This window comes from Vitis vinifera, chromosome 4 (genome assembly GCF_030704535.1).
Source record: "Vitis vinifera cultivar Pinot Noir 40024 chromosome 4, ASM3070453v1".
NCBI lineage: Eukaryota > Viridiplantae > Streptophyta > Magnoliopsida > Vitales > Vitaceae > Vitis > Vitis vinifera.
This window is the reverse complement of record NC_081808.1, coordinates 6,963,311-7,235,835: the sequence shown is the minus strand read 5'-3', so window position 1 is coordinate 7,235,835 and position 272,525 is coordinate 6,963,311. Positions and strand designations below refer to the sequence as shown.

Below are 272,525 nucleotides of genomic sequence, written 5' to 3'. Positions count from 1 at the left end.
TTGCGTATGTAGTTGGTATGATTGGCAGATATTTAAGTAACCTAGGAATGATCCATTGGAAGGCAGTAAAACGAGTCATGTGGTATTTGCAGAGAACAAAAGATTTCAAGCTCACATATTGGAGATCTGATCATTTAGAGATCATAGGGTATTCCGACTCCGACTTTGATGGCTGCATTGATAGCAGAAGATCCACTTCTGAATATGTTTTTATGTTGGCTAAAGGAGTTGTCTCATAGAATAGTGTTAAGAAATCACTCATAGCTACTTCCACCATGGAAGCAGAATTTAAAACTTGTTATGAGGCATCGAATAAAGCAATATGACTGCTGAATTTCATCATTGGATTACATATTGTTGATGGCCTTGAGAGACCATTAAGGATAAACTATGATAAAAACAAATTATAGAATTATATTCTAAGAATAATAGAATCTTGTCAAAATCAAATAATATTGACTTGAAGTTTCTAGTTGTTAAGGACAAAGTTTAGAGTTTTCAGGTGTCTATTTAACATACTAGTACAAACTTCATGATTGCGGATCTACTTACCAAAGGTGTACCACCTAAAGTTTTCATGAGCATGTGGCCCGTATGGGTGTGGTTCATCTTAGTGATGTGCTTGTGTAGTGGGAGTTTGTTAATTGATGTTCATTAGCTAATAACATGTTTTTTTTTATTTATCAAACTTAAGTATTATTCTTACTCTGCTTATTGAAAACTTTGAAATAAAGTTATATTCTTTTAATTGCAGTTTTGCATTAAGTTTGAAAGTGTACGTGTTGAACTCTTTTGAGTTATAAAGTTGGACTAGTTAGAAATAGGCATGATATGGGATCATATTACATGAAATTTCTATGCTACACATCCATACTTGATCTACGTTGTTGATTGTATTAATGTGGTGATCATTGATGGGTCTAGTTATGAAATATGTAACGAAGATCGTTTTGATTCTATATTGGTATAATTGATGGACCAGATTGTTTTGAGATGCTTAAAGTTAAAATAGCAAATATTGAGCTCATTTTTGTAATGTTCAATTGTTTAATGACATATGTGGCTCAAGTGGGAGATTATTGGATATTTTGATAATTATGGGCTTACATATTAATACATTGTACATTAAACTATCTTATTTTTGGGTCTAATTAAATATAATCAATTAAGTTAATGATGGGCCTTTAAAGCATCTATATATATATATATATGGGCTTTGCAATGTGTATAGACCAATTTTATTTTATTTATTAATGATCGGCCAATAAATAAAATAAAATAATAAGGGGTATAACAAGGGTTATGGTCCCCAATTTTAAACGAGAGGAGATAGAAAAATTGTTTATTATTCATATCCCATTAGTGAGTGATTTAAGGCTGCAATACTCATTTCAGACATGGAAGACAAGACCTAAGTACATAATCTCAATGGATTCAGGTATGTCTTTCGATATTATTATCCTATAAATTTAGCATGAGATTTTGACGTATTGATTGTCTAGATGATTAATTTCTATAATCATTCTGTATGATTTGTGATTCTTCAACAAAAATGAGACTTTTAATCCTACATAGCAGCCACACATTGAATCTTAGAAGGGCTGCCATGCATATCTTGGAGGGATTTCTCAATGTACAGTCGTGATTATTATTTACTCATTTGTATTTTTTTTCTTATTTTCTTTCTTGTGAAATTCTTTCTCTTCTAAATAAACTAGAATTGTATTGAATTGTAAAAATTGTAAAAATGATTTCCTTCTTAATAAAGTCAAAGTGCAATATTTTCTTGATTGAATTGTATTGAATCATTCATTTTCTAATAAAAGTAAACAAAAATTATTTTCTTATAAATAAAAAAATTTTAAACATTTTCTGTAAATGAAATTAAAGCAAATTTGTTAAATAAATTGAAACTTTCTCTTGTAAATAAAATAAATTAAAATCATTGAATTGCAGATCAACTTTTTTTTTTTTTTACTCAAACAAATTCTCGTGAAATATTTCAATAATGTGTTGTATTGTGGAAGTCAAATTATTTTCTAGTCAGTTTAATAATTTAATGTCAGTTTAATTTATTTTTCTAGTTTAGATTTTTTTTATTTTTTTAGTTTGTTACTTTGATTAATCCATGTGATAAAATTCATGTTTTTAGGTTGGTTTAGATTTAACTTGATTAGCTTTATTTAGTTTAAGTGTTTTATTTTATTTTTTTAGTTCATTAGTATGATTGATCTCATGTGTTAAAGTTTACATATCTAGATTCACTTTGATTCAGTCTTGATCCATCTTATTTACTTCATAGGTTTTTTAGCATCTTAGCTGCTTAGTTTAGTTAATCTCATGCTATCATTCTCAAGTTCCAAGTTTGTTAATTTAAATTTATAATTCATTATATTCAATTTATTAGTTTCTTAGAATCTTAGTGAATAAGTTTGAGTGATCTCACATTATGTTATTCATGCTTGAAATTTGTTGATTATTGGTCCTTAATGGATTATATTCTAGTTTCTTATTTTTAGTTAATTAGCTTAATTGATTATATAAGATTTTGATTGTTCATCCCAGTTATGTGTTTGATTGTTTTATATTAATTCTAGATTAATGTCTTGTTGATCTTGCTTGATCTAAAATCCTTCGCTTATTGCATCAGTGATCCTTTGTTTGATTTGATTTGATTTGTTTCATACCTTCGAAAAATGATGAAGTTTGGCCTCTATTCTCACCATATCATTTTAATTAGTTGTCAAAAATGTTTTCTCTTGTTTTTATTATTTTTTTTATTCCAATTTTTTTTGTTGCTTTTAAACAGTTTTTATTTCCTCTTTAAAAAAATATTTTTTTTATCAAAATACTTTTTATTTAAATTCATTTAAAAAAACAAAAAAAAAAACCTTACTTCAATTGACCCCACATTATGAATACCCTAAGATTAATTAAAATTGATGTCTCCTATACTCAAAGTTCAATTATGAAAACTTAATCTTAAATCATTTGAATTAGAAATCAATAATTCTTTTCCAATTTAATTAGGTTTATTTTAACAAATTCAAATTTATTCAAATCAATTTTAAACATTCTCAATTCAAGAAATCATGTAAAAAGAAATCATTTAGATCTAGTTTGACAACTTTTATAAGTCAATTAATCATTAAAGACGATATCTGAAATACTATAAAAGTTACAGTAACTCTTTCTCTAGTTTTTCTTAGTCAGAATTTGACAACTCTTCCTTTTGTTGGACAAAAGAGAATCGTTGTAAATGCTAATATCCACTAATACAACTCCACACTCAAAAATCCCTTTGAATGTATTATCATATAGGTCAAATATATACTACCTATTTAGTCGATACCATCAATGATGTGGAAGTAATTCAACTAATAGAAGAATATACTATCATGTTCATGTGATAAAACCCATGAAAAAAAATATATATTCAATCTTTATATTCACTAGGGTCACATGTTATTTGTTACACACAATAAAGAATCTAGGTTCCAACTGATTCAATCTTTATATTTACTAGGGTCACATGTTTTTTGTTACACACAATCAAGAATCAAGGGTTCTAAATCCCAACAAAAATATTTTTCTTTTTTTTTTTTCTTTCTGAAACTAGGACTTTATTTGTGGCTTTAGTAGGGTACACAACTAAATCTAGGGCTTCGGTTCAACAATATGATTAGGAAAATAAAAAAATAAAAAATAAAAAAAACCCCACTTCTAATTAAATCTATGGTTTTTGATGAATTGAGAGTTTGTTTTGATTTTTACCTTTTCAACAACATTTTGCACATTTTTTCAAAGAGAAGACAGACAGTTTTAACATTATAAGCCACCACTAACCAACGTTAAAGGACAATCATAAGTGAGATCACTATAATTTCATCAAATAGAAGGGAGGTTTGTGTATTTTTCATAAATCTTATAGGGAAGTGTAATTTTCCTTATATTTTTACTTGAGATAACATATGACCCTATCATAACTCAAATTCCAAGTCATTAATATTCTAGTAATGGTGTCACCCTCGTACTTTGATACAATAATAATTTTTAAATAATTAAAGAGTGATCTATATTTTGTACTTCAAAAAAATAGTTAATTATTAATTTCTTTGAAATTTCAAAAATTTTCCCCACAAAAATTAATAAACTATTGAAGTTTTCTAACGTTATTTTTTTTCTACTTCATCCTTCGACTGTTTCTAAAATTTTTTAAATTTAAATCATTTTTTTTTTAACCAATGCCTTGTGGTATTTTGATTATTTAATTAGAGCAAACCTTTGCCCTCTTATATTGAAAGCTCCTGGTCCTGGATTGAAAGTAGAGAGAATTGTGTTTTGAGCCCAAAAATTAAGATTTGACCCATAAAAATTGCATAATTTATGGGAAAAATATAAAATATGAAGAGACCAGTATACCCTTCAAAACTATTTTGAATATTTTCTACCACAATAATTGACAAACTTTTTTATCTTAATTTTTTTAATAAATATTTTGAAAATTTATTATTTTTAGAAAATTATTTAAAAATATATATATCATTTAAAAAAAATTATTTTGACATTTTTTCAGTTATTTTTTATATACACAATTTTAAATATATATATTTTTCAAGATGTTTGATTTTTAAATAATAATAATAATAATTTATTTTTATTTTTTTGGAAAATGGTGTATTTTTTTTTCAAATCACTAAATTAAATTAAATTTTAATTGAGATATATAAAAGAAATAAAATTTAAATTAATGTTTTTCTACTCTCTTTTTCTTCATAGTCAATAAAGGTCATTTTTGAAAAGATAAAAAATTCATACCATTCTTTTCAATTTTCACACTTCTTCTAGGTCTTGGGCTTAAATGGTGAACTTGGACCAAAACTTAATTTTTGTTAGGTCCAAAACACAATTGTTCCTTGAAAAGTACGTCTACGTTTCTAATTATTTGTTTTTTCACTCACTATTTAGTCTAACACCCGCACCACAGCCCCAATTTTTTTTTTTGGGGGGTGGGTGGGGGGGACCACAAATGGAAACCCAGCCATGTCTACATTCATAACAACCTTTCTTTGTTTCACTGCTACACAATCCAATACACTTGCAATTCTTTCCTAAGGCCTACTTTATTGGCCGTTAATAATTGATTTTTCAATGGACTACGATATATATCCTTCAATATCTTCAATCCCATATATATTAATGCAACCTTATTTAATTATATGGCTACCAAGAGCTAGCTATCTGAAGATTTTGTTTCTTCATCAGCTTGATGATTTTACTCGCAGCCTCCCGGGGCGAATCCAATCCTCCCTCCAGCGACGTCGTACACCACATCAAATGTCTTTTGCTGCACATTTCCTAGGATGGCAATATCAGTGGCATCACTGTTTCCCGCAAAGGCTAGGCAAACTTGTGATATGTTCAAAATATAAAAGATCCCTGAGGGATCTAAGTCCATCTCGGCACCATCACTGAAGTATAGATTGATCTTGGGCACGTCCACCGTGTCATATTGGCTAAAGTCATAGCATGTGTCGAGTATGGAAGCTGGAGCTGCCTTTGGATATTTAGACATCTGTTGCTGGAAAGATGCCCGCAAGTCAGAATATGCTGTTGGGGGCAACCGACTAATGACTGTCCCCGAGTCTATGATGGTGCCTGCGGTGGAAAACACCGATGCTGATGTCGATAATTTGCGTCCCCCTACGCTTATCGCTATCAAATTCAGGAAGTAAAATGATGGGCCCTGTGAGTTCACCAAGGATGGCGTAAATTTCACTGCTTTAGAGGTTCCACCTCCACTTCCAAACGTAAGATATCCAGTTGAGCTACTGGTGGATGGGAGACAGTAGGAGAAAAGTTTGCCATACTTTTGAGCTGTCTGAGACACAAGGGATAGAGCGTTTCGCCCCAGCCCTATCAGCCCAGCTACGCCAACAAATAGGCCACGGTTGTTTTGGCCGCACCCGAATAGGAAATTATTGAACACATCTGTGGATGTCAAGGCAAGCTTATCTTGAGCGAAGAATCCAACAGAATAGGACTGGTCACCATACTGTATGCCGTAAACACAAGTGGAGGCTGAGCAGGAAGGAGAGTTGCCGGTGCCGGACTTGAGTTCATCGCATGTGGGTGAGCTACAGGAGATGTTGGTATAAGATGTGGACTTGGAGGGGTTGAAGATGGGTTCTTGTTGATGGTAGCAATACCTTGCGCAAGGCTCACATTGAGTCCAAGTGAGGTCACTCCCAGTGTCAAATATGAAAGTGAGGTCTCTCTTTGGTGTGCCGAGGCCTACTGTCACAACGTAGTTGCCTGTGCCAATGGTGCTTCCAGACTTGCTTGGTAGAGTGACCTTAGAGCCCTTCAATTTGCCTCCATCTGCAGGGTTCTTGGCTAGCCTTGATCGAATTGAATTGACCCGAGACTCGTCTTGGTCGAGCATCTGTGTGCGAGACGGAGAACGACCCTTGTCTTGGCTGAGTTTTGAGCATGGTCCATGTTTATGAATCACTTCCAGAGATGCCCTTTTGTCGTCACCTAAAAAAAATCCAAAAACATCATCACGTATGCAAGGACAATCAATCAGAAAATATATTCACAAAGTTTCTAATAATCAAGTGTTGGGTTCTGATGTCCAAATCAGTCTTATTACACTACTAAAAAGATGTTGAGGGTCGAAATCACCATTGAGCACACGGGTCAAACTCCTCACAGGTTTAAGAGGCAACAACCCCAAAATAAATTTTTTATTTATTAAATTACGAATTTATTTCATCATATTTTAACACCTTTGTAATTTTGGATTCCGTTAGAGAGAGAAGTACATGTGCAGCTGTAATTGAAAGGAGAAGAGAGCTTTTATCATTCTAACTTTTCATCCTTATTTTAATTAATAGGTTTCTAAGTATTGGTGTACTTCATGAACGTAAGGATCAAATTAATTGTCGAGGAACTGCTATCGAATTCGTTGTGCTACTATCTGTGTCACTTATTATGTTAAAAAAATTAAGGAATTAATTCCCATCCATTTCAATGGTCTCCTTCAGCTTCACAGGCTGTAAAATGGAAGTCATCTATTCCACCAACACACTATGATAAAGAAAACAAAGGGCATGGAAACTTCATTGGTTTTGTTAATCCATTGGAGGCCATTAGTTCTGCATGTGAATATGCCAGTTGTAGTAGCTGTCTTGCATATGTAAATTTGTGTGCAAGCAAGTCAGACTCTTGCAAAGTGAGGACAAGGTGAGACCACCTGTGATCTTATCCTAAAAGGTAGGTGGTTTTCTGCCAAAATCATGGGTGGTTAGAGAGGTTTGTTCCACAGTACTATTCGAGTCCTTTTCCTAGATCAGCCTGTTTCTTTCTTCAATGAATGAGTGATGGAAGCTTTCCCCTACTTTTTTTTAATACAAATCAATATAATAGCATCTTCAAATATATTTAGTAAAAGAAATCATCATCCATTCAATTATTAGATGAATAATTCCAAAGTCCTATCATTTTTCAATAAATAGTAAGTTCTGATACATTTGATCATCCCTTTTATTAATTTTTCCGATGAAATTAAAGTAGTTTTTAAGGTTATAAGTAAAATTCAAGAACTCTCAATCACATCAAAAAAAGGGTTAGTTGTGAAGTAATTGAGTGCAACATAGACGCCAAACTAGAGAAATTAGAAAAATAACCCATAATCTAAAGCTATAATTGAAAAAGAAAAATCAATGGAAAATCATTACTTCAAATGGCCTCTTATGGATGAATATGAATGAGAGACAGAGAGAGAGAAGAAGAGATAAAACCTTTGGGAGAGGGGCTGCAAACGCTTGAAGGCATCAGCGAAGTGATATGGACATTGTGAAGAGTACTGGGTGTTGAGAGTGCAGTCTTTCTTCCTTGAAAAGCAAGGCCTCTCTTGGAGGAAAGAAGAGCAGAATACAGGAGAAACTTCAGGAGGAAGATGGTGGAAATGGGAGTGGCCATGGATTCACCTCTCAGCTCTCAGCTCTCCCTCAATTATGCTCTCACAAGCACCCTATTTGTCTTAGCCTTATACCAAAAAGCTATACCCAATATATAGATTTTAAATACTCACACGTCATAACAAATTGAAGCCAGGACAAATGAATACTGGACAGGTGGCACCACCTACATCAAAAGCTGTGGATCAGAAACCTTTTCAAACACTATTCTTAAAAATTAATTTTTACCATAATTTTTTAGAATAATTTTCACTTATTTTCAAGGATAAAATTTATTTTATTAATTAAACATAAAAAAAAAACTTATTATTCATAAAGGTAGTATAAATTAAGTTATCAAAATATTCTTCTTATTTTTAATTATTATTCAAATATTATAAAATAAAATAAAAGTTAAAAAATTCCTCACATCTATTTTTAAAAACAACTTGTTTTTAAAATAAAACCCTAAAAAACTTCTGTTAACAGAAATTTATTCAATGTATTTTTAAATTTAAAAAATTTATTATGTTTTTAAAAATAAAAAATTATTTTTTAAAAACACTTTTCAAAAACTACACCAATATTTTCCTTTGCAAAAGCAAATAAAATAGAGAACTTTATATAACCCAATTAAAGAAAAAAAAAATGTACAGTACCAAAGTACAGATCCATTTGCGTGATTGATGCTAGAGTAGGTTCCACCAATGAATTAATAAGAGTATGTGTAATTTCATCTTATTTTTTATAAGTTGGTTATTCAAGCTTAGTCAAGCTCATATTTATCATTTACGCCTAACCAATCTATAATGTAGAAGGTGTGTGGCCTAAATATTTTCATTACTTTATTTGAAAAAAAGAGCATTCGCCTCACCTGCTTTCCAATCGGAAATATCCATGAATTATATTGGTGTGACCAATTACCATACGTTCTTGACCAACCCATGATTATATATAGAGTCTAAGCAAGACCCACCTCCACTTGCGAGGCCACCAAAACTATAATAAATGAAAATGACATTAGACCAACCATCATATTATAAACATTTTTTTTAAGAAAAAATTAAGCAAAAATAAAGTATTTTTTGTTTAATATAAAAATAAAATATCTTAATTTCATTCATGTACTTTGTTCTCTCTCATCCCATTGTACTTTCAATCCATGACTTAGTATTGAACCGGGACAAATTTTTATTAGAAAACAACCATATATTAGCATTTTCCAAATTGATTTTAATTGGAATCACAACATGAGCACGGGATAGGCAATTTGGGTTCGATGAAAATATGTGGGAAGCGGTGAGGGTTGCATCATCGGGGGATGGGGAAGGGGTGGGGAAAGGGTGGAGGAAGTGGTGGGTCCGAGCCTTGAGGGGGGTGAGGACCTGTCGTCGGAACAAGGTGGTCAGTGATGATGATGGGAATCTTGGTAGGGGTGTGGACCTCGGTCCATTTACTTTGTATTGAGCGATTCAATCATGTTTGGAATATTCATCTTGCGTTTGGGTGTTGGTGTGGGGCGTGGCGTGTGGGGTGTGGGGTGTGGCCCCAAGTTACCGTGTCCGGGAGGCAGTTGACGAAAGCTGGAGTCTGTCAGAGACTCCCATAAAGGCCAATACTCAATAGTGATTAGATTCATGCCTTCCCTAATCCTAAGTTCCTATTCAACTGCCTCCATTTTTCATTTCTGTTTCTTTTCCTTTTCCCCAATAAGTGTGTCACACGTAACCCTCATAGATCATATGGATACTGATGTTTACAGTCGGCTTACAACAAGACATGACTGATGAGAAAAAACTTTGGACTTCTCCTTAATTATTTAATTCTTCAGTCTAATTTTAACCATTTTTTTTTTTAATTTCAAAGCATGAAAGAATTAGAATGTTTCCATTTTTGCTATAAAAAAAATTAGGTTTATTTGAGAATATTTTGGAAAATAGTTTTTAAAAAATTTTTGAAAATTAATTTAATTTTCAATGTAGTTTTTTTTCCTTTTAAATGTTTTTTAAAAGTAATTTTTATATGTAATGTTTTTTTTCAATGATTCTTAATGTTTGTAGAATTATTTTTTAAAATATTTTAAAAAAAACAACCGAAAACAATTTTAAAAAATTAAATTATATTTTCAAAAAAAACTATATTTTCATAAAAAAATTTTGAAAAAAAAAATATTTTTTGTAAACTTTTTTTCAAGTCTAAAAAATAATTCTTAAAAATAAATTTACCTAATAATTTTGAGTAATATTTTCTAACTTGAGAACACTTCAAGCTAACCCATATTTATAAATTTGGGGAACAAACACCAAATAAGGAAACAAACATACTGAAATATCAATTTTTTTTCCAAAAGCTTAGACTTGTAAAATTTAGACTCCATATGCATATAATGCTTCTTAACACCTCCCAATACCAAATAATTACAAAGAAAAAGATTAAACAAATGAAGAAAATGTACTAATTTATATATGTTTTTTTTCTCACAAGAGAAAACAAAACACTCATGTACTAATTTAATTAGGTTGATTAAGGTCTCTTTGGAATAACCGGTGCTTCTTAGTCTTAAAATTGAAGTCAAAAGTTATAATTTTTAAAAATTAATATTAATATCGTAAAATTTTATTAAATGTTATAGAATTTTTTTAGCATAAATCAAAATAAACTTCTATAAAAAAAAAAAAGTAATATTTTTTTAGCTTCCACATTAAATTCCCTTTTTAATTTATAAGATCTTTTAACAAGCTGATTAAACATCATATATTAAAACTTTTATTGATTTTTTTTTCAAACAAAATTAGGACTTAGATAGATGTCTTTAAAAACAGCTTTTTGTTCTTAAGAAAAAATAACAAAAAAACAAAAAAAAATAGGTTTGATAATAAAAAATTGTTTTTTAAAACAGTTTTCAAATAATATCTCTTAATTATTTTATTATTTTTACTTATTTTTTTTTACTATTGTTTTAAAAAATAATTATATAATGATTAAAAATAAAATATTAGATATAAAAATTATTTAAAAATATTAAATATAGATTAAAAATATTTTAGATTTTTAAACATATTTTTGTTTTATAAACATCATAAAACAATTTTTAAAAACTATTTTCAAAAACCGTTTTTCAAAACTATTTTGGAAAACAGTTACCAAATATATGATTAACATCTCAAATTCTATCCAGAATCAGCTCTTAAATTGTTTTCTTGAATTATAATAAGAATGTTAAATTTAAAAATAAATAAAATAAAATAAAAAAACTTTTATTATTCAACCATTGAAGTAACATTGACTGTGACATCCGGGAAGGCGAAAACATGTGAAGCCGTTGAATAAATGAATGCACAGGCTGAAGTGTGTACTGGGTTTGAAACAAGTCAACATTTGGCAGAGCACCTAAATTTTTTTGTGAGTGGGTAGGCCAACTGGACAAATATATCTTTGTCATAGCAACTGGCAATCATTTTTATTTTTCTTAAAGCTTTTAAGAGTTCTGGTGGCCACAAATTTTCGAACCCTTTCTTTTGTTCACACTCTTTAACACCATTTTTAATTCCCATTTGCATCATAATTTAGGGATTTGGTGGAGATAGAAATATTGTGACGCAATCATGCCGTAGTTGGACTATTTTATTTATTTATGTTTATTATCATATTAAGAGTTTTTTTTTTCTTTTCATTTAAATGCTTTCATAAACATATATAGAATAAAAAAACGTTTTTGAAAAAAAAATCAAATATTTCATAAAATTTTAAAATATTTTTAAAATTTTGAAAAATCTAGTTGTTTTCAAGAACAGATTTCTATTTTTTAGAAAAAAAAGACAAGAAAACACATTTGATAACTTTAAAAATACTCTGTTTTTTATTCTTAAAAACATAAAATAATGCATTTTTATAAACATCTTTCAGTTGTTTTTTGAGGATTATTTTAAAAAATAATTATACAAACATTTAGAATTATAAAAAATAAAAAATTGGATATAAAATTATTTTTAAAGCATATTAAAAAATATTAAAAATAAATTAAAAACATTTCAAATTTTCAAACAGACTTTTATTCTACAAAAGATCAAATAACAATTTTCAAAAGTTGTTCACAAAAACAGTTTTAAAAAATAGTTATCAAAGAGGTCCTAATAATTAATTCTCTAAAAACACTTTTACTAAAAACATTTTAAAATAAAAACACATTCTAAATCATCTTATTTTAACTTTAGATTTTTATTTTTTATTTTTTGCTCGTTCTTTTAATTGTAATTTGCTAGTAGTTTTCAACCGCGAGAAAGAGAGAGAGGGCGCAAATCTCTTCTAATAATTATTTAGAGTGTGTTTAGTAAGTTTTTACTTGAAGTATTTTTAATGAAATTATTTTCTCTAAAAGTATTTTTAGGAGAATTGCCTATAAATATTTTCTTAAAAAAACATTACAAGTGGTTTTTTTATATTATAAGTAATTTTTTAGATTTTTAAAAATGTTTCCTAAATTTTGTTAAACACATAAACTTTGTTTGGTAACTCATGTTTTTGAAAACCATTTTCTAATATTTTATAAAACAAATGTCTGTTTGGAAACGAGAAATGTTTTTAACCTGTTTTTTTTTTAATATTTTAAAATATGTTTTAAAAATAAGTTTTATGTCTATAGATTTATTTTTAATCATTATATATATTTGTAGAATTATTTTTTAAAACAACTCTAAAAAAAAGTAAAAACAACTAAAAGATGTTCTCTTAAAACACCCAATTTTTTGTTTTTGATAACAAAATCTCAAAAATAATTATCAATTAGGCCCATAATTTTTAAAAAAAAATACTTTTTATGTTACAAACGCTTTCTAAAATCACTATCAAATATATTCTTAATTTATAATTGTTTTCTTGCTTTTATTTTCTTTTGATTCTTAGAACTCGTTTGATGATGATTTTAAAAAATATTTTTAATATTTCTAACACTTAAATTTTTATATTATTCAAATATTAAAAATGTTAAAAACGTTTTCTAAAATCACTCTTAAACACACTCTTAATCAAGCATACATCTTTCAAAATAACATGCAAACTCAATTTGAAACTAATATTTGATTTCAGCCCAATCATGTTCCTTTATTGTGAACCACCCAACCCTTTAATCAAGATAGACTATGTGTTCAGATTGTGGATTATATTTTTTTAAGTACTTAACATTTTTAAGACGTTTACATATATTTTATAATATTTAATAAATGATTTTAAAAAAATAAATTAAATTACAATGTATAAAAAATTTAGAAATATCTCATAACATATTCAAGAAATAGTTGATCCATCAACTTCATCCAACTTGATCCAGCGCATTAATTCAATCAGTCCCAATGATCAGATCATGTGATGTTGACAACAAATGATTAAGATGTAATTATCAGATCTTTATATGGTAACTTTTTTAAGTACTTCCCTTGAATGGAATCATAGAGAAGGTTGAATGATTGAGAAATAGAATGGACCAGAGGTCTGAGAGGTGGATTGTCAGTGGGAAAATGAGGCCTTTTAGTGTCATTTACGGGATGGTCCAATTGTAAAGGACAAGTCTATGTTAGTCGGTTTGGCCTCTTTATATGATGGTGTCTTTACAATGAATCATTTAGACGTAATTCAATGCATACATTATGCAGACCAAACAGATTAATTACTATTCTTTTTTTTTTTGGCATTTGGAAGTTTGGGTAAAAGAGAAACTATTTTTGGTGCCATATTTGCATGGTTCCAGGAAAATGCTAAAATAATAATAATAAATAAATAAACAAAAATGATTTTTTCATGTTTGGTTGTCTTATAAAAAATATAAAAAAATAATAATAATTGAAATGAATTAAAAACTTATGTATTTTTAAATTATTTAGTTTTTATATCCATGAGTTAAAATAAGTATAAAGTAAAAAATTAGAAATAATTTATTGACTTTTAATATATATTTTACATTTTCTTTTCTTCTGTTTTTCTTTTATATTTTCTTTTCCTTACATTTTCTCTTAAATTTTATGGAACCAAACATAGTTATCTTAGAAAGAATATTTAAGATATGTTTGGTTCCAATAAAAATTGAGGAAAAATACAAGAGAAAGAAAATGAAAAGGAAAAATAGAAGGAAAGAAAAATGGAAGAAAAATAAAAAATGTATTTAAAGACAATAAAATATTTTTATATGTTTTTTTAAACTCATTTTACTTATTATAAATCTTCAATATAAAGATAAATAAATTTAAAATGAATAAATTTTAATTAATTTTAATTATATTTGATTTTCTTTGATTTTTTTCGTAATACAACTAAATATGATAAAATCATTTTTCTTAATAAATTTTTTTCTTAGAACTTTACCGGATCAAACATAATCTTAAAAAAAATAAAAATAAAAAAGAAAGTTGTATTAAATAACTTGCTTTCTAATTGAAAACTTCAAAAACTAGCTATAGTTTGAGTACACCTACTACTTTTTTTTTTTTAATTAGAGTTTCTATATAAAAGTAAAATATCTTAAACAAAAATCATATAAATTTATCTCGTATCTTTAAAATGAATTTTTATAAATTTTAAAATTGTTTTATATAAAAAATAATGAAAATAATGAAGTTGCATTTGTTGAGTATTCTTTTTTGTTTTCTTCTTTTCGATAGTTATTTTAATAGTAAAAATAATGAAATAGCTAAATTATATTTGTTCCTTTTTTTATTAATTATTTTAATAATGTAATAAAAAAAATTAGTACATCTCTAATTTATAATAGTACAGGAAAAAAAAACCTTTGGCACTTAATTAAAATTATTTCTCCAAAATAAGATTTTGAAAGTAAATTTAAATATAAACTTTGCACATATATTTATATAAAATATGACATGTTTGGTAATTGTTTTAAAAAATAATTTTGTTGAGAATGCTTTATGAAATCTCTAATATTTTATAAAATGAATATTTGTTTGAAAATTTGAAATATTTTTAATGTTTTTAAATTACTTTTTATATTCAGGGTTTTTACTTTTAATCATTACCCATGTTTATATAATTATTTTTTAAAATAATTTTTTAAAAATAACTAAAAAAAATTAAAAGATGTTGTTTGAAAGCACATCATTTTTAAAAATTAGGGTTACAACTTAGGCAAATTGGGTTGTTATTTTTATTTTTTAAAAAGGTAGTAGAAAATTGTTTTAGAAAACAATTAAAAAAGGGACAACTTAATTCTGAAAAAGTGTGTGTGGACTTGTCCTATGTTGACACCTAGCGCGACAGGCGCGATTACACTCATAGTTGGCTGCCAATCAACTCACCACTCATCACGTCGGAAAGAGTTGAATCAGTCAAGGAAACAAACTTGCATCAAAATAATACGTTCATGAAGTGGCCCAGAAAATTACGAAAATGCATGTAAAAATGTCGTAAGATTTAGACAGGAAAGTAGAAAAAGCAATGCATCTTCTAATTTCTAAATATAAGGATTAATTAATTGTCATTTCATATGAAAATACTATCAACTTAACCCGGTTGAATAATTTTGAAGATCATGGTGCCACCTTTTGTCTTTAAGCTTGACCAACCCCAATTTCATCTCCTGTCCTATTATGACATAGGCCCCTATGTTTATTTTGATTGAATTGAATGTGAAATTTGACTTCAAGCATGGTTTCACACAACTTTTTTCTTTTTTTTGCCCTTTATTTATTTATTTATTTTAAATATATTTCTTTTTATACAATCTATAATAGCCCTCACCTAAAGATAGTCTACTTTTGTAGTTTGGAAATGCAGGAAATAATTGCTATCTAGCTTAAATAATCAGTGTGAACCTTCTGAAATGTTACTTTTGGTCTCGACCTTTATTTAAACCTGATTTAGCTTTTAAGTACCCTTTTGGTTCCTTTTATTTTTGGCTTATTCATCTAGTTGTTTCTAACCCGAAACTCTCGGAAAGCTTTTGTTAGTGGAAAACATTTGGAGCCTTGTTTAACTAACAGCCTCCTTGGTCCACTCTTCTCAACCTCATCCTATTTTGATTCTCAATACTTGATTTTACATGGAATCTCTACATTAAAAACAAGTTAATCAGCTAATTTGATACGATTCTACAAAGATAAAGATGAAAATATAGAAAATATGTAATAAAATATCAACGTCAATGAACTCATAAAAAGTAAAAATGTATTATGACATTGTAAAACAAATAGGAGAAAAAGGTGAATAGATGGGTCAATCTTTCTCACGTTAAATTTAAAATGTATTCCAATTTTTATTTAATTTTTTAAGAGTTTATATTAAGTTAATCAAAAGAAAATTAAATAATCAAGAATAAAAAAAAATTCCATCCTAAGAGATATAAGATATACATAGAAAACCCGCTCATAAAGTTGCAATCAAAATTCTATAGATATAAAATCATAGATCAAATAACCATAAACAAAATCTACTAAACATATATATTCAAAACTTAGGTCTTAAAAGATTTAAGACTTCATAGATTTGGGCTTAACATTGGCTATTTCATCAATTATTTGCATATATTTTAAGTCCCAAAATTAAATATTTATAAAGAAACATAAAAGAATTTTGTGGTATTTAATAAAACTGAAAATTAAGTATTGAAAAATCTTGGTACTAAATTATAAATGTTGAATTAATAGAAACAAAAAAAAATTGTACTATTTTAGGTTTAAGTGATGAATGTAATTTAATATTTTAATAGTACAAATAATTACAATATGAAAATGATTCTTTTTCACAAATTTAATCTTATACTTTCATATGACATGTACGGTTAGCGAAAAAACTAAGAAAAAAAAAATAAAAAAAGAAGAGAAATCACCCTAGTAGAGGAAACAAAATAAAAATAAAAAAAGAAAAGAAAATATTATGAAAAAATATAAAATATTTTCCTAAAACAATTAAGGAAATTTTGAGAAAATGCATTTATTGATAATTTAATAATTGTAAAAGTTATTTACATAATTTTTTTTTTCTTTTGGGAGAATGTTAAGAAATTCGAAAATCGATTTCATTGTCTAGTACTGAACATTTTTTATTGGCACCACAATGCCTTTGTTTGGGCATTGGAGCCATGCTTCCTATTAATAAATCTCTAACCTTTGGCTTTTTAAATTGACTCAATTATAAAATAAAATATCATGACTTGTGTATCTTGGAATAGTCATTTGAAATAAATACCTTCAACGGTTTGAAATTTCATTGGTAAGCATTTTCATAAATTTATTCTATTTAGAATATTTTTTTTTTGGAGGATTTTAGGTAATATATATATATATATATATATAGTAGATAGGAATGTTTAAAAATTCTCTAAATCCTAAATTTTATTCTCTAAAAAATAAAATTTATATATGAAATATATCTATAGAGATACTAATTAATGAAATTTAAAACTAATGGTGGCTTAGTGCATTAATACTAAACCTTAAGAGTTTCAATGAAATTAACTCATATATATTACACAAGATCTTTTGAGGCAATTCTAATTGGTTGATAAAAATATATTTCAATTTTTTTTTCTTTTTTGTTAGTTTAACCCATCTATCATGAAAAGTAAAAAGACATGATAAGACTAAACTTCCACCTTGAATGTTATTTGGCTTGTTTATACCTTATCCATGATTCCTCTTGATTAACTTGTAATCCAACATACAAATTAGTTGGATCCCTCAACCAAGATATATGAGGTGTATTATCCAATGTTTTTAAAATAGGACCGATTATTAAATTAGAAATTTTTTTTCAAACCAATGGTTGAACCAGTCAATGATATCATAAATATATAATTTATATATTATATAAATTTAAAAATATATAATTAAATTTTTGTAATAATATTTTATTTTTATGGCTAATATATCAAATTATAACATAAAGACAAACATAAATTTATTAAATTTTATTAAATAGAACATGTATAATATTTAAGTTTGAAGATATATTTAAGATGAAAAGAAAATTATAGCATTTAATTTTATTTATATGATTATGTACTTTATCATTTTAAAATTAAAAAAAAACTATTATATTAATAATTTATTTTATTTTCATATTTATAACAATAACATCTTCAAAGGGATGCATAGCTAAGTGGTTGGGCTTTTTTAACTTCTACAACAACTTAAAAAAATAATTATTAAAAAATGGTAGTTTAAAAAATATTGATAGATCTATTGCACTTTTTGCCAAATGAAAGGTGTCTTTTAAAAGACACCTTCTATAATTCCAGAAAATTGGATTTATACTAAATGTGTCTTTTAAAAAGACACATTTCCATAATTAATCCACAAAATCCTATATGTATTAAAGGTGTCTCTTGAAGAAACACCTTCCACAAATTGACAAATTTGAATTTATATTATAAGTGTCTCATGAATTTGATTTTATATTGAAGGTGTCTCTTCAAGAGACACCTTTACAATTCCAAAAAATTTGAATTTATACTAAAGGTGTCTCTTGAAGAGACACATTCCATAATTCCACAAATTTCAATGTATACTAAAGGTGTCTTTTTAAGAGACACCTCCCACAATTTCATAAATTTTAATTTATACTACATGTTTCTTAAGTTTGATTTTATATTGAAGGTGTCTTTTCAAAAGACACCTTCTATAATTCCTAAAAAATTGGATTTATACTGAAGGTGTGTCTTCAAAGACACCTTCCATAGTTCCACAAAATCCAATATATACTAAAGAAGTCTCTTAAAGAGACACATTCTACAATTCTAAAAAAAATTGGATTTATATTGAAGGTGTCTCTTCCATAATTTCATAAATCTTAATTTATACTACTATATATCTCTTAAATTTCATTTTATATTGAAAGTGTCTCTTGAAAGACACCTTTTACAATTCCCAAAAAAATTGGATTTATATTAAATCTATAATTAAAAAAAAATGGGTTTATACTGAAAGTGTCACTTCAAGAGACACTTTCCACAATTTCCATACATAGTGGAAAATTTCAAATTTATGCTGAAGGTGTCTCTTAAAGAGACACCTTCCACAATTTAAAAAAAAAAAAAATGAATTTGTCTTCAAATTGATGAATGGTAGTTTTTCATTCATACTTTCTTTCGTTCATGTACAGAGTATATATAGAGGGTAATCACCATTCTAAGAATGGGAAAGGATGATACAAGGAAAGAATAATATAAGGAAATAACAACTAATATCCTAATATCTCAACTTTCCTAATATATCAATATTCCTAATATCTCAATATTCATAATATCTTAACTTTCTTAATATCTAAACATTCCTAATATCTCAACACTAAATGATATAAGGAAATAATGATATAAGGAAAGCATTCCTAATATCTCAACACCCTCCCTCAAGTTGGTGCATAGATGTCACACATGCCCAACTTGTCTAAAATTTTTGAGAATACTTGACTTGAGACAGCTTTGGTGAGGATATCAGCTAACCAATCTTGCTTTCCACCTTGGATCAACTAAGGCTTCCTGCACACTGTTAGAAATAACTACAGTAGATAATTGATTTACAAATGACTTATTTGATTCAGACAAACGATGGTTAGACACATAGTTGCTCATGTGATATTTGACTTTGGTAGACAAATCAGGTTCATATGTAGGTTTAGGAATACCTCTATTATGACGATGTGGTAACCGTTTCATGAATGGATCGGGTTCCAAATTAAGAACACCCTCAACAGACGACGATTGGTTTGGTATTTCAGTGAAGACATCTTCGGACCTAAATTGTTGACCACTCATATCCAACTCACCCACTTCCTGGTTCACTAGTTCAGATTGTCCAGATTCATCTTCCTTAGAGATATGATAATCATGATCAAGAGTCTGAATTTCCTTATGGTACTCCCCCTGAAGTTCAGACTCAGATGAAAAATACATCGAATCTTCATGAAACACCACATCCATTGTAATATACATTTGTCGAGTTGGAGGATGGTAACATCGATACCCCTTTTTGTGCAATGCATATCCAACAAACACACATTGCAATGCATGGGAAGTTAACTTAGTGCGTTGGTGCTTGTGTAGATGCACAAATGCCACGCAACCAAAAACATAAGGAGGTAGATTTGGGACGGTTGGGGCAACTACGACATTAGTAAGAGCTTGGAGAGGTGTTTGAAAGTTAATTGAGCTAGAAGGTACCTGATTGATCAAGTATACGGCAGATGTGATTGCTTCTCCCCAATAAGATATCAGTGTTTTTGCTGCTATCAAGGAAGCACAAACAACCTCTAACAAGTGCCGATTTTTTTGTTCAGCGACTCCATTTTGTTGGGGTGTATTGGAACAAGTAGTTTGATGAATGATGCCATATCCTTCCAAATACTTTTGAAGATCAGAACTTTGATATTCTCCACCATTATCACTATGCAGAACCCGAACCTTTGCATTGTACTGAGTTTCAATCATTTTATGAAAATTTTGAAACAACAAGTTCACTTCATCTTTGGTCTTTATCAAGCATAACCATGTCATTCTGGTACAATCATCAATAAAAGTAACAAACCAACGCGAACCACTCAAAGTTGGGACTTTGGATGGGCCCCAAACATCAGAATGTATAACCATAAAAGGAGACGGACTTTTATTCAAAATTAATGGAAAGGAAGCACGATGACTTTTAGCCAATTCACAAATATCACAACGGAAACTAGAAATATCACTCTTTGCAAACAAACTAGGAAATAATTTTTTTAAATAACCAAAGGAAGCATGTCCCAAACGTCGATGCCACAACCAAATTTCAGACTTTTTCTTCTCCCTCTCAGATCCATCTACCATCAAGGCTTGTCGCAACTTATTTGAATCCTTTGACTGCAAGTCCAAATAATAGAGTTTTCCCCGCTTAATACCAAAACCAATCATCTGTCTTGTTTGGATGTCCTTAAAAACACAAAATTCAAGCCAAAAAATGACAATACAAGATAAGGCTGCAGTGATTTGAGAAACTGACAAAAGATTGTAATTTAAGGATGGAGCAACTAAAATAGAATCCAAATTCAAAGTATCAGTAAGAGTTAAGGATCCTTCCCCAATGACTGGGGTTGTGTTACCATTGGCTGTGGAAAAATAAATTTTTGTGAGGAAGGTCTAAGGGGTGAGACCTATCTAGAATCAAAAGTCATACGATCTGTAGCACAAGAATCAATTATCCATGCATTATTAATAACAAGTGTAGAAGTATTTAAAAACTTATCACCATGATCTGTAGTGGCTACCAATGCAGAGGCTTTCTCATCAACATTAGTCTCTGCTTTTATTTCGGCAATAGCTGCAATCGAGGTTTTCTTGGAATCCTTCTTCCGTTGATCACGATTGTGATCTCACCAGTCTGGATATCCCACAATTTCAAAGCAACGACTCTTGGTATGACCAGTCTTATTACAGTGAGTGCATTTGAAGGTTGACTTATCAATATTAGGGTCTGTCTTAGGATGGTTGGTCTTGGATTGGTCCTGCCAATTTCGGGTTGATTGTTGTCGGACTACCATAGCTGAGGTGTCAGGGTTGTCAAATTCTGCTTTCATACTAGCGTGACGTACTGCCTCTCGTCGAATCAATGCATAACATTCTTCCAAATCGGGAAGAGGATATTTGCGTAGAATCTCTCCTCGAACTTGCTCAAAGTCACCACCCAATCCAGCAAGAAAGATGTGCACCCGTTGTCGTTCAATGGATTTCCGGTATGCTGCAATGTCTTCAGGGTCTTTCATGACTACCTTATCCCGATGATCCAATTCGCAAAAAAGTTCAGTTAACTCTCCATAATATTCAGAAAGAGACCTGCCGTTTTGTTTGGCAGTGAAGGCTTTTTGATTTAAAGTGAAAACTTGTAATTCATCACTTCCATCATAGAAGGCCTTTGATAATGCACTCCAAATTTCTTGAGCGGTGGGTAAGCGTAAGTAACGCTTTATAATTTCTGGACTCATGGACATTAACAACCATCTCTTCACCTTTTGATTCTCAGCATACCATTTTTCATATCCATCTTCTGACTCCTTTGGTAGATTTGTCTTACCTCGGATGTAGGAAAGTTTTTCCCATTCGGCAATATGCATCTCCACGAGTTGTGACCAAACGTCATAGTTTGATTCAGTCAAAATAATTCCTGGATTGAAAGTACCTTCAGATTGAAAAACAATAGTACTTTTTTCACTCATTTTTTTTTTCTCTTGCAAAGGAGGGGCGATTGTTGGCCTTACAACAAAATATCCAGGATTTTAGTTCCCTGGCTCTGATACCATCTTCAAATTGATGAATGGTAGTTTTTCATTCATACTTTCTTTCGTTCATGCACAGAGTATATATAGAGGGTAATCACCATTCTAAGAATGGGAAAGGATGATACAAGGAAAGAATAATATAAGGAAATAACAACTAATATCCTAATATCTCAACTTTCCTAATATCTCAATATTCCTAATATCTCAATATTCCTAATATCTCAATATTCATAATATCTTAACTTTCCTAATATCTAAACATTCCTAATATCTCAACACTAAATGATATAAGGAAATAATGATATAAGGAAAGCATTCCTAATATCTCAACAATTTGTACTAAAGATGTCACTTCAAGAGACACCTTCTACAAGTAAAAAAAAAAAAAAGTTTATACTGAAAGTGTGTTTTGAATAGACACTTTCCACAATTTCCATACACAGTGGAAAATTTCGAATTTATGTTGAGGGTGTCTCTTCAAGAGACACCTTCCATAAAAGAAAAAAAAAAATCTATCTCTTAATTAGTATTACCTTGTATACATTATAATCAATATTTTGATAGTCAATCCAAAACCAATCAAAACAAGTAAACCAAATACCAATTAAATCAAAAGCTTTCCAAAATAGTAACAATACAATTTTGTATAAAATAAGTCCAAAATAGGTAGAATACTATAGAATTTCTAATCATTTTAACTTCTCCATGCATCTCTCATACTTCTATGGTTGATGTTGAGAACCAACTCTATACGCCAACTCTTTTAAAACCTTATTCTTAAAACTGTCATTAAAATTGCTCACTACATGTTTAAGACAATATCGATGTTGAGCATGAGGGGGGCTCCATTCAATTGATGGCTTTCTAATAGTAGCATTTATTCCTACATGGCGATCTGAAATTAGGCATATCCCTTCACTTTTAGTGATATGACGCCTTAATGCAATAAGAAACCAGGACCAGCTATTCTGTGATTCTTCCTCCACAATTGCAAATGCAAAAGGTAATATATGACCATTTGCATCAATTGAAGTAGCAATTAAAAGCTTCCCCATATATTTTCCATATAATAACGTACCATCAATTTTTACAATTGGTTTGCAATGCTTGAACCCTTCAACACTTGACCCAAATGTCCAAAAAATACGCATAAAACACACGCTCCTAGAAATCCCTCCTAAAGGTATTGTCTTCCAAACAATCTTTGTTCCAGGATTAGTTAGTTGAACAATGTTCATCCACTTTAGCAATGCTTGATTAGATTCATCCCAATCACCAAATACTCTAAGCATTGTCTTTCTCTTAGCTTTCCAAATTCTCTTATAATGGACATCATATCCAAATTTATCCTTCACTTTCTAATGCAATGAGCAATAGAAGTGGTGTGATCCCTTTGAACCACATTTTGGATCTCTCTTGCAATTAATGTAAAGTCCAATTGAGAATGATCTTGTGATAATTTAGGATAAACACAAGTGTGAGGACCTGCGTACTTGGTTATCTCAAACATTTCATGGCTTTTACGACGACATGCACAAAACCTCCAATTACATCCTCCTTGCCACTTCTTACATCTTACTGCCCACAATTGTGGTTCTAATCCACAAACAACCAAATGTTGATTCCAACATATTGAATAACGTTTTACAACATATTGCAAGTTTTCTTTACTCTTAAATCTCAATCCTTTAAACAACTCACTAGACTCATTCCACAATTTGGTACGTGATGTGAGAGACTCAATAGTCATGCTATTTATTGCATCACAATTCAATTGTTTAAACATTAGGGAAGACATAATATGTTGAACATCAACTAAAGAAGCCCTAATTTGTTGGAGGTTCATCATCATAATTTTTCTCATTAATCTCATCCTCATCATAAAATTCCACATCATCATCTTCATTTGTAAATGAGATGTCAACATAGTTGTTTGTTGCTATCATAATCGACTGAGTTACGACTACCAAATTCCCCTTCCCCCATTTCTTCATTTTCTGCTAAATTCTCATTCATATCATCAGTGTGCATTGCCAAATTCCCTTTTGTTGGTACTTTCACATCATGACCCATAATTTCATGATCAAATGATGGACTTAGCCCAAATGAATGATTCCTTGGATGTGTCTACAAGTACATTTCTATAGTATTCGATGGTGGGATTTGTGCTATAGAATGAAACATTAACCTTACATCATCATCATCTTTAATTGGTAATTGTATATAGTTCATGTTCCTATTTCCAATCGGCATAAGAATTGGATATTGAAATATCATGAATAACATCGTCTGAGTGTGATCAATCAACATAACATGACACAACTTATACTCCAACTCATCATATTTTATTAAATTATTCACTAAAACACCTTTTTGAGGAGGACAATTGTAACACACCCCATTCGGGCCATCAATTATTTCACCATCCTTGTAACACACAATTGTAATCAAACTATCCATTCAAGTACCTAAAAATAATTAAATAAAAGATATATAAGATTGAATTGATAATAACTAAGAAAAAAAATACAAATAGTAACGATGATGATAATAGTAATAATAGTAGTAATAATAATAACAGTAATAATAATAGTAATAATAATAATAAATTATCCACAAATGCCAAGAAGTATAAATATCTAAAAATGAAGTTTGGAAAATTATTATTATTATTATTATTATTATTCATATTATTACTAATAAAAACATATTTAAAAGAAAATTAACTTTTAAAAGGAATAGAATAGTCATTTTCATATGACCATTTTAAAAAATCAACTAATGGTCAACCTTAACCTTGTATTTGATTATATTATTTTGGAAAAAATTATCCACAATTGCCAAGTAATAGAAATACCTAAACATGTCTTAAAAAGGAAGTTTGAAAATTATTATTATTATTATTAGTAATAAAAACAAATTTAAGCAAATTTTAGTTAAATAATTTTTTCATTATTATCAACATTATTAGAACTAAACTTATTTTTATTAATATTATAACTATTATTATAATTATTTTATTAATAATAATAATAGTAATAATAATAACAAAGCAAGACCTATCGTAAACTTTATTTATATTTTTATGATAATAATAATAAATTTTAGCTAAATTTATTTGATGGTCTAATATCATAAACTTGTTTTAAAGTGCAAAGTAATAACCCAAAAGGCAAGACCTAAAAATTGAAACCAAGAATAATTAAAACATCTTCTTCAATGGTAAAAATATTTCTCTAAATGCATAAATCCGAATAGTAAAATGAATAGCAAGCTATATTATGGAAAATTTGCATAACCAATACAAATAAGGATGACATGTCCAACATACACATTGGAAACTTTCATTCCAAAAATCAAAACGGAAGCAACTTTTCATTATTTTAAAAGTCCAGAACTTACAAATAAGCATTTTTTTTATATGATTTTTTTTAATAAATTTGAATTGGAAACAATTCATTCAAACTTCTAGCTAAATACGCAATTTCTACATAAGCATTCCTAATCCTAATATAAACTTTACAATTTTACAAATAAAAAATAAACAACAGAAATTGTGCATTACTACTTATTCTCATTTTTCTCCCCTTCTCCTCTTTTTTCCCTTAAAATAAAAACTACAACTTTCTTAGCAACCGAACAAAGCCACAATACCAAATAAAAAAAAAAAAGCAAAGAAATAAATAAATAAAAAACACACAAAAAAACTCACTCTTGAAGGCCTTTCATACGTCTCTGAATCTCTAATAACATTCCCTTCTACATTTTGTTTTTTCTATTTGAATCGTTATTTTGCCTAGGGGATAGTCGAACGATGGATGGTTCTACAGTTATCGATAAATCGTTGTTCAAACTTTCATGTTTTTCTAGGGAAGAAGAAAATAAAATGAAGGAAATGGGTAAGGGGGAAAAAAAGGGGAAGAAAATAACGGAGTTTATGTCCAAAATAATCCATTTGTTGAAAAAAAATGGTAAGAATAGTACCTATCTCAAAATATTTGTCAAACTAATCTTTTGTATCCCCGTAAGCATTCACATAGATTTTTTTTTTTAGTATAAAAAACCATCGTTGGTACTATGGTTTTAAAAGTTTCAGAAATATCCTTAAAACCACAGTCACAAACAGTGACTTTAGAATTTTGTTTAAAACCATAGTTAGTAACTGTGGTTTCAAAATTATTTTTAATCCACACCCGTTTTAATAGTATTATGATTTTAATATTATTTTTAAAATATTCTTTATCATAATAACCATTAAAAAATATTTTTTGTCAAATAACCATAAAACCACAGTTAGTAACTGTGGTTTTAAAAATATCATAAAAACCACAGTTGTAGACAATGGTCTTACAATTTTCTTTAAAACCACAATCACAGACTATGATTTTATAATTTTCTTTACCACTACAGTTAGAGGAGGACTCATGTAACTATAACTACAAAAAAATATGAGATTTTAGAACTTTACTTTTTTATTTTTAATTTTAGTATAAATTATGGATGTACCAAAATTTCTTAACAATGTACCAAATTTTCTTAAAGTTCATTTTGGAGTGGGGAAAATTTCTTACTATTTTCCATTGTTATTTTAAAATTATTTTTTTGTACAAATTATCCTTAATAATTTTTTTCATTACAACTGTTTTAAATATATATATCTTTATTTTTTCATATTTTCCTTGAAATTTTGAGAAAATAATTTGACTTACATGCATTCCCATAAAAATTTATATATTTATGGTAAATAAAATATTTATTTGTTTTATGAATTTTTTCACATATGAATTAAAGAAAATTATTTATTCATATTGTTTTTAAATTTTAAAATATCTAAACAAATTGTTTATATTATTTTAAATTTTATATTTTCATATGAAAATTAATGCCAATGATTATGATTTTAGGTTATTCCTTATTAAGTATGATTTGAACTTATGTCTTGGTTAAAATATATAATTTTTTAATTATAGGAAAGAAAAATAGGTTATGGTTGTAACAATTTGTTTAGTTAGAATTTCTTTCATTTAGACTTTAGGATGCATTTGAGTTTTATTTGTTTAAATTATCAAAGAAATAGGTGAATAACATAACACTACTAATTTGAATTAACATTTTATATAACCTTAAATGTATGAACCAAAGTATTATAGTTCTACAAACATGAAAAAAGCTCTCAATGTGTCCCACATGATGGAATCTTTCTCTTTCGTTGTGAACATCTACGGTAGATGGTCATATTTCTTGTATCCATCTGTGCTATCTGAAAAGTCTCCATCTCTATAGACTGTGACACGTCATTTAAATGAGTTGTCTAGTTAGATGGAACTGATGGAGGTAGAACTCGACGTACACGTGGAGCTCGATGTCCTCTAGGTACCCGTACATATAATCGTGCATCATAAGTTGTCCCCTCAAGAAAAGGTAGAGGTGCAATGGACTCTATAACAAGTGGAGGTGCAATAGACTTTGTAACAGGTAAGGGTGCAATAGACTTTGTAACAGGTAAGGGTGCAATAGACTCTGTAATAGGTGGGGGTGCATCCAATGATATAGATGGCTGGGATAGAGGTGGAGATGGAGGTGAAAAAGTCTGTATAGATGTAACATGAGGGAAAAAAGGTAAGTTTAATGATATAGATGACTCAACAGGGGTAAGGGTAGATGGTATGGTAGTCTTGGGTCGAGATGAATGGGCTGGTATGGATACATCAGGCAGAGAGAGTGGCGACTCTAATGATGCAGATGGCTGAAATAGAGGAAAGGTAGATGTGATTGGTGGATGTGAGGGTTGTACCAAAGTAGATGCCAGAGGTACATGTCGGTGACTAGCTCGACGACCACCTCTCCCCCAATCTCTAATGGGTGGTACCCTAACAGGCGTAATCAATGATGGTGGTCTCATGGATGGCCTTGAAGATGTGGATGGGTCCTGTGTCGAGTGTACGCGATGGTCCTCTCTTATAGCACGTAAAACATCAATAGCAATTCGGTGAGTTTCCTCCAAATCATTTGAAATAGCCATCTGCGATACAACAATGATCTGTATAAGAAAATGAAACATGAGGCATTTGCACATAATTTAAGTTTAACATTCATTAAAAAATGGTTTTGTATCTCAAATGGTCTCACCAATAACTCAGTAGCAGAAGTTGTACTATGGAACCTCATATGATCTCTATGCAAAACAGGTGCGATCAGGCGTCGCGTGATACGTCGATATTACTGCATATATGCTCAAAAGAAAATTGATTTTGAACTTTACTAGTACCATCATTTTCACCAAGTAACAAAGGTATGCAATTACCAATTGGTGAATTCATTTGTAAGTCAATAGGTACTTGTTCAACAAATAACTCAACTTCATCCATCCCAAATATGTTATGTATTTCTAACATTCGAGCTACACCACTATCATTCTTTACTGGGCAAGGTTGGAATTTATTCCCTCTTTTCATTGGATACTTACAACTAAAAATTAATTGAAAATGTTCTCTATTGATGTCAGTGACCGAGTATATCATTTCCAGCAGTTGTTCATATGTTGTCCCAAGAGGCACATCAATAGGTTTAGCCACAACTCTATCCCCAACATAATCAACATTGGTTTGTGTTCTCACCATTTTCCCATTACAAAAACAAACTATTGTCACCGATAAATTAGACATAGTTTACCTATAGAAGAAGCCAAAAAATCAATTTCATTTTTAACCACAAAATTACACAATAGAAAACATTAGTAATAACATCAATTTTTAATGAAATAACAAATAACAATAATAGGGTATGCTATTAACAATAATCAAATAACAAATAACACCTTAATATCCAAATAATTCAATGTTTTTTATTTATAATATTTTGGAACCCTTTCTTTTGTTCACACTCTTTAACACCTTTTTTAATTCCCATTTGCATCATGATTTAGGGATTTGGTGGAGATAGAAATATTGTGACGCAACCATGCCGTAGTTAGACTATTTTATTTATTTATATTTATTATCATATTAAGAGTTTTTTTTTCTTTTCATTTAAATGCTTTCATAAACATATCTAGAATAAAAAAACGTTTTTGAAAAAAAAAAAATCAAATATTTCATAAAATTTTAAAATTTTTGAAAAATCTAATACATGTTTGACAACTGTTTTCAAGAACAGTTTTCTATTTTTTAGAAAAAAGACAAGAAAACACATTTGATAACTTTGAAAACACCCTTTTTTTTATGCTTAAAAACATAAAATAAAGCATTTTTATAAACATCTTTTAGTTGTTTTTTGAGGGTTGTTTTAAAAAATAATTATACAAACATGTAGAATTATTAAAAATAAAAATTGGATATAAAATTATTTTTAAAGCATATTAAAAATAAATTTAAAACATTTTAAATTTTCAAACAAACTTTTGTTGTACAAAATATCAAATAACAATTTTCAAAAGTTGTTCACAAAAACGGTTTTAAAAAATAGTTATCAAAGAGGGTCCTAATAATTAATTCTCTAAAAACACTTTTACTAAAGACATTTTAAAATAAAAATAAATTCTAAATCATCTTATTTTAACCTTACTTTCTCTTAACTCTATAGTTTTTTTTTTTTGCTCATTCTTTTAATTTTAATTTGCTAGTAGTTTTCAACTGCTCGAGAGAGAGGGTGCAAATCTCTTCTAATAATTATTTAGAGTGTGTTTAGTAAGTTTTTACTTGAAGTATTTTTAGTAAAATTATTTTCTCTAAAAGTATTTTTAGGAGAATCACATGTAAATGTTTCCCTAAAAAACATTACAAGTGGTTTTTTTTTTTTTTATATATATATTATAAGTAATTTTTTAGATTTTTAAAAGTGTTTCCTAAATTTTGTTAAACACCTAAACTTTGTTTGGTAACTCATGTTTTTTAAAATTGTTTTATGATATTTTATAAAACAAATGTCTGTTTAGAAACGTGAAATGTTTTTAACTTGTTTTTTTTTTAATATTTTCAAATATGTTTTAAAAATTGGTTTTATGTCTACAGATTTATTTTTAATCATTATATATATTTGTAGAATTATTTTTTAAAACAACTCTAAAAAAAAAGTAAAAACAACTAAAAGATGTTCTCTTAAAACACCTTATTTTTGTTCTTGAGAACAAAATCTCAAAAATAATTGTCAATTAGGCCTTAATTTTTTTTTTTAAAAATAATTTTTATGCTACAAACGCTTACTAAAATCACTATTAAATATACTCTTAATTGATAATTGTTTTCTTGCTTTTATTTTCTTTTAATTCTTAAAACCCGTTTGACAATGATTTTAAAAAATGCTTTTAATCTTTTTAACACTTAAAATTTTTTATTATTTAAATAATAGAAATATTTTGTAGAATCACTCCTAAATACAATCTTAATCAAGGATACATCTTTCAAAATAACATGCAAACTCAATTTGAAACTAACATTTGATTTCAGCCAATCATGTTCCTTTATTGTGAACCACCCAACCCTTTAATCAGATAGACTATGTGTTCAGATTGTGGATTATATTTTTTAAGTACTTAACAATTTTAAGACGTTTACATTTATTTTATAATATTTAATAAATGATTTTTAAAAAATAAATTAAATTACAATGTATAAAAAATTTAGAAATATCTCATAACATATTCAAGAAATAGTTAATCCATCAACTTCATCCAGCTTGATCCAGCGCATTAATTCAATCAGTCCCAATGATCAGATCATGTGATGTTGACAACAAAGGGTTAAGATGTAATTATCAGATCTTTATATGGTAACTTTTTTAAGTACTTCCCTCTAATGGAATCATAGAGAAGGTTGAATGATTGAGAAATAGAATGGACCAGAGGTCTGAGAGAAGGATTGTCAATGGGAAAATGAGGCCTTTTAGTGTCTTTTATGGGATGGTCCAATTGTATAGGACAAGTCTATGTTAGTCTGTTTGGCCTCTTTATATGATGGTGCCTTTACAATGAATCATTTAGACGTAATTCAATGCATACATCATGGAGACCAAAGAGATTAATTACTATTTTTTTTTCTATTGGCATTTGGAAGTTTGGGTAAAAGAGAAACTATTTTTGGTGTCATATTTGTACGATTCCAATAAAATACTAAGAAAAGAAAAAAAAACAAAAATAATTTTTTCATGTTCGATTGTCTTATGAAAAATATCAAAGAAAATTAAATATAATTAAAGTTAGCTAAAAACTTATATATTTTTAAATTATTTAATTTTTATATCCATAAGTTAAAATAAGTTTAAAGTAGCAAATTAAAATAATTTATCGACTTTTAATATATTCTTCACTTTTTCTTCCCTTTTAGTTTTCCTTTATATATATTTTTTCCTTGCACTTTCCCTTAAATTTTATGGAAACCAAATATAACTTATCTTAGAAAGAATATTTAGGATATGTTTAGTTCTCAGAAAAATGGAGAAAAAATACAAGAGAAAAAAAATGAAGAGGAAAAATAGAAGAGAAGAAAACTTGAAGAAAAATAAAAAAAATATTTAAAGATAATAAATTATTTTTATATGTTTCTTTAAACTCATTTTACTTATTTTAAATCTTCAATATAAAGATTAAATAATTTAAAAATGTATAAGTTTTAATTAATTCTAATTATATTTGATTTTTTTTTTTCATAATACAACTAAATATGAAAAAATAATTTTTTTTAATAATTTTTTTTATTCAGGACCAAACATAATCTTAAAAAATAAAATAAAATAAAATAAAAACAAGTTGTATTAAATAACTTGTTTTCTAATTGAAAATTTCAAAAACTATCTATAGTTTGAATACACCTACTATTTTTTTTTTAAAAAAATAGAGTTTCTATATAAAAGTAAAACATCTTATACAAAAATCATATAAATTTATCTCCTATATTTAATATAAATTTTTAGAGATTTTAAAATTATTTTATATAAAAAATAATGAAAATAATGAAGTTGCATTTGTTGAGTATTCTTTTTTGTTTTCTTCTTTTTGATAGTTATTTTAATAGTAAAAATAATGAAATAGCTAAATTATATTTGTTCCTTTCTTCTTCTTTTTTTATTAATTATTTTAATAATGTAATAAAAAGATTAGTACATCTCTAATTTATAATGGTACAGGAAAAAAAAAACTTTGGCACTTAATTAAAATTATTTCTCCAAAATAAGATTTCAAAAGTAAATTTAAATATAAATTTTACACATATATTTATATAAAATACGACATGTTTGGTAATTGTAATTTTATTGAGAATGGTTTTTGGAATCTCCAATATTTTATAAAATGGATATTTGTTTGGAAATTTAAAATATTTTTAAGGTTTTTAAATTACTTTTTATTTTGAGGGTTTTACTTTTAATCATTACTAATGTTTATATAATTATTTTTTAAAACAATTTTTAAAAAATAACTAAAAAGAATTAAAAGATGTTTGAAAACACCGCATTCTTAAAAACTAGGGTTACAACTTAGGCAGGTTGGTTGATTGGTTTGATAATTAACCTAAGTCCAACCCGAATTAAGAAGTAATAAACTCGAATTCAATTTAATCCAAACTCTTACCTAAGGTACTCAACCCAATCGCAATATAACCTCATTTTTTAAAGTTTGAATGGAGTTCAAGATGTTCAATTTAAACTCAAACTGATTAGGTTAAATTCAGGTTGATTGGGTTAGACTTAAGTTGATTTGGTTATATAATGCAAAATTCATCCATAATATTTTTAAAAAGCTTTTTTTTTAATGTATTTATATGTAAATTTAAATAATAAATAACAAAAAAATTTTAAGATAACAATAAAAAAAATAAACATAAATTTATATATTTTTTTAAAAAATGAAAAATATATAATATAATATAATTTGATATTAAAAAAAAAGTAGAAAAAGAATATGAATATTATTACATAAGATGATAAATATATTATAAATATTATATGAATATTAAATCTGGTTTGGGTTAGATTTAGTAGTGTAAACTTTAATCTAAACCCAACTCAAATTGAGGTAGAATTAAAAAAAAAAAAAAACCCCTAATTTAAACTTGTCCAGACTCGTGTAAATGTTGGATTGGGTTCTGATTGCGTCGGATAAACCTATTAAAATTACACCATATTCAAAACAGAAAATAAAAAATAATTCTCTACTTATTGTTGTTATTTTTATTTTTTAAAAGGGAGTAGAAAATTGTTTTAGAAAAAAATTAAAAAACGGACAACTTAATTCTGAAAAAGTGTTGTGTGGACTTGTCCTATATTCACACCTAGCGCGACAGGCGCGATTACACTCATATTTGGCTGCCAATCAACTCACCACTCATCACGTCGGAAAGAGTTGAATCAGTCAAGCAAACAAACTTGAAGCAAATGTCACATCAAAATTACGAAAATGCATGCAAAAATGTTGTAAGATTTAGACATGAAAGTAGAAAAAGCAATGCATCTTCTAATTTCTAAATATAAGGAATTAATTGTCATTTCATATGAAAATACTATCAACTTAACCCGGTTGAATAATTTTGAAGATTATGGTGCCACCTTTTGTCTTTAAGCTTGACCAACCCCAATTTCATCTCCTGTCCTATTATGACATAGGCCCCTATGTTTATTTTGATTGAATTGAATGTGAAATTTGACTTCAAGCATTGTTTCACACAACTTTTTTCCTTTTTTTCCCCTTTATTTATTTATTTATTTTAAATATATTTCTTTTTATACAATCTATAATAGCCCTCACCTAAAGATAGTCTACTTTTATAGTTTGGAAATTCAGGAAATAATTGCTATCTAGCTTAAACAATCAGTGTGAACCTTCTGAAATGTTACTTTTGGTCTCGACCTTTAGTCAAACCTTATTTAGCTTTTAAGTACCCTTTTGGTTCCTTTTATTTTTGGCTTATTCATCTAGTTGTTTCTAACCCGAAACTCTAGGAAAGCTTTTGTTAGTGGAAAACATTTGGATTCTTTTGACTCAAATTTGGAGCCTTGTTTAACTAAGAGCCTCCTTGGTCCACTCTTCTCAACCTCATCATATTTTGATTCTCAATACTTGATTTTACATGGAATCTCTACATTAAAAACAAGTTAATTAGCTAATTTGATACGATTCTACAAAGATAAAGATGAAAATATAGAAAATATGTAATAAAATATCAACGTCAATGAACTCATAAAAATTAAAAACGTATTATGACGTCGTAAAACAACTCGGAGAAAAAGGCGAATAGATGGGTCAATCTTTCTCACGTTTAATTTAAAATTTATTCCAATTTTTATTTGTTTTTTTAAGAGTTTATATTAAGTTAATCAAAAGAAAATTAAATAATCAAGAATTAAAAAAAAAAAAATCCATCCTAAGAAATATAAGATATACATAGAAACCCGTTCATAGAGTTGCAATCAAAATTCTATATATATAAAATCACAGAACAAATACCCATAAACAAAATCTACTAAACATATATATTCAAAACTTAGGTCTTAAAAGGTTTAAGACTTCGTAGATTAGGGCTTAACAATGGCTATTTCATCAATTATTTACATATATTTTAAGTCCTAAAATTAAATATTTATAGAGAAACATAAAAGAATTTCGTGGTATTTGATAAAACTGAAAATTAAGCATTGAAAAATTTTGGTACTAAATTATAAATGTTGAATTAATAGAAACAAAAAAAAATTGTACTAGTTTAGGTTTAAGTGATGAATGTAATTTAATATTTTAATAATACAAATAATTAAAATCTGAAAATGATTCTTTTTCACAAATTTAATCTTATACTTTCATATGACATGTAGGGTTAGCGAAAAAACTAAGAAAAAGAGGAAAAAAAAAAGAGGAAAGAAAATATAAAATATTTTCCTAAAACAATTAAGGACATTTTGAGAAAATGCATTTATTGATAATTTAATAATTGTAAAAGTCATTTACATATTTTTTTTTTCTTTTGGGAGAATGTTAGGAAATTCGAAAATCGATTTCATTGTCTAGTAGTGAACATTTTTTATTGGTACCACAATGCCTTTTGTTTGGGCATTGGAGCCATGCTTCCTATTAATAAATCTCTAACCTTTGGCTTTTTAAATTGACTCAATTATAAAATAAAATATCATGACTTGTGTATCTAGGAATAATCATTTGAAAGTGAATTCTACTGAGGAATAGTCTATTGGGTTAATTTCAACGAGAGACTTGAAGTTAAGTGTAAATACATTCAATTATCGTTGGTTTCAAATTTTATTGGTAAACATCTTTATAAATTTATTTTGTTTATAAGATTTATTTTTTTTAGAGGATTTTAGGTAAATATATATATATATATATATATATATATATATATATATATATATTTTATATAGGAATGTTTAAAAATTCTCTAAATCCTAAATTTTATTCTTTAAAAATTAAATTTTATATATAAAATATATCTATAGAGATACTAATTAATGAAATTTAAAACTAATGGTGGCTTAGTGCATTAATACTAAACCTTAAGAGTTTCAATGAAATTAACTCATATATATTATATAAGATCTTTTAAGGCAATTAGAGGCAATTCTAATTGGTTGATAAAAATATCTTTCAATTTCTTTTTCTTTTTTGTTAGTTTAACCCATCTATCATGAAAAGTAAAAAGACATGATAAGATAAAACTTCCGCCTTGAATGTTATTTGGCTTGTTTATACCATATCCATGATTCCTCTTAATTAACTTGTAATCCAACATACAAATTAGTTGGACCCCTCAACCAAGATATATGAGGTGTATTATATATCCAATGTTTTTAAAATATGATCGATTATTGAATTAGAAAAGTTTTTTTGTACCAATGGTTAAACCATTTAGCCATGTCATAAATATATAATATATATAAATTTTAAAATATATAATTAAACATTTTAATAATATTTTCTTTTTATGGCTAATATATCAAACTATAACATAAAGACAAATATAAATTTATTAAATTTTATTAAATAGAACATGTATAATATTTAAGTTTGAAGAAATATTTAAGTTGAAAAGAAAATTATAACATTTAATTTTATTTATATGATTATGTATTTTATCATTTTAAAATTTTTAGAAAATTATTATATTAATAATTTATTTTATTTTCATATTTATAACAATAACATCTTCAAAGGGATGCATAGCTAAGTGGTTGGGCCTTTTTAACTTCTACAACAACTTTAAAAAATAATTATTAAAAAATGATAGTTTGAAAAATATTGATAGATCTATTACATTTTTTTGCCACATGGAAGGTGTCTTTTCAAAAGACACCTTCTACAATTCCAAAAAATTGGATTTGTACTAAATGTGTCTTTTAAAAGGACACATTTCCATAATTAATCCACAAAATCCTATGTGTTAAAGGTGTCTCTTGAAGAAACACCTTCCACAAATTGATAAATTTGAATTTATACTATAAGTGTCTCATGAATTTGATTTTATATTGAAGGTGTCTCTTCAAGAAACACCTTTTACAATTCCAAAAAATTTGAATTTATACTAAAGGTGTCTCTTGAAGAGACACTTTCCACAATTCCACAAATTCCAATATATACTAAAGGTGTCTTTTCAAGAGACACTTTTCACAATTTCACAAATTTTAAGTTATACTATGTGTCTCTTAAATTTGATTTTATAAGGTGCCTTTTCAAAAGACATCTTCTACAATTTCCAAAAAATTGGATTTATACTGAAGGCGTCTCTTCCATAATTTTAAAAATTTTAATTTATACTACTATGTATCTCTTAAATTTGATTTTATATTGAGGGTGTCTCTTCAAGAGACACCTTCTACAATTTTACAAATTTTAATTTATATCGATTTTATATTGAAGGTGCCTCTTGAAAGACACATTTTAAAATTCCAAAAAAAAAAAATTGAATTTATACTAAATCCATAATTAAAAAAAAAAAAGAGTTTATATTGAAAGTGTCTCTTTAAAAGACAATTTCCATACACAATGGAAAATTTCAAATTTATGCTGAAAGTGTCTCTTGAAGAGACATCTTCCACAATTCCTAAAAAAAAATGAATTTATACTAAAAATGTCTCTTCAAGAGACACCTTCCACAAGTAAAATAAATAAAAAAAATAAAAAAATTGGGTTTATACTGAAAGTGTGTCTTGAAGAGACACTTTCCATAATTTTCATACATAGTGAAAATTTTTGAATTTATGCTGAGAATGTCTCTTCAAGAGATACTTTCTACAAAAGAAAAAGAAAAAAAATATCTCTTAATTAGTATTACCCTACATACAACTATATGTTTAAAGTTTATCACATGTATACATTATAATCAATATTTTGACATTCAATCCAAAACCAATCAAAACAAGTAAACCAAATACCAATTAAATCAACACCTTTCCAAAATAGTAGCAATACAATTTTGTATCAAATAAGTCCAAAATAGGTAGACAACTATAGAACTTAAGTTCATAAAAAGTTAGTCAATCCAAAATATAACAAGTATAAATATACATCTTGAGTATTTGTCTAAAATAATGATATGCAAAATACTAATAGTATCTAAAATACAAGTCATATGTAGAAACGTCCTCAATGTGTACTGCACAAAGGAGTCTTTCTCTTTCGTTGTGGACATCCATGATATGCATGTTCCACTATTGGCTCTATGGGGTTGACATGTACCCCCTCATGAGTTATACAACCATGTCTCCTACCACGTCCTCGACCACGATCATTCTTTTGTCCTTGTTGATCATCATTTGCTATATGAATTAACTCTTCATCAATCAATGTAGTCTCTATCAATTGTGGTGATGATGCAATAAGTGGTACTACATGTGGGGTGGATGACACCTCTACAGGTGTAATCAGAGTCTTCTCAACAAGTGGCGGGTTAATGTTAGTCGATGGTGCATCTCTAAGAACAGATGTATGCCTAGTTCTTCTCATATGAGCCCTTCTCCCTCTAGTTCGTACACTTCCTGATCGAGTAATGGATGATATCAGCTAATGATGAGGTAGTGGACTAATAATGTCAATTGATGGTCGCGCTTGGGCAACAACTGGTGTATGCCTAATCTTTCTCATACAAGGCCCTCATCCTATAGGTTGTACATGTCTTAAAATAGGCTAGAGCTATGTAGCATTAACACTAAATGGAGCATCTAAGTGATCCATCTCATGTATGGCCTCTAATACAGTAGTACACAGTCTACAAATGCGCAAATAATCTGGAGGTGCAATATCATATATTTGATGTATGCTGGAAGTTTGTAAGTCAAATAGGAGATAAATTAAATTCTTATAAAAATAAAATAAATTTAATAAAATAAAATAAAACATGAAAATTACCAATAGCTCATGGAATGACTCAATCCAAGTAGGAAATTGAATAGTAATGGAGCGATACCACACTATGTATGGATCAAGATACCCCAATGAACCTATAGCCATCTTGCTTCTAGCAATATGCTCACACCTAGAGGCCCAACGTCGAATGTAGTCCCCATGTCGAGTAATCCAATCAACATCATGTCTACCTCTCAAATCACATTTGTGTAAGATTGACTCATTATCACATGGCTGAGGAATCCCTTGACGAAATCCAAACTACCGCAATACTCAATCAAGTCTATGTCATTTAACTATGTGGAAACATATCAAAGGTGAAATAGTGTATATATATATTTCCCAACAGTACAATAATCAGGAAGACCAACATTCATGTTATCAACATAAGGTTTCCATATAATCTGTACTTAAGAAAGGTTATATATAATCAGTGGTCTGGAATTTGTTTAAAGAAACAAGTGTAAGAAATGAATCACACTTCTATCACTCGATCTATTGTAAGTTGATCAAGATGGTGTCTATACTGAGCTAAGATGTGCATGCTAATCGAAGTAGTATGAAACTCATCTCTCCAACTATAAAAACAAAATAACAAAGCATAAATAAATGATAAAATTTAAGTTTATGCGTGTATCATCATAATAGTAAAATTTGTGGTAATATTATAATATATACCAAATGGTCAATAAAGGTGAAGGCAATGCTCATCATGTGGAGCTATATGTAAATGATGAGGTGCAATAAATGGGAACCTCTCCCATACCCATAATTGGAGCAAAATCAGTGGGCCAGATATATCATGTGTATCAATCTAAGAGGCTTGACACAACTGTCAATAAAGCTAGGCTAAACAAGCACTACCCCAACTATACCTACCAACAACCTCAAAATCCTCTAAAAAGGGTAAAAACATAATATGCACCTTATCGCTAGACTATCCTAAAAATAGAAAACCTCCAATGAATTGTAAGATATAAGCCCTAGTATAACGCCGAATAGACTCCTCATCAACATATAGTGACAAAGTATGGAAGCTTTGACCTAACCATGTAAGATGAAGGTGTTGTCCATCTATGTCTGTATCTCTAGGAGTAAGTCCTAATAAAGAATAACATACACATCTGCAATCTAAACATTTGCTACCAATAACTACAACTTCATCTACTTGTAGTCCAAGAAGAATCGCAATGTCTTGCAGTGTAATTGTGTACTCCTCCTAAGGTAAGTGGAAGGTATGAGTCTCAAGTCGCCACCTCTCGAAAAATTCAGTAATAAGATGCCAATCTAAGGAAATGAATCCTAAGTGTGCAACACCATAGAAGCCTACCTATTGTACCAATGGAATAATAGGCCCATCGAGTGCACTGATGCAATGGAAAATCGCCTCACGACGTTGACAATGAAGCTCCTTAGAGTCAACACTTGTCCATACTAGAGATGACCTATGTGTGCCCTGTCTAGGTATAACTGTAGGATCCAATGGTCCCGACTTCATCGTGTAGTGATACCTACATATAGTAAATAACCATTAATTCTTGTTAACATTAGCATGATTACAAATTTAAAGACATTACAGAAAATATCATATTATCAAAATGGATAATATTTCATACTTTGATTGTCATGAGGAAAGGGGTTGGAGGATTGCCCTCCATCTTTTGTGGGACAATTGCAACGATTATGCCCCTCTATTTTACATAAGCCACATCAAACACTAACGCTCGGTTCCTTCAAATCCATTTCATTCCTTATCCTTAATGATCTAGGACACCCCTTATTCCTCATCAAAGTTGGGTCAAGTTGGAAAATAGGAAAATCAGGATACGACCAACAAGATTCATGTGGAATGAGATTAAATTCAGAAGCATAACTACTGGCATAGGCATTGTTCTTATAGTATTTTTCAACAAATTGCCAACTATCAATCCTCATATGAGCACAAACAGCTAGCACATGTGAGCATGGAATGCTAAATGATTATCACTTATTACAACTACATGTGCCTTCATTCAACTTAACAACTTGTTTGTTACGTTCTTTATCCATATGAAACCCATGGAGAGCAATAATTACTTCAAATGTTTGATGAATTTGATGGAAGATAGTTACTATATATGTCCACTAGCTTTGGCTTAAGCTCTTTTAAATTTATCAATTGCATACGCAGTCTAGCTGTCATTCTAGCATGTATCTCTGCTCTGTGAGTCTTAAAGTATGACACACATTAATAAAAATTTAATTGAACAAGTGTAGTGATAGGTAACATTCGTGATCCCTTAAGCACCCCATTTATGCATTCAACAATATTTGTGGTCATCCATGTGGACCCGCATTTTTCATGTGCGTCCCCACTCGATCGGCGAGACTCGCTTTTTATTTGTGAAAATTTAATTTTTGGAAAAAGTTGGAGTCGCCACCTATTTTATTTTTATTTTAAAGGGAAAATAAAACAAGAAAGAAAAACCCTAAAAAATGATTCCATAGTTTTGGAAAAAGCATGTCTTTGGGAAACCTAGGTCTCGGTCCGGGGATCAGGTTACCTATTGGGAAGGTACCTCTAAGAGGTAGCACCCCTCTAAGCCCTAAAAAGGTCTCTACTAATTAAGTTAAGGGAAATGTGGCAATTAATTGGTTAATTATAAGTACCTAAGTAGGCTAGGTGATTCCAAATAAAATAGCATGCCAAACAAGATCAAATCACAATAAAGGAAGGTTAGGATGCGTACCTGGACTGCCTCTCAAGCGCTATCACAAAACATCAGAGTTAGTATAGAGGTATAGCACTCAACATGCATTTTATCCAAGCAAGTCAAGCATGCATCTAACATGGACATAGTACACGAGGACATAGATATTCCTGAATTTTGAAAATAGGGTGATGGAGAGCATACCTGGATAGTAACTTGAGCACTTTATTGGGAAGCAAGGTTAGCCCAATAATAGATTCAAAATAATCTCATATATACCACAAAGAGAAAACACAATTAATTAAATATCAAACAAAAAGTATTGAAGAAAATATCATGGATGTCGGGCCCCCACCAAAGCCCTAATTGATTTTGCATGAATTGATTCTATGAATCCCATTGTTTGGAATTATGAAGTTTATTCATGCTTGTTTTAAAACAAGAAAATCAGAAAATCAAAAAATTAAGAAAATCATTTGAAAACAGTGAAAATGCATATTGAATGGAAAATTGGCAGCAAAGAGTTTGTTAGAACCTGGGTCTCACTACTTAAAGAAGGTCTGAGGATGATTCTTTAAAGTAAGGATTGTTTGGAGGAAAACGATTTTGAAAGCACAATTTAAAGCATATAAAATCACAAGGTGAACAAGAAATGTACAAAAAGAGGAGGATAGTGTGCACTATATTCCCTATAATGTGCCGCAAAAGTATTCGCTCTTATTCAATCCTCTCTTCCTGCATATTATCTAAATTAATCTGAAGAGTCTTGAACGCTTGATAGATCCCTTTTCTTAGCTTTTCAATTTTATCTAACAGGAATTCTGCTTCCACCCGTTGTTCAGGATTTTCAGTCTCCAACTCTAAATCAGTTTCTCTGACAATCTGGATGCCTCAGTGTGTTTCTGACACTCAATCAATAGAGAGTAGTTCTTTTCTTCCATGTCTTTACCGTAACGTAAACTGGATTGTCTCTTAGCTTTGGCTAGAAAAAAACCAGAATTCTAAACCTTCACGATCTGAATAGCAAGTCCGCTCACGAGATGCAAGTCTTCAATTTTGCTTTAGCACAAAATTTTAATTCTGAACATAAGAGAGATATTGTTTCAGTGTTCAGTGCATGGGTACTTGCCAGGAACTCCATTCTTTTATTGAAGACTAAGTTTTCACCAAAGAATCCACATGGCATGCAAAGCAACTCCATGGCTCTTCAAATGAGGAAAACTATAATCTATAGGAGTCCCTTCCTCAACGGTTTTAGGATTTGAATACAGTGCTGTTATAGATGAGGCGGCCTGCTCGCTCTCGGAAGTTGCATCCCCACCATACAGTTTATCAATTGATTCTACAACCTGTTGTGAGACATCAGATCGTGTGTGACTCATCAGAAACTGAGAACCAAAGGGATCATCAGACTTTGACAAACGGTTCAATTTTGCCTGCCCCCTAGGAATACGTTCAGAATAAATAATAAAAAAAGTGGAGGAATCCGTGTTTTTTTTTTTTTCAGCGTAGCTAATCTTCAGTTGGATAAACTTCAGAGTTACCATATCCGGGAGAAGATGTTCCACCAGAACCTAAAGTCACATCATCGCTATTTCCCAAGAATTTAACATCCCAAACACAGCCAAAACATTATATGCTTTGAACATGAATTCTTTCCTTCCAGATTCTTGTAAAAAGCAATCTTTACTGTCACTGACTTGATCAGCCAGCACCTGAAGACTGTACTCTTAGACTGCATCTTTGGTCTAAACATGGTATCGATGAGGCCGCTGATGAATACATGTCCTGCGTTCTAGATGGTAGAGAGTGCAGCTGAGAACCTTCATAATGGTCTTCGGAAGAATTCTGCTGGATTTGATTCTACGACTTAGAAAGTTGAAACTAATCAGAAACTTGTGAATTCAGAGTTTCGTTATAGCGTTCCCTTCCAAGCTCAGCCTTTACTTGACTGCATAGATCAGATGTCAGCTGAAACTGACCAAAGCAACAATCTTCATCAAAATCTGGTGCTGCTGACTTGATGGCTCCTGTTCCGATTGACTGATCGAATGCTGCTTCATATGTGCAGCTTGTTGTGCATTGTGCAAATTCGACTGATTGGGTATCAAAGTGGAGTTGGTTTTGGATATCGACTGCAAGCTAACTGAATTCAAATTATCAGTATTCATCATCGATCCGGCTGGTGTTTTTAAGAATAACTTCTCTAAGTAAATTCCCAGCAAGTTTATTTTCTCTGAGAGAAACCATAGCCTCAGTAGATTTTTCGCCAATCAAGAGGGAATATGTAGCCAAAGAAATGCTCATTTGATTTTTCAAGAAACATTCGGAGTGCCTTGGCATGAGGATGTCAGCAGTGCGGTGATCCTATCTTCATAAGAAAATTGGTCGCATCAAAATGAGAGGAACGCTTTGGCAAAACACAGGAAAGGAATTCCTGATATAGAACTGATATAAGGCTTCAAGATTTTCCAAGATCCTTATGCCTACAGAAAGTAATTCTGAACATCAATAACTCCTGGCAGCAGAGACGAATTGACTAGCATCAATGAAGACCAATTTTCCGTTTCTATGCAAAAAATCTATAATCGGTTTTCCTTTCCCAATCTGTCTCAGGGTAGAGCATAAGGTAAAGAGGAGTTCGCTTATTGGACTGCTTCAACATCCTGCATAGTTGCCCCACTGTGTTTAAACTGCTTTTCAACAGATCGAGAATGCATACTTGATGCATCTGCTCCTTGCAGAGATTCGGTGGCTACAAGTCTTGTTCCATATCATCAGTAACAGCCTCAAACCCACCATAGGTTTGAGTGGTATTAAGAGACTCAACATGATCAGCTGTAGGTGATCGAGCAGCCAATTCATCACTGAGCAAATCAATAAAAGCTTGGATATCATTGCCGGGTGGCCTAAAAGCATTGGATAAATCATTAAAGTCATTAAGTATATTACTGATCTCCATGAAAACCCTTATCCTTGTTTCTATAGAGCGAACACAAGCTGCCACTAAAATTGGTTAGCCCGGATTGCTAATTTATGCCTCCAATCACCATCGATTTTTCTTTTCCTTTTTAGAACTTCTGGAATATGGATGAAACATGTGAAGGATACGGTGGAATTGCAAGTTTTGGGTTCAAAATCCAGCAGAACTTTGTTACTTTTCCTGCAGCTGCTATGCGTACTTCAGCCTCATTGTCATGAAGCAACCGAACATATGCAGGAACCAAGTCTGACCTGGTAGGCTCAGGACCAACAGCTTCACATAGCTCATATAATTGATTTGCAACCATATAGCGAACACGCCAAGACTTATCCTGAGAGAAATTCATAATTTATGGGAGGAATATGTGATGCGACTCATGGTAGCTTAGCTTTAAAGGCGTATCAACAAAATTTATACCTTAAATACTATTACTAAAGTAGCCAAGCTACTATAGCATAGTGGTTCTAGGATCGTTCACTGGGAAGGGTTTTCGCAAACACAAGTGATATTCAAATTAGGAAAATAGGTGATTTTCTTATGGATGTTAGCTTTAAAAGAAGATGTAAATGTTTTAGAAAGATTTAAACTAATCTAAGCTAACATTAAAGACTAAAATGAAAGGGTGTAAAAACAAGTTTCTCAAAGATAGGATAGCTATGCTCTGGCTCTTATGCAAATTGGAAATCTCAGGATAGGCTCCTCGCGTTGGGGTTGCAACTATGGTGATGCTTGCTTCCCGAACCAGTATGGATTTAGCAAATCAAGTTTTAATCCTTTAAAATGGCAAAACAGATGGTAGTGAATTTCATCAATGGTTATTCACCTTAGACTTCCTTTGAATGGCTCGTAAGAGATAACTAATGGTCTAAAGCCAAAAGCTTACCAAATATTGGCAACTCAAAGTCATTCCAGGTGATAAACTCACCTTTCAATGGCCATTGAAATTGGTTCTTAACGGATTAATGCAAAACTTGGAATTGAAAACCTCACCTTCCAATAGCTCGTAGGAGATAACTAATGGATAGAAATCCAAAAGCTTATCAAGTATTGGTCGTTGGAAGTTATCCAAAGGAAATAAAAACCGAACTTTGCATTAATGAACCATTAATGAAAAACGACTACCTTACCTTCCAGGTGCGAGAAATTTCCATGGGATTGCATCCAAGCCACCACATAACATCCATACTTTGAGAAACTAAAAGTTTTAGCCAATCATCCTCTCAGGAAAAGCCCTCAGAGGCTGTTTGGCTACTAAGAAAATAGAAACGGGGAAGAACAGGAGAAGAGAGAAAAACAAAGCTTTATATATTTCTAAGTTAATGTACAGAGGATCGATCACTCTATATCCCATCTGTTGGAGGTGTTGTGCACCTCTATATATAGCAAAATTACAAGATAAAGCTTTATGTCGGCTGAATACAAGGTTACAAAAGGAATTTACATGAGAAAATATCAAGCTAAAAATATTTGGGAAGTCGGTGGTGCGTGCGTGGAGAAACAGAGGATTCAAAGGAATTTCGCAATGTAAAAGGCACATTGCGAAATTTTCGCAAGGTGAATTACTCATGATGCGAAGTGCCATATTTTCGCATCATGAGTTAATTCACCTTGCGAAATTTTCGCAATGTGAAATTCACCTTGCGAAATTGGTCATTTGGCATGATGCAGTTGCCTTCCGAAGGCCATATCTTCCTCATTTCAGCTCCAAATCATACACGGTTTGAAGCGTTGGATTCTTGACTTCCTAAGCTTTCAAATTTTATATAGCATGTACAAAATGGACTTCGGGAAGTGCTCCAAAAGTGCGAAAGAAGACTGCAGCTGTTTTCTTCACTCTGTTTTCCTCTTCTCCATTGCTTGTGCTCGTGTTTCCACTTGAAATTCAAGCCTGTAATCATCCAAAATCCTTGCTTAACTCGCCCAAATAGCTCCTCCATCAATTGGCATGCTTGAATTGGTTCATAAGCTGATAAAAACATGTAAACTTGCCACAAAATGGTTAAAACCAATTACTAAGGACCTTAATGAATTATTTGGGTTAAATGAATATGATTACTATTCAAAGGTGCTTAAAACCATTATTATTAGGTCTACAAAATAGCACTTTTTGGTAGTAATCAATATGTGCTACACAATCTTGAGGTTCCAACAGTTTTCCGAGAGCTGCACAACCCTTAACAGCCAATAACCTAATAGAATCTTGATCATCCTGTGTCAGATCCTCAAATATTGACATGATGTCAGCCTTTGAATGAGCAGCTTCAACAGTAGCAGCAGTAGAGATGTTAGACTGATGGCTTGCAGAGAAACTTTCGTTTGTTGGACTTGCAGTGACTTTTATCTATTGAGATATTGCATTGGCAGACTGCTTGATCTGTTTGGAATTTAAACCCTGCATGCTCAGCTCAGCATCTCGGAATTCAAGAATCCATTAGGAAATCAGTGGTGTAAAGCACAAGAACACAACTGTTTTGCGTGATTTAGGCATGCATATATATCCAGAGAACAGTGACAATCTGCTGCTGATGGGTGCAAATCAAATAGGCATATAGTGCATTCCCTCTCGTTGATGGCACCAAAATTAGTTGCGTTAAATCACTTGCACACTGCCAAGTTGTTTCATTTCTTCAGATAATTCAGTCTTTGACTTCTGTGATTTCATTTTTCTCTCCAAATTGATTTCTGCCACAATCTCTTGCAGTATCCTGCTATCCCTACAATTTTTTTAGTGTAAGAAACACAGCAGGCAGGGCACTGACCCTCTGTTTCATCCTTCTTAGCCATGTTCATTATATGATGCTAGCATTAAACACGTCTCATAACCACATTTGCATGGCTTCAATTGTTGGAAATTAACCAATCCTCAAGACAATCTTCAAAAGTAGGGGCCTCAGAGACAAGCAGAATCTGAAAGTAGTGACAGAACCGACCTGTCTTAAAGCATGTGATTTCCAATCATTGAGACTCCCTACACCTTTTCATGATCAAGGGATGAGCTGGTGGGCACTCTGCGAAAGGAGACAAAACAGAGAGTAAAGTCCTCAGATAGCCTATGAGCTCTCCATAACCAGGTAAAGGATTGAAAACTCAGGAAATATCGATTTCTTTCGGGTTCATTCGTTTTCTGGGATGAATTATCTCTCTTCAATTTATCTTCCTTTGCTGACACCTTCAAATCTTTCACATGAACATGGACACCATTGTGCATCTGATCTTCGGCCAGACCTCCCAAGACAGTTGTGATCAGGGAATCGACATGGTGCAATCCTCATTCCAATTTGTATAGATGGTCTCTCAGAGTCCCGTTTTCCATGAATTCATAAACCAGTATCATTCCATGCCTCTCATCACAATATCCAGTAGAGTCACCATACATAAACAACACCAGAAACAGGGGAAGGTATCCAAAAACAGGGCATGGAGAAAATAAACGAAAGAAACCGAGAAAAGTCATGTTTCATGTTTCGAATCAACAGGTTTAAATTGGTGGGTGAAATCAAACACATTTCAAATAAAAAGAATCAAACACATTTCAAATAAAAAGAATCAAACATATTTCAAATTGGAATCAAACATATTTCAAATAGAAATCAAAACATGACTGAAGACAACTCACAAAGAGACTAAAGCAGTACCAAACTGATCTTGACGAAAAAAAATCAATAAAAGTGAAACGTGAAAACACTATAACCTTTAGGCGGCTGCAGAGTAATGAATCACCTCTCTCCTTCCTCTTCTTCAGCGTACTCCTCAAAAGAAAAAATCCTTTTTTGGCTATCTTTATTCCTCTCTCTACCAAGACTCCAATACGTGTTTTTCCCCCAGATGATCCCCTTGCTATTCGTGCCTCTCATTCTCAGAATTTCTCCCAATCATCCAATGCGTGCTGCCCCAATGCGTGTCCTCTCTCCTTCCTCTTTTTTTCTTTTTCTCACCTATATATCTCACCCCTCAAGACCTAAATTTGTTTCCAAAAAGGAAAAATCTCCTCTTTCCTTTCTTCTTCTCTTCTTTTTTTTTTTTAAATCTTCCAATCAAAAGCAATCTTCCCAATTTCAAATTCCCCTCCAAAACCTTCCAAAGAGAGTCCCACCTTCCTTAAACTCCAATGGTAAGTTTCCTTGCAAAAACATGAAATTTTTAAAGTTAATTAATTGCATGAATAGATAAATAAGTAAATATATTAGAAAATGGTAAAAATAATAAATAAATAAATAAGTTAAGGAAAATAATATAAAGAGGAAGATAACCAATAAAAAGTGAATGATAATCATAAAATTAAAACTAAAAACAAATAAATAAATAAATAAATAAAATAAAATAAAATAAAAGTCTTCGTAGGCCTAGTGTGCCTAAACGGGCCTAAGGTGAGACTAAGTGGGCCTAGGGTGGTGCCTAATGGGTCAAGTGTATCTAAAAGCTATCCTAAAAAAAACAAGAAAAGTCTAAGTCTAAATCAAGACTACCAAGGGTCATAATAAGGGATCAAATAATCCCTCAACCAAAGTCTCCGAGGTGACTCAGAAAAGGGTAAGTCGTACTAGTAGTAATGGGCCACCAAGGAACTACGGTGGAGCACTGGAAGTGAATTTAAAAACATGTGCTAAAGAGACAAAATTGAGGGTCTACAATCCACCTATACCAATATCCTAGATCATATGTTTGAGTCCATTTTTAAGTGTCTAAATTTGAAAACCAGCCCACACTTTTTTTATCTAATCGTTTTAACTTCTCCATGCATCTCTCATACTTTTGTGGTTGATGTTGAGAACTAGCTCTATACGCCAACTCTTTTAAGACCTTATTCTTAAAATTGTCATTAAAATTGCTCACTACATGTTTAAGACAATATCGATGTTGAGCATGAGGAGGGCTCCATCCAACTAATGGCTTTCTAATAGTAGCATTTATTCCTTCATGGTGATCTTAAATTAGGCATATCCCTTCTCTTTGAGTGACGTGACACCTTAATGCAATAAGAAACCAAGACCAACTATCCTATGATTCCTCCTTCACAATTGCAAATGCAAAAGGGAATATATGACCATTTGCATCAATTAAATAGCAATTAAAAGCTTCTCCATGTATTTTCTATATAAGAACGTACCACCAATTTGTATAATTGGTCTACAATGCTTGAACCTTTCAACACCTGGCCCAAATGTCCAAAAAACCCGCATAAAACGCACGCTCCTAGAAATCCCTCCTAAAGGTATTGTCTTCCAAACAAACTTTGTTTCAGGATTAGTTAGTTAAACTGTTGGGAATTGTCCCAAATTCCTAATTAGTAAATATTCCTTTTTGTAAAGAATATTGTATAGAATATTTCTAGGTTGATATATTATTGTAATATTAGACTTCCTTATAGAATAAGGAAGGTTGTTAGAAATATCTCTATAAATATTCTAAGTCATGAGGGGAAAAAGTTATGAGATGGAGATGGGCCTATAGAGACTATACGAGGTGGATAGAGATGTGAGGAAGAACGGGAGGTACCTGGTGGAGCGAGAGGGCTCGTAGTAAGGTATGGATACAAGGAGTGGGGAAACATGGGATGTTTCGGGAACCCAAAAGTTGTATCTGGTTTTATCCTCTGTAATATTCTCTATTGTATAGTGGAATTATTCTCTCTCATCCGTGGACGTAGGCATGGTTGGCCGAACCACGTTAAAATCTCGTGTACCGTATGTGTGATTGTTTTATCTTTGTGTTCTTGAACTAACATTGTTGGCATCAAAGCTTTCGCTGGCACTACAATTGGTATCAGAGCCTAGGGTTAGGTTTGAGTGGGAGCAATGGCAGAGGAAGCAGGAAAGGCGTCTGGAATAGAAAAGTTCGCTGGCACTACAATTGGTATCAGAGCTTGGGTTGAAGATTTCTGGAAGAGTAAAAGATCACAAAGCACACAAGATGAAAACAAAAGGAATTTTCACTGAAGGTGGAGTTGATTGCTATTTCGTGGTGATATGATACAAAAAGGTTTGTGTCATGGAGAGATTGAAGATTAACTTCATGTAATTTGGTCCAAGGTGGAGATTGTTGGGAATTGTCCCAAATTCCTAATTAGTAAATATTCCTTTTTGTAAAGAATATTGTATAGAATATTTCTAGGTTGATATATTATTGTAATATTAGACTTCCTTATAGAATAAGGAAGGTTGTTAGAAATATCTCTATAAATATTCTAAGTCATGAGGGGAAAAAGTTATGAGATGGAGATGGGCCTATAGAGACTATACGAGGTGGATAGAGATGTGAGGAAGAACGGGAGGTACCTGGTGGAGCGAGAGGGCTCGTAGTAAGGTATGGATACAAGGAGTGGGGAAACATGGGATGTTTCGGGAACCCAAAAGTTGTATCTGGTTTTATCCTCTGTAATATTCTCTATTGTATAGTGGAATTATTCTCTCTCATCCGTGGACGTAGGCATGGTTGGCCGAACCACGTTAAAATCTCGTGTACCGTATGTGTGATTGTTTTATCTTTGTGTTCTTGAACTAACATTGTTGGCATCAAAGCTTTCGCTGGCACTACAATTGGTATCAGAGCCTAGGGTTAAGTTTGAGTGGGAGCAATGGCAGAGGAAGCAGGAAAGGCGTCTGGAATAGAAAAGTTCGCTGGCACTACATAAACAATGTTCATCCACTTTGGCAATACTTGATAAGATTCATCCCAATCACCAAATACTCTAAGCGTTGTCTTTTTCTTAGTTTCCCAAATTCTCCAATAATGGACATCATATCCAAATTTATCCTTCACTATCTGATGCAATGAGCAATATAGGTGGTGTGATCCCTTTGAACCACATTTTGGATCTCTCTTGCAATCAATGTAAAGTCCAGTTGAGAATGATCTTGTGATAATTTAGGATAAACACAAGTGTGAGGACATGCGTACTTGGTCATCTTAAACATTCCATGGCTTTTACGACGACATGCATGAAGCCTCCAATTACATCCTTCTTGCCACTTCTTACATTTTACTGCTCATAATTGTGGTTCTGATTCACAAACAACCAAATGTTGATTCCAACATATTGAATAACATTTTACAACATATTACAAGTCTTTTTTACTCTCAAATCTCAATCCTTTAAACAACTCACTAGACTCATTCCACAATCCGGTACGTGATGTGAGAGACTCAACAGTCATGCTATTTATTGCATCCCAATTCAATTATTTAAACATTGGGGAAGGCATAATATGTTGAACATCAACTAAAGAAGCCTTATTTGTTGGAGGTTCATCATCATAATTTTTGTCATTAATCTCATCCTCATCATAAAATTCCACATCATCATCTTCATTTGTAAATGAGATATCAACATACTTATTTGTTGCTATCATAACCGATTGAGTCACTATTGCCAAATTCCCCTCCCTCCCTCCCTCCCTCCCTCCCCCCCCCCCCCCCCCCCCCCCCCCCATTTTGTCATTTTTTGCTAAATTCTTGTCCATATCATCAGTGTGCATTGCCAAATTCCTTTTTGTTGGTACTTTCACATCACGATCCATAATTTCATGATCAAATGATGGACTTAGCCCAGATGAATGATTCCTTGGACGTGTCTGCAAGTACATTTCTATAGTATTCGATGGTGGGATTTGTAATACAGAATGAAACATTAACCTTACATCATCATCATCTTTAATTGGTAATTGTATATAGTTAATGTTCCCATTTCCAATCGACATAAGAATTGGATATCGAAATATCATGGATAACATCGTACGAGTGTGATCAATCAACATAACATGACACAACTTATACTCCAACTCATCATATTTTATTAAATTGTTCACTAAAACACCTTTTTGAGGAAGACAATTGTAACACACCCCATTTGGGCCATCAATTATTTCACCATCCTTGTAACACACAATTGTAATCAAACTATCCATTCAAGTACCTAAAAATAATTAAATAAAAGATATATAAGAATGAATTGATAATAATTAAGAAAAAAAATAAAAATAGTAACGATGATGATAATAATAATAATAATAATAATAAGAATACCAGTAATAATAATACCAATAATAATAGTAATAATAATAATAAATTATCCACCATTGTCAAGTAATAGAAATATCTAAACATGTCCTAAAGTAGTAGTGTATTATTATTATTAGTAATAATATTATTATTAGTGTATTATTATTTTTAGTAGTGTATTAGTAATAAAAACAAATTTAAGCAAATTTTAGTTAAATAATTTTTTCATTATTATCAGCATTACTAGAACTAAATTTATTTTTATTAATATTATAACTATTATTATAATTATTTTTATTAATAATAATAATAATAATAATAAAGCAAGACCTATCATAAACTCTATTTATATTTTTCTGATAATAATAAAAAATTTCAGTTAAATTTATTTGATGGTCTAATATCATAAACTTGTTTTAAAGTGCAAAGTAATAACCCAAAAGACAAAACCTAAAAACTGAAACCAAGAATAATTAAAACATCTTCTTCAATGGTAAAAATATTTCCCTAAATGCATAAATCTGAACAATAAAATGAACAACAAGCTATATTATGGAAAATTTGCATAACCAATACAAATAAGGATGACATGTCCAACATACACATTGGAAACTTTCATTCCAAAAATCAAAATGGAAGCAACTTTTCATTATTTTAAAAGTCCAAAACTTACAAATAAGCATTTTTTTTATATGATTTTTTTTTAATACATTCGAACTGGAAACAATTCATTCAAACTTCTAGCTAAATACGCAATTTCTACATAAGCATTCCTGATCCTAATATAAATTTTACAATTTTACAAATAAAAAATAAACAATAGAAATTGCACATTACCACTTATTCTCATTTTTCTCATTTTCTCCTTTTCTCCTCTTCTTTCCCTTAAAATAAAAACTATAACTTTCTCAGCAACCGAACAAAGCCACAATACCAAATAAATAAAAAATAAAAAAAGAACAAATAAATAAAAACACACAAAAAAAACTCACTCTTGAAGGCCTTTCCTACGTCTTCGAATCTCTAATCACACTCCCTTCTACATTTTGTTTTTTCTATTTGAATCATTATTTTACCTAGGGGACAACCAAATGATGGATGGTTCTACAGTTGTCGGTAAATCATTGTTCGAACTTTCATGTTTTTCTAGGGAAGAAGAAAATAAAATGAAGGAAATGGGTAATGGAGAAAGAAATGGGGAAGAAATGAGAAAAGAAATGGAAGGAAATTTAGGGCCTGTTTGGTTGCTGTTTTTAAAAACTGTTCTGGAAAACAGTTTTTGAGAACAGTTTTTAAGAACAGTTTTTGGTGTTTTTAGAAAAAAAAAATTGTGTTTGGGAACTGAATTTTGAAAAACAGTTTTTGTTCTCAAAAACAAAAAAAAACATGTTTGGCTTAGTTAATAAAACAGTTTTTTAGAACAGTTTTTAAGAACAGTTTTTGGTGTTTTTAGAAAAAAAAATTGTGTTTGGGAACTGAATTTTGAAAAACAGTTTTTGTTCTCAAAAACAAAAAAAAACATGTTTGGCTTAGTTAATAAAAAAACATGTTTGAAAGATGTTTTTTTTTCTTTTTCAATTAATAAAATATTTTCTTCAAGTAACTTTATATTATAAATTTATAAATATTTTTAAATACACATTTCATTTAAATTTAAAAAATTATTTAATTTTAAATTTTTTATATAAGTTGATAAATTATTAAAAATAAAATAAAATATGATGTATGTATTTCACATGGGTCTTTTGTCCATCCTACTTTTACAATTATAAATTAAATTTATAAGCAATATTTAATCATTAGAAATTAAAACAAACATCACATAACACTAATGAGAACTAGTTAAGTTAACAAATATATATAAATTCTAACAAAACACTAAAGTGTTGACAAATATTTAAAATTAAAAATAAGACAAGTCATGGATTGACATAAATATAATTTGCCCACATCACTTCAGCAATTTGATCTCTACAAGCTGCCATAGCTGCTGCACTCTCATCTGATAAATCAATTGAATGGTTTCTACTACTTGTGCTCTCTTCTTCACCTTCGATTGAAAGGTCTTCTACCTCATATTCTCTAAACAATTGATCATTTCGAGTTGATAGACGAATCCAATTATGAAGGGTACAACATGCAACAACAATTGATGGTTGCCTACTTGGCTTATAACAAGGCATCATCCTTAATATTGGAAATCGGGTCTTTAAAACACCAAAACATCTTTCAATAATATTCCGAAGAGATGAATGTCTATAATTAAAAAGTTCTTTATACCTGATAGGTTGATTACGTCTACCCCGATATTCTTGTAAATGATATCGCTCACCTCGATATGGTGGCAAAAATCCAGATATACAAGGATAACCAGAATCAACTACATAATATTTTCCTTCACTTGGCCAAGGAAAATTGACTTCTGGTCTAGTCAATGCATCTAAAAAGTTCCTTCCCAACCAGCATAAACAAATGTAAACATCATGTCAAAATTACATGCACACATAAGATTTTGTGTTATAACTGTTTTTCTACCTCTAAAACTGGTTTGTCTATCAGCTGGGACCCATGCACTAATATGAGTGCCATCAATTGCACCAATACAGTCCTACAACAACAAACATTTATTATTATTAAGGAAATAAATAAATAATCGTCATGAAATTCACATTTATAAATATTTTTTTATAAACTCTTACCTTAAACCATGGAAAATATTTAGGATTACTAGCAACATATGAAGACACCTCATTGGTCATATTGTTAGGACATATGAGAATTTTGCCAAGTCGACATAATGCACGTCTAACTTCTTTAAAGTGTCGAGCGACAGTCTCTGTGGAGTGTTGAAAACGGTCTGCTACAACCCTCATTCTCACATTATGTCCTACGATTAGTAAGAACATAGTCACTGCCTCTTCAACTGTGACAAATCGTGTATCCTGTAAGTTTTCATGTGTCTTAAGATGATCACAAAGGTTCATAAATGTTTCTTTATCCATCCGAAATAGTTCATAGCATGTCTGAGGATGACCTTCTATCATATCTATTACAAATTGTGCACCACTTAACATTGATGTCCTTTGAGGTGTCTTGCATAAAAATATTTCCTCATACTCATTCATAATGTGAGCAATAAAAATTTCATCTAAATCATCACCCTCTTCAGAAGATGAAGTTGACTCATATAGTTCACCACTGCTTGTGTTATTATCATCCATTGGTTACTACATAAAACAAATGAACTCACAATATAAAATAGCACGAAATGAATATTAAAGTAGTTATAATATAAGTTTCATAACCATAAATAACATCCATACAATGACAAACTAAAGAACATGGTAAAAGATTCTAACCAAAAGATAAATAGTACATATTACAATGTCATCATAATAGTTATGCATCCAAACATTCACATTTAAAGTCTATCAAGCCATGCCATTTTCCTCTCATCAGGCATATTCATAAATATCTCTCTCCACTTCGGCACTGTGAATTTCTCAACAGCTTTTAAATATTTGTCATTATCTAACAGTTTAATGGTTTGTAAGGCTGCCATGCACCTTGTTATGCTAAAATCAGTGGTACCTCCACTAGTAGCTTCACTACTAGTTCCACTCTTATATCTGTCCACTCTAGCCAATGATGCCTCAGTTCTAGCTCGAGATGTTTCTGTTCTAGCCTTTGATGCCTCAACCCAAGCTTTCAAAGCATCTCCCATTTGACTTAATCTGGATTCTTTCTTACCTTTACGCTCTAATAGAGAATCAGTTACACGCTTTCCAGAACGGGTGGTCACTCCTCCTGCCATTTCTGGTTGTGGAGGATCATCAGGGATCTCAGTATCTACATCCACATGCACTCCACCATGTTCCAAATTGTCATCCATCTCATCTTCATCATCAGTGTTTGGTGGATCTTGGGTGGAAGAGTAGTGGAGGGCACCGGTTGTTGTTGATGGATTAAAGATCAATCCCAACAAGTTGTAGTTTGGGCATCCCTTTGAGCGGAATCTTTTTGCATTTGGGTGTGCCTAATAGAAGGAAAAAAAAAATTCACTCTTAGTGTTTACCAAATATTTAAATTAAAAAGTAATTAGTTTAAAAGTTATTTTTACCCGAATGTAATTTTGCCAGGTTTCCTCTAGAGCATGCACTGTGTTAGTTTCAGCATCCCAACCAAATCCAATATGCTTTAAAAGATCAGAGAACTCACGGTGCATTGCACGTAGTCTATTAAACTTTTGTTTAAGCTGCTTCAAGTTGAAATTTCTTTTCCCTTGACTATTGACCTCAAGTAAGATCCTTCTCCATGTGTTGGTACTAAATGTACCACTATCCATGTTACCTTTATTAACTTCATTTACCATGATGTCAATAAAGATTTTCTCTATATTACCTCTCCATGTTCCTGCATCCTCAACATCTGTTATCTCAGTTGTCATCTGTACAATCCCATCACAAATAAGAACTCTATGAGGAGACAGCTTTTAAAACCACCAATAGAACTTAAGGCTATGTTTAAATGAGAATTAAGATTGTTGACGTATAGTGTAGTGTATAAAAATATGAAAGAAAAATAAATAAAAATAAAAATAGATTTGATATTAATTAGATTTTAAAGACTTTTTTTTTTTAGTTTTTATAAAATTTGAAACAAAAATTGGGGGAAAAAAATGAAAGAAAAGTAAGTTTGATTAATTTTAAAATTAAAAAAAAATTTTATATTTTTTTAAAATAAATCAAACATGATAAAATCATTTTTATTATTTTTTATTGATTTAATATTTAATTTTATTAAAAATTATAGTATATTCTATTAAGATGAGATAAAAAAATTTAAAAAGAATTAATTTAATATTTATAACTAATCTAAATAAAATAAATAAGACATCAAAATAATTTAATATTTTAAAAAGTTTGATTTCAATAATTTTGATTTCAATAATGTTAAAAAATTAATTTTTGAATGTTTGATTTACTACAAAAATATACAATTAAAATTAATTAAAATTTATATATTTTAAATTATATAATCATATGAAAAAATAAAAATAAGTTTGAAGTAGTATATAGAAAATAATTTAATAATTTTGATTTTATTTTTTACTTTATTATAATTTTTTAATTATTTTTGCTTTCATGAAATCGGAAAGTGGGAAGAAGGGAAGAAGTAGCTTTGCTTGGGCGCCATAGCATTTCTAAATCAGACAAGTATACAAACAAGCAACAAAAAAATAGGAAAAATGGATTATGAAGGATGTTTGGTGAGGTGTGGGAATTTGGAATTTATAAAGGGCAGGTTCAAAGTTCAAACACATGGAGGGTACTATTGCTTCACGCTGCATTCAACCCCCAACTCTTAAGGTCTGTTTGTTTAGTGCAGCATCCAAACAGGCCCAAAGAGTAGAGGTTAACCGGGCTTTGGAGTTTGGATGAGAGAAAGGAAGAGCAGATCTATAGAGAGAAAAGGTTCTTGGTGATTCAACACCTCATCCTCTTCTGATTCTCTTTATTTTTTCCATTTTCCTTGAGGTATTTCACCCGTCAAGACTCAAGCTTGGATTTTCCCGTTTGATTTCCATGTCTTTAAGTAAGGTTTTTGTTTTTTTTTAACAGAACAACTCAACAAAAATCAAAACGGGAAAAAATCAGGAATTTTTGGGCTTATTTTCATTCTCGTTCCCCACTTTTCTCAGCATCCAAACAGGAAAATATAAACGAAAAAAAAAAAAAACTAACAGGTGATCAAAAAAAGCTCAGATCTCATTCTATTTTCATTCTCGTTTCCTACTTTTCTCAGCATCCAAACAGGAAAATATAAACGGGAAAAAAAGAAACTAACAGCAGGTGATAAAAAAAAATTCGAATAACATAACTGATATCTCTTTATCAGATCTAACATTTCCCTCAACAAATATTGCCAAAAAAAACCTATTTTATTAGATCTATAAAAAATAACTTCAACATCTGTGGAAATTACCTTTGTTTCTTGCTGGAGATGTCGCGACTGTGCTGGAGAAGAGGCGATGCGACTATGCTGGAGAGAGATGCGAACGGGAAGAAAAAAAAAACACGGAGAACAGATGTGTTTTTTGTTCTTTAATTTTGTTCTATAAACAGTACAAAAACGGGGAAAACAACATTTTGTTGTTCTCTAAATAGTGCCATTTTGAGAACACGGGGAACAACAAAAACAAAAATGACTCTCTCAACCAAACAAGTTTTTGGTGTTTTTTGTTTTCAAGAACAGAAAACAATTCTTGAAAACACTAAACAAACAGGCCCTTAGTTTTTCAAAGTGTGTCAGTCCACATAGCAAAGCTTTCTTCATTTGGAAGAAATGAGAAAAAAAATTGAAGAAAAATTGGTTTTTCAAAGTGTGTCGGTCCACTTCAACAGCAATGACGATAGATTTGGAAATACTTTCCAATTTACCATATTTTACAAATTTTATTTTTAAAAAGTTGTACTTTTATAAAAAATCGGCTAAGTGGTTAGCCTTTGTTTTACCGCTTAGAGGTCCATGGACACAAAGTCTCTTTTCTTATCTTTAATTTATAATCAATCCCATATCCCACATTGGAAGATTTGACAAGTTGGTTGATGGAATGGGTTGTAGGCCTTAGAAGGCTAGTTGGACCAATCACGCCTAGTAGTTAGTGGAGATTGTATAGCATTTTGGTTTGTCTTTAGTTTATAATCAATCCCACATCCCACATCCCACATCGGAAGATTTGGCAAGTTGGTTGATGAAATGGGTTGTAGGCCTTGGAAGGCTAGTTGGGCCTGGTAGTTTGGTGGAGATCAATGTTTTCAGAACCAGACTGATTATTGAACCGGAAAAGTTATATGTTCACAGTTCACCGGTCAGACCGACGGTCGAAACAGTGACGTCATAAATATATATTTTATTATTTTATATATTATTATAGCCAGAGAAGGAGGGGTTTGCAAAGCTTCCAGGCTATCGGTGGGAGCTATCTCAACGTGGGTGTCGCGACACATTGGGGGGCGGCAGCTTTTGCGATTCGAATTGCAAGAGAGAGGGTTTCGAAGGTGTTTTTATATCCTCCAAAACGGCGTCGTTTTGATACTGTAAAAACAAAAATAAAAAAATAATTGAACCATCCGGTTCACCAATCGGACCGCCTGTTCAATTGGTCCGATTCCGATTCAACCTATTTCCAGGTCAATTGACTAAACCGGACCAGAACCGTGACCGATTGGTCCGATCCGATTCAGTTTTTAAAACTATGGAGGAGATTATAAAGCATTTTGGTCCTCTAGTTCTTAGGGAATTGGTTGGACCGTTGGTTAGGACAATTCCACACTGGTCCAAAGAGAAAGTGACACAATTTAGTGAACTAAATCGGAAAGGTCGATCAATGATTTTTACAAGACTCTTATACACTAGGAATTCACAATATCACTCATTTTTAATTTTTAAAAATAATTTAAAAATCAAATAATACACTTATTAATATCATAAATTTATGGATAAAAATTAATTTAGAATGATTCTATTATTTCTTTTTTGCACATAGTTACACTTTTATAAATTTTCCCATTGTAAAAATAAACTTTAAATCAAGTGACATTTTTTATTGAACTTATTAATGAGTTTAAGAATTTTTTTTTAAAATAATGTAGAACTCAAAAGTAAATCTAATCATTGAAAAAAAAAAAAATAAGAGAGGAAAACCAATCCAATTAATTATAGATTAAATCAAAAAATTCTAAAATATTATGTTCAAAATTGAATATTAAATATGTGCATATGTTATAAAAAAACATGGTTCATTTATAAGTTAAAAAAAGTAAAATTTTATTCATTATTCATTTTAAATAAAATACTCTTGACAATTAGTATCATTCATTTTTAACCCAAATATATATATATATATATATATATATATATATATATATATATATATATATATAAAAAGATGTTAATATCTTTATGTTTTTGACATATAATAAAATAGTATATTTTCTACTAAAAATATAATTTATGATTTTTATTATAACATTATTATTTATGTTTTACTAAAACCTATTTATTTTTTAATTTATTTGTAATTAAAAAAGTATTTTCATTTTCAATAAGACTTCAATTAAATTTAATTAATTAATATTATATAAATTGAATTTAAAATATTTTTACAAAATAAAAGCAATTTAAAAAAAAATATCCAAACAAGTCTTTTTGTTTTTTATTTTTAAAATCCTTTTATAAAACTTTCTAAATATCTTTATTTTAATAAAATATTTAAAACTTATTTTTGGTTCTTTAACTTAAAAACCATTTCTCAAAACAAGCATAATAAATTGTGGTCAAACATGAAATTAAAAAAAATTAATTAAAATACTTATTTGACTTATATTAAAAATAAAGATTAAATTATTTTTATCTTTTAGTAATTTTTGTTTCAGTAGAATAAAAAAATTGTTTATAATTAAATAAATTATTTATCTTTAACTCATCCATAGTTATAGATTTAATTCTTATTTTTTAATAAGATTTAACTTGAATTTGATTTCATATTATTATAAATTAAATTTATAAAATAAAAAGTAAGACATTATTTTTAAAAATAATATAAATTCTTTCGTTTAAAAACAATTTTTTTAAACATTTTATCAAATACTCTTGTTTTTTAAAAAAAATTTAAAAAAATAGTTTTTAAAAAATTTTAAAAAAAAATAGTTTTTTATTCTTTATTTTGAAAACAATTTTAAAAAACACTTCCAAACGTCCTAAGTTTCGGTCTGTGGGTTGTGTATTATGTCTACTAACGAACTGTGAATGATATATTACATATATTCGTTTTTGCCATAGTGGATAAGTTCAAAACACATTTCGTTTATTACATTAGAAGTTACATTATTTGGCCTTTTTATATTCCACCCATATATTAAGTCTGGTGACTTAAGAAAACTTGGCGCATCCTAAATGGAAGCCCATATGCTTTACTTTGTATAACTGCTGCTTTTTCAAAGGATTGTCACACCTTTTGCCCATTTATTAATCCACCCTTGTATATGTATAAGGATTTTAGTTGCAGCCACTTGGGGCGAACCCAACCCTCCCTTCAGCGTCATCGTACACCACATGAATTGTTTTTTGCTGCACATTTCCTATTATGGCCACTTCATCGTCATCACTGTTTCCGGCAAAAGCCAGGCAGACTTGTGATACCTTCAAAACATAAATGATCCCTTCTGGAGCTAAGTCCATCTCCGCACCACCACTGAAGTAAAGAATGATCTTGGGTACTTTCACAGTCTTATATTTGCTAAGGTCATAGCAAGTGTCAAGTATAGAAACTCCCTTTACCCTTGGATAATCGGACATCAGTTCCCGGAAAACTTTCTGAACACTAGAGTATACTGTTGGGGGCAATCGACTTATGACTGTCCCCGAGTCTATGATGGTGCCTGCTGTGGAAAACACCGATTTAGGTATCGGTAATTTGCGTTCACCAACGCTTATCCCCACCATGTCCAGGAAGTAAAATGAGGGGTAGTCTGAGTTCACCTCAGACGGGGTAAACTTCACTGCTTTAGAATCTCCATCACCACTTCCAAAGGAAAGATATCCGGTTGAGCTGCTGGAAGATGGGAGGCAGTAGGAGAAAACTTTGCCATACTTTTGAGCTGTCTGAGACACAAGGGATAGAGGATTACGCGCTAATCCCAGCAACCCTGCTGTGCCACCAAATAGACCACGGTTATTTTGGCCACACCCGAATTGGAAATTATTGAACACATCTGTGGATGTCAAGGAAAGCTTTTCTCTAGCAAAGAATCCAATAGAGTAGGACCCGTCACCATATCGTATGCCGTAAAGACAAGTGGAGGATGAGCAGCCGGGAGAGTTGCCGGTGGCAGACTCGAGTTTTTCGCATGATGGTGAGTCACAAGAGACGTTAGAGTAAGAGAGGGATGTGGAGGGATCGAAGATGTGTTCTCGTTGTTGGTAACAATACCCTACACAGGGCTCACATTGAGTCCAAGTGAGGTCACTCCCAGTGTCAAATATGAAAGTGAGGTCTCTTTTTGGTGAGCCAAGGCCTACTGTCACTACATAGTTGCCTGATCCGAGTGTGCTTGCGGACTTGCTTGGGAGGGTGGCCTTAGAGGCCTTTAAATTGCTTCCACCTGCAAGGTTCTTGGCTAGCCTTGATTGAATTGAGGCGACGCGAGACTCGTCTTGGGCGAGTATCTGGGTGTGAGAGGGAGAATTGGCCTTGTGTGGTCTGAGTTTCGAACATGGTCCGTGTTTGTGAACCACTTCTAGAGATGCCCTTTGGTCATGGCCTAAAACAAATTGCCATCCATCACAAAATATTGACACATGTAGATATGACAAGACAATCAAAGGTCAGTGGCTTCCCTATTCAATCTAGTTACCAGCTTTTCCTTTTGTAATTGCACTCTCCTGCTTATAATTTTGTTTGTTTTGAATGCATGCAAGTAAAAGCCAAAATCATTGGGTGGACAAGTTTGTTCCCATATGAGAGGAAAAGTTCTATGGATTCCCAATTTTCTTTTTCTGTTTCCGGTTGCATTCTTTTGTTGAAATATATCATAGATTGCATTTTGTTCACTTTAAAAAGGTAGAAATAAATAAATGGGATAATTTCTTAATTACTAATAAAGCTAAAATGATGTTTGTTTTCTTAACTTTTTACCTAAAGCAACTTGCTTTCGGGTTTTAGATAATTTATTATTATTTTTTTATTAATTTATTACACACTTTCTAATTGAATAAAAAATAAAGTTAAAATATTTAACTTTTTAAATGCTAAACGTAATTTATTGGTTTTTCGTTACCTTTTAATACTTAATAGAAATAAAATATTAAAAATCAAACAATTTAATACTTAACATTATTAAAACATATTTAGTTTTAAATCCTATTTAAAATTAAGTAAAAAAACAAAAATCGATATTTAATTTTAAATTAAATAAAAAAAATAACAAGCAAACACCACCTAACTCTAACGATATATATATTTCAGAAATTAACTTCTAATGCAATTCTGTTGGCACTTGTTTATATAAAATTCATAGAGAATCAGTGCTTCAAATAGTGGAATAGTGAATCAGCTGGCACCATATAATTATTGATAGCATCATAACCTCTTATCAATGAATATGAATGAGAGAGATGGACATCAATATTGTGTGTGTGTGTGTGTGAGAGAGAGAGAGAGAGAGATGAATATGAATGAGAGAAAACCTTTGGGAGAGGGGCTGCAAGCACTTGATGGCATGAGAGAAGTGATATGAACATTGTGATGAATGGGTTGGACATGGTGGCTCTCTGCACTCTCTCTTCCTTCAATAGCAAAGCCACTCTTCAAGGAAAGAAGGGAAGCATACAGCAGAAACCTCAAGAGGCAGATGGTGGAAATGGGAGTGGCCATCAAATTAGCTCTCAGCTCCATCAATTATGTTCTCACAAGCACTTCACTGTCTGAGCCTTTTAACAAGAACCATCCCCTATATATAGATTTTTAAGTCTTTCCTGCCATCTATTGTGACATCTAAGTGGTTCTCATTCACAATCCAACTCCATTAATTTATGATATGAATAAAAATTTGAAAACAAAAAGGACAAATCAATACTCAACAGGTGGCACTAGGTGCCATGCATGCCCTTATGTAGTCCACTTTTGCTGCATTGATGTTATTTACAATTTCTTCTTCCCATTTCACATTTATATTATCTTGAGTAAATTTCACCTTTAACTTTTCATATATTTTATGGATAATGATGAAGAAAAAACATTTGAGTTTAACTTCAAATTTTATTTTTCTTCTTTGTTTGCTACATTTTCTAAGAACCGAAAACTAAGTGCATTTCAATACTATATGTTTGATTCTCAAAAAATTTAGAAGAAAAAGATAGGGAAAGAAAATAAAAAGGAAAAGTTCTTTAAAAAATAAATAAATAAATTTAAAGTTAATAAATTATTATTATACACTTACTTCAAACTCTTTTCACTTATTCAATAATTTTATATAATAATTAAATAATTTAAAAATACATAAATTTTTTATTAATTTTAATTATATTTGACTTTATTTTGTATTTTTTATAATACAATCAAATATAAAATAAAAAATAAAAAATAAATTTTTTTTAACATTTTTTTTTCTTAGTACTTTTAGGACACCAAACATAATTTAAATATCCACCATTTCGTAAAAGGAATTTCTATTTAATTTTCTGATTTTGTTGTCCTTAATTTTTCTAACTTCCAAGCTTGATATTCATATATCAAATTATTTACCAAAAATAAAAGGAAAGATAAATAACTTCAAAACTTGGTATTTATGGATAAAATTTAGTAAAAATGAAAAGGAAAAAAAAAAACCATTAGTTGTATATAGGGAGAAAAAAGCATCACTCCTGGAAGCATTCTAACAATCTTTTCCTCTGCAATAGTCTTTCTTATTCTAACTTTTACACCTCAAAGTTCATAGAACCCCACAACTAATGGATGGACCAATATGTGAGGTAGGATCTATATATTCATTATTTCATTGAAAATGAACAATATTGATGTGCTTTTCTAGATCCACGTTCACTATATGGCCACAGCTTCATGGAAAGTCCACGAGGCCACTAACATGTCCACTTCAAATTTCCATGCATTAACTGGGGTGACCCATCACCATTGGTGAGATTAGGTGCTTAGCCCACCTAATTCATGGCAAGACCCACTTCCACTTTCCACCCCTCAGTGCTATTGAACCAACCGTCCTGTATGATATTCGTACAGCCAGTTTCATTGGCTCCCCGTAAACTTCAATTCAACCAATGATAGGTGTTCATAGGAAATCAAAATGCAAGAAGCATGTTATTCTTAGGGTAATTAGTAAGATTTTTTTAAGCTATAAAAGCAGGTGTTGGTATTTTAAAATGTTTTAATTGTAATACAAAATGATTGAAGGAGGTAAGCAAGCGGGTTGGATGGAAACATTTGTCAGGCCACTGAGGAGGTGGTGATGAGTGACGATAGATGGAAATGAATGGCCTGAGAGGTGCGGCGACTTGACTTCATTCATATTGTGGGAGGCCGGGAATCAATCATGCTTGGAATAATATACATCTCGGTGGGCGCGGCACAAAGGCACATTCCATTGGACGGTAGTGGATGAAAGATACACTCTTTCCTAGACAAAAGACTGGTTGTATTTTCTTTGGCAGTATATGATCCTCATCTGTTGATCGTAATATCAGATCCGGATCTAACTTTGGTTGATTCCCTCATGTATCCAAGAACTCACGAAATTATTTGGGTTTCTTTAATTTATGCAGAATAATAACTTCAATTTCCGTAAAACAATTGTATAAAAATTTAAAACTCCACCTTAAGAGGTGTGTTGGGAGTCCAACATTATACAACATACTTTTTCCTGCTGTCCAACTAACTATCTTGTGTAGAACATGCTATAAATTTTGAGGGATCATCCAAACTGCTGCCCCAGAATGTGAAGACTAGCAAAATTCTTCAGATTATAACATAACTCTTCAAAGTCAATAGAGTATGACTAATCCCAGAATGATACAATAACAATAATAATAACATCAAACATTGAACCACAAAAATTTTAAGATCAAAGGGCCACCTACTTTTAAAAAAAGAGATTCATAAAATAAATTTACCGTAATTAGCGTCTACAGAACACTCACTCCTGATCCAAATCAAAAGAAAGCACCTCCTCTGAGACGTCCAACAGCTCCTCAACTTCAACTTCCTTAGCCTCGTACTCCTCTTCCTCGTCACTGGCTTCACCATCCCTGAGCCTCTGCCTCTCGGCTTTCTCTTCCTCATGCCACCGCTTCCAGTCATTGACCCACCTTTCCCATTCATCCTTCAACATCTTCCGCTTCTCACGATCCTGCTCACTTAATAACATAGAGACATCCTGGTCCTCTGCCTCGTACTTCTTACTGTACTTTTTCAAGTTCTTTGCTATCTCTTCCTCTTTCTCGGGACTCAAGAAGGATGGTGGTCGTGGACGCCACAAGAACTGTAAACATCAACAAAAAACAGGCTTCCTCAGATCATTAGATTATGTACCACCATGTGATCTATTGAATTCAGAATTTTTTTCTACACCATAATTGTATGTAGAAATGTCAGTTCCATGTAAAGAACATAAAACAAATGATGTTACAGATCATCATCGAGACAATTATGGTGTTGCTTCTTTCATTTCAATGACAGGTAAAAAATAATACCATAATAAAAATAAGTAAATTAATGTTTAAATTCTGTGATGATTTTATAAAATTGGTAAAAAGGTGTTGTAATGGTAAACTCCTCCCATCCTAAAGAGGGGAACAATAACATTAAATATGTTCATTTTCCAACATTATCCACTTGTACAATGTAATGGTAACTTGTTGTCAATAACCATTATGACAGCATCAAGAGAAAGACCATTTAAACCCAGGAGTTAATATTATAATTCATCTTACCTGGAAGAAGTGATCCTTTAGTATCCGATACAGGAGCTTGCCGTTGAAGGACCATATGTTAAAGCCATTTTCCATCTCATGAACTGAAGTAACTGAAGTTGCAACATACCTAAAGATGCAAAGAGTTAAATATCACAGCCAAGATACAAGCAATAGAACAAATGACTAAATTCCTTCTGATTACAGGAAATCGAATTTTTAAGGACAAGATAAATATTGTAAGATAACTGATATTTCATTTAGAAAACAAAACAATATAATAGTTCTTCCAAAACTACCTTCCAGTAGGATCCCATTCAATATCTGTAGCCATGAAATGTTCAGCAGTTGCCATGGTTTCAAGCTCATCAACATTGTAAAATTCCAACTGTCCATTGAATCCCTTCAGCCCTGCAAGTATGATATAGCGACCAGCTGGTGACCAGAAAAGGGCATTTGCCTGCTTCCCCTTGAGAGTAGTGAGTTTAGAGACCCGGCCTGTATTACTGCCACTACGCATCGTGTAAAAACTTACATCAGGCCTTGGGCTATCCCCATGAATAACCGCAAACCTATGACCTTTTGGTTCCCAAGCAAATGCAATAATCTTGTCATTCTTATTCTCAAGCTCCAAAACCTCAATTGGTATATCCCTTTCTTTAATTCGGAAAAGCTCAAAGCCAGTGTATGTGCTTTTCTTAGTTTTTGTGTATCGATCAACCTTAACAGCCAGGTAGTCCCCATTGCTTTGCCAGTACATTTTGCAGTCACTAACACTAAAGAGATTCTTCTGCCTCAACTCCTCTTTACTGGGGATTTGAACCAGACTCACCTGCATATTTTATGAAGTAAAGACCATTAATCAAATTTTAACTTGTCTATGGAAGAGAAGCAAAATATTAAAGGAAGAGAAGCAAAATATAAAAAGAAGAGAAAACTGGTTTTGCATGGAACAGCTGCACTCACCCTAGCAGGTTGATTCCCACCACCAAGTTCAGGAACAAAGAGGGCAAGAATGGGATCAGCTGGTGACCAACTTAAGTCCATAACATTTTCAACCTTCAAGGATTTCTTGTCAATAAGAGAAAACGTTTCTGTTTCATAGACAGAGATCACATTTTTCCCAATCCTGGCAAAGTACTTATCTTCTTTGCCGCCTCCCCACCTGGAGCAAGTCAAATAAGTAATACCAAAAATTGTCACTCAGGACAGAGAATAATGTGTTGTCCAGGTAAATTAATAGCAGAGACTGATCACCTGAAAACAGGCCAAGAGACCCCAGAAACACCCCCAGCTCCTCCAACTGAAAATTCGTCCATACTTCCCTTGAAATCTCTCATCACTTTTCCAGTTCTCACATCAAACACATTCAGAACAACCCTCTACATCAAGAGCTCACATTAGACATGGCTCTAAGCCAAAATTAACCAACAACGAATTAAAGGCATAGTAGAAAAAACTCACATGAGTATCGCGAGGATTGCTTGGTTCATGGCTGCTGTAGGTAACCAAATACTTCTCACCAGGGGAGAAATCAATCAGTTTAACCTGGAATTAAGATCACCAAATTTTAGGATCAATAGATCAAAAATAAAACATTAACTTAAAGAGTGAAATTAAATACCAAAATTAACCTGGGGATGAGCATAACGCATTAGGCGGTTGAAGGCAGTAGCACCTCCCCAGACAGCAGCACCCTGCCTGTGAACTGTTGCCAAGTAAGTCCCTAGTGGGGACCACTGCACAAAACTCTCAGTCCAGTACTGCAACAAAATAATACATTAACATTCATCTTAGCCACACAAGAATGATCAATCAAGAATTAAAAGAAGCAACTTATCCCACTTAACAAAGAAAAACGCTGAAAATGAATTGATACTATTATTTTTGGTTTGTGCAATATGGCATACTGCAGAAATTTGTGACAAGAGTCTAATAAAGATACACCACGATAAATCCAATGATGCATGCACAAACAGATACACCATCAATCCATAAGTTTTCAGTTCAAAGAAAAAAAAAAGACAATCTATTATTGATGGTCTCTCTATGGTTGTGAATGCCCATGTTAATGAAGTCTCAGTGATTATAATGAGACATTAATATATGTTTCAACTCACAGCACGTTTGTAAACAGGCTCAGGCTTCAAATGTCTTGCATCATTCCATAAAACCTCCGTGTCTGAGCCAGCACGAATCACAAACTGATCTCTTGCTTTTTCATCAGTAAGCCAGTGTTGTAAATTTTCCTGTAATCATATACAAGTACATTACATGGCAAATATTGGGAAACAAAATCATCATCTCACCAGAAAGAACCTGGAAGAGTCAGAATTTAGCAACAAAGTATCTGTTATAGGGGTGGAAAATGGTGGAAGAAATATATAAAAAAGGGAGCTCCATACAGAGTTCAGAAAGCAGATACTGAAGGGCAAAGAATTTCAACCCATAAGACGGCAGTGATAGAGAAACCTTACTCCACTTATCATTAGTGTATAAAGGTTAGGTAGGACTATGTTTAGTGGTTTCCTTGGAGGGAGTTTCCTTGTGTTTACTGGGGCTTTCAACTAGAAAGCAAGGTCTTTCTGAGATTGAGGATTGGACTACCATGGTTTAGAAAGTGCCACTGGGGAACAGGATTTTGGACTAATACAAATAGGAAATTTGGAATTTTACACTTCCAAATGATTTTCTATTCAAGTTAGTAACAGCTGATTTTGCAAAGGGGTCGGACACGTTTCAATGAGCTAGTATTACCAATCTTTTGTGGAATTTGAAAAGGATAGAGAAAGAGGAATGCACAGGCATTTCCAAGGCTGGCACATAAAGGAGGCATGTGCATCAGCCCAACTTGTGGATCAAATCACAGAAAAAACCAAGTTCATAGAATAGTCAACAAACAGGGGCAATTGGAGTGCAACAAGTATGGGAACCATCTCCCTTTCAAACTTAAACTCTTATATATACTATTACAACAGATGGCTGGTCATGAGATAACAACATAGATCTACCTAGTAAAAAAGTGGACTGGAAACTTCATCTGTAACACAATTGATTAAATAAAATGTTGCTCAAAACATCACAAAATCAAATATCAACATTCACTCATTGAGTAGATGAGACTTCATAAGCTTGTTTGAATGGAAATTAGAACATTTTTTAACAGGAAAAAGAAACATATTAGTAGACAAGGCAAAGTACAAAGGAGGACAACAAGATTCTTCAAGAGGTATGATTACAGAAAAAAAGAAACCCTAAATAATTGCAGATCCCATGAAACAAAGTAGAACCAAATATGTGAAAGCTAAATATATGCACTAATAATCACCACAAAATTCAACAAAGTTTTAAACATTAAGTAACTTATTCTTTAAAAAAAATTACAAAACAAATTAATTAGGTGATGCAAAGCAGCTGAGATGCCAAGGGAGGTTACAGTGAAGGAGTAATATAACTACCAATAAGTCTAGCAAGCACTCAAGTATAAGCATACTCACAAACATAATTTCTCAGAACCAACATATCATCCAGTGCCCAGTGGGCAGTTCAACCACAACAGCAAAAGCATCTCATGATGAAGAACTAACACCCTCTCTTTAGGGAGAAAAAAAAACAAAGACAAGGAAAATTTTAATTTTTCTCCTGGTTTCCCTTACATAGGATATAGGTAAGTCAATGAGAAGAGAGGATTATGAAGAAAGATATTGATAACTTCCCCTTCCAGACCCCAAAAATTTTCACCTCTAAAGAAACCTAGAATTGAAGTAGGAAAACCTTCCATCACTAGGTACAGGTATTTTTTAGGACCTAGGTATTTTTCCTTTCATTATCTCCACTTTTCTACAAACAAAGGGAAATAACTAAATTCTCCTCTTCTGATTACCTCCACTTCTCCAACAAAGGGAAATAATTAAATTTCCTCTTCTCCATTTCACCATCAAATTAACTAGTCTATAACGCACAAGCAGAAAGTAAGAGAGAAGATAACAAGAGAGCGACACAACATAGGGAGAACAAATTGAAATGGTTACCCCAGGGGTATATGGCTTGGTTTCAGGAGGTGCCCACTCATCAGGAACTTTCATGAACCTGTCAAAGTCATCAAACATATTTACAGCAAATATATGCGCCCTGTCCAACTTGTACCCATTGGTCTTCTCCCGAGCAAGCTCGGCTTCCTGCAACAACGACCAATAATTTTCAGATGCAATGACAAAATGCATTATATCAATCAGCACCATGATGAAGAGCACAATTGACTCCAATAGTTGATGATTAGAGATTTTCCATACACTAACAGGATAATATAAGTTTCGAAAATAGAAACTAGCATAAAAGGTGGTATTTTTACAATAATTATCCGATGGAATGGTGTTCCAAAGCTTTTCATCATATGGTGTGTCAGGTGGCCCATAAACAACTGAGAACTGTCCCTGTGCCTGGAATTGCATACACAAATCAGAGTACCAACTAGGCACACTTCCTAAAGTGGTCTAGAGCTTTCATAAACACAGCAATTTTCTAAAGAACTGACGTACAAAGAATGCAATTTTGGATTCACTGTTACTCCTGAGCAATAAAAAACCATTGCCCAAGCATTTTCCAGTTGATTGCCAATATCTTAGCAAGAACACAACAAATCCTGGTTACTTACTTGCTCAAAAAAACCTGAACTTAAGAATGTGGATATTCGATAGCAACCCTTACACCTTTTAAAATATAAGAGATACTCCCTACTTATCAATATAATTATAAATACACATTTGCACGCACACATGTGTGTGCATATGTGTGTGTGTGATAATCCTTATAAAATAAATAAATTCAAAATTAGCCAAAACGAAAATGAGTGAAAATTAATCAGAAACACTGCAGACCTATTCAAAATTAGCGAAAGGAAAAATGAATGAAGATGACTTAGAAACATTGGATGCCCATTGTCATTAGATTATAAAGAAAAATTCATTTTTTCAACGTTTCTCAAAATCTTCAAGAGTGTGGATTAGCAAATTGGTGAGGCTAGGCTAGGCTAGGCTAGACTAGAACCCTTCCAATAGACTAGCTAATGCTAACATTCAAGGAGTTGGACCTAGTAGGAGGCCAAAAAAGTGCAATTCTAATCTCAAACATCCATTTAGCAAGGAGGCTACCAAAACAAAATTGAGGGGGCCAAGATTTCCCCTGACCAATTTAGGCTATCTTAATCTAGATTAGTGATTACTGCAAAACAAAAAAATCAAAGTATAAAACAAGCTTTATAAGTAAAAAGGAAAAGAAAAAAAATAAAGAACAAAAGAAGAAGAAGAAGAAGAACAAAAAGAACATCAACAACAACGAAGAGGATATTGATTTAATATTCAAAATAAAATCACAGTTCATCCAATATAAACATAGGAAAATATCATAACACAGTAGGAGAACATCATACATACATAGTGGAAAGCTTTGTTACATGAACTTAAGTACAAGTGTCAGGAGCAGGTTTGTATCTAAGTTTCAGATTTGTTTAGTTTCCAAATCTTAGAATATGGAGACACAAGGAAAAGGTTGAAGCAATCTAACTTCCCTTTATTCTTGTTCTGTCCCTTGGTATAATTTGAAGTGCATGACTAAGAATCTCTAACATGATTCCAACATTACCTACAACGAATTGAAAATTTCTACTCACTTTCTTTGTGGGACACAACAGTTGGATGCATATTTTAACAGTGGACACATGATACATATCCCACACTCAAATCCTCGTCAAGTTATATCCACTATAGGTATTTTACACACTTTAAAGAGACCATGTAGTATAAGCAGCAACTAAATATTAAATATATAATCAGATAAAGGCATGCTTACACGTGGAGAGCCCAATCCTTCCCCAATCGGAGAGGATTTTGTAAATCCCAGGCAGCTTATTTTTGGGAAGTTACAGGGGAATGGCTCTCAGTCTACATATTTTCACAGAAAGTAGTTTCTATAACCCAAATCCACCTAAAAGTAGTTTATCATTTCATCTTCACCCTATGTTCTGGAAGTCACAATCTGGAGCACAGAAAGATGTGTACAGGATGCAGCCTCCCTGACATGGAAGATTCTGCAACCAGAAGATAGATCACATGTCTACATCCATTCCAGAAACTACTTTCCTTCAAAATAAACCAAGCATAAACACCTTTCTAGATAACTTGTTCCAAGAAAATGTCTTTATCAAAACAATAAGAAAAGTAGGAAACAGTATACCATTCTAAGCGGGAAACAGCCAACAAAACCAATGCTTTGAGATAAATTGAGCTTAAATTTTAAAAAGATAACAAGAAAGTTTTTCAAAAACCACATTCCTTTGAAAGAACAAGCCTTAAGGAAAACATATTCTCTGATAAGACTGTTTCAGGAAACTATTTTTTCCATCAAAAACCAGAGATCTAAGAAACAATACCTCACTCTAGTTTAGTAGTCTTGTTGAAACTATGAAGGCATCTTTATCCTCTTTTGCCAACCAAAACAAAAAATTCTATAGTTTACCTTTCTTGTATTTCCCCCCAAGTTTTCTCAGAAACCAATAGTTGAAAATGTAATCACTCTAATTGTAAATTAAAAATAAAATTATATTCATGCAAAGATTTTTAAAATAAATATTTCAAATTAGATCAATTTTATTTCCTTTTATTTTCCTCAGATTTCTTGGCAAGATTAATTTCATAATCATGAGTAATTTGCATACCTCTTTTGCACAATTGAATAAGCATGCCAATACAACAATTGGAAAAAAATGCACTGTCATATAATTATATAAATATTCTATATTCTTGTAAAAGAATAAATACAAAAGCAGCAGAATCTCAGTGTATATCACACATCATTCAGCCATTAGATAAGTAAGAAAAATAACAAAACCGGAAAAGACCCTCAGATCAAGACCCCAAACCCTCCCAAATCGTCAATAAAATCAAAGAAAAAACTTGATTTAAATTCCTTGGATTTTTTTATGTATGTGGAGAAGGGATAAAAAGGAGAGGATACCTGAGGGGTATTATACTCAATAAAGCAATAACCCAATGTTTTCTGGGTATCAGAATCAACAGGCATCCAAAGTCCATCCTCCTTAATGACACCAATCTGACTGTAAATTTTGCGAACAACCCCTTCAAGCTTCTCAAATTTCTCACGAGGAACAACAGGGAGATTATCCACAACAATGATGTTACCAAAACCAGAATCGTATTCAAGAGGATCCTCTTCATGAAGATCATCATCACTGCCAAAAAACAAAATAAAAGAAAATTACTGACTTGTTTATGGGGATACTCAGAAAGTGGGAATGCTGAGGCTCCACACTTATAAACCTAAAACTTCAAAGCAGTCCCAAAACTCCCAAACCCCGCAATTATCGTCGACAATGACATGGAATCTCCATGTTAACATCTTCTCCACGGTGTTACAACCAATATTTGATATTATTGGTTTCTAATTTGATGGCCCAACAATGGTTTGTCAAAATCTTGTACATAGCAGTCACAGGATTCCGCCACTCTATTCGGTAGGGATTACCCTAACTTATTTTTCTTGCTGGTTCATTACAAAAAACGACTTAAATCATCTAGACTTGGAAAATAAATCCTGTCCAGTTCCGTAAATTGGTTTTCTGACTGTATTAAACTAAACAGTTCAGTTAGAATTCCAAAGGACCCTCTCCATGAAGATCATCGACCTCACCCCCACAAAATAGATTTCAAGAGATAAAAGAAAAGAAAATTTCAGCTCAAAAAACATATGCTCTTCTCAATGTATTGGAGAAAAATATATGAAAAATATGAGATAACACGTTTCAACTCCAACAAAGAAAGCAAGCTTTGAGTAGAGTGAATCCAAACCCTAGGTTTGATTTCTGAGGATTTTCTAAGGAAAATAAAACCAAAATAGTAAGGATTTTACCTTGTGATGCCAAAATCTTCCCCAGGGGGGAGACGTATGGAATCGAAGTCAATATTCGAAACATCGATCCCAAGGGTAGAGGCCGTCGCTCTGATATCTTCCATCGATATCACCTCCGCCATGTTGAGAAGGTGATTGAGAGTGAAAAGACAAAAATTTGGGCAGAAAACAGAGAAACGATGAGACGAATTAGGGTTTTGTGTAGGGGAACTTGGGGAGAAAGGAGCACAAAAGGCTGAGACGAAACAGGGCTTTGGTTAGAAGGACTATAAGGTAGGGTTGGGCCTTGGGCTTCAGCATGGGCTTGGGCTTAGAACTATTTAAGTCAATATTTGTTTTAATATGGTAGTTGAAAACTATTTTCAATATTTTTTAAAGTATTAATTGGAAGTCATATAAAAATATTTTTTTTCAACTACTAGTTTTTAAAAAATATTTTTTAAAATATTCTACTTCTTTCAAAATATATTTTTTATATTACACATTTTTGTGGATATTATATCTTATATTAAGATTTTTTTTTTTAAAAATAAATATATTTATTAAAATATAATATTTTTAAAACTATTTTCAAATTTGTAACGCTTTTTAAGATATCAATTGGAAGTTCTTTTTTAAGAGACAACTTGAATTTAAGCATTGAAGTTGTCTTTTTTAGAAACAATTTTCAATTGAATTCCTTACAAGATTTGGAAATGTTTCTTGAATTTATAATTTTAAAAAAAAAGTTTATTAATATGGTAGTTTCAAAGAAATCAGGGTGGGGCGAGACCAAACAAATTCATCCCCAAATAAAGTCATGCCCAAAATTACCCCAAACTTGTCTCTAGGAATGGCAATGGGCGGGCTCGGGACGGGTCGCCCCCATCCCAACCCTGCCCCGTTTATTAAAAACAATTCTCATCCCTGTCACGTTTAAAAAATTAAATAGTGCGGGGTAGGCGGGTATGGGAATCTCATACCCGCCCCGCCCCATTTAGCTTTTTTATTTTTATTTTTAAAAAAAATCACTTTTAAAATTTTTAATTACATTAAAATAAATATATTTTATAAATAATAAAATTATTATATTTTTTATAACTTACTTTATTAAAAAAATTTATTATTATCTATATATTAAAAATAGTAAAATAAAATTTTAAATTAAATTAATTTTAAAATTTAAATTAAATTAAATTTTAAAATTAATTTTATATATAAACGGGGCGGGGCGGAGTGGGATGGGGCAATACCCGAACCCGTCCCGGGTTTTAAAAAAAAATCTCATACCCGTCCTAAACCCGTTTATTAAATTTAAACTCCGTCCTATTAGGGGCAGGGCGGGGCGGGTACCCCAAAAAACCCACCCCATTGTCATCCTTACGGTTGTCTCATGCTTAAAAGAAATTCCGAATTGAAGAAATGGGATATGCCAATTGAGGTTTTGGAGCTTGAGAATAAGAATGACAGCTTGGAAACCAAAAGGCCAAAGGTTTGCGGTTGTTCATGGGGGGAGCCTAGGGCCTGATGTAAGTTTTTACTCGATGCGTAGTGGCGGCAATGCAGGCCAGGTCTCGAAACCCACTGCTCTCAAAGGGAAGCAGGCAAATGCTCTTTTCTGGTCTCCTGCTGGTCGCTATATCATACTTGCAGGGCTGAAGGGATTCAATGGACGGTTGGAATTTTACAATGTTGATGAGCTTGAAACCATGGCGACAGCTGAGCATTTCATGGCTACGCATATTGAATGGGATCCCACAGGATGACAGTTTCAGGAAAACTATTATGTTGTTTGGTTTCCTAAATGAAATATCACTTACCCCACAGTATTTATCTTGTTCTTAAAATTTGTTTCCTGTAAGTAGAAGGAATTTAGCCATTTGTGTTTCAAGTGATTACTAACATAGAAAATATTTTTTTTAAAAATAAGAGAATGTTTACCAATGATTTAAAAAAATGTTTTTAGTCTTTTTAACATTTAAAAAATTTTATTTTTCAAACATAAAAAAGACTAAAAACACTTCATAAAATCACTACTAAACATACTCTAAAAGTGCGTTTAATAATGATTTAAAAAGTTTTTATAACTTTTTAATACTTAAAAATTAAAAAAAAAATTGAAATATTAAAAAAAAAACTAAAAAAAAATTTCTAAAATCAGAGTACCAAACATACTCTTAAGTATTTGACTTTTAAAATTTTTAAAAATTATTTATAGTATTTTTCAAAAGAAAACACCTTCATTAAAAATATTTCAAATAAAAACATTGTAAAATACAATCTTAAGTAGATATCAACTTACCAGAATTAGATACTACCTACCTTTCAGAGGTCAAACTCGTTTGGCAGATGAACATTAAGTTGTTTTTGTGTTTTCAAACAAAACATCTTAAAAATGTTTTCGTTGTTTTTTACACTATTCAAAGAACAAGAAAAAAATGGGATGTTCTCCATATTTTCACCCTAATCTTTTCTTTTTCATGGCTGGTTTTTGCCTCCGCGAGTTCTTTCATTCTTCAGTTCAAACCATGATTCAAAGTCATGGTATCGGTTACTGACTTGGAGGGTCTTGAGGCATATCGGTCTCGATGTATTGAGCGATATGTAAAATAAGTTAATTAGACAATTCAAAAAATTATAAAAATATTATGTAAATTATTAGAAAAATATATACAATTAAATAAGCTAAAAAAATTAATAAAATAAAATTGTCTCACATTTAACATTATTTAAATAGTTATAAAAGTATTTGCTCAAAGTTATTTATGATAATGCTAATAAAAGAAAATTATTTTATTTCAAATATAATAACATTTTTACTAACAAACATACAATACAATAATCAATTCCATGTTGAATGACGAGGGGGTTCAAAATCATCATCATCAGTTCTACGACGAGTATACAAATTAGGGTGGCAATTCCCATAGTGAGGATATGGTTGAAAGAATTGTTCATAACTTGAATATGTTGGCTGAGATGATTGGCTTGATGATCCATAATCAGGAAAATATGGTTTCGAAGGCTATTCGGGATCAACACCATATTGATAGTATCCAAAACCTCGATAAGCAATGCTACTGCTACTAGAAGATTGATCATATCCATATGAATCACTAGCTCATGTTCTAGTATTTGAATATCCCTCTGGATGCATCATTGGAAATCGATCAAAATCATTTCTACTGAAAGTACGGGAAGAGCTATCACGGTCTCTAAAGTTGTGATATGATTTATCATCTACCCTTCTGAAAGACAGCCTTGATCATATACCCAAATTCTGTAAGTGCTCATCAATACAATGATAATTTGATTTATGATAATCATGCCCACTAGAATAATCATCATCGCTAGGAAATGTAGTTAGTATTTCCAAATGTTTTTGTTGTTCCCATATCCCTGGTCGATATCCATGATTTGTATCTTGTGTAGCATAGTAATTTTCACCTCTTTATGCCCATGACATGCCAGGATCTACTTGACTAACATAACCTCCCCCAGTGCTACCATCTCCTCCAGTACCCTCACCAGTGTCACCAACTCCTCTATTGCCCGCACTAGTGCCACCACCCCGCCTACTGCCCCCATTGTCACCATCATCACTACTAGAACTTGAAGAAATTGTTCTAAGAGCCTTACATTTACGACGGAAATCAACATCTCTTTCTTGTGTAGCATTACTTGTACTCCTACTAACTTTACAATTTGTGGCACCATCATCTTCATGAATTGTTTCTCTACCTTCTTCATTAGTGGGAAGACATTTATCCAACCAATCCAAATTATTAGATGATAAAATAAGCTCATCTCCTTCTCGTATCTAGTCATCTAATATATCATCATCATTAAAGATATGATTCAGATCAATTGGATTGTATAAATCTTCATTGTTTTGCTCTTGCATCAAATTCTTAACTCGAAGTCGCATATTGTAGTGCACATAAACTAACTTATGCAACTTTTTCGTTGTCAAACGGTTGCGCAACTTGGTGTGAATCAATGACCATGTGCTCCAATTTCTTTCACAACTTAATGAAAAACAAGTTTGGCTTAAAATTTTAACAACAATCTTTTGTAGATATGGACTTTCGTCGCCATAGTTGTTCCACCATTCAGCTATAATAAAAAAATGCATACTTATTAATAATTATGATATATTTAACAAAAAATTATGATAATTTTATATTTGTAATAGACGTAAATGTATTGAGTACTTAGAAGAGATTGATTTATTGTTTTCTTTGTAAGTGCACTTCCAAATTCTCCTTGGCTGTCAACAAATAATTTCACCTACATCATTAACAATTTTTTTTGTTAATGCACATTACATATACAAAATGTATTATATAAAGGTCACAAACTATTATTATACCTCGTTAATAGTTTTTGCTTGTCTATCCAAATCTAGCTCTAATATCTTGATAACCTCCTTTAATTCAATTTTAATTTCCGGATGGTTGGAGAAATGCTTTGAATATTGGAACTTTGGATTTAAAAAATATGTTATCATAAGTTAAATAATGATTAGTCTATAATAATTTGTACTTGAAAAAAATAATAAAAAATATATAAAGAATTTTTTTATTATCTGCAGCATGCAAATGTCTGTGCAATTAACCTTCCCACCTTCTATCAATGACTTCCCAATCCTTTTCCCATTGCTTGACTGATGCCTTGATAACCAATTTAGCTCTATTCATTGCTTCATAAATGATTGATAGTGTGGGCTTTTATCTTGATCAACCAATTTCAATACTTTGACGAAAGGTTCTATGATGGTTTGAACTTCCCCTACCTTCTTCCAAAATCGATCAATTAAGATAAGGTTGGATACCTTATCTCTTAGACTTTTTTTGCTCCTATCTTTATTGAATTCACGCCACTCATTTGTTGTGCACATTCTCTTCAAATCAGCCTCATAACGTATAAGACTCTCAAGTGAAATGAATTCAGTGGCAAAACGGGTTATTCCTAACCTTAACAGATCTCTATCATTGGTGAACACTTTCATCAAATTCACTACTTTCAAGCTATTATAAATAAATCCTATGATCATCTTAGTTTGATCTAATGTCTCCTTAATCTACTTCATGCTTGCAATATCTTCAAGCATTAAATCAATACAGTAGTCTGCACAAGGAGACCAAAACAAATGTTTCCGCTTCTCCATCAACAACATACCGATTGCTTTAAAACTTGCCTCATTATTAGTGACTACTTGAACAACATTTTCCTCCCCAACCTCCTCTACAACTTTATCCATAAGGGAAAAGATGTAGTCTACTGCCTTAGGTATGTTGGTAGTGTCAACTGAAGAATGATATATCATACTTCTATCACAATAAATCATGAAATTGATGATAGGCTTTCTAGTCCTAGAACTCCAACCATCACACATGATTGTGCACCCATATATAAGTCATTTAGCCTTCAATGTTGTTATATATACCTCAAGCTCTTGCACCTCCTCTTCCAAATATGTATTTCCAATTTGGTATCCCGTGGGACCCTTGATGGTTGGACTTGCTTCTGCTATGGTAGTAAGGCCCACTATTAGTTGCATTAAAGGGTATTGCATTAAAGAGAAAGAATTTAGAAATAGTTTTACCCACTTTCTTCATGCTTTCAATAGAAAACAAGTTTTTTTTTATTGATTTATGCTTTGATGGGAACATATAAGGATCAATTCCTTTTGGAGGTATGCTAGCTCCTTCTCTTACACTAAAGCTACGTGTCAGTCCGCGCTTAATCCTAGCATTAGAAGGTTGTGAGGAACTACCACCCTTCTAATGCTCTTGTTTACCTTCTTCAACAATTCAACGACTTTTTTTCATTGCTTGTTTCATTTGTCTTCTTTCAAAATCAGTCATAGCAACTTCCTCAATTTCATCATCAAAATCACCATCTTCATGTTTATTTAAGGAACTCAAAAGTCATTCCTTTTTTTTTTCTTTACCTGTGCTTTTTCTTTTGAAGTATTAGACATATGTTGTGTAACACTATCTGACACTTCTATTGATACACGTGGACATCCTTCCACTTGTCCAAATATATGTGCGATGTGCTGTTTTAATCTTGTTATACCGTCATGTATAACTTTCCCACAATATTTACACTTTGTGGTTCTTCTACTACCACCAACAAGTTCTGCATGCTCCCAACCAATATCATGTTTTGAAGCCATTTTGAAATTTTAACCTAACCATGTATAAAAGGAACACAACTTACTTTTCAAATTAAATATATATAAACACATTTATATAAGAATTAGAATATTCAATTTTCCACTCACTTATATGTTTCATATTGTTACCATATAAAAATAAATTCTACTAAAAAAACAATAAACACGATCTCACCTAAGTTCATCATCTTTTGTTTTCCACTTATTTATATATATTTTTAATTAAAATAAATAATAGTTAAATAAATGAATATTTTTATAAAAAAAATTCTTTTAAAAAAGTTTGTTTTGATAATTATCGATTTTATTGTAATTTAATTGTAGAATATTATAAAATAAAAAATCTACATGATATATGAAGTAAAATTGATTCAAATATAAATGTAATTTACCATGTAAATGCATACCCTTCATTCCGTATTATTAAATCATTTATGATTATTTGAAAAAAAAATTTGTTTTAAATAATTATTAATTTTCTAATGTAATTTAATTTTGCAATATTATAAGATAAAACATAAATTAAAAATACAATATCTATACCATATAAAGTTTACCATACAAATGTATTTTATATTTTTATACCATACAAAAATAATTTAGTGAACCAATTTATTGTTTTGATAATTATTCATTTTCTATTGTAATTTAATTGTAGAATATTATAAAATAAAAAATCTACATGATATAATGAAGTAAAATCAATTCAAATATAAATTTAATTTTTCTATACCATGTAAATACATACCCTTCATTCCGTATTATTAAATCATTTATGATTATTTGAAAAAAAATTGTTTTAAATAATTATTAATTTTTTAATGTAATTTAATTTTTTAATATTATAATATAAAAACATAAATTAAAAATACAATATATGTACCATATAAATGTATTTTATATTTCTATACCATACAAAAAGAATTTAGTGAACCAATTTAATATTATAAGATAAAAAAATCACATAATTTAATAAATTAAAAATATAATTTCTATATAAAATAAAAACGTTACATATAAATATATTTAATATCATCATAATATAATATTATCATTATGAATTCTCCAATTTCATATAAACATTATTTTCAAATTCTTCAATTTCATAACATTACATCTATACATTACTTTACACTACATACATGAATTTCCTAATTTTGCCAATTTAAATACATGTAAATCAATTTAATATTATAAAAATAAAATACTACATAATTTAATAAATTAAAAATATAATCTCAACATAATAAGGTAAATCAAATTTTAAATATATTTTTAATTGATTCAAATTATGTAATTTTTTAAATCTAATCTCAAATTATGAATTAAATTAGCCAGCAAAATATAATTTACCAATTTATATAATTAGATTCATTAAATTAAAAATATAATCTGGTGTGACTATGACAGTGTGGGTGTGTTGATTTAAATAAGGTAAATCAAACTTTATCTTAAAAATATAATCTTGACTATGACCATGTAGAGGTGTTTTGATTGAAATAAGGTAAATCAAACTTTACCTTTAATATCTGTTGGCTTCTTCCCCAAAAACTCTTGCCTGCTATCTTCTTCCTCAACACACCACAACGAGCACGATCTGCAGCCTCTCAGACAACTCGGACCTTCCCACTACTACCACACAAACACAAACGGAGGGATGAGGGTTGCCTTGCCAGCGTCCAGTCACCGTTACGACACCGGCAATGCACCAAAGATGAAAATTCTACACTCCGGCAATTGTGGATTTAGGGTTAAGTAAGTGATTCTTCAACCGTGTCTCTTTTTAAATGCTTTTGAAAGGGTCACGGGTTTGTTTCAAATTTTCATAAGTTTGTTTCAAATTTTCACGGGTTTTCTTTTGCAGAGGAATCTCTAATTTCTCTGAAAATTTTGATTCTTATCGTGATGAGTTTCTTTTGTAGGGAATCTGTTGATTGTTTTTTTTTTTCATCGGGTTGACTGAGTTAACTCGAAATATCAGTCGGGTCATCCGAGTCCAATCGATTCAAGGCCAAGTCTAGGTATAAATTGTATCTAGTATCGAACTCGTCGCGGCTAACTTCAAGGCGGATACAACTCAACTGAGTCGTACCAGACTCGACCGATTTTTTGAACCTTGGTTCAAATGGATGTGTTGTTCTGACATGGAGCAATTGTTATCTATTGGAGCTTGCATGAACTTTTTTTTTTTTTTTTTTTCATTTTGCTTTCTCTCATCTCTAGACACCTTTTTTATTTTTCCTTTTATGGGTATGAAAGAAAAGATAATCTATGTTAGGATCCAAGATAACACAACAACTTCTCATCATTTCTTGTTCAACACAACCAATAACAAAAACCTCAAAATTCTCTCTCCCTCAATTTTCTCAACAATCAAACAAGACCATACTTAAAAAAATATTGAAGAAAAAAAGAATAATAACAAAAAAAAAAAAAAAAAAAACTGAGTAAATAAAACAATCATTTCTTTGTGTGAGAATTCAGAAATTCTGGAAACTTCACTTGTTGATTCCATTTATTTTTGTATTTTTCTCTTTGGAGTTGAATTTCTTTAGATTTTAAAGATAAAAAGGTTGTAGTTTTAGGACTGTGGGAATACGTGGACTGTTGGGTAAGAAAGTAAAGAAAGAAGTAATCCCTTTTCATATTTTTTTTTTCTTTTATTAACTCAAACATTTTTTTTTTTGCAAACAAAAATTGTTTCTTAGAATTCAGTTCCCAAACATATTTTTATTTCTAAAAACACAAAAAAAAAGTATTCTAAATACTGTTCTAAAAAGTTCTTTTCCATAAAAGTTTTTTAAAATTCTTCCCAAAGAAGCCCTAAGTATTTTTCCTCTTGATTTTCTTTCCACTTTTCTACACAAAACAAAAGAGAAATGAGCAAATTTGTTCTTTTTCTCCCTTTCGGTAGAAACTAAATGGACCACAAAAGGGAAATTAAGGGCACCTTAGATAACTACTTTTTAAAATAGTTTTCTATTTTTTAAAAATTATTTTAAAAAATAATTATATAAATATAGAGAATGATTAAAAATAAAATACTACATATAAAAATTATTTTTAAAACATATTCAAAATCATAAAAAGTAGGTTAAAAATATTTTGGATTTAAAAGCAAACATTTATTTTACAAAATATTAAAAAAGAACGGCTTTCAGAAACTCTTATCAAAAAATTGTTTTATAGAATTGTTCTATAAAACTGTTTTTGAAAATAGTTATCAAATAAGGTTTAAATTATGGGGAGATAAATAGAAAAGATGGGAAAAGATGACAGAAAGAAAAACAACATAAAAGATAACTAATTGAAATGGACACATAGGAGTGTATATGCCTTGGTTTTACGAGATGATGACTCATCAAAAACTTTCCAACACCAATCAAAGCCATCAACCATTATAGGTAAGAGTTATTTGATTAAAAGGGTCATTGGAAACCATTTTGGAAATCTAACCCTTCATCATTTTTTTACCTCATTTTGATTAAAATGTCCTTATTGTTTTCTCATAAAAATAATTATTTCTTATAAAATATAGTATAAATACTTGAAATAATTAAAAACATTTATGTAAAAATAGATTACTCTTCAAATAAAAACATAGGAGATGATAAATTTATTCATCATTTTAACCAATTATTTCTATAGCTAATATATGTGTTGTATCTAACTTTATTCCTGTTTATTTCCTCCCTGCCAAGTTCATTTTCATAGAAAGGTGAAAATTTTGAGATAAATTATGGAAATATCTAAATTTCGGGTGTTAGGATCATTGAAATATCAACTAGCTTTTGGTGTTGGATCAATTTAAGCTAAAAATAGGGAAAAAAAATCTCGATTAGAAGAAATTTGGAATATATATATATATATATATATATATATATATATATATATATATATATATATATATCATGTTGAAAGGAAACAAATGAATCCTCCCCGTCAACTCCGGTTAACACATTCAACAAGTAGATTTTCCTCCTTACCTATTGTAATTCCTTGTATATTTTTGGAATATATTCTACTACAAAGTCATAACCATAATCAACCGTAATCAGTGCAGAATGCTTGATTATTCACTCTCCTGTAATTTGTATATATTATATACAAGTCATACATGATTACACATAATTTCCAATTTTCATCAAAACCTATTATGGTATCAGAGCATTGGCTCTCTAATGAGACTTAATCCTTCATCTTCAATTCTTCCTTCTAGTCTAGCCATATGGCAAACCCCTTAAACAACCTAGAAAGCACCATCCTTGTTACTTCTGCAGTCTCAAATCAAACCACTCTAATAACCATCAATGTTGTTGCACAATTGCCATTGAAACTTGTTAAAGACAACTATGCTTCATGGCATGTCTAGTTTGATTATGTTCTCTATGGGTATTGTGTGGGGTTTCCCTCCATGTGTCATTTCCCAAATTCAAAACCCCTTGGTCCATCCAAGGTAAGCAGATGATCTATCTGAGATCAATCCATTTGGACCAAAACAAGCTTTGTCTGACATAAGAGGAAAAATATTTCCTTCTTTCTTAATGCCAATCGGAATGGATAGACCAAACCGACTGGGACTTCCAAATAGACAACCAACACAGTCGGAGATTCCAGGCATTAAACAAATGGTTAATCAGACTTAATGGTTGAACGATGACCTAAACAATATTTACACCTAAAAGTCAATGTCTACTAATTGCTACGTGTAATCAACTATATTGACAAATGTAAGTGCATAGTCAACTACATGGTCTGAGACTTTTGCTCAACAACCCGTAAATGGCACCAGTTAACAACTCTTGTTTGGTATGATTGCCCAATCCGCGTAGAGATGATGGCGTTGACTCTCTTACTAAGGCTTGATTTTTGCCCTGATGGCAATCATCATCACAAGAAAGGTATGAATGCAAAGTCAATGTTATGACGATGGTGCCATAAGCATGAAGAAGGTATGTGTACAGAGCCATTCAAAATAATTGGACTCGTCTTTATTGCTTTGTAACATAAGCTTCAGAGATGCATGCCGGGACTACTTGTCCGGACATCCTTTTGTGTAGAGAAGAAGTCCGTCTAACTCCAGGGAAGTTAGACGGACCCAAATCCAGTTGGCACTACACTAACATTGGCGTTGTCTATGGGAAGCGAATGAACTAAGAATGTCAATACTCTCCAGAAGCCAATCATCAACTATGGGTGGTGAAGATTATTTGGTATGGCGTGAAATGATAGAGAGATGTCAATGAGAAAATGATCGATAGATGCAGACTTTGTTCTGCCAAACGAAACGACTCATAGAAGAGAATGAAGAGTTGCAGGCTCAAATGTCAGTAGCGGGTTCCTCTCAAAGTCGACACACTCAAAGCCAACAAACAACATCGAGGCAAACTGTTGAGGCATCTTACCCCGAGGGCACAAAGTTCTCTTATGGCAGTTATTCAAGACAATCCAAGGAAGAATCTTCGTCATATCGCCAAATGCAGCTAGATGAAGGCACCAGCTTAACTCGGGTGTAGACCTTCAATTTTGTCCTCCTAGCACATGTCTTATTAGATACTTGTTCGATACTTTACAGTTAGCTCCTTGGTGGCCCATATCTACTCACACTACTTACCTTTCTTGAACCACCTCAAAGACTCTGGTTAAAGGATTGCCTAATCCCTTATTATGACCTTGGCAGCCCTAATTTAGACTTAGGCACTTTCCTAAACGCCTTAGGCCCATTTAAGCATTTTTAAACCCACTTTTTATATGACTTGCATGATTGCATGGCCTACATGACTTGTGTGGCTTATATGGATTTCTTTATTATTTTTATTTTATTTTATTTTATCTTATTACAAGTTTTCTAAATCATATTTCTTGGCTTTTTGGGCATGAGGAAACGGGCCGCCATCTATTTGGAAGGAGAATCAACATAATTTTGAAAAAGAGGAGATTTTGTTTTTAGAAGGATAACACATATATTATTTCCATGGGAGAATCGGTTATAAAAGGGTAGAAAATAAGAAAGGAAAGTGGATTTCTTTTTTTTAGATCAGAGAAGTTTTATTTTTGGAGGGGGGGATTGTTTTTCTTGAGGAGAGAGATCTAAGACAAGGAGGACTTTTTCTTTGGCAGGGAGATTTTTTTTCTTTTGGAGCAGAAATTCACATACAAAAAGCAATCTTTTTTAGAGAAGATGAACACACGCAATTTTTTTTGGGGGAGCAGTAGAGGACCTGAAAGACTAATTGGGCTGCCATTTTGAAACATAAAGAGAGTATTTTTCCGATACAATACAGGTTAGTTTTCGATTTTTGATACTGTTTTTCCTTTTTTATTTTTATTTTTTTTAGTTGTTTGGTTTAATTAATTGTTTGTGATAAATTCTTTTAAATCTCGATTTCGAACAATCTTTTATTTTTCTTAGATTAAATGTCTCTCTTTTATGATTGCAATTCATTAGTTCTATGCTAGTTTATTTTTAATTTACATGAAAGTTTAAATAAAATTTATATTTTTAATGCCAATTAGTTTAATTTTAGTTTATTTTTAATTTGAATGAGTTATTGATCTTAATTCTTTAGTTTAATTGACCTTGTGAGATAAAATTTATATTTTTAATTCCAATTAGTTTAATTTTAGTTTATTTTTAATTTGAATGAGTTATTGATCTTAAATCTATTAGTTTAATTGGACTTGTAAGGTAAAGTTTATATTTTTAATTCCGATTAGTTAAAATTCTAGTTTATTTTTAATTTGAATGAGTTATTGATCTTAAATCTATTAGTTTAATTGGACTTGTAAGGTAAAGTTTATATTTTTAATTCCGATTAGTTTAAATTCTAGTTTAATTTTTAATTTGAATGAGTTATTGATCTTAAATCTATTAGTTTAATTGGACTTGTAAGGTAAAGTTTATATTTTTAATTCCGATTAGTTTAAATTCTAGTTTATTTTTAATTTGAATGAGTTATTGATCTTAAATCTATTAGTTTAATTGGACTTGTAAGGTAAAGTTTATATTTTTAATTCCGATTAGTTGAAATTCTAGTTTATTTTTAATTTGAATGAGTTATTGATCTTAAATCTATTAGTTTAATTGATCTTGTGAGGTAAAATTTATATTTTTAATTTCAATTAGTTTAATCCTAGTTTATTTTTAATTTGAATACGTTAATGATTTTAATTCTTTAGTTTAATTGGTCTTGTGAGGTAAAATTTATATTTTTAATTCCAATTAGTTTAATTCTAGTTTATTTTTAATTTGAATAGTGTTATCGATCTTAATTCTTTAGTTTAATTGATCTTGTGAGATAAAATTTATATTTTTAATTCTAATTAGTTTAATTTTAGTTTATTTTTAATTCGAATGAGTCATTGATTTTAATCTATTAGTTTAATTGATATTGTAAGGTAAAGTTTATATTTTTAATTCCGATTAATTTAAATTCTAGTTTATTTTTAATTTGAGTGTGTTATCGATCTTAATTCTTTAGTTTAATCGATCTTGTGAGGTAAAATTTACATTTTTAATTCCAATTAGTCTAATTCTAGTTATTCATGTGTTTCTTGAAATTTAAATGTTAGTTTTTGGATGATAATTTTGTTAGTTTGTTTGATTAGGAAGTCATAAATTTGTTGCCTTAGTGATTGTTGGTCAAATTTTTTTTGAGGGCCACTGGAAACCCATGAAAGTTGGCATTTACTCTCACCACTTTAATTGACAAGATTTTCTAAAATCTTTATTTCGTGATCTTTGTTTCCTTTTGTTTTGATTGATATTTTGTTTTTTATTTTTGTTATTTTAAAAATTAATTTCTTTTATTTTAAAACAAAACTTTTTTTCTCAAAAAAATCGTTTTTAATTTTTTTTTTTATTATTCATTTAAAGCCTCTAGAATCAAAATCTATTTTCTTTTTAAAAAATAATATGCAACCATATCTTAATCGGTTTGCATCCTTCTCAATTTTCAACAAAAATTTTGGTTTTAAACAAAACGCGAATCAAAGCTTGTGGTCCCAAATAAATGGGACAATTTTAGGCTAAATTCGTGTATATTAATTTGGGGAATTGGTGAAACCCCTACATAAGAAATTTTTTTCAAAATTTACTTTTGCTACCACCCTACTATTTATCGTAATCATATTTACATTTTTCTTTTTAGGAATTGTATACAAGATATGTATGATAATTAATTATTTCGAATTCTGATAATTTTTGCTAATTAATTAGATAAGCATGCTAGGATTTATTATTTATTATTTATTATCTAACTCCCATGTCCTGAGGAAGCACATTAGGAGTTATATATGCTATCCAGGTACGTTCCCAAAATTTCATGAATATGTATGTCATTGCCCTTGTTTGATGCCATACTTGATTTCCTCGATGCTTGTTTGATCATCCTTGATAAAATGCATGTCGTGTGTCATATTTTTGAATTAACCATTGATGTTTTATGATAGCGCTTAAGAAGTGGTTCAGGTACGCACCCTAACTCTCCTTTATTGTGATTAATCTCCTTATTTAGCATGCTACTTTCTAAAAATCACCTAGCTTACTTAGGTATCTACAATTAATCAATTAATTGCCCCATTTCCCCAATTTAGTCAGTAAAGACCTCTTTAGGGCTTAGAAGGGTGCTACCTCCTAGAGGTACCTTCCCAATAAGTAACCTGATCCCCGGACCTAGACTCAGGTTTTTCAAAGACATGCTTTTTCCAAAAATTATGAAGTCACATTTTAAGGTTTTTCTTTCTTGTTTTATTTTCCCTTTAAAATAAAAATAAAATAAGTGGCGGCTCCAACTTTTCCAAAACTAAATAATTTTTCACAAATAAAAAGAGAGTCTCGCCGATCGAGTGGGAACGCACATGAAAAATGCGGGTCCACATCGGGTGTTAAGGAAAATGAGGTGTGACAGAAGGTCACATTTATCTTAAGCAATGCGAGCCCAACTGGAACCTCAAGCACCAAGCGTGGAGAGGTAATCACGAATGTCAGAGACTCGAGGGTCCATTTAGGTCCCCCAATCGTGGCAACTATGTTAGAACAACCCTCTTAGCTACCAAGACAACAGGTTGAAGTACCACCGATGTGAGTTCCGCCCGACTCTATCAACCGACGGTTGGATGAAATGCTTTCCACATCATTTGGCCCCCATATTATGAACTACGAGTCGCCCAGGGGGTTCGTAGTGCCAAAATTCACGATTGACGACGGAATGAGTGACCCGTTTGATCACATTCTACACTTCAGGCAACTCATGACCCTAAACATAGGGAATGATGCACTGATGTGCAAGGTCTTTCCGGCCAGCCTACATGCCCAAGCTCTCTCTTGGTTCCATCGTCTCCTGCAGAATTCCGTGAACACTTTTTGAGATATCTTGGAAGCCTTTGTGGGTCATTACCTATGTTTCGCTCGCTAAAAGTAGAACATAAGCACCCTATAGAACATCAAGTTGTAGGAGAACGAGTCGCTTAGAGACTTTATGAAGTGGTTTGGGCAAGCAATGCTTTGAGTGGAATCTTGCAGTATAGATGTTATCCTACAGATCTTCAAACGAAGCATCAATTCGGGCACACCATTCTTTGAGTCGCTCGCAAAAAAGCCGCTTGCAACGATGGTTGACCTGTTCAAACAGGCGGACAAATATTCTATGCTCGAAGACGGTGTTCGAGCAGCTTCTCAACAGGTCTTGGTCACTAATCGTTTGACTAAGAACAACGAGGCGGGGAGTTCTAAGCCCTCGAACCAATTGAGGCAAGCTAGTAAGAGGCGAGCTAGCTAGCAACAACAACAAGTAAGACTTACCCCCCTCAGAATCTCCTACGAGAAACTTTTCCCGCTCATTCGTGATATGTTAGACTTTAGATGGTCGGAACCCATCAAGACAGATCCGACTAGGCGAAATCAGAATAGAAGGTGCTTCTATCAAAAGGACCATGACCATACCACCGAACAATGCAAGAGTTTACATTACTTGGTGGAGAAACTTATCAAGGTCGGACACCTAAAATAGTATGCCTCACTACTAGAGAGCAAAGAGAGATGGTGCAAGAGGCAGTCATCCAAACCCTTACATCTCTGGCGGCTCCTAGAACTGTCATCAACTACATACATAGAGGCTTCATAGACGATAGACATAATTCTAAGTGGCAAAGGTGAATGTTGTTCCACACGACCTTTGTAAGAGAATGGATTAACTTTATTCAGCGCATCTTTTCATAAGGAAATGTGCGCTCTATTTATGACACAGTTACCTTCCATCCGATAGATGTTAATCGAGTGTTGCGACTGCATGAAGATGCCTTAGTCCTAACATTAGGGGTAGACGGATTTGACGTGAGAAGAATTCTAGTTGACCTAGGTAGCTCAATTGACCTCTTGCAAATGTCAACCTACAAGAAAATGGGTTACTCACCATTCGTCTTAGAAAATCAAGGACATCTACTATCCGGTTTCAATTGAGCTATAATGACTTTATTAGGCGATGTTGTGCTACCTGTCCAAGTTGACCCAGAACACCCCATCAACACTCGAACAACATTTGGATGAAGAAAAGTTGGAGAGATTTGTGTGAAATGAAGGAATTGTTTGAAAAGAGAAGGAATAGGTAGACGGAGCCCAATAGTGAATTGCTCCTTGGTAAAATACATCATGTTACTCAGAAGGTCAATAAAAGATAGAGCCTCATCGTTTGTTAGTTGAATCAGGATATTGTTTGGAATATGAAAACGAGCCCAAAATTCTGTTCAAATAGGACACCAATTGGATGCTACGGTTTGAGGCACCCGACTCTAATGTTTTTCCGTCCCCTTTGTTGAGGCATTCTGCTGGTAGAAACGACTCATCCTCTTGCCATTATACTAAGTGGATTTGGGCCATGTGGAAACTTGTGCGGGTCAACGCAATTATAAGAACCAATCACCCTGCCCATTTGTCGTTCAGTGTTGCCTCAACAATAAAAAAGTAACCTAGACGAACCAAAACCCGAAACTAGATGGATTTGGCTATTGAAACTTGCAAAGCAAGTCTCTTAGCCAATGATAGGAAAAATCGCTCCCATCATCCCAACATGCTGATAGTGAAAAACATGAATCGACAACAAAAACACAAATGCATTGACAACACATGAACAAAATAGGAGACCGAAAAAACCCTAAAACCGACCATCGACATATCCATCATTTCTCAAACAAATCATCTAGAGCAAGCAAAGAAATTGAAAAACCTTAAATCTGGACATCGAGGTGTCCATTTTCTCTCTAACCAAACAACCACCAACGTAGTCCAAAGAAGAACAATCAAGCATTGCAAAAGGAAGATCAAGTGATGAAAAATTTACCAAAGTTATGAATGAACACTCTCTAGTGGGGAAGAAATCTGTTGAAAGTAAGTCTAAAGCTAATGATGAAGAAGGTGAAGAGTAGTGACCGGTGGCAAGCATAGCGGCGGCGAAAGTGCAACACAGGTAAGAAAACTCCAAAACGGGGAAAAGCCAAAAGGTGACCCAAAAAGTATGGAGCCTCACTATTTATAGGGATCCAAAAACCTAGGTACTCCAAGGGACAAGCCGTTTGGAAAACTTTTCCAAAGCTAAATGAAAAGGTGCGTCGCCTGACAGCCAGCCTCGATTGATGTGACCCATCATTGCATCCCCAAATGACACATGTCCCTAGGCGCCCAAATAAATTAAAGAAATAGATAATTCGTTTTATCTTAACTCGTCGGCTACTCGATTCGATAGAAGCAGACGGATTAAAAGGGCATTGTGGGAGGTTTCATTCCATGTGTCCTCCTCCAAATTCAAAACCCCTTGGTCCATCCAAGGTAAACAGATGATTCGTCTAAGATCAATCCGTTTGGACTTAAACAAGCTCCATCTGGCGTAAGAGGAAAAAAAATTCATTTTTTCTTAATGTCAAACAGAATGGACAGACCAAGCCGACTAGAACTTCCAGACGGACAACCAACATAGTCGAAGATTCCAGACATTGAACAAATGGTTAATCACACTCAGTGCCTGAACAACAGCCTAAATGACATTTACACCTAAAATTTAATGTCTATTAATTGCTACGCGTAATTAGTGACATTGACAAACATAAATACAGAGTCAACTACATGGTCTGAGACTTTTGCTCGACAACCCGCAAAAAACACAAGTCGGCGGCTCTTGTTTGGTATGATTGCCCAATCCACACAAAGATGATGGCATTGACTCTCTTGCTAAGGTTTGATTTCTACTCTGATGGAAATCATCATCACAAGAAATGCATGAATGCATAGTCAATGTTATGATGATGGTGTCATCTGTTCTATAAAACCCTCTTAAGAAGCATGAAAAAGGTACGCGCATACAAAGCCATTCAAAATAATTGGACTTGTCCTTATTACTTTTTGACTTAAGCTTCAGAGGGGTATACCCGGACCACATGTTTGGACATCTTTTAGTGTAGGGAAGAAGTCCGTCTGACTCTAAGGAAGCTAGATGGACCCAAATTTGGTTGGCACTGCACCAACGGGTATGATCTAGTTGGTTACGTGGATAGTTCATTCCCTTGTGCTCCAACCATTATCCAAGCCACACCAACATCACCATTTGAACAAAATTCGACTTATGAGTTGTGGATGAGACAGGATCATCTCCTCTACCTTGCAATCATTAGGTCCAGTTATCCTAACATTGTTCCTCTTATCATGGGAACTAAGTCTTCTACAGAAGCTTGGTCTTGTCTTAAAAGGACCTATGTTAATGCTTCAAGAAGTCGGATTCTTGATATGAAAACCACTCTTGCAAAAACCAACATGGGCACTATGTCGATTAGTGAGTATCTAATAACCATCAAGCATATGGTTGATGAACTTGCCTTGATTGGTGCTTCATTGAGTGAAGATGAAATCCTCCTACATGTGCTTAATGGCCCTAGTCCATATTACAAAGAAGTTGGTGTTGTCATGCGTGTAAGGGATACTCTTATTTCATTTGAGGAATTACACAACAAGTTGATTGAACATGAAATCTATCTCAAGCGAGATATGGAAAGGAAAGAGAGTTTCAATGCCACTGCTCAATACAATTAGAAGACATCGAATAACATATCACGTAATAGAAATTTGCACAACAACAAAGGGAATTCATCAGCTTTTAAGTTTTTGAACTCTAATCAGCTTCAAACAAACAACAAAAACTTTAATCAATGAAGTAACTCCAACATGAACTACAACCCACAAGCAAATCGTTACTCCTCCAATCAATCATGAGTGAAATGCCAATTATGTGATCGTTTAGGTCATAGTGACAAAACCTGTCATTTGAAACCTCCGACTAGTTTCTATGAAGCCCAGACATATTATGTCAATAATAATAGTTAAAACCTTAACAACAATTGGGTTGTGAACTCAAGTGTCTCTCATCACATTACTTCAAATCTGCATAATCTAATTATTCATTCAGAATATGGTGGCAATGAAGACATAACCATAAGTGATGGTAGTGGTATACCCATAGCCCATATGGGTTCTACTACTTTTGCTACACCTACTCACAATTTTACATTGAATGATGTTTTGTGTGCACCATCCATTCATAAAAACGTTTTATCTGTTTCTCAATTTTGTAAACATAATCAAGTTTCTATTGAATTTTTTCCTACTCATTTTCTTGTGAAGGACTTGAGCACGGGGGCATCAATCGTGCGAGGATGGAATAGAGGCAATGTGTATGAATGGCCATCGACATTTAGGTCATCATGCTTTCAAAATTTAAAAAAAATGTTATGTTAAGTCATTCATTACCTTTATCTTAAACAACATTTGATTTTTGTGATTCTTGTTTATGTAATAAAAGCCATTGACTTCCTTTTAGGACTTCTTCTTTTACTAGTTCTCGACCTCTTGAATTAATCTACACTAATGTATGGGGTCCTGCACCAATTACTTTCTTTGATAATTATTGCTACTATGTGATTTTTGTCAACCATTTCACCAAATACATTTAGTATTACAACCTTAAATTTAAATATGTAGTTCCTCAAATCTTTGATAGTTTTCAAAAATTGGTTGAATGTTTTTTTAATACTAAGATTACCATAGTTTATTATGATGGAGAGGGCAAATATCAAGCTCTACTTTCTCTCTTAGTAGATTGTGGTATTCAACATCTCACTTTACCTCCCCATACTCCTCAACTTGTTGGGACCATGGAATGTAGGCATCGACACATTGTTGAGACTGGTCTCACACTTCTGCATCAAGCTTCTATCCCTTTTAGCTATTGGTCTGTTGCCTTCTCCATTGTAGTTTACCTTATCAACCACCTTCCAAATCTAGTCCTTTAACACCAATCCTCATTCTCCAAGTTATTTTTCACTAAACCTAATTATCTCAAGTTAAAATTTTTTGGTTCTTTGTGTTATCCTTGGTTAAAACCCTATACCACCATAAGTTAGATCTCAAGTCACGACCTTGTGTTTTTCATTGGTTATTCAACAACCCATAATGCCTATCGTTGTCTTGATCCTCACACCAAAAAAGATTTCACATCTAGACATGTATTTGTTGAGAGTGAGTTTACTTTTTCAAAAATTCACTCCCATGAGTTAAGGGTAACTGAAAATGGGTACTCTGAATGGGCTGACATTAATTTTTCCACACATTCTTCGCTCCTCTTAAACCAAGGTATTCCCATTCCTAATTCATCATTAGATCACTAGTCACCTTCTTCCATTGCAAACCAAGAAACCATGCAACCATCCAACATACGTCATGCACCAACCTCATCCTTGTGTTTGCAGAATGATGACTCTCAACCTCAAGTAACTCAACTCTCATATCCACCTTCTTTTCCACCAGAGTCCAATAGTCCTACTCGCATTATTACCCATTCTCATAACAATATCTTTAAGCTAAAAAATGTGGATGGCTTTTACACCTACTATGCTACCTCATCACAAACACTTGATACCTTTGAACTAAGATCATTCTCAAAATAAAAAAATATTCCTTAGTGGCGTAAAGCTATGAGTGAAGAATTTGATGCACTCTTAAGAAATTCCACTTAGATCCTAATACCTCCTCAGCCCACACAGAACATCATTGGATGTAAATGAATATTTCGAGTAAAGAGAAATCACAATGGTTTAGTTACTCGATATAAGGCACGATTAGTTGCCAAAGGTTTCCATCAACGCCTAGGTGTCGATTTTCATGACACATTTAGCCCAGTTGTGAAACCCACAACCATTTGTGTGATTCTCACCATTGATGTCTCAAAAGGGTGACACTTATGTCAACTTGACATTAATAATGTCTTTCTTCAAGGTACACTTGAAGATGAGGTCTTCATGCAGCAACCACATGGTTTTATTGACCCTTAGAATCCCTCATATGTATGTAAATTGAGAAAAACAATCTATGGTTTACGCCAAGCTCCTTAGGCATGGTATATGAGTTGCGGTTCTTACTTGATTTTGGGTTCATTAATGCTCGATTAGATACCTCTCTCTTCATATTTCATCGTGATAACTTAACTCTTTTGTTGTTGGTATATGTGGATGATAAAATTCTTACAGGTACTTCTCATGGCTTCATTGATCAATTTGTCACTACCTTAGCTAATCGGTTCTCACTGAAAGATCTTGATGCTTTAAGCTATTTTCTTGAAGTTGAAGCAATTTCTACAATAGAAGACCTATTTCTATCACAACACAAATATATTAGAGATCTCCTTCATAAAACTAATGTGGTGGGTGCTAAAGAGGTGATCACACCTTTATCTTCCAATAAATCCTTCAAGCTTGATGATGGGTCCCCTTCTACTAATCCAACTTTCTATCGACAAAACATTAGTGCCTTACAATATCTATCCTTGACGAGGTCGAATATTTCCTTTGTTGTTAATCACTTATCACAATTCATGCATCGCCTTACTTTATCTCATTGCACAACGATGAAGAGGGTCCTTCGATATCTCAAGCATACACTTTTTCATGGATTATTTGTTCGTTGTCATTCCTCATCCATTGTACATGCATTCTCAGACTTAGATTAAGCTAGAAATCTAGATGATAGAACTTCAACATCTGCTTACATTGTTTTCCTTAGACCCAACCTATCGGTTAGAGTTCAAAGAAACAAAGAAGAATTGCTCGATAATCAACGAAGGCTAAATATAGGTCAGTTGCATCCATTGTTGCGGAATTGAATTGGGTACAAAACCTACTTCGAGAGTTTCATTTTTCATTCACTACGCCTCTAGTCATCTATTGCGACAATATTAGTGCTACCTACCTTTGTGCAAATCCTATTTTTCATTCAAGAATGAAGCATATAGCCATAGACTTTCACTTTGTTAGGGATCAGGTTGCTAAGAAGGAGTTACATGTTGCACATGTGCACACCTCTGATTAACTTGTTGATTCCCTTATGAAATCTTTAACTCGACCATCATTTACCTCTCATCGTTCCAAGCTTGGAGTTCTCGACGAAACCCCAATCTTACGGGGGCATGAAAGGAAAGAAAGAAATCCTCTCAGTCAACACCTTCCCGATTAACACATTTAGCAAGCATATTTGCCTCCTTACCTATTGTAATTCCCTGTATATTTTTGGAATATATTCTGCTGCAAAGTCATTACTGTAATCAGTGCGGAATGTGATTCCACTCTCCTGTAATTTATATATATTACATACAAGTCATACATGAATACACAATTTCCAATTTTCATCAAACATGTCACATTATTTTTAATTATTTTTCGTATTTATCACATTAATTATAATTTAAAAAAATATAAAAAATTAATTTGATAAAATAAATTATAAATATAACTTTTAATAATCTTAATTATTTAAATAAATTAACAGCAAAAATTTATCAATACACATTTTTTTACTAGGAGCCAAACAAAATGCATATTAATATATAAAAATTATTGGACTTGAGATAATTTTTATTAGTAATTTTGATAAAATTCAACTATGGATATTTATGTGAAAACTGATGTCATAAACACATGAACTCTGTTTAGAAAATGTTTTTTAAAACTATTTTATGATATTTTATGGAACAAAAGTTTATTTAAGAAATAAAAAATGTGATGTTTTATTTTTAATCATTTTTCATATTTGTATAAATTCTTTTGTAAAACAACCTTAAAAAATAAGTTAAAAACAACCAAAAGATATTCTTTAAAAACATAATATTTTCTATTGTTAAGAACAAAAATTTGATTTCCTTGTTTTTGGTTACCAAATATATTTTCATTTCTTTTTTTGAAAAACAAAAAAACTATTTTAAAAAATGGTTAGCAAACAGGGCCATGGCTTTCATTTCTACCCTACATTGGGCAAATGTTGCAGCAGTCTATGAACTCTTGCCACTATAAGTTGTTTCATAATAATTTTCTACACGTTGAAATTCTAAAATTTTTAAATTAAAAAATTTCTATTACAAAACATAAAGTTTGGTTCACAAAGTTCTAAAATTTGTAAATTCAAATATTAAAATTCTAAATTTCTAGAATTTCTATATAGCTGCAAATCATTAACTTGGCGTCTAATTCATTACAAAGCATAGAGTTTGGTTTACATGGAATCTTTAGGCCTCATGGCATTAACTTGTATTCAGCAATGCATGGAATCTGAAGTTCAAAATGCCCAAAATATATCAGCTGCTTCCTGAGAAATATCGCCTTTTTCTCGTCTAAGGTTCACAGTCATTCTCTCGGCCAATCTTTGCCTGCAGATGATTTTCATCATTATTTCAGCAATATATTGGTGCTTTTCTCTAAAAGCACAAGCACAATTTTCTAATGGAGATTTTATTTTGACTCACCAGCCATATAGGGGACTCTGGAATGAAGAGAGACCTACAAGCTGTACTATACCTGGAATAGCTCCTGACAGTGTATCAGATAGAAGGTTGTTCTGTAAAAACTACCTCTAGATCACATTAATACAGAGCAAGTGAAAAGAACTTACCTATTACCACCAATATATGCCAATTGAAATGAGCTCCAATGAAATACATTAGTGTTGAACCAATAGTTAGCATGAACTGCAGAATCCGAAATACCAATTGTTAGCAAATCACCCAGAAGATGAATGATGGTTCAAAACTTAAGATGGTTTGTACTACAACAATTTTTGTAAAAAGAAAAAATAAAAACACTACTATTTTGGGATGCCAAGGAAGCTAACAAAAAAGCCACAAAAGAAACTGGCTCAGTTCAATCAAAGGTACAGCTAATTCTTTTTTCTGTAACATCAGGACTCAGGACTCACTCCCATTCTTAAATTCCAACATTCCAATCGTCCCTAATTATATACTCACCACAAGTTGAGGCCATTGACAAAGAAATAGTTGCAGTTAAAGCTATAATCAGTTGCGTCGACGATTTTAAGATTGAATGCAAGCACACAAGAAAGAACCTGGGAAAACAAATAAATTGGTAAAAGCCCTGAAGAGAAGCAGAGTGATGGAGAGTAACTGCAACCAACAATCTGGATTATGAGTTAGGGACTCACTTTTGCAACTTCAACAGCTTTCCCTTGCAGCAAAGCTAAAACAGAAGGGGCCAGATCAGGTACTGAAGTACAAATATCTGTATCCTTATATACCAGTACAGATAGCACAGACACTGCTCCACTTTTTATGTAAGGAGATGAACCAGAAAGGTAGCTCATTATCTGAACATTATGCCACAATTAGCCATTAAAAGGAAGCAGCAGCCACTCATTGCGACCATTGATATAAAGAGGTCAAAATAGTTAATTAATAGTCATAATTACCAAAACTATCTCAAACTCATTAAAAAATCAGTAGATAGATATTGATTTCAAGTATTGCATTATAGGATTTATAGAAGCAAGGAACAAGAGTGGAGTTCGCCAATATATCCAACAAAGTTTGCTTGTAAGGATTTTTTTTCCCATTTCACTCCCGTGATAGTTTTTTTCCTCATAATAGTAAGCTTGTCAACCAAGAAGGGTTCCAAAGGGATGTTTTTCTTAAGTGAAAGAGTTCAATTAATTATGTTCAACTTTATTAATATTATTTTCCTCCAACAAATGGTGCTTCACCATCAAAATAATTGATAATTGATTAATGAAAATTACAGTACAAAACAAGTAGAAGCAACAACATTACATAGAGCATGGGAAAGAAAACCACATAAGTCAATTATTCTCCAAAGTAGGATCTGTAAAGTACTTGCCATACTTATCAGCTTCTGATGGGATACTTCAGAACTGAGAGATGATGAGTTTCCCAAGATGGAGCTTATCACAAGGAGTATATCATAAGCTATCTTCTCACTTCTTCCTTTGACTGCAAGTTACAAACCCTATTGCAACAAAAAAAACCCTAAACTTATCATTTAAGCAGCAATGTGTATATGTCATTGTGCAGTGAAACTATCATAATAAATATCAGAAAAGCATACAATTACCAAACAGGCTTAACATTTTTAAGGCGAGACAAATGTTTCTAACATGTACCAAAGGTTCATGGAGGAAAAGCTGGACTTCAATATAGGATACCTAATGATAATAAGAGTAACAACCAAGACCTAGCAGGAAGACAGCATCCCAAGAACTGAGGAGATAAAGGTGCCTATAATTCTGCAGTATCGATGCTCTCCTTTTAGCAAGGAAATCTGCTCCATTAGCAGCCAAGTGAAGTCAATAGAAACAACAGGTCTCAACAGCAGAAGAACCAAGAATATCACACAAAATTTAAATGTCATAAAGATACTTGAGAACTTCTCTTAACCTACTAATAGCAATGGATTGATAAGCTTTAATTTCAAGCTGTTATGCTGTTCGAGTCCTGTGTTTAGGAAAAATTGTCACTGAGGTGCCTCTATTTATATTTTTCACCTGCTTTGCATCTGTGTTTGTGTCTATGCTAATATGTAGAAACTTGTTTATTCAATAGAACTAGACTTAATTTACAAAACAAATACAACATCCCTATAATTAAACCTGTTTTTGATTCACATACAAAGCTGTAACCTTTAGTTTTGGAAGCTCCCAATTACTTTTGTTGCATGAATAAATAAAACCACAAAAATGAAATAAGAACAGGTGAATTAAAAAATAAATCATCAAAGATTTTATAGATGTTATTTACACTGTAAGATACACATTTTTCAAAGGATAAACCAATATCAGTGAAATGCTAATGTCTACCTGATCTATCATTTGCCATAACATGCTCCCCTTTTTTTTTATGGGAATGTTGAGATTGAACGATCAGGTTTACTTCTAATCATTCTGGCCTCTAAACTATCTGATCTCAGCGTTTATGGGAATGCTTCAGAATCTCCTATTTGGTGCTACCCACCATGAGTTCTTGCTTCAACTACATCCTGCCATGCCATGATATGGAATTTTTCCACCCATGAGTGAAATTTTATAACACATCTTTAACTATATGATGCTAACATCCATCTTTTCAGCATGCCAAAATGCAAGACAACATCCACTATTCAATAGTTGAACACATAGGTCTTATATTTCCTTACAATTCTATATGCAAAACAACTAGTTATGCATGATAACTTGACTCCTCATATTTCTATCAGGTAGAATAAATAAACATTGACTGCAATCTCCTCAACTTGGAAAACAATTTGGAACTTTTGGTATTAAAACACAAAATACTTTCTTCAAAAAGATTATATGAACACAACTTACATCCATTACTAAGCACCATCCAATGATAGGACCAAGGGTAATCATCACTCTTTTCAATCACCATATCCATCATCAAAAATCATGCAAAAAAACCTCTGAATTAGCAACATAATCCAACCTCCTGATTTCCTCCATTAATTCTCCTAATCTCAGGTATATCTCTTCACAATTAGGGTGGGATCGATCCTCAGCATTGAAGGAACGCACCTCATTTTTAACCTCTATCCAACTCCAGCCAGGAACCTTTTTTACCCCTCTCTCCTTCATCAACCTCTTTATGCTAGCCTTTTCGTTCCACCTCCTGAGATGCCCAAACATGCTGGAGAGTAGAACATAAGTGCAATGCTCTTCAGGCTCTAGTTCTAATAGATGGCTTGCCACCTGACTCGCCAATTCTATGTCACCACAAGTCCTACATGCACCAAGTAGTGTTTTCCACACCATTGCATCTGGCTCAAATGGCATTGCCTCAATTAATGCTTTTGCCTCATCTAGACGCCCAGCCCGCCCAAGCAGATCAATCATACAAGCATAATGCTCCATCCGAGGTGGAATCCCATAGTCAGATTCCATAGATTTTAGGAAAGACCAACCCTCTTCTACCAATCCAATGTGGCTGCATGCAGTTAGAACTGCAACAAAAGTTATATGATCCAGCTTCACTCTTCTATCTTTCATTAAGAAGAAGAGATCAAGTGCAATTTTGCCTCGCCCGTGTTGCGCATAACCAAATATGAGTGAGTTCCATGCGATTGAGCTATCTTTTGGTGTTGCATCAAATGATTTTCTAGCATCTTCAATGACACCACACTTCGAATACATAAATATCAATGAACTGGCAACGAATCCATTTGGCTCGAAGCCTGATTTAAGTACTAGGACATGAACTTGTTGACCCAACTGGAGAGTTGCTAAATCCGAGCAAGACCTAAGGACAGCAGAAAAGGCATAGTGATCGATCACTACGTACTGAGATCGCATATTCTCAAAGAACTTCAATGCATCTTCACTTAACCCACTTTGTGAGAATCCTGTCAAAATGGAATTCCAAGAGACATGGTCCTTGTTTTCCAAGGATTCAAATATATTTAATGCTTCATCCATGGATTTGCTATGTGATTTGAGATACATGGCAATCAATGAATTAGAGATCGGTACCAAAAATTCCAATCCCCTTTTGATTACCAATCCATGTAAGGACTTTCCTTGGCCTTGATGTGAACCTTCAAAAGCAGCACTTATGACACTAGTGTATGTATAGATGTCTGGTTCAAACCCAAGCACTTGCATTTCAAGGAAGAGCTGAAATGCCTCCTCTTCCTGATTATTTACTAGGTAAGCAGCCAGCATAGAATTCCATGTCACTAGATCTCGTGTCTCAATAGCACCATCAAACACTCTTTCAGCATCTTCAATGGACCCACACTCTGAGTACGCTGTGATTATGGCATTGCACACAGTAGTATCAGATGCCAACCCATGCTTCACAATTTTAGCATGAACCTGCGTTGTCAATTTGTGCAAATCTGGGTCATCAAGCAATGTCAAAAGTGGAGCAAATGTCCCATCGTCAATCTCCACACCCTCCAGCTCCATACAATCCAATAGCCAAAATGCAGTCCCCCGATCACCCACTTGAGCATACCCACTAATCAAAGCATTCCAGGTAACAGAATTACGAATATTTATAGACTTAAACACCTCAAATGCATCCTCAACTCTCTCACATTTCGCATACATGTCTAAGAGTGCGCTACCTGCAAACACATTCCCCTCGTAACCCATCTTAACCATCATGGAATGCACTTGCTGCCCAACCTCAACATATCCAACACAAGCAACACCCTTAAGTATACTTCCAAAACTATACCCATCAACCGCAAACCCATATCTTTTCATGGATTTTAGAAACTCCAGTGCAGTCTCAAAGTTCCCCAAATTCACAAACCCTGCAATCATTGTATTCCAAGACACAGCATCCCGTTGCGACGTTTCACCGAACATCTTGCTAGCAATACGTATCTCTCCACATTTTGCGTATCCACTTATGATATTGTTGGCAGTGTATATGCTTGCAGTTGTTCCTGATTTGATCGCCAAACAATGGTTGACTGAAGCCCTGTATAAAGCGGTGAAAGAAGATTGACTGAGTGAGTGCAATGGCCTCATTCATGGGTGATTATTTTCTCAGTACAAATCTGGTAATATTTATTTTCTCAGGAAAAATTTTCAGGGAAAACAAAAGGACAATCTTTTTTATGCCAAAAGCTTCACTAGGACTAGGACAAATCTGCGTAAGAAAAGGCGAAACTGATCCTTGCGCCTACAACACCAACTTCTAATATTATAGCGTGTGGGGATTTTTGGCCAAATGCAATATCTTTTTAAAAATATGTTAAGTGTGTAAGACTTAATTTACCTTTTAAAAAATAATAATATAAATTATCATTCTCAAATCTTATGTGCAATAAATTATTTTTACAATAATAACTATTATATAAATATTTTCTAAAATAATTTAAAAATACTAAAGTTATGTTTAGTTCTTAGAAAATACTAAGAAAAGAAAACAAAATGTTAAAAAAAATTTATTTTCTTATGATTGTACTATAAAAATATGTCAAATGAAATCAAATATAATTAAAACTAATTAAAAACTTATATATTTTTAAATTATTTAATCTTTAAACCAATGAATTAAAATAAGTAAAATTAGTTTAAAGTAAAAAATAAAAATAATTTATTAACTTTTAATCTATTTTTTATTTTCCTTTACATTTTTTTATCTTTTGTATTTTTTTTTCTTTGCATTTTCCCTCATATTTTTTGGAAACTAAACATAGCTTAAAACTCCTAATTATGTTTGGTTTCCTTAGGGAAAGAAAAAAATTACTAAAAGGAAAATAATTTTCTTATATTTGATTTTATTATAAAAAATGGAAAAAAAAAGTCAAATAAAATTAAAATTATTAAGAAATTTATATTTTTTTTAATTATTCAATCTCTATATAAAAGAGTTAAATAAATGAAAAAAAAAAATGAAAATGCATATAAAAGTAATTTATTGAATTCAAATCAATTTTTTATTTTTCTTTTTCTTTTTTTCTATTTTTTCTCTTTATTTTCTTTCCATCACATTTTCCTTCAAACTTTTCAAGAACCAAACAATGATGGTGCACTAAAAAAAAAAATTCACAAGAAAAGAATTCATGACACATGTTTTTATAATAATACTCCTAACAATTTTTTATCTTGAAAAACTTTTTCCCAACCCTTTTCAAATACAAATTTGTTAAGATAAATTATATATCTTAAAATAATTTGAAATGATTCCTTGGAAAGTAATTTTTTTTTTAGAAATAATGAAATATTAAATAAGTTTGCTTGAAAAATAATTAAATTGACTACAAAATGTATTTAATAAATAAAATTTTGATTTGAAATAAAAATCTTTTTATTAAAAAACTATTATAATGAATACGAAGTAAAATAAAATATAAAAAACTTCTTTAAAAACAAAATTTTATGATAGAAAGGATTTAATATTAAATATGAAAGCTCTTATTTTAATTCATATTTCTTCCAACATAATAAAAAAAACATCTTAAACTCTTTAATGAAATCCAAATAATGAGTTTATAAATAAATAGAACAAGTATAAACATATGAAATTAAGATATAAAGCAATAAGATCACATGATCATATATAAAATATAAAGCAATGGAATTGAGGTGTGATGTTGGGATCAATACACCACACCCCTTGGCCTATGGTACCATAGGCAAACCTATATGCTTATACCAATATTATTTACTATGTGATAAAGGTTCACAAGATGTAAAAGAGAAATTTAAATATAAATTGGAATAAATGTTAACTCATGACATTATGTGAAAAAGATAAATAAAACTTTGAAATTTTAGCCATGTTTTGATGGGTTCAACATGATATTTAAGGGGGGGATTTCAACCCTACTTTTCATGCTCTCCACAACACATAATTTTCATACGTCATACATATGATGTCGTTTCTTCTCAATTTTAAGAATAAAAATTCTCCGGCATACTCGCATATACAAAGATTACTAAGTTTTTCATGTCATGACTCGGTGTGAAAAGAAGAGCGAATTTGCTCCAATAATTATTGTGTTTTGATTGATTATCAAAAGTAAGAACAAGAATGAAAAAAATTCATTCCCATGGAAACCAAAACCTACTCTAGGCAAATTTTAATTTCTCTTCTAAATATACATGATTGCACCTTGAACAAATTAGAAGGTTAACTACACCAAGTCCGTCTATCAATATATTAAACTTGGGACAAACTCAACTCGAGATCAGATTAGAAATTTTCAATTTATGTCAAGCCTATGATAACTTGAGAACCACCAATTTTAAAACAAAAACTTAGAATGGAATCTTTTAATAACTAAAATACTTATTTTAAAGTTATAAGATATAAAATATATTTTGAAATAAAAAAAATTAAAAGTTAAATATATTTTAAAGTTTTAAATATTTCGTTGGTTACTAATTTAACATAAAAGACAATCTTTAATTGAAGTTTTACCACTTTAAAATACTTTAATAATTAATTAAAATGATGAACTAATTATTAGTCTAATAAAATTTAAAAATGAAAAAAAAGTTTTGAGTTCTTTCCATATGATTTTATTTTCAGAAAATAATGAATAATATAAATAAAAATAATAAGTAAATAATAATGTGTGAGTTGAAGTTTCGACAAGTTGTTCACACCTTTAAATGGTGCTAATGTTAATATCTTCAGAATTATATGTATGTTTTTAACTCCAGTCTAAATCTAACTCATTCAAATCTTGTTCATAAAACCCAAGTCCTAGGACAAACATGAGTTTGAGGCGTTGAACCCGCCTAAGTGGCAACCCTATCCACATGGTATTTTGATTGACTCGACTTTCATTCTTATTTATGTGTAAAAACATCTTTATATTTAATACAATTTAGTTATTTTTTGTTTTTACCTAAATAATGACTTATCATATAAGCTGACGGTAAAAGATCAAAAGACTGACATCTAAGTATTATCCAATACCATAATATTGAAAATGCTTTAAGGAAAATTTTAGGATATTGATTCGATATCTATCGAGCTTGTAATCTAAACCACTAAGAGCGTATGATGAAAGTTATGTCATTAAATGAGGGTATAAACAAATAAGAGGAAAGTAAAAACAAATGAGATAATGAATAAATAATAAGATTAAAAATAATATCAAGGTAGAAAACAATAAAACTCAAATTAGATACAAAATAATGGATCCAAGTCTTATACATGACATGTTATAGTCGGTCTCACTTTTCAATAGGAATCGATTTAATAGCACAGCAGGGCCCTCCTTTGAGGGACACGAAAGATTTGCCAACGAGATCACTAGGAAGCACTCGCACCGTGCACTTTTTTTAAAGGAGATCGCTATGTTTTTCACTCATGAAGACGTCTTTGCTGGAAGTCTTACTAGAGGTAAGGCATTTAATTTTTACAACATTAATGCCTCTAGTTCCTAAGTCTTAAGATGAAGTAGAGATCAACACTAACTCCAGCTTAATGCTAATATTAGAATGCATTCAAAATCATCATCACTTTACCAAAGCTTTTTCATAATGCTCATATTGTAGTTTGCTAATTCAACCACACACACACAAGTAGAAACCAATAAAAAAAAAATTACTAATCAAAAGAAAATGAAAAGTTACAACGATGAGGGTTCTCCTTCTCCTCACAATTGCAGCTTCACACACTTTCATTTTCTTTCTAATGAAATCCTAAATCATAAGAGGGTTAAATACAATTGGGATAAACTCATCATACAATAAATAAATAAAAATTGACTTCAGTTTCACAATGAGACATGGTCAAGCATCCTTCATCACTTATTGGATTCTCATGATTATGACATATTTGTCGGCACATCTCCTAACTTTGAGTAATGTAGAAATTATAGATTTTGAGGAAGGTAATTGTACATCACTTATAAAGAAACAATGGTGGTGTTACCTCTCATGGTGAATATAAGATTGAACTTAGAAAAATGCAAGGATGTAGAATAAGCAAAGATTGAACTTAGAAAAATGCAAGGATGTAGAATAAGCAAGGAAGAAAATATCACCGAAATTAGGCGAAATATCGGTGTGTCGGTACCCACCGAGACAAATACCATGGATATATCGCCTGGTCAAAGCTTGTTCAAGACATGCGGTCAACGGTCAAAGCTTAAAATTAAGCCTTTCATTTCCTGCTGTTGGGGGGATTTGAACCCCAACAAAAGGTTTATAGTGAATTCCCAGTTCCACTAGGGCAATCATGGCCTTTGATAAATAATATGCACTAAGGAAATATATATCAAAACTTCTGATATAAATAAAATATTAAAAAAACACTTTAAATAACAAATTAATTATAACTATTTTATAATTAAATGAAAAATTTTCATTTAATTGATTAGTAAAAATATATCATAATTTTATTCATAGTGTTTTTAATATTATTAATATATTAAAAATTTATACATTTATCATCATTTGTTTTATAATATATCATAATTTTAATATTAAATAGATTTTAAAATTAAACATATTATAATCACAATATTATCATCAAATAATATTTTATATAATTCAATAATCAATATACACTTATGAAATTTATATTTTTTATTAACATGTACAATATTATATATATATCAATTTATTCGAAAAAAATAACTTTAAAATGTCTATTATGTTTTTAATTTCATTTCTAAAAGTTTTATTTTATATTTTTATAAGTTTTGATCAATTTTAGGTTTACGGATATTTTGTGTTAAAATATCCATCGAAATATATTATAATCAAATATTACAATATAATGATCAAATAATATTTAATATAATTTAATAATCAATATACACTTATCAAATTTATATTTTTTATTGACACGTACAATATTATATATATATATATATATATATATATATATATATATATATATATATATATACATTAATTTATTTAACAAAATAACTTTAAAATGTCTATTATACTTTAATTTCATTTCTAAAAGTTTTATTTTATATTTTTATAAGTTTTGGTCAATTTTAGGTCTACCGATATTTTATGTCAAAATATCCACCGATATATCCGTAAAATCGAAATACCGATATATCCGTAATTACCGATATTTTCATCATTGAGAATAAGATACAAAAAGAAGAAGACAATGATACAAAAAGTAGTTTGGGAGTTTCTATTTAAAGTGCTTTTCTCTTAAGATATTGTTGCGAGAATCACCTATTAAGTGTTTCTTCATGAGAGACTATGAATAATTTTTCAACTTCTTAAAAATGTTTTATAAATTTTATCAAATGATTGATCAATCTATTGAAGCATCAATGGGATAGAAACTAACATTTAAAAGATTCTTTTGTGTTTTAAAGATATGAAGAGTGCATTTGTTGGATGAGGACTAATTGGTTTAAATGTTGTTATTTTAAGGGTATCTTTGCTACAAAAGAATAAAAATGAGAATATAAGTGAATTACAATACTAAACCGAATGGAGAAGTTAAAACCTTGAAGTATTCAAATAAACATAGACTATTAAAAATGAATTTTGAATTTGTATTCATATCAAGGGTCTCATAACATAGCTAGACATAGATAAGCGGAAATAACAAAAAGAAATGAACAATTTTAAGGTGGTTCAATGATAAAAATGATCTTTATGTCTATAGAGCACACCAGGACTAAGAATATACTAATCAAATGATGATATAAGGGTAAAAATCTGAAGGGAATTAAGCAGAATTCCCAACCTGTGAGAAACAAAAAAATAGAGAAAACACATGCCAAAGAAAAAGAATTACACACACAAGACAGTATTTACGTGGTTCGGCAATTTGCCTACATCCACGGAGTTGCAGGGATATCACTATTATCAGGGAAAAATATAGAGTACAACTTGCGGCTACAATATTTTCTCTCTATATATAACACAGCAACCACACCACACTAAAAAACCCTAATTACAAAAGGTAGTTTCACAATGGGATAAACGGGCCTATCGGCCCAAGCCTTCGCTCCATGGACTAAGTCTTAGTAAATCTCCCATTAAAAAACCACGCAATATTATTTGGGTTGGGTCGTCAAACCGGATCAAACAAAACTAGGCTCCACAAAGCCCAACAAATCTCCCACTTGGAGACTAGTTCAATCACCAACATCAAACCACTATCCTCCAAGAAACAATCCCTCATCCCTACAACTCATCCTCTTGTCCTCAAGCTAAAAGACCAATTAAAGTTGCGCACAACTTCAACTTCTCAATAGTGACACCCTTAGTCAACATGTCTGCCAAGTTCTTAGATTCGCAAATCTTCTCAAGTATTACCAGTTTATCTTCAACAAGGTAACAGATAAAGTGGTATTTTGTTTGTATATGCTTTGACTTTGAATGAAAAGCCGAATTTTTGGCAAGAAAAATTACACTATGACTATCACTGTGTAGAATGCCTATCTCCTGCTTCTTACCCAATTCATCTAAGAAACTATGTAGCCAAATCATCTCCTTTCCAACTTTAGTTGCTGCAACATACTCAGCTTCTGTAGTAGACAAAGTAACAATCTTCTATAGATTTGAAGCCCATGATATAGCTGTACCACCTAGAGTAAAAACAAACTTAGTAGTACTCTTTCTACTATCAATATCACCAGCAAAATCAGTATCTACATAACCCTGCAGTTTCAAACTTGCACCTGTGAAGCAAAGACATGTATCTAATGAACCCTTCAGATATCTTAGAATCCACTTGACTGCCTCCCAATGCTGCTTTCCAGGCCTACTCATGAATCTACTCACAACTCCCACTGCATGTGCAATGTCTGGCCTTGTACACACCATAGCATACATCAAGCTGCCAATAGCTGAGGTATAGGGTACCTTGCTCATATGGTCCATTTCTTCTTCTGTCTTCGGTGACTGCTCTTTGCTTAGTTTGAAATGACTACCCAAGGGTGTGCTCACTGGTTTAGCTTCATTCATGTTGAACCTGCTGAAAACTTTCTTCACATACTCTGATTATGAAAGCTTCAATGTACCATTAGTCTTGTTTCTAATGATTCTCATACGAAGGATTTGCTTTGCAGCTCCAAAATCTTTCATTGCAAACTGTTTGGACAATTGCTTCTTCAGATTATTAATCTTCTCAATGCTAGACCCTGCAATAAGCATATCATCCACATACAACAGTAATATGATGTAAGAATTGTCAAAAGACTTAACATAGCAACAATGATCAACTTCACATCTCTTGAACCCAATTCTATGCATAAAACTGTCAAACTTCTTGTACCACTGTCTAGGAGCCTGTTTAAGGCCATACAAGTTCTTTCTTAGTTTGCAGACTAGATTCTCTTGTCCCTGAACAATGAACCATTCTGGCTGAATCATGTAAAGGTCTTCTTCCAAGTCATCATGAAGGAATGCTATCTTCACATCTAACTGCTCAAGATGTAAGTTTTCTGCAGCCACCATTCCTAGTACAAGTCTGATTGTTGACATCTTCACAACTGGAGAAAATATCTCTATGTACTCAATGCCCTCCTTCTGCTGGAACCCTTTAACAACTAATCTGGTCTTGTAACGTTTGCTACCATCATACTCATTCTTTATTCTGTATACCCACTTGTTGTGTAAAGCCTTTTTTCCTACTGGCAATTTAGTCAGTTCCCATGTCCGATTCCCTAACAAGGAATCCATCTCATCCTTCATGGCTAACTTCCACTTGCTTGAATTCTCATCTTGCAAGGCTTCATCATAACACTTTGGCTCACCACCATTAGTCAATAGGAGATAATTTAAAACAGGTGAATAACGCTGTGGAGGTCTAATATTCCTGGAAGATTTGCGAACTTCAACTACAGGTGTACTCAGATCTACCTGTGAATTTACATTCTCCTTATCTTCTTCACACTTCTTTTGGACAGTACTTTCAGTCAATTCATCTAAGTTGACAAACTCAAATTTTTTTTTATTTGTCTCTATAACATTTGACATTACAGTTGACTTGTCCTTGTACATAACCTGTTCATTAAATATCACATTTCTACTTCTGATGATTTTCCTGTTTTGTTCATCCCAAAACCTATAGCCAAATTTCTCATCACCATAGCCAATGAAAAAACATATTTTAGACTTTGCATCAAGTTTCCTACGAGCATTAGAATCAATATGAACATAAGAAACACAACCAAAAACTTTTAAATGTGAAAACTTTACCTTTTTACTGCTCCAAACCTCCTCAGGAAATCTGAACTCCATGGGAACTGATGGTCCTCGGTTTATCAGGTAAGCTGTGGTGCTAACAGCATCAGCCTAAAAAGTTTTTGGTAGTCCAGCATGCAACCTCATACTTCTAGCACGCTCATTGAGAGTTCTGTTCATGCGCTCAGCCACACCATTCTGTTTTGGTGTCCTAGGGATGGTCTTCTCCATCCTAATTCCCTGTGCAACACAATACTCACTGAACCCTTCATCTATGTACTCTCCTCCATTATCTGACCTCAAACATTTTACTTTCAAACATGTTTCTGTCTCGACCATGGTCTTCCACTTCTTAAAAGTTTCAAATACATCATATTTATTTTTCAGAAAATAAATCCATACATTTCTGCTTGAGTCATCAATAAAAGTGATGTAGTACCTTGAACCTCCAATGGATGCAACCGGAGAAGGCCCCCACAAATCAGTGTGTACTAGTTCCAATTTTTCAACCTTGGGTGTCCTACCAGTTTTCAAGAAGCTCACATTTTTTTACTTTCCTAAGATGCAACTTTCACACATGTCAAAATCAATGGACTTCAATTCTGGTAGTTTTCCTTTTGACAACAACATCTTCATCCCTTTCTCACTCATGTGACCAAGTCTGCGGTGCCATAGGCTTGTATCAATACTTGCATCAGCAACTGCAATTGTGTCTCTTGGACATGAGGTCATATACAGAGTACCGATCTTCTTTCCACAAGCCAATACCCTAACTCCCTTTGTAACCTTCCAAGTACCACCAACAAATAGTATTGCATGTCCTTCATCATCAAGTTGTCCAACAAAAATCAGATTCCTTCTCAAGTCAGGAATATGTCGAACCTTCTCCAGTAACCAAACAGACCCATTGGGTAACAATATCTGGACGTCTCCCAGACCCACAACATCCGAGGTTGAACCATCAGCCAAATACACCTTACTAAAATCACCTGCAACATAATTCTGTATGATTTCTCGGTGTGGAGTGGTATGAAACGAAGCTCCTGAATCCAGATCCCAATCATCAAGTGGACTGTCTACTGCAAGAAGTAATGCATCCTATACTTCTTCTGTTACAGCATTAGCAGAATCATCTTCATTCTTCTTCTTAGGACTTTTGCATTGCCTTCTAAAGTGACATGTTTTCCCACAGTTCCAGCATTGTACTTGTTGGCTTGATCTAGATTTGCTTTTGTTCCAATTAGAATTCTGGATTTTGATCTACCCCGGTTTGAATTTTTATCATTACCTTTGCCTCTTATCTCAAGGTTTAGGGCAGAACCAGATCCTGAGGTTTCGCTTGCATCTCTTTAGTGAATCTCCTCAGCCATAATTAAATCTCATATATCCTTGTACTTGAGTTTTTCCTTTCCCGTAGAATTGCTTATTACCATCCTCATTGCCTCCCAACTGTTTGACAAAGAAACCAAGACGATCAGAGCATGAATCTCATCATCAAAATCAATTTCTACAAACGACAATTGATTTGTGATTGTATTAAATTGATTCAGATATTGTGCTACTAGTGCATTCTCTGTCATCTTCAAATTGAACAATTTCTTCATCAAATGCACCTTATTGTTTGCGGACGATTTTTCATAAATACCGGACAAAACCTTCATCGGATCTATTGTAGTCTTCTCCTTTACAACATTGTGTGCAACAGACCTAGACAGAGTTAACCTAATAACTCCTAGAACCTGTCTGTCAAGAAGCGCCCATTCCTCAGCCTTCATACTCTCAGGTTTTGTCCCCAAAAGAGGCAGATGCAATTTCCTCCCATAGAGATAATCTTCAATCTACATCCTTTAATATGCAAAGTCTGTGCCATCAAACTTTTCTATTCCAGACGCCTTTCCTGCTTCCTCTGCCATTTCTCCCACTCAAACCTAACCCTAGGCTCTGATACCAGTTGAAAGGAATTAAGCCGAATTCCTAACCTGTGAGAAACAAAAAAATAAAGAAAACATACGCCAAAGAAAAACAATCACACGCACAAGACAATATTTATGTGTTTCAGCAATTTGCCTACGTCCACGGAGTTGCAGGGATATCACTATTATCAGGGAAGAATACAGAGTACAACTTGCGGCTACAATATTTTCTCTCTATATATAACACAACAACCACACCACACTAAAAAAAACCCTAATTACAAAAAACGGTTCCACAATGGGCTAAACGGGCCTATCGGCCTAAGCCTTCGCTCCATGGACTAAGTCTCAGTAAATCTCCCATTAAAAAACCATACAATATTATTCGGGTCAGGTCGTCAAACTAGATCAAACAAAACTAGGCTCCACAAAGCCCAACAAAATCAATGTTTTCAAAATCGCACCAGTCATTGAATCGGAAAAGTTCACAGTTCACTAGTTGGATCGGCGGTCGAACCGCAGTTGAATCGGTGACGTCATAAATATACAATTTATAAATTATTAAAATTTAAAATAATTATAAAAATAAAAATAATAATTTATATATTATTTAAAAATCTGAAAATTAGTTTCAAATTAAAAATTTAAATTGAAATTATAATTTTAATTCAAAATTTAAAATTTAAATATTTATTTTTAAATAAAAAATTTATTTTAAAATAAAAAATTTATTTTAAATTATAATGTTTTTAATTTTACCATTAAATCATATCTCATACCATTCATGTAAATCCATATAAAAGACATTTTTTACTTTATCAATTTGAGCTCCCAATTTGTGCTCACAATACATATAAAATTGTAATGTTGCTGTGAAGACTAATAAAAAAAAATTATAAAAATGGAATATTAAACATAATGTCATAATAATAAAAAAATACATTAAAATTATGAAGGTGCACAATGTACACAATCGGGTTTTCCGGAGGGGCGCTTTGACCATCAAGGGGGATGGTTGCAATGGGTTCAGGGGGGTCGAGGGTTTGTAGCGCTAGAAGGGGGCTTTGCAGTAGAAGGGGATGGTTGCAATGGTGTAACGACCGGGTTCGACCGCCGGTGAGAGTTGGCGTCGGTGTCATGGCGCGTTGGGGACGACAACTTCTTCACTTTCGGTGTAGATGGAGAAGGAGGGTTGAAGGTGTTTTTATATCCTCCAAAACAACGTTATTTTGATGTCAGAAGTATCAAAACAACGTCATTTTGATATTGTAATTTAAAAAAAAATAATAATAATTGAACTGTCCAATTCGTCGGTCAGATCGTAGATTCAACCAGTCTGATTCTGGTTCAACCTATTTCCAACCCGCCCAATTGATCTGATCGGACCGAAACTGTGACTGGCAAGCGGTCGAACCGGCCAATTGGGCTGATTTTTAAAACCATGGTAAAAATGATGAAGGTTCTTCTTTTCCTCTCAATTGTGATTGCATCTTATTTAAGATTTAGGCTTCATAAACCAACAAGTTCATCTTATTTGCGTTGGCTTTGGATATATAGGAACATATAGCTTATGGTTCCTTGAAACTACTATGAATTAATTATTGCATATTTTCCTTGGTGCACGATCTGTAGACGTTCATAATGCACTACAAATGGCCACGCACCCATGGTATTGGCATTTAAAATTGAAGTTGTATTAAATATATCTATCTACCTATATATATAATCACACTTCTATGCTATTAAGGGTGACTAATGATGCTTTTATATGCTAATATATACTGGAATTGATGCACTTTTATGGACTGGTGTACGGAAAAGGCACTTCGATGAATTGCAATGACACTCTTTTATGAGCACATGGCATAGGTTAGAGAAAAGAAGGGTAGGTCCTCCTGTTGGGACATTCCCAAGAATCATTGAAAGAGAGAAACAACAGCCTTATTTGAGAGGAGTATATATCTCTGAAAAGGCTAGCTAGCCATGGAGGATGCATGATTAGTGAGAGAAATAGCTTTAAAAAGAAGGGAAAAAAAAGTAGCATGGATGAGAGAAGTAGATGAACCTTGAGTCATGAAAGGCTCCTTAATTAATTGAGCTTTTCAGTAGGAATTGAAATGGTTGATCAGTTCTTCGTATAATTTCAACCTTAATCAGTAGGATTATAAACCTTGACTGATGGTCTTCAACTGGGAAAGAACCATCTGCAAAACGGTGAATCCACATATAGACTAGTTCTGATTCAAATAACATAATCAATTGAATGCAGTAAACTTCATTCCCTCTCCAATTTTTCAAATAAACAATCACTTCTCCACGCAAATCCATGTTAACTATTGTTGGAGTTGGGTTAGGTGCCCAATAGGACTAATCCGACTCAATCCAATAAAAATATGAGAAATATGTAGAAAGTTCTTTTTCTTAAATTTTATTTTCTCTGTAAAAATGAAAGTCAAGACGTTTGTTCTGTGAGAATAAGGTGATAATTATTTTTTGTGCTTCCATTCACGACTTGGGTAAAAAATTTATCGGTAAAACAATCAATTAAAGATTCTGGGCACCAAAACTTTATTTTCCGTCAACTACCATATTGCACTGAAGGAGTTCAAAGTAACATGGTGCATAGACTAGTTGAAATTCCTCTCTTCTAATTTGTTCATGATTTCATTGATGATTCCAACACAATAACTAAAAGCAGAAAATAGGCAAACACATTTACTACCATCCTCCTATCAATCAAATTCTTCACATGCAGATGCGCTGTCCAAGGAAAAGGGTTCAGTGCTCTTTAGATGTGGACCCTAGCGTGTGTATTGTACCAATACTTCCAAGCGTCGGTCGGTGTTCATTTTCAGAGTCATAATACTATATGTACTTGTCCTGCCTAACAAATTCATACAGGCTCCCTCTCATGAAAGCAACAAAAGAAGTAGCTCTCAAAGACTCAAACAGTCCATATCCTTTCAATAACACTCGGTGGGGTGGAGCCAGAAACAGATTTCAGGAAGGCACCTTCAATGGTATAATATAATGAGATAACATTTCAACACAGATGATAAATGCAAAAATTTAAACATTAAATACGTTATAATTAGGCAAACAAATACTTCCTAAAGGATAAACAATTCAGTACAATTATCATTTCCGTATAGTTAAAGGATTGCACATTGTTTCCCATGAAATTTCTCACTGCAAATAGAGAAAGTCACTATATATATCAAAACATATAGATTCTGTTCATCCCAGATTCAAAAAATAAAAATAAAAAAATAGAAAAGGTCACAATACGATCCTTATAACTGGTTAATTAGATGAACACTACAAGAAAAATACTTCCCAAAGTGCTAACCAAACAACGTCTTGTTTTCTCATCCTTTATCCATTAGCTACTTCACATGATTGCCGGATTTCCCCTTCATCATCACTCTTCACTCCGATGATGGTAAGCTTCAAGAAAGACTGGCCCCATCTCTCAAAGAAACTATTCTGGTTATTTGCAAGATCCTCTACCATTTTCTTAGTTCTTTTATCACTAAAGAGGACGGAATCTGATTGGAAGAGACCTTTGTGGGCCATGAGATTTCGATAGTACTGATTGTCAAACAAGAAGGATGTTTCTGGATCATTGTTAACTGTTACAGATGAGCTTACACTTGATGGGCACTTCTTCCTCAGCTCATTTGCATAAGCTTTGTCTAAGGATGTGTCAATGCGGGTCAGTGTCCCCTTTGAGTCTGCTTGGAACCTATCACTGAATGCACTGCAATGAGCTGATCCTATGGTGTGGGCTCCTGCAAAGTAATTAGAGGCTAATACATCAGCACAATTTAAGCTAGTAATGGAACTCCTACCTGCCAGCCAGAAGGAAAAACAAATTAAATTCATATGCTTGTGTCTTGGATCAATTTGAGATGTACAAAGCCTCATCAAAATCATCAGTTTTTCACTAGATATTGTTTGACATATTTTAATATATAAGAAAAAGAAGCTTTATGTCTAAAAACCTAATTAAGAAAAGCCACATTAACCCCTCAAGGAAGAACTCAAATCTTATATCTAAAAGCTTGTGTCTACATGAATTTTTGGTTTTAGTGGCAAACCTGATAGGATGACAAGGTCATCTAAGGACAACCCTTTAGAAGAGAAGAGCTTCATCATCTCATCCATACTAAAACTTGTGTCTATAATGTTGAATCTAACAACTGAAGCCACAGAAGCCCTTCCGTCCCTCCTTCCCGTTGGAATCTGAAGCATCGGTCCGCCAACCTGCTCCCAATATTTCATCACTAAATAACCAACCAAAAAAGGAACGGAAAAAAATATCCATAAAAGAAACAGTGAAGGAGATGGTACAATTTCGACGGCATCCCTAGCTGCCAAAGCAAGAATGTCAGCACAAGAAACAGTTCCTGGACAGAAGATTTCAAGTACTCTTTTTGCTGAATTTATAACAGAAAATCCTCCAAGAGAGGCATTTGCTGGATCACTTCTCTCAGTATCATTTCCTTGTAACAGCACAGATGCATCACAACCCTGCAACCACAAGTAATAGTTCTAGCAGGTTCAAGAGGAGAAAAATTAGACAAATGATTTACCCTTGCAAAGGCTTTGCCTGTAATTCTTAGAGAATAATATCGAAGTGATTCCTAGCAGGAGCTGCAGGAAAGGACCTGTTTAATAGAAGAACCATTTTTCTTCTCAAATTAAAGCTATTAGATTAATTCTTTTGAAGCGACCTAAAGTATGGTGTCTTTTCTATTATCTTCAAGCAAGAATGACTTCCAAATAGCAAATAAAACTAGTTTTATAAAAAATTAAAGTCAGAACAAAATTTTCTTCAACGCTGGAGACTTTCCCTTCTACAGATAAGGCTGTTTCATGCTTGCCCATCCTGGTGGGGGGCCACACGTTTCTTCATGAAGTCAGCCTCATCATCTATGCCCAATATCATAACTCAACTTCACATGGAAAAGCATGGAAAAGAAAGGGGTGCCCGCTTTCTTGCAGAATCACATCAAAACATAATTAATTGCTTCATACCATTAAAAGAGGGAACACTGATCCATGCACGGACTTGAAAAGTAATTTTTGATGAATAGAGTTTAATTAGAAATTATTCTTCTAGGAAGCTTCATTCCTAACACAACCTCATTCAAAAAGAAATTACTTCCTCAATAGTAAAGGGATCCCAAATAATTAAGTTTATGGATGCGTTATCTCTACTTACAAATTCATTGCATCCACTAATAATCACTTGTTTGTATGTATCCAGAAAAAAAAAAAGGCGGAAATTCAAATACCGATAGCTCTATAGTTTTTTCCAGAAGAAATATGTGCTTTCATTTAAAGAGGGAAAAGAAGTTGCATCAAGACACACCCAGCATGCTAAGGTACTGTGGAGAACTAAACAACTAGTATATGAAAGCAAGACTCACCTCTACCATGCAGTCATGAAAGAGCAGGCGAAGGAGCTTTCCAGGAATGGTTGGGTCAAAGGAGGAAGCTGATCTGACTGTGTTTTTCACTATAAACTCAGCAGATGGACATGAAGCTCCATAGAAGTTGAAGGCAAGTCTGGAAGAAGAAGGAGAAGGAAAAGCAGCAAAAGAGAAGAGAAGGAGAATGAGAAGTTGAGGAGAAAAAACTAGTAGCTTTGTCTCCATAAGAGTAGTCTTAGGAGTGTAAAAGCAAAGAACGTAATGTCTGTCGCTCAGGCGAAGAGAGTAATGTCTGCTGCTTCAGTCTCTCACTTCATCCTGAGAGAGAGAGTGATTGAGAGATAGGCATGCTGACTTTAAAGCAGCATTTATTTGGTTTGGTGATGTCAGAAGTAGATGAGGTTTGCCATAAAATTACAGGGTGTAATTAGATGAGGCTCTCAATGCAAGCATTTAAACACCCTATGCGCTATTTCAATTTTTGTTGCACTGAGAAAAAAAGTTCAAGGGTCTTGCAGTTTGGTTTCTAAATCCAGCTGTGTCAGTGACAACACATTTATTAACTTTGGAGGAAAAAAAAAAAACCTAATGTTATATTTGGTTCCGACAAATACTTACAAAAAAAAATAAAAAATGTCATGCTTGGTTTCATTATAAAAATTACGAAGAAAATAAAATATAATTAAAATTAATTAATTTTTTTATATTTTTAAATTATTTAATCTTTATATAATGAAAAAAAAAATTAAATTTTAAAAAGTATATATATAAAAAATGATTTTATTTTTTTCACTTTTTTTTTCTTAAAATTTTTCGAGAATCAAACATAACATGAGGCATGAAAGAATCTATTTTTTAAGTTTATATTTACATTAGTCTTTTGAAAAGATGAAATACAAATTTATAATTTGTATTCATTCTAAAATCTTATTTAATTAAAAAAAAAAGATTTTTTTGCATGTAAAATAATTTTTAAAAAAGATGACTTTAAAAGCAAGTATTTTTTATAAGTATTTTATAAAATATTTTTTCTTAAATTTAAATAAAAATTCTTAAAAATAAAATAAAATTGAATGAAGGTTACCAAAAATGAAATAAGGGTATTAAAAAATAAAAACAAATTTAACTAAAGTACAAAGGAATAAAACCAAGGTTTAAAGCAATTGGAATAAAACAATAAGATCGGCATTACAGGATTTGATTATTTATAATTTTCAATAAATACCTCTTTGACACTATAGCAAAGACCATTAATTAACTTGATGAGTTCTAAAACATTGCATGAAAACAACTAAATCTCTCCTTTGTTTTAACCAAGAATTTTGAAAATTCCATTTTTTTTTTTATTTCTTTTATGCTAACAACTAAATCTTTTTGTTTTTTTAAGCAAAGATAAAAAATTTTCAAAATGTTCACCAAAATATTGTACTTCGGGTAGTTTGCACTATTTCTCATGATTTTATCACGATTTTCTAAATATTTTCATCTTTTTTATCGAAAACTTCGAGATATATAATGATATTTTGGTGAGAAAATGGCTAATCAGACCCCTTAGATTCGAAGTGCATGTGGGGCTTCAACTTTGTGACCATCAATTTAATTTCTTGTGATTTTATCACGATTTTCTAAATATTTTTATCATTTAATCGACACTCTCTCTCTCTCTCTCCCTAAGAGCATAGTATCTTGGTACAATTTTTTTAATATATCTTATATTGGAATCTAACCTATAAATATACCTAAACTAAATATTAAATATGTTTCCGAATTTTATAAATTATTATTGAGTATCACAAATTATATCATACATATATTAATTTCTATAACAAAATAATTTAAACATGTATAATATAATATTTTATCATTATTTAAACTTAGTTCAATATTTTTATGAGTTTTGATCAATTTTCGTTTCATCAATGATTTTTTATCAAAATTTTCGTAAATATCCCGTTATATTCTAATATGTCCTTAAAATCAAACTACTAATATTTTCATAAAAATCAATATTTTTATCTTTGATTTTAATATTCATATCTAGGCACACCATTCATACTTGATTTTCAAGTTATCACAAGTTCAATGCACATTAGTCTATTATATGTCACCTTTGTCTCTTTCATTTTTTCCTTTTTTTTTTTCTCTTCTTTTTTCCTTTGTTTCTTTCTTTCAAATAAGAAATTATATATATGTGAAAGAACAAAATTGTCCACTTCTTTTCCTATTTTCTTTCTTTTCATTTTTCATTATCTTCTTGTTTATTTATTTTTACGAAGTTGAGACAATAAAGATCAATTTTAGCAACAAAAAAAAAAAAAAACGGTAACAATCCACTTAATTTTTTAGTTTAAACTTTTTTAAAAAAATTACTAGATTCATTAATAAAATTAAGACATTAGGTATGGTTTGATTAAGAGCTTATTTGTCTAATGAGAAAGAAAGTTAAGAGAAATTAATTAAAAATTAGGTGTGAGAAAATTCATGTACTACTCTTTGTTTATGTCTTTGAACATCTGTAGACCCCCTCGGATGGGATGGGAGGGGGGAGTTCTTTTTTTCTTTTTTCTTTTTTCTTCTCTTCTTCATCAACCCGAGAATGAGTTGTATTTGGGCGGCTAAAGAGGACGGGAAACAAGAATAGAAAGGAAGGGCGAGCTGTTTGGGACAGAGGAGACAACTGAGACACAACTATATGAAAAGGAAGGACAGCCGAGTGAAAAGGTGGCAGTTACGGAGAGATGTTGTAGTTTTTTTTTGGGAGTTAAGAGGGAGGACAGTTGATTATCATAGTTAGAGGGACAAGGGACCTGGGGGAGGGGGGTGGGGGGCTTACCAAAAGATCGAAGTGTGTTTTAGGGTGGTTTGGGAGAACCTTCAGAGAAAAAAAAAAAACAGAAAAATATAGAGGACGACAAGAAGAGAAATAGCGCAGCTAGAAACTAACCCACTTTTGGCTTGAAAGGAGCATTCCAGGTATGATTATTCGTGAGCCCCTTATTTCTCATTTCCTTCTTGACTAACTCTCATTTTCAGTATTTCTTCTAAGTATTTGGTTTACTGATAGGTGTGGATATTATAGGCCACTCATTTGTTTTGTGGTACTCTGGGTATGCATGCTCTGTTTTTAGATTTATTTTAGGTGTTTTTTACTTCTCTTGAAAATATCTGATGCTTTGTTCCTTCCTATAACTTGGTGTATCAAAATCAAACTCTCGCTCCCTTTTAATTCCACCTGTATTGGCCTATGGATGTCATTTGAAATGAGGCTCTATACGTTCTTGACTTGCTTAGTTTCCCTAGGCTATTTCTTCAGTCTTTGCCTTGCTTCTATCTTCTTTTGTTCATTCCCTTGTTTCTAGTAAGTCCAGGGTGTGAAGATCTCATTTGGGTTGTCCATGGGACTGCATTGAAGCTTTGGTATTTGGGATCACGTTGTCATTTGGGTTCATCAAGAAGTATAGTGGCAATAAATATGTTTTGGTGTTATTATTTTCGGTGAGGAAGTTGTTTGAATGAATCGTGAAGGTTCAGTTTGTGCTTTGAGAGAGGAACAAATCTTTTCCCATGAGAGTTTGGGTGGTGGCACTTCAGCTTGCTGTGAGTGCTCCTTGCTGCATCCATCCCCACTCATGCACATAGGAATCGTGCTCCCATCACCATACCCATGTCCTTACTACTTGTCTCATCCATCATAAACCCCCATGCATATCACTCTTTCCTTAAAACCCATTGGCCCACTTCTCCTATCACATTTTCCATTCATTTCATTGCAAAACCCATCATTATGCTCTCACATTTAACCTCATACCGAATACACCCATTAAACCCTTCATGCTCGTACCCATCACCCATTCCATTCATTACCCATTTGTTGCCTATTTTCCTCACGTACGCGAAGTCTCATGTCTACATGGTCATCCTTCATTCATCATTCACCCTTCTCATACCCATTTTCTCCATCTATCATCATGCTCCATCAATCACACCTCATTCCCCCTGTACCCATCACCTTCCATGCTCGCCACCCATATCTTCATCTTCTCCAACCACACCATCATACCGATTTCTCTCACCACCTTCTAATCACCCCTCACACCTAACCGACTCTTAGTCCTCACCTTTCCATTCTCCGTGAACCTGAATTCCCATGCAAATACCCCACAACTCATCACCCCATCCTTCGTACTCATCACCCACAATTTATCTCATGTAAGCTCACCACTTTCTTGTACCCATTACCATACTCATCTCTCTTCCTTTCTTACCAACCCAACCCACCTATCTCACTAGGTTTCATCACTCATCCCACCAATCATAGTTCCTATCTTTCATACCCATTTTCCAATACCCATTAAACTCATTCCTCTCACCACCTTCCACCATCCATTCCATGCATTCCCCATTCGCTTATTGCCAATCTTCCCACGTGCATGAAGCCTCATGCATGCATGGCCACCTAAAATTCCTCCAAAGCCTCCATTAAAATCCCAAAACCTTACCTACCCACATGTACAGGAACAATGCATGCATAACCATCCTCCATACATCCCATGCATTTCCATTTTTTCAAATACCCACCGAACCCGTCTCCATGCCTACTGCCAGCAGCTCGCTTCACCACCTTATTCGTATCTCCACATTTTAATACCCATCAAGCTTGTTTCTCACACTAGCTCTCCCACCGTCCATTCCCCACTGATTCATCTACTATCCTACCCAGTGACTTCATCTCCACAGCACAATCTTGAAATGGCTTCAGAGAAGAAACCCCCAAACCCAAAGAGAGGCATTAATGATGGCAAAGAAATGGGATCCGCCATTGGAATCGGAGCTGCCGCGCCTGGGTACTGCAACTCCGATGCAAACAAAGCTGGAAAAGAAGCCGGAACTGTTGGAAATCAAGCCAGCATCCTCTGTTTACTTCCCTAATTAGTGTAATGTACAGCCTTTATTATAATTGATTTAGGAGTAATTCTAGCAAGGTAGTTTATTCACTTTCCATGTAAGAGTAGTTTATATATTTAAGAGTAATTCTAGCAAGGTAGTTTATTCACTTTCCATGTAAGAGTAGTTTATTCACTTCCCATGTAAGAGTTTATTCACTTTCCATGTAAGGGAAATTCCATTCCGGAATTGTCTCATATCCGTAGGCTATTTATTTATGCTTTCATTCATTGTAAAGGAAGGTATCACAGAATGAATTGAGGTGTTCCTCCATATTTTGTCTTCAAATTCTTCATATTTTTCTTCAAATTCTTCATGGTATCAGAGCAGGTTTAATCCTGTCTCTTCGTCTTCATCTTTAGTTAGTTTTTTTTTTACTCAATTCTATTCTTCTAATTTATGCCTAAATACGGTCCAGCCTTTGGAATGGCTACCAATTCATCATCCTCTACTTCTGATATCATCATCTCATCATCTTCATCCTCTCATCAGATGGAAACCTCTCATCTTTCAATCACAACCCATAACCTGAATGGGCAAAATTATTTGCAATGGTCTCAGTCCATATTAATGTTTATACGGGGAAAGGAGAAAGATGACTACATCACCGGAGCTTCGGCGGCACCAGAAACCACAACATCAACCTACAAAAAGTGGATAGCAGAAAATAATATGGTCATGTCCTGGCTAGTCAACTCTATGACCGCTGACATTGGTGAAAATTTTCTGTCATTTGATACTGCCAAAGAAATCTAGGGCACTGCAAAAGAAACTTTCTCAAACAAGGAAAACACATCTGAAATCATCCAGATTGAAGGCATCCTCCACGATTTGCGTCAAGGGAACCTTACGGTAACTGAATATTTCAATACTCTTACTCGTCTATGGCGTCAACTTGATACGTTTGAGGTTCATAACTGGAATTGTGTTACAGATGGTTTTTTGTATAAAAAGATTGTCGAAGGGAAACGTGTGTTTAAATTTTTGTTAGGTTTGAACAAAAATCTTGATGAAATCAGAGGAAGAATCATGGGAGTAAAACCCCTACCTAGCCTCAGAGAGGCATTCTCTGAAGTCCGTCGCGAAGAAAGTCGGAAAAATCTCATGATGGGATCCCATCAACAACTGAATATGGCAGAAAGCTCGGCTCTTAAGACTCAATTCGCTCCTTTTGACAACCGTCAAAAAATTAAAGGAGGTAGACCTTGGTGTGATCATTGCAGAAAGCCGGGACACTCAAGAGAAACTTGCTGGAAGATTCATGGAAAGCCAGTAGATTGGAAGCCACATCAACCACTTGAGAAAAAAGGACGAGGCAATCATGTGGCTACCGATGAACAATCGCCACAACCTGAAGCTAGCCCTTTTAATAAGGAGCAAATGGAGATGCTTCAGAAACTACTATCTCCTCTTTTGTCAGTACAGTCACAAACTGGCTCATCTTCCAACCAGGTCATTGGTTCCGGAACCTTGGCTCACAAAGGTAATTTTTTTAGTGCCTTCACTGCTGGTAAGAAATGTAAAAAACCTTGGATAGTGGACTCAGGAGCATCTGATCATATGACGGGAGATGCGACAATTTTTGATACATATAGCTCATGTCCAAATAATTTAACAGTCCGAATAGCAGATGGTTCACTATCAAAGGTTGCCGAAACAGGTTCAGTTGTGCTATCAAGGGATCTTACTCTCAACTTTGTTCTCCTTGTTCCTAACTTGGACTGTAATCTATTGTCAATTAGTAAACTCACTAAGGAAAAAAGGTGTATTACTAATTTTTCCTCCACTCACTGTGAATTTCAGGATTTGGATTCGGGGAAGACAATTGGCAATGCTGAGGAATGCTCTGGACTCTACATCCTTAAGGAGCGCCACGATCCACAAGAACAACCTCAAATGACAGTTGGTAGTAATTCCTTTTCGGTTTCATGTCAAAATAACGATAGTGCAATTAGGTTGTGGCACTATCGCTTAGGTCATCCAAATGTTATGTATCTCAAGCATTTATTTCCTTCATTATTTAATAAAAATCCAAAATCCTTTGAGTGTGAAATCTGTCAATTATCAAAGCAAGTCCGGTCTCACTTTCCCATTCAACCCTATAAAGAGTCTAGTCCATTCTCAATGATTCATAGCGATATTTGGGGTCCGTCAAGAATAAAAAATGTAACTGGTACTAGGTGGTTTGTCTCATTCATAGATGATCACACTAGATTAACTTGGGTATTCCTCATGAAAGAAAAATCTGAAACGAGTCAAATTTTCAAAAATTTTAAAAATATGATTCAGACCCAATTCCAGTCAAAAATACAAATTCTAAAGTCTGATAATGCTAGGGATTATTTCAACTCCATTCTAGGAGAATTTCTAGCACAAGAAGGGATAGTTCACTTAAGTTCATGTGTTGATACCCCACAACAAAACGGAATCGCTGAAAGGAAAAATAGGCATTTGTTAGAGGTGGCTAGATCACTAATGTTCTCCATGAATGTTCCAAAATTATTCTGGGGGCAAGCTGTCCTTACGGCAGCCTACTTCATCAATAGGATGTCGTCTAGGGTACTAAAATTCCAAACACCTTGTCAAACACTCCTAAAATCCTTTCCGACTACTCGTCTCATCTCCACCGTCCCACCCAAAATTTTCGGGTGCTCTGTCTTTGTTCATATCAATCAACAACATAGAAGTAAACTTGATCCTAGGTCACTCAAGTGCATCTTTCTTGGGTATTCTTCAAATCAAAAAGGGTATAAGTGTTACTCTCCGGTCACAAGAAAATTCTACAATTCAATGGATGTCACCTTTTTTGAAACCCAGCCTTACTATCCCAAAAACGATATTCAGGGGGAGAATTCAACTCAAGAATATCAATTTTGGGATCTTGAGTCATTCAGTGAGTCACCCATCACCACTGAAAATCACATTCCTCCAGAGTCATTTAATCAACCCGAGTCCATTGTTGACTTGTGGGATAAGGAGCACATCCAAGAGGAAACGGAGGAAAGAGCACTTTCTCAACAAACCCATGAGGCAGAACCGGGTCCTAATCCAAGCAAACTTCCAGGTAACAATGCTCCTGATGGTACTGTTGATTCCGAGTTAGAAAATGATATTCTTAATATGCCCATAGCTTGGAGGAAAGGAGTTAGATCATGCACTCAGCATCCCATTGGAAATTTTATTTCTTATGATAAGCTATCACCTACGTTTCGTGCATTCACTTCTAGCATCACAGAGATACAAGTTCCTCAGAATATTCAGGAAGCTTTCAAGTATCCTAAGTGGAAGGCGGCAGTCGATGAGGAAGTTCCGGCGCTGGAAAAGAATGGTACGTGGGAAATTACTGACCTCCCAAGAGGTAAGAAACCAGTTGGGTGTAAGTGGATTTTCACAGTAAAGTACAAGACAGACGGTAATGTGGACAGGTATAAGGCTCGGTTGGTCGCCAAAGGATTCACCCAATCCTATGGCATTGACTATCAAGAAACTTTTGCTCCAGTTGCCAAGCTCAATACTGTTCGTGTACTTTTATCCTTGGCAGCTAATCTCGATTGGTCGCTTCACCAACTTGATGTGAAGAATGCCTTCCTCAATGGTGACTTAGAGGAAGAAGTTTACATGGACATTCCTGCTGGACTTGAGACGACATCAAATTTCAACAAGGTTTGCAAACTCCGAAAATCCTTGTATGGTCTCAAACAATCTCCTAGGGCCTGGTTTGAACGGTTCACTAAGGTAGTGAAAGGGTACGGATTCGTTCAATGTCAATCCGATCACACATTATTTGTGAAACACTCCCAAAAGGGAAACTGGCAATTATCATTGTATATGTGGACGACATAATTTTGACAGGTGATCATGAAGAGAAAATTGACTTACTTAAAAAATTACTGACAAAGGAATTTGAGATCAAGGATCTTGGAAACCTCAAGTACTTTCTTGGAATGGAGATTGCTAGGTCAAAGAAAGGTATAGCAGTCTCACAACGCAAATACATTCTGGACTTATTGAATGAAATAGGAATGCTAGGATGCAAGCCGGCAGAAACACCTATGGATACAACTGTCAAACTGGAAGAAAGTGATGGAAGTGCGCCAGTTGATAAAGGAAGATATCAACGTCTTGTGGGGAAACTCATCTATCTTTCTCATACAAGGCCAGACATCGGCTTCTCCGTTAGTGTGGTAAGTCAACTCATGAATAATCCAACCGAAAAACACATGACTGCTGTGATAAGAATATTGAGATACCTCAAGATGACACCGGGAAAAGGTCTCTTCTTTCAAAGAACAACAAAGAAAGAGATTGAGATTTTTTCAGATGCAGATTGGGCAGGTTTAGTGACTGATCGGAGATCAACTTCAGGCTATTGTTCATTTGTCTAGGGGAACTTGGTTACATGGCGAAGCAAGAAACAGTCAGTGGTAGCCCGTAGCAGTGCTGAGGCAGAATTTCGTGCTATGGCACAAGGTATCTGCGAGGGAATCTGGTTGAACAGGCTGTTAGAAGAATTACGGGTTCCATTGAAGCATCCCATGGTGTTATACTGCGACAATCAAGCTGCCATCAGTATCGCTAAGAATCCGGTTCATCATGATCGAACTAAGCACGTGGAGATAGATTGACACTTTATCAAGGAAAAGATTGAAGAAGGAGTTTTCAAAGTCAGCTACACTCCGACAAACTGTCAAACAGCTGACATTCTCACAAAAGCTCTTGCTCGAGTTAACTTCGAAGATCTGACAGAAAAACTTGGAATGATCAACATCTACAACGCGGCTTGAGGGGGAGTGTTGGAAATCAAGCCAGCATCCTCTGTTTACTTCCCTAATTAGTGTAATGTACAACCTTTATTATAATTGATTTAGGAGTAATTCTAGCAAGGTAGTTTATTCACTTTCCATGTAAGAGTAGTTTATTCACTTCCCATGTAAGAGTTTATTCACTTTCCATGTAAGGGAAATTCCATTCCGGAATTGTCTCATATCCGTAGGCTATTTATTTATGCTTTCATTCATTGTAAAGGAAGGTATCACAGAATGAATTGAGGTGTTCCTCCATATTTTGTCTTCAAATTCTTCATATTTTTCTTCAAATTCTTCAGGAACCACCCCCTCATTGAAGAAAATCCCTATGGACGAAGACGATGAGAGCCTTAAGCTCTAGCTGGGTGAGGGCTTGAGCTCAGTTGAGAAATTAGTGTTTAGGACAAGCGGTAAAAGGGCCGAAGAGAGGGTGGATGGACCTTGGCTGGAACTAGGGTCAAAACTAGCAGTCGAACGCAGTGCTGGTGGGGCAACCGCCGTCGTTCAAAGTCACGGGGAGTGACAGGCGCACGTCAACCTCCTAGAACGTCGCACCAGCGCATTGGCAATTCGGTCAAACCTTCAGCGACAAGAGCTTCAAGGTGTGATAATTGGTCCACAACTTCATTTACTTTTGTCATCCACGAGTCAGCAAATCCACGTCTTGCTTTCTTGCGAGCACCTCTCAAAGACTACATTTTGTTCCTTTTTTTAATTGATTCTCCATCTTTTGATATCAACATTTAATTTTTCAAATTTCAATTTTTTAAATTCAATCTTTAAAACTTCCATTTTTTTTTTTTAATAATTATTCAAAATTTCATTTCCTGATTTAATTTCTAATTTCCAAAATTCTAATTTTCACATTTATTTATTTAATTATTATTATTATTATTATTATTATTATTTCGTTATTACTATTATTATTTTTATTAATTAATTTATTTTTAAAAAATTTCCATTTTTAAGTAATTCTTCAAAATTCCGATTTCCAATCCAAAATTTCAATTTTCTCATTTGTTTATTATTATTATATATTATTATTTTACTTATTTATTTTTATTTTTTAAATTTTCATCTTTAAATAATTTCCAATATTCCAATTTTCATAACTTAATTTTCAAAACTCCAATTCATAATTTAATTTTCGAAACTCCAAACTCTCAAATAATTTTCAAAATGTCAATTTCTTTTCAACATAATTTTTAAAATTCCAATTCTTAAATTCAATTTTCAAAACTCCAATTTCTTTCAAATAATTTTCAAAAATCCAATTTTCAAATTCAATTTTCCAAACTTTAATTTCTAAATGATTTTCCAAAATCCTAATTTTCAAATTTAATTTTTAAGAAATCTCATCCCCAAATTATTTTTCCCAGTTCCAATTTCAAATTATTTTTCTAAAATTCCAATTTTCAGATTTAGTTCTTAAAACTTCAATTTTCAAATAAATTTCAAAACTTGATTTCCAAAAATTTGCCTTTCAAATGGTTTTAAATCCTTTAAATTTATTTATTTAATTTGTTCATTCACCTAATTAAATTATTTTATTTATTCATCTCTCATCTAACTATTTATTTATCTATTTTATTATTTTACTTTATTTTATTCTTTTATTTTTTTATCGTTATTATTATTATTATTATTATTAAATATTTTCTTCTTTCTTTCTCTTTCTTTTCTTCATTCAAATCCCGATTCATCAAAACCTAATCTTTAATAAATTTTTTGCCTTTTTTTTTATTCAGGCACACATCTTGCGACCTTCTTTGGTTTTTAATAATTTTCTCGTTTTTCACTATTTTTAATAAGCGTGAAAACAATTTTCATAATTTCGAAATAATAGAATTTGTGAATTTAATTTATGCAAAATCAATTGGGCTTTGGTAGGGACCCTACATATGAGTTTTCTTTCTTGATTGTCGATTGTTGCTTGATCTTAGTCTTGCTCTTTGATATGCATGTGATAATTTTATACTTGAGCTAACATTGTTTCCATAATAGCGCATTATTATTTGCTGCTAAGGTACGATCTCACTCCTATTTTGCTCCATTTGATGCATGATTCACTTTATTATTTGATTATTTCACGGGTATCCATTAATTTTCTCATCAATTGTCACATCTGTCTCATCCTATTTAGTAGAGACCCATTTTTAAGAGGCTTAGAGGGGTGCTATGGTCTTTCACCGTACCTTCCCAATAAGTAACCTGACCTTCGGACTCAGACTCGGTTTTTTATAGACCTGTTTGACTCGGTTTTTTACAGACCTGTTTTTCCTTCAGGAGTCACACTTAGGGTTTTTCTTTCTTATTTTGTTTTTCCCTTCAAAAATAAAACAAAAATAAGTGGCGACTCCAAGTCTTTTTCTAAAAACCAAATTTTTACCAAATAAAAATAAAATGCGAGTTTCACCATCGAGTAGGGAACACATCCTGTGAAATGTCGGGTCCACAGAACCTTTATTCAGACATGTACTACATGACATTCAGACATACTCCAATGAGCAAAGACTTGTAAATCTCTTTATCAGTTTGCTAATTTTCTTAAATTTTGTCGATAGATAAAATGATTTCAAATTAAATGAGATTTAATATATTATATTCGTTAACAAGTTTAGTAATATTTTAAAATAATTTAAAATTTAAAAATTGAACCAATTAATACCAAAATCTTTAGACCAAAACTATCTAAATTAAATATATCAAATTTTCTCTGACATATGATTATATTTCTTTGGATTTTTTACTAGACAAATAGATTTTAAATTGAGACTTATGTGTTTGATTTTTTAATGATCCTAAGTAGTTTTTCTTTAAAAAAATAATAATAATATAGATGTAAAAACTTATTATGATTCCTATGGACCAAGCTAATTCAAAATCCAAAATAGAGGGATACATGTATATGTATAATGAAAACAATCATATTCATCATATAATTCATTTAAAAAAAAATATTATTAATATTTATTGCCCTTTTTCAATATATTATTATTTAGTTTTAACAAAAAATGCAATTTATTAAAATATTAATATCTATATTTTATAATTTTTAGTAAAATATTATCATCTTTTAATAAAAATACATAATATGTATTTTTCTTATTAATGCTATTACTCACATTGTATTATTTATTTAAATAATTATTATCCATTCATTTTACATTTATTCCTTATAACTAAATATTCACTTTAAAATAGATAAAAATTAGTATGAATTTTAATTAATATATATATATATAATTTATTGTTAAAATTTTTAAATTGTTATTATTTATCTTAAGTGAAAAAATATAATTCCAATATTCATCTAGATAATTGACAATTTGAGAAATTTTTATAAAAGAAACAAAATAGAAAGATAAGCACATTTAGCAAAATGAATTTATAAAGTAAATAAAAATGGTAGTTTTGACATAAAATGTTTGCTACTGTTTAAGGCCACGTAGAAGGAATTGTTTTTTAGGGATAATATGGTGCTCCGAATCCCTAGCAATATGAGCGAAAGGCCCAAAATAAAAAATCATCACCACACAATCCCTAGTAATCAATCAAATACAAGCATAATCCACGACTACAATGTCACTCCAACTCTCGGCACTTGCCAATATCATGCAATATCAATGCTACGGTGTCCATTCCTCCATCGATATATATCATGTGTCCCAAATGACATATATCTCATATAACATGGTGTCATATTGAAACAATGTCACTACATCTCTCAGCACACTTCTCATACAAACTATTCTAGTGCCCCTTCATCTTTCGACACAAAAGGTTACTAGGTTAATCGGTTACAATGTGCCCCTCCGTCTCAACAACAAGACATAGGTTCAGGGTATATTACATCACATCCATAGCTATAATATAAAGTATAATAATAACAGTACCAATTATTTTTAGTGAATAGTAAATACCAGGTAAGCTCCTAGGAAAGACTAGAGGGGTCACAATGGTCTCACTTAAAACCCAACCTCCTTAAACAAAGCTTCCCTAAATCGTACCCATCTCTTCATGATCATCGAACTATCTTAACTATTTATATACATATATATCAAGAATACAAGGAACACGTATTTATAATAAACGTAGCATTTAATCAATAGATTTTCAAAGCATATCTCATGATATTTAAAAAAAATAATGAATACATATAACGATTGATAGATGAGATATATATAATGCTAAAACCATGTAAAATCATACATTGTAAGATTACTCACATTTTAGATTGAAATTTTGCACTACATCCATTATGACAACTCAAATTAAGATCCAATCTTTGGAATAACACCACCATAAGAGCCTTTTCATACTTTTTTACTTTCTTTTCTTGGTAGATGAACACCCTATTTATAGGAACCCAAAGCAAGTAAACATATAGACAAGGTTTGAAATATCAGTAAATACAGATATATCAATACTTGAATTTTACGAATATATCAGAAATATCAATGAATATTTTGACACAAATATCGATGGGGTGAAAATGATTCAAAATTCATGATGCTAGAAAAACTCCAAAAAATGATAAAATAAGCAAAAATACACATGTTAAAGTTAGTTTGTAAGTGTAATTGACATAGATATGGTCAAGAAGAAAAATATCGGTAAGTAGAGATATATCGGTACATTCGATACTTAGATTTTAAGGATAGAAAATATGAATTTTGGAAATGTACACTTAGAAAGTTAGAATTGAGTTAAGGAATATGTTATTGAATGAGAGCAATTTATACATTAATATAATATATATGACATTGCAATAGTCCTTAGTACCAAAATGAAGATCTATATGGTTCCATCACATTATTAGATGAAGGGATCACATCTTGTTGAAAACAATACTCATACCAAGACATGGAGTTTCGATAGTACTCATTGTAAGTACGAACATGCCATGCATAAATTTCTTGACTCCTACCCACAACCTCTCCATGGATGGGAAATCCAGGGTTTTCCCATGTGCTCATTTGAAATCCTTGTTGTTGCATCTAATATGGAAGGTAATATGACATTTGCATAAAAATAAAAATAAAAAATAAAAAAAGTTATACCTTTCATACTCTTCATCAATAAAACTTGAATGATTTAGAGGAGGTTGACCATAACCCATTGCATAAGGGACATAAATGTTGGTTTCATTTTACGAGTCACTAAATTGAGTCTTTATACTCATTGACTCAAAACTGGTCGAAAATGAGTCCTCATTGTATGGCGTCATCCTTCGTTGTCTTTCTCTATATGGCTTTCCAATGGCTCCAACACTTGGACTAACTCTTCTAGAACCGTGGTCTTCATTTTGAGTACAATGTGTGAAATCATCTTCACAAGTAAATGGGGTCAATGGTTGTTTGGTTTGTTGTTGTTGTCTAATATCATCTCCATCATTTCTAGGGTCTCTACCATCATTGGTCCCTTCTCTTCTTGAACCATCATAACCGAAAGCGGAAATACCAACAACACTAGGTCTGCTACTATGTTCAACACTCGTGGAGTCAAAAGAGGACTGAGAAGTGTTTGCCGATTGAGAAGCTCCTTGTAGAAATGAATCTCTTGTGTCTTGGCTAAAACTATCAATATGAACTTCTTCAAATAATACTCATTCACATCAACACCTGCTTCTCAGACATGTACGACAATTTGTGGGTCAAGATTTCCATATTCATCATCTAAATGAAAAGGTCTAACCCATTGAAATAATTGATTATATTCTTCTTCACCAACTTTAGTTGAAATGTCAAGTAAATCAAGAAAATCTTTCTTCGCAACTTTGTCATTCTCTGTCTCCATATCTTGGATCTTTACTTTCATGTTATAATAACAAAAAACTAATTTTGGAGCCTTGGGTCAACAAGCTGATTCCTTTGCTTTGTGTGAATTGGGGTAAACGTGCTCCAATTTCTCTCACAAGCTGAAGATGACACAATTTGAGATAAAACCTTAATGACCAACCTTCTTAATGTAGGAGTGTGGTTTCCATACATGAACCACCATTCAACTACAACCAAATTTATATCAATACTTATATTGGAAATTTACAATAATATGCTAATGAAATGTATTTTTTATTCATAAATAATATTCACCAGGTACCATTTTTGACCTCGAAGCAATCGCTGCTCGATGACCAAATCATCTATTTGCATCTCAAAATGGTATAAGCTACATATTAAATAATTGAAAGTAAAAAATTGTCTAAATGAAATTCAATTTTCAATTTATATTATAACCCTAATAATTTACCTCATTTCCAAATTGACTAAGACCTTCCACTGTAGAATCTAATTTCTCAAAATCATCATGAACAACTTGAAGTAGATTAGGATCACTACCAATTCCACATCTATATTGAAACCTTGTATTGAGAAAGAATGCTACAATAGTGAAGTAGAATTAGAATGTTATGAAAGAAACATATTAAATACCAATAACTTTTAAATATGGATAATACTCAGTTACCTGTTGCATGAAGAGGATGTCTAAGAGTTCTATCCCAACAATCTGCGATCATTTCTAACGTCTATAATCTAGCATTAAGTTGAATGAGGTTCTCTTTCATCACTTGAATCAATTCATACATAAATGGCATTGTAGGAACAATTTCTAAATTGACAATGCAAAGAATTGTTTATAACGCCTCATAAATTGACGCTAGCTTTGCCACTATCTCCCAGTACGCATGATCAAACATAAGTTTTTCAACATCTTGGTCGATTAGTGTGCGACTTAACTTGTGGTGTGCTCATTCATCACTAATAAACACTTTCTTCGAGTCCACTATTTTTTTCAAAAAACTATCGAGGGCAATATAGTTGGTTGCAAATCTTGTTGCTCCAAGGCAAACTAAGTCTCCACCACACACTTTCCACATTTGCGCAAACAACCAATTATGGTTGTGGATCAAGTTGGTTATCTTTCAAGCCTTTGTAATCACATTTGCAACATTGGGCCTTTTATCGATGTCTTCAAACATTAAGTCGATATAATGTGCAGCATAGGAAGTCCAATATAAATTGTATTTCTTCATTAACAGTTTTCACGCCTTCACAAATGCTGACCCATTATCCATAAGTATTTGTACCACATTTTCTTTTCCAACTTCCTTGATCACATCCTTCAACAAACCATATATGCATTTGTTGTCTTTTATATTATTTGATGCATCAACAGATTTAAGAAAGATTGTGTTGCCTTTTAAATATACCATGAAATTAATTATGCTTAATTTCGATGGCCTAGTCCATCTGCTACACATAATTGCACATCCATAAGTCTTTCACTTTTCTCTTTGAATATTGACATAAGCTTCCATGTCTTTGTACTCCATATCCAAGTACTTGCATTTGATTTCATAAGGAGATGGTGGTTTTATACTCATACCTACTATCTATATATAATTAAAGCATATAAGAATATTTTTTGCAATCATATTGTATAAATAATAATGATATTGTTCAAATAAATAAAACTTTTAAAGTTATAGTAATTACCTGCTTGTTGTGCACCAACAATCATGTTCTTGAAGTGGCGAGAGTTTGCTTTATTAGGCATAATACTCTCATATATGAAGAACTTATTGATCAATCATCCAATGATTTTCTCGATGACACCACTTTTGAAAAGATTTTTAACATTTTTCTATCTTGTTGCTGAAGATTTGTACAATGAGGGTGTAATAGGTGATGATGGATTAGAGTGTCAAACACTTTGCAATATTCGCATGTACCTTGTTGGATTAGTTGGATGTGAAGACTCACCTATTGTAATTATTAAAATTAAACATATATGTTAATTTAAGATTATTGATAAAGTTGATAAGAAACAATAATAATTCAAATTGATAAGTAAATTTTCTACTTTGCATATTCCCATTTTTCTTTTGCCTCTTACAAAATGTTCTTCTTGTTGTCGATTCCATTTCTATAAGCATGTTGCTTATCAAGGTGCATGTCAGTTGGATACATATACACATCATCATCATTATCAAGATTCTCCTCATCCTCATCAATTACATGTTTATGTCTTTCTCCCATTGTGTCTAGCAATTCAACTCGAATCTCTTTTATATCTACAACTTTCTTCATTTTTGCCTATTTTTCTTTCCTCTAGAAGTCGTCTTATTTCTTGTTTCACTTCTAGAGGCACATTGGTACACTTTTTTGTATTTGAATTAGGGTATGTATGTGATAGGTAAAATTTAAAATGAGTAATCCCACCACTCTTTATTGTCAACCCACAATAATTGCATATTGTTCCATTTTTGTTCCCTTAAATAGTTGTACAATATTTCCAACAAGGATCTTGGCCCATGGCACCGCTTCCACTTGTACTTCCACTTCAACTAGTCATTTTCTAAACATGTATTTTAAATTTCCATATGAAACTAATATTAAATTTAAAATTATTAAAGATAAACATCTAAGTTAATTTAATATTATTCATGAAGTTGATAAGAATCATTACTAATAAAAATTGAAATTAAAATTGAATTGTGCATATATGTGAAGTGATATCAAATAGACAAACATTATAACTAAATTTCCATATGAATTAAATTTAAAATTATTAAAGATAAATATCTAAGGTAATTTAATATTATTCATGAAGTTGATAAGAATTATTACTAATAAAAAATGAAATTAAAATTGAATTATGCATATATGTGATGTGATATCAAATAGACAAATATTATAACTAATTTTTTATATCAATTAAATTAAAATTTGAAATTACTAAAAATTGAAATTAAATATGCATATATGTCAAATTAATTTCAATATGAAATTTAATATTAATATGACAAATTTTAAAATTAGGTAATATCAATTAAACTATGCATAACAAATAAAATTGAATTGAACTATGCATAATAAAAATAAATTTTATGAAAAGTAAAACATACCTTAATTAGTCTTGATTTAGAGTTAATCCAACACTTCACCACAAAATTCCCAAAATTTAAAATTTTTGATGGAGATAAAAAAAAATGCCAAATTTTTATGCATGAAATGGAATGGATTGTGTGGGTATTTATAGAATTTTTTTTTTTTTTTGTCAAACTAGTTGTTGGATTGTCAAATAGTCGTTGTAAATTAATTTTAACCATTAGATCGAAATTTGGTTCAGATCTGGCAATTAGATCTTTATATGGCCATTGGAAACATATCCTAGTCGTTGGATCAGGTCAAATTTGATTTTCCACAATTAGATCACAAATATGATAATTGGATGCTTTAACAAAAACACGGGTGAAATCTAGGCCGTTAGATTTTTTAAAATTTAAATTTGGTTGTTGGATGTAGAGAGAGAGAGAGACGCAAAAAATCGCCCAAAAAAAATCGTCAATGGCACCGCCCTTGCTTGACGTGCACGTCGCCTCATGCTTGATTTTTTTCTCCGATATATCTCCTTGTAGCCAATACTTTGCTGATTTTCCCAATTTTTCTCCTGACCAATTAATGATGGCCAATTTTGTTTCAACTATTGCTGATAACCAATATTCGTCAATATTCCAACAAAAAAAAAAAAAAAAAAACTTGATTTTTCAAACACTACATATAGGTGACTCATCGCATGGCATAGCTAGGTGTCACTTAAAAGGAAATGGTTAATGTCTCTCTTATTGCATGGAGACGACATGTGGTATGTGTTTGATCTTTGCAACTACTTGTTAGGTAAGATAAGTTCATGAGTCAACATGCTTAAATAAGTATCACGTGATAAAAGTGGTTTAGTGTCCTCTAGGTTGCATGCATTTTAACGCCTCATACTTGGTTACATGTTTTCGACATGTCATACTTGGTTGCATGCTTTCAAAACTTCATACTTGATTGCATACTTTTGAGACCTCATACTTTGGTTGCATACTTTTGACACTTCATACTAGGTTGCATGGTTTTAACACCTCATATTTGGTTACATGCACTTGACACCTCATACTTAGTTATATGTTTTTGACACATCATACTTAGTTGCATGCTTTTCAACACCTCATACTTGGTTGCATGCTTCCACACATTATTCTTGGTTACATGTTCTTCGGCACCTCATACTTAGTTGTATGCTCTTTAACATCTCATACTTGGTTACATGTTCATTAACACTACATATTTAGTAAAGAATAAACAAGAAGGTGATGTTTGTGCCTGCTTAGCAAGAAGGTAATTAAAATGAAACTTCGAAAGTACTATTAAAAAAAATTAGGATCGTTACATATTAACTTGTAAGGAACCCATGACTTAAATCTTTTTTACAACTCTTAATGCACTCAATTACCTACAATATAAATTATTAGGCCTGAATGCTCAAATATACCATAATTATGCAAATATGATAGAAGAAGAAAATAGATATCATATCTAATGAAATTGAATGTTACATCATATCACTACTGCTTTTACGAGCTCTATCACAACATTTTTACCCTTCTATATTTCCTTAGAAAATGTTGTCTCTCTCATTCTTAACTCATTACCCTTCGATTTATGATACTTAATTCTCTCTCTTTCTCTTTATCTATCTATCCCTAAGTTCATATTCTCTTTTTTTCCAATGAATTCCAAACCCTAAAATAGAAATCAATGGATAAAGAAAGTCAAAGTTTTATCAATTTCAAAAGTCATAGAGTGAAGTTCTCTTATCTTTCTTTATTCTCTAGGATTCTTCACATTGTTCATCTTTCTCTTTATTTTAATTTGGTAAGGGCTTTTTACTATTCCTTTAGGATTTTTTGTAGTTGTTTTTTTTAAGGATTTTTTTTCAATTTCTTTTGAAATTCTACAACGTTAAAAATGAGATAAGATCGAAAGTTGTCATTAGCTAAATCTTCGATCTAAGTTTATTCTCATCGAGTTTTGCAATTTGTCATTTAATCCCAATTGGACATTCTAATTAAGAACATAATACTAATCAAGTTTTTTCTCGATAAAACAGAAAATTAACCATCTTAAGTTTTAAAAATGAAACTTAATTATAGTATAGTTAAGGTGACCATAACCCAACCATGTTTATTATATATTTATTATAAACCTAGCATTTAACTAATATATTTTCAAAGTATATCTCATGATATTTAAAAAGATAATGAATACATATAACATTTGAAATATGAGATATATAATTCTAAAACCATATAAAATCATGCATTATAAGATTTCTCATTTTAGATTGGAATTTCACACTACATCTGTTACAACAACTCAAATTAAGATCCAACCTTTGGAATATCACTACCATAGGAGCTTTTTCATACTTTTCTACTTTCCTTTCTTGGTAGGTAAGCACTTATTTATAGGAACCCAAAGCAAGTAAACATATAGGTGACTCATCACATAGCCTAGTTAGGTATCACTCAAAGGGAAATGGTTAATGTTTCTCTTATTGCATGGAGACGACATGTGGTATGTGCTTGATCTTTGCAACTACTTGTTAGATAAGATAAGTTCATGAGTCAGCATGCTTAAATAGGTATCACGTGATAAAAGTGGCTTAGTGTCCTCTAAGTTGCAAGCATTTTGACACCTCATACTTATTTGCATGCATTGCAACACCTCATGTTTGGCTACATGCTTTCGACACGTCATACTTGGTTGTATGCTTTCAACACTTCATACTTGATTGCATACTTTTGATACCTCATACTTTGGTTGCATACTTTCGACACCTCATAATTGATTGCATGCTTTTGACACCTCATACTTGGTTGCATGTGCTTAACACCTTATAATTAGTTACATATTTTGGACACATCATACTTAGTTGCATGCTCTTTGACACTTCATATTTGGTTGCATGCTCTTCGAGACCTCATACTTAGTTGCATACTCTCGACACCTCATACTTGGTTGTATGCTTTTGACACTTCATACTTGATTACATGCTCTCAACATCTCATACTTGGTTGTATGCTTCAACACATCATTTTTTGTTACATGCTTTTCAACACCTCATACTTAGCTGTATACTCTTTAACACCTCATACTTGGTTACTTGTTCATTAACACTACATATTTGGTAAAGGATAAACAAGAAGGTGATGTTTGTGCCTACTTAGCAATAAGGTAATTAAAATGAAACTTCGAAAGTACTATTATTAAAAATTAGGATCGTTGTATATTAACTCGTAAGAAACCCATGAATTAAATATTTTTTACAACTCTTAATGCACTCAATTACTTACAATACAAATTATTAGGACTGAATGCTCAAATATACCATAATTATGCAAATAGGATAGAAAAAGAAAATTGATATCATATTTAATGAAATTAAATGTTACATCATGTCACTATTGCTTTTACGGGCTCTATCCCAACATTTTTACCCTTCTATATTTCCTAAAAAATGTCGTCTATCTCATTCGTAACTCATTACCCTTCCATTTATGATACCTAATTATCTTTCCTTTCTCTCTCTTTATCTATCTATCTCTAAGTTCATGTTCTCTCTTTTTCCAATGAAATCCAAACCCTAAAATAAAGATCAATGGATAAAGAAAGTCAGAGTTTTATCAATTTCAAAAGTCATAAAGTGCAATTCTCTTATCTTTCTTTCTTCTCTAAGATTCTTCACATTGTTCATCTTTCTCTTTGTTTTAATTTGGTTAAGGCTTTTTACAATTTCTTTAGGATTTTTTTGTAGTTGTTTTCTTTAAGGATTTTTTTTTTTTCAATTTCTTTTGAACTTCTATAATGTTAAAAATGAGATAAGATCGAAAGTTGTCATTAGCTAAATCTTCAATCTAAGTTTATTCTCGTTGAGTTTTGCAATTTATCATTTAAGCCCAATTGAACATTCTAATTAAGAACATAATACTAATCAAGTTTTTTCTCGATAAAACATAAAATTAACCGACTTAAGTTTTAAAAATGAAACTTAATTATAGTATAGTTAAGGTGACCATAATCAATTCCTTTATAAATAAAACAAAAACTTAACATCAATTAAGCATTCTTTCTAATTGAAACTTAATTGTAGTGTAGCTTCAATTGCCATTATGATTAAGAACTTAACTTTAATTAAACTTTTTTTAAACCAACTTAATCCTAGTATAGTTTAGGTGAACATGTTTGATAAAAATTTAATCTTAATTAAATTCAGATGAACATCCTGAGTGAGAGTTATAATAAGTTGTTTGAGAGATTAAGAGAATAAGAGAATGAGGAAGGCATTAAGAGATGAGAAAGAGTTTTGTAGAGTGTCATCGACCGGGAAAAAAAAAAAAGCAAGTTCAAGACAATACAAGAAAGTAAAAATATGTTGGAGGTCACACTTATAGATGAAATCATGATAGTGTAAGAGATTGAGTTGAAGAGTTAGAAAAGCAAAAAACAAAAAGAAAAAAAGAAAGTGAACTAAAGAAATAAATGAGTTCAAAGAAATAATGAAATGAATAAAATAAATGGAAAGTTGATGTTTTTGGAGAAAAATATAATGAAGTCATATAAAAGTGTTGAAAGAGAGTATGCCTTTGGATAAAATTAAAGGAAAATGTTATTTTTATAATTCAATCGTTATTTTAAGACATGTATCTAAATAATTTTTTTTTCTTTTTTTAATATGGTTCAATGAAAGGTATTATTCCCTATTGTAAGGAAGGCTTTTGGTGAGTATAATAATACATGATCATACCAAAACTTTAATAGCTATTTTACTTCTACACTTATTGGAGGATGGATTTTAGGATAAGAGCATTTTGATACAATAAATAAAAGTTTTCACAAAGGTTTTCTGCATGGAGAATAATGCAAATGGAGGGTGTTCAAATATGAACTTTGTCATGTCTTTAATTATTGTGACATGGGCATCCCCTAGGGTTGTTAATGAGAAACAAGATTTGATGGCAGCTAAATGCAACAAGCTTAACGAGAGTTGGATGGGTTTGGAATTAATTTTGATATTAATAAGATAATTTAAAATATATATATTTTAAAATATGATAGTTTTAAAATTATTTTTAAATTTGTGACAGTAAAAAAAATTCAATAAAAATGTGTAAATTAAGTAGCACCAAGGGAATTATTTTTCATTTTATACCTTCTCTAGACTTGCGAGGAATATGGACCACTAAAGTCCAAAGCTGCGTATTTGCACCACGTAATTTTCCTCTACTGTTATTAGGAGGAGACACGAACACTCATTCTTTCCCAAGAACGTGTGGTCAGGAGAGATTGAACGTCCTTCCAAGCAAGCAGCACTTTCCTTCTCTCCTCTCTCATGGCGTCACTTCTTAAACAACTTCTACATCTTTACCTTTTACATTCAACAACTCCTCCTTTCTTCTTCAGTTTTCCTCTACACCACACCCCATGGCTCTCCTCCAGCCATTTCTCTCCCACTCTCCCCCTCTCTCTTTCTCTCTCCCAAAGCCCACTCCATTATCACTCGTCTCCCTCTCACAATCATTGAAACCTCCCCATAAACTACTCACACAAACCTGGAGAGATTCCATCAGGTGCTGTGCTATTGCAGAGATAAGGGATGGGGTTTCACTCGGGGGAGAGGATCAGGGGGTTCTGGTGGACCCATCTAGTCAAGAAGAAGTGAGAGGAGAGAGGCACGTGGCGGAGTATGATTGGAAGGAAGAGTGGTACCCACTGTATCTCACTAAGGACATACCAGAGGATGCTCCTATGGGTCTTACTGTTTTTGATAAGCAGCTTGTGTTGTATCGTGATGGCAAGGACCTGCTTCAGTGTTACGAAGATCGATGCCCCCATAGGTAACTCTATCTTCAATTTCTTTTATTTTCTTTGATTTTTTCCTATTTTATTTCGTCTGATGTTCTGAATTTGTCAGAAGACAGAGAGAGTGCCTAGTTTAATGAACTGTTTGGCCACCGAGAACATATTAGGAAATGGTTGAGCCTTTATCAATTTTAAAAATCAGAATCACGTGATGAAGTAGGGGAAATGCAAACGCTATGAAAAGGCCTTATTTTTAAGCTATAAAAAAAGGGGGTCACCAATAAGTAGCGTGAAAGTCTGATACAAATTAAAATTGCTTTATTCAAATTTACTTTCAAATAAAATCATCACAAATTAAGAGTGTTGTGTTTGATGGTGTTTTAAAAAAATATTATTAATTTTTTTAATATTTAAATGATAAAAATTTTCTTATTGAAAGTTACAAGTCTTTTCGATGTTTGTTTTTCTGGTTTTTTTTACTGAAAATAATTTATTTTCAAAATTTAGGTTGTTTATTTTTCTACTTTTTCATAACTTATTATAAATTTTTTACTAAATAAAAAAAACTAAAATATGTAATTTTTTCTAAATAGAAAAAATAACATATTGATTTTTTTTACTTTTTAATACTTAATAGAAATAAAATACTACAAAAAAAAAAAACAACTTAATATTTAATACTATTAATTATTAAGGTTTTATTTAGAATTAAGTAAAAAAACAAACACTACCTATCTGGAAGTCCGTATGTCGAAAAGGAATAAAGTTAAGATGGTATTTGTTTTTTTACTTAATTTTAAATAGAACCTTAATGATTAATAGTGTTAAATATTAGATTAATTGTTTTTTAGTATTTTATTTTTATTAAGTATTAAAAAGTAAAAAAAAAAACTTTATTTTTTCTATTTAGAAAAAGTTACATATTTTGACTTTTTTATTTAATAAAAAATTTATAATAAGTCATGAAAAAGTAAAAAAACAAACGACCTAAATTCTGAAAACAAATTACTTTCAACAAAAAGTAAAAAAAAACAAATACCACCGATTTCTATTTTTCCCTTTTAGTGACATAACCTGTTCCCCTGTATGGTGCCGGCTTCAATGTATAACACACGGGCACACAGTTCCCAATCCTTTCAGTATGGGTTGCCTGTGTACCAATGGTCATCTTTTGATATCCTAGTACGTTAGTACAGCTCTCCCTATACACACCAACCCTATTTCGATATCTAATGTAGAGCATGTTTAATCTTCATCATTGTTGATCTTAGTATGAGGATGCTAGTAAGCATCTCACTAAATTAAACAGAAAATTTTGTCAGAAGTTTAACATAATTTTCAGGACCCAACATAAAGTATCCTTCCCTCCATCTTACTTGGGGATTGGAGGGATAAGTTTTGGTCAGTCTACATGGTACTAAAATTTAGCATTATGAAGCTAACTAACATGCATTTCTCAAATCATCTCCTCTATACACTCCTGGAGATCTTTCGCCCCCTGTATTGGAAATGCAACATTAGCTGAATTCTTTAAGTGAAAAGCTCTATCATGCCATAAAGCTTGTTGCAGTTCTCATGGTTCAAAAACCATATACCAAAAGTTTTCAATACTGTTCACATTATGAAAATGTTGAACTGGGGTTTCTCGATGTAGGTTAGCAAAGCTCTCTGAAGGTCAGTTGGTTGATGGGAGACTGGAATGCTTGTATCATGGTTGGCAATTTGAAGGCGAGGGTAAATGTGTGAAGATACCTCAGGTGTGATTTAGTTTCCTTGACTGCATTCATTGTGCCTTGTAGTTCTTAGAAAGATTTATTTGATGAATGTCTTTTCTGAATTATGTTTATAACAGCTTCCGGCTGATGCAAAAATTCCACGATCAGCTTGTGTTAAAACATATGAGGTGAAGGATTCCCAAGGAGTGGTTTGGGTGTGGATGTCACACAGGACCCCTCCAAATCCTGATAAACTGCCATGGTTTGAGAACTTTGCTAGACCAGGGTTTCGAGATACCTCGACAATTCATGAGCTTCCATATGATCATTCCATTCTTCTCGAGAACCTAATGGATCCAGCCCATGTTCCAATCTCACATGACAGAACAGACTGGAGTGCAAAGAGGGAAGATGCCCAACCACTATGTTTCAAGGTCACTGAACGAACAGACCGTGGTTTTGCTGGCTGGTGGGGCAGGGAAAAAGATGAGTCCTTGCTGAATTTCTTACGATTCGAAGCCCCATGTGTTCTTCAGAATAACCGAGAAATAGTTGATAAGAATGGGGAAAAGCACTACTTTACTGGTCTTTTCCTTTGCAGGCCATCAGGACAAGGAAAATCAATGTTGATTGTGAGGTTTGGTTCAACCAAGAGATCTCCCATAGCAAAATTGTTTCCAGAATGGTACTTCCATCAGAATGCAGGTAAGGTTTTTGAGCAAGATATGGGGTTCCTTTCCTCCCAAAATGAGATTCTAATGAAAGAGAAAGTTCCAACAAAGGAACTCTATCTCAATTTAAGGTCATCAGACACATGGGTTGCTGAATACAGGAGGTGGATGGACAAAGTAGGGCATGGAATGCCCTACCATTTCGGGCACAGCACCATTTCACTACCCCAACAGCCTGCAGTGGTGGAACATGCACCAGCAGGTTTGGTTGCCGGACTCTCGGCTTCTTCCCCAGCCAAGGGAGGGATTGGAACGATGCATGCCCCAAATCCTGCAAACCGATACTTCCGACATGTAGTTCATTGTAAAGGATGCAGAAGTGTTGTCAAAGCTTTCCAAGCATGGAAGAATGTCTTTTTCACCTTGGCTCTTGCATCAACAGCATTGGCAATTCTAGTGACCGGAAGGCAGTGGAAGGCCCTTCTGTTGGTTGGAACGGCACTAAGCTTGGCTGGAATGTATGCATGCTCAACAGTGGTTGCCATGAATACAACAAACTTTGTAAGGATCCACAGGAGATTGTGAGTTATACAAAGGGGTTGCTGGTGGCTGATTTTGTTTGATTAGTAGTGTAGGCGCAGAGCAAGAACATATAGAAGATAAGCTGGTGTTTATGCTCTGCAAATCAATACTTGAATGAGGATTGTGTTGGTTATCTTTCTTATATGCATGAATAGTGTCGATAATACCATGATTTAAGTAATTCATTGAACTAATTGAAGTGATTCATCAGAGCAAATTAGCCGGTCTCCCCATCAGTTTCCTTCATGTATAGAGACATTAAGTTGTGATTTCCTTGCAACTGTGTGAGTTCGATCAATCTTGTGGCTTATGTGAATGGAGACCATTCTTGTGTGTCTTTCCCTTTTTCCCATTTTCTTTTTCTTTTTACTTATTTCATAATTTTGACTGTCATGTACCCATCAAACTTTATATTGGGCTATTCAAAATATACAATAAAATATGATCCATTTAGTAAAAGTGCGAATATATTAGACTATGATACAAATAAATGGAATCATAGTATACAAAAATATGATCAAGATATATAATAAAATGTCATGTGTGACACATGACACAAATAAATGAAACTCACCTATAAAGTATTATGAGCCGGAACATAATTGTATCAATTCATTGATGATATCTTTTAATAACCTTTTAATAAATAAATAAAAAAGGATTATTTAATTAAAAAGGTCATTAAAAAACTTAATTTTAAATCATTTTTTATTTTAGATAAAAATGATTTTATTATTTTCTTGTAAAAATATTTTTTTAAAAAAATATATTATAAATAATTGAAATAATAAAGGGTATTGATGTAAAAAAATGGACTATTTTTTAAATAAAAATGTGAGAGGATAAATTCTACTATTTCATCCATTTTAATTAATTAATTAAAAATATATATATACACGTCATCACGAAGGGACCATGTTAAATAGTGACAGACAATGAGCAAGGAACATCTAATCACCTAAAACGTTTGAAAACCAGGCTAGAAGACATATGTCACGGTCACAAGTCCAGCCAATTGTAGAGGTAGAGGAGTGCAAGTAAACAACTCATTTACCCACTCCCACTATTGTCACAAGTGTCACATATAGGTGTCATATATTGCACATGTTGCACTTCAATTCATAAAGTTAAGGATGGTTCGGAGTTGATTTAATTCTAGACACCTTTGCCTTTCAACTCCTTCACTTTTATTTCTTTCTTTTTGGCAATCTTATCATAGTTCAGCATCCGCAGTTATAGAATTAATCAAAAGCTCTCGCCGCACACTAGTCACTCAATTAGACACGTAAGAGAGAGTTTGAAACAAAACTCCTATGGATAGGACAAAATATCATACCTAGATTTCACACTAAAAAAAAAAAAAAAAAAATTCCATATCCAATATATTAGGAAAGTTGTGTTTTGGGCTTCCCATCCCAACATAATAGTATTTTCAAAACCCAACAATGGGAAATATGAGAATCAGCTTTTAATATGAAAAGTTTTATTATTTTTATGCACTCTGAGCCGGTTCCATCTTCTGTGCTCAAATTGCCCCTCTGTTTCTCCAACTTAGCATCCTCAGCATCATCCTAACCTCTATATCACCCTCTCATTTGGAAGCTTTCTCTCATCTTTCTTCACTTTTGAAAACTCAAAATCTCTCATTTCAGTTCAGAAACTCAAATCCAAAACTCCAAGACGGTGTCAAAATGCATCTTTTGGCTCGTCTAGGAGCCATGGGAGTCCAAGAGAATCCGAGAAAAACGAAATGGAGCTTGGGTGGAGAGAGTGGGTACCCAAAAACCGAAACCCTAACCTCCAAATGTGTACTAGACTCGCAAATCTGTGCCCAAGATAACTTCATTAGCAAGAAATAGCACCAAACATCTCTCCTAGACCATTAAATCGACGAAGCCCTTGAAGAACCAGAGGAAATAGTGCAAAAAATGAAGCATGGGAAACTCTTATAGTATTGGGTCCCGACGAATCGATCGACCGATGACTGTACCTTAGATACTACCTGAATAGCCCTTAGATATGACCTTAATCTACCTTAGGTACTACCTTAGTTAAACTTAGGTATTACCTATGTGAAGTCTCAAAACTTCATTTGTAGTTATTACTTACTTCATTTGTGACCTTTAGAGCATGTCATTTTGTGATTAATTAGTGTGATCAGTTGGTTCAACTTTGGTATTTTGGTGACTGTACCTTAGGTACTACCTTAATCGACATTAGGTATGATCTAAGTAAAACTTGGGTACTACCTATCTGAAGTCTCGAAACTTCATTTGTGGATATTACTTACTTCATTTGTGACCCTTAGAGCACATCATTATGTGATTAATTAGCATGGTCAATTGGTTCACCTTTGGTATTTTGATGACTATACCTTAGGTACTACCTTAATCTACCTTAGGTACCATCTTAACCGACCTTAGGCACTAATTAAGTAAAACTTGGGTACTATCTATTTGAAGCCTCGAAACTTCATTTGTTGGATATTCCTTACTTCATTCTCGACTAGACCTCGACTGGGAAGGGGTAACCGATCGATTGGTTTTATGTCTAAAACTGAAAAGGGCATCAACCCGCTCCTAGACAGCTAAATGAGCTTAACTAAAGTAGTACCTAAGGTCGATTAAGGCAATACATAAGGAGACTAAGGTAATACCTTAGGGCTATTAAGGTAGTACCTAAGGTACAATCACCAAAATACCAAAGGTGAACCAATTGACCACACTAATTAATCACATAATGACGTGCTCTAAGGGTCACAAATGAAGTAAGTAATATCCATAAATGAAGTTTCAAGACTTCAGATAGGTAATACCTAAGTTTTACTTAGGTACCTAAGGTCGGTTAAGGTAATACCTAAGGTCGGTTAAGGTAGTACCTAAGGTTGGTTAAGGTAATACCTAAGGTAGATTAAGGTAGTACCTTAGGGCTATTAAGGTAGTAACTAAGGTACAGTCACCAAAATATCAAAGTTGAACCAACTAATCACACTAATTAATCACAAAATGACATGCTCTAAAGGTGACAAATGAAGTTTTGAGGTTTCACACAATACCTAAGTTTAACTAAGGTAGTACCTAAAGTCAATTAAAGTAGTACCTAAGGTAGATTAAGGTTGTACCTAAGGGCTATTAAGGTAGTACCTAAGGTACAGTCACCGGTCGATCGGTTCGTCGGGACCCAATACTTTAAGAGTCTCTTGTGCTTCATTTTTTGCACCATTTCCTTTGGTTCTTCAAGGGCTTCGCCGATTTAATGGTTTAAGAGAGATGTTTGATGTTATTTCTTACTGATAGAGCTATCTACAAGGATTTGCGAGTCTAGGACACATTTGGAGGTTAGGGTTTCGGTTTTTGGGTACCCACTCTCTCCACCCAAGCTTCATTTTGTTTTTCCCATATTCTCTTGAACTCTCATAACTCCTAGATGAGGTGAAATGCGCATTTTGACATTATCTTGGAGTTTTGGATTTGGGTTTTTGAACTAAAATAAGAGATTTTGGGTTTTTAGGAGTAAAAAAAAAAAATGAGAGAAAGCTTCCAAATGAGATAAGGTGATATGGAGGTTGGGATGATGCTAAGAATGATAAGGATACTAAGTTAGAGAAACGGAGAGACAATTTGGGCACAAAAGATGGAGCCAACTCAGAGTGCACAAAAATGATAAAACTTTTCATATTAAAAGTTGATTCTCATATTTCCCATTGTTGAGTTTTGAAAATGTTATTATGTTGGGATGGGAAGCTCAAAGCACAACTTTCCCCAATATATTTGTGTAATGTAAGAGAGATATTGACATCATAGATGTCATGTAGCCTTTTTTTTTTTGTTTTAAAAAAAAAATATATATATATATATATATATATATATATATATATATATATATATATCATTTCTTTATTTTAAATTAAAAATATCAATTTTTAAACCAAGAATTTTCTATCTATTTAAATAAAACTAAAAATGCTAACTAGCAAGATATGACACATGCCTGTTATTTTTTTCTTTTTCTTTTTTTAATGGGAAAAGTTTGTTTTCATACTCATATGAAAAATAAAAATCATAAAATAGAAACTTCTATTTATAAAATAAAAAATTTAAGTCGTTATGTAAAAATAATTAACATTTTATACACTTATTGGTCAAAGTAATACCTTTGACTATTCAAGTACTACCTTTGACCATCATAAGTACACCTTTAACCAACATTCAAATATCACTTATGCCATCCTAAGTACACTTTTCATCAATTATTTTTAGAGGTTTTCTATTTTGTAATTATTTTTACATGTGTGTAAAAACAAATTTTTTCTATTTTGTTCTCTTAGAATTTTAAAATTGAATTTCATATATATATATGGAACCAAACAAACATATATATTTGCTCTCAATATGTTTGCCTCTAATAAATAAATGAAATAAAAAGCATATACTTGGAATAGGCAAAAGTATTTTTCACTAAAAAGAAGGTAAAAAAAAAAAGAGACAAAATTCACTGTCATAGTAAGAGCAGGAACATAAAAACAGAGTGAAAAGAGGAATCAAGAGTTATCAAATTTTATTTTATAAAAAGTTAGACCATGTTTGGCTCAAAAGTCTTGGACTTCAATATCTATCTGCATGTTCAACTCGTAGCTTATTTATGTATGAAAAGCATTTCTTCATGGAAGAAACTAAACACCTAGAACATATACAGAATTGCAAATACAGCATTTCCATACTCTTCAACAAAAATAAACTTTGTTTTCTTCCTTAAACTTTTCCACTACATGAAATTTCTGTGTAGAAATTGAAACTCTATAAATACCTTGTGGAGTCCACTATATGTATTGCTAGGTAATGTCTGCTTTCAGGAATGGAATAGTGTGGGATCTCAAGGATTTGGGGAGGATGATATGTTGTTATATGTAAGATGACCTGGTGTCTCTGTTGGATGCTCGCTAGACATGGGAATGATGACTCGGGGTTCTTGGCAATCGCATGGTTGTATCAGCACTGAAGCTTGAATTTGAATTTGGGGATGACATTTCAGAATCAACCTCATCAATTGCCTATCACAAAAACAACCAGTTCAGGTTTTTGAATAACAACAAAAAGTGAAAGTCTAGTGGAATAAGATGCCATGAAACATTCACGCAGCAATAATGAGTGTTTTGTAAGGCTTCTCTATGCGATTCTATAGGAAACATTATGCATCAAGAGGGAGAAAATGCTCTGTAAACAGCTGGTCAAGCATTTGTGGCCCTTCCTGTTGGATGATGTCTGTTTCAGATTTTTAAAACTATTTATAGTTGACATATTTTAGGAATAATAGGCAGATTAGTTTTGAGTATTTAGAGTATGTTTGACAGTGATTCTTAAAAGTGTTTTTAGCATTTCTAATACTTGAAATATAAAAATTTTCAAGCGTTAAAAAGACTGCAAATATTTCTAAGAATCACTACCAAACGCACCCTTAGTTCTCTTGAACAGACAAGTGTCATTTAGGTTTGATAGATTATTTTTCCATTCAATAGGAGTAATATTACCCAACTTAATGCAGTTTTATAAATAAGTCATGCATAATTAAATCAGGGAAATCAGAGAAAGAAGTATATGTGAGGAAGGTTTCCCTAGAAGTAACCACTATGTATCAGAAACCTTAAGCAAAGAATTCAAGCCAATGTCCAAGCCTCTTGAGCATAAATTTGTATTACTATTGTTGGATTGACCCGCCTCTGTGAAGTGGTTCCAAATACCTTAACTAGAAGCAATAATTTAAAATGAAAAGAGTCAACAAAGATGAAGAAGATAACTCATTTAACCAGTTAAGATCCTTGGTGAAATAAAAACATAGTAGCAAGTTGTCTACTACTCACCAATTTTTCTTTTTATTTTTTCCTAAAGAACTTATAGAAGAATTTTGGTGAAAGGAAGGTCATAAAGATGGTCATGATGACGTGGTAAGAGGGATATCGATATCAGTTGAAGATTTACTAAATTTTTTGCTAAGACACCAAATTTTAGCCATTGAAGCCTACGACAGTTATTAAAGGGGGAAATTGCTATAGATTATGTTGTTTCTTTTCTTTTTTCCTTTTTTTTTCATAGATTAATTTTTATCCCCATTGGAACTTGAACCTGGAGTCTCCCACAAACCCTCCCCATCCCTTTACCACTTGAGTTAGGCCTTAAGAGCATATATTATGTTGGTTTTAGTTTTTAAATTGATTCAATGACAATTTTGAGATAGTCATTAGTTATGCTGAATTAGCTATCTTCAAGAGAAGATATGTATTATTTAGGATTAGACAGTGTAACTTGCACTATCACTTTTATCACTAATTTTACTACTTGATGACATGGTGGCAAGTGGTAATTGAATATAATAAAAAAAATCCCCCTTTATTATCACCAACATTTTCCTTTACCCTATATGTTTGGCTCTTGGAAAATTTGATAGAAAATGTGAGGAAAAAATAGAGAGGAAAAATATGTAAAAAGAAAGAATGAAAGAAAAAAAATTTAAGTAATAAATTATTTTTTTCATATTTCTTCAAACTTACTTCACTCAATTTTCATCTTCCATATAAAAATTAAATAATTTGAAAATGGATAAGTTTCTAACTAATTTTAATTATAGTTTGATTTTCTTCTATATTTTCTATCATAAATCATATATGAGAAAATCATTTTTCTTAACATTGAGTTTGAAGCAAGAGAAAGTTATTTTTCTTTTGTAATTGTCAAACTAATGTTTCTAGGTCATGTGGATAGAATTTTTTTTTGGTTGTTTTATTGCCATAAAATCACGGTTACCATTGTTGATTTTCATGTAAACCAACATTGCTAACATTGGTCTTAGTATATAGACCAAAAGCATTTATCAACATTGGTTCTAGTTTTTTTTTCAAATAAAACTTAAAACCAGCTTTGGCAATGTTGGTTTTATCACCAATTGATAATTTTAGTTTAAAAGCATTTTTGAAATTGGCTTAAAACCATTTAGCAGCAACTATTTTTAAGCCAATTTCAAAATTTCTCTAAAATGACACTGACAACTGTGGTTTCACTTGATATGTGCTAGAACAAACATTGGCAACTGTGTTTTTAAGCCAATTTTAAAATTTCTCTAAAACAAACACTAAAAACTATTGTTTTACTATATATGTGCTAGAACCAACATTGGTAAGGGTGGTTTTAAGCCAATTTCAAAGTTACTACACAACCAATATTGGCAACTGTGGTTTTACTTGATATGCTAAAACTAACATTGTCAATAGTGGTTTTAAAATTTATTAAAAAATACCCTAGAACCAGCATTGACAACTGTGGTTTATTTAATATACTAAAAATCAATATTGCCAACATTGGTTTGAAGCTTTATTGAACTTTACATTCAAACCAATAACAGTAATTGCAATTTTATGATTGAAAAATAAATAAATAAATAAATAAATAAATAAACAACAGCTCTTGTCCATGTGGCCAAAAAGCATTAATTTGACAAATAGTTTCAAACTCAATCTATTCTCACATTTATTTTTATTTTTTGACTAAAGTACTACTTTTTCTATTAACTCGTGTTAGTATTTGTATTAGTTTCCTATTTGTTAAGAATCATATTATCTTATAATAAGTCTCATATACAAAATTCAGGATAAAAGTTTCCATACATGTAAACCAGCATTCATTCTCAACAAACCACATCCCCCTCCCCTTTTTTCATTTGCTTTTAACTATTTATGTATTTATTTATTACTTAATTTATCAAAATATACCCAAAAAAATGCTCATGCCCACGTTGTGTGTATGAGTCAACAAAGGAAGCAACTTATTTAACAGGTTGCCCAGTGAAATCCGAGTTTTCTTCCTGGAAATAAGTTTGGTAGAAACATAGCCTTTTTCCTGAACATAAAAATTCAGTGATGTTAATGGACTGAAGTTCTTTACTAACCTGAATAGCTTGCTGCAGAACGCAGAACATTTCTTGGCTCCGCTTTCTTTTTAGGATAACATCATCCTGCTCCCGCAACATCTCTTTGAAGAGGTTCTCTCTGCATATACACCAGGGAGCACATGCTTAATTGTACAACTAACAGGTTCATGCAGTGTATAGAGGGTGTTTTATAGCTGTAGTTCATACTAGCTATCTTAGTTTCTTTACTGGATGGGCCACAGAATAAGAACAAATGAAAAGATCCGGTTTCCCACTGGATGGGCTACAGAATCAGAATAAATGAAAAGATAAAGCAAACAGAAAATTTCACCATATCACGTTGTTACAGTCCAATCAGTTGAGTTAATTTGACACTGATTCTAAACAGTAAATTAGTTGAACAATCCAAAAGCCTACTACTCAACAAGGTAGCTAGGAAAAACTAACATGATTCATGAATTCAATAAAAAAAAACCCTGATCATGAAGTTTCATACTACTACACTGATTTCTTAGAGATAGCTTCAAACCACATAAGAAGCTAATTTAAATAGACCATTTGAGAGTGAGAACCCTACCAAAAGACAAGGGTATCATCAGCAAACAAATGTTAGACCTCCATGTCCTCTTCCTCCCTCACCTTGACCCTTCATACCAACAAGAAGACCCCCTCTCTAGCTCTCTACATCAAGCAACTGAGGGCCTCCATTGCTATCACAAACAAATAGGAAGAGAGAAGATCTCCTTGTCTTAATCCTCTAAAATTTTGGAAGAAACTGGATAGGGTACTACTTACAAGGACAAAGAAATTTGCTGTAGAAATGCACCATTACATCCATCTAATCCACTTTTGGCCAAAGCCCATCTTAACCATAATAGCTAGCAAGAACCCCCAATGAACGTGATCGTAAGCCTTCTTAATGTCTAATTTGCATATAACACCACTAGAAGTGCTCCTCTGCACAAAGTCAATAGCCTCTAGCAATAAGAGCCATGTCAAGAATTTGTCTTCCCTCTATAAAGAGATTCTGAAACTTGGGAACTACTCTTCCAGTCACAGTACCTCCTTTCTCAGCCTATTGGCACGAACCTTAGTGAATGCCTTGCACAACCAGCCCACCAGATTAACAGACCTAAAATCTTTCAAGTCCTTGGGACCACCTTTGTTAGGAACCAACACTAGAAATTACTAGAAATGCAGCAGGTTGTTCTTATATATAAGGTAATTTAAGGGATAGATTCATGCATACATACTTGAAAAGAAATTACTAATGTTGATGACTTGAGGAAAGTCATCTCCAAATGAAATAACCTAACTTATTTTCATTCTAACTTGGAATGCAGCATATGTAATGAATAAAAGTGGATCTGATAAATACACACTATGTGCAGATAAATGTTCGGTGTAGTCACAAACTGGTAAAAGATTGGAGAGGGTTGTGAGAAGTTCCAGGTCCAACTCTCATTGGGGATAAAAAATTTACTTACCAAACAAACAAACAAACAAATAAACTAGAGAATAAGGCTAATTAAGAAGTTAGAATTTCATTATGATGGAGATCTCCACACAACTATGAACACAGAAAGCCATCCTATTTAAACCTTAAAATTATAGCAGCCAAATTTATATACTGGCATCATTACATTTCAAGAATAATTTTATGAGAATTAGCATTGAGGACCTCCAAAAGGAAATGAACTTTTATATGTGCTCATGCTGGATAGAATTGATAATCAAAGATTTCTATTTTGTACCATATTCATACCTGTATAGTTTTTGTACAAAGGCATTAAGCAGGTCCCTTTTTGTATGATTGACCTAGATGAAAGGAACAAAAGTGGAAAATAAATAAATAAAACTAAATTTTAGAGCTAAAGAGGGAGTTATCCAAATATAAAGTTTAAGAAATGCAGAACGAAAGAGAGACAGGCTTATTAACATACCAGAAAATGCATTATAGCTTTAGGAACGAAGTCTTGAACGTTCTTTCTAACAATGTCATAATAAGACCTCAGGAGTAATTTGGTTACTATTACTTCCACTGCTTCACGCTCTGTTTGTGTTTCTAGTGGCTTTAAGATGGGTGGAGGCTGATGCCAAAAGGAGACAGATTTGAATCAGGCAATAGAGAAGTAAGATCACAAATTAAAAATGAAGAAATAATATCCATCCTAACACAATTACGTCTCTCAATTGTATCATAGAGGGCAACAGCTCCATATCATGAAATGTTTCACCAAGAGCTGTGTTAGCTGAACGATCATTAGGTGATGCCCACTTCCCAATTATTGATGAAATTCCCCAAGTTCTCGAGTATGCATTACCTGTAAAATTGCAAGCAACAGTTTGTGACTTATATAATTAATAATCTCAGCTTATGTTTCTGTGCAGAAACTGCTTGGCCCAAAGTGTGAGTGGCCACAGCCACCTTTTATCTATATACCATTCAAAAGCACTTAATTTATGAAAATTTTACTACAACCTATCCTATTTGCATGTCATACGCACGGTTTAATATCTAAGAAATTTAGGAGGTTCCCCAGCAATTTCCACAATATTCTATACCAAATTAGATTGGAAGTTGGCAAACTACCTCAATGAAAATTGAAAACTAATAAATAAATAAAAACAAACAAATGCATGCTGTCGAAAAATATAAACATGAACTGGCTCATGATACATATATGTCACACTCCAAGATTCTAGAGCATAGCCTACTCAAGAGTGTTGTCTGACTTAACAAACCAAGCATAATATGCGATGGACAGGATCAAAAGTCCATGATCATCAAGTTATGCTGGCAAACAAATAATAATTGATGACTTGGAAGTGAAGAATTTAGATGAGTTTAGAGAGTAGAAAGTCATGTTAGTGGTAGAAATGCCTAAAAGTTGTGGTGCTAAGCAGCATCCAGTTAAAGTAACAAAGCCAAAGCATCAGTTCAAAAATTTTCCTTGAAAAGGAACATTGAGTTGACATAATTCGGCATGCACATCAAGCAACAAAAGAACATATATTTTAATTCTACTGCTTGTCCTCCAGTATGATTAAATCCTCATTTTATCTCACTTCATGCATTAGGAAATGGCCAAATCATTCAAGTTCTTTAAGATCATTGTTATTTATTTATGTATTTCTTTACTATTAACCATAATCACATTTTATATTTTCCAGAATTCCTTTTGACTGATTTTTAGAAAGGATGGGCCCTGCGCTTCCAAAAATACTTACACCTATAAAATATGTAGACTTGTGAAAGAGTTATTTAAAAACTGATCTGCTACTTAGAAAAAAAAAATTACAAGATATATAGAATACACTAGTTGACCTATAGAGCTCTAAACTAGGAAAAATATCCTAATATCCTATAGTAGCAAAACACATCAATGGGAATAATACAACTCTAAATATACAACTAATTTACAGAAAAAAAATGCTTATTCCAACAAATTATTGTCTATTCTAACACTCCCCCTTAAGTTGATGCAAAGATATTTCGCATTCCATGCTTGTTAATTATCTGTTGAAAGTTTTCATTGGACAATCCTTTTGTGAGCACATTTGCAAGCTGGTTGGAGGGTGAAACATATGGAGTACAAACTTGTCTATAGTCAAGATTTTCTTTTATAAAAATGCCTTTCAATTTCCACATATTTGGTCATGTCATGTTGAACTGGATTATATGTTATATTTATAGTTGTTTTATTGTCGCAATAAAGCATCATTGGACTCTTCACTTTCACTTTCAAATCTGAGGGTATTATCTTCAGCCAAAGCAATTCGCATATCCCTTGCGTCATTGCCATAAACTCTGCCTATGCACTAGAACAAGCCATCACCGATTGTTTCTTGCTTCTCTAAGTGACCAAATTCCCTCCTAAGAAGGTGCAATACCCCACAATCGATCTTTTGTCTGTCATAGAACCAGTCCAATCAACATTTGTATAAGCTTCTAACTTAAACTCGTCACCTTTCTGAAACAAGAGTTGTTTCCCTAGAGTTCCTTTCAAGTATCTAACAATTCTGTAAATAGCTTCAAGATGTGGCCTAAGAGGAGCATGCATAAACTGACTTACCACACTTACAACATAAGTTATATTCGATCTTGTGTGTGATAGGTAAATAAGCTTCCCACCCATTCTCTAATAAATACCTCGATCAGTTGGTTCTTCCTTCTCTTATTTTTCTCCTAACTGGTGATTAGCCTCTATTGGAGTATCAATAGGTTTGCAACTAGCCATACCTGTTTCTTGAAGGAGATCTTGAGTGTACTTTTATTGGGAGATAAAAAATTTTTGTTGAGATCTGACTACTTCAATTTCTAGAAAATATCTTAAACTTCCAAGGTCTTTAATTTCAAATTTTTTTACCAAATAGACCTTCAATCCTAACATCTCCTCATTGTCATCACCAGTCACAATAATATCATCCACATACACAATTAAGATAGTAACTCTCCCAATTGAGGATAGTTTTATGAATAAGGTGTGATCACCTTGACTTTGGGAATAGCCTCTATCAAGCATAGACTTGGTAAATCTCCCAAACCATGCTCTAGGTGATTGTTTTAGTCCATTGAGGGATTTTTTCAATCTACATACCTTGTTTTTTTGTCCTCTCTTCTCGCATCCTAGTGGTATCTCCATATAAACCTCTTCTTCTAAATCTCCATGAAGGAATGCATTCTTCACATCAAATTGATATAGAGATCAATCCTTAATGACAACCAAAGAAATGGTATTCATCTTTGCCACTAGTGCAAATGTCTCGTGGTGATCTATACCATAAGTTTGAGTGTACCATTTGACAATAAGTATTGCCTTGCATCTTTCCTTTAATCCATCAGATTTGTACTTCATGGTGAAGATCCATTTTCAATCCATGGGTGTGTTTCCTTCTACTAAATCAACAATCTCCTAAGTCTGGTTTTTTTTCGATACTATTACCTCCTCATTCATGGCATCTTTCCATGGTTTTGAGTTTAAGGCTTCTTGAACAATTGTGGGTATTTGTTGAGACAACTTGTGAGAGGAGTATAAAGGTAAAAGTTTATCGTTATTTTCATTACTTATTTCAAGGTTGACAATTGGAGTTGGAGAAGTAATGATGGATCTTTTCTTCCTGGGGTACACATTGAAAATTGGAGTCTTAGGTCTCTCCGCCATGGTTTCATCATTTGTCAGAGCATTAGAAGAAGTTTCAGCAGGTATTGTTGGTGAAACACTATTTGATTGATTATAGGAAGGATTTCTGGGATTATCTCTCCAACTTGGATGGACGACCATTCTATTCCCATCATCTTTATCTACAATTTTAGCCACTATATCATTCATTTCAGCAATAATTTCAGCAGCAACTACATCATTCTTTTCAGCAGCAATGATATTTGTTCCTTCTTTCAATTCTTTTTCCACATCCGAATCCCACCTATCTTCCAATCTTGATATATTCTCCCCCTAAAGATAGGTGTTATTAAGGTATTGTTGATTCTTTACAAAAGTCACATCCATAGTGATATAATGCTTCTTCGTAGGAGGGTGATAGCACTTGTAGCCTTTCTTTGTGGGGGAGTACCCTAAGAACACAATCTTCACAACTCTAGGATCCAACTTTCCACGTAATTGGCCATGGATATGAAAATAGGATACGCATCTGAAGACCTTTGGTGGTAAAGCGACTACTCCTTAAAAGTTGGGAAATAGTGTCATGAGTTTCTTCACTAGTGCTTGGTTTTCTAGGACTTTTGTTGGCATTCTATTGATCAGGTATGCAACTATTAGTATAGCATCACCTCAGTAGTGTTTCAACACTTTCATTTGGAATAAGAAAGCACGAGCTGCCTCTAAAAGATGTCTGTTTTTTCTTTTAGTCATTCCATTCTGTTGTGAGGTATCAACACATGTTGATTGATGTAGAATGCCTTCATTGCTCAAGTAATTCATCAATTCCTAATTGAAATATTCTTTGTCTGTTTGAATTTTGGCTCCAAATTGAGTGTTAACAAATTTGTGAAATACAGAAAAAATTAAGAGCACTTTAGACTCTAACTTCATGAGATAAACCCTGGTGGTCCTAGTGCAATTGTCTATAAAAATAATAATGAGCACTAGAAATATTGGTTAACACGGGATAGGCCCCAAACATCTAAACAAATTAAACTGAATGGGGAAACAAATTGAATCTCTTTTATTGAAAATCTCAAGCAATGATGTTTAGCAAGAGTACATGATTCACAATGGAACTTGCTAATATTTATTTTCTCAAATGAGAGAAAACAACCTTTTTAACAAAGGTAAAGGGAGGGGGGTGTCCTAAACGGTTATGCCAAAGAACGATTTGGTCCAAACCAGTTTTGTGGGCTGAAACTAGGCATTGAGACTCTTTACCTCCACTTCTGCAATGGTCTCCAAGTAGTACAGTCCATCTTTTAGCTTACCATGCCCAATCGTCTTCCCCAAATGATCCTAAAAATAACAACCCGATTGAGCCATGGAACACGAACCTGAATATGATGAGGAGTTTGCATTAGAATTCTCCAACTCGTTCAACAATTGTTTCAGCCTCTCAATATCAGATTTATTAAATCCCATCTGTGCTAATTTTTCTTTAACAATGGTTGTGTGATTGCCTTGTCCTAATCTAGTAGGTTGATTTCCTCCTTTGTTGCCAATTTGTTTCTGGTTTTGAGGCTTTCCATGTAGCTTCCAACACATGGCTCTTGTGTGTCTTGATTTGTTGCAATAGTCACACCACATTTTATCTGTGTCCACTAGTTTCTTGTTGTCACTTACAATTTGGTTTTGTTTGATCATTGCTAGAGCAGAATTTTCTGTTGTGAGACTTTCACAATTTTCAGTTTTGTTGCCCATCAATTCTTTGCAGCTTTCCTCCCCACAAATGTGTGAAAAAGCTTCATTAAAATCAGGAAAAAGGTCTTTTCCTAGTATTCTTTCACATGTTTGATCTAATTCAGGATTAAGTCCCAACAAAAATGGAAAGACTCATTCTATTTCCAACATGTCCCTCATCTTCTTTGAATCAACAGTAGATTTCATCTCCATGTTTTGGTAGAGATCTAACTCCATCAATAACCCTTTGAGAGAGTTATAGTATTCCATGACACTTGGAAGTCCCTTACTTGGTAGTCATAATCTGCCACTTGATCTGAAAAACTTAGGAGGTCAAACCAACCTTGGAATAGGACTTATTAACAAATGTCTTTAGCCATGGGAAGAAGTAGATATGTCTTACTAATCTTACGTTGCATGGAGTGTAGTAGCCAAGACATTACCATTAAGTTTTCTGCCTCTCAAATCTCATACTAAGGATCACTTTCAAATGGTGGTCTTTTTGTCCTAATAACATATTTGAATTTCTCTTTGCTTCTCAGAGAAGTTTTTACGGATTAGACCACTCCATAAAGTTGCTGCCATTTAGTTTTGACGTGGCGATTTGAATGGTAGGATTTTCAAGGCGCTGAGAGAAGCTACTACTGAAGTGGTGTTGATGGGCTTAGGTGTTTCAAACATGGTTGAAGGGGAATATGACAGTAGGAAATGAATGAGAAGGAGATTTCACAGTAAGACTAAAGGCTGTGAACTGAGAAATAAATGAAAAGGATAACGACGATGAAGGCTATGAAATAGGACACAAAATGGTGGCTATTAACTCCACCTAAAATAGAACAATAATGAAGGCTGCCTGTAAATCCAAGAGCCTAAATGGCTATGATGCCATGTAGACTTGTGAAAGAGTTATAAAAAACTGATCTATTACTTAGAAAAAAACATCACAAGATATATAGAATACACTAGTTGACCTATAGAGCTCTAAACTAGGAAAAATATCCTAACATCCTATACATTGCAGAAGGCATCAATGGGAATAATACAGCTGTAAATATACAGCTAATTTTAAAAAAAAAATGCCTATTCCAACAAATTATTGCCTATCCTAACAAAATATATTGTACTCCATAGCCTATTTAAGTTTCCACTCCAAAATGCCTCACTGTTGACTTCTGAGAGGATAGTTTTGGTGGATCGGAGTTCCCTTACCTAATTTCCCCATTCCTCTTGGTTTCTCCCCTGATACATAGAAACAAAAGAGAGCATTTTAAAATTTTCTCCTCTTAGCGAACCAAATGACCCATCATGTGCATGAATGTGATAGAAGCTATGGAAAGCGTAGTCTTAATGACCAAGTTGCTTTGGAATTCTCACTCTCTTTACACTCCACTGGGCTATCCCAGGGTTTGGATTCTTGAGTTAGAAGTTGGAAATTGTGCATTCAGGAAGATTCCATAAATATCTTTACTCCTACATGATATGTTTCAGAATAGTTGTAAAGAAAGGAATAGGAAAAATGAAGAGGTCAAGATGACTTTGTTAAAAGTATTCTGACTTTTGCAATATATGTTTCATAATAGTTCAAAAGAAAGGAATAGGAAAAATGAAGAGGCCAAGATGACTTTGTTGAAGTTAAAGCTCCTCTCGGCTAAGAGTGTCTTTTCATGGAGAAATGGAGGTTATGGAATGGATCCTTATTCACAAACTTTCTCAACCTCCTCAAGGTTTTGGCTCTTTTGATTCTTTTTGGTTGCAAGTTGCCATTACAAGGACTTTGATCTATCTTTCTTTCTTTCTTTCTTTCTTTTTTTTTTTTTTTTGTAGGATAACTCTTTACTTATCATAAAAAATAAGGTAGCACAGGTCTTACTAAGGATGGCTTACATGGAGTAAATAAGGTTTCTAAACTGATACTTTCTTTTTTCTCCTGATAAACTCTGAGTTTGTTACCATTCCAATAAGTCCTTCAAAAGTTACTATTAATACATTTATGATATCAGATATCTATTGGTTATAGGAAGTAAATGCCTTCCAATTTTATAGAAGTGCATTTTGAGTCCACCGAGTAGTCTGGTTCAGGCGATTTTTAAATGGCTTTTATTTGCAGGAAGTTCTGTTATGCCTATGAATATGGGCCACTGTACTAAAAAAAACTTAAAGTATTCCAAATTGATTAATTTACAATTCATTTGAGAAAATTTTTAGGTCACACACTATTATGGGGTTTATCCAAGTACTTGGAGAATTAAATGTTAATTATTTGATAATTCTTACTGCTTTCAAACATAGCAAGATCTTAGCCATTATTTTTTTTTATTTTAAGTGCTCATTCAAGAGATAACAACCACATCAGGTCAACAACAATAATAATATCATGATATGTTGACCATGATACTGTTTCGAAGTTATGGACAAAAAATTCAACTAACTAAGAGGACTTTTAAGTTTGTGAGGCATCCACACTTTTCAAGCAAATAAATGATTTCTAAGATGAGAAAATTGTTTGGGACAAAAATGAAAATAAATAATTTTGTAAAGCATCACATGGTGCAAATGCCACCTATTTTAGGTAGGTAATTTTTTAACTACATTCTTACATAAGTATATTACATACATATGCCAATCAAAGGGCATTTACCCATAAAGAAACTGTGGCAGCACATTTTATGTGTTTAAACAGAAAATGAAGCAAGATTAGAATTAAATAGATTGTAAAAGATAGGAAATCCTCTAAAAGTTTGCAAACATCTAATGACTTGATAATATAACTTAGTATATTACAAAAAAGAAATTCAAATAAAAGTGATATTTCTTCCCCGAGTTTGATTTTGTTTTCAGAAAACTCATTCCCAGCATGCTTTCTCCCATTTCTTGTATTCAAAGAACAGTCATATAAAACAAGTAACTTTAATTTATTAACATCCCATTCTCTATCTGTTTCCAAAGAGTCTCAAATTTCTGTCAGTTTAACAGCTAATTGCTAGATAATTCCTTTTGGCACAGTTGAGAAACATATGGTAAAGCAAGGCTGAAGTTAAGTGTGTACATACTAACAGGAAGGAAACATAGATTGTTTCAAGGCTTAGGTATTGTATTTGTTTTCTCTTTTCCCTGTAATATTGCCTTTGTTATAATGATTGATTCTCTATAATCTGTGAATGTAGGCATTACCTAACCACATTAAACTTTGTGTCTCTTTGTATGTGAACTTGCTTTATGTTTTATATTATTGCACAACAGAGTGGTATAAAGCTTCTACTACCACAACAGTCAAAAGAACAAGGAAAGATTCCTGTTCTTTAAAAATTGAATAATCTTCTCTGCCTTATAATAGATTGATTCTTTATAATCCGTGAATGCAGGCATGATTAATCTAACCATAATAAACTCCATGTCTCTTTGTATGTAAATTTACTTTACTATTATTGCACAACAAAGTGGTATAAAGCTTATACTATCACCACAGTCCTACAACAGTTTTCCAGGGAAAGAAATAGTCAAACACTATCAAATAAAACTTCTTATATGTTTTTTAGAACAAAAATCTGTTTGAGAACTTAGATTTCCAAATATTTCTTAAAAATAATCTTTATCTGCAATGCTTTGCTTTCAATCATTCTCCATTTTTGTACAATTATTTTTTTTAAACAGTCCTTAAAAAACTAGTGATAACGACTAAAAAATTATTCTCAAAATTTTCATAACTATTTCCCAAAAATCTGTTTCCTGTCAAAAAAATTACCAGACGTGTTTTTGAGTATAAAAAACAATTCCCATACAGGCTCTTGTGAACTAGTTCCCTTTTTTATGTTCTTTGAAAACTGAACTTTGAGGATGGTACCAGACATGGTCTAAACTTCCTAGAAATAAAAAATTTCCAGTAAAGAGACTTCCTACTACAGCCCTTACAGAGAAGACGAGCGATCCTGCATGATTATGAGCAGTTAACTGGATTATCCATGATGGTTTACTGGACAAATTTGAGTGGATTTAGAAGCAATCAAGAAACAAGAGTTTACCAGCTGACACTGATCTTTCATTCATGGACTGAGGATGACTTCCCTGTCACAAGCCAAGTATAAGATAAATGACAAAATATCTAGAACTTCAAATACATATTTCTACTTTCATGGCAACATCCTGAGCCACTGTCATTACTATCAATCAAGAACATCAGCTTAAAGCTAATAGTTATTGCCACATAGATAGAATTAGGCATACAAAAATAGTTAATAAATTGTTTTCAGCAATTAACATTGGGAAGCATAAGGCTAGAACAGCTATCACTAAAATGATAATCTAATCAAAACACCATTGTTTAAAAAGCTTAATTCAAGAGTTTGCAACTGTAAGAAAGAACCTAATAAGGCATGTGTGTGTGTGTTGCTTCTCTTAGAAATGAAAACAATGGGATGAGAAAGTTACATTCTTCTTATTCTGTTCAGAGTTTCTTCCATCCCCTGAATTTAGAGGATGTTATCCATTGTCATTTGTAAATAAAAATGATAGAATTAATTGGATAAAAGGATGGAATGATCCCTCAATTTGTGAATCTAACCCATCCCATGTTTTTACTTGAAAAATAACCCATTTTTGACATAAATGCCCTTTAACATTTCAAGTCTTTACATGTAGGGTTTAAAAAAGAGGGTTATTTTTACAAGAAAATAATAAGGGCATTTTTGTCCAAGTGAGGCCAAAATAGGATGGAGGGTTAAATTTCAAATTTTGGGTTTTCAATCACCCTTTTAATCAAATAACCCATAGTGATAATAGGTTTACATTTTTATAAGCAGCAACCATATTCAATCTAACCAGTAAAGCAAACATTAAAACATAACTATCTTGAAAAAAGAAGAAATCCTTTTTATTAAGGGTTCAACTTGCACAGGTTGAGCCAGGTTAACAGTCAACCTGTCCTCCACCAGAACGTGAAATTTTTTTGCCTGAAGTCCAACCCAGCCTATTAGCTATCCTTAGTTTCCCAATCGGAGATCAATCCAAGCCCATTTCTCTAAGCTTGGGTTGAAATTTGGTTGGACTTGTGATAGTAAATACAACTTCAATCTTGGTTAGGTTGGTTGGATTGAGCAAGCCAAGCCATGAAAATAGGGTTGAATTAAGCCAATAACAAGTAGTTGAATTGTACATCTCTTTAGCAAAGAATTCGCCATTAAATTGTAGTCACATTAAATCAGCCTACTATCAACTTGCATTTAACATGTATTAACAAGGATATTACCATCAATTTTCTAAATGTGAGAATAGATTATCTAAATACATTCAAAAATTATTTCAAAATAGGAAAATCAACCTGCCAAACTAAATTATCACACATCAATTTACATCTAACATCCATTTCACTAGAATCTTTTACAAGTCAAACTATAATATCCATTTAACGGGAACAGTCTGAAAATCAACATGAAAATCTATGACATTCGTTTTGCTCAATCAACCTAGTAACTATACTAAAAAACAAAATAAAAGTCCATCACATAAGATTATAGGACATTTCATAGAAATTTCCAAGGCAACCATCAGAGAGTGTTTATATGCACATAATTTTATATAATAAATAAATGGGTTCGGGATTGCTGAAACCTGCACCTGAATTTTGTTTAGGTTGACATTTTCAGATAAGCCCAACTCAAATTACAAATTAAGTTACCTAACCCTGCCCAAAATTGGGTTGGATTAGGGGTTGGACAGGTTAAACCTGTTTAAGTTGCAGCCATGGACTTTATGAGTGACAACTAATGTTATTAAGAGACACTGGATATATAGAGACAACAATGTCTAGAGTGACCATGCAAAAATGTAATTATGGCTTCAAGCCATGCTGATGAATTGCAGAGTGCTCTTCATTAGGGGGCTCACTCTTCCATTATTATCAACTTAGAGTTTGCAAGGAGTAAAGGACCATGGAGGTGGAGGCATCTAATGCAAGCTTTAGATGATTTGATGTTTCTTCCTTCATTTGTATTCACAGATTGGCAAATAGAGTTGACTCTTCTAGCAAGAGAGGTACCCGACCTTGGAGCATCTCAAAGGCCATATTTACCCTCTTCTTTTTTTTGTTCTTTTTTGGTGTTGGTTTTTACTCCAGTTGCACTGTTTTCTTTCTTTTGCAAGGAGTTCTCATCTTTTGTTGTCATTCTTTCTCTCTTCACTGTAGGTTCCATAACAAAAAGAGTTATATGTATACCTGGTTAGGCAAAGAACCTTTCACAACTGAATTAGCAAGAACTGCTCGAGATCTCAGGCCCTGCTCTAATGTGGATACACTTTCAACATCTGTACCATCCTGGATAATATGAAAAATATATATATGTATATCAATGGTGCAAACACCATAACCTCAAAAATTTTGGCGCTAAAATGAAATGACATAAATCCCAGAATTTCACTGTAAGAACTACAATTCAGTTCCACATAAATTGTGCTATATACCTGAGAAGATCGTAACTGCTGGACTGCAAGCTCTACTGCTTTGCTTCCACCTATGAAATTTGGATGTGAAGAATTTATATAACCCTTCTGAAATGATGAAAATGAAGACCACATGAGACATAAGAACATATTTCACTGGAGGAATGAAGTTGGTAGTTGGTAGAGAAAATGAGGAGAGACAAACAGACAGACAGAGACAACGGGGGTGGGGGTGGGAACATGAAGTGTCATGGTCTGTGCTAAAATGGCTGTTAAAGATGACACAGGAGGAAAATGCAAAATAATGCTAGAGAGTGACGATGCCACACAACTCAAGTAGGGGTGACATGTAGTATGCAACAGCAACTTACAGAGACTATAGATTACCTACAACATAAAGCATCCAAAAAATCTAAAAGGAACTCCTAAAAGGAGGAAACCAAACCAACAAGCATTTACACATCTATATATCTAATGTAAGTATGGTAGGAAAGATGTTTGCCTCACTTTGATTTAGATAACACTGCAGGAGAGAAATGCAAGGATTTTATAAGACAAGTGGAGAACTACAAAGTCAATATGGGACCTAATTTATTTCTATTCCTCTTTTTGGACCACAATAACTACAGCTTTCAACAACACTCCTCTCAATAAAATTCAGCTCAATTAAAATTTGTGTGTGAATTAGAGAGGTCAAAGCAAGCTTCAGTCTTTTTGTAGATATATTGATCCCTACAGAGAGCAGAGTTGTTTTTCCTTCATAAAGTTCCATGTGGTACTGTATTGAGGTATGGGTCTCTTATGTATTTTGGAGGAAACTTATTCATTTGCTCTATTTGAACAGAGTTATTTGGGAAGAAGTCCTCATCCACCACATGTACTTTGAAATCCTTATCAATGAATACTTTGTTTCTCTTTGTGTTTAAATTTATTATTGTCAAGTTCTTTATATTTTAGTACTTTGTTTGTTTCCAATTTCTCTTTGAATTTTAGAACAATCTACCTTTTCATTGTATATTACCTCATTCTACATGTTAATGGTATCAGAGCCATGGGAAGGGAAATTGGGTTTATTTTAGAGCTTCATCTATCCTAGGAGTAACAGTTTGCTTAGAGGCGATCCAAAGGAGCTCGAGTTAGCCGAAGAGATGGGCGTTTTAGGGCAGGATTTCTGGAGATTACTCAATTAGGTTTGTAATACCATGAATAGGCTCTAGATTAAGTCCTAAAATGAGTTCAATGTTCAGATCTATGTCTAAGAGATCCATAGATCCCTAAGAAGTTGTAGTAAACAGTGAAAAAGTAAATTATCCTAAAATTCCTAATGAATTAGACGATTGGAAATTTTACCTAAGATCTCCCAAGTGTTAGGACTTGAGTCTTGATTATTTGTTGGCAATTTTGTTCCTTTTAATGTTTGGTCATAGAAGTCTTTTTAGATAGCAACTTGTTCTCCATTGAAGATCAAGGGTTTTTGTTCATCTAATTGGGAAGTCACAGGTACGTCTAAAAAGGTTTGACTTGTGGCATGTTAGGCTCCTCTAAGGCATAAAAAGAATCATTTTTTCTTTTGAACTTAAAATGATTTCAAATTAATATTTTATAAAGGGTAGGACCGCTCAAGCAGCTTGAAGCGCCCAAGTGTAGAGGATTGCTCAAGTGCTCCTTACCGCTCAAGCAGTGGGTTAGTTGGCTCGAGCGGTCATGCTATCTCTACCAAGAATTTTTCACGCAAATTCAATTGAGAAATCTTCCAAAACCGAAACTCTTCAGCTTAGTTACCTATATATACCTCACTATAACCCCTTGAGGGCATGAAAAAGAGAAAAACAAGAGATCAAAAACTTTTTGAGAGAGTTTTATTGAGGAGAAAGCATGATGAGCCACACTATTCCTAATCTCTCATTTGAAGGATTCAAGGATTAAATCTAGGGTTGAAGACTTGCATCCCTTCAACAAGCCTAAGGTGTATTCACTAGAGCAATCGGAGATTGCTGCATCGTGGACATGGATCAAGTTGTGAGCACTAGAGAGTAAATCTTTAAAGTAAAGCGGTCAAGTAAATTTGAGTAACTTGATCTTATACAGTGGATTTAGATTAGAGGTCTTAGACCTCGTAGTTTTTTATCTCCATTATTAGTGTGGGGGTTTCCACGTAAAAATCTCTTGTGCCCCATTGCTTATTATTTGATATCTTGTTTGAATTGCCTACAATAGAAAGAATTGATATACTCTGATATCTCGCAAGATAAAATTTAGGTATAACATATAAATCTTTATTTAAATTTTTTAATACACCCATTCCCCCCACCCCACCCCACCCACCCTCTAGGTGTTACCCCATTGAACTTAGGGGCTTTTTCACCAAGAAATTTATAAGAAATGACCCTTTAAGTTTTTTTCATATTATACAATTAAGACAATTGAACAGACCATAAGTCAAGAACAAGATGATCAAGTAATAAGACTTTTAGATAGCAAATCCATACAAAGGCATAGGAAAGATTATAATTTTAGCTACTAAGTCATTGGTCAGGATAGTTTTAAATACCTCAATTGTCATGTGTTTAAGAGATAATAGAAATCTTGATTATAAAGATTATATTATTGAAGTTGTTCAAGCAAGATTAAATGATGGACCAATTTATTTCCAATATTATCCTAATTTCACAGTAAGACTAAAGGATGTTGACATCTTAGATTCAATTGTCCTTCACGTTAAGACTCATGGATTTAGGTTTAAGGAAGGAAACAATCCAATCTCCATAATTACCAAATTTGCTTATAAGAGTATGACCACTAGTGTAGGATTTAGGGCTTTATGCACCAATCCTAAGGGAGAGATCATTCTCTTCCAATCAAACTTGATTAGTAAATCTAACTTCATCATCCCTAAGAAAATCATGTGGAATGAAGTTGATTTTCCAAGATCACGGAATTCCTCCCAGTTCCACCCATAGAATAAAGAGTAGAGAAGATAGAACAAATAGTTCAATATCCTGATGGAGGAGAAGATCAAGTCTTCTTCTTTCAAACATTCTAGGACCCCTAGAATTTCAAAATATGAACCCTCCAGAGCATCATGTTCGTCTATCCCAACTAGAACCACTGAGATAGAAGAAGGATCTACACCTTCAAACCCTAAGAATATTAAATCATTTGGCGTTAGAAGTCACACAAAAACTTTCACACAACCTTACTATTCAAAATATAGGGTGTATACCCAAGAAACACCAGATATGTCACCCACATATTCCGAAATGATTAATATCATAGATCAAGATTTTGAGATTAACAAAGAGATTTCAAGAAAAGAGCACAGGATAACCTCCATCTCAATCATGTTTCCTATCATTCTCTCAGCAGGTTTTATGCCATCACGCAAAAACTTTCCCATGACATCTTCCAGCTTCCTTCTCAATACTGGGAATCTTTGCACCTCAGGAGCCTCACAAGCATGACTCATCTGCAAGAAAGTTTCATTTGCACAATTGTATCTGGATCTTACAAGCATGGGCAAATGGGAAACACCAAAATTACATAGTATTGGAGATAATAAACACCCAGGCAAGGGAATTTCACACCTTTAGAAGTTCAGCATGGACATATCGTAGGCACTGAAGGCTAGGGTCTAACAAACGATGTATTTGTCTTCTAACCAGAATTTGAAATGGGACCTAACTCCAATGTGAGAATAAACCACCAAATCAGAAATGGGTTCAATCTTGTAGAAACATAAATAATATGGAAGAAACATGCAACAAGCATCAATACACATAATCATGATGCTCACCTCTGGCACAAATAAAGCATTTCTTGGACCATTGGCATTTTGGATAGCCATTCGAATATCCTCGTCTGTTAGAGCTTCACAAGGATCCACCTCCTACAAATACTTCAATTACTGGCGAGTTTGGTGGTTACAATCTTACTAACATTGATAAATTCTTTTCAGCAGACAAATATATATATATATATATATATATATACACACACAATAGATAACATAATTTAGTGGATCCCTGGAAAAAGAAATGGGCCTTCCAGCATACACCTTGAGTTAGGAAGACAGATCAATTCAGACAACAGCCCAAATAGGTGAGGACCAGGAAAATTTTAAATTAAAATGGGTTAAATATAAGACATCAGATAGACAATAATGATGCATAAAAGACAAGTAGCAATAAGAAAGTTTTCCATGAATATAGACTAAAATGTGCACCTCCAAGCTCTTCACAAAAATTGACTGAAAAATGTAGTGGATTCTGGCTCCACCAGACAACTCTCTAGTTGACATCTCCTGACTTTTCCCATCAACAAGGGCAGAGAAAGCTGTTAAATGAACACATAAAAAATGGAAAATGAGCAATTGAAGTGAACTTGTGAAGAGGTGAAAAACAGTAAATGAAAAAACAATGAGCAGTACTTACTCATGCAAACAGTTGAAAAATTACAAATATAGTTGATCCACGAGCAGTTTAGAAAGAAAAAATCAAAGCAATTTAGATTTTAGACACATAAGAATGGACTAGGTTTCTTTTTCTTTTAATTCATTTTTCTTATTTTATGTGCATGGAGATCAAGTGGAAGTTGGGTTTCTAGGCAACAGAAAAATATTGAATGACCACATGCAGTGTGCAATTACTCCATCTCTCCCTGCATCTAGCAACACCATCCCATCCCACAAAACCAAAAAATAACATTTATCATTCTAGTTAAAAAATACAAAAATAAATCATAATTTGTAAATATAAAAGCAGCACACTTCTTTTTTAATAGGCAAACAAGAGATATATATATACATATATTTAAAGCAACAGAATTGGGGCAAACCCTAGAACATAGACACAATATGAAACAAAAAATAACAGGATAAGTGTTAGACCACTCAAGGCCAATCCAAGGACATCCAAAGAATTAAGTCTATTAACGACAAGCTACCTCCCAAAAGAGGAAAACATCTTTCAACTTAAAGATTCAAAACTCGCTGCAATTGATTTCCAGTGAGTGATATACTTCCAGAGTTAGTATGATGAGAGTCAATTTTAACTGAAGATTTTAGTGTTGACATCAATTGTGTCAAAACTTCTGTTTAAATCAGAACAAAAATTTAATATAAAAAAATTACACCAATTGAACTGTCAATACCAGCAAAACTAATGATGGTCTGAGGTGAGAGACAGCAGGCCGCCGCTATTCCTCTCAAAGGTAATTTCATGGGAGAAAACTTATCTCATTGAAGAGCACTTTCCAAACCTAACAATATATTTTTTGTCAATAATTTGCAATTTCTAAGAAAGCGAGATGTATATTGGAAAAGATTCAAAGTGACTTCCTTTTGGGGAGAGTGGTCTTTTTACCATTTGTTTAGAAAAGGTTTTTGATGATTTAGGCATCAGGAATATTGGTTCACTCAACAAGGCCTTGTTGGGAAAGAATTTTCAAAGATTTGCATCTGGGCATAATAATTTTTGGAAATAAGTGATTGCTGAAAGTAGGGGGAAAGAGAGAAGGTTCAGAGTTCCAGGCAGCATAGAGATGTTTATGGCTCCAGCCTGGGAAGCTAGCAGGAAGAGAGAGAATCAGTGTGGTGATGGGCATTTGAAAGATAATTTCACTATGTTGTTTAATATGGAAGTTTAGAGAGGCTTAGGTGTTAAGAGTATTCGAAGGGGAGCCCATAGAGCTTCTCTTCAAAAGAAATTTATTTGACTGGGAGGTAGATTTGGCAGAATTCATGTTACATTTGAATCTGATGTTTGTTGCTAGTTGAAATGGTAAACAAGTTGGTCTAGAAGGCTTAAGAGAACAGATTTTTCTTAGTTTACTCATACTACAAATCTCTAAGTTGGCTCTCCATTTTTCCATCTAAAGTAATATGGATTCCAAGGTGCTCTATGAAGATGGTTTTTAGGAGGTAAGTTGGAAGAAATCCTCATGACCGATGTTGCCTCCACAAACAAGATTTCATCAGCTAGCATTCTAATTCACTGTAAGTGGTCCTCTAGTCTTTGGACTTTGGTCTTTGGTTTTTATCTTGTTTGAAGTTCTAAGCATCAATTTTGCATGCTATAAATTGAATGAACAAGAAATAGAGTGAACAAAATTGTTTACCTTGATTTGATTGATTTTTTTTTTTTTTTCCTCGACTTGATTTTTGTAGTCTTCTAAATTTTGCAATGTGTCATTTTTGAGGATCTAGGTAAATTTTCATTGGTGATTTGAGCCATCAAAATTTAGATGTCTACAAGCTTCTTGAGTCTTTTTCATTGGATTAAAGAAAATTTCCTAGTTGGCAAGACATTTTTTCAATACTAACCATGAAGCAGTTTGGAAGTTGAACCCTTATGTGTCTTTTATGGGCTATTTGGAAAGAGTGCAACTATATAACCTTTAAAAACATGTGTGATCAAGCTGATAGGTCTAAAATCTGAAATCTTGATAGTTAACTCTTTTTTGGCACAAATGCAATGAAGGTAGCATTTGTACTTCAATTTATTACCTCACTATTATGAAACTCTGAAAACACCCTCTGTAAATCCTCCGTAATTACATCCCAACACTCTTAAAACATTGCAATGGTGAAACCATCAAGCCCAAGAGCCTTATCCCTATCTAATTGAGGAATGCCTTTGTGAATCTCCTCTTCACTAAAAAAGGTATATAACCTTTAAAGGAAAAGGGAAATAGAAAATGTTAACTAGGTGTGGGAGTGGGTTAGCTAGGTGAGGTTAGTCATTTTTGCCTTCACTTTTGTGCAACTTTTGTACAACATGTGTAATTGGGTTGCAACCACTTTTTGGTTTGGGGCTTCCATTAATATATTTACTTTATCCTATCAAAAAATATAAAGATAAGTGCTATTTGTTAGCCCAACGGTTGGGTAACAAAGCAAATGTTAAAGGACACTGATGTATTTGTTGTTCAAGTGCATAGGTTCAAAAGACCTATATCATCTTATATGCTACAAGAGTCCTTTTTAGTAAGCAAATTGCAAGATTCAAAAGAAAGGTGCAAGAAGACTTTGGATTTTTCACAAAGATCCTATTTAAGTTTTTATTCGACTTATCTTTCATGTATTTCAAGTATTTATGCTCCACATGAGGATGACTTGAGCTACCTAGCCTAGGAGACTCCTTTGAACCTCAAGTCTTTCATGAAGAACCTTAAGTTTTCTTACAATATTTTCAACCTAACCAATGTGCCCTTAAGCTTGAAAATATTTCATTATATTGGTTGAGTCTTAATAAAAACTAATCCAATTTCATTTGAGTTGGTCATCCGCTTGCTAATGTAGACAACCATGTGGACGTTCACATCTGCCTTTTAGCCTCCAACAGCTCTTGGCAGCTCATTAAATACTCCAATAGCTAGTATGTGGAAGACCATGTGAATGTCCAATTCTAGAGATTTTATTCCTTATGATTAGTTTGACACCAAAACCAATTTAAACCTGGCCTTTGGTGCATTTAAAGAGGAAAAAAATGAAAATTATATTAATTACTCATTCAACCTTCTTAAAGAGGAAAAAAACTGAAAATCATATTTATTACCCATGCAACCTTAAATTCAAACAAGTGCATTATATTCAAACTTGCCCATCCTCATCAAAGAGCGCTTACAAATTTCTAATTCTTCATATATCTAATCTTTTTAGGAGTTTTCTTCATTTATTCCTTTTTGTACTTGAGAGAATCAGTGTGTAAGGAGTTGAGGAATACTCTTTGGTTGATGTAAGGATTAATTGATTAAAAGGGATGAAATCATTTCAAATTTGTAAATTTAACCCCTCCCATGTTTGAACTTGAAAAGTAATCCATTTTGACATAAATGCCCTTCAACATTTTGATTATTTACATGTAAGTTATAAAAGAAAAGGTTATTTTTACAAGAGAAAAATGAGGGTATGTTGTCAAAAATGGGTATTTTTTAGGTTGAAAAAGGTCCATTAGAACCTAGGAATCCAAGTGTACAAGATATTTAAGAGTTTTGGTTGAGAAAGTTCTTGAGATAGTGAAGTACCTCCAAGCTAGAAAAGAAGCTAGAGTAAGTGGATGTAGGCAGTTGTTGAACCACTTTGAATCACTGTTTGCAATCTCCCTTGCTCCATAACTCCTCTTTATATTGATTCATTTTGCATTCATTCATTAATATTCTAAATAATTGCTAGCAAAAGAGATAAAAAGTTATTTTTATTCACCCAATTCACCTCCACCCCCCCCCCCCCCCCCCCCCCCCCCCCGCTTGGGTACACTTTTAGGTTGGATTAGTAAGACTTTTCACTATTTCCACCCATGGATTTGGTGCATCCATATTCAATGAGAAAGCAACAATACTTGGACAATAAGATAATTTCCTGTTTTTGATAAATAATTGAAAACATAACATAGACACTAAATGTAGGACAGAGTAGAAACTTAATATACCTTGTAACAAGTTGAATGCCATAATAAACAAAAATTAGCAGGGGAAATAGAAATGCTGAACAAACAATTCTCACCTTCACAGTATTTTTTCAAGATGCTCAACAGAACTGCCCCTTGTTCCACCTAGTTAATGGCATGTGACAAAATGCTTTTAAAGTATTAAACCCAAGAAACGTAATGAAACAAATATTCCATGCATATAGCACACATGCTTGTTCATCCATATTTGCACATGTGCATCCAAAAATCAGAAGCAGACATCAGCACAAAGTATGAAATTTTATTCACAATCCAGTTTAATTCAAGTGAAACACATAAAACAGTGATACTTTGAAACAAAACTGATAACAAAATATAATTTTTTTTTAATTCTTGCTGGGATTGGAACCTAGAACCTAGGTTGGAAGGGAGTACCCTAAGGAGGAGAAGTAAATCAAATCCCCATATATCCTCAAAGATACTAGCATTTCTCTTCCACAATAAAAATCATATCAAGAATAAAACAGCCACTCTTCAAAGAACTCTACCGTTAAGTCAATTACCAAAACCCTTGAAAGAGATTAGCAACATATCCACTATGCCTCTAGAGTCTAGAGAGCACTTAATCAATCTTGACATGATCAAACAATCTATGCCAAAGTTCCAGTGGAACAATGAAGAGAGAGATTACCAATTGATTCACTACTCTCCAAGCACATAACAAAGAGGTTTAAGTCAACAGCTTTGTAAAGTCTTCCACCTATAGCACATTGTTGGTTTAACCTTCTTTCTACCCACAAGTCATGCAAAAGCCTTAACCTCATGTGGAGCTTTTGAATTCAAATGAATTTGGCAGGAGCAAGAGGAGTCAAGATTGGAGAAACTACAAAAGCTTTAAAGAGCAAACTCACTGAGAGAAGTTCTAATAGTGTCAGTGACCAAATCCTTACAACTCATGCAAAGGCCTTAACCTTATGTTAGATTTCTAACAGCTATATAACCAAGAAAAATGAATAATAAATATTTTTGCAGACTCTTTAATGGTGAAATTTCATTGTTTTCTCTTCTAGGTGGACCTCCAAAAAGGCTTTAGTAACACACTAAGATATATTTAATGGTCCCCCTTTTTTATTTTCTCTTCTTAGTGAAACCCTACAAGGCCTTAATAAGATTCTAATGTTTATCCTAAGACAATTATTTTCTCTTTCTTCTTGATTTTACTTTCTTTGCTGCTGTCATAATTCCATTCTTCCCTCCATAAAGCTTAAAAAGGCGAAACTCTAATCAACTATTATTTGATTGCAGGTAGATAACTTAAGGTTGTCCTACATCTTAACAACTTAGCCAAAATCCTTAAAATTGTTTCATCAAGGCACCTAGATGGAAAGGTTAGCACAGACTAGCAAAGATGTTTCATCAACATCCTTTTTATCTAATCTCACAATGAAACTTGAACATCTTGTTTTACAGAAAAAGACACCATTTTCAATGTTCTATGGAGAATAAGAGCAGATGCTGAAAAATACATTAAATTCAAGGATACAATGGAAATGAACATAAATTCAGAACAAGTTAATGGCTTTAAATTTAACAGCCCTCAGGTGTGGGACTCAAATGACCACATCCAACTATATGCAAAAAACCTCTTGCCCTGTACATCCAGTTCTATTAGTACAGTTCTTTTGATTCTCATTATAAAAAATTAAAATAAAATAAATAAAAAAACAGTTCCTCTGCCCTCCTCAATAACCTAATAAAAAAAAGATAATATTCAAAATAGGCCAATCACTCATATGCCTTGTACTATTGAACTTACTTTTGATTCCACTACTTCTCCAGATGTCTGCAGCTCTTTTACCACAGCAATCATATGGCAATTTAGTTCATCCTTCAAACTTGGTAGGACCATTCTAATGTGGTGCTCCAGAATCTGAAACAGAGGAAAAAGAATAAAGACAGAAGTAAATAATAATGTACAGAATTAGATCACATTATTCCTTAAGAACTTCCCAAACTCTTTCCATGATTTTGTTATAATCTTTTTCCCAATCCTTTTCAAGTTCCATTGTTTAGTTTATAACATTGAAACTGTTCCAAAGTGTCCCTCTCCCTCCTCCCTTGGTGTCAGAGAAAAGACATCAACCGTCAAAAAAGCTATAATTGTACCAAAGGTTTATTTTTATTTTTTTTCCTTTTGACAGGCAAACTAAGATGACATAAATGAACAAAAGTGCATATAAAAACTGAGTGCAACCCAATCACACAAGGAGTACACAAGTTGCACCAAGGCTAAAGGAAAACAATGAGAAGCCAAGAAATCCCACCCATGCCTGCCCCATCCCCAAAATTAGCAACAAAGTCAAAAAGGGTAATGTCAGAAAACTCTCCAACACAATTCAACCAAGAAAGCAAAGACTTCAAGAATACATCTTTCACCACCTAAATTAAACAAACCAAACCATCAAATATTTTTTTGTCTCTCTCTTTTCAGGTAATCTAGAAAAAGAAAAACGGTCATCTTCCATACAAACTTTCTCCTATTCCATAAAGCTCCCATGAGACCCTAGAAGGATGTCTTTGACCCTCTGAGAAAGAACCCATGTACCCTTTAGGAACATGCACATATGTTGAGACAATACCAGATAGATTGGACCATTAAGTCTGAATAACAGCTAAAGGTTTTGATATAGACCGATGGGTGATTGGTTTTGGAATGCAATGCTTATGGTCATATTTTTTGAGATTTTCAACTTAGTGGACAGCAAAATAGAGACATATCACTGTAAAGAAGTTTGTTGGGAAGGAAAAAATGGTGACAGCAAATAAGGCTGCTAAGGCAGAGAATAGCAACAATGAAGGCCACTAAAAATTGATGATAATGAAGACCACTGGGAAAAAATTAGAAGAGAATTTAGCAATCAACTTATTGACTTAACATGACTCGATGACTTAATTTAAGTTATTAAGCATATTAAGCATGTTTGGTAAGGTAACTTAATATTACAATTTGAAACTAAAAATGATTTTGGTAAATCAACTTAATAACTTAATATGACTTAATAACTTAATCATAATTTTGTTTAAAGGTATTCTAAGGAATTAAGCATTAAGTATTAAGTTTTACCAAACGCACTCTTAAAGACCTTGAACAAAATCTAATACCATGTGGAAAAAAAAAATTTATTCATTGCATTTCTGACAAAATGATACAACAATTCTAGTGTACAATACTACAAAAAATTAGAAAACTAAACTACATAAAATCAAAAAGTTGACTAATTCCTATAAATCATCTACAAATAAAATAGGAAATATACAACTATATAATCTCAAAAATCAAAGAATTATACAACTATACAATCCCATATATTAGGGAATTAATTCTCTAGTATTTTTAATTAAATCTCATAAATCCGGGAGTTAATTCTCTAGTATCTTCAATCAAATTTTTTGACAATAACAAACACCAATTACAATTCAAGGAAGAAAAAATTTCCCAACAAAAGACACTAAACACTCGGCTTCTATTTTGGCTAAAAGGTCCACCACTGGATTGGCTAAGTGAGGAACCAAAGAAAAGGAGCACCCTAACTCTATGCCAATATCAAAACTTAGCACAGCCACCCGTCAAACCTTTGTAAGCCTCTTTCCTTTTTAGTCACTTATGAAATGACCACACCAAAATCTCCCTCCAATACAAGATTAAAAAACCCCAAAGCTTTTTCCTACATGAGGCCCTTTAACATAGCTAGAATCCCAACCTTAATAGCAAAACTATCACCTGTAAGTTTAGAGCAAATCTTTATCATTGTACTACAGTGATCTCTGATCACTCCAATTCCAAGTTGCTCTAGAAAAACCTTAAGAATATCCATCAAAATTCATCTTGACAAAACCTTCAGGTGGCAATGACCATAAATCTAATAATATAAGGCTCAAAGGAGTACCTATGAAGACTTTAGCATCAAAGATTTAATATGTTTTCTTCCAAACATCTTAAAGAATCTTCATAGTTCTTTCTTTCCGTATCATCCAAATTAAATTGAGACTAACAATACTCCATAGAACTTTCCCTCTAGGATGATCCCCATAGCCTCTAAAAAAAATAGTTATCATCTTTGCTACCTACAAGGTGGGAACCAATCAATCCTAGTGAGGAACCTAAAGTGATTGGGCAATGAAGGAAAAGATGATTAGTCGATTTTTCACTCTTCTTACACATAACACACCACTACGGATTTTAAGACCGTCAAAAAGTCTCCACTTTTAGAGCATATTATTGTCATTAACCTCCTACTAGCCATAAACCATGTGAAAAACTTTACTTTGGGAGAAGCTTTAGATTTCCAAAGAGAATTAGCTAAAGTAAAAGGAGTAGACGATTGAGAAAGTGCTTAAAAGAATGAACTAAGAACAAACCCGAGGAGGTTAAAGACCAAACCCGAGCATCGAGATACTAAGCTAATAAATACACTAAAGCTACAAAAGACATGAGGGCTAATTCATCGATTTCATAATCTGAGAGGTTTTGGTGAAATTTAAGTTTCCAAGATAGAGTTTTTGGTATTGAAGATGAAAAGGTAAATAACCACATCAAGTATCTTCCATAAAGTAGATCTTCAAACCATTACTCACTGAAAATCGAGTGAAAGGAGCAAAACTAAAGAAGATTTGAGCAATAGCCTTCCAAGGCCGATAGTGCAACTACCTAACAATAATGTTGGCCTCCCATTCATTAGAATGTGGCCCATAGATACTTAAAATGACTTTGTGTCTTAAAGTGTTGTTTCCCTAAACCTTCACAAATACTTTCCTAAGAAAGCTCTATTTCTAAAGGATATCTTACCTATACCCAAACCCTTTATCGACAAACCCATATAGGTTGTACACACACGTTGATTGATAGATTAAAGAGCTCATTTCTCCCTGATTTATATGTTGAATCGTTCCTTAATTAGTTTGATTAATTTCCAACCGCATAGTGTAATATTCCTTAATTGTAATTCCTTTGTATAACTTTAATAATATACTATAATTGTGTTGTAATTTTGCCTATAGTTTAGTTGCTTTTGTATGTATTGACACGAAATATGAGATGAAAAATAATAAGTTCTATTTTTTAGATTGACTATACACACAATTTATATAGGAGATTACAAGAGAAGAAATAGAAAACAAGAGACATAATAGGAAACTAACTTATTCCTAAATCATAAAACTATCTATTTACAGAAATGGGAAACTAACATAATAGGAAAATAATTCCCTTATTCTATTTACAGCTCAATTACAACCTATTTACAGCTCGACACTCCCCCTCAAGTTGAGGAATAGATGTCTTCCATTCCCAGCTTGAATACAAGATCGTGAAACATTGAACTGCTCAACCCTTTTCTTAGGATATTAGCTAATTGATGTTCTGATGGAACGTAGAACATACACACTACTCCTTCCTCCAATTTTTCTTTGATGAAATGCCTATCAATCTCAATATGTTTTGTCATATCGTGTTGTATAGGGTTATGAGCAATATTGATAGCTGACTTGTTGTCACAATAGAGCTTCATAGGACCATTCCACTTGATTCTCAAATCATCTAGAATAATCTTCAGCCAAAGTAGTTCACACAACCCTTGAGCAATGTGCCTAAACTCTGATTTTGCAGACGACCTTGCTACCACATTCTGTTTTTTACTTCTCCATGTTACCAAATTACCTCCAAGAAAAGTAAAATGCCCTGTAGTTGATCTTCGATCCACTAGGGAACCTACATAGTCAACGTCGATGTATGCTTCTAGAGCAAGAGTATTGTTCTTCTAGAGCAAGATTATTGTTCTTCTTGAACAAAATTCCTTTCCCGGGGTTACCTTTTAAGTAATGCAACACCCTATAAGCAGCTTGAAGATGAGGTTCTCTTGGATCATGCATGAATTGATTGATCATGTTCACCAAGTAGGCGATGTCTAGCCGAGTGTGAGCAATGTATATTAGTCTACCAACCAACCTCTAGTACATTCTTTTATCCACCACTGGTTCTTCTTTAGCTTCTCCCAACTTGTGGTTTGGATCCATTGGGGTAAAGACTGGTTTACACCCAATCTTCCATATTTCTGACAATAAATCAGTTACACACTTTTGTTGAGAGATGAAGATCCCTTGTGTGGAATATGTCACCTCAATATCGAGGAAGTACTTCAGTTTTCCTAGTTCCTTTATCTCAAACTCTGTTGCTAATCTCTGTTTCACTTCATATTTTTCTCTCTCATCATTTCCAGTCACTATGATGTCGTCAACATAGACTAGAAGAGCAGTTACTCCCCTTGCAGTCGAGTGCTTAATGAAGAGAGTGTGGTCACCTTGGCTTTGTTTGTACTCAGACTCTTTCATGACTTTTGCAAATCTCCCAAACCAAGCCCTAGGAGATTGTTTTAGCCTATAAAGGGCCTTTTTCAGCTTGCACACCTTGTCACCTGTGTTTCCCTCAAATCCCGATAGGATGTTCATGTAAATCTCTTCGTCTAAATCACCATGAAGAAATGCATTCTTAACATCATACTGTAGGAGTTGCCACTTGTAGTGGGCAGCCAGTGACAGCAAGATTCTTACAGTATTTATTTTTGCAACTGGAGCAAAAGTCTCCTGATAATCAACTCCATAAGTTTGAGTGTACCATTTGGATACCAATCTTGTTTTATATCTCTCAAGAGATCAATTAACCTTATATTTCAGTGTGAAAATCCACTTGCAATCAACAATGTTTTTCCCTTTCGGTCTTTCAACAATCTCTCATGTTTTATCCCTTTTAATGCACTCATCTCCTCTCTCATAACATCTTTTCATTCCCTTTTTGTCAATGCCTCAGAAATAATGTTAAGGATGATAGTGGTGTTTAGACTCACAATGAAATTCTTGTGGGCTGGTGATAGGTGTTTAAGAGACACATAGTGTGATAGTGGATAGAGTGGTCGGTTAGTGCATTCTCTGGTGCCTTTTCTGACAGCAATGGGAAGGTCTAGGTTTAGGTTGCCTGTTGAGTCAATGGAAGTTTCACCAGGTTGTGTATGCAAAGGTGGGTCTGATCTTTCCATGATTTCATTCCCAGGGTTTGAGTTGGATTCTTGGACCTGCTTTTGTTTTGGAATGACCTTTTCCCTTGAATACAACTTAGGAAATTGTAGAAAATTGCAAGTGACACTGGCTGGAACAGGGGATGACTCAAGTTCTTTATCACCATGTGTTGAGACATAAGAAAGGTCAAGAGATTCAAATGACTCACAAGGACTATCTTCCATCATTGAAATCTCCCCCTGAAGAAAGGACTTGGGAAAAAAAAAGTTTATTTTCTGTGAAGGTGACATCTGCAGAGATGTAAAATTTTCTGGCTAAGGAATTGTAACACTTGTATCCTTTTTGAGTGGATGAGTAACCAAGGAAAACACATTTTATGGCTCGGGGGTCTAGCTTGTCTTTATGTTGATTGTGGACATGAACAAATGCAGTGCACCCAAATACCCTAGGAGTGAGCCCATTTGAGGTTCTGAAGTGTGGATAGAAACTCTCAAGTATCTCTACGGGGCTTTTGTTGTCTAACGCTCGTGAGGGAATTCTATTTATCATGTATGTGGCAGTAAGAACAGCTTCCCCCCAATAGGACTTAGGAACATTCCCTTGAAAGAGTAAGGCTCGGGTTGTGTTGAGTAAATGCCCATTTTTCCTCTCGGCTACCCCATTTTGTTGGGGTATGTTAACACATGATGAGTAATGGAGAATGCCCTATGATTGAAAATAGGGTGATAAAATCTGGTTAAAGTAATCTCTAACATTGTCTATCCTAAAGCTTTTTATTTTAACCTCAAATTAGTTTTGAATCATTGAGTGGAAATTAGGTATAACAATGCTAACATCAGATTTTTGTTTAAGAAGAAAGATTCATGTAACCCGAGTGGAGTCATCAATTAAGGATACAAACCAACGAGCCCCAGAAACATTAGGTATGGTCGAAGGACCCCATATGTCACTATGAATCAAATGAAAATGATGAGAACTTCTTTTATTGCTAATAGGAAAAGATACATGAGTATGTTTTGCCAATTCACAAGTTTCGCAATGAAACTTAGAAATATCTAATTCTTGGAACAAATGAGGAAACATGACCTTTAAAACCCTAAAAGATGGATGACCTAGAAGTAGGTGATACAACCAAATGGTATCTTTATTTGAGGAACTGAGAAAAGATAACGACAAATTATTACTAGTTTTTTTAGATGATTCAAGGTGGTAAAGACCGCTCCTATCCTTAGCAAGTCCAATCATCCTCCCCGAGCCTTGTTCCTGAAAAACACAATAAGAAGGGAAAAAAATAGCATAACATTTAAGATCATGGGTAAGCTTTTGAATGGAAACAAGGTTGGCCAACAATTTTGGTACATGGAGGACATTTTTAAGAATAAGGGTAGGTGTGATGTACATGTCTCTGAAACCTGCAACGGTAGCTAAAGAGTCACTGGCCACTGCAATTTTCTTGTTAGTTGGGCTTGGGGTATAGGTATGGAAAAGTTGAGATTTGGAGGTCATATGGTATGTGGCACCAGAGTCTATTATCCAAGAGTCATCATAAACTCTGTGTGAGGCATTTATGCAAAAAGAGAGTGAAGGTGTACCTGAAAGAGCCAAAGAACAAGTTCCAGTAGGTTTGTCAAGGGATCCCAACAAGCTTCTCAGCTTCTCCATTTCTTCACTATTGAACCCGCCTGTTGCTGAATTTTCCTCAATTTTGGGTTGCTCTACCATGTGTGCTTGAGGCCTTTGTTGCCCTCCACGGTTTCCCCATTCACGACTTGGTGGTTTACCATTCAGCTTCCAACACTTCTCTTTTGTGTGCCTTGGTTTCTTGCAAAAGGTGCACCAGAGATTGTCCTTGTTCTCCTTCCACTGATTGTCTCTACCTAAGTGTTTAGGCAGATCATTCTTTCCTTGCTCTGAATATTCTGTTTTTGCAACTAGGGTTGATCCATCCAAGGTTTGTGGTTCAAGCATAACACTCCTTCAGCTTTCCTCGCCTCAAATCAGTGCCACCACCTCATTAAAGCGTGGAACCTCCTGCTTGCCAAGAATCTGGATTCTCACTTGATCAAATTCTGGGTTAAGCCCAACAAGAAAATCATAGACTCTATCTTGTTCAATGAAATCCTTTAGAACAACGGCATCCTCAGGACATTTGGTTTTTATCACCCTATAATGACCAATTTCTTGCCACAAAGCTTTCAATTGATTGGCATATTCAATAACTGTTTTACTTCCCTGTTTTACAGCAATTGTCTTCACCTTAACCTCATATACTTGAGTCGCATCTCTAGCTTTTGAATACGTTTGTTGGATTGCGTCCCAAATATCCTTAGCCGTAGCCAAGAACATACATGTGTCGCTAATCTTAGGAGTTATAGAATTCCACAACCATGCCATTATCATAGAATCTTCTTCATCCCATGCTTCAAAACAGGGATCTCCTAGTTTCGGCCCTGTACCCATAAAATGGACGATCTTCCCTTTTCCTTTCAGCACAGTGTGAACAAGTTGAGACCATTTAAGGTAATTTTTTTCATCCAGCCTATACGCAACCTAAATGTTTTGCAATTCCTCGGGTTGTTGAGATCGAACAATCTCCTTCGATTGTGCTGTAGTAGTCGTCTCTGCAACCTCCGACATCTTCCACGAAAAAACTTGTTCTCTTGGGAATTAAGGCAGATCGCGAAACAAAAAAAAAAAAAAAAAAAGAACAGCAACAATGAAGACTGGTAAAAGATCACGTGAATAAAAAAAAAATTCAGCTATGAAGGCCAGAAAAAATGGCGATGAAGGCCAGAATGATGCCCAGGTTTTAAAAACCTGCTGCTCTGATACCATGACATGAAATATGGGATGAAAAATAATAAGTTCTATTTTTTAGATTGACTATACACACAGTTTATATAGGAGATTACAATAGAAGAAATAGGAAACAAGAGACATAATAGGAAACTAACTTATTCCTAAATCATAAAACTATCTATTTATAGAAATAGGAAACTAACATAATAGGAAAATAATTCTCCTATTCTATTTACAGCTCAATTACAACCTATTTATAACTCGACATGTATATACCTTGCATCCTAGGCAATGCACATAGTAAAAATTCAGTTCAATTTTTCCACATGGTTTTAGAGCTCTAGGCTTTTTCCTTTTTTTCTTTTTCTTTTTTTTTTTTTCTTTTTTTGCCTTAATTGCCACAAAAAAAAAAAAAAAAAGAATTGCAAGGTCGTCATTGCTAGCAAAAAAGCTCCTTAGCCTTATTGCTAAATATTCTTTATCATTCCCTTTAATTCAAACCTGTTTTTTTTATAAAAAAAATAATAATTCCTCCACCCTTCCCATCCAAAATGTTTGCAACCTCTAAAATCGCCCATGCAATCAAAACCAATGTTGATCTCAATATCAAAGCCACCCAACATTCAGCTAAAGAATGCCAGAATGTGCAAGCCTCCTTTAGGTTCAATGACTGCAAGTACCTGGCTTGGTCACAACTTGTGAGGACCATTCTAAAGAGCAAAGGAAAGCTAAGTCACCTAATAAGCCCTATGCCCAGTGAACATTATTCTAAAATTGCAGCTTGGGATAAGAAGGATTCAATGATCATGTCTTGGCTTTGGAATTCAATACAATCATAAATAAGTGAGACGTGTATGTTCCTCACAACAACAAGGAAGATATGGGAGGTTGTCAAACAAACCTATTCCAAAGTGTAAGATGCTTCTCAGATTTATGAGATAAAGACCAAAAATTACAGCCACCAAGAATCAATTTATCCTTTATTGAGTATCACAACACAATGAAAAGTTTGTGGCTCGAATTAGATTATTATCAGGATTTTTAAATGAAGTGCAGTGATGATGCAACAATGATGCAAAAATTTGTTGAAAGAGAGGATTTTTTAATTCCTTACTAATCTTAATGTGGAATATGATCAAGTGAGGGTCCAGTTCTTGGTGGGAATCACTAGCGTCATTGAATAAGGTTTTTTCAATCATGAGGCTGAAGAAGGAAGAAGAATTGTTATGCTTGATTCCCTTAACATGGAAGGCTCAAGTTTTGCCACTACGAAACCAAATGTTGGCCAATCTAATTTAGGTATTGGAGTGACAACTGAAGTTGGAAGGAGTGAACAACCAAGGCCACCGAGTAATAAGGACAACCTTTTGTGTAATTATTGCAAGAATCCAAGGCATACTAAGGAGAATTGCTGGGAAACTGCATGGGAAACCATAGTCCTTCGATAGGAACAATGGGAACCTCAATGCTCAATTTGGACAACAAGGTAAACAAGCCAATATTGCTCATTCTAAAGGCAATTCCCACCAGTAGAATGTAATTTGTAACACAATATAGAATGGAAGAGATTGAGCAACTCCAAGGTCTAGTTACATCATTTGATAAGCCTAATGTCCATTGTTCCTTGGCACAATCAAGTAAGTATTCTCCATCTCATGCCTTCTGTGCCTCTAAGGACTTCTTTTGGTGCTTGAGCAATTGACCTAGGTGCAACAAACCATATGACAAACTCCTCTCATACAATTCACTTCATATAGCCTTAGCCCCAAAAACCAAAAAATCAAAATAGACAATGAGAAATTAGCCACCATGGCTGATCAAGGATCAATTGACTTAACCTAATCTCTTTCACTAAAATCTATGTTACATGTTCCTAAGCTATTAGTTAATCTTTTATAAATTCACCATATTACAAAAGACCTTAACTGTAGTGTGACCATTTTTTCCAAGTTATTGCATATTTCAGGACCAGGTCACAAAGAGAATGATTGGGCATGGTAAGGAAAAGAAGTAATATTGTCTCCTTGAAATGGATAATGGCAGTAATATCATCTCCTTTTGACTCATCTTTTCAAGAAATTTTTATTCAATAAAGCTGATATTTGAGTACATCACCTTCATGCAGGACATCCTTCATTTTCAATATTAAAAACAATGTTTCCTTTGTTATTTAAGAGTGTGGATGCTAATTACTTTAATTGTGAAGTGTATCAATTGGCCAAACACCATCATGTTTCTTCTCCATTGACAAATATAACATCTTTTACTCTTTTTACTTTAATTCTTCTCGCATTCCTAATGTTAATAGGCCTCATTGGTTTTTTTTCTTTTGTTGATGATTGCTCTAGAATTACATAGATATTCCTTCTAAAAAATAAATCTAATATGAGTTGTGTTTCCAGCATTCATAAAATGATTAGTAATCAATTCGAAGTTCAGATCAAAAGTATAAGATCTAACAATGGAAGAGAGTATTTTAACCAAATCTGGTCACCCTTTCTTCAAAAAAGTAAGGATTGTTTATCAATCTTCCTATATTGACACCCCACAACAAAATGGGGTTATTGAAAGAAAACACCGTCATCTCCTTAAAGTAACTCAAGCCTTGTTGTTCCAGAAAAATGTTCCAAAGGTATTCCCAAGGGAAGCAATTCTAAATGCAACATGCTCAATCAATCAATTACATTTGTAGAACTTTAGGCAACAAAACTTCAGTTGTTGTTTTTTTCTGGGTTTTTCCCCAATTTCAAAATTTAATTCAAATTCATCCAAAGGTATTTGGTTGTCATTGTTTTATACATGTTCCTACCGATCATTGTAGTAAATCCTCGAGCTCATAAGTGTTGTTTATTTTTTTTTTATTATTATTATTTTTATTCCCCAACTAATAGGGGATATAAATGTTACCATTTAACCTTAAAAAAGATGTTTGTATCCATGGATGTTACTTTTGTAGAAAGCCTTTTTTCTTTCCTACCCCTCATCTTTAGGGGGAGTCATTACTAGAAGACAAGGGGAACTTAAATGTGTCCCTTGATCTACCTACTCTTCAAGATACCAACAAGAACCCAAAACCCGCTATACCAAGTCCTCCTATTGTTGTTCTGACTAGTGGCCCTCCACCACTAGTCAATATTCCTAAAACAACCATTAACTTGCCTCCAGAAAATGAGTAAGAGAGGGTTGGCACACACTACCATTGTGAGTTTATTCAAAAAAGAGACTGTTGCCTTCCTATCTAGTGCAAGTCCAAGACTCTAAACCACCAACAAGTACTGAACTTTACCCTTAATTTTTCTTCATCATCTTCTAAGAAACAAAGAGAACACACTCAAAAGACTACCACTTACCTACCAACCTTTGAGGATTTGTCTATACCTCTTGCTTTTAGGAAAGGACTCAAGAAATGTACCAAGCATGGCATCTACAACTTCATTTCCTTTAATAAATTATCCTCATCACATCAAGCCTTTCCAAAATAAACTATAGAAGAAGAGAGATAAAGGAATACAAGGTATGAAATTCTTTTCCTTAACTATACCAAATCCCTTTGATTACAGGATTGCCTAATTCTCTCATCAGTTACAAAATCACGACTTTTCTAATTTCATTCTTCCACACTCCCCCTCAAGTTGGTGAATAGATGGTTTCTATTCCCAACTTGGATACGCTTGCTTGAAACTTTGTAGTGCTTAAACCTTTTGTAAGTATATCAGCAAGTTGGCAGTCAGTAGATACATAAAGGAGTACGGATCAATCCACTATCTAGTTTCTCCTTAATAAAATGTTTGTTTATCTCTATGTGTTTCATTCGATCATATTGTATTGGATTATGTCTAATACTAATTGCAGATTTATTGTCACAATAGAGTTTCATTGGTCCATCCCACTTAATTTTCAAATCTTCCAAATGATCTTCAACCATAATAGTTCACAAACTCTTTGGGTCATTGCGCGAAATTCCATTTTTGCACTGGACCTTGCCACAAACTCTATTTCTTATTTCTCCATGTTACCAAATTCCCATTAAGAAAGGTGCAATACCCGATGGTTGATCTTCTATCAACCACAGATCCAGCATAATCAACATTTGTGTATACTTCAAGTACTAGACCTAAGTTTCGTTCAAATAGGATGTCCTTTCCTAAAGACTCTTTAAGATATTATAGCACTCAGTTAGCATCTTGCAAATGAACCTCTTTTGGCTATGTATGAACTGACTAATCACACTTCCAGCATATGTTATATCTAGTCTTATGTGAGAGAGATAAATGAGTCTTCCTACCAAACGTTGATACATCTCTCCTCTTACTAGAACATCTTCCTCAACATCTCAAAGCTTATAATAAGGATCTATTGGTGTGTTTCCTAGTTTACACACCAACTTTCTTGTTTCCCTGAGGAGGTTCCTTACATATTTCTAGTGAGAAATAAAACTTCCCTAGTTAGAATGTGTAACTTTGATTCCTATGAAATATTTCAACCTTCCCAACTCTTTAATTTCAAATTCATTGGTCAAGCATTGCCTCAAAGTCAGTCTCTCCTTTTCATCAGATCCCGTCATGATGATGTCGTCTATATATACTAGAAAAGTTATAACTCTCCCTAAATCTAAATGTTTGATGAACAATGTATGATCTCCTTGACTTTATTTGTATCCCATGTTTTTCATCACTTTAGCAAACCTTTCAAACCATGCCCTTGGAGACTATTTCAACCCGTATAGAGCGTTCTTCAGTTTCTCCCAATGAATGCCTTTAAAACTCTTTTCTTTCCACTTCACAAAACCTTCTTCCCGCAAAACCACATTTTAAAGAGTTCATTGCAAAAAGACTTTAAAATACGTTTGCTAAATCTCACTCCACATGATCATAAGTTTTTTGAAAATCAATCTTAAAGACAACCTTTTCTTCTCCTACACACCATTTCTTATCTATCACTTCATAGACTACTAAAAATGCATCAAGATTTTGTCTGCCCTTAATCTCCATAAAAAGGTGTATACTTTCACTATGTGTACTCTAACTTATTTTTAACTCACTTTTTCCCTCCCTCTTTCTTCTTTATTTTCTTTCCATTATCATTCAAACTTTTCGTGGTCCAAATGAAGCCTAATGATCAAGTTAGCCATCCTTTTGTAAATTGGACATTAATACTTAATGGGAATATGATCGATGTTGCTTTACAATTGACACAAAAAATGCACTTGACACTTTATTATTTTACATTCCTATTGCACACCTATTATTGCATTTGACACACAACCATCATTTTCATATTTAATTTTTGAGTCTCATAGCAAAAAAATTGCACTTAATGCAAGTGAAAAAAAAAAAAAAAAAAACCTTTTGATATGTACTAAATTGATTAACAGGCGCCAAGAAAAGGGGGGTGCAACCCATGTACACATGTAAATGGGAATAGAAATACCTGATTTAACTTCTTTGCTAACTGGGGAACGCCGCAACAATCAGACAGACCATGATACACCTTCGACAAGTATGGCATTCAACAAGTGAAGAACATTCAGGATCAACTCAAAATTTTGTAAGAATTAATCAAGAGCAATATTTGGTGAAGTGAAAAGTACAGGATGATCATGGAAGAACTGGTCCTCATAAGCAAGTGCTTCTGAAATGCTACGGTTTTGATTTAGGTCCTGCAACAAACGAAAGAATGTAAATTTAGCACCTCTAGTCCAATCAAAATTCATGATAGAGGCTATATATCTAAGATGGCACATGCTTATGGTAATCATAGGGCATAATTGGTAGCAGAAATTAAATTGGTTTTCAGAAATGTTTTTATTAACAAAAATGTGAACAATAAACACATTCATTTTGGATATTTTCAATTGCTAGTGTACCAGCATTTTTTAAAACATGAAAACAACATTTTAATGTTTTCTAAAATTGACCTATTTTCATAAATGTTTTTTGAAAACATGTAGCCAACACTTTTGTGTTATTTTCGTTTTTTCCATTCTTAAAAATAGAATAATAGTTTTCATTTCTACTACCAAACACATACATAAAAATCTATAAAGAAAATTACATTCCAATTCCACTTACAAATGCTCTTCAAAAATATATAACTCTTAAAAACTATCACTTGGACCCTCCGACTTCACCTAGTGTACCCATGTCAGCAAGGCAAGACATGGGTATGGGCATGGGATCTTTATGGGACAGTCCTATTTTGCATTGGATCCAACTATTTTATTTTGATTTTTTTTTTAATTTTAGCTTACTTGGCAAATAATTACATTGAAAAAATATAGTCTACAAGAATGAACATTTATAAAAATATTTATGAATAAGAAAGAAAAGATATGATCAAATATAAAAAAAAGAGTTTTTATCAAAAGTAACTTTATTTGTGAATTTTCTTTCCTTCTTTCATTATACTATATCCAAGTTTCTATATCCATCATTGAAATCCTTTTTGGTTGAATCCATGTATTCTAAAATTGTAGGAGAAACACATAGACACATTGACAAATTCTCATACTCGACACACTCAAACCCATGCAGCATAACTCGAAACATGCACTTGATGTGATGCTACATACTTCTAAGGGACTTATAGATTTTAAAGCACAGTAACAGATTTAAGTAAAAGAAACAAGAAAAAAGAAAAAAGATTACTATTAGTATGCAGTTTGGAACTTAAGACTAAATAATAGCAAGATGACCTGCATCAAAAATCAAAAAAGCGGTTAAGAAAGTAGTTGGGACACGTGAACACTCAAGGGAGCACTTAAGTTGCCTAATCATACAAACCAAAAAAGACTCAAGTGTTGCAACAAGATGCTCAAGCAACCAAAGCGCTCAAGCAGCCATATCAAGCACTCAAGTTGGTGCACATTTTCCAAGAAAAATATGATTTTAATTTTATAAAATCATATTTTTTATTTAACTCTCTTTACTATTATAATTCAACTTAAAAACTTAGGGTTTGTCAATATATCCCTTGTTCACAATAGTGAAACAGGCCAGAAAATTCACTTGTATATTTTGTAGGTTTTTTTAGGTTACATCCTAGCTGATATATATATATATATATATAAGAGTCCTATATTAGGAAGTTAACTATATAGAAATAATTACTATAAATCAGCCTATAAAGTAGGCACTAATACTACAATCCTAACTTATCCTAATATAGAATTAGTTAACCTCTAGAATACATTACTAACATCCCTAAGCTTTATTCATTGTCTTAGATACACCTATAACTAAACATTGCCATTACTCTGCCTTGAACCCAAAACTCTTAAAAACCTTTCAAGACCTTTCTTGAAAGTTCTCTTGGTTCAAAGGCTAAGCGGTTGTCAATCACATCCCCTCATTACGGTTTTAAGGCAATAAACTAAGGAGTATGAGGTGTTATGTCAAGAATGAGAAAGCAAAGGGTAGTTGATAATGTCCAAATCAGGTGAAAACTCATACTTGCTTTTCGAATTAGTGGATTATATTTGTGGTCAACTGAGACTCATTCTTTTACACCTATGAAAGTTTTTGTAGATGGTTTTGATGTATATTGTGTGTCCCGATTCTTGTGCTATGATTTTTTACAATGTATTATAAAATTAGGCTTAAAATATTTTAATTACCTATCCCTTTCTCCAGGTAATTTTAGGGCTGAAGAACTCACTTTCACAAATAAATGATTAAATTCAATTTACTCAAGTCAATTTCTTCTAAAAGATCTAATAAATAGAAACTAAAATCTTATGGCCAATTAAGGCATACTATGGGCTATTGGACTATGCTAGACAGAATCTCCAAAGAGAAGCCATTTGCAAATAGTGCACAACCTTTTCCAATAAAAGCTCTTAGTCGTTTTGCTCTTACTCATGGTAGATTAGTACCTTGTCAAACAATCCTCTTCTTATTTGTAGGCAAATAAAGACCATTATTAAGAAAAAACCCAATAAAAGGAGTACAACTCAAACAAATAGGAAGAATACAAAGAGCATTAAAAGGCCAAAAAAAAAACGAGGAAACAAGAAAAGAAAAGTCAACCATTCCTTACTAGCAACCCAATTTAATAATAAAATCAAACAAAAAACAATTGTCAAACACTAAGGTAACCCTTAAGCACTTAAGGTAAGGCTTGAGGAAAAACCATTTAAACCTCCAAACTAGCCATTCCACCTCCCAAAAATCTCTAATTGTGCTCAACCTAGATGCAACCAAAAGTACAAAAAGTATCTTTTGAAATTTATATGTTGAACTTAATTTAACAACTTCATAAAATAAAAATAATAATAATTAAAGTTTGAAAAGTGTTCATATTACAAATTTGTCCTTAAAGTTACTAGTATAAATTGAAAATATTGAATTCTAAATTTGTATATGACACATTTTTGGTAGGCAATCAAAGCATTGTATAAATAAGCACCAAAAAACAACACACTAAGTGCACAAGACATACACAAAGAGAGCTCAACCGGCCTTAGGGCTTCCATTGAGTGATTCTTTTAAATCAGTGCTCATTTAGGATAGAACGGAAGAATGGTTTCACAAAAAACTATCTATCTAGAAAAAACTATTTTTCTAAAGGGGGTAGGCATATTGATTGAAGCACATTATCCAGCTTACTTATGTATATAACACATCTAAAGTAACCTATATAAATATTATTTTATTTTTAACATAATATTAAGTTAATCTATACAAGGTCAACTATAAAATTCAGCTATTTTAGGCTATGTGGAGTTTGAAAATTTTCTAGCAAAGTGGCGGTTGAAAAGCCAAAAAGGAAAAACTAAGAACATGTGTCGAATTTGGATTGAAAAATTCAAAGAAGTTTAGTAATCAAATAAGTGAGTTGAATTCATGTCATGTGGGCTTTACCATAGATAATTTCTTAGGAAGTTAGATAAGTCTTGCCTATTATTAAAATTAATAATTTCAGTTTTGAAGAATTAATTATGTTGGCAAAAATATGAGTATAAGATCTTCGTATCATTAGAAATTAAAAATTATTGAGAAATAGGAAATTTAATTTAGAAAAAAAAAATCAAAATAGTTGAAAACACAAGTATATTTATGATGAATTTAATTTTTGGAAAATGGAAATATGTTTGAGGATTTGTAAAAGAGAGAAAGAAAAAATAAAAAAATGACTGAAAGTGGCATTAAAACCACTACACAAATAAAAATAATAATAAGTAAATATATATATATATATATACACACACAAAAGCATATACATTAAAGTGGTGTGAAGGCCATTGGGAGAAAAGGAAAAGGAAAATGAGAGAGAGGGGGAGAAGTAGGGGGATAGCTGGGAGTGGAGAGCAAGGAAAAAAAAAAGGAGAAAATGTTTGTGGATCTTTAGTAGGTCAACTGGCAAATCAAATATGGTCTGTTTCACATGAAATTTTAGGAGAGAATTCCATTTTCCTTTGGGAACATTGTTGTAGAATCTAATTCCGAAGTTAACAATTGGATTTTTGGTAGGATAGTTTATCCCTAGAATTTCTACTTGATATATTTTAGAAAAAAACAAATTATAGATCATCTTATTGTGAGATAGATCTGTTTATACTTGAGATTCTTGCATGTGACTTGGTATATGATCATTGTTTAAATTTTATTTCTTGATGATTTATGAATTGTCGGTTAAAGGAAATAATGAAATGGTTGTTTGTTGATGATATACTTATGAGAATTGAAGAAAAAAATTACTGGTAGTGAATGTTGAGATGATTAGACAATGTTTGAAAAATAAAAATATATTTTGGAAATAATAGTTTCTAATATGTGAGTACAATGCATTGCATTTGCATCATAATTTTTGAGAAAAAAATAATGATGAAAGGTTTTGTGAAATGGAAAAAATAAATAAAAATAAAATAAAATAATAATAATAATAATAATAAGGTGAAAAGGAAGGGCCCTAGAAGAGGACTAATAAAAAAGGAAGTGAGATCCTTAGTGTAAAAGATACAAAAATTTACTCCGAGAAGACTCCGAATGAAGAGTGCATTTGAATACAGAAAAGTATCCTTTGGTGAAAATCCAAAAATAATAGTGCATTGTATGATTGAGTATTACATCTCCGTTTGCAATTTTACATTTTTTTTTAATGAGTTTCATTTGCATTTTAACTTAATTATCAAGATGTGTGTTTGTTGTATATTCAGGTTAAGATAAAATATTTGGATTAATGTTTGAAGTTTTATTTTTAAGTATAAATGTTTATTTTAATATACTTAGCCCTTAATGGTTACCTACTAACCTTCTTGGGTTGGTGTAAGGCATCATAATGAACAATGTGAAAATGCTTATCTTTTCCTTATCGAAAATTTTTAAATCCAGATATTGTTCCTAAGAACCCTCAAGTGAATGAGGGAGGATTTCAATATGTCCTCCGTTCAGGAGCTACTTAGATATATTATTTACTTTTGCTAAACTTTTGGACTTGTATTAGTTTGGTGAAATTGAGTATATGGAATTTGATTATACTTTAGTTGGTTGTGAACGAACAGCAGGAACTTTTTATATAGAAATGGTGGTACAACCTTTGATGATTATCTCAAGTTGGACATTAATGGCATTTATGAGTTAGTGAAAACTAGTGGCAAGAAAAAAAAATTAGGGTTTTCAAGTTGATTGCCAACTTGGATTAGGAGTAACCCTTAGGGTCAAACCTTTGACCTAGAATCACGGGTCAAGTTCTAAATTACCTCAAATTTGGATTGTGACAACGACTTATTAGAGCCATGGTTGCAATAATACCTTGGGGATAGTGTTTGTGTGTGTTGGCAAATCAAATCAAATCAAATCAAATCAGATTTGATTTGATTAGGAGATTTGAATTAGTCAAAGTTATTTATTTTAAATTTGGTTATTATTTCTGATTGTTAGGATTTGGTTCTAAATTGCTTTTAATTTCAAATAAAGTCAGATTGTGGTATGTATCAATTTGAAATGATCCTAAGAGTGTGTTTAGGGATTTGTTGTTAGTCCTTGGTCATCCCTAGACCATTTAAATGTATTACCTTCAATTGAATAAAATAACGCAACATTAGTATTCAAATCGTATTAAGTGTGTATTGTTATGCATATGCTTTTATTTATGAATTTATTTATTTAATTAGTAGTTTATAAGTTCATTTATTTATCTATTTTTTACTTGTGTTTGATAACCTTGGTGTAATGTCTATTTATGATAGCAAGATGTGATAATATAATGACTATGACAGACTATGTCTTATGGCTATATGGAAAAAATATTGTAATAGATATTAAAATTATTATATTATTTTATGTGAATATATTCTGCTCACCTTGGAGTGTGATTAGATCAGGTCTTGTTTGGTATCTAAAAATGGCGGGAAAACCAAGACAACGGAGAACTGAAAGAATGAGGAAATTGATTTAGTTAGAGAGAAAGAAGTAAGAAGGGAACTACGGGAAACTACACAATTGCTAAAAGGCTAGGGCTTAAGGAGATTAAGGGGTACCCAAGCCTAGAAAGATTATGATCATTCTCAAAGGAGAGTTTGTCCAACTAAGGCAGTTATGAGTCAAATGGAGGCTACAAAGAGATTTGTGGTAATGCAACCCCTATCATTTAAGGGGGGGAACCAAATGTTGAGGTGGCAAAAAATTTGTTGAGATGCATAAAAAGAATATTAAAGGGTTTTGATATTCAAGAAGAGAAAAGAGTCCGTTTGGCAACGTATATGTTGGTGGATAAAACAAACTTATGGTGAGAGACAATGAAGAGAATATATGACACAAATGCAATGACTTGAGATCAATTTGAGAGGATCTTTTTGGACAAATATTTTTGGTAAGTGGCTAAGCCACAGTTGTGAAAGGCGCGCCCTAGCTCGGGGTGGTGCAACGCCCCTTCACGAAGGCGTCGCTTAGGCGCACAACGTGTGACGCGGTCGCCTGACTCGCCTCCGGCCAAGTACCTTCTCCTTCTCCTTCTCCTTTAGTCCGTCGGGTTGTAGAGGTTTAGGGCTAAGCCGTAATTTTTTTTTTTACTTTGTGGGTCCAAAACAACGCCGTTTTGGCCCTGTTTTCCTTTCCAGCCCCCTTTTCTAGCATTTTTCAACCCGACACCACTCCCAATCTTGCCCTAGCCTCAGCCGTGCAGTGGAGAAGTGAAGAAGAAGAAGAAAATGAAGAGGAAAAATAGGAAAAAAATAGGAGAAAAATAGAGGGAAAATAGTCACGTACCTTCTGCTAGGCGCGCCTTTCACAAATATGATTAGCAATATGGATTTGGATTTGTTTTTATACTTGGAGTTCTTTATTTTTATGTTTTTTGTTGATTAAATTGAAGTTTTGGATGATATTTGATGATTTATGTGTTTAGGACAAATAAATGATTGTTAAATTTGATTATATTATATAAAAATATATATGTAAATTAGGGTGCGCCTCACTTCACTAAAGCCCGCACCTTAGGTGCGCCTTGCGCCTCAGGCTCCAGGACTACTTTGCGCCTTGGTGCGCCTTGAGCCTTTTAAAACTATGGGCTAAGCATGACAAGAGAATGGAGTTTGAGCATCTCATCTAGGAGACTGTGATAGTGTAAGAGAATGAACTCGTTTCTCTAAATTGTCCAGATTTGCTTTAGGCATGATCAGTAAGGAAGGGAAAAAGGCAAGGTGGTTCCAACAAGGATTAAGGCTTGCTATCAAAAATAGGGTGGTTCCATTAGCTATAAGGAACTACTATGAGCTAGGCAAAAGAGTCTTGTTTGTTGAAATATAAATGATACCAACCAAATTCGGGAGAAGAGGGGAGATAGGAAGGAAAATCAAAATGTAGGAAAAAACTCCTAAAGGAGGCTTCAAAATCAACAAGAGAGGTAATGAGGCCAACAATATGATGGGCATTTGTCATTTTACATTGGAAGTGAACAAAGTGTTCAAATGGTAGCAACTAGTAAAGCATGTTATGGTTGTGGAGCAAAAGACCATTTGTGGAGGGTTTACCCATTGAGGATTGCACCTCAAACCTAATTTCAACCTTAAGGAAACCCCAGCAATAACTAGTCTTACCATTTCAGCCTCCCCAAGTTCACTTGCCTCACCACCAGGCACCCCAATTACCCTCAATAGTGCCTGGAACCAAGATAGCTACTACAAGTAGCCCAGCTAGATCATCTTAGGGTCAAGTGATAGAGGCAAGGGGAGACAGACATTAACTAGAGTTTTTGCACTAACCCCAATAGAATCTGAGGACAACATCACTTTGGTGGAAGGTATGATTTTGGTATATAGTACCTGGGTGCGTGTTTTGTTTGATATTGGTGTAACACATTCTTTTGTCTTTGCATCTTGTGCTTATGCATTGGAGTTGAAAACGAAAATGGTAGAAAACCTGTTATACATTAAGTCCCTTATGGGCATGAATTCTAGAGTTGATAGAGTATGTAAGGGGTGTATTACTACTTTGGTGGATAGAGTGCTCCAAGTTAATTTAAGGGTTTTACACATGATCGGATATGATGTTATCTTGGGTATGGATTGGTTAACAATATATAAAGCACTTATTAATTGTCATCACCCTAGGATAATATTATATTCGTCAAATGGATTCGATATTTGTTTTGTTGGGAGGAAGTATGTTATTTTGCCATTTACACCGTCCAATCCGTGGTATCAGCATGTGCTAAGGAAAGGATTAATAAGTTTTTTAGCATGTTGTAGACCCTCAATTTTGTCCCTTTAGCACATGTCTTTAAATTCACTTCCAGTGCTCCACGGTAGTTCCTTGGTGGCCCATTACTACTCGTACGACTTACCCTTTTTCTGAGTCACCTCGGAGACTTTGGTTGAGGGATTATTTGATCCTTTATTGTGACCCTTGGCAGCCCTAACTTAGACTTAGGCTTTTCTTGTTTTTTTTTAGGATAGCTCTTAGATTCACCTAGGCTCATTTAGGCACACTTAGCCCATTTGGACATTTTTAGCGTGACTTATATGACTTGCGTGTTTGCATGGCTCGTAGGGCCCATTTTTTTTGTTAATTTGTTTATTTTTATTTTATTTTATTTTATTTTCCTCTTTATATTATTTTCCTTAACTTATTTATTTATTTATTATTTTTACCATTTTCTAATTTATTTACTTATTTATCTATTAATGCAATTATTTAACTTCTAAAATTTCATGTTTTTGCAAGGAAACTTACCATTGGAGTTTAAAGAAGGTGGGACTCTCCTTGGAAGGTTAGGGAGAGGAATTTGAAATTGGGAAGATTGCTTTTGAATTGAGGGATTTAAAAAAGGAAAAAGAGAAAGGAGGGAGTTTTTTAGGATTGGGAGGGTTTCTTTGCGGAACGGGACACAAGAACGAGAAAAGGGTGATTGCAGCCAAGATTGTCCAGGTACGCTTCTAGTTACTCTCGGTGTTTTTATCCATATTCAATCTCTCCATTTGGTTGTTTATGGAAATTCAATGTATTGTTGATTGGTGTGGACGAGAAGGGCCACAATTTGTTTTGTTGAGATTGGTTGCTTGCTTGTTTGCCTTGTTTTAATTTTTGGTGTCATTGATGTCTTCGGAAGTATATAACTCTATGCCTGAATGTGATCACATTCTGTTTTTCGACTGAATCGTTCTGCATTTTTCTCCTCTGTTCTTAGCCCATGGATTAACACATGAAGTGGGGGCTATCTATGTTTATAGATCAACACTTTCGGTTTTGTTATTTTTAATTTTTTATATTTTTTCGAGTTTTACTTCAATTTCATTTTATCTATATTCTTTTCCCACACGGCGTTCGAACCCTTGCTTTTGTATTTGGGAGTACGTTGAGGAATGATGTGAGTGTTGATACGCGGGATGAATCGTGTAGTAATCCCACTCGAATATTTGATAACTGATTCTGAGAATCTCAGTTCCCGGAGTTATCTGCAAGCGTATCTCTCAAACGTTTCTGTCCGCAAGAATAGTGGTCTCAGAGAAAACAGTTTGATTTGTAAAGCAGAGGCAAAGAGGCTTACTGCATCTTGTCGTTTCCCACTATAAAGAACAGAGTAGTTGAATAGCTTCAATTCCTTGGAGAAAATTGAACCCATCTATCAGGCCACCCAGATTCGTCATGCCAATTTGCTGCTAGAATTGTGTCGGACGCATGAAAAGCTGAAGATTGAAATTCGAAACCCTAGCCTCACCCGAGCCATTCTGCGAACCATCGTATTGCGGATTTGGGGCTGAGGCGGTTGAAGCCTGATGTAGGTGTCAATGGCGGCAGTGGAATTAATGCAAATAAGGGAGATGTGATTTTTGAGGAAACGGGGTTCGTGTGTTTGAGGAATGTAGCTTCAGAATCTCCAGATATTTTTGATGCTCTGTGTTGGAATATTCAGAGGTAGTTTCAGTGGATCAAAAAATCTGATACAGGTATAGCAATTACTTTGAGAAACAAATAAAAGGGAGAATTCTCTTCTTCTTGGACTGTTGAATTTCCAGAACAAGCACCCCTTTTGCAGTACTTGATGTCTCCAAGTCCATCTGATCGTCCAATTTTGAGCCTTTCATGTGATGATCCCGGTTCATAGAACAAGGAAAATTCTGAAACTTGCTGATTATTTGTGGAAAAATCAAGGATTGAAGTTCCACTCAAGCTATTGCCATGACTTAACCTCACCCAGTTTTCTGCAGTAATGTCTATTGTTCTACATAATATCTTGGTCTATAGAAGGCTTCACTCAACATCAGCCTGCCCCACCAGTCATTAGTATTGTGAAGAACTGGACAGCTTCACATTTGTACATGGTTATATTGAGCCTGTGATGATAATTTCTCATGAGAGGGAGTTTACTTGAGTTGGGCTGTCTCATGAAAGCATCATACTTGCATGATTCCTACGCTTAGTATTAGTACAACTTTGGAGCAGCATCCTCTCATATGGTTTGCGGTTAATCTCCCACATAATGCTTACAAGCTTCTTCCAGTGCCTCCTCCAATTGATAGCAGCCAAGAGATACCCAAGTCAAATTTTTAGTGTGGAGCTTGATGATGCCAATGCAACTTGGTTATCAAATGACATGGCTATGCTGTAAAAACAAAAAAAACAGGGGAGTGCAGTGTACAGTTGAATTCGTCGAGTACAGAGTTGCAACAAAATACGGACAGTCAATGGCTGATATCTGATGGAAAATCTGATGAACACACACATGATGCTTCTGTAGCCATGTCATCTGTCCATGCTATAAAAGAGAGTAATCCAGAGGCTGAAGGTGTTAACCAATTTCATGAACAAAGGACAAATTGAATGGGAATTTAATCAATCCTGTTCCGTTGAAATACTTCAAGCAGTTCTCAGGCCATGTTGCCACAGGTTTCGTATATTTGAGTGCTGACATCTCAGCCACAATAAGACTCACTAATTTGACTGCACACAGACAAGACGGCACTGTTGAGTTGTGCTCTGGATAAGGGTCATTTGCAGCAACATGGGTCTGCGCCTACCGCTCACATTCTCAACAGAATGATCTCCTCAAATGTAAAATCTGGATCAATCTTTGTGCGAGTTCAGCTTCATTCCACCATAATCAAGGCGGGTTTTGATTCAGATGTCTATTTGCCGTGTTCCTATGGATATGTATGGTAAATATGGTGTGGCTTCAAGTGCTCAACGGCTATTCGATGAAATGCCCCATCGGACGTGGTCACTTGGAATTTATTAATATCTGGTTATTTGCATATAGGACGTCCAGAGATTGCAATCGAATTGTTTCCGGATATGGTCAAAGTGGGCATAGACCTGACTCCACAGTGTTTGGCCTATATTAGTAAATAAATATTTTACCTGATGCTGTATTTCAAGATGAAGATGAGGTATCTTCAAGTTCCATTAAGAAGCACAACATACAGAATCCTGAACTTAGTTCCAAAGGATTACGAAGGAGAACTAATGCAGCATGGTCAATGACATTCTCAATCACAAGGCAGGCCTGCGTATCAGGCAACTTGTCGCATGAATCAGCACGTCCAAGAGAAGTTCCGTCAGTCAGAGCAGGGGACAGAGAGGTTCAATGGTGGTAGAGAATGTCGAACCAATATCTTCGACTCTAGGTACACAATTGTCAATGCAGTTTCCAGCCAAGTCTCCTAATTATAAGTCTTATCCTCTCAAGGAAAATTACAGAACACTCCCCTTACAAGGACAACTGAACTCTGAATCGCATTTACCGAGACAATTCGGCAACGGTAAAGAGATGACTAAAGAACTGGATACACTTTTGCAATGTATAAAAAGGCCAAGTGGTTTCAGGGATGCCTGCACCATATTCCAAAGAAGTTCAGTTATAGAATTAGAGCAAGGCATAGACACAGGCACCCTTTCTGAAAAACTGCTGAACGTGGTGGACCATAATTGATCAATAGCATGGGGAGATTCATCATCTGCTTGATGAGACAGTGCAAGTTTTTGGCAAGGAAAGCATACATGCAAGGAATTGATAGGCAAGCCACTGATAGCAGAATATTTGTACCTCTAGAGTCGGTAGAAGTTGACTTCTGAACTGAAGCGACGAAATATATTAAAAATAAACCAGGATCTGACAAATCAGCTGACTGAACCAGAGAGGCATTTCAATTCCATTGAGCTTAATATATTTGAAAAAAAAAATGATGGCAGCAGAATTTCCTACAGTCAGGCCTTGACTAATGGTGGTACCAGCACTTACAGTCAGGCTTTGACCAGTATGAGCACCATCTAGAATCAGGGTTTGACCAATAGTGGCACTAGCTCTTATAATCAAGCCTTTGTTAATGGCAACCCCATGAAGATGAAAAAGGGAAACAAATTCTATTTGAAGCATATGGCAGATGCAATGGGCAAGGAAATTTCTGTTCAGAATGAATGGGTTGATTTACTAAGAGAAATGGTGCTGAAGCTTCCAGAGGTGCTAAGTCTTCACTCATTCAGGATCCTGTATTGTCTGAATGTGTTAATAAAATTGGACCAATGGAAGATGCTGTGAAGGCTCTATTTGCCTATGGGCTCCATCTAACTGGTCGGTATAGGTTTTTTCTGAATGAGATGATCATGGGAATGGCCAAATTTGGGATTTCCGCAAGGTAAGATTACAGTTATTGCAGTTTAGGGATAGGCTGGAGACATTCCTTGGGAACAATGGGATGATAATTTAGAGTCACCAAGAAGACTTAATGAGGCTACTGCAATGGAAATGGATCTTGAAGACAAAGAAAAGGATGGCCTTTGCTGTAGTTGCTTTGATGGGTTCAGTTGTAGTAGACATCAATAATAAGCAGCTCGTTCAACTCTCCATCTTTCATGTGACCACACTGGTTAATAGAACTTTGGAAAATTCTGAAATTTGTCGACTATTTGTGGAAAAATCAGGGATTGAAGTTCTATTCGAACTACTGTCGTGACTTAATTTTTCCTGTTTTTCTGAAGTAATGCCTATTGCTCTACACAATATCCCGGTTTGCAAAAGGCTTTACTCATCATCATCCAGCATTAGTACTACGTAAAACCGGCCAACAATTCTACAAGTCTCCAAGGCTTCCTCGTTCTCAATACTAATGGTGGTGGTGTTTTCTCTGGTTTGGGTTCATTTTTTTTTAGCATCTCTCTATTGAGTATTCCAAGAAAGACGGAAATTTCATATAGGCCATGTCCTCGCAGGTTTCCCTGAGATTAAAAATTCATGAACAAGGATTTTCTGGATCATCTAAATTTTCCTAGTCATATTCTTAAAGATTCTAGTGAAATGAAAAGAGGATTTTTCCCAGATCAGTTGATATCTATATCTAAAACAAGACTGCTCAATCAAGTCAGAATGTGCTTGAACTTCTTCGTAAGATGGATCAATCAAGGGATCGAAGTGCAGCATGCTCAGTCCAGTTCTTCAGAGAGGAATTCATTATTTGAAATACCAGAACCAGAAATTTTTATGGGACCGTAGATCACTTTCAGTGAAATCAACCCTCTGCTTCTCAAGATTTGTTAACAACCTTTGGCTCCTCTTTTGGCATCAGTTATGGAGATGCACAAATTAAGATTTGGGGTATTTTGAATGGTCAGATTCAGATTGAATTTGCAGACATCATATCAACAGACGCAACTAATTTATACAACAAACCTGAAAGAGGGCACCTTTCAGTCGATTATACTTGTTTAAAAATGGTTGTTTCTGGACAGCAAGACAAAGAAAAGGGAAGCTTCAATGTTCGTTATTAGTGTTGGGAACAGGCAGCAGTGATGTTTTAACACTTGATGTAGCTGCTGGTGAGTTGATGGTGGAGAAATTAGGGAAGTATGTTTCACTGCTGTAGCTGATCAACTCTACAATCAGATTGAAACTAGTAAAGAGTATTTAATTTCCAAAGGGAGCCTGGAACCTGCTCGTCACTTTCAACCACCCTCGCAACGATCACAGGGGTCCAGAAGATGATGATGATGGTTCTGAGCATGAAGGTGGCAACACAGATGGCTCAGATGCTGGAAATAATTTTTACAAGGATGAAGATGATAGTTCAAAAATTTATCGGGGAGTCAGATTGAATGGATTGGACTCGTTATCATATTGAACTCATGATGTTTGATATGAGGGTTCAGCTACAATTCTAGGTGCAGCAAAAAAACCATTGTTCAAATTAAACCTTCTGGAGTGGAAGTTCATTGCACTGTCATAGCTTTAAATGGAAAGACAATTGAGGGCAATAATTTTTCAGAGGGCAAAGGTTCATAAATCCATTATGAAAACAGACAGCTTGGAAAGAGTAGGGTGTATTTGATATCAAACAGGTTGGTAAATCCGATAGAGGGAACGATGAAGCTGCTGATACTATTGCCTCAAAATAAGAACAAACTTTGTTGGAGGTGATCTTCAAAATGAGATCCAAATAGAAGAACAAGGACTGTCATACCTAGAAAATCCTGATATTCACTTTGAGTAGGTTGTCGATGTCCAGCTTGAATCACAGGAAACTAATAAAATGCGAGAAGAGAATTTTTGTGAAATATTGAAAAACCTCTCAACGTTTATTCATATGCTGCTAAGTGCTGACTATCATTTCAAAGTGGGGACTTGATTGTTCTCAATGGATTTGGCTACTCCAAAATAATGAAAGGAACTAGTTCAGTCTAGTCATGGGATAATGCTTACTGTGTTCTGGGAAAAGATTAGTCGCCTATGGGCTTTGCTTTAGAAAATGTTGGTGCAATTGCAAACGACAAGGACTTCATGATGGATTTTCTCTTCATTTTTTTTTTATTTTTTTCTGCTCCTTCAATCTGTGAATTCTCCAAGGATCCCTGGTTAGATCAGTCCAAGAATCAGTACTAATCAAGGAAACGATCAAGAAATTGCACTCAGGGAGGAATATTGAAGTATTTGGGATTCAAGGAAACTCAACCAACTAGCAAACCAAGGGGCTTAGGATATATGACGAAGATCGTGGTTATCCAATCTGAAGATGACTCGGACTCATCAAATGGAAGAGCCCAGGGTATGGAGGGGGCCCTAGAATATCAAGCACAGCTCATAGACCAATATGGGACAAAGAAAAAAAACACAAGAAGAAAGAAGGAGAAAATCCAGAGAGAATAACACCAGTGGTTTGCAGAGGTCTTCTCACGAATCTGTTTCAGCAATGCGGTCTCAAGTGCACCTCCAAACCTCACTCACATAGTGGCCACCTTGCCACGCACCATACTCCTCCTAATGCTTCTTCTTTTTCTTTTCTTTTTTGTGATCTTACACATCTTAAATATGAATTTCAAAACCGTTTTCCTTAAAAAAATAACTCTAGTTTTCTTTAAAAATCCTTAAGGATTTCTAGGCATAAAATTTAGATTTCAATAATCTTTTGCTGCCACTTTCCTTCAGGCATGCATTTTCACTATTTTCTTTTATTTTCAAATATTTTCATGGTTTTCTCGATTTTCAACAAGCATGAACAAACTTCATGATTCCAAATAATGGAATTCTTAGAATAAATTCATGCAAAATTAATTAGGGCATTGGAGGGGGGCCCGACATTCATGATATTCTCTTCGATAGTGTCTGTTTGATAATTGATTGATTGTGCTTCCTCTTTGTGTTATATATGAGATTATTTTGAATTAGTTATTGAGCTAACTTTGTTTCCCATGGGGAGTATTAGCTTGCTATCCAGGTACGCTCTCCATCTCCCCACTTTTGAAATTCCATGAATATCCATATCTTTGTGTACCATGCCCTTGCTCGATGACATGCTTGATTGCCTTGATGTATATTTGATGCTTGTCTTATTATCTTGGATAAAACACATGTTGTGTGATATATTTCTACATTAACTTTTATGTTTTATGATGGCGCTTGAGAAGCCGTTTAGGTACGCACTTCGACTCTATCTTATAATCAGATTTTTCTTGTTAGACATGCCATTTTTTTGTAATCACCTTAGTCAACCCAGGTATCCTCAATTAATCAATTAATTGCCACACTTCCCTCAATTTAGTCAGTAGAGACCTCTTTAGGGCTTAGAGGGGTGTTACCTCCTAGGGGTACCTTCCCAATAAGTAACCTGATCCCCGGACCTAGACTCGGGTTTTCCAAAAACATGCTTTTTCCAAAAATTATGGAGTCACATTTTAGGGTTTTTCTTTCTTGTTTTATTTTTTTTCCCTTTAAAATAAAAATAAAATAAGTGGCGACTCCAACTTTTTCTAAAATTAATTTTTCATAAATAAAAAGCGAGTCTCGCCAATCGAGTGGGGACGCACGTGAAAAATGCGGGTCCACACATGTCTCCATAGTAAGGAAAAAGCCCAGAAGGACCTTATGGAAATTCCAATGGTGAGAAAGTTTCATGATGTATCTCCAACTAAACCACTGGGTTTAGCACCACATAGAGAGTTTGATTTTTTTATCAAGGTATATTCAGGAACAAATCCTATTTTAATGGCACCCTATAGGATGGCCCCTCTTGAGTTGAAGGAATTGAAAACTTGGTTAAAGGAATTGTTGAATAAGGGTTTTATTCGGCCAAGTACATCACCATGGGAAGCCCTAGTGTTGTTTGTGAAAAAGAAAGATGGCGCCTTAAGGTTACGTATTGACCATAAGAAGTTGAATAGAGTTGTTGTGAAGAATAAGCATCCTCTTCCAAGAATAGATGATTTGTTTGATCATTTGAAAGGAGCAAAGTGTTTTAGTAAGATTGATTTGAGAACTATGTAGTATCCATTGAGGGTTAGAGAGGAAGATGTCTATAAAACAACATTTAGAACAAGATATGGGCAATTATGAATTCCTAGTCATGCCTTTTCAACTAATGAATGTCCCCATTACTTTTATGGATTTAATGATAGAATATTTTGTGCTTACTTGGATCAATTTGAGATTATCTTTGTGGATGGCATCCTAATTTACTTGAGGAGTTTGAATGAGCATAAGCAACATTTAGTGACCACTATTGGAAGCTTGAGTGTATGGGAAGCTGGACAAAAGTGAGTTTTGGCTTACTAAAGTAAATTTTCTAAGCCATGTAATTTCTAAAGCAGGGATAACAATAGATCATTCCAAGGTGGGAGTTGTGCAGGATCGATAGAGGCCAACTAATGTATTTGAAGTTAGGAGTTTTTTAGGACTGGTTTTTGGATATTATGAGAAGTTTGTGGATAACTTCTCTAGAATTGCAATACCAATTACCCGGTTGACCAAAAAAATGGTTAAACTTTGAATGGAATTAGTAGTGTGAAAATGTTTTTTAGGAGTTAAGCAAAAATTAACCACTGCTCCAATATTTTATTTTATTTTTTTGGTAAGTAACCACTGCTCCAATATTAATCACCCCTATTAGTGGAGTGTTATTTACGATTTATTGTGATGCTTCTACAGTTGGCTCAAGATGTATATTAATGCAACAAGGCAAGGTGATAGTTTATGCCTCAAGGCAATTTAAGCCCTATGAACAAAACTATCCAACACATGATTTAGAGCTTGCAGTAATGGTTTTTCCCCTTAGGGCTTAGAGACACTATTTATATGGAGAGAAATTTGAGGTGTACTCTGATCATAAGAGTTTAAAATACATTTTTACTCAAAAGGATTTGAACTCTAAACAACATAGATGGATGGAGACATTAGAAGATTATGATTTTGTTCTTCACTACCATCTTAGAAAGATAAATGTCGTGGCAGATGCCCTTAGTAGAAAGAACTATGGACAATTGTCTAGCTTGTGGTTGAGAGAGTTAGAGATATATGCAGTTATTGAGGATTTTGAGATGTGTCTTGGTTGGGAAGGACAAGGCTCATGCTTGTATAGTATGTCGGCTAGATCAAGGATTATCCAAAAAGTAGCGGAGGCCCAAGTTCATGATGAGATTTTAGAGAAGGTTAGAGCTCAATTGGTGGAAGGTGAGGTAGACAATATTGGTCATGCATGCATGTGGGAGTGTAAGATTTAAAGGAAGATTGTGTGTTCCAAGGGATGTAGAATTGAGAAATGAAAGTATAGCAAATGCTCATAGAGAAAAGTATACAATTCACCCTAGGAGTACCAAAATGTATTAAGATATTTTTTTTTATAGGAAACAACAAAGAAATATATTGATAGAATTAAGAAGTACAAAAGAAGGATGAGGAATCCTCCCACTAAAGAAAACTAAACAATAAGAATACAAAAACAAGAAGCTAAAAGGTAAAAACAACAAACAAACTCTCTTAGCTAGACCATCCCATTGGAGCTACACATTGCTAGTCAATCTAGTTGTAACATATTAAGGGGGATGCCCTTAAAATCCATGGAGCAAAAAGCCTAAAGAGAAGCAAGGAAGTGAATGGAATCCCATAGATTCTCTGAATTCCTAGCTTTATCCTCAAAAATCCAATCATTTCTTTCCCGCCACACAACCCAAATTAAAGCAATGCACGCAGTTTGATGGACATCATGTCGGAAATGCTTCTCGAGGGAACCTAATCCATTTTGGCTAACTGAAATAATTTATGCCACAACCCCATTGTCAAAGAACAATGTAAGAAAATATGATATGTTGATTCTCCATGCTTCATACACAACTTACAAATGTCAAGACTAAGAGCTTTGTAGGGTCTTCTTAATTGTAGCAAGTCATTAGTATTTACCTTCTTGTGTGCCACTAATCAGACAAAGGACTTGACTTTAAAAGAGACTTGAGAATTCCATACAAAATTAGTAGGGAAAACTAGAGATAAATTGGAAAGGTGGGTCAAGGCTAGAAAAAAAGACTTGATTGTAAATAACCCTGAAGAAGATAAAGACCAAGATCTTGCATCTCAAACCAATAGGGATAAATGAAAACAATCAAGTGAACACATGAGGCTTTCTAAATCTTCTATCTCAGAATCGGAAAGGTTACGACAGAAATTAAAGTTCCAAGAGAAGGGGCGAGCAGAACCGAGAATTGAAAATATGGGAATATTTTTATCAGTGACTACTCTAAATAGTCTTGGATATTGGAATCCCAAAGGTTGGTCCCCCCACCACAAGTCTTCCCATAAGAGAATTTTTTCCCCATCTCCTACCACAAATCGAGTATACTTGGAAAAATCCTAAAAGACTTGTGCAATAACCTTCCAAGGACAACGATGTGACCATCTAACTATAGAGTTGGCATCCCAACCATTAGAATGTGTCCCATAAATGCTTAGAATGACCTGATGCCACATAGCTAAACTCTCCCTAGGATACCTCCACAACCATTTCCCTAAAAGAGCGAGATTCCTTAGAGAAATCTTCCCAAACCCCAATCCCCCTTTTGCCTTCAATTTACACACTACATCCCAACTAATAAGATGATCTCTTTTACCTTTCCCAACCCCTGACCAAAGGAAATCCCTTTGCAATCTCTCAATTTTTGCAGCCACTGAAGCGGGAATCTTGAACAAGGAAATAAAGTAGCTAGGAATGTGGGACAGGCATAAGTGGATAAGAGTTATCCTACCTCCAAAAGATAAATAAGTCTTTTGCCACCCATCTAATCTCCGCGAGATTCTCTCAATCACCAGATCCCAAAAGCCTTTAGATTCCCTCCCAAAAGAAGACCCAAGTAGAGTATAGGTCAATCAGAAGCCCTGCAATCAAGCATCAAGACCAACCTAGAGAGATGATCCTTATCAAGATTGATGCCAAAAAGGTTACTCTTGTCAAGATTGACCTTAAGCCCAGAAATTTGCCCAAACACTAACAATAAATTCTTAAGAGTTTGCAGTTCTTCCGCACAAGTGCTAGAAAAGATGACGGTATCATCTGCGAATTGCAGATGGGACACCCTTGTTCTATTCCTACCTACACTGAAGCCCTCCAACAAACTTCTTTCCTCTGCTCTCAACAACATCCTACTCAACACATTGGCGGTGATAGTAAACAGAAAATGGGATATAGGATCACCTTGTCTTAATCCTCTAGTTGCCTTGGCCCACCCTTAAGCGTTTCCATTCACTAAAATTGCATAAGAGACCGAAGACAAACAACCTCTCATCCAGGTCCTCCATCTAAAACTAAACCCCTTCTTCTCCAACACATGATCTAAAAAATCCCAATTCACATGGTCATAAGCCTTTTCAAAGTCAATTTTGAAGACAACTCCTTCCTCCCCTAATCGTCTTTTCTCATCCACTATCTCATTGGCTATAAGAATTGTGTCCAAAATTTGTCTCCCTTGAACAAAAGCGCCTTGAGTAGAATGGATAGTTTCATGTAGTACACCTCTTAATCGCCCTGATAGAACTTTGGCTATTATCTTGTAAAAAAAAGTGATCAAGCTAATAGGTCTAAAGTCTAAAACTTTTTTTGTCTGGCTTTTTTTGGGCAAAAGAACAATAAAGGTGGCATTGGTGCTTTGATTAATAATCCCGCTTCTGTGAAATTGTGCGAACACCCTCACTAAGTCCTCTTTGATCACATCCCAACAATCTTGAAACACTACAATGGTAAATCCATCAAGCCCCGGCGCCTTATCCTTATCTAACTGAAAAATGGCTTTAGAAATCTCTTCTTCAGTAAAAGGGGAATCCAACCTAGAAGCACTCTCTTCTGAGATAGGGGGCCAATCTAAGCCTTCTACTCTCCAAGACTCTCCAGAAATGTACTAAGATATAAAGAGGCAATTTTGGTGGAGAGGAATGAAGAGAGACATTGCTTAATATGTAGCCAATTGTCAAATTTGTTAATAGATGAAAGTTGAGCATCAGAAACCTGCAGAGTTGTTGCAACCATTACCTATACCAGAGTGCAAATGGAATCACATCCCTATGGACTTTGTGATAAGGTTACCAAGAACTAGAAGCAAGAAAAACGAAGTAAGGCTTATTATGGACTGCCTCACTAAATCAGCTCATTTCCTAGGACTAAAATACCAACAGGTTACACCTCATCCTTCCAATAAACAACCATAGGGCAATATAAAAAGGAACCAGTTTAAAATAGTATTGTAATGAGCAGAGTGACAAATTTGCAGGAGACAGGAAACCTCTTCTCCTTTTTTTTTTTTTTTTCTTGCATCAAAATTGTTTGGAATTTGGATATTTTAAATAAAATTTTGAGAATAAACAGAGAAGAACTAAGAAGACTTTGAGAAGCCTACATGCAAGATAGAAGTTACAAATAATGATAGCATATGAAAACTGTCTAAGTTTTAATAGTTTACCTCTTGACTGCGATTCACAACACCGACGTAACCAAGGCTAAGTGGAACAATGTTTCCAAGCAGAAAATTACACGCATTAGTCCCCCTGTCCATTATATCTAGCTACAAAAAAAACAGAAGTACAACATAATACTGTTATTCAAGCATATGGTCAGGACTGCAACTAATTTAAAAGCAAAATAAAAATAAAAAATAAGGAAAAAGTCTTCTAGTAATACAATTGAAACACAAACCTTGGTGATTACACCAATTGTCCGAGTACCTGTCAATAGATTCTGTCAATAAAGTAATGCAATAGGTAACAAATAGAAGCTAATATGTACAAGTACATTAATTCAATAACTGAAATACATAGTTCAGTAAGATTGTCAAAACCAACTTAAATTCAAGTTATTAACAAGTGGCCTTGTGACATACCAGCTGGATCAGCATCTCTAGCCATTTGAAGAGCATCAGAGTTTGCCAAATCAGAATTTGCAGGAGTAACTGCCAATATGATACAGTTTTCTTGTTTGATATGGGACATTATCATCTTCTTAACCCTTGCTTCTATATCGGTAGGTTGGTCACCCACAGGAACCTTAGTAATCCCAGGTAAATCGATAAGGGTCATATTAAGGACATTTGGGGAGGAGATCATTAAGCGAATTTGCTTCTCCGACACCCCTTTGTTAAATCCGGCTCCTCTTTCAGTCTCATCCTGCACTAACAAAAGAAGTCTGAACGCAACCTAAGACTGGGTAAACCTCCCCTCACTCTTTCCCCAAAGCATGTTATGACCATTTGTTTCCTTTTCAGAACTAAGATTTGCCTTTCATAGTTGATTAAATCCAATCATTTAAATGACTGATTTAAAAAAATAAAATAAAATAAACAAATAAATTTAAAAAAAAAAATGAAAAAACCATTTATGCTTGCTTTGTTTACACTATGAAAGGACATTACAAGTAAGACTAAAAGTAGAAATCACATGTTCAAATAATGAGACCTGAAATGCATTGAGATAATTAATTATGAAATTGCTAACATCTCAATTCATTCTGTTGTTACTGACTACCAATATTCATTTTTGGGGTATGGAGAAGAAAACTGCATTCTTTGGAAAATTAGAATCAGAAAAAAAAATGTAACTTAAAAGCTCTGTTTAACAAAGCTAGGGATGAGATGTTATTTTCCCTTTTTGATCAGAAATAATAAATTCATCTGGAAGCATTTATAATTTTCTATGAAGGATGACAAATCCTTCCAAAAGATACAAAACCTGATATAAAAATTAAAACAAAAGGGGAAAAAAAGAAAGACCACAGATATTAAAGAAGCAAGCCATCGAGTCAAGGTGGTAAAGAATCCCTACAAATGAGTCTAACAAAAGCCCCTTGCTTAGCAAGCTGATCTGCAACCCAGCTAGCCAAGTGCAAAATCCAAGAAAATGAATAATCCACAACAATATAGCATTCTTAATAATATGGTGTACAAGCCATCATACTTCCACTGACCTCTGTCCTTTTTGGACACCCAGGAAATGACCAAAGCAGAGTCTCCTTAGATACTTGAGAGACCCATAGACTGGCCTGAAGCAAGCCTTCTAAAAGTCCTATATCTCCACCTCAATGAAGAAACCCTCTCCAGAGGAGTTTTTTGAAAATTAAACAGAAACATTCTTTTTATAGAGATCTTTTGGAAGAAGCACTTCACTAAAAGCTACAGCAGCTTAAATGAGTCCTAATAGGTTAGGCATTTGATTCATTTAAAAGCTAAACAAAGAGAAGGGCAGAGAGTTCATTTGAGTGAATGTGTTAGAAAGATTAAGCTCAATGAAGAATTTTCGAGCCTACATCATGACCCATAATCGTGTCAACAAGTTCACTGCTTCAAAATCAAAGGACGGCAAAACACAGCTGATAATTCAGCTTTGTAGAAAACAGATAGTTAGCACAATAGAGCTGCTCATATCACACTACAGCATTTATTCAATGATTCATTCCTCTGCAAAGTCTCCACTTCTTACCATAATTAAATGAGTAAGATGTTGCTCCAGCCACCAGTGCACATCCATCTCATTATTTTATTCTCAATGTGAATAGAACTTTTTCTAGTAACAATACTTAAAAGGATTGTGACCCATGTACAAGCAAAGTATACAGGAAAAGCCCCACCAAGCATCATCAAATACAGAGACCAGAAGAAGTACTTAAAATAACTTACCCGTGCATAAAAAGTACAAACTAGACAAAGGACAAAAGAGAGAATAAAAAAATGACTGGAATTTGATCATGAAAAGCTCTTCCTCCTCAATGGTTCGCCTATTCCCCTGCCTCTAGATCCACCAAAGAACACAAAGAGATGACCTTGCAGACCAAATCTCTCCTATTCTCACCTCCCACACCAATCCAACAGGAGCTCTCTAACATATCCTAGCATCATCTAACCACAAAAGAAGTGGAATAGCCCAAACCACATCATAATGTCAACGAAGATGATTAGTAAATCCTCCTTCCATCTTGCACATACAACACCAGTGAAGAATAATCATGCCATTTCAAATTGGCTGATCAATTGTCAGTATCCTACCCTGTGAAAGAATGCAAGCCTATCACACACATTTTACCTTCAATCTCTACTTGATTTAGTAACCCAGCAACCCATCTCCTCCCACATTTTACCTTCTATCACACACCTTCATAGGCTTGTCCCTTTCCACTTACATATCCATAGCCCAAAAACCTCCCATATTTTACCTTCATAAGCTTGTCCCTTGCTAAGAGAGCTTGTTAAAAGGAAACAAACCCCAAAAACCCAAGCCTCCATACTATGGTGGATTAAAAACCTCTATGTAGACTAGCAGATCATATTCCATCTCCTTCCTAGCCCTTTCCAGCAGACACTCTTATCCACAATTCTTCCACCCAACAATCTTCCTTTCAAATATTTCAATAACTACTACACCCCTCCAATTTTTAAAGGATGCATCCAATGTAATTCCAAGTAGGATGGAGGTGATTCTTCTCTGCATCCTACTTTTGCAGCCAACTACTTGATCATCACCTATTACCCAACAGAAATAATTTCACTCCTTTTAAAATTCTTTCTCAAGTGGCCAAGCCTATCAATATTTCAATCCATTTTTGTAGTTTATTAGTTCCACTATTTCTTTCCCATGGATGTATATTCAATAAATTTCCTTTTTCAGTCCCATCATGTGTTAAGAGTATACTAGCAATATCCATGATTTTAATCAATTGTTTTTCTGTTTCTTGGGCTACAATTTTCTTTTTTTTTTCATTTCAAGCCAAGTATGATGTATGATCTCTATATCCCATTCCACCTAAAATTGGGGATCCTTTGGCTTTTCTATGTGAACACAAAATTACAAAACACAATTCAGTGGATGAAAATATCTTTACCAAATCCCATATTAGCCACAAGATGCATTATTTTCCTTTTCTTTTCCCTTTTTTAATGAAAAGAACTAGACATTATTATTCTTCAGATAGTGAATCTTGCAATACAAATTCACGTATCAAACAACATTTCCATATTTCATACTTTAATTGAACAATTCATACTATTGATGTTTTAGTTTAAGTTGGCAACTTTGTTCTATTTCTACATTGAATCTTGATGCATCTCACCTCCAAGGGTCTTACCAGCATCATTCAACTTCAAACTGCTTCAAGGTTGATTATTCTACGAGGTATGTGTGTATTTTGAAGTAATTAATGCTTTAAAAATGGCTATGAAATGGTTCCCAAGTGAACATTTTTGAGAAAACATAAAAAATGAAGTTGGGAACTTAAAAAGGAGGCAGGACATTTGAATTTCCTGAATGAACATTCAAACACTGCCCTAGGGGACATTCAAATGTCCTTCCCAGCATTCGTACGTCCCCCTCAGACATTCAAAGTCGGGTCCTCTTGTTCACAAGTTTAAGGTCGTTTTGTGCATTTAAATTTTGTTCTTCATATTTTCAAGGGTTTTTTTGTAAAATTAAATTTAGAATAGCTTTAAGTACAACAACACAATTATCCCTATAGCCCTAGTTTTCCATGTATTAAGCTTTCAAGAGCAATCTTGAAAGAATTTGTTGATGAAAAAAAAAAGTGTTTGACATGCTAGCATTAACACAAGGGCGAGATGTCCACTAAGGAGCACAAGGTGCTCCATTGAGGACGTGAAGGAATAGTATACATGTTAATATGTATAAGACCCTAGGGAGTAGGTGCATCTGAATCAAGCAAAATCATGTGCATTCTTTCCATAGTTAATTTGTTTACAATCATTAGACTTTAAGTGGTTTTTTATATCTACGAAGTTTCTGGGAAACTCAATAGGTGGTTTTTCCATGCTAAATTCGATGTTCATTTGAGCAATTGATTTATCAACGTTTAATCACTACCCCCTTGTTGGTTCCATCAATCAAGACAAGAACTTTCAAGTGGTGTCAAAGCAGGTTAAATTGTAGAAATTAAATTTTTGTCGATTCCTGCTATTAAATCTTAATCAATGGAACCACAAAGTGTCGGAACTTCCATTAACTGTCCATCATTCTTTGATGGGAATAATTACCTCCACAAGAAAGTTCAAATGGAATTTTTCTTAAAAATACATGGTGAAGGAGTATGGAACACGGTGGAATATGGGTAGTTACCCCTAATCTCCATTGATACGAATAGTACATCAATCGGAGAATTGAAGCCCAAAAAAAAACTAGCATAAACTAGATGATGAGGGGAGTGAAGCAAATGCAAAATCCCTCTATCATATTTTCAATGGTGTGAATTCTAATGAGTTCCGCAAAATTGCAATGTGTAACTAAGGAGATATGGGATATTTTAGCATTAACTCATGAGGGAACTTCCACAATGAAATTCTTAAAATTGCAAATGTTAACTACTAAATTTAAAAGCATAAAAATGAATGAAGATGAAACCTTCTTTGAGGCTATATTGAACTTGATGATATGGTAAATTCTTGCTTTAACTTGGGAAAAAAGATTCATGAGTCCAAGGTAGTTAGAAAAATATTGAGAGATCTAGGAGACTAAAGGAGTAGTCTTAAAGGCCTCCTCAAAAGAGAAGAATGAGTCTTTTTGCTTTCACAAGCTCATTACCCACATCCCTAAAACTGAATCAAAAAGAATCGTTAAACTAGTGATGATGAAAAAGGCGATGGAAGCAATGAAATTAAAAGCGCGAATGTAAATCTTAAAAAAAAATGTCAACTAAATGAAATCCCCACATTGAGACTTTGAAATCCAAGAAGTTTGAACTAAATGATAAAATAATTTCATATAAAACTCATGAAAGTGAATTGAATAGTCGGATCAAGGAATTAAAAAGTGAAAATGAAAACATGAAAAAAATAAATAAATTAAATTTCTTGAATCTGAACACCACACTATGATGATCACAAACAACTCCCTTTTTTTGGAGCTCATGTGAATAGTCTAGTGAGTGAGTCTAACCATCTAGAAATCAGATCTTGAATCAAAGGAATGGGGGGTAGATTACACGCTAAGTCTAGAAAAGAAAAAAAAAAATCCTATTGGCATACCTCCTAAAGCTAGGCAAATTTGGACTAGGAAAGATGACCTAATTGCTTTTCAAGGTTCAAGCCTAGTAATTTCTAAGTCTACTCCTTTAGATTCTCTTACAATTATATCTCCTAGAAAATCTTTGTAAGATTCCTCCTCCAAATAGCACATCACATTCCATAGCCTAGGCTCTAGTCTTAGTGCTTCTCTCTTTATCCCTAGTGCCATGTCATTTTAGGAATCCTTTGGTCATTTTAGTTTTTGTTTTTATTTTAAGACTTCATTTTTAGTGTGCTTTGTTTATTTTCAATAAGTCTAGGTCTTGCTTTTAGGGGTTATGTTTAAGATCTCATACCTAATTGTAACATTATTTGTTTAGTTCATTAGGGATCTCGTTAAGGGAAGAGTTATTTCACTAGAGTACACCCCTATTGAAGGTCAATTGGTTGACCTATGCACAAAGTTTTTAGATGCTCTTAGGTTCGAGAATCTTAGGAAATCTTTAGGTATCTATACCCTAGAATAAGATTGGATATTCTTGATTTCAAGATCTGAACTTAGAGGGAGAATTCTTTAGAAATGCTTAAGTCTAGGTCTATTCCTTTAGGATGGACTAATTCTTTATTAATTATTGTTAACTCATAATTTTTCAATTCATCATCACTTTGAAACAACTTAATTGGTTGAGTTTTAGTTCTATTATTATAATTTGAAACACCTTAATTGGTTGATAAAATAGTATTATCAAGTAAAAATTGTTTTTAATATTGCATGATGTGTTAGTTGTTTTGTGACATTCCTTAGTTGAAAAATTGCCTCTATTTTTTTCTAATAAACATTTGACGGAGTTATTTCTCATATATAATTCTAATGACCTTTCAATGATTACATGTTTATTCTATCCCAAGGTTCTCAAAAAGAGAAATTCATTGAAGTTTCCATAAGTGAAAAAGCTACCTTGGCTATATCTAAAATTCATATCTTTAAGCCAAGTGTTAAAAGCCATCATTTGCAAGTAAGGAAATATCTCAATTGTGGAATGAACAATTATAGATGAAAGGTAATTTTCATACTATATCCAAGTTATTCCACAAGTTGTAATGATTGATAAAAAAAAAAAAGGTTAAACATGGGTCTCTCAACAATGGGGAATAGAAGACATTAAAAGACCTTAAAAATATAGTCATGTTAAATAGAAATCTGTCTAGAATGAGTCAAATCGCATGTGGTCACACTACGGACCCAAAATTAATTTGATGAAATGATTAGGTTAACAAATTGGTAATCCTAGACAAGGTATAGTTGTTTTAAACTATGGAATTGATCTTTCAATTATTACATGTACTATATTTTTTATGACTTGAAAAATCGTAGATTATCATATGATGTGTTGTTATATACGTCAATTTTGACATTTTTGACATAAGATACATGCTTTGGATGCCTAAAACGATGGAAAAGAGCAAAAATATGCAAATTGTGCTTTAGACGTTTGAACGAATGGAAAGTTCTCTATGAAAGTTTTCTATTATTTTCCAATGCTAGGGGATTCAGAGGTTTTCTCATCTAAAGTTATTTGGAATCCATGGGTCCCAATGAGAGTTGGTTTTTTTGAATGGGAAGCAACTTAGGGAAAGATCCTAACATTGGACCGTTTGAAAAGAAGTAGGGTGTCTTTAATCTATCAAACACATGCTTCTTCATCATGTTATAGCTGGAATTTTGTGGCAATTGGTTTTGTTGTTATTTAGGTTGCAGTGGGTGATGCATTTTTCAACTAGATTGATGTTACTAAGTTGAAATGTGGTTCAAATAGGAAACAGGCAGAAGAGAGCTTGGTTACCTGCCTAGTTGTGTCTTTTATGGACCATTTGGAGTGAAAGAAATAGAAGGGCTTTTAAAGATGTGGACATCTCATCACTTAAATTCCCTAATATGCGTATCTTTATAGATTATGTTAGGCATCATATAGAAGGGAACACTATGTCTTTGATTGATTTTGTCGATTGGCTAGGAGCCAAGTAAATGTGGACAGGTGTTGTTTTTTCTTTTGATTTCCCTCCTTTCTTTGTTCTTTTTGCTTCACACCCTTTGTATACTTCTAGTGTACATCGGCATGTCTTGTCTTTCCCTTTTGTATCACCTTCTTTTCCATATTTATAATATTTTCTATGTGCTTATAAAAAAACAGCATACCCCACTTTAAATACCATTCACACCTTATTTTTTTCATTTTCTCCTCCACATTCCTTCTTCTTCTTAGGCGTGTTCTATCACAATGTTGGCTCGTTCTACTTCAAAGTTAACTCTGTAAGGCCTTTCAGTATAGAGTCCAGGATACTTTTGACCATACCAGGTTAGCTTCTAATTCTTTTTTTTCCTTCATTTTCTTCCATGGCCTATTGTAGAGGTGGTACTCATGGCAGGCATCTTTCTCGTTCCAGGTCTCCAAGTCCTCAAATACCAGTTCGTTGTCCCTGTAGCATAGATGACCTCTTAGTCCATTATTTTTGAACTACAAAGCATAGGTTTACTTTCTATGAACGATTCTTTGAGAGGCACGTTTGAGCTTGAATGCCAAATTGTCCTTTCTAATTTCAAGGATACTCCTCTTCCCGACATTTTTAGCTACCGAGGGTGGGAGTCTCTTGCGTCAATTTGAGGGATTGCATACTCTCACCACACACGGATGTTCTATGTGAACATCAATGAGTGCATTCCTAGGGAATTCAGTGTTTCAATGTATGGATTAGCTTTTGTAGTGACCACACATTTGATTTTTCAAATGCCACACATTTGATGTCCCAACCCTCTCATTAGCTAAGTGCGAGATCATTGTTTGTACACTTTATAGGAGGCTCTCCTCTTACCCGTTTACATTCCCCTAATAGATGTCATCAAGCTAGCATGGTTGATTGGTACATTTGAGATGCATTATATCCTATCCTACTTCCCACCACACCCAAGTTGGTTGTGCAGCTGATTAATTCATCCATTGGGTCCTCATAATGAGAGGGATTGACATTGGCAGATCTATTTTTTATATTATGTGATCCCACACTTCTCATGCTTGTGTCAACAATTTGTCATTCCCTACTATCTTTCCTAGATCCTTCTACAGCAATGGGCTTGATTTCCAACATGAACTCCTTATTCTTCATCGGTTTGCACCTATCAACTGAACCTAGTGGTTCAGACATGTGAGCTATATTGCCCCTCAAAGGTAAAAGAGGATGAGGAGAATGTGATTAAAGCTACCAAGTAGGACCTAAATATGGTTAGACCATCTAGGAGTCATAGTCATGCATCACATAATTGAGATAGAGGTCGAAAACAAGAGTAGCTCCTCCACCAGCTAGAGTCAATCCAACTACTAATCACTTGGCTGATCTAGCACCCTCTGCTGATGATCCTTCCCTCTGCGATTTTCTCCCGTTTATTATTTAATTAGTAGATGTGATTGCTATTAGCATTTCCTCCATTGACTCAAGTTTAGGTTCAAGGAAGACCAAGATCTAAAGCATGGATGAGTGACTCCTCGTCTTAGAGTCATGGGTGGCATTTCAATCGGGAGCCAGCTCTCATCCCTTTCCTTGCCTAATATGGACATATAGTTTTACATTTTGATGTATTAGATATAGAGGAGAGAGTATATTAGATGTATTTTAGTTGTTTGTTCATTTACTATCTCTCTATGACTTGTGGGATGTATTTTGAATATTAATCTTACATTATTCTTCATCTTTTTCAGCTTATCCAGTTTATAGATTCCATGTTGTTCTGATTTTCTTACACAGCTAATTCTTTTCTTATTTATCATTTTTGTGACAAAAAAGGGGAATAGTAACTTGAGAGTATCAAACTACATCACATTATTATCTATTTTTGCCACACATTGCTTTTCACATGTTTGTTGTTTGAGTGTGAACAAATTTTAAGCAGTAAAAACTATAGAGTGCAAAATGGTTGAGAAGACTTTAGATTTAGGTTCAATGAGGGTTTCATGAGTTTGGGGGGCCTCATTGCACAATTTTGCTTAGTCACAAAAATGTCAAAGTGGGAGATTGTTAGAATGCCCTAAAAGAACATTTAAACATCCTAAGAGGTGTTCAAACGCTGCCCTAGAGGACAGTCAAATGTCCTCTTTAGATTTCAAATATCCCTTAGGCATTCAAATGGGGGGTCCTCCTATTCATGATTTTAAGTTTGTTTTGTATGGTTTAAACATGTTCTTTGTATTTGCAAGGGTATTTTTGTAAAATTAAATTTAGAATTGCTTTCCAAAATTATATCCTAGGTTTTTTGTAAATTTGCACAAACATATGATTTCATTGTGTTAAAAGATAAGCAGAAGAGCAATCTTAAAAGAATTCTACAACGAAAAAGGTGTTCAATCCTCTAACATCAACATGAGGTTGAGGCGTCCAGCAAGGAGTAAGAGGTACTACAACTGAGGTCTCCGCTAAGGAGTAAAAGGTACTACATCGAGGACATGAAAGAATAGTGTAGGTGTTGACTAGTATAAGACCTTGAGGAGTAGGCACATCTAGATCAAGTAAAATTGTGTGCATTCCTTCCATAGTTAGTAGATTTGTTTGCATTCATTCGACTTCTCATGGTTGTTTCGCATCTACAAAGTTTCTATGAAACTCGATAGGTGGTTTTCCATGTTAAATCCAGTGTTCATTTGTATGATTGAATTTACTTATGCATGGGAATGATCAAATAACGGTTGAGATAATTAAAATCTAAATAAAAGTTAAAATTTTGAGGATATTTTGTTTGGACTACCAATTCACGCCCTTTAGGTAGTTCCATCAAGCAAGGATACTTCACCCACAATTGATATATATCAAACGTGATTTTGCATAGGGCAATTTTGGACACATGTTAACCACGCCTAATATGGTATAAATAGTTCAAAATCTATCCAAAATTTAGACACATTCTGAATGCACCCGGAACCAATGAAGAAAATGTCGGAATATTTCGGCGATATATCGCCGAAATATCGTGTGTCAATGGGTCTCGAAACGATATATCCCATGGATCGGTGATCAACAGTTGGTCAACGCGGGCGGTCAAAGCTCAAAATTGAGCCATTTTCCTACTATTGTTGGGGGGATTCAAACCCCCAACAAAAGGTTCAGCTTGCATCTCAGGCACCATTTGGGCAAGCTTGTCCTTTGGTAAATAATATGTACTAAACAAATATATATATCAAAAGTTAGGATATAAACAAAATATTTAAAAAAAACACTTTAAAGAACAAATTAATTATAACTATTTTATAATTAAATGAAATCTTTTCATTTAATTGATTAGTAAAAATATATCATAATTTTCTTCAGTGTTTTTAATATTATTAATATATTAATTAAATATTAAAAACTTATTCATTTATCATCATTTATTTTATAATGTATCATAATTTTGATATTAAATATATTTTAAAATTAAACATATTATAATCACATATTATAATCACATATCACAATATTATCATCAAATAATATTTGACATAATTTAATAATCAATGTACACTTATCAAATTTATATTTTTTATTGACACGTACAATATTATATAAATATATATATATATATATATATATATATATATATCAATTTATTCAAAACTAAATAACTTTAAAATGTCTATTATATTTTTAATTTCATTTCTAAGAGTTTTATTTTATATTTTTATAAGTTTTAATCAATTTTAGGTCTACCGATATTTTATGTCAAAATATCCACCGAAATATATTATAATCAAATATCACAATATTATCATCAAATAATATTTGATATAATTTAATAATCAATGTACATTTATCAAATTTATATTTTTTATTGACACGTACAATATTATATATATATATATATATATATATATATATATTAATTTATTCAACAAAACAACTTTAAAATGTCTATTATACTTTTAATTTCATTTCTAAGAGTTTTATTTTATATTTTTATAAGTTTTAATCAATTTTAGGTTTACCGATATTTTATGTCAAAATATCCACCAATATATCTTCGATATATCCGTAAAATCGAAATATTGATATAAATTAAGCTATAATGAAACTTAAAACAAAACAAGTTAAATTAAAAAAATAAAAATAAAAAATAAAACTATAAAATAATAAAAGAAATATGGCCATCAAAAAATAAATGCATTAAAAGACTTCACATAATATAACTGTGACCATTTATAAAAATGCATACAAAAATTCCTGTCAAATAATAAAATTGCGGCTATAAAAAATAATTAAAAAGATTTGCTATGACAAAAATAAAAATATGACCATTTAGAGAAACGCATAATTGAATGATGGTTGATACTGCTGGAGTTGGATTTGGGTGCCCAAGTGGGCTGACCCGACCAGATCCAATAAAGGGGAGAAATAAGGGGAGCAGTTTTTGGAAGTTTTAAAACCACCTAGAAACTAAGGGTCTGTTTGGTTGCTGTTTTTGAAAACTATTTTAGAAAACAGCTTTTGAGAACAATTTTTTGTGTTTTCAAAAAAAAAAAAAAAATTGTGTTTGGGATCTGAATTCTGAAAAACAGTTTTTGTTCTCAAAAAAAAAAAAAAACATGTTTAGTTGAGTTAATAAATTTTTTTTTAGAATAAATAAAAAAACACATTTGAAAGTTATTTTTTTAATTAATAAAGTGTTTTCTTCCATTAATTTGATATTTTAAATATATAAATAATTTTTATATGCATAATTCATTTAAATTAAAAAATATCTACATTTCATTTTGAAATTTTTACACTAGTTATAATTTTCTTAAACAAATGATGACTTTGTAATTATGTGTAAGTATATTAATTTCAATAATTTAAGGAAGAAGAAAGGGTTTGCGGGTGAGGGTGTGGTGGTTGGGTATAACTCACCTTTGTAGAAACACAAAAAGTATCTAAGAAAACACAAAAAAAAAAAAAAAAACACGAAAAATAATCTATTCTTTGATCAGTGAAAAAACAATAAAAAGATGTTTTTATTATTATAAAAAAATGGTTTTTGAGAACGGAAAACACAAAAAACAAAAACACACCTCTTCCCCAAACAAGTTTTTTGTTTTCAAGTTTTTTGTTTTCAAGAGCAGAATTCTTGAAAACAGGAACCAAACAAGCCTAAACTGCCGACTATTAAAATAATAAATAAATAAATAAGGTTTTTTATTTTCTCTCTCTGTCTCTTAACATGTTTTAGCTACATTATTCATTCTGTAAAAGCCATTGTCATTTCAGAGTCTCTAACAAACACTGCATCATGCACTACCATTACCGTAGCCCCATCAACAATAAATAAATAAATAATCAAAATCAAAGCTTAACAAACCCAAGCACCAAAACAACCAAATGTAAAATTAAAAAACTTTAAAAAAAAAAAAAAAAAAAACCTACCTGAATCTCCTGACGAATCTTTGAGAAGTCGTAGAACCGCTTTCCAGGTAAATGGCGAAACTCGCCCCACTCCCGCGCATCATCGGAGTCGCCCCGAGGTGGCCGATTCTGGAGCATCAACATCAGCGGTCGTCGAGTGCTATGTCAGTGCCACGGGGGAGGAAATCGCGGCCAACGAGGGCTTCAAGGACGCTGGATTTGCCGCTGCTCTGGCAGCCAACGACGGCGACGTGAGGGAGGGAGATTTTAGAGAGGTCGCCGCTGGATGCAATGAAGATGTCTTGGAGTTTGTTGATGATTGGGATGAGTGAAGAGCCGATTGAAGAAGCCATTGCATTCACTTCTTCTGCCATTGATGATTCTCTGTATATTTGCCGTAGGAAGTTTCGTGGGTTGCAAGCAAATGAAGTTCGAGTAGCTTGTATGGGAGAGAGTAGGAAACAAAACGGCCAAGGAGATACCGAACGGAGTGGCCCCAGGTTGGGGACCCACTGAGATTGAACCACTCCAACATATAGACAAAAAGCAGCTTGACCGCTTGACCGATGACCCGTATGCCGCAAGTTGCTGCATCTTTCGTTTGGGCTCATAGATTTTTCACTAAAATAGAAGAAAATGTAAATAAATGGAGGAATATTTCGGCCAAAAACATTAAAAAGATTGTAAATAGCAATCAATATAAGATGGTTACATTCCCTTGACTTATTAATATAAGATTTCGGATATATTTTTTTATTTTTTATTTTTAAAATAAAAAATAGTATAATTTTTATATAAGATATAAAAAAAATTTAGAAGTTTATATTAAAAAATAATAATTTTAAAAAAATTAAGTCGTCAAAAATTTTTACTAATTTTAAAATTTTTTAAAATATTATTAAATATAATTATCTATGACATTATGGAAATTTATAAATCATCTTTTGTATTGATATAAATTTCTCCTACATAAAATAGTCATTCAATTTTTTTTAGTAGTCTATTTTCTATTATTCTTGTTTATCCTATCATCTTTTCTTCTTATCGTTTTTTTTATTTTATAATATTATTTTAATTATTTATAGTATGAAACCATGAAGAAAAAAGGCTAATAAATTAATAAATATTAAAATGCATATAACTAAAAGCTATTTGAAAAATATTTTATTATAAAAAAATATTATGCATGGTTAGAAACTATGTAATTGTTATTATCCATAGCTTGAAGTTATGAATATGGAAAAATTAATATTATTTGTACTAGCCAAAAGTTATAAGAAATTTGTTAATATGCATTTTGTTATAGGTATAAGTATAGAGAACAAATTTATTAATTAACAATTTTTGTACAATTTTGTGAAATTCATATAACCAAAAATTATGTGATTATTATTATCCATAACCAGAAATTTCGAATCGATATGAAAATGTTGTGTTATTATGTATTAGTATAACTAAAAGCTATATACTTAGAATTATCCCAGGAAGTTATAAAAAAGCTAAAAAATATGTAGAAATATTATGTTATTATGAATGAGTAAAAGTTGTGTACATATTATTATTCATAATGGAAAGTTATGAAATAATAAAATAAATACTCTAACCAATTATTTGATTATTTTTATTGTTTATATATTATTAGTTAATATTATGACATTTTACTACTTTAGTATAATTTATATTTTTAGTTTTTTTATATACAACTCGAATTGAATCATATATTATACATGTGAAATTATATAAAGATAAAAATTCTCTTAATCTGTTGTTACAAAGAACTATAAAAATATAATAAATTTTTATAGTTTGAAACTATTATCATATATATTATTATAGAATTTATTGTATAACTCATACCTTAAACTTATATAAATTTTATATATTTTCATAACCATAAGTTATGAAAGAAATATGTAATTTGTTCATTTTTTTAAATTAAATTATTGAAATTCTTAATTTGTTTCAGTTCAAATTGATTTGATTATATCCTCGCTATTATTTTTAAGCTATAGAGGTTGAAATTTTTGAAATTATACATTCTTCATTAAATAAAATAAATAAATAAAAAGATGCCATATTCATCGGTTGCGTACATATAATATCTGAGTTTTTTTATTCTAAGATATTTGTCTTATCAACTGTGCAACATATAACATTTGATGTTATTCTATATCTAAACTTGATTAGGACATCAAAGCATATTTAGTCCAATGGTGTATGCAATTCTACGTGCATTTACAACATCCAAGCATATTGAGTCCAATGTGTGCTTAGGTGCCTTTTTGTTTCTTGAAGAAATTGCAGGTATCCGCCCCACTTATTGTATGAGATTTTACAAATCGAGCATCTTATCGGGCTTCAAAAGAAACAAATCTTTAATTGTTGACAGTTCATCAAAATTCAAATAACCAATTTGCTTTTCACACAACAAATTCCACATCCATGTTGCCTTAATTCCAGCAATAGCTAAAGCTTGACACAGTTTTGAAACAGATGGAAAATATACAAGTCCTCTATAAATAACACCAAGAAGGAACTTCAATTTAGAGTTTGGAATGAACCTATGAATGTATCAGTAGGAGTATACAACCATACCTGATTCTCAAAACTTGAGCCATCTCTTCTCTTTTTCTCTGCCCACAACTGCTTTTGAAGCAGATGCATGAGCTGCCTCGGCCTCTGCCAAAGCTTTGCGAGTCTCATTCAATTTTCTCATGGCAGCCTCGTAAACTACTTTCTCCTTCTTGTTTCGGTTCACCATTTCTTCCAGCTTCTCAACTCGAATTCTCAATTCCCTCACTTCATCATCATAGGCAACCAGAGCCCGTCTGTCTTCTTTCTTCCCCTCCCCTAAACTTTTATTCTGCTGCTTCTTTGCTGATCCACCATTCAAAGCTTCTCCATGCATTGCAAGTTGGGTATTGATGAGGCTGAAGACATCTGGTCTTGATTCTTCTTTATCTTTTTTAGCCCGAGCTGCAGCAGCAAACTTCTTATCACGTTTTCTCTTACCGCCTCTACTCCGCTTCTTCCCCCTACTTTCTTTGTTCTCCTCGTTTTCATGGGACTCAAGGGCATGATCAAGAGATTGCTTTGGTGGGAGGACTTTCACAGAGAGAGGGTCCACGATTCCCTGTCCAGATGCCCCTAAACCCATTCCTTCTCGGTAACCCATGTTGGCCATCATCTTGGAAGCTATTCCACGGGTGTGATTCTCCCACTTGGCAAAAATGGCAGTCTCTGTCTGGATGCCCCTCTGCAGGGCAGTGCTTTCTAGAAATCCTAAACCTTGTGACCCCTCTTCTTCTTCATCATCACAAGAGTCAGATTGTTCTGAACTTGAATCAGTTTCCCCATCACTCATTTCAGCATACTCAGATAAGGAAATGGATTCAGTCCCAAGCTTTTCCGAGCTCCCGTCATCTCGGAAAACAACCTTTCCTACTCTGAGTTCATTGTCCCACGATTCAAGTTCAGCCTCCTTCCAAATGCCATATTTGGCGTCTGAGACTGCCCAAATGCTGGACCCCACGAGTGATTGCTCCCAAATTGTTGGGTTATATTGCTTCAGGGAAGATAAATGGACATCAACTCCTGGGACAAAGAAACGCATATCAGCACAGAGGTGGTGAGGACAATCAGTGAACTTAATGTTGAGTGTCAGCTGTTTGTCAATAAAGGAACGATAATTCAGGAATTAAAAAGTGCTACATACATCACATAAAACCAATTGGTGACAAGGGCCAAATCTAATTACAGGAAGCCTAGAACAGCAGTGGATGAACTATAAAGTAGACCTGGGAAATGGTTCCAGAATTTCCCATTTTCTAGTGTTGAAAACAGAAGAGAATTAATATTAAATAAAATTCTTCAGTACAAATTGAACAATGACAGCTCCTGTTATTTTTCAGTGGAAGTGGCTTTAAACAATATAGGCTGGCTAAGTTCTCCAATTCATCTCTTACTATGCATTACTTTCAAGGGAATAGACAAAAACACATGAAAATGGTGGGATTTTTGAACCAATTCAAGGATCTACCTGTCCAAATAATAAAAACAACAGCAACATACCATGTGATAAGCGGCAGTTGGTGCCAAATCGGCATCGTTGCTGTAGAAAGAACTTGCATATCTGCACTAGGGTGGTCTAGCATTAGTAAGTTGGTGTGACCAAAACCAGAGGACTCTTATGTTTCTATGCTCTAGAACAAGAAAATTTCCAATGACATTAAAGACTCATGTACTACTTGACCTGCATGCTATGCAACATGTTAGTCTTTTTCTGCACCTTTTTTAAAGGAAAAAAAAATCCAAATCACTCCGATGAAAAGCAACATGAGGCTGAAGAGTGAGAAAGAGTGCATGTAGTAGAAAACCGGTAAAATAAATGAGTACTTTGGAAAATAGTCTGTCAAATATTGATACTCAGTTTTATTCAAATATTAACATAGAGAAATGCTAATTTCAGTAATAGGGATCCAGTAAATCTGTCTAATCAGCTCAACATTAAAAACTTCACATTGAAGAACAATGACCTAATTCTTGTAGAAGCGATAATCATAGTTGAACTGACAAAAATCAGCTAATCCTCCAAGACGAGGATCTCTTACCCTCTATGTTTTCTTTATCAGCTCATCTTTAAAATTAGTAAAGAAAATCAAATGTGGTCATCCTAAACAAGGTTAATAATCACTTCATCTACTAATCCCATGAGTGGAACTCAAGAACCCTGACACTGTAACTAGTTTCAACTATAAACTATTATTTGTAAAAAGAATTTCCTGCTCAATTCAGCATAATAGAGAAAATGCAATCATTCTAATTAGATCACTACTTTGTCCTGCTGATCCCATTAGTGGCTAGCAGCTAAAGAACAATGACATTCCATAACTAGTTTTAACTATAAATAAATGTCAGCAGAAAGAATCCAGTGCTCAATTTTTCCATATAAAACTTTTTTAACATTTTGTCACAGGGTCTGTCAGAGGAATGTAAAGAAAATACAGTTCAACAATTTAAGCAGAACAATAACATTCTAAGGTTTTTGACCACCTAGTTCTCAAGGGCTGGGATAAACAGTTAAAACAAATCATCTGTTAGGTATTATTAAATTCTATTTCATAAAAAAATATTTTCCCGAATGTGATAACAAATTCATTAATATTAACAACCAAGAAGTTCAATACCTAGCATCGAACTCCCATGTTCTTTTCATAATGGTATCTCGAAACAAGTTCCAGGACAACAAACGTAAGGATTTTTCTTATCAATGATACTGATATTATCATAATTTTTTCTTTTCTATTACTATAGCAAAGATGGAATTACAATTAACAAAAATCCCTCTAGTTGTGCAATTGAGCTTCTAAGATCAGTAAAGATATGCTTGTCACTAGATCTTAGATCTTACAGCATGGGAAGAAAAAGATTCAAACAAAACACTTAAACAGGATGCATTCTCAGTCCTCAGACATGCACCAAACCAACATGTTACCCAAGAGAGGCATAGGATTTGGAAGTAATTTTTTGTTGATAGATAAACGCACAAGGATATATTAGAAAAAGGGTGCTTGAAAGGCGACCCAGAGCATACATAGGATTTGGAAGTAATGATGAGGGGCAAATGTGTTCTCACCTCTGAAACATATCAACTAACAGAATTGTAAGCAGGAACCTTGCAAGCTGGGAGCCCTTATTTTGCTACTAAAAATTTTTAAAGCAAACATGTAAACTTCTCATGTTACTATTACTCCAGTGTCATTCAACTAGCATATATCATAGTGATTACTGTTACTAGGAGAGGCTTTCCCAAGTTCCAGGGCATTAATATTATAGCTTAAATGTTAGGTTCCTTCCCCATTTTAAGACTCAATGTCATGCCACATAAGTCCAATAACAAGCTATAAAATTATTTTTGGTAGAAAATTCCATCACTAGTGATAGAATTATATAGCATACAAGTTCAGAATTTCTAAATTTTTTGTAAATTTAAACTTTGTAATGTAATTAATTAATTAAAAACAATAGCATTTAATGAAGGAAAGTTTCAGCATGTATAAATTGTCTACTGTAGATGACTGTTTTGTTTTTTAGTAAGTAAAATTTAATGCAATAAGTGCCAAGAGGGCTGCAACAAACATACATGGAATGTACACAAAGATCAAGAAGACAAAAAGTGAAAAAAGAAAAGACTCTTCACTCCTTAAATACTATCCAAATCATCAATGAAATCGATAAAAGATGGCTTTCATCTACAAATCAATGGGCATCTCAATTTTATTACCATTCTTTGATTCTAGCAACAAAACTCTTTTTTTTTTTTCTTTTTTTTTTCTTTTTTATAAGTAATAGAATGTATTCAAAAGTGCTAAAAGCGCACAAGAGTACACAAGACATACAAAGTAAACTTGGCAAAAAATGGGAAACAAGGAACACAGAAAAACTATTCCCTCCCTCATCCAAGCCCCAACCAATCTAAGAAATCAACCATATTCGTATACCCACAGCCCATACACACATTAATCCACATCAAAGAATCTCCTATTTCTTTCCTTCCAGATCGTCCAGAAAATGTAAGGAGCGGCTCTCCAAACCTTAATACGTCTTCTATCTACAAAAGAGTCACGCCGCCCTAAGAGAGTCCCCCTAACCGATTCAGATAAAACCCATTGAACACCAAAAATGGAGAACACCAGCTATCATAAAATCCTTGCCTTGTCACAATGAAAGAGGATATGATCAATGGAATCCAGCTCCTCTTTGCACAAAGCACACGTGTTAGCCAACTTTCATCCTCTTCTTTGAAGCTAATCCAACGTCAAAACTATTCCTCAGCAAGCCTCCCAAGTAAAAAAAACCCACCTACACAAGAATCCATGAGTTCCAAATTATTTTTAAAAGGAAAAGGGTGGTATAATCTGTCTCCAACAAAGAGTAAAGCTCTCTTACCTTTGTTATCTTCCTTCCATACTACTCTATCCTCCTCCTCTCTATTCATTGTCTATCATTGAAGCTTAGAAAGAAACCTATCCATAATGACTAACCTCCAATCGTTTAGATTCCTAACAAAATAAAAGTTCTAATTTCCTCCTTCCCCACTTTGCTCCCAAAAATTAGCTACTCATGCCTCCTTTGAATCAGAAAAGGGCAAACAAGGAAGAGAAAATCTCATATAAAGGTTGCTCACTGCACCATCTATCTTTCCAGACATTCACTCTACTCCCATTACTCACTTTGAAGGAAATCTTTCTATTAAAAAACTCTCACTACTTTCCAATTTCTTTCCAAACCCCAGCCTCATAGGGCTTTCTGACCACTCCTAACCTCCAACCCTCCTCTTCCTCCCCAAACTTTCCTTTTATGATTTTCTTCCACAATGAATCTCTTTCACTAGAGAAACACCAACACCATTTGCAAAGAAAGGCCTTATTACGCAAAGAAAGAGAACGAACACCTAGTCCTCTTTTCAATTTTGCTTTACAAACAAAAAACCACTTGACTTAGGTGGTGTTTGTTTTTTGGCTGAATAGAAAAAGCCAAAACATTTGGCTTTTTCTATTTAGCTAAAAGTACCTTGTTGATATTAACCAGCATAATTAAAGTGAACTTGATATCAATAAGTTTAGTCTAATTATGTTGGTTGATGTCAATGAGTTACTTTTAGCTGAATAGAAAAAGCCAAATAATTTGGCTTTTTCTATTCGGCCAAAAAACAAACACCACCTTAGTGCATTTTGTTCTCTAATGCCCCTCCTCCCCAAAGAAAATCCCTTTGCATCTTCTCTAATCTCAACCTAACAATTCTTGGGATGGTGAACAAAAAATAAAATAGATCGGTAAACCGACAAGAGCTCTATGAAGTAAAGTAAGTCTTTCCCTTTTTGAGAGGTATTATCTCTTCCATAACAAAAACATCTTACGAAATCGTTCTTCTACCCCATCCCAAACTGTGACCAATTTGAAAGAAGCCCCCAAGGGAAGCCCTAGGTAAGAAGAAGACAACTTTCCCACCTTGCACCCAATTTTGCAAGTCAAATCTTCCACATTGTCCATCTCCCCTATTGGAATCATCTCGCTTTTTTCCAAGTTAATCTTCAACCCCGACATAGCCTCGAACCACATGAGAAGCCAACACAAGAAAGTGACTTGCTCCTAAGACGCCTCACAAAAAACAATGGTGTCATCCACAAAAAGGAGATGAGAGATCCCTTTACCCCCACCCCCTCTTCCCCCAACCTTGAATCCTGAAATAAAACCATCATCCCAAGCTTTGAAGAACAATCTACTAAGGGCCTCCATAGCAATCACAAACAAGTAGGGGAAAATAGGGTCCCCTTGTCTCAATCCCCTCGAGCTTTGAAAGAAGCCTGTAGGAGAGCCATGTGTGGTCAAATGGCCCAGAGATCACTCTGCAAAGTAATACCTGACTGCATCCACCACAATGTCCAATGCATGCCTTGAGGGCATGTGAAGGCAGCGTAGTCCAAGCCGTCGCCAAGATGGCCACGAATGGTTGCAAAATGACCACACAAGAGCCTCATAGTAGTAATAGTATTGATAATTGGGTTTGACTTGCTTTAAGTGAGCTTGAGCTCAGCATAGCTTTGCCCATATTTGGGCTTCGGCTAGGCAAAGGCTGGCATGAAAAATGAGGCATTAAGATACTCATTTCTCTATTCTACTATTATCTATCTATTCAAGATGGCTTGAACTTGGCCTGAAGCCTGTACAATAGAATGGTTGACATCTATGGGCTGAACTTGAGACATGCACAGAGTACATATACTTCAGGCTGGACTAACCTTGCATAGCTCAACCCAGCCTGATTATTGGTCCTAAGTAGCATCCTCGTGTTGGAATGCCAACAAGAGTTATCTTATTCTTTCTTCCTTCTCTCTCACCCAGCCCCAACCATCAACCCAAATGAAACAGGTAAAAAGAAAAATATACATAAAATAAATAAATAAATTTCAAGGAGGATGACTCAAGATGTCGATGGAAACTTCTATTGAAGATACTTTGTTTTACCTAAACAAGCTTACCATCTGTGGAAATATATAAATTCAAATAACTTGATAAAATAAAATAAAAGATCAGTTTAAGAGGGAAAATAACTGTGACACAGGACAAACAAGTATATCTGAGCATTGCACGTACCAACATATTTTCAGATGTGGGTGAAAGGAAAGAAATCTTTGCAGAGTCCAAACCTTCCAACCCTAAAATGACACCATTATACCAGCGACCATCAGTGTAACGGAATCTACATTTTGATCCAACATGGTAACTTTGCTCCTCTAGTGGTTCTGCTTCAGCATCTGATGGATCAAGGGGCTCCACCTTGACATCCTCAGCAGTATATTTGTGATCATGTAGCGCTGAATCAGCTTCTCGCAATAAACGTGCCCGTTTCAGGTGAAAAAGCCCTTCTTCTGCATCTTTGATTGCCCAAATAAGCTCCTCATGAACCTGATCCAGTTAACTTAGTAATCAATACTATAAATCATATACCCAGAAATCCCATCAGAGAACATTGATATTTTATAAATAAATGCAATTGCTACATAACTATTAGAATGTGATAACAAGTAGGTTTTATTATAAGAGACAGCATTAGCTATTGTAATCCAGAAGCAGTAACTCTCAAACATTTTTTTTTTTTTTGACAGGAAATTTTTTGTCTCCATTGGGACTCGAACCTAGAACCTCCCACAAACCCTCCCCAACCCTTTACCACTTGATCCAATCCTCAAGGGCTAAGTAAATCTCAAACATTTGAACTCTCAACAGATTGCAGCTCTAAGAAATCGAAACTCTCATTAAGTGACTAAAGTCCAATGGACATTACTCATTGAAATTCCCTGATTTTTTCACAGAAGTTTTTTATACACAATATTGATATCCATGCTAGCTTCCAATGCTGTAACTTAAATCCAGAGCACCGTGTCAAGAGTGATATTGCTTAAAGTTGCTTCCAACAGGCATGCACATAGTCAAGTAGATCAATGCCATTTCTCCAATGATACAAATTCAATGCACGATACTCTTACTTATATTACAAAAAAGATAACAACCAGACTAAAACAAAATAGTTCTAGACAATAATTTAAACTATATATCAGAATGAACTTGACCAAAGGAGCAAGACTTATTAAAAAAAAAAGACCAAGGGAGCAAGGTAATCAGACCTGACTGGTCAGAGCCTATCTGCATTATAAGATAAATCAAGTGACCTATTAAAAAATTATAAGATAAATCAAGTGATTCCACGAACTAGGACAATATACTAGAATATGATCACTGTAAAAGATAATGACTTTAAACAGACTCATTAATGGATATTAGCATCATCCTTCCCATTCCAACTAGTGAGAATCCCCAATTTCTAAAAGTTCTTATGTTAGTGGAAGTAGCACCCACTAGCATTCAAACTACACCAGTTAACAGGACCGACCCCTACACCAGCACAGTTCTTAATTGCTTCCTTTCAGCCAACCTTTGTGAGAGGATGGCAATCCCTACCAATTCAAAATAATATGGATACCTCCATACCCAACCATGGCCAAAGGATCAATACCCTGGCTATAAAATCTTGAGACAAAAACCATGTCAATAAAAGCCTAAATGAGCCAAGCAATTATTAATTTTTTCACTTCAAAGTTTGATCTGAATTTTCTATCAAAGGTAAGCATTAGCCCAGAAAATACAGAGTTTGGTTCAGTTTAAGCCCTTAAATTGACATTATCAATAAAATTAATACTAATTACACACCATTTTTCATTCTAAGCATTCAATTTGAGGTTCCTTTGAAGGAGTAGAATCAGCTTGATAAACAATAGTTTTAGGATGATTTAGAATGGAAATAAGAAATAGAACAGCATCATCAATCAACCATATTATTTTTCATTTTTTTTGTATGATCATTTCACAAGCTTCATCTACATTTCACCATACTGCTAATAGCTTCGAGACAAGCTTAAACCTAAACTTTAAATTTTTAATTTTCCGTTCTTTTCATTTCTTTTCTTTTCTGTTCCTACATTTTCTCAGCAACCAAGGGGAGCAAAATCCAACGTCTAATTTCTAAATAATAACCATAATAATAATAAAAGGGAACTTCGGATCATAAGCTGTACCGCTGTACCACACAGCTCAGTTGTACGGAGTCCTATTGATTTTAATGGGTCTAAATGAAACAGAAAGAATAAGTAGAAAATTTCCAATCCCTCTGTTTAGGGTTTGCAAGATTTTTTGAGAAAGCAAACGGGAAAGATGGAAGATGAAGAGAGAGAAGAGTTGTACCGAGAGGAGCTCCGAGTTTGTAGGGTCGGAAACAAGGGCTTCTTTGAGAACAGCGAGTGAGTCTCTCTGTTCTTCTAATTGATTCTCCAGCTGTTCCTCTAGAGCTTTCTCGTCTTCCTCCGCCATTCCTTCAAGCCTTCAAGGGGAGAAATGCGGTTGAAGCCTGTTCTGAAACACACACGCATCAAAGAGGCTGGGAGAAATAATACAAACATAGAAATAAAATTTTGAAGTCGTATATCAATACACACGTGCAGACAATTGTATGCCCTTTTTTTATTTTTTTATTTTCTTTTCTAGCTTTTTTTTTTTAAGGGAAATAAACACTATTTTAAATATTTGGCCTAGGGAAAAAATAATCCTTTTAAAAAAAAAAACCAAAAACAAAATTTATATTGTAAATAATGTATACAAAATTTCATATGGGCTTGTAGAAGAGATGGGAAGGAGCGGGGACGACAACTGTTGAGAAGGATGAAGTGCGCAGTGGCGAGATCTGGGAGGGAAGGAAAGAAGAAAGGAAAGGGGTTGGGTATTGAATCGTTTAGTTTATCAAAAACTGTTTGGGTCAATCGGTTCATCAGTCCGATCGTTGACTCTGGCGGTTCGAGCCCGACTCAAAAGCTGGTCGACTCTAGGACCGGACTGAAATGGTGGCCGGGTGGTGGTTAAACCGGTCCGATTTTTAAAATGCTAGTAAATATGACATGAATGCTTCTTATGTTCTTTTTTTAAAAAAAAAAACGTTTCCATTTAAGATGAGTATAAACAAATTATTAAAAATATTTTTTTCAAAGAAATTGTCATATTTTATGTTGTTAAAAATTAAGTGATATATTTTCCACTCATGAATTATTTCATTTTTTTAATCAAAAAGTCTTAAATATTTTTTCATTTGATTTGCATTTGTTCGAGATTAAATAAACATGCAACATAATTTTTTGTCATTACATTCAGCACGATGCTTTAACCAGAAGCTTGAAATATCATTCAATTTTTTTTCAAGACTTCTACATTGAATAATACAAGATGGTGTGTAATAATATGATTTTTTTTTTATATGTAATCCTTATAATTATGTATTTCCTCTTGATTACTTAAATTTTAATTATCTATAGCCTAAAGTTATGTAAAGTAAAAGTTAAAAGTCATATGATCATAAATTATATGAAAAATATTATGTTCATATATAGCCGAGGTTATGTAATTATTATTAGCATTCAAAACCATAAGTTATGAAAAATCAAAAGTTATATATGTCATGTTTTATATAATCAAGTTAGAAACTTGTAATCATTGACATTTTAATTTTGTAATGACCCGAAGCTATATACACAATTTTTAATTCTCTTGTATAATAAGAACTTATACAAAACAAAATTGTCAATTAACAACTCTATGACTAAAAGCTACATGAAGAATTTCTAATTTTGTTGTATAATTGGAAGTTATATTACAAAATAATCATTAATTGATTTATGTAATTGTAATATCACTCCAATTTTGATTATTTTATAATCTAAAGTTATGTAGAAAAGTTAATACTTTAATAAATACTAAAACTCATATATCTAAAAGCTATTTGAAAATATTTTATTATAAACTTATATTATATGTAGCTAGAAGCTATTTATTAGGGAGAATCGTACTTTAGATCCAGATGACACTGAAAATCGACCCTTAGTCCTCATAATCTGACTATTTAAGTACAAGACCTAGATACAAGCATGAAAATTTAAGTGAAAGATATCATCCTTAAATGGCCGGATTATGAGCACTAAGGGCCAATTTTTAGTTCATTTGAGTCTAAAACACAATTCTTTGTACTATCAAGAGGATATATAAAAATTGTTAATTATAATAAAGAATAGAATTATTATAATAGCTAGAAGATATAAAAGCCGTATCTTTATAAAATTTATGTAACTACAAGTTATAAGAAAAACATTTTATAGCCTAAAAGCATGCTAAAAATTCAATTAGCCAAAATCTATTTTAAAATATTATATTATGAACTTATATTATATGTAGTTACTAGTTAGAAGTTATATAATTATTATTACTCATAATCTGAAGTCATGAAAATGAGAAAATTAATATTTTTTTATACTATTAAGAGGATATATAAAAATTGTTAATTATAATATAGAACAAAATTATTATAATAACCATAAGATATCAAAGTTACATCTTTATAAATTTTATATAACTAGAAGTTGTAAGAAAAATATTTTATAGTCTAAAACTATTCAACAATTATTTTTACATTTTGATGTAATTATATAAAAATATTTTAGTGTTTGAAGCTATAGAAATAAGCATATAGATAATATTTTAGTATTTACATATTATTGAAAAATTAATATTTTATATATCAAACCATACAAAAATAGGTAAATGATTAATAATTTTTTGAACTCTTATCATTGAAATGGAATTTTGGGTTGTATAAAGACATGATTTTTATATTTAATACCTTGTGTTAGGGGTGAGATTTTAGAACGCTTTATACTCTAGTTGTTTACCACACAAGAATCTTCCTATGTGAAATAACAATAGAAATTAATTTTAATATTTCTTTTTTTAATACATGAGAGTGATATATAATACTAAAATATGTTTATATATAAAGAAAAAACTAGTTGAGTCATTCAAAATGACTTTAGATTCACTTGATTTGAAATCTATTTGCTTAATAAAAAGATTTAAAGAAGTTGAAGAAAATTTAGAAAAATAAGTATATTTCAAAGTAAAATTATATTTGAAAATTTTCTCGATATTGACATTGAATGATAGAAGAGTGAATGAAAGAAGAAGATATTGTATTATATTTCATTTACTTTTTATAGTTTTTATATTTATTTTTCCATGTTATCCTTCTTATTTTTAAAAATTGGTTAAAACTTCTTTTTCTCTAAATTTTTTCGTTATTTCAGTTCAATTTTAAAAAAATTGTTTCTAAAGAAAAATAGCCAAACAACATTATAGATTTTTAGAAAAAAAAAAAAAAAACCTTTTCTAAATCACGGGACAAACGGTCTGTCACCTTTTCTTCACCAAGTGGAGTAAGTCATAATTTCTGACAATGATCTTTTATTTATTTTATTAAATATATTAACCTTAAAAAAATATTGGAAAAGTGAATTTAAGAGCTAGAATGATATTATACATGGAAACAAATCCTGCCAGGAAGACATGAACAAGCAGCACACTATCATATACATTCCATAGCGGGTATCAATTTGTCAATATAAACCTAATAGTATTGTTAAGCATAAATTTCATTTTCACTGACAGATAGAGTTGCATGGGTTCTTCGGAAACAAATCCAGAATGGGAACTTCATTAACGCTCTGATAAAACATCTTACAAAGCAGTTGCCTAAATACAACCAACAGAATTAAAGCAATCCTTTTAGGTTTCCATGAGGACTCACCATCTGAGCACTTGTAGAAACTAGGACAGCTTCCTTGAAAGCAAATTAGTATTCCCTAGAATGCTTCGCCAGCTCAACCTGCCAAAAACCATTAAAGAAAAAAAGGATATATAAGCATGAATAATATGAAGACCTTTTATGTTTTTGAGGATAAAAAGAAGCCAGAGTGACTCAGTAGTTTGTCCTCAGTATGTATACAGAATTTGTTTATTGAGGAATGAGTCGGTCCAGCTTTCGAATCAAAGGTTCAAATCACCGTTTTCTAAGCTCTGTCACCCAACTTTTAGGTTCTATGATAGAAAGATTACACTTTACAAAGTTGACTCAATGATTCAAACCACTCACTTGACTGCAGCATTTGCTTTCTATTTCCCATTTAAATCATGATTGCAGAGTAACAGCAGAACTACTAAAACAAACAAGCCAACCCACTCAATTGGATGGAAAAACACATCAACCTCAAAAGCAGGAGAAACATGCAAATAGTGTCCAGTCCCCCTACTTTCATTCTCACTTGGGTTTATAGATGTTAAAGTGATCCATAAATATAATCAAGATTAAGGTAGGTTCCCATTAACCAACCTGAAAGGCAACAGAATTCTTTTAGAAGAAACTGCCTAATGGTAGATAAAATCAGAAAGGATGGCATTTCCTTTACAAACTTACAACTTCCTAATTAGTCAAAACTCAATTTCCACAGACATTAAATGGAAGACCTCAGAAAGCAAGAAAAGACATAAGTAACACACTACTATCCATGCATTCCCTCAGAAGACCTAGCCAAAGACACAAATTATGCCCTATAGGTCAATGAAATGAAGCCACAAGAAGATCCTTCTCCACTGGGATGACAAGCAGGTCCCTATGTCAGGGATCTTAATGTTTCACCTTATACCTGAGCCTTCTTCAACATTATTTTGAATGTAGGGAACCTCTCTTGGTATGAAAAAAGGTAACATTGAATAGAATTATTGTTGAAGTTTAGGATGAAGGCTTCAATAAGAAGTACAATTGAAGTTCTGCAATCAAGTGAGGCTAGTGAACAAACAGAACAAATTTAAGACCAAGGTCACTATTCATGACAACCCTTTTCCTTCTTTTTTTTTTATAACCGTGGATGTTCGGGCCAGCTTACACGCATCTCGACTAATCCCACGGGACCTTGAAGTTAACGACCGGGTAAACCTCTAGTGGCCTTGAGGGGCCTCGAACTGGTGACCATTGGGGAGCAAACCCAAAGCCGGACCAACTGAGCTACCCCTCAGGGTTTCTCAGCCAAAGTTCAAATGATAAACTGAGAATGTGAAATACAATAGATGCCAACTTTAACATTAACTAAAGCTGAAGCCTTTTCTTCAAAGGGATTTAAAACTCTATTTCCACCTTTAATTCCAATATTACTCTCCTAGTAAACCATTAAAATATTTTTACTTCTACACATCATTCGTTTGCTCAACAACATATCCAACCTCAAATGCTAATTATAAGGCCGCTTGGAGCCACATTTTATAGATATGTTTCTTCACCAAAGAAGAAACATCATAAGACATTTTCAAGCTTTCAGAAACATCACTGACTTAACCATGATAGTGAAGGTGACGTAATTTTTAAAAATACATTTTCAAAATTACATCATAGGTAGAACTCCATTCTCTTTAGATATTATAAAAGGAAGACATGCTGCTTAAAGAAAAAAATAATAATAAAAGCCAACCCAGCTAATGAAGGAGGGGTCTTTTCACTGAATAATTGTTTTGACAGCAAGAAACCAAAGAGCGATGTGTTGGAGAGTTTGGAATGTACCAAAAAACAAACTTGAAGGATGATCTATCTTTAAGCAAAATCTAGGAAAAAGAACTATTCATCCAAAGCAAACCCAGATAAAAAGCCCTGATAAGCGCACACATGCACAAACCAGGAAGACAACTCGAGGAGAATACGATATCCAGAGAGCATCTGTTGTATTTTCTTCAGATAGCAACCTAAATTCTCAAGGAATAAAAGTCCAGCCAAGAAAGTTGCTAAAGGAAAAAAGGCAAAAAGTAAATTGGGAGAAGATGTCACACCTCAAATGCATTCTTCAGATAGTCAAGTTCCTTGTCTAGATCATTGATAGCTTGATTATAAGCCTGCATTGGTGAAGACTGACTGGTAGTGTGAATCTGAAAAACACCACCAAATTGTTCAAAACCAGGAGCACCAGAACTTTAAAAGGATTCTGAATATGCCTCACTCTGATTTAGTTCACCAACTACAGAAACCAGAGACTTAAAAGGAAAAACATGCAAATGTAAATATTCTGAATTAAGAAAATAAAAAAAATAGGTTTCACTAAAATGAAGTTCATCCCCATAACATATGTCATTAGCATGTCATGTTAACATCAATAAAAGGGATTGAAGCCCACTGCCCCATTGGCCCTACTTAATATCTCAACTGCCCCAAAGATCAACTCCTGAGAAGTTCTAACATCTGAATCAGAAATTATAATTGATTAAAAGTAAACACTAAAGTCATGAAACAGAGCTGATTTCCTTCAGCACTTAATCAGATAAATGGGATCAACCTGACAATATATTCAAATCCTCTTTTATTTCTGATGAAATGATGCAATTCAATAGAGCACCCAACAGCATGAATGTAAATCAGATCCGTAAGAACAATCAAAACAATAAAATCAACAGAAACAACCAAATTAATAGGGCTGGTATCAAACTATATGAGGTGTAAATAATTCTATTTTTTATTCTTTCTCAAAGACCAAGTTGGGGTTCTGGACCAAATGAGCAGTTGAGCATTCAATCAATGCAAAGGGTATTTGATCTAATTCCCAGCTAGAAGAACTCCTAATTACAAGATAATTGTTTAGGGTTTTGATAAACCCTAGACCTATGATGAATTAGACAACCACTATGGTTTAATGACCTGCAAAATCTACAGAAAAATTCGCAGTGTATTTCCAATAAACTCAATCAAAAGAATCTATTCGCAACGAAAAATGATCTTTTTCTGAGCTCCCCTCGTTTCATTTCAACGGAAAATGGTCCATTTTCCCAAGGGGGAAACAAAAAGTGGAGGGGAAGTACAAACCCTAATAATGATTTTGTACTGAAGAGGGTGCGGAAGCTTGTAACCAGCGAAGAGGACATTCTCGTCTCTGTGAAGCTGCCTGCAAATACGAGTATTTATAAAAATCGGGTGAAACATTTTCAAGAAAGAAAAAAAAAATTGTAGATGAAATAGATTTAAACCAGTACATGCGAAGAATGTTTCCGATAGTGTGGTCTTCCCTCTCTACAGTGAAGGAAGCTGCATTAATGATTTTCGTGTCTCGTTCGTATGAAACCCTGCCAATCATTCAAGGATGAATACACATACAGAGAGAGTTTTTGAGAGAGGAGAGAGAATACGATATACTTCTTTGTGCCTTCAGGGACGACGAATCGCTCGTAACGATCAGGGGCGTTCATGGTGGTGTCTGGTTACTTCTTCTCCCTCCGTTGATCTCAGAGCTTGGGCACTTCACCAAAGGGGAAGCCGGAAGGGAATGGCAATGTAAATGGGCCGGGTCGGGCTTAAATTAAAATTTTATAACTAAAAATTTTAATTTATGAAATTAAAATATTTAAAAATAATTATTAGAGTTGGTATATTTAGCACTGGTATGATTTATATTTACATTTTTTAAAAACTATTTTTTATTTTAAATAATAGTATTTTCATATTTTGGTCCAAATTCCAAAACTTCTAAATCACATCCTCGAAGCTCATAATACGACACCGTTTTAGATCTGCCGTGTATTTGCCATAAAACGCACCGTTTCGAAGTCGATGCTATGACTTATGATTGTCATCTCCTTTTGATTGAGATTCTCCCTCCAAAATAACCCTAGAAAGTGGACAGTCTAGAGCGAGAAAGTGGAGTTGCAGAGAATGAAGAATCAACAGCATCATGAAGCTATGGACGGTCTGCTAAACCTCTTCACCAAGGCGAACCACGATCTCACGCTGGTTCAGCACCGCCTCGAGAAAGAGTTCCAACAGATTTATCCTCACAATGTTAGCTCTCCAATTTCTCGCATTTTTTCCCCCTTTTTGTGGTTTTCATCCTCTTTTTGGTTTCCGAAATGCGAAAAGACTCACCAAATTTAATATTTTTTTCCCTCGTTTTTGAGAAAATAGAGGAAAGCAAATGAAAACAGAACTGAATCTTTAAAATTTTCTACTCTGATGGTGTTTCTTTCGTCGTCTTGAGTTTATTTATTTATTTTTATCCGATTTAAGTTGTTTCTGTTTTACCACATTTTCTCACCAACCAAAGGGAGCATCAAGGGAAGAAAGTTGTGAAGATAATTTGTTTTCTTTACCTGCATTTTTTCTCAGAAACCAAACAGAGGATTAGTATGATTTAGGAGATGTGTTTTTTTAATGGTCTTTTGGTATGTAGGCAAATCCTATGATCCTAGTTTCTCGCATAAAGAAACTACAGGAGGATCTCTGCTCCTTGAAGGAACAATGCCAGGAGCTACTTGCTGCAAAACAGGTATGCACTATTATACTCTCTCTTTCATTGGAGAGTAAATTTGGCAAGGAAAAGGTACAAAATTCTGAAATTTCTTATTTTGTTGCTTGAGAAAAAATGAAAGGAATAGTTGATGGAAATAGAATGGAGCACTACCACGCTCAGAGGTTAGTCAGTGAAAGCATCATTGCTAAGATCAAGCCATTTCCATTTCTACGAAGCATTCATTTAGGCTTTTCTTTTGAAATAGCTATTTGTCTTCACAAAGATATGCTAGTAAATACAGTCAAATAAATTACTGGTAGGCTTACAATTGACATCCCCGAAAGAATATTGAGCTGGATGTGCTTTCTAAATGGTGTTGATAAGAACAGGTTACCTGGAAAATACTTTTTAATCCAAGGGAAACATCATGAAAAGTAATATAAATATGATTTGAATTATGTATCAAATTATTTTTTCAGTATTATTAACTGGATTATGTTCCAAGGGCCAAAATCTAATAAGTATTTGCAATTTATTCTGAAAAAGGAACCAAGATTACTAATATTCTTTGACTATTGAGTTAAAGTTTTAGCTGACTCTGAACAGGCAAATAGGAATTAGGATGTGAAATTTATCTCTTGAAACCCAGTCAACCTGCCATGCACAATGATAGATAATGTTGGATCAATAAAGTAAAATATAAAAAATATAAAATATAAAATATAATTAAAAAAATGGAGCTTCTGGCTTGACTCGCCAGGATTTTATAGGGAAATGTTTTTTCCTTTCGAAGGCAATAATAATATTATATTAACAAGCTCCAAAAAACAGCCACTAAGGTACATAGGGCATATACAGCAAGTGCTAAAGGATCCACAAAAACTGTTGGCCATATGTACAATAGTGACTAAGACCTGATGATATAAACAAAGTGGCTGAAACAAGTGCCAAATTTTCTTAAATTGGAATATGGGATTTATATCACAAACCAGACCCTTCCTGGACTCTTACTTTTTGCTTGTTATGTAACAGCATCCAATGATACCCAAGACTAAGCTGGTGGCAATAGTATGGTTGATTAGAGCTGTCTAGAAATTGCAGTATTTAGCCCGTCAATTATAATCTTCATTAAAATTGCATGAAAGAGATTTATGAACTTTGAAAAACCACTTGTTTAGACATCTTTACTTTTTGAGAGAGCCCTTTATAGTGGTTATTGATGCAATTAACTATTTTTTATATGGAGGCTAGTTTATTCATTCCCTGTGACCTTATCAGGCATTGGCAGTTTGATTTGTTTGAGGTCAGACTATAGAACTGGTAAAGCCTGGTCAGTTCTGATAATGCTGTGCTTAGAAATGTGTTGGAGAACTGAGATATGACAGCCACAGTTGATTTGTATTGATGTTGGTGTTTTTTATTTGGCTTAGAACTTACTCAACTGACAATGCTCCTCCACCCATGACCAAAATAGTAAAGGAGAGAAAATTGAAAAATCCTACAGTTGGAAGATAATATTATCTATTGATTTCCCTCGTAGGATTTGATTGATAAGGCCAGGACTACTTTGGTTGGAAACAGAAGTTTACTGCAACGGATGCAAGCACCTATGGGCATTCCCCTTGCCAGTGATTCTGATGATCCTGCATATGCCAACTTTAACCAGGTAATTTTATTATGCCTCAATATCAATGGGTGGATTCCATTCCCAACATACTTGGGAGCTCATGTATAAAAATCAGTTAAACTCTAATTAGGAGGAAAACAGAACACTCAATAATGCAAATAAAGGCATTCAAGCAATACCTGTTTTGCATATACAATGGTTGGAAACCCTGTTACATATATTGATTCATTATTCTCTCCTCTAATTATCTAGGCACGTTTATATTTATTCATTTTCAACCTTTGTGCTTTATTAAGTTGTCTAAATGATGAAGCATCTTATCAAATACCAATGTTTGTTTGACTACACTTCTTGTTTTCTGTTTTTAAAATTAGAAAATAGTATGGTTGATTAGAGCTGTCTAGAAATTGCAGTATTTAGCCCGTCGATTATAATCTTCATTAAAATTGCATGAAAGAGATTTATGAACTTTGAAAAACCACTTGTTTAGACATCTTTACTTTTTGAGAGAGCCCTTTATAGTGGTTATTGATGCAATTAACTATTTTTTATATGGAGGCTAGTTTATTCATTCCCTGTGACCTTATCAGGCATTGGCAGTTTGATTTGTTTGAGGTCAGACTATAGAACTGGTAAAGCCTGGTCAGTTCTGATAATGCTGTGCTTAGAAATGTGTTGGAGAACTGAGATATGACAGCCACAGTTGATTTGTATTGATGTTGGTGTTTTTTATTTGGCTTAGAACTTACTCAATTTGACTACACTTCTTGTTTTCTGTTTTTAAAATTAGAAAATAGTTGTAACTTTTATATAAGATATAAAAAAACTCTTAAAAACTTACACCAAAGAGTCATGGTTTTAAAAACTGTTTTAAAAAAAATTGAGCTATCAAAACATTTTTACAACCTCAAATTTTAAATTTTTGAAGGTAATTTTAAAAGACATAAGGAAAATACTCTTTATGCAAGAGGTTATACTTTTTATATGTAATTTATTACTTTTTTTATTTTAAAAACAAAAAATAGGAAGTGTATCTAAGCAGACATTAAGTTATCAAATTTAATATTTTCATTATCAATATCTTTTCACTCAATTAGCATTATCAGAAGGTTGTGTATTTTCCAGGTGGTGTCTAAAGAATTTGCACCACTGGCCAGCAAGCAACCAAAATTGAACTAGTAGCAAGGCTTTGCCTATAACTAAGCACCCAGTCATAAGTGTCTTCCTGGGTAGCTTTTCCTTTGCTTGTAAAGCCTACAGAACCTAGCCTGGTTATATTTTCTTATTTTCTTCATAATCTCCATTATAAGGACTCTTTAACACATTTTCTTTCACTTGGTCTTTGTCCATCCTTACACACACACACATACGCACATGGCATAGTAGAAAGTGTTCACCCTTTTGATACTTATAAAAAAAAAAGAAGTGTTCACCCTTTTGATGCTCGTCTTGCAGATCATTGATGAGTGGACCAATCAAGTCAGATCAAGAACAGGTAAGGCTTTCAGGACCTTGCTGGTGTGTAGTTTAATTTAGCAGTGTGTAATGTATGAATTTATTTACATAAATGGGTTCTGGAGTAATAAAAAATGAAGGAAAATTTATTTGTTGTTGAATTCAGAAACCTAAGAACTGCCAGATTTTGTTAATGTACTTAGAAATTGAATATTTCATGCTTTTACCTTGACAATAAATTTAAATATACATGCACATTGTTTTGGAATACTTTCATAATGGCAAATAGAAGATACTACTAATTTACCAGATGAGATACACAGCCAAAGCATGGGGTTTTATCTTTTTCTTTTGTTATAATCTTCTAGAAATGCAAGGTGTGTAATTCCAATGGGTTGGTCTAACCTAGAGAGTTTGCTTGTTTTTACTTTGTATTTTTTTGTATTTGATTCCTTGTAGTTTTGTTTTTCTTTGGTGGGAGAATTTCTCATCCTTCTCTTGTACTTCCTTTTTATCAATATATCCCTTTGTCGTTTTCTATAAAAAATAAATAAATAATCTTCTAGAAATGAAAAGGTTGAAATAGCAAATCTTGTGTGAATGATGCAGGGGATGTGACCCACGAATCAGAGTCTGAGGATATTAACAAGATGCTCTTCTCAGCGATAGTTCAAAGCAACTGAACCGACAACTTTGAGGGCTAACATGGTCATACAGGTCGGCCTTCCCATCCTATATGATTACTGTGCGTGATTACCATCTTCCAGTTGGCAAGTGAAAGCATTAACAAGCGAGCTTGGAGACTCCCAATATTTGGTTAAAAACTTGCCTAGGATATGCTTCTAGTACTAAGATGTTCAATGTTCAATATACAGCTTGCGTGTTGTCTGTATCTCTTAAGCCTTGCAAGTAGAAAGGCCTTGGCATTTGGCAGCCACACACATGAAAGCCTAATCATTGTATAAAGAACGAGTTGCCTTTGTTTATTTTGTGCTATTCAAATTCTCCACCAGTATATCTCATAAATACTAAAATATCACACAACCCAATAAAAAAAAAGAAAAAAAAAAAAGCAAGCCAACCGGAATGGAAATGTATCATTGCACTTAGTACTGCTTAATATATGGATATAGTGGCAAAAAACTAAACTAAAATAAAATAAATAAAAGGTATGTTGAAATGATGTAAAAATAGGAAAGAAAAAATGAACACACCCCAAAACCACCCCCCTCCCCTCGGGAAAAATAAGGGAGACATTTGCTTCCAAATGGGTGCTGGGAGTCTGACCAATTCATATCAGGAATAGGAGATGATTGCCTTGGTGTGCTTGGGCACTAAAGATGGAGCCAATTATCAAGGGCTTAAATGGCAACACCGCGAAACGTAGAGTTAAAAAAATTGTTGAAACAATGGTATATTCTTCTGTAGTCTAACCTTTGATGGTCTCATGGTATGATTTGTTTAAATACAGAAACAATACAAGTTGTCAAGTCGTGTGATGTGAACTTCACGACTGAAATCAGGAAAAAGAACATCAATGGCTGTAGCTCTGTAAGTTTTCTTATGGCCTTAGTATCCTTATGGCAATGGTCACTACTTGGATACAGGAGGCTCTCCCAGCCACATAGCACGAAAGCCGGTTCCTTTGCAATCAGAACAGCAGGTTGACCCCTGGGAAATTCATAATGAGCATAGAAAATTACATAATACAAGATTAAAAGTGTATATACTGGGATAAGTTGAGTTTAAATCTACCTTTCCAGCACAAATAACACAACTAGTGTTCCGGGAAGGGACTTGGCAGAGCATGTTATTACCAAGAATAAAGAAGCCTGTGCCTCCACACCATTTGCATTCAACATGACCCTTTGTTTCACAGGAAGTACAAGAAACTGGCCTCGGTTGCTGCATGCATCACAAACATTTGGGTGATTAAACTATGAAAAGACCAAAAAAAAAAAAAGAAGATAAAAATGGTAAGTAATTGTATCATAAATAAGAGTCTTTAAAAATTTGCTATGAGGCTTGTAGAATAGTGATATACTTCATTTTTCTTCAATAGCCAACTTTATCACCTAGATGGCCTAGCAACACTTCATTCATCTGGCATAGAAAAAGGGAGAACAAAAGCAAAGGCGGTGAAGAAAAACCAGTGACAAATAGCATTCACCAGCTCAAATGCAGCCAATTCTAGTAAAACAGTATCCAAGCACCAATTTTTGGGTACTGTAAATGTTTGTATCTATGAGTGCATAGTTCATTCAATTTGGTTTTGAATATTAAAATCAAACCAAACTGATCTAATCAGCTTTTATGCATTAAGAACTGAACTAATTGAACTTAAAGAGGAAACTCATTGGTTTGGTTCAGTTTGATTAAATAATGATAACTGATCTAAGTAGGTTTTTTTGTTTAGGTTTGCTTTGATTCAGTTTTATGACAAAAATCAACTTTTTTTGTCAATTTGGGTTAAAACCAAAAAGCATATAATTGAATATTGTAGACCAAAAGGCTTATATAATATTATTATAAGAAGTTGTCCAATGATCTGTTTTTTCATATCACATTATTGCAACTCATTTCAAATCATAATATTGTAACCTAACAATATGAATGACTATTTTCATAACCCATTTCAGCTTACTAAGTAGCTCAATCATAGAAAAAAGTTATGTGTGGCTGGGGATCTCATTGAATGTGAAAAATATACACTAAATTAATAATGTGTTTCCAATAATGGACAGCACATAACTAGTCCAATAATGGACAGCACAAGAGGAGAACTAGCAGACAATTGGATATATAATTCATCAACTAAATAAACCATGTCAGGGTAAAAAGCCCTTCAAACTTTCTTCAATAGTGAGAAAACCCTCAAAAAAATCTCTTCATTGAAAGACCATAAAATCAAAAGTTTTCTGCCCCTAACACTTCAAAACAAGAGAGGTAAACTTCCTCTCTCTGGCTCACACTAGTCTAGTGTTTCCACAAAACATGATCACTAACAAGGATGGAGACATGAATAGGATGCGCCCATCATTGATCTCTGACACCCAAAAGCTTGATATCCTTAGCTGCAGTCCTGGTCCTGCAGCAGGAATAAATACAAGGTTCCATATCATTCACTCATCAATCTGGCTGAATTTCTTCAAATTTGAACTAATGATCTGACAAAATGCCCTTTACAGTTGCAACAGAGGCTTCATCACTGGGCTTCTAATTCAACCCTAGGCTAGCAAACAACTCTGAACAAGACCACACCAAAATCCTACTCAACAAGGCTCTCCAACTCCTTTTGAACACCATCCATATAATCACTCACCCAAACTCGCCAACTACAACATTCTTTCTTAGACAAGTGTCCTCCACAGAAAAACTCCACACCCATTTGTTAAGAAGGGCCTTGTTGAAACTTTTCAAGCCTTCTTAAACCAAGCCCACCCAGATTCTTAACCTTACAGACTATGTCCCACTTCACAAGATGCATTTTGAGGACTTTTCCACTCAAAAGAAGTTTCCTTGGAGTTTCTCCAATTGACTGTCTTTGGAATGACAAACCATGACATATAATAGATTAGCAAGATGGAGAGAGATATTGCTTTTTCCAAGAGGCCAATCTCCTATTGAAATGATCATCCACCACATTCCAAACAGCTCGAGATTTGAACAGGGCTCCCAAGGGAAGGCCTATATGGGACATGGGGAATCTCCCACCCTACAGCCCAAAGCATCGCCGGGTGGAACAAGCTTGCTCTGCTACAGATCAACTTTCAAACCAGAAACCAATTCAAAACATAGAAGCACCCACCTTAACTGGACTAGCTGGTCCACATTTGCACCAGAAAAGATAAGAATGTTATCTGCAAAGAGGAGATGAGAGACCTCTATAACCACTCTCCCTCTACCCCCACATTGAAACCATTGCTAAAACCCTTTGAGCTGCCCTTAAAACAAGCAGCTGAGGGCTTTCATGACCGCTAAAAATAGCTAAGGGTGGGGTCCCCATGCATAAGTGTATTGCCTTTCTTGGGGAGGCAGGGTTGACAACAAAGAGGAGAGAAGAAAATGAGAGACAAGAAAAAAAGAGGATTGAGAGCTTACAGTTCAGTCTATTCACCAAAAATATTCTATAATGACCAAAATTCACTGTTTGTTAAGGTAGCCCAGTTGGTCAGGGTGAATGTTGGGAGGTGAGGTCTTAATAAGAGGCACATAGTCCTAGGTTCAAATCTTGCCACTAATGATATCCTAATTTACCCAGTGTTGGTTTTTGCAGACACCATTAGCACCCTGAGGTTTGGATCCCTATGGAGAGTCTTAAGGGCTTGGCCATGAAAGGTTTCTCGGTTATAAAAAAAAAAAAAATAATGACCAAAGTTCACTACTATCTCCCACATACACCCCAAGGTTTGGGTCCCATGGAGAGACCTAAGGGTTTGGCCATGCAAGGTTACTCGGTTATAAAAAAAAATAATGACCAAAGTTCAGTACTACAGTCTACTATCTTCCACATATACCCCAACCATATAGAAATTGAGACAATTACATCTTGAAAACAGAAGAATAGTAGAACACCATAATACCCTCATTAATTCCATTTCAAAATAGAAATTTAGATCAAGGTTAATCCTAATTATACAAAAGGAAAACTAACATGTGATTGAAAAAAAAAATTAACAAATAACTAAAGCAAAGTTTAGTTAACATTTCAAAAATACTTATTCTGATTGTAAAAGCAAAAAGGAATAAAAAGGGACCATAAAGTTGGATGTGATAATCACTCTACACGTGACTTTCTAATTCTGGAAGCAAGACATCAATTTTTCTACCTTGGAAGTAAAATTTTCCTCCTTTTATTATTACCATAACCATTATTAATGTATGACAGCTACCAACATAATCTAGGACAACATTTTGGAGGTACAGAAGTGCTTCCTAGACATCAACGTGGTTGAATTCACTTATTCTTTTTTAGCCACATTGGAATTAACATACAATTTTAGGATATAAGAAACGTAAACCAAAAATTTGATCCAAAATATAGTGCTGGAGAACATTAGCAAATACAAGTGTCTTTTTCTTCCGCCCCTTCTTTGTTCTTCAAGCACTGTTAATGCTTTTGATAAGCTAAAAAATAAACAAAGCTCCAGGGAATATTTGGGGAAAAACCAATCATTCTCACAAATTCAGACCAATCAACCGATGAATCAATCAAACTTAATACAAATCAAAGAGCAAACAAATTCCAGGAAAAGAAATTCCGGCCAAACTTTCCCATGCACCAAAACCCTAAGAATCACAAAACCAAACACAAGGAGAAAACCAAAAGAAAAACAATAAACCTAGTACCTGAGAGATCAACCAAGCTTGTTCCATGCGTTTAGCGAAATTGGATGAGCTCTCGTAGGAATCCACCATTGAAGCTCGAACACCAAAAACCCTAGAATTCATGGATCTCGAAGACGAAATAGAACCAGGAGGCTTCAATACGACGCCGTTTGAAACTCCTTCTTTGGATTTGCCCAAAATTGCAGGTGTAGAGCAGCAGACGCAGGTCGACATTTCTAGAGAAAGAAAGCAGCCAGAGAGAGAGAGAGATATTTAGAAGAGAATGCAGAGAGCGAAGGTGTGAATTGGCGGGTATGCGGAATGATCGATGTCTGTGGGAGTTCGTTTCTGAGTTTTCTTGTGGCGAAAACCACACGAAACGTCGTCGCTTTGCAGTGAAGATAACTGTTAGGTCCTTTGGGCCGCACTTCTTCCTTTGAAACGCACATGGCAAAAATCAGGACCGCTAGATTGAGAGAAAAAGCTCTGTTTGGTCAGAAAGAAAATCGTTAAACAGGGTTTGGGTCAGCATTGGCAGGCCACGGTTCCAAAACAAAAATTTACCATTTTTTGTTGGAATTTTTCGTGAAAATTTTAAACACTTCTATTGCATGAAAAGGAAAACAAACATAACCAAAATGAAAATGAAATCCTGAATTCAATGAAAATATAAATCATATGAGCTAGAAGATGTATAAATATTATAATTGATTTCATGCTTGGTAATTGAATATATCATGAAATTGAATAAAAGGTGAAATTGCATATCTTATCTCATAAATTATTTTATCATTTGCCATAAATTTATTTATTTTATTAATTTTTTTTAAAATTTAAAATTTTTATGTTTCTTATTTTGCGAAACAAAAAAATTTTGAATAGAAAAATTAAATTTATAGTTAAAAAACTAAAAAAAAATATGTATAAAATATACTGTACAATAATACTAGTATATATGTATTATTTGATAAGTATTTAATATATAAAAATTCTTTTTATATATAGAATAACATGGACATTTTTTATTTACAAATTTTAAATATTTTAATTATGAATATCGTTAACAAATAAATACAAAATTACTTATTAAATTTAAAATTATAAAACCATTTTTTAAAATGATATTTGTTAAAAACATTTATTAGAGTTATTTGTTTCCTATTAGAGTTATTTATTTTCTCTATTAGAGTTATTTATTTTCTATATTAGAGTTATTATTTTTGTTTCGAGGAGTAAGTATAAGTTAGTTTTTTTTTTAATTTTTTATTTCACCTAATTTTCAAGTGGTTAGAATAAGAAATCTTAGATTCCCTTTTCTCTTTCTCTTTATTATTATTTGAGTTTCACATGATATTATAGCGTAATTGATTTTAATGGAATTCTTAATTTGTGATTTTATTAAATAGAGTTTAATCGCATACACAACTTTCACATGTTTGACGTATATTGGAGGATATATTAGAAGATGGTCTCACATTGCATAGGATAATATGGATCCGAAGGGTTAAAGGCATACCATTCTATGATTTCTAGTACGCCAATACCTCATCATAATAGAAGGTTTATATCCCATAGATTATGATGAAGCAGTGGGTAGCATTTGTGTTTATTTAAGGTAAGGAGCTATGAAGAGGTAGTTAGAATTTTTGCATTCTAACATAGTTTGGGTTTTTGTAAAAGCACCTAAAGGGATAAAACTAGGTATAAGTTGGTTTATAAGAGGAACACATGAGTATATGAAAAGTTTGAGTTTTATGTGGCTAAGACTATAGCTAAAGGTTATAGTTTGAAACTTTGTTTCAACTATAGAAAACATTTTCAACAGTGGTCATACTCAAATCCATCAAATTACTCCTATCTATTGTAGTGTCTTATTTATGAGATAAAACAACCAAAAATTTTCATAGCAAATGGTCTTCTGTGTATAAGAAGACATAGGGAAGCGTGGTGATGCTCTAAGATCTTGTAACTAGATGACAATATATTCATTGGATATGATGTAAGGATATTGTTAGCAGTCAAGATCTAGTAGTCTACTCAGTTCTAGATGAAAATCTAGAGGAAGACAATATATTCTTAGGGTTAAGGTCCTTTAAGACTGTAAGAATAGGAAAATAACATCATGTCACTTACATTGATGAGCATGTGGTCAAGTACATGATGCAAAACTTCAAGAAGAGTTTGTTGCTCCTTAGATTTGGAGTTGTCTTTTTTAGGATCATTGTTCTTGGACATCTGTGGAGAGAGATTGCATTAAGATGGTATCTAATGCCTCTACAATGGATAACCTTAAGTATGTGATGTTATATGCTAGACCATATATTTTCTTTGTTGTAGGAATAATGAGTACATATTAGTTCATTTCCTTATTAAAGCTTTAGGCGGATGTCAAACATATACTCAAGTATCCTTGGAGAACGAGGGATTATATGTTTGTGAGTCTTTGCGATGAGTGGGTACTCTTTTCATATTGGGAAATAGAACTTTCAGTCCAATGAGGACTCTCGCAGGTTTACTTCTAGGTATGTGTACACTCTAAGTGGTTTTTATTGTTTCTATGGCAACAAACGAAGCCTTTTGGCTTATGAGTAGTTCTCTTGGTTATATCATCTAAGATCTTGTTATGTGATAACAGTGGGATGGTGACATGGTCTAAAGAACAAAAGTACCACTAGAAGAAGAAATACATAAAAAGGAAGTGTTACCTTATTGTGAGATAGTACATGGAGGTGATATGACTGTTAAGCATAATCTTTGTGGAATGCTTAGTTTGTTTTTGGAGCTAATGGGAGTTTGTTGGGATTAAGCCCTTAAAAGCAAGACATCATGTAATAAAGTTAGATTTAACTATCCCCTTGCTATCCTTTCGGTGTGTTGGCATTGATTTGAACATTTAACTCATGTCTCTTATATTGTACATGACTTATGTGCATTAGGAGTTGTATAGAAGATACAAATCATAAGTTCCTTGTAAGTAGATAATTTGTCCACAGTTGGTTTATGGATTTGGGAAATCTAATAGAGACTATAGTGCACCATCTCTTAATTGGATGAATGACTTGTCTTAGCCGTTGGAATAGGTTTTCCATGGTGATTACACTAATCTATTTGATGCACATTGGATAAGACCCACTGTAAATCATGACACAAGGCTATCAATTGTCATGATTCACTAAGCTACAATACACATGGACTCTCAACCTTGAGAGGATATTCATCATGTGTCAAAATCAATAGGAGGCTTTGACCTATGGGTAAGACCCTAAAGTGGATCATATATTCCTATGGGTTGGATCACTATTGATGGAGGATGATGGCAACAAGTATTCTCAATAGAGGCACCATGATATCTCATGGGATTGAGATAGTGTGTCCCCTTGGGTAATCTCATGATTCACTAAGCTACAATACACATGGACTCTCAACCTTGAGAGGATATTCATCATGTGTCAAAATCAATAGGAGGCTTTAACCTATGGGTAAGACCCTAAAGTGGATCATATATTCCTATGGATTGGATCACTATTGATGGAGAATGGTGGCAACAAGTATTCTCAATAGAGGCACCATGATATCTCATGGGATTGAGATAGTGTGTCCCATTGGGTAATCCAAAAGACATGTAATAATGAAATATGTGGCCATAGTAATTCCTTTAGTTGAATTTGACATATGCTCCTTGAAGATAGAGTATGTCAATTAATTACATAATAAGTGAGATTTGTAACTCAAGAATTTGAGAGGTAATCTTGATAAGTGATACTATGATCTTGTTAGATTATGGACACTAGTTCATGGGTAGTGTACATATAGTGGATAGTAGGTCACAAACCTGCGCTTCATCTTGTTGTTATTTACATAGGGTACTGGAGTGCAGTTGATTTACTTTAGTAAAATGTTGAGTTAATTTCAAAATTGAATTCTAAGGGAACCAATACTCCTATGGGTTTCAATGATCCTCGCTTTGAACTCATATACCATGATGACATGGTTTATGAAGGTTGGATTGACTTCAAGTTTATTCTTGTGCATAAGGACATTTTAATAATTACGAAAGATTGCATAAGGGATAATAAATAAGGTATCTGGATTGGGCTAATTGATTAATTAGATAACCTTATGTAGTTAATTAGTCAATTAGGACATGTTTTGAGCTATATTAAGTGACCCAAGCCTTGATGGGTTCAAGTCACTTAAGCCCAGTTGGCAACCTTATAAATACCCCTTTATGGGTTAGGGTTTTCTAATGACTTTCGATTGGTCATCTTCCACCTCTAGAGTGAGAGAGAAAGAGAGCCAAAACTTCTTCCCTTCCATTACCCACACTTTGAAGTGTCAAGATCATGGTTCGAGTCATCAAATGGAAGATATTGGGTGTACGAGACCTCTGGACCCTTTAAGTTTCTTCTTTATTAGATGGATTTTGATATGAGAACATCTAAATCACAGGTATGAATATTGTATCTCTAAATTTATAGTTAACAATGATTTTTATAACCATATGTTTTTGTTGCGATAGATTTAGAGATTCATAAAGATAGATGCATGTACTCTACGAGATCCAAGACATGAGAACAGAGTAATTCGAGGTTCCCAACATTCTCAGGCTACTAAATGAGACTCTTTAGATTCATTAGACCCTACATTTCGTAACTATAAGAAATTTCCATTGATTTTATTTAGATCCTTATTATTTTATTTTATTGTAAGTTTAAAACAATTTGTAACATGAAGTGGAGAGCTAGCCAAATTAGCTTTTATTAAAACTACTTTACAAGTTCTTGAAAGGAAAAAACTTTCTAAGATGCTAGTTTTTATTTTTAGATTTAAGAATTACTTCAAAAAAATTTATTTATGTATTTATTCTATCTTGGATAATTGGACAACCAAGATATTTGCTAATTCCATTAGAAATAGAAATACTTAAAGTTTCCCCTAACCTCCTCTTTGTAGCCCATTGAATATTTCTGAACCCAACTTATGAAAACTCACAAGTTACATAACATGGACCAAAATTTATTCAAAATCTTATTAATACTAGAATAAGCCTGCAGAGGGGCTTTATCAAATATGATAAAGTCATCTGCAAACATGAGGAAAGGGATTTTGGGTCTATTTAGATGAGTTGGAATTCCTAGATGGTTTTTAGAGTTTTCAACCTGTCTTTCTAGTTCTCTACCACATGTTCTATACAAAGAATGAAAATGTATGGATAAATTATATTAGAAAACAGATGAAAATGTATGGAGAAATCATTCAACTAATTTAAGTGAGTTGTTTAAAAAAAATGCTAAAATTTATTAGAGAAATTATTGAATTTATAAAATATTTAAAAAAAAAAATTCTATACGATAACTAAAATGATTGAAAATTTTATAATAATTTTTTTTCAATTTTTTTTAAAATGCTATAAAATTTAAGACTGTTTTTTACTAGTATATTTTTTTTTTCTTTTTATTACTAAGACCTTAAATTACTTAATTTATTGAATTATTATGAAAAGGGCATTTAATTGTTTGCAAAATATGTACATTTATCTTGCAAATTACCATAAGAGGTTTAAAAAAAAATTATTTATCATTTTGGATTGTGGGAAGCATTTTCTACATAAATAAATTAAGTACATACTCATATAAAGTTTTATAACTAAAATTAAACTAAAGCAAACAAAACTTTACATAGCAAGAAAATTATTTTTTACAAAATTATTTATTCTCATCATAAATCATTTACTCTTATTCATGATACATACATGGAAAGTACTATATAGAAATACCAAATCAACCTATGGCATGACTCTTCTCCTCAAAACTAACCTTAACTATAAGTTATGACTATAAATAACAATAACCCATAGTTATTTCTAATCGTCAACAAGTTTGTTTAAGCTTTCCTCAAATCACACTGATAGTTGGGGGTTATTGATAATATCTAGCATTTCTGCATCAAAGAGATATTCCATGGTACAAGTATGATAATCATGACTAGAGTCACAAGAATTATTGGTTAAGGGATTAGTCGCAACTCCTTGCCTAATGATTTGAAATAAAATTAAAGAGACCAGGTTATATGATGCGATGGGATCAACTTGATTAAAGGCATTAAGGTTCAAACAAGAGGTTGAAGTAAGGTTAACCAAGTAGAAATTAGGATTTGAGGTATGATTAACCTAATAGGAATTAAGGTTTTTAGTACCATATGTGCTACGACTATGATAATTGCTTATATTACTTTTGTTCGACTTTGTTTTGATGGATCTCACAAAGTACTAAATTATGTGATTGGTTGATCAACATGTACTCATTCATGAGCCAACTTTGAGAAGCCCTTTGATAGCCCTAAACAAAGTATTAAATTATGTCGTTGGTAGATCAACATGTATTCATTCATGAGCCAACTTTGAGAAGCCCTCCAATAGTCTTGTTTAGTGAGTTGATTTATTATATAACCATTGTCATGTTTCTTACTTATAGGGGTAAAGATATACATTCCCATGGTTAAAAGTGAGGCCTACAATTTTTCAAAAAAAAAAAAAAAATGTTAGAATTAAATTTTTGTAAACTAATCAAAAGAAAAACAATGATTTAAAAATATTTAGCGTACCAATCTTATTAATATCATATAAAACTCTTTCTTTTAAAGAACCATCATGAAAAAAATCATATAAAAAATATTTAGCATCAATAATTTTACAAAGATTATATGAAGTTCATCATATGTTCCATTTTTTAAAAGTAGAATAATATTAAAACTATTTAAAAGGACCAATTATATTGAAATATATAAAATTATTTTCTTTTCAAAACTTCCCTGATTAAAACTCTAAAAGAAACCCCAAAATAAAATCAAGAATATTTAGCACGATGTCATGGACTTAGGTATTTCCAAACTCACATGCAACACTTCTTGTCATGGATTTAGGAGTGAGCTTGGTGTGCTTAGATAATTCATGACTAAAACCCTAAAGAGTATAAGATCATATTAAAACTATTTAAAAGGACCAATTATATTAAAATACATAAAATTATTTTCTTCTAAAAACTTCCATGATTAAAACCCTAAAACAAACTCCTAAATCAAATCAATAATATTTGGCATGATGTCATAGACTTATGTGTTTCCTAAGCTTACATGTGGTAGCTTGGATCTTTCCTAAACTTACATGCAACACTTAGCTATGAGTTGTCTAAGTATCCCATGTGAACTTAGTAAACATCTAAATTCTTGATAAGGAGCTATCTTAAAAATTCATATCAAAATTTTCTCTAAAGAATTTCCATCAATCAAACCAACAACTTTGAAAAAGAATTTCCATCATTAAAAACCTCAAATAAATAAATTAATAACTTTGAAAAAAAGAAAAGAATAATATTTTTCATACTTTGGAGTTGTCAAGGCTCGTAGTCGTATATGTTTAGTTCTTTAACAGTATTGTCATAAATAATGTCATTATTCAATTGCACCCATAAATATTCATTTATGTGTTCTATTATGGGCAAAGTTTGTCCAACCCATGAAATTTTCCTAAGCCCATGTATTAGGTTATTTTATTTTTTAAGTATTTTCTAAGCTCAAATATAAATAGCATCAGAGTTTGGTATATTGGAAAAAAGTGAATGAAAAAAAGGGAAGAAAATTAAGGTTGTCTTCTTGGGCATTGTTTTAGGGCTCAATGGTGAAATTACAGGTTCTTTCATCAACCATTTGGGAAGTCCAGGTGATATAATTTCTTCCCGATCTGTTCATTGTTTTCTGGGATGATAGATTCCTACCTCAAGTATATATATATATATATAAATATAAGTTTTCAAGGTGAAGAAACTAGTGAGGACTTAACTCCATATTATATATGATGTCCATTTTTAGTTGAATGTTCTTGGATTATTATTGTTCATTCTTGTTAGGTTGTTATTATTGTGAATGAATCTTTTAACTTGTGCAAGTGAATACTCTAGATTTTCCCTTTAACTTCCCAACAAGTTCTTCATGGGTTGGTAGAAACTTCATACACTCCAATTGCACACCATATTGCAAGACTTTTCTCTCTTAAACTATAAACAACAATTTTCAACTCTACAATAAAACAAAAAAGTAAGTTTCATCCATTTATAAGAGAAAGAACTAGTATGATAAAATTTCATAGAAGTTTAGAACATCTATATATCTTACTTATTTATCCATAGTTAAATTTAAAAAGAAAAATGTTTTTATTTGTTTATAAGAGAAATAATTGTAAGTTTAACATATGTATATATCTCAATTATTTATCCATATTTATTAGAAAAATACAATAATACTATCCTTCCCAAATTATATAGTAAGAAATCATACAAAAATTCAACAAGTAAAACATGAAGGCTATGTTTGGTTCTCTGAAAATGCTAAGGAAAGGAAAAAAAATCATGTGGAAAATTATTTTCTTTAGTTTAGGTGACATGGAAAATATGATGGAAAAAAATATAAAGGAAAATATTAAAGAAAATATCAGAATATTTTCCCTACTATTTTTCTTAAAAAATAATTAGGAAAATAAGATAAAAAGATAAGGGAAAAGTTGGGGGAAATTTTACTGGGCTCGTGGTATCGTCTTCACCAAGTCTCTTCCTCTTCACCGGTCGCTATGGCTTCTCACCGTCGTCGACCCTTTCAACGACCACCACTATGACTTTGAGCACCTTCCAATGACTCTAAAAACCTACCCCTATTAGGCACCTGAGTTCCCATGGATAAAGTGCGTTCTTCAAATCAAGTTTCCATGGATGAAATGAATTCTTCAAATCCAATGAATATATTCGGATCCATGTCTTCAGATCAGGTATGAATTGAACTCATTTCTCTTAGTGAACCTTATGTTTTGTATTTCTAGGTCTTTGAACTCTGTTTTTTTGTCTCATTTTTGGAAATCTAGACACTCAGATTGTGCAAGTATAGAAAATTTGATGCTATTCTTTGTAATTCAATTTCGATTTTTCTCTTGTGTCTGCATTTTTTAATTCTCTATGCTTTCATTTGATTTTGAAAACTATAATTCAAAATTTTCATTTGCTACTGCATATGTTTGAGGAATTTTAATTCTAAAACCTAATATTAATGTGCTTCCATTTTAATTTTAGAACCCACTGTTTTGTTTTGTTTTAATCCATTTTTTTTTTTAATATCAGATGAGTGGGTGATTTGTTTTTTGAAGCCAAATTAGACATTGCTAGCTTAGGAATATTATTTAGGCTTGTGGCTTTCCATGTGGGGTCATTATGCTTCTTGCCCATGATCTTTTAGGCTGGGTGTTTCCCCATTCTTTATCTATTTAGGATGAGATTTGTGAAATGGTATTCTATGAAGAAAGAAGAAAAAATGACAAGCACCTAATGAAGTGTTGTGTCATTAAAATTCTTTGAAATTTTTGAAAAAGCCTTTGAGGCCTAGATATCACTGTTTTGGCACATTCATTAGTTTGAGGTGATTTTGGCCTTTTACAATTTGTCTGCTTTATGCTAAGAATAACTTTGGCCTGAGCATGTCATTGCTGCCACTACTTCTGCTTCCTCTGTTGCTCCAACTCAACTCCCTCTCCCCACCCATATACACATAATTGCTTAAAAGCAACACATTAAGAATCACAGAACATGCTAAACACACAACATACATGCATATTTGGATCTTAACCATGCTTTCTTTATTGGAGACTGGGTCTTGGTTTTTCTAGAAATTCTCATTCTTCTCAAGGATTCATAAATATTAAGCTTGCCACAAGAGCCTTATGGGTTCAAATTAATCAGAAAATATAAGAGTGAGAGAAATGATAATTTAATATATATATATATATATATATATATATAGATAAGAAAAAAAAATGAAGGAAAAGTAGACAACATAAAGGCCAATAAGATGTATAAGTTTACTACTACTCCAAAAAATTCCACAAAGGTTTAGGGCTTTGTGCCAATGAAAAACCAATGGATGGACCATGCCATGACTTTATAGTAACAAGTCCAATAGCTTATGATTCTCAAATCCTAGCATGAACAGTTTCTCATTCTAGGAATATTGATTCTCAAATCTGCCTCCCTCTATTGAAGCATCCCAAACCAAGACCAACCCAAACCAAATAGATCTCAAGTAAAGTGGTCCACATATGCATTCACTCAGTTTTGGATGAAAAAAATAGAGGAGAAAGAAGGAAAGAAAAAACTAAGGAAAGAGATGCAAAGAAACAACCTGAATGGCAGGACCAAATGTGCCAAATGGTTAGGATTGTATTGCTTAATGAAGTACTACTACTGATGCATATAACCTGTCAGTGAGGTATACATCCACCACAAAGTTTAGAAACTGAATTGAAAGAGAAGAGTTCTATGTTTCCTTATTTCAAGGTCTGAAAATAACCTTTTTCACATGGGTTTCGGTTCTTCACTGCCCACAATTTTTGGTAACTGTGATATTAATTCATAGCCCACAAGCCAATTATGCATTGATTTCCCTATAAAATATATTAATATTTAAAAACATCTCAAGAAATAATTAATATTATGTAGTTGATAATATTTCAGATCCTCTTTATATTATTTTGAGGACTAGTTGATTCTAGATTATTTTCCAAATATATATACAATACATACCTTGAGCTACTTAGCCACATATCTAGCAGAGGATCCATACACTTCAATCCTTGAAATTTTCCAAATTTAAAAGTTGTAAAAAAAAATAAAATTTCCTTATCTTTAATTTTCATGCAATATTTTCCTCAAAATTTTCATAGTTGGAAATCATGCTAATTTCTAAATGTCAAGGTCATGGTCATGACTACCAAAACTCAACAAAAAAAATATTAAAATATCAAAAACTTTTCATGTCAATTTTCTTTGGCAACTCCAATCAAACTCTTAAAAATAGGCTTGATTCTCACCTGCCCTTTAAGCTGCCACAAGGCAAAATATATTCCAACAGTTGAGAACACAACACTACTTTATAGAAATTTGAATTTTAAATGGTTCGATCACCTTGAGTCTTTCGGAGGACTGCATTTTAGGTCATTATATTCTCTACAACTACTGAGACCAAGATATTGTAAGAAAGACTGAATCCAAATTATTTTGGTTGCAATAATACTAGAATCTCATGGCATTGTATATAGGAATTCCAGTCTGCATACACATGAAGTTCTAGCACAACCATTGTCACAGACAAACCCTTTTCAAGTTCTAGCACCTATTTCACAAATTTGCTCTCCTAAACCTTCATAGAAAAATGTTTTGGTTCCTATAAGCTTTCTTCCTAATCATAATACTTCAGTTCCTCTTACTTTTCCTAATGACTTTACTAAATCATTCCTCTTACTTTGCTATCATGTAGACTTATCATGAAGAGTGACAAAGACTTAGAAGATGGGCTGCAACTTGTGTAGCTATGTATGTTGCATATGCGACAATTCTTGTTTCAGTTTATCATCGCTCAAACTATTTGGAGAGATCAATCTCTAATGAAGGAGATTATGAATGACATGTTTTGATGGAAAGACTTACACTAATGGATAATGAAGATTGTTATAATCAACTACGTATGGGAAAGGATGCATTCGCAAGACTAATAAACATTCTTCGGGGAACAGGTCGTCTTAGAAATAGTGCACATAGTAATGTAGAAGAACAAGTTGCCAAATTCCTTCACATTGTTGGTCATAATTTAAGGAATAGAACTATGAAATTTTATTTCAAGCATTCTAGTGAAACTGTTAGTCGTCACTTTTATCAAGTTCTTAGAGCTATAATATCTTTAGATGATGTCTTCTTAAAGCAGCCTGATGGATTAAAGTGCCCTCAAGAAATCAAGGACAATACCAAATATTGGCCCTACTTTAAGGTAAACTTACTTATCTAATAAACATTATTAGAATATTATTTATATTTCAAAATAAACTAATAATTTTGTTTCTTTATAGGATTGCATAGAGGCGATTAATGGGTCACATTTTCGTGTAAAAGTGTCAAATGATGTTGTAGAAAGGTATCGATAGCGAAAGTATTATCCAACACAGAATGTTTTAGCAGCATGTTCCTTTAACTTGAAGTTCACATATGTTTTACCTGGTTGGGAAGAATCTGCGTCAAACTCAAGAATCCTAGATAATTCATTAATGAGAGATTTTGATAAATTGATTGTTCCACAAGGTGATTAGATAATAACATAATTTATTAGCTCAAGTGACTATTACTATTAACAAAGATCCTTTGTTTATGCTTCTTAGGTAAATATTATTTGGCTAATGCGAGTTTTCAACTAAAAACTGGATTTCTTACCCCATATAGAAGCACTCATTATTATTTAAAAGAGTATAGTGTTCATCAACCAGAAAATGCTCGAGAGGTTTTCAACATTTGACACTCGTCCTTGAGAAATGCAATTGAAAGAACATTTGGTGTTTTGAAGAAAAGGTTTCCAATAATAGCTAGTGGGACGGAGCCATGTTGACACACAATATGATATTATACTAGCATGTTGTATCCTTCATAACTATCTCATATGTGTTGATCCAGATGAAAGACTAATAGCAGAGGTCGATAGAGAGTTTTTTAGCGAAAAAGCGGAGTTTGAATCAATGGTCTTGAGTTTAACTAAAAAATCCAAGGAATGAGAAATCTTAAGGGAGAAAATAACCATGGATATGTGGAAATATTACAATAGAAATTGTTGATGAGTCTTTTTATTTAATGGTTCTTTTCTTGTATAGTTTTTTGTGTTTCATATTAAGTATGATGATTGTATTTAGAACTATAACTCCTCTAGTTAAAATCACACTTTGAATGAGTTACAATGAAGTTATTATTATATCTCATCCTCTTGACTTTTCATTTTAAACATATATATATATTATCATTTTAGATGGAACATAGTGAAGGCTTTGAAGTACACAAAAGTGTAAGTGAAAAAAGAAACTTGACTTGGATTGATGAAATGGACAACTTTTTAGTCGATCAATTAATGGAGCAAATTCATAAAGGGCAAAAGATAGGACGAGTCTTCACCAAGACAACTTATGCAATAGTTGCTCGAGAAATTGGGGAAAATTTTGAATTGAGTTGTAACTCTGAGCACATAAAAAATAGAATGAAAACTTAAAAAAAAAAAAAAAACTTCTATGCTGCTCAAGAAGTTTTACAAAGTGGTAGTGGATTTGGTTTCAATGAATCAACTCAAATGATCGAAGCTACCACGGAAATATGGACTACTTACACTAAGGTGAGTTAATTATTATTTTTGAGTTATTAGAAATAAAAATTTTGCATGTAATGTAGAGCTATAAATTTCTAATAGACATTATCACAATTGAACTTGAGTTTTGTTAATATTTGTTTTTTATGATGTTAAAAGGCACACCCAAGAGCATCTCAACTCAGATACAAGCCTATTAGAAATTATGATAAGTTGCCCATTCTTCTTGGAAAAGATCGAGCAACAGGAAGTCTTGTTGCAGGTGCAAAAGAAAGACAAATCTATTGGGCTCAGGAACAAAATTTGGATGACACAATTCCATTAGGATCATCACAACATGGGATTAGAGAGGAAACATTTGCTTATGTTGAAAATGAAGCAACAACTGAGACATCTTTCTCATTTGTAGATGCATTTGTTTCTGCACCAAAGTCAAACAAAGAAACAAAAAAATGAAAAGCAAAATATGCTGACATTGTAAGTGAAGAATTAAGGTTAATTAGAGTTGGAATGGATGCAATTATTGCGGCTCTTAATAGAAGCAACCTTCAAAATTATACAGGAGAGCAATTGTTTGAAGAGATCGCTAAGATTGGAGGCATGAGTGATGTATCTCATATGAAAGCATATCAAGCTCTTACCGGTGATGTAAGTGCAACTCGGGCCTTCCTTCCTTGTCCAATTGATAGGTGTAAGCTTTGACTGTCAGTTAAATTTGGACCTATTTTTTTGTATGCCTAATTTGAGATGGAGATTATTTTTATTTTTAGTTTTACTTTTGTTTTGGGGCTATATGAGAAGTTTTGATATCAAAACTCATGGATGATAGATGACTATTAGAAATTGATCTATTATATTTTTAGACTTATGAAGACTTATTTTATTCATTTGCTATAAGGACTTCTTTTTATTTGTTTGTTATGGAGACTTCTTTTTATTCCTTTGTTATGGAAACTATTTTTTATTCATCTATCTTTTCAGCATGTTATTCATTTATCTTTCCAGGGTGAGTGGTGTAGATTTTGCTTACCCATTTTGTCATTGGATTAGTGTAGTTTGTGATTGAATTAATGGCATCTTGTAGATTAATGCAATTATGAGGGCATAATAGATGTATATTCCTTTAGCAAGGTGTATAGAGGTCCTACAGAAAGTGTATAAATGCGGTGTTAATTTGTTGAAAATTTGGTTGCTTGCGTGTGAATTCTAGGATTATTGAATTTGGTTTATCCAAGCATTGATTTTCACATAAATTCTTGTGAGTAAGGAGCAATGTTTTGAGTTAGGATGTGGGTTGGTTATATGTTTCTGCAATAGTTTTGTAAAATTGATTTTTAGAAAATAAGAGCACAAAATTTATTTTATTATTCAACAAATTAATAATTATTTAAGATAAATTGTTGATTTTTGTTTTCCTTTCATTTTTCATTGACTTTTTTTCATGGTTAACCAAACAAAAGAAAATGAATTCTTTTTTTTTTTCCTTGAATTTTTCATGGATAACCAAACAAGTGAAAAAATTTATATTAATTTTCTTAGCTTTTTCTTTCCTTCCATTTTTCCTCCTAATTTTCTTTCTTTCGCATTTTCCGGGAACAAACATAGCCCAAAGTATAGTGAGAAAAAGCAATATTGGATAAATATTGGATTCTAGGTTATCCATTTAGATAAAAATCTTGTCTATCTCATTAAGCAATTGTCATTATTAAGGAAGACTTTGACTATTTTACATATAGGAATTTCCGATTTTTTTCCAATAAAATAATCTTAATTTATTTCTCCTTTTGTTCTTTCTCATTTTCTTAGTCAACAATAATAATACGTGGGTTGATTTAGTTCAAAAACTAGATCATTTCAAAGGGGTTTGAATTTAATAAAACTCTATACGCTTGATTTGATTATTAAATTGGTTCATACCTTATACAAACAAAGGTGTCCTCATCCATACAAAGCACCTGTAAATTCTTTTCCTAAAATCAATCATTTCTCTTGAATGTCTTACTTAACCTTATCAACTTCAAAAAATTAAATTCACTCTTCTTCAACTCCATTTACCTACACTCTTATCTCAAATTTCTATTTGCAAGTCCAAAGCCCAAATTGAGTCCCACAAGAATTTTTATTTTTTTTATTTTTATTTATTTTTCATTAAAAATAAAAAAATTAATACATTTACAAAATTAAGAAATTTGTAAGTTCACAACCCTTATATATAAAGAAGAATATTGGATGAAATGGGACCTTTATCTAAATAAAATATAGGTTTTTGACATGATTTAAAATTATTATTCAAACTATTATTTTTAATTATATAAAAATACATTTTTAAAATAGGATTTCTAAATTTAAGCTAAAACTATAATTTGAAAATATGGTTTGAAATATGTATTGAAACCTTAATTTCAAAATGCTATTTTTAAATTTATATTAAAATCATAGTGTCAAAATGCAATTTAAAAAATAAAATTAAATAAATAAACCATGAGAAAGAAAGCAACCATTTTCAACATAAGTATCCAAATACAATCGAAATTAAAGCTATGCTTGGTTTGATAAAATACCAGGGAAGAAAAAAAATACTAAAAATAATAATTTTTTAAAATTTGATTTTATTATGAAAAATTCCAAAGAAAATAAAAAATTATTAAAATTATTAAAAAATTTCTATATTTTAAATATGTAAAAAAAATTAGAATAATATATAAAAATAATTTATTAACTTTAAAATTATTTTTTATTTCCCTTTCAACTGTTTTATTTTCTTTTTGTGATGATTTCTTTGGAACTTTCCAAAGCCAAACCTACCATGAGGGTAAATGGGCAATTTTGAACCCAAATTGTATATAGCCCATAACAAGCTTCTTCAACATATGGCTTACGCTAGGACACTTGTCAAAAGTTATACTTTTGCCTAACCCACATCTACTGGCTCACTTTATAATAAAGAAAGAATCTAAAGGTGGGTAGCACTTATCAACTTACTTAGAATAATTAAATAGTAATATAAGACCTTAAATAGTAATTATAACTCAAATCAACTTTTTTCCAATACAATTGTTTGGGTTAGGACACTTGTCCAAGGTTGCATTTTTGCCTAATCCCACTCCTAATCTCTCACTTAGGCTAAGAATCCATGATTGGATACATCACATTAAATAATTTAAAATGACCAAATAGTAATTATAAGAAAATCTACATATTGATATGGAAAAATATGAAGTACGACTACTTTATTAGAAGAAAGTATTATTTAAAATAGCATTAAGTTAATTTGAGAGTGATGGGCAAGTGGTTTAGCATAATAAACTCTTCATCATGTAGTGAATTATTAGCTAACTTCTTAATATGATTTTATTTACTATATAATAGTGTAGATGTGATCCAAATCAAGATTTCATAGGCATTGGTTGTTGACAAATGGGAAGTATGGTCAATAGGGGAGCCATTAAGGCATGGCCACCCCATTGCCTTAGAATAATATCTTAACATTTTGGGTGACTTTTCTTTTGTCTTTTTCTTGTTTATCACTTCTCATTTTCTTCGAAGAAGAGAGGAAGTAGACGAGAAGAATCTCAATTTAAATAGCACAAAATCTTTTTAAAAAAAATCTTAAAACGGTTTTTAATTATCTTACGAAACAAAATTATTATTTAAAATATTTTAATAAAAATATTTAAAATTGGTTGTAAAATATATATATATTTGCTTGTCAAAAATCTTTCAAATATGTTTTACCCTTTTTACCTTTCATAAAAACATTAAAATCAAATTTTCCAATAATTTTTCCCTTGGGATGAAAAACTTGAAAGTAGTCTTTATTATTATAAGTTTTAGATTGTTTTGACTATTATTACTTTTTAAAAATATTTTATAAAATAAAATTATGAGAATAAAAAAACTCCATGGATTTGATATCATTAAAATTTATTAAGAGAAAAAAAAAAAAAAAACCTCAAACCTTCGTTTTTAAGGAAAAAAAAATCTCAATATAATATTATTAAAATTTATCAAAAGAAAAAAAATAATAATTATTACATGTACCTCGCCGTTCACTTAAAGAAAGCTAACGGCAAAGGACATTATTAGTCATGCACCAACAACGATGAATCAAGTTAACATCTAGGAAGATGAAATTACAAAGCCTTTTAAGATAAGATTATTTGAATTAGTCAATGGAGAGAGAAAACAAAAGGCTTTATATATTTTCTTTTAAGAATGAAAAAATTATCGTACTCAAAGTATTATTAAAAAAAAGCAGGTTTTCGGTAGTCAATAACCCAGTTCAGACTTAAAGAGCTCTCTGAGGAAAATAGTGTAGTGTACTTTTCCTTCGTAGTGAAAAATATATATAAAAAATAAATATAATTAAAATTATTAAAAAAAATATTATTTTTAAATTATTCAATCTTTGTATAAAACAGTAAAATAAATTAAATAAATTTTAAGATAATTTATTAATTTTAAATTATTAAAAATAGATTTAAATTTAATAATGGAAAAATTAAATTTTATTTGAGTGGGTTCATTATTTTATTTCGGCATTTGCCAGGTAAGCTGTGCGAAAAATAGCGGCAACACAGGCCACCCTAATAAAACTTACTTTAAAATTCTCGAAAATTTCTGAGTACCCAAACACCAAAAGAAAAATATAATATATACCTCTCACTCCACCATGACAATCATCTCCTCTCATTCACAGTCGCTCCTTTCTCTCTCAAAGACTCAAACCCTCTCTCTGAACATGGATACAAGGCGCCTTCACTACACAGTCTCTTCGCCACCCACTCCACCACCCACCTCCACCACCTTCGTCCAAGCCGACGCCACCACCTTCCGAGACCTTGTCCAAAAGCTCACCGGCGCCGCCGTCGACTCTCCAGAGAAACTTCCCGTCACCCTCCCCGTCCGGGCATCTGCGCGACCCAACTCCGTCGACTCCTCCACCGGGCCTCGCCGCTCGCCGTTCAAGCTCCAGGAGCGGCGACACACCATGAGGAAGCTCGAGATCAAGCTGGGCATCACCACGCTCCGGAACTCGCCGTTTCCCCACTCCCCGCGCGTCGTGTCGCCGACTCCTAGCCCGGTGACTCCGCTTTCGTCGGAGTCGATGTTCTCCGGGAGAGCGGGGAGCTCCGGCGGAGAATCGCCGGCGTCGGAGGAGGAGAGGGCGATTGCAGAGAAGGGTTTTTACTTCCTCCCGTCACCGATGAGTACACCGAGGGGGTCGGAGCTGCCGGAGCTTTTGACTCTATTTCCTCTGAGTTCCCCGAGTCAACGCACTCGAGATTCGTGAGTTGATTGTTCCGAGTTCGAAAAAATAGTACATTCATGGAATTTAGAGCTTAAAAAAGTTCAGAATCTTACTTGGGTTCTGTGATGGTGTCCAATTTTCCCCTTCTCCAATCAAATTTCTTCCCTTTGTTTCCCGAGAAAACCGTAGAAAAGAAAAGGAAGAAAAGAAAAACCAGAAATACGAAGTCTCACCGTCGACTTCATGGAGTTTGAGAGAAAAATTGCACTTCGCTTGGTTGATCTTAATTTTTATTTTTAGTTTTTAGTTTTTTTTTTCACTTTTTTATATTAATAATAATAATAATTTTCTTTATGAATGAGAGTAGTTTCATCTAGAGGACACAATATATTTAGATTCCATGCGGGGACTCGCTGAAAGGTAACATTAAAATCATAAATACAACAATAATTAATTTTTAAAAAAAACTTTTTGATTTTTCTTTTTATTTTCATCTTAAAATTAAAGTTAAAAAAATATGGCAAACAGAAATTGAAAAAAAAAAAAAAATAAACTCCTGAATTTCTGGGCAACCAAACAACAAAATAAAACAAAAGGCCAGGACATGGCCGTATCCAGGGCGGAGGAGGGAGCAGAAGGGTAACAAGGTCATTTGAGGCTCCAGACATGGGTCAAGTACAAAAAAAAAAACAACTTACGGCGCACAATAGCATCGTCGGTCCTGTGAGAGTGGGGTGAAAGGGGGGCCACTGGCCCCACACGCACTAATCTGTTGAAAGCGTCTACGGTTGTGAGGACCAGAAAAATGACATTGGGGGGGAGTCCTGAACGTGGGCCGTAGATAGGGGAACGGAGGGTGCAGATGT

At 33.0% G+C, this 272,525-nt stretch overlaps 13 protein-coding genes and 2 pseudogenes across 16 annotated transcripts; 4 read left to right on the top strand and 11 right to left on the bottom strand.

Annotated features, from left to right (window-relative positions):
- Positions 1-5,028: 5,028 nt before the first annotated feature.
- On the bottom strand, positions 5,029-8,064 carry LOC100266429 (aspartyl protease family protein At5g10770). Its single transcript, XM_002285557.4, has 2 exons — positions 7,806-8,064; positions 5,029-6,540 (listed from the first exon to the last, which is right to left on the bottom strand). The coding sequence occupies exons 1-2, from the start codon at positions 7,984-7,986 to the stop codon at positions 5,276-5,278; spliced, it is 1,446 nt and encodes a 481-aa protein (XP_002285593.1). The 5' UTR covers positions 7,987-8,064; the 3' UTR covers positions 5,029-5,275.
- A 47,569-nt stretch (positions 8,065-55,633) lies between these two features.
- LOC132253610 (L10-interacting MYB domain-containing protein-like) lies at positions 55,634-58,237 on the bottom strand. Its single transcript, XM_059736113.1, has 3 exons — positions 58,198-58,237; positions 56,333-56,659; positions 55,634-56,248 (listed from the first exon to the last, which is right to left on the bottom strand). The coding sequence occupies exons 2-3, from the start codon at positions 56,657-56,659 to the stop codon at positions 55,634-55,636; spliced, it is 942 nt and encodes a 313-aa protein (XP_059592096.1). The 5' UTR covers positions 58,198-58,237.
- A 2,823-nt stretch (positions 58,238-61,060) lies between these two features.
- Positions 61,061-63,692, bottom strand: LOC100256004 (aspartyl protease family protein At5g10770). Its single transcript, XM_002283434.4, has 2 exons — positions 63,463-63,692; positions 61,061-62,537 (listed from the first exon to the last, which is right to left on the bottom strand). Exons 1-2 carry the CDS (start codon positions 63,668-63,670, stop codon positions 61,273-61,275), a joined length of 1,473 nt encoding a protein of 490 aa, XP_002283470.1. The 5' UTR covers positions 63,671-63,692; the 3' UTR covers positions 61,061-61,272.
- Positions 63,693-65,724: 2,032 nt separating this feature from the next.
- LOC100244090 (eukaryotic translation initiation factor 3 subunit B) lies at positions 65,725-74,884 on the bottom strand. Its single transcript, XM_002285555.4, has 11 exons — positions 74,620-74,884; positions 73,708-73,942; positions 70,728-70,874; positions 68,817-68,945; positions 68,331-68,459; positions 68,161-68,244; positions 67,954-68,078; positions 67,663-67,861; positions 66,996-67,528; positions 66,718-66,826; positions 65,725-66,266 (listed from the first exon to the last, which is right to left on the bottom strand). The coding sequence occupies exons 1-11, from the start codon at positions 74,739-74,741 to the stop codon at positions 65,922-65,924; spliced, it is 2,157 nt and encodes a 718-aa protein (XP_002285591.1). The 5' UTR covers positions 74,742-74,884; the 3' UTR covers positions 65,725-65,921.
- Positions 74,885-75,991: 1,107 nt separating this feature from the next.
- LOC104879060 (eukaryotic translation initiation factor 3 subunit B-like) lies at positions 75,992-76,364 on the top strand (annotated as a pseudogene).
- Positions 76,365-98,289: 21,925 nt separating this feature from the next.
- Positions 98,290-103,842, bottom strand: LOC100249134 (putative pentatricopeptide repeat-containing protein At3g25970). Of its 4 annotated transcripts, XM_059736295.1 has the most exons (7): positions 101,475-103,842; positions 99,997-100,120; positions 99,303-99,464; positions 99,109-99,206; positions 98,757-98,832; positions 98,611-98,674; positions 98,290-98,514 (listed from the first exon to the last, which is right to left on the bottom strand). In XM_059736295.1, exon 1 carries the CDS (start codon positions 103,641-103,643, stop codon positions 101,547-101,549), a length of 2,097 nt encoding a protein of 698 aa, XP_059592278.1. In that variant the 5' UTR covers positions 103,644-103,842; the 3' UTR covers positions 98,290-98,514; positions 98,611-98,674; positions 98,757-98,832; positions 99,109-99,206; positions 99,303-99,464; positions 99,997-100,120; positions 101,475-101,546. The 4 variants fall into 4 exon arrangements, with proteins under 4 accessions (XP_059592278.1, XP_010648776.1, XP_010648777.1 ...); XM_010650474.3 differs by having other exon boundaries at positions 98,611-98,662; positions 99,303-100,120; XM_010650475.3 differs by having other exon boundaries at positions 98,611-98,644; positions 99,303-100,120.
- Positions 103,843-116,776: 12,934 nt separating this feature from the next.
- Positions 116,777-119,442, bottom strand: LOC100249258 (peroxidase 46). Its single transcript, XM_002285551.4, has 4 exons — positions 119,101-119,442; positions 118,019-118,198; positions 117,766-117,931; positions 116,777-117,456 (listed from the first exon to the last, which is right to left on the bottom strand). The coding sequence occupies exons 1-4, from the start codon at positions 119,326-119,328 to the stop codon at positions 117,041-117,043; spliced, it is 990 nt and encodes a 329-aa protein (XP_002285587.1). The 5' UTR covers positions 119,329-119,442; the 3' UTR covers positions 116,777-117,040.
- A 23,503-nt stretch (positions 119,443-142,945) lies between these two features.
- LOC100259354 (protein TIC 55, chloroplastic) lies at positions 142,946-146,850 on the top strand. Its single transcript, XM_002283397.5, has 3 exons — positions 142,946-143,580; positions 145,200-145,302; positions 145,398-146,850. Exons 1-3 carry the CDS (start codon positions 143,168-143,170, stop codon positions 146,514-146,516), a joined length of 1,635 nt encoding a protein of 544 aa, XP_002283433.2. The 5' UTR covers positions 142,946-143,167; the 3' UTR covers positions 146,517-146,850.
- Positions 146,851-151,041: 4,191 nt separating this feature from the next.
- Positions 151,042-226,174, bottom strand: LOC100264530 (dynamin-related protein 3A-like; annotated as a pseudogene).
- Positions 184,310-185,632, bottom strand: LOC109122418 (uncharacterized). The gene is made up of 2 exons (XM_019219176.2): positions 184,776-185,632; positions 184,310-184,446 (listed from the first exon to the last, which is right to left on the bottom strand). The coding sequence occupies exons 1-2, from the start codon at positions 185,149-185,151 to the stop codon at positions 184,412-184,414; spliced, it is 411 nt and encodes a 136-aa protein (XP_019074721.1). The 5' UTR covers positions 185,152-185,632; the 3' UTR covers positions 184,310-184,411.
- Positions 226,175-227,947: 1,773 nt separating the features above from the next.
- On the bottom strand, positions 227,948-237,502 carry LOC100254356 (zinc finger CCCH domain-containing protein 18). Its single transcript, XM_002285544.5, has 4 exons — positions 236,850-237,502; positions 234,705-235,016; positions 229,620-229,680; positions 227,948-229,142 (listed from the first exon to the last, which is right to left on the bottom strand). Exons 1-4 carry the CDS (start codon positions 236,973-236,975, stop codon positions 228,151-228,153), a joined length of 1,491 nt encoding a protein of 496 aa, XP_002285580.1. The 5' UTR covers positions 236,976-237,502; the 3' UTR covers positions 227,948-228,150.
- A 2,543-nt stretch (positions 237,503-240,045) lies between these two features.
- Positions 240,046-243,921, bottom strand: LOC100259467 (DNA-directed RNA polymerases II, IV and V subunit 11). The gene is made up of 5 exons (XM_002285542.5): positions 243,703-243,921; positions 243,543-243,632; positions 243,376-243,454; positions 242,352-242,447; positions 240,046-240,363 (listed from the first exon to the last, which is right to left on the bottom strand). Exons 1-5 carry the CDS (start codon positions 243,753-243,755, stop codon positions 240,331-240,333), a joined length of 351 nt encoding a protein of 116 aa, XP_002285578.1. The 5' UTR covers positions 243,756-243,921; the 3' UTR covers positions 240,046-240,330.
- A 171-nt stretch (positions 243,922-244,092) lies between these two features.
- Positions 244,093-248,860, top strand: LOC100264643 (uncharacterized). The gene is made up of 5 exons (XM_002285541.4): positions 244,093-244,344; positions 244,733-244,828; positions 246,333-246,458; positions 247,875-247,914; positions 248,484-248,860. The coding sequence occupies exons 1-5, from the start codon at positions 244,219-244,221 to the stop codon at positions 248,555-248,557; spliced, it is 462 nt and encodes a 153-aa protein (XP_002285577.1). The 5' UTR covers positions 244,093-244,218; the 3' UTR covers positions 248,558-248,860.
- A 412-nt stretch (positions 248,861-249,272) lies between these two features.
- Positions 249,273-253,864, bottom strand: LOC100242360 (protein PHOTOSYSTEM I ASSEMBLY 2, chloroplastic). The gene is made up of 3 exons (XM_002285540.4): positions 253,224-253,864; positions 249,630-249,779; positions 249,273-249,545 (listed from the first exon to the last, which is right to left on the bottom strand). Exons 1-3 carry the CDS (start codon positions 253,434-253,436, stop codon positions 249,468-249,470), a joined length of 441 nt encoding a protein of 146 aa, XP_002285576.1. The 5' UTR covers positions 253,437-253,864; the 3' UTR covers positions 249,273-249,467.
- Positions 253,865-270,972: 17,108 nt separating this feature from the next.
- LOC100242247 (VQ motif-containing protein 11) lies at positions 270,973-272,017 on the top strand. The gene has a single exon (XM_002283380.4). The coding sequence runs from the start codon at positions 271,081-271,083 to the stop codon at positions 271,699-271,701; it is 621 nt and encodes a 206-aa protein (XP_002283416.2). The 5' UTR covers positions 270,973-271,080; the 3' UTR covers positions 271,702-272,017.
- The last annotated feature ends 508 nt before the right edge of the window (positions 272,018-272,525 follow it).

What these genes read in the sequence shown, in the direction of transcription:
- LOC100259354 (XM_002283397.5), top strand. Translation starts at nt 143,168, where the DNA reads ATGGCTCTCCTCCAGCCATTTCTCTCCCACTCTCCCCCTCTCTCTTTC. An exon ending in GAAGATCGATGCCCCCATAG is followed by an intron (nt 143,581 to 145,199) that starts GTAACTCTATCT and finishes TTCTCGATGTAG; the next exon opens with GTTAGCAAAGCTCTCTGAAG. An exon ending in AATGTGTGAAGATACCTCAG is followed by an intron (nt 145,303 to 145,397) that starts GTGTGATTTAGT and finishes TGTTTATAACAG; the next exon opens with CTTCCGGCTGATGCAAAAAT.
- LOC100249134 (XM_019219210.2), bottom strand. Translation starts at nt 103,643, where the DNA reads ATGAGGCCATTGCACTCACTCAGTCAATCTTCTTTCACCGCTTTATAC.
- LOC100266429 (XM_002285557.4), bottom strand. Translation starts at nt 7,986, where the DNA reads ATGGCCACTCCCATTTCCACCATCTTCCTCCTGAAGTTTCTCCTGTAT. An exon ending in TTGCAGCCCCTCTCCCAAAG is followed by an intron (nt 6,541 to 7,805) that starts GTTTTATCTCTT and finishes GATTTTTTTTAG; the next exon opens with GTGACGACAAAAGGGCATCT.
- LOC100256004 (XM_002283434.4), bottom strand. Translation starts at nt 63,670, where the DNA reads ATGGAGCTGAGAGCTAATTTGATGGCCACTCCCATTTCCACCATCTGC. An exon ending in TTGCAGCCCCTCTCCCAAAG is followed by an intron (nt 62,538 to 63,462) that starts GTTTTCTCTCAT and finishes AATTTGTTTTAG; the next exon opens with GCCATGACCAAAGGGCATCT.
- LOC100249258 (XM_002285551.4), bottom strand. Translation starts at nt 119,328, where the DNA reads ATGGAGACAAAGCTACTAGTTTTTTCTCCTCAACTTCTCATTCTCCTT. An exon ending in CTAGGGATGCCGTCGAAATT is followed by an intron (nt 117,932 to 118,018) that starts GTACCATCTCCT and finishes TATTGGGAGCAG; the next exon opens with GTTGGCGGACCGATGCTTCA. An exon ending in TGACCTTGTCATCCTATCAG is followed by an intron (nt 117,457 to 117,765) that starts GTTTGCCACTAA and finishes ATTACTTTGCAG; the next exon opens with GAGCCCACACCATAGGATCA.
- LOC109122418 (XM_019219176.2), bottom strand. Translation starts at nt 185,151, where the DNA reads ATGCTTGAACCACAAACCTTGGATGGATCAACCCTAGTTGCAAAAACA. An exon ending in TTGTTCTTTGGCTCTTTCAG is followed by an intron (nt 184,447 to 184,775) that starts GTACACCTTCAC and finishes TGTGTTTTTCAG; the next exon opens with GAACAAGGCTCGGGGAGGAT.
- LOC100264643 (XM_002285541.4), top strand. Translation starts at nt 244,219, where the DNA reads ATGAAGAATCAACAGCATCATGAAGCTATGGACGGTCTGCTAAACCTC. An exon ending in AGCTACTTGCTGCAAAACAG is followed by an intron (nt 244,829 to 246,332) that starts GTATGCACTATT and finishes TTTCCCTCGTAG; the next exon opens with GATTTGATTGATAAGGCCAG. An exon ending in CATATGCCAACTTTAACCAG is followed by an intron (nt 246,459 to 247,874) that starts GTAATTTTATTA and finishes CTCGTCTTGCAG; the next exon opens with ATCATTGATGAGTGGACCAA.
- LOC132253610 (XM_059736113.1), bottom strand. Translation starts at nt 56,659, where the DNA reads ATGACAACTGAGATAACAGATGTTGAGGATGCAGGAACATGGAGAGGT. An exon ending in CCTGGCAAAATTACATTCGG is followed by an intron (nt 56,249 to 56,332) that starts GTAAAAATAACT and finishes TCCTTCTATTAG; the next exon opens with GCACACCCAAATGCAAAAAG.
- LOC100244090 (XM_002285555.4), bottom strand. Translation starts at nt 74,741, where the DNA reads ATGGCGGAGGTGATATCGATGGAAGATATCAGAGCGACGGCCTCTACC. An exon ending in GAAGATTTTGGCATCACAAG is followed by an intron (nt 73,943 to 74,619) that starts GTAAAATCCTTA and finishes GTTTTTTGGCAG; the next exon opens with TGATGATGATCTTCATGAAG. An exon ending in GCAATCCTCGCGATACTCAT is followed by an intron (nt 68,079 to 68,160) that starts GTGAGTTTTTTC and finishes CTCTTGATGTAG; the next exon opens with AGGGTTGTTCTGAATGTGTT.
- LOC100242247 (XM_002283380.4), top strand. Translation starts at nt 271,081, where the DNA reads ATGACAATCATCTCCTCTCATTCACAGTCGCTCCTTTCTCTCTCAAAG.
- LOC100259467 (XM_002285542.5), bottom strand. Translation starts at nt 243,755, where the DNA reads ATGAACGCCCCTGATCGTTACGAGCGATTCGTCGTCCCTGAAGGCACA. An exon ending in GTCCCTGAAGGCACAAAGAA is followed by an intron (nt 243,633 to 243,702) that starts GTATATCGTATT and finishes AATGATTGGCAG; the next exon opens with GGTTTCATACGAACGAGACA. An exon ending in AGTACAAAATCATTATTAGG is followed by an intron (nt 242,448 to 243,375) that starts GTTTGTACTTCC and finishes GGTGTTTTTCAG; the next exon opens with ATTCACACTACCAGTCAGTC.
- LOC100254356 (XM_002285544.5), bottom strand. Translation starts at nt 236,975, where the DNA reads ATGGCGGAGGAAGACGAGAAAGCTCTAGAGGAACAGCTGGAGAATCAA. An exon ending in CCACATCTGAAAATATGTTG is followed by an intron (nt 229,681 to 234,704) that starts GTACGTGCAATG and finishes ACCCTAGTGCAG; the next exon opens with ATATGCAAGTTCTTTCTACA. An exon ending in CAACTGCCGCTTATCACATG is followed by an intron (nt 229,143 to 229,619) that starts GTATGTTGCTGT and finishes TCTTTGTCCCAG; the next exon opens with GAGTTGATGTCCATTTATCT.
- LOC100242360 (XM_002285540.4), bottom strand. Translation starts at nt 253,436, where the DNA reads ATGTCGACCTGCGTCTGCTGCTCTACACCTGCAATTTTGGGCAAATCC. An exon ending in AAGCTTGGTTGATCTCTCAG is followed by an intron (nt 249,780 to 253,223) that starts GTACTAGGTTTA and finishes TGATGCATGCAG; the next exon opens with CAACCGAGGCCAGTTTCTTG. An exon ending in GTGTTATTTGTGCTGGAAAG is followed by an intron (nt 249,546 to 249,629) that starts GTAGATTTAAAC and finishes TGAATTTCCCAG; the next exon opens with GGGTCAACCTGCTGTTCTGA.